The 288,358-nt window shown below is 39.3% G+C and overlaps 2 protein-coding genes across 2 annotated transcripts; one reads left to right on the top strand and one right to left on the bottom strand.

Moving 5' to 3' along the window:
- Nucleotides 1-49,954: 49,954 nt before the first annotated feature.
- si:dkey-288a3.2 (protein phosphatase 1 regulatory subunit 37) lies at nt 49,955-207,851 on the bottom strand. The gene is made up of 11 exons (XM_051920019.1): nt 207,704-207,851; nt 191,865-191,962; nt 152,264-152,309; nt 142,495-142,595; nt 136,841-136,960; nt 128,013-128,160; nt 121,045-121,200; nt 115,894-116,006; nt 93,300-93,441; nt 90,746-90,912; nt 49,955-49,975 (listed from the first exon to the last, which is right to left on the bottom strand). Exons 1-11 carry the CDS (start codon nt 207,849-207,851, stop codon nt 49,955-49,957), a joined length of 1,260 nt encoding a protein of 419 aa, XP_051775979.1.
- A 10,312-nt stretch (nt 207,852-218,163) lies between these two features.
- On the top strand, nt 218,164-261,053 carry vrk1 (VRK serine/threonine kinase 1). Its single transcript, XM_028821263.2, has 13 exons — nt 218,164-218,262; nt 219,709-219,868; nt 219,975-220,030; nt 222,651-222,720; nt 224,498-224,585; nt 228,209-228,317; nt 230,548-230,640; nt 231,129-231,261; nt 231,494-231,614; nt 237,444-237,502; nt 245,802-245,974; nt 260,096-260,195; nt 260,706-261,053. The coding sequence occupies exons 2-13, from the start codon at nt 219,709-219,711 to the stop codon at nt 260,840-260,842; spliced, it is 1,299 nt and encodes a 432-aa protein (XP_028677096.2). The 5' UTR covers nt 218,164-218,262; the 3' UTR covers nt 260,843-261,053.
- The last annotated feature ends 27,305 nt before the right edge of the window (nt 261,054-288,358 follow it).

The following is a 288,358-nucleotide window of genomic DNA, read 5'->3' as shown; positions in this document are numbered from 1 at the left end:
GGAAAACTTGCTCGCTTCAGTCGCCTCAGGAAGTGTAGTCTCTGCTGGGCTTTCTTCATTAGTGATGAGGTGTTATGTGTCCATTTAAGTTCCTCAGTTATGTGCACACCGAGGAACTTGGTACTCCTAACAATCTCCACATCTAAATTTTGGGACCTTTGGATGTTATTAAATGGCAGAGGGAGGGGTATTGCTAGATTGTACCATTTATCTGAGTGCTCATTGGTGGGACTGAAATGTTGACCCGCTAGTTCATGTAAATGATTTCAAGTGACAACAGGAGCTGTTCTCTTAAGACTAATCCGACTGGCTATGGAGAGCCTTGCTGCTCACACGGTGAGCCTCCAACAGTTGCTGTAAATAAAGAACATCCTTGGATTTCATTTATAGCAATGACTCGACCGTTTTTTATTTGCTAAGTATTTTTGGCAACACTATATCCACACTACTATGTTTTCATTTAAACATGCAGGCATTAGTTTCTGTTTTCACCCTTCATCCAAGCTACCCCAGGATTTTTAACCTCTGGAAACGGAGACTTTTGAAAATGCTCTCCTGGGCCGCATATTTATTAATATGAAAGCTCAGCATTGCAGTGTGATAGGGCAAGAAGGACGAGATTTGAAAACCCAGACTCTAACCGTGTTTGGAATTGTTTGTGCTTGTTACGTGGCTTATTACATCGTCTCATTCCATGACTGGTCACTTTTACAGAAGAAAGCCATATTCCAACAAACAGGACACAGAGGAGTTGCTTTCCATGGCACTTGTTATGTTGCTTACCTGTATGCGTCTAAATTGTGTTTTGTACAATTTAAATGCTGCATACATGCACAAAAGGCAACAATTTACCAGTTGCTACAATTTTCTGATACACCTCAAAACCACCGGCATAACCTGTGGAAACTGATAATAATAATAATAATAATAATAATGCATTTTATTTATAGGGGCACTTTACATTAGAAGTAAATCTCAAAGTGCAACATAAAAAGTTTTTAAAAACAACCCACAATCTGCTGTGTTCTCAGGCTCCCTGGTAGGACATTCCAGAGCTGTGGAGCAGCAGCCACAAAGGCTCGGTCGCCCATTGTATGAAGTTTGGTCACAGGGGTGTGAAGGGAGTAGGTTTCTTGCAGTGGATTGTAGTATAAGGAGTTCCTTGAGATATTGTGGAGCATTTCCATGAATACACTGGTGAGTAAACAAACAGAGTTTGTATTCGATACGGAGGTGAATAGGGAGCCAATGCAGTGACCGAAGGATTGGTGAGATGTGTTCATATTTCCACACCCTCATCAGGATCCTTGCAGCACTATTTTGAATTTTTTGGAGCTTTTGAAGGCTCTTGTTGGGTATCCCGATGAGGAGTGCATTACAATAATCCAGCCTGGATGAGACAAAGGCATGAACCAGCTTTTCAGCATCACAGAGGGAGAGGTAGGGACGGAGTTTGGCTATGTTTCGAAGATGAAGGAATACAATTTTACAAAGGTGATGGACATGTGTATCAAATGACAGATGGGACTCTAACTTGACACCCGGATTTGTAACAGAAGGGGAGAGGGTAATGGTGCGGTCAGAAAAGGAAATACAATTTAGAAAGGAACGAAGTTGATGGGGGGTGCCAATTAAAAGAGCTTCAGTTTTGGCGCTGTTCAGCTTGAGGAAGTTCTTAGACATCCAGATCTCAGTCTCATCCAATCAAGAGGAAAGAATTGATGGAGGTGTAAGAGAAGTTGAATCCAGTCTCACATAGAGCTGCGTATCATCGGCATAGCAATGGAATGGAACTCCATGCTTGTGGATGATGTGACCCAGGGGTAGCATATAGATATTAAAGAGGGTTGGCCCAAGGACTGATCCTTGTGGGACCCCACAGGTGACAGTGTGGTTATGCGATTTAGCATCCCCCAAGGCCACATACTCAGCCCTATCTGTAAGATAGGACTTGAACCACTCCAAAGCAATGCCAATTGTATAGTGAAGATGATGAAGGAGAATATTATGATCTACCGTATCAAATGCATCTGTGAGGTTCGGTAGAATAAGGAGTGATGGCGAGCCCTGGTCAGCAGCCATCAGGAGGTCATTGGTGACTCTGACCAGAGCTGTCTCTGTACTGTGAGAAGTTCGGAAACCAGATTGAAATTTTTCTAACAGATTGAATTTTTTGAGGTGATCCTGAAGCTGAGCCAAAACAACCTCTTCCAAAACCTTAGACAAAAATGGAAGGTTGAAGATCGGACGATAGTTTGCTATCACTTCAGGATCCAAAGAGGATTTTTTTAAATGAGGTCTAATTTTTGTGGTTTTCAAGGCCAGTGGGACTGAGCCGCTCTGCAGTGAGTGATTAATGATGTCAACAATAAGAGGGCTTATATCTGATACATTAGCTTTTATCAGAGGAGTAGGAAAAGGGTCCAGTGAACACGTTGAAGGCCTCATCCTCTGTATGATGCCCTCAACTTCTTTAACTGCGGTACAGTTGGCTAGCGTGAACAAAGATGGTTTTCTTTAAAAACACCGCTATTAAATGAAAACATTGTAGTGCCGACACTGACTAAGATGTATTACACATGGGTGCATGAATAGGCCCAGGTGTCCCAACTACGGTTGTTTTTGCCCTCTGCCCCTGTGAAGAGACTCTAGCTCCTGAACTCAAATAAGCAGGTTTGCAAATGTTAGATTATGGAAGGTGTGAAAATGAAAAGACAGATGAACGATGGTCTGATTTGTGGATGTGATGTTGCTCTAGATTAGAGATTTTCAAAGTGGATTGGACAAAGCACCGCTTTTCCAAAGATAAAAAATGTGGAGGCTCACCTATGCCCAACAGCTGCTCGCTAGTGAAAATTCCATGTCACAATTATCACATACATTTCTTTTTTTTTTTTTTACATAAGTAATGATCCACGGTGCAAAGAAGAAGAGTTGACACAAAAACTCATATAGTGAATTATTATGCCAGAACACTGTTTGTCAGAAAGCACCTCCTTAATTTAAGTGACGATGTTACTCCCACATTTATGTCCTTGGAAGGTGGCCTAAGAAACACAACAATAAAACAAGCACAAACAGAACTTGCATTGCTCCTCTTTCTGTGTTGGTTTTAACTACAGGTGTCCGCCTGGTATCTTCTCACTGCTCAGGGTGGCACACACTGTGCCTGTTTGAATCTCATGTCTGCCGAGTGATCAGCCCTGTCCACCTGGAAGGAAAGTCTACATTGCAAAACTCACATTGCTGAATTTGCATTTCAAAGTCCCCGATTTTAGCCAATAATCCATAATAAAGCCTTGAAGATAGTGTTATGGCACACACACTCAGAAAATTAATACATCAGAATCAGTGTGTGTCAGTGTCCACATGGAGTTATGGGATTGCTGCTGCCTGGTGCCTGGCTTTTCAGGTGGACACAGAGGTAGATTAAAAAGTCTGGATTAGCGTAAGCCGTCCTAATTTGAGGTGTTTATAAGAAATTAAATAATGAAATGTAAGGAGATATTTCATGAGGTTAGGGTTAGGGTTAGTACATAATAAACAAGAATAGTTACATCAGATATCTGAAATATTAAAATGTGTGCTTCAATTTAAATGTTGAAAATCTAAATACTCTAGACTGTAACAGATATTTGTCATTTTTCACTCTCTGATAGAGGGCCATAGAGGACTAGATAGATAGATAGATAGATAGATAGATAGATAGATAGATAGATAGATAGATAGATAGATAGATAGATAGATATTTTATTAATCCCAAGGGGAAATTCACTAGTAAAGGATCAAAAATTTAAAATAATATATTCATAATCACTGACCTTGAAGTAGTTTATAATGATACCCCACATGCTTAAATTTAAATGTGTCATTTTTAATTTTCTGGGAGTGTCTCTGAAAGGGCTAGGACCACCAGTAAAGAATTAAAATATCAAAAATATTATTATATTTGTGATCAACAACTCTGAAGTAGGATAAAACGACATTCTGCATTCCTATATTACTGATCCATTTTTCCTTTGTGAAAAGGAGTACCTCATACCGTAACCCCTCATACCGGGCTGGGGTCGGTTGATGAGCCATGCACAATTTCAAATCCTTCTGATCATTTCTGCTGAAGACACCAATTGGTTTTCTCTTTATCATAAGGATGTTATTTCCTGCACAAAATATGTTCCAAAAACGGCTTAAAAATTAGTTATTTTTCAAGTCTAGAAGGTCAAAAATAGGGGCGAACTCCCAAAAACCCAACATCTTGAATAACTAGACATTAACAGATGATGAACTATATTTTATGTGTGGGAAGTTCCTCATACCAGTGAGTCTGGAGGCACTGGACAAAGTAATTTTAAAGCATTCATAAGTAATTCTAATGAATGCAATAAAAAGAGTCATTTGTAGTGGAGGAGTTAGGTTGGACTGGAGAGAGACTGCAAGTCTGAAGAAACATCGAAAGAGAGATGGGAATAATCACTACAGCCATACAGGATCAGAGCAGGATGGAGTAGTGTAGAATTAAAAGATGTCATTGTCTGCAAGAAAGTCAAACAGTGTGCTTTGTGGCTGGTGTCGTAGAGCCATTTCATGTTGCCTCATCAGCAAGAGCATTTTTTTTGAGAAAGATGACTAGGTCAGCCCACGGAGCACCACTGGTCCATGGACTACACTTTAAGAACCATTACCCCACGTGCCAGTTTCTACACAGATTAGAATCGAGTCTCCCTTTGCCAAACATGCCGCTCTCCATTTCCTTATCAATGCAATTGCAATCAAGGCAGTCATTTCAATTGCTTGATTCACATCTGTTTTGTAACCCAACGATTGTCTGTTAATATTTTTATATCCAGTATATATATTTACAAATAAAGATTTATAATGTGGTATAACGCTCTCTATAGCGCCCCGTTGAACCCACCAGATAGACGTCCCAGACACACGTGTAAAAGCACAAGAATATTCTTTTAATATTTCTTTTCAATACAGTGCCTAAAGCACCACACACTCCACAATTCTTCCAATAATAATACACTAATAATCAATAATACAATCCTCCAACTCCCAGCAGCTCCGTCACACTATCACCCAACACTGGCTCGACCTGCTGGGGTTTCCCATAGTCCCTTTTAAAGTCTCTGATCCAGTCAAACGCCTTCTTCAGGTGTCCCGGAAGTACTGCGGGTTTTCGTCCTCGTGACTCCTAAGTACTTAATGGTTGACGTCACCATAATAGTCCCCGGGTTCTTGGTGAGCTCACCCTGGTGGCACCCAACAGGGCTGAAGAACCGGACTCCATGTCCCATGCTGCCCTGCGGGAATCCGGGGAACCATTTCCATCCAGGGGAGCTGCCATCTAGCGTCCCGGAGAATGTAGTGTCCTAAAAAGGCTCTTTCTCTTAGTTGAGGGATGTCCCGGCCGGACTGAAACGCTGGCCGTCCATCACAATACATAGAGTGGGAGGTGTGTGCTGAGCAAATAAAAGCAGGACAGGCACAGCTGAGTGGTCAGTGTTTTGTTGTCGAATCACACCACAATCTATCAGACCATTGTGGTAACTACTTGTAATCTAACAATAAATGCCTGAGTAAGGCAGCTAGCACAGAGCAAATGTACAAACCGATGGATTGTGGTGTGGTTCCACAACAAGGCATTTGGCATAGTCGGCAGGATTTGCACTATGAATAGGTGGACTGGAGAGGCAGTGCTGTTTCAAATGGTGGGGTCTTAGTGAAAGAGAGAGCTCAGCTGACACAACCAGGAAACACTCTGGCTTTGCAGTGCTTATGGGTCGTCCCTGCATGGCAGTTACCACAGTGCAAAGGTGCACCAAGGGTGGATTATGGTATGATTACACACAAGTTAGATAGATAGATAGATAGATAGATAGATACTTCATTAATTAATTAATTATTAATTAATATATTATTAAGTTGGATTAGAGTACTTAATTAAGTGCTAATACTTTTTTTATTGAAATACAGTAAAAAAGGCTAATAAATAATATAAGGATATGGATCCCCAAAACTATGACAATTTAATTTTTTTTATCAGAAAAATGAAAATCTAAGTAAAGACCCTACTGAGCTAAAGGTAATGGTGGAGGTCAAGTCTAGGAGCTGGCTTGGGCCAAGAGCTGGCTGGGTCCATCCCTGAATTTCTTATCATAGAAGGATAACTGAAGGATCAAGAGCAGAATAACCTACGTCTGTGGATTGTCTCTTAACACTCCCGTATTCCAGAAAAGGAGAAGCCTTCACCCACATCAGAGTCCTTCATATTCAGTCCTCACGCTCTGCTCTTTTGTGTACACAACTTGCTTCCATTGGACAATAAGGTTTATAGGTTTTTAAAGACAAATCCTGAACCCACTGCTGTTTATGTAAATGCAATACGAACAACTGGCGTTAGTTCACTGTGCAAGTTACGTGGATTTCAGTGATTGGTGTCCTCTTTTCATGCGCTCACTCTCTTTTACCTTTTCTTCTTCAAAGTTAACTAATATAACAGTGGGTGTCATGGTTCAAATTCCTAATCTGATCACTGTTCATATGGAGTTAGCATATACTCCAGATGCTCCCATTTTCTTCCCACTTACCAATGACGTATGATGAGTATAAATTGTAAAGAGCTGATCCTTGTAATGGACTGGCACTCCACCCAGGGCTGGTCACTGCTTTGTGCCCTGTGCTGCCATGGTAGTCTCCATCCTTGAACTGAGTTAAGCAGTTCTTAGCATGTTACGGTGTATTATATTTTGTTGAATTACTACTTTAGCAGCAAGAATACCTTGTGAGTTCATCCCATCTGATGTAGTTGTGCAGCCCCAACTTCTCAAATCTTTACACATGCCAATACTTTCAGAAGAGTTTGAGGACAGGGCAGCCGATTTCACAAAACTGAAGAAGCCTTGCTGTCATTCAGATGCAAATAAATTTGTCCTGTGTATTTTAGAATGTGAAAATACAGCCCCAGTTTTTCCACTAAAAAGATTTCAGATTCAAGGTGGGCTTGTGAACACCCTCAGTAGCCCGGATGCCTACCGATTGATTCAAGCTCCACCTGCCATCCCCTAGGAATCCTCGCTACGGTTGGTATTACACATGCATGTGTCGTCTCTGCTTGACAGCTGCTTTGCTCATCAGGCTGGCATCAGATGCAGGGAAATGAATCTATAGGTGCGATCCCTTTGGAGAAGGGCTCTGTCGTTTTATGTCATTTTCTATGAGACTGGCTCCATCACCCTCTAATCGTGCCGTCTTCCTAACATTTATTAACAGCTAAAAGACCTTGCTAAATCTAGCACTTTACCTGCTTAGCTAAATTAGTTGCTTGGCTGATTAGAGGAGGCTGGGGACCCACTACATCCTCATTCAGCCTCGATCAGAATCTGCAAAGTGGCGCCTCTGGTCAATTACTCGTTTGGCAGAGCCTGTGGGAGCCCCAGGAATGAGGGCCTTCCCGCATGGTCCCGTATTTGGATGACAGGGGGTGGCTTCAAGTGAAATACGTTTTGAGAACATGGCAGGAATAACAGATCATGCAGTGCAGAAATGAGCTGAAGAAGGGAAAGGGGAGCCTCATGAGGGCTACTCATCAAATATGAGAGCCCAGGAAGAACAAATTGGTTTCAATTGTCCTGACATGAATGTGGTAGCATGAATGGCAGCTAGTGAGGCGGCTTCTTCTAATTTGGGCAGGGCCCTTAAAAATCCACCAAGTGCTAAATTGATGTACTTCTCACTTGTCTGTTTTATGCTTGCACTCTGTTCATACGAGTGGGTGATGGGATATCCTTCTGTGACAAAACTCTAAAACTCCTTCTATCTTCTATGACTGTGGCAATCAACCCACTGGGGCTCAAGGGCATGCATGGAGTTCATGCTGGCTTTCAGACAGGCAGAAACGCTCAATATGAAACACGTCATGTATAAAAAAGAGGGCACAGCTGACTTGACATGCCGCATAAAATGGTCACATCCCACCTGCTAGGTTCTTGTAGGTTCAAGTGTGAGTGACCATCACCCTGAATGTCTCTACAGTCATCAGATACACCTACAACTAATGGCCTTTCCCCTGATGCCAATATAGTAACACTTGGGTGTTCTGGGGGATAGTTGACTTAACTGGACTCCCAGCAGCACAAATGAAGAATGTATACATATTGAAGCCAAGGATGAATTTGACCAGTCAGGTGTCGGCTCCAGCAGCACCATGATCTTCTAGACAGTGATTCTGCAACCTTATTTTCTGTCAGGATGAAAATGCACATTTTTTCAGTTCTACCACTTTTTACTAAAGGAGTGCAATATTAGATGCACTTCTGCATGTCACTACTTAGCTCATACAGTACAAAGGAGTTAGGCCAGGGCAGATACACTCGATGAGGACTCAACCTTCTTTTTAATTTTGAACGTTGAATTACTTGCCCCCTGTTTTCTTAAATGGGGTGATATGGTCATAAAGTGGCCAACACATGGATCCTATGTTCTGGGTCATTATCTATGCAGAGTCTAAATATTTTCCTGAGTCCACAAGGGCTTTCCTTTCACACCCTTAAGGAAGTGCAACTTACTAAATGGTGATTCAAAATTAGCCCAGTGTGAGTGGGCTCTGTGATGACTGGCACCCTGTCCATGGTTGTACCAAGTGCTACTGGGATAACCTTTGGACCCCCCGTGCTCTTGAATTGCATTAGGTGAATTTCATAATATTACATTTCCTACATATTTTGTGAAAAATCATCTCCTTATCCAGAAAGCCTGCCTTGCAGCCACAAACAAGAATTGGAATAACTAAATGCAAAACATGGATGGATATACTGTACATACTTGTAGTATACATTAGTGACAGTTCTCCAAAGCTGTACCAAAGAGCTGGGTCCTTTTCCAGAGAGGGGAACACCTCTGTGTGCCCGTCTAAGTCAAAAGGAGCCTCCAAAGCCTAAGTGGTAAAATCTTAAATTGGTAGCAGAGTCATGGCAACACCAAGGAAGGAAGCCCACACAATCTCTCCTGAACACTAGATGGCAGTAAGCAAATCTCCCAATGAACTGATGCCATGTATACAACAGAACAGGTCACACAGAAGCCACACATATGTGGGCTCCTGTGCCTTTCAATGACTGATGAGTGGCCTTCTCTGACCCAGGAGGTGTCCCCAGAGTTACGTTAAGCTGGGAGCAGACAGGTAAGTTTGGAGAAAAGGCCAGAGTTCTTTATGTATAGAGTGAGAGCAGAAGGTGGATGACAGTTGGTATTTAGAAGGCAGTGAGGAGAATCAGGTGCGCTTAACTTGAATTAGCAGTGTTTAATATACTGCATTGACAAGGACAGTATTAGTCCATAAAAGTGAAATCGACAGCAAATATGAGTAAGTCAAAGTAGGGGAAAGAAATGTGTCCGGTCAATTGACACATTAGCTAAACACTCGAATTAGACAGCACCTCTCCTCATATGCTTGAAGGGACTTCCTGGTCTCAACTTGAACGGAGGACCCATACACACAGCTCCTGAACGTTAGGCTGTCTGCATCTGCGTCTTCCTTAAGGGATGGGCATGGATTTGATGGCTTTTGTAGAAACCGCCTGTTGCCTTGAGGAGATCAGATTGCACCACGAGATTACATGACTCCCTCACAAAGTCTCAGCACGGTTTCAGATTTTAGTGCTGTCAGAGTATTGTGACGGTGATGCATTTTCTGCAGCCATCAAGCAAGGAGCATCTGTTGGCTTGAAAGTTTCATGAGCCTCTCCTCTGTTTGAACAATCCAGAACACCTATTTTCCTTCATTTCCTTGAGGCCATTATTGCTATGCTCTCTTCTTCTTTTTCTTGTACATTTCATTAGGCTCTATTCTCTTTCTGTTGGTATGCATTGTACTTCTCTGTCTGAAAGCTCATTAATTGTCAAATGTTGCACATACAGTAGCCCACCCATACGACTTGTAACATAATCAAACCTGTCTGAATGCTAGTCACACAATGCTACGACTACATCGCTGGGGATGTCACATGACATGGCTGGTGGTCAAAGGTGAACGCCACGACAGTCCACAGTGTGCTACAATTATGTGCTACAAGATAGAAAATCATTGGAAAGGTCGTGTAATCTGAAAGGGTTTAAACTTACAAGCGTATGGTTGTCTGGTTTGCTCAACGATACCAACATGACTCGCCATTCATGTGAGTTCCAACAAGGAGACTGTCAGAGTGCTGCTGGAGACTGAAGTGCGCCTCAGTCCATCCACCCATTTTTTGAACCTATTTATTGTAATTCACGATCACAAAGCATAGCATTGGCACAGTCAAATAAAATATGGATGTCAGAGTGAACCCAGCAGCAGCACATAATGCAAAGTTCTGCTTCCTCAGCCTTAGCTCCACAACATTAATGTATTACTAGCCAACCTGCGGCGTAGCATACGCTGCATAATTATGTATTGATGGGTGAACACTTCCTGAAAGACACAGTTGTCCAAATGGGGTTGGTTTTGAGGATACGACTGTAGGTGAATGAAAAGATGTAACTCTGAAGAGGGCAACATACAATACAGCATTTTACACGCTGCATACAGTGATTCACATTGAAGTATAGACACTGCTAAGACCATGGAATACCCCTCGCAAACTGTTTTACACGCCGCATACTGTGATTCACATCCGTGACAAACATGCCTCTTCTTAGATAGTCCTGCCGCGTCCACCCTCGTTCTCGAAGCATACACACTGCCTGGTCATGTGCCCGCTCGCAAGAGAAACTCACGGAGACCCGCCCACCAACTCTAAGACCATGGCGTGTAAAACAGTTTGCGATGGTGGCTGTCTTGCGTGCTTTCCATGGGTGGCTACTTGTCGGCGGCTTAGTGAATTATATATGTAGATTTTGTTCACTGTCTGTAGCACATCCTGCTCACTTCTGGACATTGACAGAAACCAAAACGCCACTTCTGGAACGGGGATGATATAAAAATGCAGTGTGGAGTGATGTATGGTGCACAGCAACACTGCAGATATGAAATTACAACTCAGTTAAACTCCATTCACTGCCTACGTTAATTCATTTGTTTCAGATTTGACTATTTAAGAATTATAAGATAGTTTGAATGACTTTTTTTTTTAGGTTAGCACTGTGGCCTAGTAGTTAGTAATGCTGTCTCATCGTTTCAGAGTTCTAGTTTCAAATCCCAGCCCAGGTCCTGCATGTGTGGAGTTTTCAAGTTCTCCCAGGGTCAATAAAGATTATCCTCATACATCCTAACTAGCAACTCTAGATTTACCAAGTATGAGTGCGCCCTGTGATGGCATGGTATCATCTAGAATCAGGTTTTGTCTTGTACCCAGTACTTCTGGGATTTGCTCTGGTCCTCTGTGACCCTTTAATGCACACTTTTTCACATAATGGGTGGACATATACTGAAAAATGCCATGGTCTTGCAATCATTAGCTCCTGCCGCACAATTCCAGGGCCCCCAGTTTAACTCTTGGCCTGGTCACTGTTTGTGACCATGGAGGTTTCCTCTGGGTACTGTGGTTTGTTCCCACGTTAAAAAGACATATGTGTTAATTGAAAGGTGTCTCCCAGTAGGCTCACTCCCTGGCTTGTGTTGCAGGGACTGATGGACTGGCATCCCATTCTGCGTTGATCCTTTCCTTGCATTGGGTACCCAATGTAGGCTTAGTCTAATGTGGACCTTGCCATTAAAAAAACAGGTCAAGAAGATGAATTCATCATCCTCACCAATCATTTTCAAAAGACTCCACTCTCTGGTGCGCTCTCATCTCTCACTTTGGAGAATCCCTTATATTGAACATCTTCGAGAAAGAGGCCTCCATATCATTTACAAACTGATGGATGAGCTTAAGAGCCAATCATTTCATGGCTCACGTGTTGTCAGCCTTGTTAACTCTCTGCTTGTTTTTGTCACACCGCTCTATATTAATTGGTTTTTAAGGAGCTGCCATTTTCACATTGATAGTATTTTGTTTACATGGCTTTAGAAAATGTAACATAGTGCATATAATGTGAAGTGTGCAATTTCTCTATGTATGCAAGATAAAATTGAGCCAAAAAAGCAAGGAAGATGGCCAAATGACTCTGGTATATCAGCAAAATGGTGTACAAGTCAAGTCAAGTCAAGTTGGGGAGCACTGCACAACGAAACAACTCGGGATCCCGGTTTGCAGCCCCCCAGGCAGACACGCGGTCCAGTCCCTATGGTGCACACAAGAGACAAATTCCTCAGACGGTGTCATGCCAACATATCTTTTAGTCCTCTTCTTTTCAGGGACTAGTCAAAGAGGAGTCCTGTTTGAACCCTGAAAGTAGAGTTTCCATTGATTAATAGTCAGTGTTTTGACTTGGTCAAAGGGTGCGTATTGGGTGACATGTCTTCCATATTTCTGTTATATTCCATGAACACCACTCACAGAAATCCTTCATAGTTCAAATGATCCCATGGATTCTTTTACTTCTGTACAAAGACATGTTTGCAGACAGATTGACGTGTGCCATTTTCACATGTTAACTCGAGAACTTCTTCTTGCTGTAGTTCTATTCCTGTTCCCCAAAGATGCTCAGTTTTGGCATTAAAATCTAGAAAACCTCATAATCCTCTTGCTGTAGGCTTCACGTGTGGCACTGTGGTTAGCGCTTCTTCTTCACAGCCCCAGGGATCTGAGGTCAATTTCCAGCCTGGCCACTGTCTCTGTGAGCTCTCTCCTCATATTCTGGTTTCCTCATCCTTCCTAGAAGTTTGGTTAATTGGAGAATGAATGCGTGTATCAATAAGCACAGCATATACAGTACAGTAGGTGTCCTATCCAGGATGCATTGATGTCTAATAGATAAATTGGGAAAATTCCTGGATATAGCCTTGAAAGCATATTAAGTTAGTAGATGAAGGAAACCCCCCACCTAGTCAGCATAGTCTATCATAATGGAGTGGGAATTTGTCGGGGTGGCTTATCCACCAGAGACGTTCTTCTCTCACCAAGTAAGGCCTTGCACTCCCACTGAAAGAAGCAGTGGTGAAATAGTGAAGGAGAAATATTCCCAACTGAGTGCAGCACATTTTTTCTGCATGTGAGAGTGCCACTGATTAAAAATGACACCACTTGACTGAGAAAAAAATGGAATCAACTGCTACTAAATTTTATTTCTGAAAAAAAAAAAACACAATCTGCTTGTTTTTGGCAATTTTTCTTCCCCCATATTTATGTATTTTTTTTTCATTTTTCAAAGATATTTTTAGCCTTTATTCTGCTTAGCATTGCTCTCTTCTGATGTTGTTTTGAAGCAAGCAGAGTGTGGCTGTCACTCACGTGTGATGGGTCACCCCGTAAGGTGGAATGTGAGCCTGCATGCTCTCCGCAGGTTTCTGTCCAGGCACTGGCACGTTCAGCGGGAGTCTGCATCAGGGCTGATTTCAGATAAGGCAAACGTAGCGACTGTTCTCACTGCTGTAAAAGCCATGATCTCATGTTTGAAGACAAAAGAGGGATCTGAGAGGAGAAGGAAATGAGAGTACCCAAAATATGAATAACTTTTAGAGCCTGCACACTGAGGTCCTGTTCAGCCAGTTTAAAGAGCTGGTGGTGGACTTTAGGAGGACCAGGCCCCTCACGGACCCTGTGATTATCAGAGGTGACTGTGTGCAGACCTGTAAATACCTGGGAGTGCAGCTGGATGATAAACTGGACTGGACTGCCAATGCTGATGTGCTGTGCAAGAAAGGACAGAGCCGACTATACTTCCTTAGAAGGCTGGAGTCCTTCAACATCTGTAATAAGATGCTGCAGATGTTCTACCAGACGGTTTGTGGCGAGCACCCTCTTCTACGCGGTGGTGTGCTGGGGGAGGCAGCATAAAGAAGAGGGACGCCTCACGCCTGGACAAACTGGTGAGGAAGGCAGGCTCTGTTGTAGGCACGGAGCTGGACAGTCTGACATCTGCGGCAGAGCGACGGGCGCTGAGCAGACTGCTGTCAATCATGGAGAATCCACTGCATCCACTAAATAGTGTCATCTCCAGACAGAGGAGCAGCTTCAGCGACAGACTGCGGTCACCGTCCTGCTCCACTGACAGATTGAGGAGATCGTTCCTCCATCACACTATGCAACTCTTCAGTTCCACCCGGGGGGGGGGGGGGGTAAACGTTAACATTATACAAATTTATTGTCTGTTATACCTGCCTCGCACTCTCCACCTTGCACTTTTTTAACTTGTACTGCATTTTTTATCACTCTTTAATTAATATTGTTCTTTATCAGTATGCTGCTGCTGGAGTATGTGAATTTCCCCTTGGGGATTAATAAAGTATCTATCTATCTATCTATCTATCTATCTATCTATCTATCTATCTATCTATCTATCTATCTATCTATCTATCTATCTATCTATCTATCTATCTATCTATCTATCTATCTATCTATCTATCTATCTATCTATCTATCTAAAGGTGCAAGTCTACCTACTTACTGCATGCCTTTGAGATATGAGAGGAAAACCCATGCAGATACAGGCAGAACTTGGAAACTCCACACCTACAGTGTAACAGGCCTCATTTGGAAGGGTGAGCGCTATTCACTGTGCTATCAGGCGGCACATCACAGATAATGAACCTATTTAATCAAACCATAGTGGCAGTGGCATGGTGGCCGGCTAAGTGGTAAGCTCCACTACTACTCCGTAAATCTCATGTTCTCAGTTTAACTCTTACGCCTTTTCATAATTGATTGGGATGGGGGCTTTACACATTCTTGCCAAAACTGAGTGGAATTTTCCTTGTTTTTCCTCCCACATCCCCAAAGACATGTATTTTAGGCTAATTGATCACTCGAAGTTGGCCCAGTGTGAGTTTGGATGTGTGTGTGCGTGTGTGTGTGTGTGTGTGAGTGTGTGTGTATTGTTGCCATTAATAAACAATGGATTTGATTAAGTGGGTGTTAGAATGTATTAAATTAAACTACAAAGTGGATGGATGATAATGGAGAGAGGACCATTGGACTTGACTAAACCATAAGTCTGTCCCCAAATAATAAGTCAGGCAGGTTGCTTACTTGACCGTCTCTTAACCTAAGGTACACCTCAGCTGCTTTCCCCGCCTCCTGCTCTCTTTAACTTACTGACCTTTGTATCTTACAGCCCACAAGCATTTACCCAAATTCACCTCCACTAGGAACTGGTCTAGCAAACTTCATTCCCAAAATCCTTTCCAGGATAAGGAAACCCCAGTGCCCTCAAGTGGCATCTCGAGTGAATTCATTCCTCTGCCTTCTTTTAATTAAAGCAGTAGGCATGAATAATAATTCAGGTTGCTCAACTTCCTTGGTCATTAGTAGGGATCAACAGTGGTTTGCTATAGTAGAGAAGTTAGTGAAACAATCCATAAAAGAGAACTACAACAGTCAGCCTTCATGAGAAGTCACCGATTTGTCTTCTTTCTCTGTACACGCATTGTGAGTATGGTACTTATTTGAGGACATCATCATCCCTGTGACAAAATGCCATCCTTCTTCTGGCAAAACTCCCTCCTCCCTCCTGCCTTTTTCAAAAGTATACAAAGAACAACAAAATAACATCTGCCTTCCATCAAAAGGACATCCTTCTGCTTGTCTTCAACCTGCCAAATATCTATCTATCTATCTATCTATCTATCTATCTATCTATCTATCTATCTATCTATCTATCTATCTATCTATCTATCTTCATGAGTATATACATATTTATCTATCATTATTATCTTTATTATTATCTAGAATCTGCAGTGGGCTGGCGCCCTGCCCGGGGTTTGTTTCCTGCCTTGTGCCCTGTGTTGGCTGGGATTGGCTCCAGCTGACCCCTGTGGCCCTGTAGTTAGGATATAGCGGGTTGGATAATGGATGGATGGATTATCTAGAACACAGGTGTCGAACTCCAGGCCTGGAGGGCCACAGTGGCTGCAGGTTTTCATTCTCACCCTTTTCCTAATCAGTGACCAGTTTTCACTGCTAATTCACTTTTTTCCCTTCATTTTAATAGCCTTGTTTTTAAGGATTCAGTGCTCTGAATTGATTCGTTTTCCTCATTAAATGACAGCCAAACAGAAATGAGATGTGAAATGAGCCAACAGATGACCAGCTAAACTGGGGCTTCAAACTCCAACCAGTTTCTTAATGAGAAGCCAATGCTTACTGTTAATTAAACCCGTTATTTAATTATTCTTTCTGCCACAGTAGACATTTCTAAAACTGATGATTTTATGTTTTTTTTCTAAGAACACCATCAAGATGTTTTGATGACCTGAGAGATCAGACTTACTGAGACCTCCACCTTTTTCTGTCTTCAGATATTGTGTAATGGGCACAGGTGAGCTGGTCATCATGTCTTATTATTGTTTGGCCGCTAATTAAGGAAAAAGAAACCACTAAGGGGCCTGAGTCAAGCTAAGTAAAAGTAATTAGCAGCAAAAACTGGTCACTAATTAAGAAGATGGTTAGAATGAAAACCTGCAGCCACTGCGGCCCTCCAGGACTGGAGTTCGACACCCCTAATCTAGAACATTTTATGCTTTGATGATGAAAAAAAGTGGAAAATCTTTGACTTCTTGAAGCTATTAATGTACATTTATTATCATGTTGCAGTATAAGTTCCATTTTCTCTCCATTGAAACTGATAGTCCTATATAACTTACCATTTTTTTGAAAATGTATATATATATATAGTACTGTATATCTAAAATTCATAGCTGCTTGCATCTTTTATTAACATAGTTTAAAGTCCCTGGGCCAAAAAATAAAAAATAAAGTACATTTTCCATTAGCCGCGTTAGTATTGTAACAGCGCAAAGAAGGTCTAGTTTATTGATACTAATGGTTTTGTCAGCAGGGTTGCACAAACTCAAGGGTCCCCTGATGTTTTTAAGAAGTAAAAGGGGCATATCGACTTTAACGTTTAGCATAGGCATATCTTGCTGTGAGGTAAAGGACGGCAGTTGTACAAGCTGCAATTAGGCTGCATTATATTCATTCAAGCGATATGCCTGTAAAGGAAAAGGTGATGTATCATAATAATATAGTACAATGTTTTCTTCCATGCCAAGCTTCTTCTTCCTTTTCCTTTGGAATGATCATTAGGTGGAGGAAATGTATAGAGGCATATTAATGTGATGGGGGTTTGACTTTTGTTTTTTGTCAATCTAGATGTGATGTCCGTTTTTAAACGTTTTATTACTAATCTAAGGAGGTCTGGTTGTGTATGTTAATGTAGGCTTTTTCTAGGACACTAATGGTAAAAAACTCACCTTGCACTGCAGTATCTTTGTTCATTGTATGTGCATATTTATTCTGTATTAGAGAACTGCTGGAGCCATTCGCACTACACCAAGCTCCCCTATGGTCCTATTGAAGGTCACAGGCTTCACTGGCCTCTCAAGATTTTTACTGCAAGATAAAGGAATACACTATTTTTAAATATATTGCGCATTCTACTTGAAATATATGAATTTGTCAACTTAGAGTGATACATTAAATTCTACATAAAAAGGTAAACGACACAATATTTCAGCTGTATAGCCTTCATCAGGTGTGTAACTAAAAAGGAAAGAGCAGGTAACATACTGTATATAGGAGAGGAAGGAGGGAACAAAGCCAGGGCACATGGAAAGAAAAAAGATGAGAGCAGGTGAGGAAAAGCTGAACTTAGAGACAATGATTTAAGAGTTAGTCGGTCATTTAGACCAAGAGAAATACGTGGTCCCAGCCTGAGAATTAGCTTAGTGTTTTCAGTTTTCCTTTGAAAAGTGTCTTTGAGGCCCTGTGAAAGAACGCAGAGTGATCAGTGTGGCTATGATGAAGGGATGTGAAGTGCTCTACAATAGGCGTTGTAAGGTATTTAATATTAACAACTCAAACAATGCTCTCTGTAGAGGTCTGCTGACTGTCTCTCTGTTTCACCTGTGTAGATAGCTGGACATTTCCTAAAAGTATTGATTTTTTAGCTGGAAGAGGCCTCTTGTCCAATATTGAATTTACCAGAGGGATCTCCGCTGTAAAGTAAACTTGGGACGAGAAGTTTATGTAACTTAGGTGGTCAATGGAAGGAGGTCAAGAGAAAATTAAGAAAAAAGGCTCTTGTGGGGGGATCAGTATGGAAAATTTGGGAAATTTGCTTGGTGAGTTGGGAGATGGATACAGTGTTAAGGTGGAATGGGAGGACCAGCGACATGCAGGTTTCATTAGTTGAATTCCTCTTGGAATGGATATCATGAGGTCTGCTCCTGGTTTGATTGAGGGCCCTTTCCATAACATGAGAATGGTTTCCTCTCTCAAAGAATAAACTCCTTATTCTGAGAATTACATTCCAGAATTCAGCATCATAACCGCAGAGGCAGCAGGTACTATAAGGAACTTTGAAAGAGGTACAGAGCTTTTAATATGCCAAGGACAGAAGAAGCTATAGACAAGGTAACTGTGTGAATCAGCTGGATTGTAAAAGAGATTTTAACTCCTGAAAAGCTAATAGAAAGACTGATATCTAAAAATGGTAGAGTTGTGGTAGAGGTGTCTACTATAAACCGAGAGATGGATGGAAAGTAGCAAAAGCATTAATTAATTCCTGTAGCTAGCTTCTGGAGGAAGAGGTGACACCAACACAATTGTTGACACACAACTTGTACAGGTCTAATACAAACCCATGCTTCAGAGGCACTGAAACGGTGTTAGGCCTTTAAAGAAAGCAAACGGAGTCCCAAAATACCTCAAAAATGAGGGAAAAACCTTCAAACCCAGGGTAGACATGAAAGGGCAAACACAAAATCTTCTAAATAAATAAAAAAAATTCCCCTTGGGATTAATAAAGTATCTATCTATCTATCTATCTATCTATCTATCTATCTATCTATCTATCTATCTATCTATCTATCTATCTATCTATCTATCTATCTATCTATCTATCTATCTATCTATCTATCTATCTATCTATCTATCTATCTATCTATCTATCTAGATCAAGAGTTCCCAAACTTTTTTCAGCCGCAGACCCCTTTACCAAAAACTTTTAAAACCGTCGACCCCCTAGTCATTTACTTTACTTACTCAAATTAATAAATTTGTACAGTACTCAATATAAAATATTTCACTAGATATCAAACTTTTCATTTTAATCACTTATAATTAATGATTTAAAAAGATAAAAGGACTAATGAATATGGCATTATCGTGTGCAACATTTAATATCGAAACCTGCACTAACGAAAATTAAAGCAAAAAAATACGAGCAGAGTTTTTTTACATTTTTGACATTTATGAAATAAATATGTAAATTCAAAATAAGTACAAATACTGTATTGAAATCACCATATTAAATATAAAAATGAAGAGACTTGCAACGTTTTTTCATGTCCGCACTTGCTTTGATACATTCGATAAGACAATGCTCAGACATGTTTGTGCTAAATGTATTTTCATGCATTCTTACGTGCGACTCTTTTAATGAAACATTTTACCTTTTCGCTCGCAAGTTTGGTATGTAATGTGTTTTTATCAAAAAAGTGTTTTTTATAAATTATTTTACTTCTTAATTAGGTACCTATTGGAATCATAGATATTTTGAAGTAACAAACACAAACAAATAAGCAGTAGTAAGGGGGTCTATTTTTTCTGTCATCGACCCCCAAATTTTTTTATTGAAACTATATCGACCCCTAGAAAGTTCAAATTGACCCCAGGGGGTCGATATCGACCACTTTGGGAACTCTTGATCTAGATAGATAGATAGATAGATAGATAGATAGATAGATAGATAGATAGATAGATAGATAGATAGATAGATAGATAGATAGATAGATAGATAGATAGATTTATTATCACAAAATGTTCTGTAGCACAAAAAGCTCAGATGAGCACAAAAGGCAAAAAATGAATCAACTTCAAATTTAGGCAATTCAGTGGCAAACAAGTTCCAATACATAAATCTTAAGAATGATCAAATAAAAGAGCTCAGAGGTCTAAACCCAGCAAATAAATAATAAAAAGAGGCAATAAATCACAAGTTAATTCACAGTGCAATGAACCGCAAAGGACTGTGGGTTTCCCTCGCCTTTTTAGGGCTGAGGGCAGTTCGTTGATGATGAGGTGAACTCACCTCTTGGGGAGCCACAAGGAACATAATATAAAATACATAGACACATAGAGACTAAATGATCACCAAAACTGAAAAAGAATGCATAAATGTATGCTGTACAAATAATAAACACAAATAACAATGTTAACATAAACAAAAGAATGAAAAATTAACAAAAAAAAAAACATCTGAACCTCGTCCAGGGGAGGAACCTAAAGTGGCTTGAGGTTTGGTTCCTAGCTACTGTAGCTCCCCAGTATACCCTGAATTGAAATAACGTGGCTTCAGCTAAAAGAAACATGTAAGTTTAATAATGACCTATCCCATCAGCCTTTAAGAAATATAAATAAGCATGATCTGTTACAAAAACTGTACTTCTGGACATCCACAAATGAGAAAGATTCATTGGAACGAAATCAGCTGGTCACAGCTGGGACACAAAGGAACAGAGCTGTCACTGGTGGCCATCAGTAATACAGGATGAGATACTATAGGGCCAGTTTTTAACTTTGCATCAGTCGAACTCTACCATGGCATACTGATGGTTTCCAAACCCTTACTGGATGATCTTTCCTCTATGCCTTCTTCCAAATGAATGGATATTGTGAAAAAGTAGGCCATCCAATTAACATTTAACGATTAGATCATCTGAGATTTATTGCCTTCTACAGAAGTACAGTTCCTCACAGCAAGCAAGCATCAGAGATGTACCAGGGTTTCACTTTATGAGCTTATGTGTTTATTTGTGCTTCTTGAATCCAATCAATGAAATAATTTATTGAAAATAAAAACACTTTAATACAGTGTTTTTCTGGAAAGTTTGGGAACGCAGTTTTTTTTTATGTATAACATTTCAAATGTCAACTTTATTTAATCAAATTTGAGAGTCTGGGGGCAGAGGACTGTCCCGGCCATGTTGTGATGCAGTCCATCACACTCACTCACACACCCAAGGGACTAATTAAATTAAGACACATATCTTTATAACATAATAATTTCATTCTAACTATGACATGTGCATAGTGTCTGTCTCAGCTGAGAAATTCGCTCAGTGTGACGCCAGTTTCTCAGCTGTTTGTCCTCCCTGAGAGAGCAGTGGTGAGAGTTAAACTCAGGGCTATTATGAGTGTATTCATTATTACATTTTTAGAGGTCTTTTGGTTATGTTGTGGAAATTATTTTGCACTGTTTCTAACACCACTTTTTTAAGCAGAATGTAGCCATTTTGTAAGGTCCATTGTTAGAACTCTGCACCTTATTGCCGTAGAGTGTTCTGTGAGGTTGCAACTTCTGATGTCATTGAGGTGATGGGATCAAATGTTGGTGGCGACGGCCTTTCCTTGTCCATGATTACGGATAAATCAACTCTTTGCTACAAAATTCTTTCTAAAAGGTTTTTGAATTTTTGGTCTTTCTGCTCTAAAATTTTTTCCCAATTTTTGTTTTACCGTTCTGTCCTTGACGACATTTAGTTTTGACATTAGCCTCGTTCTTGTATGTCTTTCTGTGATTTTTCTTCTATAATTTACCTAGTGATTTCCCTCTGTTAGCCTTGTGCAGAAAAGGCTACTAACTTTAAAGGGATGACCAGGAGAGGAAATCTAAATGAGGGGAAAGTTGAAACTAAAAATCAGTCTTATTGAACGTCAGTACCCAAATTTAAACCATGACAATTTTAGTAATCAAACTCAATGCAAAAGTCTTAACTTGGAAATCTAACACATGCATGAACATTAATCTGATATCTACAAACTCAGATAGTGACACATCCAACATGCTGGTTCATTTAGTGGTGCATTGAAGATGTCAACCACATAACCTCCGGGATCTCATTACGATGACAGCAACAGAACAAGGCAGTGTCCAGAAAAAACAAAAGTGGTGACAAAAACATCACAAAATAATTTCCAGTAGCTGATAGCAATCTCTATGATAGAAATAAATGCACAAATCTGATTCATCATCTCAAAAACTAATAACTTCTACATAACGATTAAGAGAAAAAGGCTTAATGAAATGTACAAAATCATAACATTCTCTAGCATAACAAGGGCCTCTGGATTACAAAGCAATGGAGCTAAAGAGAAATCCTATTAGTACTGTGGCCATTTGGGCTTCTAAATATGGGGTGCTTCTCACGTAGCAGTGGGATTTCATTTGTGCTCCATCCACCTTCCCATTTGACTGTCAATTATATGAAACTGCACTTCTCTGATGCACTGTAATCCATTAGATAAGTCATAAGGCATCGCCAATGGGGTCATATCTTTCATGGAGTGCTGGCGGAGCTGCATACATTAAGTTGTTAGAGATTCTGTAAAACACTTTAAACTTTCACCCTTCAGGTTCAGCATGCTGTCACTTGATTTCTGCAGACAGAACCTTAGAAGGGAGCTAAAAATCTAATAAAAGTAGAATACAGAAAAGATTGTATCCAAAGATATTTGTTTTCTATTGAGCAGTTATTTTGGGTACCCCCAGTGGTCCGAAATTAGAATACGTCTTGTAGGTCATAAAAGGTGACTAATTAATGTTAGCCTCAGGAGTATCAGGATATATTAACTCCAATATCTCCGAGATTTGGAGTGCAAATGGTTAACCTAGATGGGCCCAGGAAACCCTAAAATCAAGAGGGAACTATAATTCCAAAAATGTAAAATTAAATGCATATACCAGTAACAAAATATTTGTGTTTAATGTCTTAGAAACTCAATAAACCGAAAGCTCTTTATTATATTCTGTACAGATCAAAACAATGCCCTGAAGTGAACTGGTGCCTACTCTCCATGTCTGATTTCTGTCAGACTGGGATTGGCTCTAGCTTCCACAATTTTTAACTGGATTAAATAGGATCGACAATGTGAAGCTTTATAAAATATGCAAAAATACAAATCAAAGCAGGAATATATGGTAAGTGAAAGGAAAATGCACAGCCATGAAAGGTGAGAATGAAGGAGTAGATTTGATAAAGAAGAGTCGATAAAAAGCACCCTGTCTTCAGTATCAGTGGGGTAGTTTGGAGGTTTTTATTGACACATGACATTCATATCCAAACATGGAAACATTTATGTTATCTGAAAGCAAAGTTCTTCTAACAACTGACTAAGCATCACTTGAGCATTCCACCAAATGTATTATAATACTCTTGATATTCTTGAGACGTGCTACCTGTAATGTTTTTAACTAATTTTTCATATCTTTGGGGTGAAATTAATTCCTCGTTTAGTTTATGTGGATCTTTACAGCTACTGTCACAGCACAAGAATTTTCCAGAGTTTTTCACCTGGAGTCCTCACTGACATATTCTCAGCGACTTTTGGACAATCCCAGCTCACCCCTGTGACCACCAGCCATGTCATATGATATCCCCAGTGACTTATACAAAGCGCTCTGTGACTAGCCGCAACACAAATAGACAGTTGATTTTGTCACAAATCGCCGAGTTGGGCTCTTTTGTGTGTGAAAGTTGACAACCGAAGAGCAGTCATCAGGAAGTTTAATACATAAAAGACGCACAAACAGAGAGAAGACCAATCAAATCTACAAGAAAAAGAAGAACAGAGAAAGGTAATGGTGGTCTCAGGAAACCAAGGAATATGGGTTTTATGTACCACACAGAAGAGAGGCTCATGGAACTTTGCATCCAACACAAATGTCTATTCTATATGTTATCTTTGTCATACCTTTGAAGAGTGGAAAAAGAAAAAAGTTGTTGCATGTTAATTGACTGCCAAAATGTGTCAACCTCATAACGGTTTTGAGGTGTCAGGAAATGTGGAATATTTCTGAGAAGCTGCAGTGGAGTTGTGTAAACTGTCATATCCTGTGATTCGTAGTCTTTTAATCTGACGACCTCCATGCAACAAGATCTAGTAACTGCAAATATTAAGTATGGTTTAGATAAGAAGAAATTTGAGAAATGAGAGGAGATCATTCAGTCCCTTGGGCCTGTTTGTTTAGCTAATAGCTAAGCTGTCTCAATATCTCATCCAGAGGCTTCTTAAAGGTTGGTAAGGGTTCTAATTCAGTGACATGTTTTTGTAGTTTGTTCCAAAGTCTCACAACTCTTTGTATAAAGAACTGCTTCCTGGCTTCAGTCTTAAATGCACTTCCCCTTAATGACCTATTGCGTCCTTGAGTACTTGAATCACCGTTAAGATAAAAGAATTCTGCTGAACCCATGCTATCAGTGCTTTTGAGGATTTTGAAGACCTGGGATTGGTCCCCACCATAGTCTCCTCTGCTCGAGTCTAAGCAGGTCTAATTCTCTGTGTCTATCAGAGTAGGACACGTCCCTAAGTCTTAAGAGGCACCAGATTGATCTCCTCTGCACAACTATTTTCTTATACCATGGTGACCAAAACTTCACACAGTACCCCAGATATGGTCTCATTAGTGCATTACCCTCCAACTCAAAGGGTGCAGGGTGACACAAACCTAAGGCAACAATTCTCCTGGAGTTACTGAAGGTCAGGGCTGCACATATTGGAGGAGCTGGTTAAATAATGAATAAAATGAATTAAATAACAATATGTGTGATCAAAAATACAATGAAAATGGCTTTAGGATGCAGAGAAAGCTGGAGTGTGTTGCTCTGTAAATCAGTGGGAGAGTTCCGAAGTGGGTTTGATATAAGAGATAAAGTCAGTATAGTCAACCAGCTGTAGTGTAAGCATCCATTGTATTTGGTGCAAATCTGAGAATATCGTCATCATTATTGCTTATTTAGCCGACGCCATTACCAAAGGTGAAACACAAGAATCTATATAGATGAAACACAAGTCAGGTCAGTCAAGTCGGGGAGCATGCACTGGTACAGCGCGTTGCTGCACCCACTACATGACGAAACAACTCGGGATCCTGGTTGGCAACCCCCCCCCCAGGCAGACACGAGGTCCAGTCCCACCCTCCGTAAATGACCCTCTATCTGTCGCAGCCAGGTGGGTGACTCCTTGGCCTGGTCCAGCCACTCGGGTCCCCAGCAATAAGGATCTAGCGAGCCGGATCACCCTCGGGGGAAACGTGCCACATGGGTGTAGTGCTGTAACTGACGCTCCCTCACAATGCAAGTCATGTGCCTCATTCGGGACTCCATGAGCAACACGAAGTCAAATGAGCGGGACCCAAGGATTTTCCGGAGAGACACAACACCAAAGGAGTCCAGTCTTCGTCTCAGGTCACTGGACAGCGTCCATGTCTTGCAACCATAAACACAAGTGTGCGATCAATAGAGAATGAAATTTAGGGTGCAGCAGAAGACGCTTAGTAGTTCAAGGACAAGATGATGAGCTATCAATGTAACAAAAACACAGCTGATGGTTAATAAAGACAGAATAAGCTACGATGATCAAAAGGAAGGTGGAGGAGTTTAAAGCTTCAGTGGCCATGAGATACTTTGTGAAGAGAAGATCCTTCAGCAGGCGCCTGTTGGCAAAACCTGAAAGCCCACATAAACATCTGTTATCCCAACGTTACTTAAACAGAAATCCAAATTCTCGACATCTTTAGAGCTACTATGAAGTGACATTAGCACCTCAGCCCAGGACTTTGTTTTTGAGGATTACTGCTATGTCAGTAGCGGCTTGAAGGCAAGCTATTCACCCCAGCTATAATGCAAGCCATTTATAGCTAAAATAACAATTTCTACAATCACTTTAGAGTAACTGAGTCAATTTTTTCCCCAAAGGTAGCTTCATTATAAGAGTACAGGCCACAGTTCACAAATTTATAGTGGTTTACTTATTTCCTTAAGTGAGTGAGATAAAAATGGGAGAAAAGGACAAAACATTAAAAAAAGTATTTTTGCTGTCAGCTTAAATGCATACAAATTGCCGTTGATGAGCTCTTTATTGGGCTAACATTTATCTAGTAATATCCCAAGCTTTTAAAACCACCGAGACCTCACTCTTCAGGTGTTCATTTGAATAGAAAGAGCTGAATGAGTGTTTCTGTAATTGATCCCCTGAGTACAGAATGTCTAGTCCTGCAGAACCAACGTTTTCCCAATTACTGATATTTTTTTCTTTCTCTTCAAATCGCTGCACTGCAGAATTAGACTAATTTTTTGAATAATTTCACTCTCGCTTTCTTTTTTCTTTTAACACCCAACATGCTGGCAATATTATTATTAATAATAATAATAACCCTCCCGGTCCTCATCACCATTCTAATAGCAGGGTCATTTGCTCGATTAGCTTGTCTCAAGGAGAGGAAAATGTTATGAACGTTATTCAAAGCCTAAGGTGGTCCGTAGTGCCAAACCCAATACCAAGCCATCTCTGGTTGGCTTGACAGCACTTTGAAAGCCATCAATAATTTTCCCATCTCATTACTTCATACCGTACACACATACCAATACTGCGAACATACAGCTGACTGATGTCTGTCAGTGGAATGGTTTCTCTCTAAGATGAATGTCGCTAAAGGAATATAATGAATTCAAATTAAATTACAATTCATGACACATGCATGAAAGAAAGAAAATGAAAAGAGCAAGGGGGGTACAAGGCAATCTGTGGATACTCTATAGCTTTTGCAAATTGCAATAATGCTTAGAAAATGTGTAGTGGTGCACATGCTAGGCTGGGAGGCTGGTAAGGATTTCACAATTCCAGACAGCACTCATTTGCGCTAAAGCTGTTTAACACGTTTCAAAATAAATATTATTAGAAAAGAAGAGGCAAATCCACTTTTAATCTTATCGTCTGCTTCAAACTTACGTTTGATACCTTTATCGCACTGCACCGCTGAGAATGTGGTCTTTTTTATTAGTATTCACTGAGTGCCACTTGGAACCTTGGGCAGTGGTCTGGGCACATTACTCTTTTCAAAAGCACGTCCGCATTTTAACCTTTCTGACTTTTGTGAAGCACAGGAGGGACGGAATTACATCAGGATCAGTTAACCAAAGTGACTCAAAACAAAAACCCATGCTAAACGTCAGCACTGCTGTCAAGAAGACTGTTTAATTTTCTCTTAGTTTCCTCTGTTGTCTGGACTTATGCTGTAGACCCCATGAAGTGTGGATTTATTTATTTTAAAAACATTTAAAATAAGATAGCATTGAAGTCAGGGAAGGAAAGCCTTAAGCTGCTAGTTGCTCCTATTTTCATTTCTTGACCTTTTTCCTTCTGTTCTGTGGTCCATGTTATGACCAGAGGAAATAAAATTTTGGCAACACTTATGATCCATTCTTTAATGACCAATTCTTTCGTGTTGCTACTTATGAGTTACTGAATTTTCATTTACTTCAATAATATTTGTCCTTGACTAGCTTCTGCTTCTTTATGGCAGCTCTTGACAATGGTCAACAATCTTTATTTTTCTGTTTTACTTTGAAGGAGTCTGACGCTTGCCTACATTACTATCTCTCATTATAAAAATCAATTTCTGTACAGGATCATCCAATCATCCAGTTTTTAAAGCTTCTTTCTCCATTTGCGGGGTGTCAGAGTTTATTCCAGTGCCAGTATTTATTAACTCTTTCAGGGCTGATGTCAACTTTTGTCAAAATTCAGGAGTAGAGGACAGTAATAGATGGTCAGCTATAAACCGTAACAAAACTCGCCGATTACATTTTAGTTCGACTCTCTTTGCTAGAAGGAAAGTTACATAGCTTTGTTGATTAACCTTGATTCCCTACGCGTGAATGAGTAGCGAAGAGCAAGCAACCTCTAAAATGTCACCAACATCTGGCGAGAGACCAAAACACGTTTTATGTAATCTCGTTGAATAAGACTCTGACTTGTTGGACTCCCGAGTTTGATGCAAGTGATCTGGTGATGGAGATCAAAAACGAATGTGAGGTACCAGCATCATCTGATCGGCCCATTGGTGCTGAACACTTTAATGTAGCTGATCTGCCTACAGCAGCGTTTGCCTGGGCGGACCACCACTTATGATGACAAGAGGTACAAACCAGATTGCGTCGCATTGCGACCGCCACCGCCATCCACCTGCTGTGCAAAGACAGACAGGCAGCTGCCCACCATGCATTCCTGCTAACCATCAAGGTGCCCCCAACGCTGCCACTGCCACCAGAGATGCCCAACATGTGCCAACAGAAGCCACAGCACATATCAAGTGACATTTTATGTTGACTTATGTGTGAAACCTTTGCTGTGTGTGCTTTTTAGAAAACTTTTTCGGAAAAAATATTCAGCCCTCAAAGAGTTAAGTGTCTCAGACATACTCCTAGGAATTTCGCTAAAAGTCTGACTAGGGTAAGAACTTGTGTTGCCCCAGAGTAGGACATGGGAAGTATTTATGAAGTGCCCTACACCTACTCTCAACGATTAGTACGAGTTCACATTTGATAATGACTGATGTCACCATTTTACATCACCTCAAGCGAAAGGTGTTTTGTAGTATCCTTGGAAATCATGGCGATATCATGGTGATTTCCAAGTTTTCTGATACTAATGTTAAGGCTTCTCCACAAAGATAATAATAATAATATTCAAATAGATGTGAGGACTTGTGTTACCCCTCACGAGAAGTATTTATGAAGTGTCCTACACCTACTCTGAGCGATTAGTAAGAATTTGTGTTTGAAAATGAATGACGTCACAAATTTATGCCACCTTGAGCCACAAAATGGCACTCATGTAGGTGTTTTGTAGCTTCCTTGGTAATCATGATTATACTTATTAGTTTTCTGATACTAATGCTAAGGCTTCACCACAAAGATACTAATAAATATTAATAATACTTACTGTATATACTCACATATAAGTCAGGAAAAATCGATCATAAAATCAGATGCCGACTTATACGCCCGTTCAGAAATACAACACTTCATTTTTTTTTTTACATCTTCTTGCCTCCTCCAATCAGTTTCTCAGACACATCGAATTTTGTTGCAGCAGCGCAGTTACCAATTTCTTTCGCCACTTCAGTGACTTTTAATTTAAAACCAGCTTCACGTTTTCTTCTGATTGAACGCTCCATTGTAGATTAGGGATGCTCTTATGATAAAGGTGTATGAAGGTGTGAGATACAAAAAAACACAAAACAGTGCAAACGTCGCTCTGGAATAGTTCGGGTATCACCGTGTGGTCACGTAGGCACAATTCATAGAAAAAAGAGAAAGACCGTGTGCACAGTGGTTACTCTCTCAGGTGGGTGTTAGCATATTGTAATCTCTTGGACCAATAGCGTCAGTTTTCCACATTCGATTTTTACGACTGACATTATAAAATACCAGAAATTTTACTTTAAAATCAAGCCCTGACTTATCTGCGAGTATATACGTTATATTCAAAGGGACATGATTACATTTAATTAAAATGTTTATGCCACTCATGTGAAGTACTCTACCATCATGCATTGAACTGGGCCACTTTGCAACATCAAAATTAATACTGTAACAAGCACTGAGATGAAAAGACCGAGCCATACCGAGTGACAGTAAAGCCCTATAATGGGCACATTTATTTAACAACAAATGATTCTCAGTTGTACTTCCTGAAGAATCGCCTTCCTGCTATGACAGCCACAGAAAACACTTTGTAAAATAACAGTTACTGACACAAGCCAGTAAAATGTAGCTGCGTTTTCCCAGAGTTTCCAAAGTTCAGCAGATCTGACTCAAAAAATGGGATTCAACAAAGGCCTGACGCTTTGAAATGGTTCAGAAATGATAAGTGAATAGTAACGATTTAAGATGTAACAAGATTAAGCTTACAACTGAACTTTTCTTATTATAAATTTTTCCATTTTTTGCTATTTTAATTTTCTTTTTTGTGTGAACTGTTTTACTTTGAAACTTAACTAAACATTTAAAAACGAAGATATTTTGTCTGTGGATTCATTTCTGCGCGTCAGGCCTTTGTTGAATCCCATTTTTTGAGTCAGAGCTGCTGAACTTTGGAAACTCTGGGAAAACGCAGCTACATTTTCCTCAGTGCTATTCCAGCACTGTTTCTGAAGTCGCTTTTCCTCTTCTAGTGTTTCCAGTCGTCTTCCAGATTTGCATGACGTTTCTACCTCTGTCCGTGATCTCCCTTATCTTCTGTAAGGCCCTGTTTATCTAATGCCCCTGGAGTCTCTGCCTGCCTTCTTGAACCTTCCCAGACTTGTAAAGTGTTATTTGTATGTAAATATTCCAGGGGTTCATGGAAAGTAGTGCTCAGCATACCTGTGTGACATTTCGTTTTCAATCCCCTATCCAGCCCTGGCTTTCTTCAGGGTAATATGCTTGCAGTTTTCATTCATGACCATCTGTGGCTGTGTGTTGATACTGTGCTATTGCTTGCAATTCACACATACTGTATTGTATGTGTGCTCAGCCACACTTGGGGCAATGGTGTTTATGTGTGTGCCATTATTCACACCAGCAACTCCAGGAAAATCAGTGATTTGCAGGAATGCATATTGCTTTAGCATTACCTTATGTGAAGTGGTGGGAAAGTGCATAAATCTGCATATTACCTCACGTGTTGTAAAGGTGTTCAAAGTATTGGCGCAAAATTCAAGAAATGGTTCTTTCTGACAAACCCGAGTCATTGCTATTGCAAAGCTGTGCTTTCAATGTGGCCAAAAAATTGAATGTTACCAACACTGTCATTTTAGCTGACAGCACGTGGCTTCTGTGCATAGACGTACAAGGTGTACTACTAATATTATTCCATCTCAGTCAAATAGATATCTTTTTATGAGTTCATTGTTGTCCAGCATTTCAAAAGATTTGGCCTTCCCTAGATTTTGCGTGCTGATCTCTGTCCAAACTCCATCTTCTGGCAGCTCCTAGTGAGTTATGACAGCTCCCAAGCGCTCCTAAATCCTGGTAATATTAGAAGTAGTTTCCATCCATCCATTATCCAACCCGCTATATCCTAACTACAGGGTCGCGGGGGTCTGCTGGAGCCAATCCCAGCCAACACAGGGCGCAAGGCAGGAAACAAACCCCGGGCAGGGCGCCAGCCCACCGCATGAAGTAGTTTCCTAAATTTGAAAAATTGATAAAATGATATTTCTCCTACTCCTAAGAGTAGGACCAAATTTGCATCATTCTAGGAATTTTGAGCCAGCTACGATCGTTTTCCTACTCTGAGATGTTTGATAAATATGGACACAGAAATCAAACTGGATGAGATGCCAGTCCATCACAGGAATCATACATTTAAACAACCTGATCCAATCATACCAGATTGATTTATAGTCGCCAACCAATTTAAAACTCATATTTGGATGGGAACGGAAGTTGGCTCAAACAGATAAAACCAATACAGACACAGGAAGAATTGGCAAAATCCACACAGATAGTGTTCCACGTCCTTGTGGAAACTCTTCCAGATACACACACACACACACACACACACACACACACGCACACTGGCTCAACTCGAACCTGGACAACATATTAGTGCTATTGATTATGAATAACTCTTGAGAAAAAAGAATCATCTACTGATCCTTAAAATACAATGTCAGTCTGCTTCATTTTGCAATATTTCGTTATTAATATTTCTTTTCTTCAGTAGGAGATGTTTTCAGCCTCTTTTCTGCTCTGGTGTTGTCTTGCAGCCTGCAGATTAAGGCTGTCACTCACCAGTGACGGGTCATTCTTCAGTAATAGGAGCCTGTGTGCTTTAGGCAGGTTTCATGTCAACCATGAACATGTTCAGCACTGGGGCAAATCAGTTCTGATTTCAGAAAAAAAATCAAGCTTAGAAAGAGTTCTTACCATAATTTGCTGGTGGTGGACTGACCCTCAAGAAGTGACCAGAGTGAAGGATGTTATAATCAGGCAAGGTTTCCTCACCTGGCTCATCTGTAAAGTGCTTGTGTTTATCTTCTGTGTTCCTTTTTAATTATTGTTACTTTTTCATTGCTTTGTATTGTGTCTGATAATACTTTTCTGTTCATTTATTGTATATTTATTTATTTTCTGATACTTTTATTCTGTTTAATTGTTACCTTCTTTCTTTGTTATCTAATTCTCTCATTTTTCTTGTTTTCTTTATTTTATACTAGGGGGTTCACCCCCTGCTCCCTTGGCTTGCCAACCCCCTCGCTCACGTTGTGAAGACAGGGGCTGAACGCACCCCAAGTAGATGTAGTCGCTCCTCCGAAACCCCCTCTTAAACGGTGACATAATGGGAAACAAACACAGCTTTTGTTTTATTTTTACCTCCTCTTTGCTCAATCAGCTGCTGGCTTAGTGCTGCTGCTGTGTCGTGTGATCTGCATCTCGCGCGGTGCTTCAAACATTTAAAGGCCTGTGTCTTTGAACATTAGAACACTCTAGACGAGAACAGGCCATTCAGCCCAACAAAGCTCGCCAGTCCTATCTACTTATTTCTTCCAAAAAAGAAGAAGAAGCAGCTGTCCTACTCTTTGTCTTTTATTTCGTGGTTAAATCTCTTGGCACAAAGTCTCGTCTCGCGGGACGTGAGTTCTTGATATTTTTTAGTTTAGAATTTAAAAACGGAATAAGAAACTGAAAATCTAACAACATCGCATTAAAGTTCGACAAATTCTGAAAAGAATGATACCAAACATATATATATGTAGGTACTAGACAAAGAGCCCGTTTCGACAACGTAAGATGAAATGGGCACGAGTGGAATAGTAATAAGTATAAGCACCACAAGCCTGATGTAGGTGTATTGAATGAATGTGTATTTAGGCCTTGAGCTGTAGTCGAAATCACCTTTCAGGCCTCTAGAGCTTTAATCGAAGTCGCCTTCCTCCTGTTTCTACCTACCCAGTGCATCAATAGAAGGAGCCGGACTGTTGTTAGGTGTTACAGAATAAGATCAAACAAAACATAAAAGTATCTTATGTTATTATTCATGTTTGTTTGTCATTATGTGCTGAATATTAGGTTGTTTACTTGTTGTGTTAATTATATGTTTAGTTATGTGTCCTGTCCACTTAACATAGAGTTTCAGGGGGTGGGGCCACCATGATGGACTGCTGAGGTCTGCTCTCTGCCTATTTAGGTCCAAGCAGAGGTTCAGGCCGCCAGATTGGCACTGACTTTTGGAGAGTTTTAAGTACTTTGTGGATTTTCTGGTTTCTTTTTCTCTGTTTCTGTAGATTTAGCCTTTGGCGTATGTATTGGGGTTTGTTTCACTTGGATTGCCTTTAAAGCTCACCCTTTTTTGCTTCATTTTTGCTTATTTTTTCTGTCTTTTCCCCGTTCTTGTTCTCATGTAGTTTATGGAAATAAATTCTTCATTTATATAAAAAAAAATTGTTGCTTAATTTTTTATTTTCAAACAAGATGTTTTATAGTTCCCCCTACCTTGAAAGGCATTTTTGTGCATTTTAGAACATTTAAAAGTATTTTTTAACTTTAAAAGCCTGTGCTCTATTTTGGGCCTGTGCAGGCCCTGAAGCCTGCCTATTGGGTCTGGTATCTGAGGTTAAGCCTGCTTTCGGGTTCCAGACTTGGTGAATTCTTCTCTGGTTTTGGATATTTTGGAGCCTTTATGCCATTCTGTATGTATAGAAATCACAGCAGTATGTTGCAAAGAGGCTGCATACTTATAACAGAACATACACAATGTCTATGGAATGTGGAAGTAGGCAGCAACAATTCAAAGAGACGTGCGACAGATCCAAGAGAAGAGATGTGTTTAAAAGTGAAAACGTATGCAATTTAAAAAAGACAGAACCGATTTTACTAAACATACAGTAGTTGAGCAGCATTTAGAAGATATCATGACATTTTTCAGAACACATCGGCCGGTACTGCTTGTATGTCTCTCTCACTTTTGCATTAATGTTCGTAAAGAAATGGTGTAAATTTCTATTCAATAAGCAATGTATGTGTGATGCCTGTAGATATGGGAAATTTAAAATCTTTGTGAATTAAGTAAATCTTGCAAAATTACCATGCGTTTAAATGTACTGTATGAAATCTCAAGATGAGCACGTTTTCCTGCTGTATTTATTTACTTTTTATCTGAAAGTAGTTTCTTAGTGGTATAAGCTGCAATATGTCAAATTCTACAGTTGGATGAGTTTATTTTATTCCATGCCAGTCTATTGTTTCAGGGGGCTAAGACTGCTGCTACTTTGTGACATAATAGGAACATAGGTTTATGATATGATGGATGTAGGCATATGAACCAGCTCTTCTAATCTTCTTAAGATTTGATACCACGCATTGTTGGCATCACCAGATACCATTTAGCGGCAGACCTGAGGGGTCAAGAAGAAGTGATGAATGGATGGAGGATAGATGGGTAACCACCCACAAAATGCAAAGACCATGACAGAATTGGATACCATTCATTGAATCTAATTAATATAAGTAAATAGAACACAATTATCAGAATTCATAATTAACAAATAATAAATGAATTAAACAATTTAAATAATGACAACAAACAAACAAAGAAGACAAAAAAAGCACTTTAAACATGAGCCGGGACGGAAGCCTGGCTTGACCATAACAAAGGATGGGAAATCTTGACCATTCCTTCTTTTTAGTTCTTCCTGCATATTTATTATTATTATTTATAACCAGTAACGGCGTACTGCACGATAACGTGCAGTGAATACACTTGACTTGAGCATTCCTCCTCTTTCCTTGTCTCTGTTTAGCATTCGTTTGCTCAGAGGTTGATGTGCTTGCTGCTTCCTGAGCAGCTCTTCTTCTTTTCTCCACCCTAGCGGCCCGCTGCTTCTCTTCTTTCCTCGGCATCTTTTCGCGTTAAAACTGGTTAAGTTAGTTTTTGTGTTGCAATTACTTAATATGTTTTCTTTAATTCTTCACTTAAGCTGGCACTTAAGTCTTCAATCTGACTCAAGAATGATTAGCGAAGGTGGTAAAGAATGAGAACAGCACCCATACGCATGCGCCGCACGGCCGCCTTGCTGCGCGCTGCCGAGAGTTGATTCTACAATAAAATATAATAAGAATAAAAAGAGTAATTAAAATCTTCACCCGGAAAGTGGATAGTAGACGTCACGTTGTATAGGTGTACCAAATTTCAAGTCAAGAGGTGAAACGGTTTGCAAGCTACAGGTGATTTAAAATCCTGGACAGACAAACGAACAGCCACGGTAGCGTATTATATAAGAAGATAATAATGACACATTTTTTATGTTGTGCCTTTCCTATTTTCAAAGTGCTTAAGAGTGCGATCGACGATTGCCTATAGCCTCATGCCAGAGGGCTAGCATGTCTGTCTGCTCTCTCCATGGTGAATGCATCCAGGAAACAGAAAAATATTGACCTTCCTCCTGTTTCTACCTACCCAGTGCATCAATAGAAGGAGCCGGACTGTTGTTAGGTGTTACAGAATAAGATCAAACAAAACATAAAAGTATCTTATGTTATTATTCATGTTTGTTTGTCATTATGTGCTGAATATTAGGTTGTTTACTTGTTGTGTTAATTATATGTTTAGTTATGTGTCCTGTCCACTTATCATAGAGTTTCAGGGGGTGGGGCCACCATGATGGACTGCTGAGGTCTGCTCTCTGCCTATTAGGTCCATGCAGAGGTTCAGGCCGCCAGATTGGCACTGACTTTTGGAGAGTTTTAAGTACTTTGTGGATTTTTTGGTTTCTTTTGCTCTGTTTCTGTAGATTTAGCCTTTGGCGTATATATTGGGGTTTGTTTCACTTGGATTGCCTTTAAAGCTCACCCTTTTTTGCTTCATTTTTGCTTATTTTTTCTGTCTTTTCCCCGTTCTTGTTCTCATGTTGTTTATGGAAATTAATTCTTCATTTATAAAAAAAAAATGTTGCTTAATTTTTTATTTTCAAACAAAATGTTTTATAGTTCCCCCTACCTTGAAAGGCATTTTTGTGCATTTTAGAACATTTAAAAGTATTTTTTAACTTTAAAAGCCTGTGCTCTATTTTGGGCCTGTGCAGGCCCTGAAGCCTGCCTATTGGGTCTGGGATCTGGGGCTATAAGCCTGCTTTCGGGTTCCAGACTTGGTGAATTCTTCTCTGGTTTTGGATATTTTGGAGCCTTTATGCCATTCTGTATGTATAGAAATCACAGCAGTATGTTGCAAAGAGGCTGCATGCTTATAACAGAACATACACGATGTCTATGGAATGTGGAAGTAGGCAGCAACAATTCAAAGAGACGTGTGACAGATCCAAGAGAAGAGATGTGTTTAAAAGTGAAAACGCATGCAATTTAAAAAAGACAGAACCGATTTTACTAAACATACAGTAGTTGAGCAGCATTTAGAAGATATCATGACATTTTTCAGAACACATCGGCCGGTACTGCTTGTATGTCTCTCTCACTTTTGCATTAATGTTCGTAAAGAAATGGTGTAAATTTCTACTCAATAAGCAATGTATGTGTGATGCCTGTAGATATGGGAAATTTAAAATCTTTGTGAATTAAGTAAATCTTGCAAAATTACCATGCGTTTAAATGTACTGTATGAAATCTCAAGATGAGCACGTTTTCCTGCTGTATTTATTTACTTTTTATCTGAAAGTAGTTTCTTAGTGGTATAAGCTGCAATATGTCAAATTCTACAGTTGGATGAGTTTATTTTATTCCATGCCAGTCTATTGTTTCAGGGGGCTAAGACTGCTGCTACTTTGTGACATAATAGGAACATAGGTTTATGATATGATGGATGTAGGCATATGAACCAGCTCTTCTAATCTTCTTAAGATTTGTCTTTGTCTTGATTCTTGTCTTGTTTTTGTCTTAAGATTCTTAAGATTTGATTTTGTCTTTAGATTCAAAATTTAGACTTTGTCGTAAGATTCTTGTTTTAAGATTCTTGTCTTGTTTTTGTCTTAAGATTTGCTCTGTATTTTTTTGTAATAGTGCCCATGGTACATATGTTTAGAACTTTCATGTGCACCGGTTTGCCTTTTCTCTCTTTTTTGGCATTATGGTACATATATTTAGCAGCGGGCGGCACGGTGGCGCAGTGGGTAGCGCTGCTGCCTCGCAGTAAGGAGACCTGAGGACCTGGGTTCGCTTCCCGGATCCTCCCTGCGTGGAGTTTGCATGTTCTCCCCGTGTCTGCGTGGGTTTCCTCCCACAGTCCAAAGACATGCAGGTTAGGTGGATTGGCAATTCTACATTGGCGCTAGTGTGTGCTTGGTGTGTGGGTGTGTTTGTGTGTGTCCTGCGGTGGGTTGGCACCCTGCCCGGGATTGGTTCCTGCCTTGTGCCCTGTTTTGGCTGGGATTGGCTCCAGCAGACCTCCGTCACCCTGTGTTCGGATTCAGCGGGTTGGATAATGGATGGATGGATATTTAGCAGCTCTCTAGCAGCTAATTTATGCTTAGGTAGGCACACACATCGGTTCATTGTAGGAGGAGGACAGGCATCCCAGATGAGACAGGGAAGAAGCGGGTTAGGCTGGCGGAACAGATAAATAACTTTGTACTCAGTCGGTAGAAGTTAATGGACCAGCAGAAGACAAGAGTCCTCCATATGCCAGGTGGCAATCGTCCTTGTACGGGAACACTGTCAGGACATCAGCAGGGGTGCTTGGGAGATGGAGTTCCGGAAGTGCAGCCCTGTTGGGGTTCCTGGGGATCGAGAGATGGCGCTATTAGGGGAAGAGCTCCCTACTTTCCTTATGGTCCTGAAGTGCTCCCTGGAAGACATGGCATGCCACCAGCAGCATTCCTGGGTCCGGCATAAAAAGGAGCCCAGTGCCTTATGTAGTTGAGTTAGAGTCGAGAAGCAGTTGGCAACACTCAACTGGAGGAGAGGAGGAGGAATATTTGTTGTTTATTTATTGTATCATTGTGGCACATTGCTGGAAGGAGGTCTGTGACAGTGCAATGTGGAATAAACATCAAGTGTGGTGTATTGCTGGGTCTGTGGTTTGGGGATCTCTGGTGCCCCCTGGGGGTTACAACATATAATTAGCTCCAATTTTCAGGTGAGTGACAGGATCTGTTCAAGCTTTTATATGGCATGCTGAGCTGTTGTTTAGTTCCTCTGTTCCAGTGGCTCAGTGGCACATTCTGTGTTGTCTATCACAATTTTCCTATGAATTTATTTAAACTGTACCAGTTGAGTTATGGCATGGAAAAGGATGGTGACTCTCATAGTTTGGCATTTTAAGTCACAGAGTACGTCCCTTTTTGTTTGTTCATTGAGGCCATTACAATAGAGAACTCTTCAGATTATATTATTTTTTCTATTTCAGCAGATATTTTCTTATGCTGACTGAAGTGCTTGTTTTGAAAATTTCAAGTAATAATTTGTACGCAGCCATATTAAAGGGCAGTCTATAAAGCCTGCATTTGGGCTAAAGCCTGGAATAAAAAGAGATGGCTACCACTGAGTCACAATACTGATGTCTGTTTCTTCTGGAATGGGGATGTGGGGATTTCCTTCAGAAAAGCAGGGTAAGTGTGGAGAGGTACTCTGAGGATCAGCTCCATTCTGTCTTTTTTATTTAGGAAAGTTGTAATCATAGTAATTAATATAGGACACTTGTTTAAGTTATAATGGATGACTCAACAAATCCAGTAACAATTACCTTGACGAGGGTAATCGATTGACTTGCTTTAGTGTTGTATGGTTGTATCCAAGAAGATCAAGCAGTTGCGTTACTTCCAATGGATTGTGTTATTCTGACGTAGAGATTATGACTTTTTGGCTTGTTAATAGCTCCATGATGCAGGGAGTCCGTCTTTGGAACAGGTTAGTCCAATTTGCATTGTAACACAGAATGTAATGCACCATTTGAGGTAGAGAGTTCTGGCAAGAACTATCATACAATTGTGGTTCACTAGGTTTTGTTATAATTAGAGGTTTTAATTTTTTACAGGTTCCCTTAGACATATTTATATGATGAATATTACTAATTGGGGTTATGGTTAGGGTTAGGGTTTTTTGGTCATAGAATCCAAATTTATCAGCTGTTGTTTTTATTTAGAACCAATAAAAAAAAATTTAGAGTTATTATTTCACCACCAAGTCATTTTTAATTTGCTAAGTTGATTTGGAAGCTATGCATTGGGTGTTTCCTTGGTGATGCTTCCCTGAATTCTCTTTGAAGTGTAACATCTTCAACACAACCGAATTTAGATTGGCACAGGAATTGCTTCTACATGCATGCAATCAAACTCTTGGTACTATGAATTTAGCTTATGTCTCTTGGTTTATGATTCCAGTTAGTGGTTTCGCTTTTGATGATCTGATCGGTGGATTTTGACCTTGTTTTTATTTGACTATGTCTTTCTTGTGGCTCTTACATCAAAGCCTCACTGCCTCTTTCCGAATCAGTATAGATAGCACTAATGTCCCAAGCTGGTTCTCCCTTTGGTGTTTTCTGTGTGAAGTGTGCATTCTCTTCTTGAGTTTTATATGTGCTTCATATAAAATATGGTTTTTGGAAAATGTAAATTATGGGCATGTGTACCATTAGGACCTTTAATTTTCTATTATCCTAAGCAGGATTAAAAGATGGATGGATGATTTTATGACTACTTTGTGCTAATTGTACAATGAAGCACACATAAAAATGTATTAAAATGAGCATTTGAAAAAAGGTCAATCTGTTATTTTCAGACAGCAAGATCTGTTAGGACAGACGATTGATAATTCAGCCATTGAGTTGAAATTCTGGTTAAACTCACACATTCAGATTTCACCCTGAATTTGAGATATCATCCTTTTTAATGACAAGGTGCGTATCTATCTCACCCTCCTAGCTAATTAATCAAATTCTTTGTTCTCCGCACAAAGAAGACTAGATTGCTTTAAAATCATTCTGTGTTTTGTCCGTACAGTCACATGTGTTTTATTAAGATGTTTCATCAATATTATAAACAATACACTTTTAAGTCTGGCTGTTTTTTTTTTTAGATTTCTAGGGACTGTTTCTATCTTTAGTGAAGCTTTCCTTTCAATAATTACTCTCTGATTACTTTGCAATTACACATGCATCGTTACAGTGTAGTCACTCTTTAAACATATGTGGAATTATATGTAATTAATGCCAACTAAAAAATGCATCACATTGTTTCAGATTCTTTCTTAAAACAACATGTTTTCTAAAGTTTTTTTAATGACCTGCATAACCTCATACAACCATTATATGAGATAATGAATTATAGTGGTCTTGTGCTCAGCTCAAAAGGAGTATTTTAAATATAGTATAACAGATATTTTACATATAATAAGAAAAAGAAAACCCAGAAGGAACCAAGTCTGGAATACTGTAATATAATATGGTAAAGATAGAGGTAGAGAGTTGACGATGTTGTGATCAAAGTCCCATGGTCAGCAGAGTACCCTGTGGTGATACAAAGTGCAGTGAAGACCACGCCACTGTCATCAATAAGTCGTACTTACAGTGTTGTTTGGGTTACCATGTGCTGTAGAGTACTAGTCTGTGTGTGTATATATATATATATATATATATACTGTATATATATATATATTGTAATAAGGCGCTCTATAGCGCCCGACCCGGCACAGACTGATGCAGAGGCACATGTAAAATCAACAGACTTTTTATTATTCTCTCAGCCGTGGGGCACGCCTTCCCTGTGTCCCACAGGCCCAACACAGTCCCAAAAGCACTTAGCCAACACACAAGCACTTTTTCCCTCCACCTTGGCACCACCACTCCTCCCAGGCAACCTTGTCCTCTTCCACCCGATTCTGGCATCAGAGAGGTAGATGCTGGCCCTTTTTATAGCCCACCTGGAAGTGCTCCAGGTGCTTGATCACCTGTTGCTAATTGCACCTCCGGCCGGGACTGTAGAGGTGTCCAGGTGGGCTCCGGGATCCATGCAGCACACCCTGGTGGCCATCCCAGATCCCCACAGGGTTGTGGAGAACTCCATCTCCCATGAAACCCTGCGGGAAACTGAGGCATCATTGTCAGCCAGGGAGGCTGCCACCAAGCGTCCCGGGAGAGGTAGTGAAAAGCCCATGGTTGCTCCCCTGGAACATATGTGGAAGGGGCGTCCTGGCCAGGCATGGGACCCGGCCACCCGCCACAATATATATATATATACTAGACAAAGAGCCTGTTTCGACAACGTAAGATGAAACGGGCATGAGTGGAATAGTAATAAGTATAAGCACCACAAACCCGATATAGATGTATTGAATGAATGCGTAATTGAATCAGAATGCGTAATTAGGCCTTGAGCTGTAGTCGAAATCGCCTTTCAGGCCTCTAGAGCTTTAATCAAAGTCACCTTTCTCTTTGAATTTTCATGGCCATAAGTCCGCCGCCTGCCACGATGTCGATCTCGTAAGGTTTTTCAAGCAGCTGCGCAGAAGGCGACTGCGCATTCAGCTTCGGACGTGCGCAGAAGGCGACTGCACATTCGGCTTCAGACGGACGTGAGTGAGTGAGTGAGTGAGGAGGCTGGCGAATTATGTATTAAGATATACTTATACGTGAGTGTTGGAGGACCTCCTCACACAGGCTCTGTTGAAGCATGTAGTAACCCACTGGCTAACAGTGTCATCTCCTTCTCTCCCCACAGTTTCAAGTAAGCACCCAGTGAGGACAACTGACTCCGCCCCTTCTGGTTCTAGTTCAGCCTCCATAAAATCCTGAGTGTCCCAGAAGGAGGCATCATTTCTGGGAACAGTGACCTGTTGGCCTAAGCTTTGCTACCTAAGTGACCTGAATACCGGCTAACTAGCCTGAATACCTTGTTTTGCTTTTAATTCCCTCCATTGCGGGGAGTACATGTTAAGTGGAATTTTTTTATTTATTTGTGCAGTTTGAACAGTAACTGGGACATCCTGGTTGACGTCCCAAATTTTTCCAGTAGAGTTGTCATTCCTGCACCCACCTCTCTTTGATGAGCCCCGATTAGGGTGAAATACTTTTCATGTACTCTTTGTGTATATATATATATATATATATATATATATATATATATATATATATATATATATATATATATATATATGTATATATACTAGCCATCCCCCACGGCTTCACCCACGTATTAGTGAAACAGAACAGTGAGAAGGTCCCTGCCCTGCTCTCTACTCCTGACGTCACGCTTCTCCCTCCCCACGGCCCGCATCCTGTCTCAGATTAGCGTGAATGTATCGCTCCTGCAAACGAACTAGGATTCTTAGAGCAATGAGAGAAGTCGCAAAATCAACCGGAATGTTAAAGCAAATTATAGAAAAAAAAAGATCTAAATCTGTGAAGTAGTTCTCTCGTTCACTAACTAAGTGGAGTTAAGGTTACGCCCCGAGGCAGACGCATGAGTGAGGATGGCCCCACTCTCCCGATGAATCTCTCTCAGATTTGCGCTAATAAATCGGTACCGCAAGCGAACTGTGATACTTCGCACAATGAGAAAGTCGCAAAATCAATGGAATGTTCAAGCAAATTATAGAAAAAAACTCGATCTAAATCCGTTAAGTAGTTCTCTCGTGAAAAATGGACAGACATACAAACGGGTCTAAAAAACTATAAGAAATTTTGCACTTGGACCACAAAATTTTTAAACCGTTTCTTAGCGAGCACCTATGGGGCAAGGATATCTTACATTCCAAATTTCAAGTCCCAAGTCCTCATGCTTCAGGAGATTTCGTGATGAGTGAGTCAATGGTATTTGGCTATATAATATATACATATTGTAATGGCCAACCCCGACACAGACAGGCGTAGGACACAAGTTCAAGCACGCGTGAGTTTTTATTTTCTTTTTACCTTGTGGGCAACGCCTTCCCAATTCTGACAAGCTCAACACAGTCCCAAGCAGAACACAAAACTCTTTCCTTCTTTTTCTTTTCCTTTTCTCCTCTACTCTTGCCGGCAAGTTTCATCTCCTTCCTCCCAACTCTGGCTCCCGGAGTAGTGGCTGCTGGCTCCTTTATTAACGCAACCTGGAAGTGCTCCAGGTGCTTGATGACCTATTTCCGGCAGCACGTCTGGGTGTGGCGGAAGAGCTGCTCTGTAGGGCTCAGCAGCAGCTATAGCATCCCCTGGCGGCACCCACGGATCTCAACAGGGTTTCACCAAACTCCAACTCCCATGGAGCCCTGTGGGAGTCCTAGGCACCGCTGCAACCCAGGGGGGCTGCAATCTAGCACTCTGGGGGAGGTAACGCTCTGGATAGGCTGGCTCCTCTGGTCCTCCTAGCATGGAGGTGTCGGGCAAGGGCCCCAACCATCCACCACAAAATATATATATATATACACACACACACTACAATACCATCTTATGTCTCCTACTGCTTAAAGTCAGTGCAAGTAAGTAAAATCACCTTTGTAACTGTAAAAGTAAAAACTATGAGCAATGAAAGCAAGAAGTCATTTAACTTACCATATCTAGACATACATAAATGGCAGAGGAAAGCAGCTCTCACAGTGTGGCTCTATATATAGTGAATAAACATCCCTTTAGTATTTCTACTACACTGAAAACAACCTCGCTCTTATTTTTGAAGGTTGCTCATTGTTGCAAGAATATTTAATAAAATCAGAATTTGAATCACATAAACATGTATATATACACCAATATATACTGTATATATTTTAATGGATGGCTTGCATGGGCTGGCATCTCTATCAGGATGGGTCCCAGTCCCTTACCTGGCTGGGAGGCTAGAGAATGTGTGAAACATATTAAAGGACATTCCCTGCCTCAACCAGGAGCTTGGAAGAAGATGCCAATATGGAAGGAAATATGCTGGTATCCAGCAGAACCTTGCCTGGTCAGGAGGCCAATAAGTTATGAGATAAAGGGGGGACAGCTGATTGAGACTGATTACTCTACCCACATGCTAGATGGCAATATCCCCGGGATATGGTATCCATACAGACACCCACAGGGTATGTTGGGAATTGTAGTCCTGTGGGGTAGCCCTGTTGGGTTCCATTGGTGTCACCAGGGTGTGCTACAGGGATCTGTGATCCCTACTTTGTGGGGCTTCTGCCTGATCCAGAAGTGCTTCCTACATGCAATGCCCTGGCACCCAAAGGACTCTTGTGTCTTCCATAAAAGAGCCGCCCTGTGTCACCTAGGCGAGTTAGAGTCCGGTGTGGAGGACGGACAAAGCTTATATGGGCGGAACAGAGGAAGAGGAGAAGAATGAGGGAGAAATAAGGAAAGAGAATGAAGAATTGTGTTGTGCTTGTGCCATTATTACAAGGACGCCTGTGTAAGGTGTTAGAATTGTAATAAACCTTTTGTATCTGTGAGGTTGTGTGTGGAGTTTGGGTTGCTGCAACACCCACTACAGGTTACTCTATATGTATATGTGTGTGTGTGTGTGTATATATATATATATATACAGTATATACAGTATATTAAAATTAAAAGCATAGCCATGTTTCCTTATGATACCAGGTGTCCAAGTTAGCTTTGACAAAGGACCCTGGACGTTGACCTTAGCCTGCCTTTTTGACCTTCTTTCTGCTATGGTTTCTCCTTCTGGCCAACTCTTTACTTGCACCTCTGTACTTTTAGCCCAATGATGTCAATGTTTTTTCTTTTTGCTGCCAAACATTTGCTGTTTTTCTTGGTCATTTTTAACACTGAATGCTTAATTTCTCTTTGCTCTTCTTCCACAAAATGTTTAAGTGTTGTTTTATTCTTTTTGTACTGAACTTTTGTTTCTTTTCTGTTAATCTCTCAGTATCGTTTATCAGTTTTCACATATATAAAATACCAAACGTTTTTTTCGTTCCCAAGTAAGTGCTAGATGTTATATTAAGAAGCCTTGTTGAATTTAAAGTTTCATTGTCTAAACTAAGAACCTTCATCCACGTCAAGCCCCTTTTTTATATTTCGCTACATTTCGTGAGCAGCTTCAGAGTATGAACTCTGGTATCTGTGTATTTTATATAGTCATCATGCACCTATATGCACATAACTACATGTGATTATAAAACCTATGGCACAATTACATGCAATAAAACAAACAGAAGGGAACAATAAGCCAAAATAAATGTTAAAAAGGTGTTAAACAGTGAGAAAATATATTTAAACGTTTTAAGACCCTGTCCATCATCTTTTCATACTATAACCAATTTCACACATACAGTGAAAAACAATGGATCAAGAATCCAAGGACAGTTGACCGGCAACGTGGCATATGAGTTAACAAAGTCAGAAATTGCTGGATCAGAAAATGTAAAACATCACAGCATCCACATTTATGACTTTGTGATGTTCTTGTAAGAAACCGAGGGACCGACGAATGAATGTCTTGTATTCTTAGCTTTTTGTAAAGTGTCTGTATATTGGATTTAGAAATGGGGAAGGTCTTCTCTGTCCAAGACAAGGAGAAACTGCTAAGTCCGCATACCATCAGACCCAGCCACGTGCAACTGTCATGGCTACTTTTTGTTGCTAGCAAAGAAAGCAGAACGCTCTAACAATTGGAAAACGGTGCTGAAATTGGGGTTCTTGGTACATATGATGTGCAAACTCACCTTCCTTGGTAGTAATGTATCAGTTATTTCAGACTCTCATATGGTGTTCCCTTCCCAGCGTCCTCAGTTTTCAGATGTATCACGTTGCCCTTGCCTTGCCCATGTGAATGAAGCCACCTCCACTGAGCTGGTGTTTAATGTCACGTTCATTCAGACAAGAGAAGGAAAGCTAATCAACAGCACTACAATGGCCACTGCTCCGTCTTTTGCATCTATAGCACTACAGGAAGTGCTACGCCAGGTTATAACTCGGTTTCGTTAGCAACAGATAACAGCCCCAAATATTTATTTAATCTTCCAATTAGTAAAAATGCAATAGTAGACATGAAGGAAATTCCCATCTAAAGCCACAAAACACCTCAGAGGGTAAAATAAGAATGGAATGCTGCAGCTACTTCACAGGAAAACAATTAATTACATGCAATGCACCAGAAGAGACACATTGCTTTTTCTTAAAGTTTATTCCAACTCCGAATCACGTGCTGCAGCAGCTGTTCCTAAAATTAACTTGGACGTTTTAAACAGATGTAAATGGTTTTAAGATAATGGCAGTCTAACCATCTATTCATAAAATAAAGTTAAGCATTTTAATCACTGTGCTTTTGAGCTCTTTGTACTGTGTTTTTATTTTAAAAACCTCTACCCCATGCAGAGATTACAGAAAAAAATAAAACAAAAACACAGTAATTGTAACTTTTATGGACTGTTGCATAATCACGAAGGATAAATCAGCACTTTGTGCGCTCAACCTACGTTGCAGTATTTTAAAACTGAGGGAAGGAGCAAACTTGAAAACTACAGCTGTGGCTCTGCAGCGCACACATTCACACTGAAACACACGCAGAGGAGTAAAGTAGCAATATGCATAGTGGAGCGTTCGGGAGATTTTATAAGCACATTTTTAATAGCCTCAGTGAACATTGTGCTATTTTAGCAGATGAATTTGCAACAAATAATTTACCCTATATTTACGACCCTGCCCTGGATAGGCTCGTCAAGAAAATGGATGGGTGTTATTCAGGTTAATTTAACTTGATTCTTTAAATAACATTAAAAACAGACAGATATGTCTGGTCTCATAAACCATTTTTATTGTTTCGACATTCATTGTACAAAATAAGCATGCAGAAGAATCTATTAACGACACTCTTATTTACTTATGCTGCAGCATCTTAACGAAACACGAAGGATGATCTTATAATAAATTGAACTTGTCAGCAATTCTCTGTGTACTTTGGGAAAGCAAAATTCTACAAATTCAATAAGCAAAACCACATGGGTCAGCTCCACAGTTACTGTAGCTGGTGATCTCACAACAACAACAACAACCATTTATTTCTTGCCTAGCCCAAAATCGTGTAGCAAAGTGTAAAATGTTATTTATAATTTTATTTTATTTTTTTTGTTATGAACTTCCCCAAAAGAGTTGATCCCTGTAAATAGTTAATAGTATACCAACAATATAATCTGTTGTAGTACGGGCGTTAATTAGCGTCACACCTCACAACCTGCATGCACCACGTTTTTGCCTCTAACGCCAGAAGCGCGGTGGACGCTGTAGGGGTAGGTTGTGGTTTCAGTTTCTTTCCTGATTTTTTTATTTCACTTACTTTGTGTTAATAATTTATAATCGATTTCATTTATTATTTAATAGGCAGAGGGGAGAAGACGTTAATGTGACGCTCTGTCTATTTCTTTACTTTTGTTTTGAAAAGGTATGCTATCTCTATATATAATCTTCATTTGGATCTTGATCTTTGTTTGTCCGTGAATGAATTAGAAGAAGAAGCACTAGATGGCAGTAGAGAGACAGCTAAAACATAGGCATTGCATTAAGAATCTCCTCCAGGCTTATACTACTGAAGACTGTAGTACTCCAGTCACACCTCAAAACACAGACATTCAAACTAAACAAATTGTTGTGCTTTAAATTAACTAATCTTTATATATAATCTTCAATTGGATCTTGATCTTTGTTTGTCCACAAATTCCATGCATACGTAGACCACCTTCCAGTTTAGTACGTTGTTGTTACTCACGGATGTCAACAATGTGCCGGAATAACGAAAGGGGATGGTGGACAGTGTTACGCTGGTTAGCTCCTGAGGCCTGGTTAGAGAATGAGATTGCCGAAGATAAAAGGTACGTGCCTACGTAACATATGAATGAAAGAAAGACAGTGGGTAAAATGAATGACAACGTAACAGCACGCTCCGGAAATTATTATTGTTACGTTGTAGCCGGCGAGTGCTGCGCGTCTCACAGTTGTACCGTGGCTTGCTCACATGTAAGTGAAGTGATCCCTATTTATGCTTTAAAGAGCCTGGATACCTATGTGTCCCCCTTTTACAACCATTGCTCCGTGTATATTGCCTTACTCTTTGGATTGCCACAAAGCAACCTGCGAGATTGGAGAAAGGTTGAGAAGAGATCGTGAGAGGAAACGACAGCGTCGTGAAAATGAGACGGACTGTGAACGGAGAGAAGCAGAAATGCTCCTACACCACCACATAATTACTGTTTGGACAGTGATTCCGAGTAGGCTGTTCCTATCGAATCAATGTCCAAGGGTTTTGTTTTGCAATTTTGTTTCCCTTATAAAAAATCATAATGCTGTGCGATGAAGGGCCCAGTTCACGACTGGCAGCCGCGTTTAAACAGGGAGCCCTTCACAGACAACTTTAACACGCGCAACGTAGTTGGGCGCACATGGCTAGTATATATATATATTTTCTTTTATTTTCATTTGTTAAGAATATCTAATTATAAAATTAGGATTTTTTTTTTTGTATAAAGTCTATGTGTATTGTAAATAGTTCTCTTTGGAAAATTGGATTAATTTTTTTTGTAAATAGTTTTATATGTAATGTGTTTGTATAAATAAAAAAAAACACGAGAAGTGCAGTGGACGCTGTAGGGGCAGAGGGGAGAAGACGTTAATGTGACGCTCTGTCTATTTCTTTACTTTTGTTTTGAAAAGATTTTCTGGAAGAGGAAAATGAAAGCTCGTGTTTTAAACCAACGTGCCTACGTGACAATCATTTATGCAATGCAGGGAAAGGCGGATTGCAGTCGGTTACAATCGCACATGGGAATGTCTCAATGGGCTTTAACAGACCCAGTGTTTTGACAGCCCCCTAGCATTAACTCCCTCTTGGAGAGAAGAAAAAACTTCTCCAAAATTCTCACATGGAAAAATAAATGGAAGAATACTTGGGAAAGGCGATTTGGAGAGACATCCCCTTCCAGGCGTCCAAAAACACAAGTAAGCCTCTTCACAGGGATTGATGGCCCATCTAACATTGCCACCTCAGAAATACAATAAAACAGCACAACGACAAGGCAAAATGCAAGAATCGAATACACTGCTTGCTAAATACAGAACTATCACATATGAGGATAGAGATTTGTTCAAATACGTCAAAAACAAAGAAGAAACTAATTAACATAACTGAAAATCAATAATATCTGTCCACCTGATTAATAACAAGGGTTTCCTCTTATGATTTTCATCTTAATCTTACAAGTGTAACAAATAATGGAGAAAACCGAACTTGTGTGGAAAAATGACGTAACAAAACATGACATTCTCCAATGCACGGTCACAGCGGGCTGGATGAAGCATCGCCATATCCAGCCATTCTTCTTCTGATTGTGTATTTAGCTGATACCTTTATCCAAGGGTTTATTTCTTATTATTTCTTATTTGACTGACACCTTTACCCATGGCAATATACAGCCTTTGGGATACAATTGGTTGCATTTTTTTGTTGTTTTTCCAGTTGGAGCAAACACAGGTGAAGTAACTTGCTTATGGCAGCAAGATTTAATAATAATAATTCTTTGCACTTACAATATATAGCACTTTTCTCACTACTCAAAGAGCTCAGCAATTGCAGGTTAAGGGAATTGCTCAAAGGTCCAACAGAGCAGAGTCTCTTTTGGCATTTACGGGATTCGAACCAGCAACCTTCCGATTGTCAGTGCAGATCCCTAGCCTAAGAGCCACCACTCCGCCACTAAGCCCACAGCCTCAGTGTCTGACGTCCAAAACCTTAATCACTATGCCACACTGCATGCTCTCTATTCTGGCAGGTAACTTACAAGATCAAAATGCATTACAGTTGTTTATGGATTTTCCTACAATTGAAGTACAGGTAGCGTGAGTGACTTGCTTAGCATGACAGAGAAAAGCAGAGATAGGAAGAGAACCAGCAACCTTGTGGTTGAAGTCCAGAGCCTAGCCGCTACATAGGTATATGAGAATGTGCACATTGTGGTCATCTGAGATAATACTGGATTGATGACAATGATAAAGTTTGGGGTGCCAGCCTGGCTGTCCCCGTTTACTTCAAGAACGAAAAGAAAACTGCGCACAATGGCATGATTACAAAAAAAAATGTCACCCTCTGGCGGTCTTAACAGAAAAGTGCTGCCTATGAAGGCTTTTCATTATGACTTGAAGGAACTCCGTCTCTTCAGCTCTCGTGCCAACAAGTGACGTCTCCTTTGGTGCTCTCACTGGGTGGTCTCTCCATACTGTGGAGACAAAGGAAGACGAACAGTTAGAGGCAGCACCCAGTCTCCGCTCACAGTTGTGTTACATACCGGCGAGGAACCTGGAAGATGATCTTCTGATGCCTATGCGTGACAACATACATACTGAGACTCCTGGATTTTTTAGTGTCAAATCTTTATTCTCCTGCTGACAGAAAACATATAAGAAATAGACTTCAAACTTGAAACAGACTCTTCAGAGTACAATGAGAAGAAGAAGCAGAGTTTGAGGAGACCTCACTTGTCTTTTATAATCACTGTGACATCTCGAAATCCTGCACCTTTCAAGTCAGGTCCTGTAACAGACCCATAATACATACATGTGCATATTGCATTTGTTAGATTCTGTTAAATTATTTTTAAATATATCATTTTAACTGTATTGTGTTTGGAAGTAAGTTCAATGTCTTTGTATGCCAATAAGAAGTCCTCGATATAACAATATTGAATACCAAATTCAATTACAGTCATCCATCATTATCTGATTCTAATCTGTTTCTTAAAATGGGTTGGAACAAATTGGATATTGAAAAAGTATTTACGATTATTGTAAATAGGAAAACAATTATAATGTGTTTCCATTCCATCAGAAAACTCCCAACCAAATTTCCCTAAATATCGTTAAAACACTCTTAAACGTCTGTAGTACAGTTCATTCATCAGTTAACTAAATAAACTGTTATTGAGGTCATTAATTGTGATATTAGCTTACATTTTGCATATGAGACTGAAACCAGTTCTTAAATGCTTGAGTGGATGGAAAGTTCACCTGCCAGGCCGACCACCACTGTGGACTTATCTCACAACAAAATGTAATTATGCAATGTATATACTGTACAAACAACACAATTGTGCTATCTTTTCAATTGCTACAACACCGTTTTTAGAACTATTTCTCAAGAGCAGCTACTGCACAAGTAAGTCACAGCGAAGTGAACAAAGGCACAGGACTAGCAGCAGGGTCAGCTCAGACCATGCAGGTGCCAACAACAGCACTCGGAGTTACACAAGCACACTTTCACCATGTGACGTTCAAATCTGTCAGAGGAAATGTGCCTTAGAGAGACATTACGGTCCGGGTGGCAGATTTGTTGTTAGAAAAACAAAGGGCCATTTTAGTCAAAAATCAAATAAGAAAACATGGGATTAATAATAAATTAATTAATTATTGGTTAATTAATAAGCAAATAATTTTATTCATATTTAATTCTTAATATCTTAAAGGATACGTTCTATATTTTTCAAAAGTTATTTCCTCATAATCATGGTATATATTAATGTACCACATGAAATTGTATTCTAATGTGAAGCATATTGTATGAATTTAAAAAAATAATTGGGCTGCTCTGTTTTATAATATTGGTTCCTGCCTTGTGCCCTGTGTTGGTTGGGATTGGCTCCAGCAGACCCCCCGTGACCCTGTGTTCAGATTCAGCGGGTTGGAAAATGGATGGATGGATGTTTTATAATACAGGCTGATGGGAGCTAATATGAAAAAAGCCTTTAAACTTACAAAATACAAACATTTTTCAAGCAAAAATGTTATTAAGTATTGAGATTGTACACTTATTGCAAAACAGTGTATCTATGTTGCTTTAAAAAGAAAATAAGACAAAAGCAAAATAATTTTTGAGGGTTCAGCTGTGCTCTTTACTTTATGGTTCATCTTCGTCTGTGGCAACCTTTCAGCAACAAAGGCGTAGATTCAACCTTGGAAAGTTACTGTTACTGACATTGAATGTTGACACCAGATATCTCTGTTCTGTAAATAAATAAGTGATAATAACAGAAAATGTCACACGATCACTCACATTCTTTCACTATACAGAAGCATATTTCATCATTTAGCAAGGATATTGCCTGCTGCCGCCATTATCATTGTGTACCGCAAGAGAAATATTGACCATGTGCGCAGCATGCAACTAAGTGACAAGAACCGAACAGACGTTATAGGCATACATTTAGTTTTAATCAGAGTGCAGTAGTTTAATACGGATGTTTTAGCACATGCAGAGTGATAGTGCAGTGCTGTCATTCCTGCCTCACAGTACTACTTAATGGTTGAATTGTATCAGTGTGGGTCAAACACATTATTATTCACAGTCCTTTTATTATCATATAATCAGGAAAAGCGATTCATTGCGTATAAAAAAATTTTGATAACTAGTTTGTGGCACTTCATTCTGTTTGTTGTGGTTGGACTTTGTCACACACTCTGCCTTTTTCATTTTCTGAGTATTTTGTTTTTTTATCATTCATGCACAAAGCATGCCATGGGAAGTACGACAAGCAGATGGCTTGGCTCTATCAAAGACTTAAGACTTTGTAACACTAGCTTGTACTATACCATTGCTTAACCCGACACACAGACACAGACACTGACAACACATTTTAAAAGCAGCAAGAAGTTGTTAATTTCTTTTCTTTAAATAAATAGTCCCAAAGCACCTCCACCACAATAAACAAATAAACACAATAATATTTAATTCTTGAAATCTCTCCTCCACACCTCCCAGCAAGCTCTGTCCTCTACCTCCCAACTCTGGGCTCACCTGCTGAGTCTCCAACAGTCCTTTAAATAGTCCTTGACCCGGAAGTGCTTCTACTCTTCCATCCATGTAACTTGACAGCACTTCCGGGTCTTTAAATTCTTTAATCAGCACGGAAGTACTTCTGGGCTCCCGTCCTCATGATTTGGTAGTACTTCCTCCTGGCAGCACCCACGGTACCCAACAGGGCTGAGAAACCGGAACTCCAAGTCCCAAGATGCCTTGCAGGAATCTGGGGCACCGTTACCCTCCAGGGGAGCTGCCATCTAGCATTTTGGAGAAAGCAGTGTCCTGGAAAAACTGCCTTCCCCTATCCTTCCATTTTAAGGTTGTTCCAGCTAGGTTGAGCTGCTGGCCGTCTCTTACAACTTTTATTAAGAGTATGTGAATTTCCCCTTGGGATTAATAAAGTATCTATCTATCTATCTATCTATCTATCTATCTATCTATCTATCTATCTATCTATCTATCTATCTATCTATCTATCTATCTATCTATCTATCTATCTATCTATCTATCTATCTAATATAATATTTAATGCTTTTTTATTTATAAAAATCAATGCAGTGTAACCAGTTCAGTTCAGATTTATGCTTATGAGTATAAAGTACAATGAAACTTTTACATACAGTGGTGTGAAAAACTATTTGCCCCCTTCCTGATTTCTTATTCTTTTGCATGTTTGTCACACAAAATGTTTCTGATCATCAAACACATTTAACCATTAGTCAAATATAACACAAGTAAACACAAAATGCAGTTTTTAAATGATGGTTTTTATTATTTAGGGAGAAAAAAAATCCAAACCTACATGGCCCTGTGTGAAAAAGTAATTGCCCCCTTGTTAAAAAAATAACCTAACTGTGGTGTATCACACCTGAGTTCAATTTCCGTAGCCACCCCCAGGCCTGATTACTGCCACACTTGTTTCAATCAAGAAATCACTTAAATAGGAGCTGCCTGACACAGAGAAGTAGACCAAAAGCACCTCAAAAGCTAGACATCATGCCAAGATCCAAAGAAATTCAGGAACAAATGAGAACAGAAGTAATTGAGATCTATCAGTCTGGTAAAGGTTATAAAGCCATTTCTAAAGCTTTGGGACTCCAGCGAACCACAGTGAGAGCCATTATCCACAAATGGCAAAAACATGGAACAGTGGTGAACCTTCCCAGGAGTGGCCGGCCGACCAAAATTACCCCAAGAGCGCAGAGACGACTCATCCGAGAGGTCACAAAAGACCCCAGGACAACGTCTAAAGAACTGCAGGCCTCACTTGCCTCAATTAAGGTCAGTGTTCACGACTCCACCATAAGAAAGAGACTGGGCAAAAACGGCCTGCATGGCAGATTTCCAAGACGCAAACCACTGTTAAGCAAAAAGAACATTAGGGCTCGTCTCAATTTTGCTAAGAAACATCTCAATGATTGCCAAGACTTTTGGGAAAATACCTTGTGGACTGATGAGACAAAAGTTGAATTTTTTGGAAGGCAAATGTCCCGTTACATCTGGCGTAAAAGGAACACAGCATTTCAGAAAAAGAACATCATACCAACAGTAAAATATGGTGGTGGTAGTGTGATGGTCTGGGGTTGTTTTGCTGCTTCAGGACCTGGAAGGCTTGCTGTGATAGATGGAACCATGAATTCTACTGTCTACCAAAAAATCCTGAAGGAAAATGTCTGGCCATCTGTTCGTCAACTCAAGCTGAAGCGATCTTGGGTGCTGCAACAGGACAATGACCCAAAACACACCAGCAAATCCACCTCTGAATGGCTGAAGAAAAACAAAATGAAGACTTTGGAGTGGCCTAGTCAAAGTCCTGACCTGAATCCAATTGAGATGCTATGGCATGACCTTAAAAAGGCGGTTCATGCTAGAAAACCCTCAAATTAAAGCTGAATTACAACAATTTTTCAAAGATGAGTGGGCCAAAATTCCTCCAGAGCGCTGTAAAAGACTCATTGCAAGTTATCGCAAACGCTTGATTGCAGTTATTGCTGCTAAGGGTGGCCCAACCAGTTATTAGGTTCAGGGGGCAATTACTTTTTCACACAGGACCATGTAGGTTTGGATTTTTTTTTCTCCCTAAATAATAAAAACCACCATTTACAAACTGCATTTTGTGTTTACTTGTGTTATATTTGACTAATGGTTAAATGTGTTTGATGATCAGAAACATTTTGTGTGACAAACATGCAAAAGAATAAGAAATCAGGAAGGGGGCAAATAGTTTTTCACACCACTGTATGCCCTTCACCACAGAGTGAATCTCTCTCTGTAGGCTATATAAAATAACAGCACAGTATGTAATATGAAAAAAGTAGGCGCCATTTAGGGAAAATATGATTTGAGTGCACAGCTGTCTGTTGTTACAAGCCATGGCAGAACATAACTGCTGAAGAAGCAGAATTGCACAAGTAAAAGTATAATAATGAGCAGAATATAGTTTGGCGAAAGGGGGTAGGGGTGGTGGTTTATGCAACATAACCCAAAGTGCCTGCTGCAAGCAGATAAGACAGTGAGAAATCGTTCAGATCAAATTATATTTGTCAAATGCAGTTATGCACAGAGTGCAAATTGTAGTGGAATGCTTAGTTACAAAAGTTACAGAAAATCAAAAACAAAATAAATATTATAAATAAAATGCATACGAATAAATAGTTAAAGGGGGCAGTAAAATGGTAAGACTTGCTCAGCTATGTCACAGGTTAACATTAAATGCATTAACATTTGAATAAAGCAGGCCCAGCTTGTTGTGCCCAGAAACAGAACCTGCTAATAGAAGTTTGTTCATTCTGATGTTCCTCTGGTTGAATTCACCAGCATTGGGTTTCAATGATTCATCATTACAGTGTTGGTAACAGAGTGAATCATATCTGTTGCTAACTTAATAAACATCCTAAATATCCTTTTTGAATTCTTTTTGCTGCCTTCTCAGTTTCTGCCATCACTTCAACTTTAGTTTCATCTGCAAATTTCACAACTTTACTAACTGTATATATTCATGTAAAGAAACATTATTTTTGTATTATTATACTGGATTCAAAGTCATTAATTAAATGATAAAACATAACAGACCAAGGACAGACCACTGAGAGACTTTCTACTGATGACTTCACCCCACGTCGAGCATTCGCCTCTTGTCCGTACTCTTTGTGTCCTGCTGGTTATCCAACGTGAGATCCAGTATTTTAGGTTAACTGAATATGGCTGACTTGGAGGAGCACAATCTACATATGGGAACCTGCCTAGTCTGATTTGCCTGAGCTTGAAACAAATACCAAAAAATAAATGAGGTATCTGATCTTTGTATTTGTTACCAGATTATTCATTTAACGTGACCCTGGAATGGCTCTTTTCATTGCTGTAGCCCCAGTACAAACTGCTTTGAGCACAGAATACTCAAGTGTTTACTTAATTAAGGATATTAAAATGTGTTGTTCATCTTATACATTTTTTGAAAAGAAACGGCAAAAATTGTAGTTACTTTCAAAAACAATGACAGGGCATGTCATTTATAAACTGACATGGGCCAGAACCTACACAAAAAACAAATTGAACCAGGGAGAAAAAGCAAACATTTATACAGTATATGCCAGGTGAACAAATATCATAGTATGCAGTTTGATTTCTGGATATTAGTTATCCAGAAATATAAAAATGAATAAATAAAGGAATTAGGGATTGTAAAGGATGCTAATATCAGTCGAAGAAATATGTGGCCAGGCAGCTGGTGAGAGTGCAGACCTGAACAAGGTAATTATTGACTGTTATACCTCCTCAGGAGACCGCCACCATATTAAAACACAAACAAGAGCCTGAAGTGGAGCATGCCAGCTGGCAGTGCATTCAGATAAAGACCAATCACACTGAGGTTTCTCCTTTTTAATTTAAGCATTTTTTTAATTTAGGAGGATGATTATTCTCACAATGCCCTATTGTGCTCTTCTATGACTGCATATGGTCATTGTAATGCCACGGGCGCTGCATGAGCTCAGATGGCACCCATCAAGTCTTGAAAAATGTAAATCTGGGTGTTTCAGGTTTGTTTCACAGTTTTTGCTTTTATTTGAACTCTAGAAATTTTTATTTTCAGCAACGCCACAGGGTCCATCCTGATCTATGCCTGACGCTGAGGCTGCATGGCACCCCCCCTTCTATTATGCAATATCCCAACACAAAAGAAAAAAAAGCTGGCCTGAGCGGGTCCATTCGGACATTAAAACAAACATGACTTTATTAGCTCTGTTGTGGATACCAGCTGATCCTTTCCCGGGGTCCTGTCATAGTGATGTCTTCATCTCTAACCGGAGCAGACGCCAGCTCCTGGCAGCCACTAGAGGTGACAACAAATCCAATTAGCTCCTCTCCATGGCGCCCGCACAGGCAGGGACAGCATGACAGAGAAAGAGGCTGCAGTCTTCCCCGCAGCAGGGTACATCTTCTGCCTCCCATTCTCTCCAGCTGGAAGGACTAGGAAGCCGATTGTACTTCAGAGTGGCTAAACACTGGTTACAAACTAGTCAAAGGTGTATATCCCCAAAAGGGAAAGAAAAACAAGTATCACTATAATGGCCTTCTGTTGAAAGGTGACAGTGCTAATTCACAACACTGCATTATCACATGGGATGTGCTCCTCTGAGCTGTTAGGTTCTGTTAGCACAGCTTGCCCTTGTTATTGCAAAAATTGCATGCGCATAAATTTATAACGGCAAAATTGAGAGAAATAAAAAAAAAAACAAACTAGAAAATAATGCAAAACAATCCAGGAAGTCAATATATAAATTGTAAAGCTTCAGCATGGATACAAGTAATTATCTGAGTCTACTAATATCGGGCAATCCCAGCAAACATCTATTATGAATAATGTCTCCTCTTTACAATGTCATTCAGGAAACTAAGTTCAAAACTCACGCACTCGAGAACAGAAGCATGGGTTTTATTTTACTGTTACTAAATGTGAAGAATTGCCATATATATTTAATAGAAAACTCTTTTGGAGTTTATTACTATTGCAAATGCCCAACTGTTTGCAATTACTGATTTTTCGATGATAAAAGTAAACGAAGATTCGCCTTTAGATTTTTCATAATATTGAAAGCAATCCATTTCCTGACTTTCTAATATGCTAATCCATTTTAGGGTTGGAAACAATCCCAGGATAACTTAGCACGACCATGTCCTGGATGAAATAGTTGACCGTTACAGGGCTTACTCACTTACACTATTTTTCAGTCACGCTTCATATAACGCATATCTTTGGGATGTGGGTGGAAAACTGGAGTACCCAGAGAGAAGCCAACATAGATCGTGGGAGAATGTAAAAAACCTCACATCGATAGCGAGCGGGCTGGAATAAGAACCGAGTTTCATGGAGGTGTGAGGCAGCAGTGCTAACCACCATGCTGTCCGTTACAAACAACAATACGTTGTATTATTTTAGTTCCTATCACAACTCAAGGCTGTGGTGGGCTGGCGCCCTACCCGGGATTTGTCCCTTCTTTGCGTCCTGTGTTGGCTGGGATTGGCTCCAGCAGACCCCTGTGACCCTGTGTTAGGATATAGTGGGTTGGAAATGACTGACTGACTGACAGAACTCAAGGTCACCAAATAAGAAAGTAAAGGGGGAAACACCAGAAAGTAGTAGACGCAAGTAGAAGTGTGCCATTCCGACCTGAGTGCAGAGGCCATGAAAGATGTTATAATTGGAGTAGATCAGCCATTTATGGTGTACTGTATATACAGTCATATGAAAAAGTTTGGGAACCCCTCTCAGCCTGCATAATAATTTTCTCTACTTTCAACAAAAAAGATAACAGTGGTATGTCTTTCATTTCCTAGGAACATCTGAGTACTGCGGTGTTTCACGAACAAAGATTTTTATTGAAGCAGTATTTAGTTGTATGAAATTAAATCAAATGTGAAAAACTGGCTGTGCACAAATGTGGGTCCCCTTGTCATTGTGCTGATTTGAATGCCTGTGACTGCTCAATGCTGATTACTTGGTGTGATGAGCTCGTTAAGCCTTGAACTTCATAGACAGGTGTGTCCAATCATGAGATATAAAGGGATTTAAAGTGGTCAATTGCAAGTTGTGCTTCCTTCCCTTTGACTCTCCTCTGAAGAGTGACAGCATGGGATCCTCAAAGCAACTCTCCAAAGATCTAAAAAAAAAGATTGTTCAGTCTCCTGGTTTAGGGGAAGGCTACAAAAAGCCATCTCAGAGGTTTAAACTGCCAGTTTCAACTGTAAGGAATGGAATCAAGAAATGGAAGGCCACAGGCACAGTTGCTGTTAAACCCAGCAGGTCTGGCAGGCCAAGAAAAATACAGGAGCGGCATATGAGCAGGATTGTCATTCTATAATTCAGCGCAGTTTACACAAAGAACATCTATATGGCGGTGTGATGAGAAAGAAGCCCTTTCTGCACTCACACCACAAACAGAGTCGCTTGTTGTATGCAAATGCTCATTTAGACAAGCCAGATTCATTTTGGAACAAAGTGGTTTGAACTGATGAGACAAAAATTGAGTTATTTGGTCAGAACAAAAAGCGCTTTGCATGGCGGAAGAAGAACACCGCATTCCATAAAAAACACCTGCTACCTACTGTCAAATTTGGTGGAGGTTCCATCATGATGTGGGGCTGTGTGGCTAGTTCAGGGACTGGGGCCCTTGTTAAAGTTGAGGGTCAGATGAATTCAACTGTGGTGTTGTGGGTCCACAGCTCTTCCAGCAAAGGCCAGTTGTTTTAAATAAATACTCACCATGCTCGCGGCATTGCGAGGGGATGTGGTAGTGTGGTTGAAGCGGTTTCCGGGTGGATTTGTGCTGAAGAGTAAAGAGTTTAAGAGATTTAAGTAGCCCATTTTATTTCTGTTTTGATAGTGTAACAGATGAGGCTTGTGTCCACCTCTCGAACCCTCAGGTACCACTCTTCAGACCAGGAGAAAATATAACAACTATTTATTTTGTTATTATAATGTGCACAAAGCACCCTCCACTCCACACTCATATAAACAATAAACAATTCTCTCTCTAACTCTCCTCCTCACCCAGACACGTCGCCACCCTACCTCCCAGCTCAGCTCAGTGTTCTGGGCTTCCCAGAGTCCTTTTATAGCCCCTGACCCGGAAGTGGCTCCAAGCCAAACCCACAAGTCCATTTTCCTTCCGGGTCAGGGCAAACAGTCCTTTTTTTTCATCCCGGGGGCACATCGCTTCTTCCAGTAACGTGACTGAGATGCACTCCCGGGTTATAGGGCATGCCAGAGCCCACTAGCCCCCCTACAGCGACTCCTGGCGGCCCCCAAGGTATCCAGCAGGGCTGTGTCACAACACTACAAAGTCCATGAGGCCCTGCTGGAACTCGGGGCACAAATATGCTGTCCGGAGGGCTCCTCCTAGCGGCCTGGGGGTGACGACCGGAGTCCATAGCCGGTCGTCTGTCACAATACTGACAGCAAAGTTGATTGCAAGACTGACTGAATGGACAGCAGCTATTTACACCATACTGGACCATGGCAGTGATGATGCTCAACTTCAGTTAAAAAAGATAAATGAATAAATACTAAGTTACAGTTGTTCATTTTTATTACTGACTAGCTGTCCCACGCGGCTCCAACTGTGTAGTAGTGAAACAGGACAAACTTTAAAAATCAATAAACAAAAAGGTATCGCTAGCTAAGCGGAGGCTTGGTACACTTCAAAACGCAGCGGTAGACCGACTCCCCACTTCTGACGTCACGCTTAGTCCTCCCCTCGGCCCGCAGCCTCTGTCTCAGAGTAGGGCGAATATATAGCTCCTGCCTCACTCTGCAATGAAAGAAGTTGCAAAATCAACCAGAATGTTAAAGCATATTCTAGAAAAAAACCCAATCTAAATCTGTTAAGTAGTTCACTTGTTCGCCTACTAAGCAAATGTAAGGTACTCCCAAAGGCTGATTCCGCCGCCCTCCCCCTCGCCTAGCTGTGTGTCTTTCGGATTTGCGCAAATAAAAAAAATAAAATAAAAAACGCAAGTGAACTCTGATACTTACCGCGATGAGAGAAGTCACAAAATCAACCGGAATGTTCAAGCAAATTATAGAAAAAACACAATCTAAATCCATTAAGTCGTTCTCTCATGAAAAACAGACAGATAGACGTTGGATTTTATATATACAGTATAGAGATGAAAGCAATAGTCATAATTTAGAAATGAAATGCTAGTCAATTGAAATATACTTTACACTGCAAAGATTAAAAAAGTATTTTTTTTTTCCAATGAAAAATACTTACACAAAAATAAATGGCTCCTTGGACTTCCCAATGTGATATTTGTCTGTCAAATTTTAAATGTTAAAAATCAGTATTAAAGACCTAAGTTACCAGGCAATATCTGAAAAAGTATCTGATTAAATAGTGAATCATTTGTCCTGAATGTGACTATCAGCTCTCCTAAACTGTTTGCAGACAAGAAGACGGTAGCACAGGTGGAAACTGGCACAGCAAGAAGGAAGGAAACATTTTTAAAATCCCTTGAAGTCTGAAACGAGCATCAGCTCATCCCCTCCAATCATCCATAAAATCCATCCCTCTGCTACCACCAACAGTCTAAACAGTCTGATGACATGTGAAGTACACGGAGAAGCTCTACAATCAAATGGTGTGATTGCTCACAAGGTACATTATTCTCATTTTGAAATGTTACCTCATTTACTTAAAATATCAAATCAAAATCTAAGTTTGAACCTCCATTCATTATTAAATTTATCCCTTATTCTAAACAACTGCAAATTAAGAACAAAAGAAGTTTGGCAAACGACAGGAGGCCATTCAATCCATCAAGCTCGTCTAGTCAGCTAATAGTCATGTTGTCCTAATATCTCATTCAGATAATTATTAAAAGTTGCCTTTAATAATTGTTGGCTTTAATTACATTTCTTGATAGTTTATTCCAGATACCCATATTTTTTGTGTAAAAAAGTGATTGCTGGCTTCAGCTTTAAATGCCCTTCCCCTGCATTTCCACTGGTCTTGCCAAGTATGTGATGCTCTGCTCGATCAACTTTATCAAGATCTTTCAGTATTTTGAAGACTTGAAATATGTGGCCTTGTGTTCTTATCTGCTCAAGACCATAAAGGTTTAACTCTCTGAGTCTGCCTTTGTGGGACATGCCCTTTAGTCTTGGGGTGAATTTGGTTGTTCATCTCTGGCCACTTCTAGTGCTGCAATGTCTTTTTATTTGTAAGTGGGGTGACGTGAACTGAAGACGGAATTCTAGATGTGGTCTCATTAGTGCAATTTACAGTCTGAGTATTCTGTCCCTTTATTTACATTCAATGGTTTTATTATACAGCCTATTATTTTATATGTCTGTTTAACTGCTTATACACATTGCCTAGATGATGAAAATATTCTTTCAACCTAGATCTATATATTATTTTCAGAGGTTGCTTCCTGTAAGACAGAGTCTCCCATCTTGTATTTATAATTAACACTCAATTCTCTTATATGCATTATTCACTTTTCTGCTTTAAAATTAATTTTCCAAGTGGTTTCTCAATTCCGCCGCACAATCAGTTATGTCTTCAGTTTTAGTGTCATATTTGAAGTTCGCCACTTACGTTTATGATTATTGTATTTAGCAGACGCCTTTATCCAAGACAACTTACAAAGCAACTTGTAATAAGTTGTGAGATATGGCCGGCCATTCGTCCCGGCCAATACCCCCAGGCCGCTAGATGGAGCCCTCCCTGTAGCATGGAAGTGCCCCGAAGACCAGCAGGGAATTATGGACAATGGTGTTTTTATTCCCAACCCTGCTGGACACCGTGGGGCCCACCAGAGGACGCTGCAGGGAGGCTCAAGGACTCTTACGTGCCATATAACCCGGAAGTGCGTCATGATCACATTACAGGAAGAAACAACGTGCTTCCAGGTTGAGGAAAAGGACTTTTACCCTGACCTGGAAGTCATAAGGACTTGTGGGATTGTTGGACAGGAACACCTCCAGGTCAGGGAATATAAAAGGACGATGGGAAATCCCAGACGTTGAGCTGAGCTGGGTGGAAGGGTGGCAACGCGTCTGGGAGTGTGGAGGATTGTTTATTGATTGGATTATTGATTTATTTATGAGTATTGTGGAGTGTAGGGTGCTTGATGCACATTATTATTGTAAAATAAATAATAATTGGATTTTTATCTGGTGTCTGACGTCTGATCTGAGGGTTCAAGGGGTCGACAGTGCCTCAATCATTCACAACGTACAAAAATAATCAAAAGGTGCAAACATCAAAAGTAACAGAGAATAAAATAAAAGGGAAAAAAGCAATAGGGAGTACAGTAATCCCTCGCTACTTCACGGTTCACTTTTCACGGATTTACGACTTCACGGATTTTATATGTAAGCATATCTAAATATATAACGCAGATTTTTCGCTGCTTCGCGGGTTTCTGCGGACAATGGGTCTTTTTACTTCTGGTATTTGCTTCCTCAGTTGGTTTGCCCAGTTGATTTCATACAAGAGATGCTATTGGCGGATGGCTGAGAAGCTACCCAATCAGAGCACGCAGTTAAGTTCCTGTGTGCTGCTGATTGGCTCAGCGACGGAGTGCTGCATTAACCAGGAAGTCTCATCTCACTCATTCAGCATTAACGTGCTCTTGCTACTGCATTCAGGGGATTATCACCTTCATCGTCATCATTTTTACTGCGCAGCATATTCATCACCATCATCACGTCATATATAGCTACGTGTACTTCGCTATACAGTAAGTGTAAACTTATCTACCGATTTCATATTGCTTAGCAGTTGTCCCTGTTATTAATAGAGTAAAGGGTGGGTTGTAAACAATACAGGGAGGGTTTAAAAACATCCAAATACACGCTAAATAATTAAATAAATATGGTGTCCCTACTTCGCGGAAATTCAGTTATCGCGGTCGGCCTTGGAACCTATCTCCCGCGATAAGTGAGGGATTACTGTACTACTAAAACAACATAATTAAATTAATTCATGAATTAGACTACTACACTATAAAACTTTGTACAACAGCAACTATGCGTTAGAAAATGAACAAATCACCCAAGCATTTCCAAAGTATTTAATGAAAAGGTGCGTTTTCATGAGTAAATTAATTCTAGCTTAAATAAACTAAGTTAGTTAAGCACATTTAGAATACAATACACCGTAAAGGATTTTCTACCTGGCAAGGGGTGTCGAGGAAAGGAGCAGAGGCCATGCAGTGGAACACAGGACTGGGTGATACTTTCTTCCAGGAGTCAATATTCTGGACACACAATGCGCACAATGCCTTGCTTATGTTTAAATATTCATGAAGAATGGATTCAGCTGACCCATAACTAATTCCTACGGTGTTGGTTGTATAATGCGCCATCAGCTTTCGCTTCTCCATGACAATATTTTTCTGTTGTTGTTATTGAAGTCCGGCCAGACCCTGGGTTATCTATGAGATGTCATGTCACAAACAAATTCTTCAGTACACCTCGTTTCTGGTGCTTATGGAGAGGACTGGTCCTGGTATATGTTGACTTGCATTACAAATTCAATGACAGCATGATACTGATTTTGTTGTTCCCAGCCCCATGTTGTCTTGGTTCTGAGAGAAGAAACATACACTAGGAAGCATGCTAGAAACGTATAGATAAAAACTGATGGTCATTTACAAAGTCCTCACCAAAGAACGCCCTTTATAGGTCTTGGCCCAAAAACGTTTCATAACACCTTGTATGCTTGACTACTTACTATTTCTGATAATATTTTCTTGAGTCACGGCCTGCTTGTGTAACTGAATCTTTCTAAAGAGTGGTAAACAGAGATTAACCTGGTAATGAAACTTTTTTTTTTTTGTCTAAACACGATGCAAAATTCAGTGGAGGACTGGAAGGAAATGGATTGGTTAAAAAGCTTAGCAATAATAATGTCTTACTTAATCACCTCAGCATGAACTCCATGCTGCTAAGCATTGCACCCTCAAGTGAAAACAGTTTAACCTCTGATACACATCATTTGTAGGCAATTTTGGAAAAGGCTATTAAAAATAACCTACAAAAATGTATTTCTCTCTGGATAGTCGCATGTAATACCCAAGCAACACATCTGTTCATTTATAAAAGCACTGATGCAGTCTTACGCATTATTTAAAATTTAATTCTGATCAAATCAGTCACTTCTTCAGGCAGCAGTTTGTTGAAATAAATGAAAAAAATTACACCTTATATAGAAGAAAATGCCACACTCTTGTTAAAGACAAATACAATAGCATCAAATTGCAGCGTGACAATTAAAATTATTGAAAACAGTCATTATAAGAATAACAATAGATGAAATAATAAATGGCTGGTGTATGGTTCAGTCATTATTACTAGAGAGTTACAGCTTCAGAGATCTGAAGTTTGTGCATATTAGATTATGCCCGTTTCCACTTTCTCGTTCTGGTAAGTTTTGTTGGTAGTGTTGTTACAATGGAAATACAGCTCACCGTCCTGATGTCTAATTAATCTAAGTAAGGTTTCAAGCAGATTCTTTTCTCTACGTTTCAGCTATTTGATTAATCTAAATCCCATTTCTCTGTATTTCACTAGTTTGTTCTTTATATTAATGGTGGAGTGATATGTAGCATAAACGCTGGGAAATAGTTTGTATGTCTTTATTTGTAATGTTGAAGAGTAAAGGAACTACATATACCAGTTTTCTACTCCCAGAGTTATTTTTTTGATGGATGCAAGCACATTGGCTAAACGAAACCTCCGAAGAAAGAGACCCTCACTTAGCTGTTAATACATAAGCGAGGCGAGCACATCGGCAAAACGGTATCCCTTTTACTTTTCCTCCCGCCGCTAATTCACAAGTGGTACGAGAATGTCGGCAAAATGAAAGGAGAGAGATGCCTAGAGTGGTTCCTTTCAATTACCTGACATCTCTACATTTCAATTATTTTTCTGATGATTTCAACAATTTCTATGACCCCAGACTTTTTACAGCTTACACAGCTAGTCTATCTATCTATCTATCTATCTATCTATCTATCTATCTATCTATCTATCTATCTATCTATCTATCTATCTATCTATCTATCTATCTATCTATCTATCTATCTATCTATCTATCTATCTATCTATCGATGCCCTAACTCCAACACAGACCCAGCACACGGTTTATTTACAGTATCACAGACAGTGCACAAATCACCACACAGTACCATACAGTTCCTTCTTGCCACCAGTCCATCCACCTCCACTCCTCCTCAGGCTTTGTCCTCTTCCTCCCGACTCTGGCCACTGAGTGGTGGTGACTGGCTCCCTTTATAGGGCACCTGGTGCCCAACGAGCTTATTCTGGCCCCACTTCAGGGTGTGGTGGAAGTGAGGTCAAATGAGGCCCTGGAAATGTCCATGCACCCCCTGGCAATGGCCATTGGAATGAACAGGGTTGAGCTCCAATACTTATGGCCCGTGGCCCCACTGGAAGCCAAGGGGGCTGCCCTCTGTCAGCCCAGGGGAAAATCTGTCCTGGGAATACTCTCTCCCCCAGTCCTTCCATGGTCAGGGGCATCTGTCCTCCACTATATACTGTATATATATATATATATATATATATATATATATATATATATAATATATACATATAATATAGTGATGACTGAGATGTTAGATGGTGACTTCCCTGCAGCATAGCGGTGCCCCGGATTCCCACAGGGCATCCTGGGATCTGAAGTTCGGCTTCACAGCCCTGCTGGGTACCATAGGTGCCACCAGGAGGCGCTGCTGAGAGACCGGGGAGTTTTTACTGTCCGCATAGCCCGGAAGCACTCCAAAGTCAGGGGGATGGAAGCCCCGAAGTACTTCTGGGCTGAAGAAAAAAACAAGTTCTCCATCTGACCGAGCCGGAGTCGGGAGGAGTAGGACAGAGCTTGCTGGGATGTGTGGAGGAGAGATTTGAGTGTTTATTATTGTTGTATTGCCTGTTTATTGTGGCGGAGGTGCTTGACAGCACTATAACAGGAAGAAAAGACTTAAAAGATCTTCTTGTTGCTTTTAACCTGTGTCCAGTGTGTCTGTCTGTTGGGTTTAAAGGGGCAACAGTGACCCCTAGTGTCTTACAATATATATAGTGAAAGATGAGCCCCAACACAGAGAGACAGACAACAGAAGTCCAAAACACACACATTTATTTTCTTCCCAATCTTTAGCACAACACAATGCACAAACCCACAATGTTCAGTCCTTTCTCTTCTTCTCTCTTTATTGCCGCCTCTACTCTTCTCCTCGCAAGCTCAGTCCTCTGCTTCCCGACTCCAGCTCTCCGAATGGAGTGAGGCAGCCTCTTTTATACTGCACACAGAAATGCTCCAGGTGCTCCCTGATCATCTTCCGGCAGCACTTCCGGAAATGTTGCATGGGGACCCAGCTCCTCTTCTGGACCAGGCTCCAGAGCTGTCCAGGCACCCCTTGTCAGTGGCCATGGGCCCCAGCAGGGTTGAGCTTCTAAAGTCCAAGCCCTTAACCCCGATGTAACCCAGAGGGGCTGCCCTCTCGTGTCCCGAAGGAGGTACTGCTGTTGACATGTCCTCTACCCTGGTCCTCTTCACAGAAGGGCGTCCCGACTGTGCAAGGACTCCAGTCATCTGTCACAATATATATATATATATATATATATATATATGTGTGTGTGTAAATAACTTTTTTTGCTATCAAGGCACAGCTGAGGGTATGAGGATGTTCAGATGGGGAGGCTGGGGTAGTATCGTTCCTCTCTTTGCCTCATCTGAAGTAAACTTCAGTGCGCACTTAAATGATTCACTGCTGAGTGTGAAGTGGCTGAGATGCAGATCAGCACCTCCAATTTCAAGGTCATGGTTCTCTCACGGAAAAGAATGGATTTCTCTCTCCATGTGAAGGGACAACTGTCCTTAGTGGAGGAGTTTGTGTATCTGAAGATCTTGTCCGTGAGTGATGGAAGAAGGGAATATGAGCTTGACAAGCAGACTGGAGTAGTGGCACCTGTTTTGCGCATGTTCAAATGGTCTTTGGTGGTTAACTCTAAGCTCTTGTTTAATTGGTCGATATACATCCCTGTCCTCACCTGTGGTCATGAGCTGTGGATAATGACCAAAAGAATGAGATCACAAGTGCAAGCAGCAGAGATGAGGTTTCTTCTCAGTGCTGTTGGGCTGACACTGTGTGATAATTTCAGAAGCTCAACAATTCAGGAGATCCTCTGGATCGAGAGCAGCCAGTTGAGATGGAAGGGACATGTTGTAATGATGCCCACCTAGAACTATACAGGACATGTCCCACTGGGCAGAGGCCATGTAGCAGACCCGGGACATGCTAGAGAGATTTTATTTCTCTCAGCTGACTTGGAAACTGGGAATTGCCCAAAAAGAGCCAGATTCTGTTCCTGGGGACAGGGATGTCTGGGCCGACTTGCTTGGCATGCTGCCACTACAACTCTCAACAGTAAAAGCAGTTTGAGAACATGTGATGAGATGAGAGGAGATGAGACTTTTTTGCTGGTTATTTTTCACCATTCTTTCTGCCCGGCTCTTTTGTTCTCGTTCTGTGACAAATCTGTGCACTTATGTATCTGAACTGCCCTAAGATGTCTCTTTTCTCTGTCATCTGTCATCTTTCTATTTCAATTGGATGAATTTACAAAACAGCACTGCTAGAACAATACTTTAGTAATCTCCTTAAAGTAACCTCTTCATGAAGTGCCAGACTCTGAATGGACATTCACGCTCATGGGATGATCAGGGCTGCCCTTGGCCTACTCTGTGATAGTACAAATGAGCCAAATAATAGGCTTTTTATGAGAGAGGACAATCTCTAATTATCATTGAAGAGTTGAGAGCATTCTTTGAGCTGTAAAACTTTTTGATGAATTGACCATGTTCCAATATCAAGTTAGCTTTATATGCGATATGCCCAGTTATGCTCTGCCATTTCTGTTATGAACAAGGGGGCTCCGACCCTGCTTGCTTCGCTCGCCTACCCCTGGCGTTGGGTATCCTGAAATACATTAGTCGAGCTCGTTTGTTTTGGAGCCGTGCCTGCTTTGCCCGCGGCATTTCAGACGCACGTTGTAGGCGCCTGCGTTCATTGATTTTATCCAGGCGGGCTCGTGTTTGTATATCCGTCAGTCAAGCTCGTTTGTTTTGAACCCGTGCCTGCTTTGCTTCCGCAGTTTCAGACGTGCGTTGTAGGCGCCTGCGTTCATTGCTCTTATCCAGGTGGGCTCGTGTTTGTATCATTGAGCTGTATTGTGTTTGAATTTGGTGGAAAGCGTTCAGCAGTTTGTACAATCCCAAGCAGCACATTATTCCTAACTTCACTCCGCAGTAGTGACACTCACAATATGGTGGTGACGCCTGCACCTTCACTCCGCAGTAGTGCCACTCACAATATGGCGGTGACGCCTGCGCCTTCCGTACTATGTCGGGTTTCACTATGCTGTGTAGGCGCCTTTGCCTTTCGTACTTTCCCGCTCCTTCCGTACTATCTTTGTGGACCTGTGGGGCCTCCGTAGCCTCTTCCGTTTGAATCTGGGCTGCAGCGCAGAATCCTCTTTTTTGTGTGGCTGTGTTGTTAGTCGTTAGCTATGGGCGCGTTGTTGCTTCATTTCTCATTCACGTCAGTTGAGCTCTTTCGTTTTTGAGCCGTGACTCCTTCGTTCGCGGTGGATACGACTTCGCTTGCGGTTTATGAGACCCGCGCTGTACACACCTGCGCAGTATGTCTCATGGTCCCATCGCCGTGTACCTGCGTCCATGCCATCCGGTTTACCATTCTTGGTTAGTAATATGGATAAGAAACTCCTGCTTCTTTTCTGAATCAAAATTTTTGTTTTCGTCTATCTGTGATTCTGCAAGATGTAATTATTATGTATTGTTAGTTCCTCATATTAATTAATTGTGTATATCTCCAATATACCCTGATGTTTTAATATATCTTTTCTTAAGAATTACACAAATTAATCTGCTTCAGTTTAAGCATAATGGGCGAGTAATCCATGACATCTATTGTGTTACAACGTGTCCTGTCTCCTTGTGCAGAGATTGCAGGCAGAACAAGGAAGACCACCCATAAAGAAGGTGAAGAACTCTGAACACTTCAGAGCTTCTTCTCTTCTCTTTACAGGAAGGAACTGGAAGTGTGGAAGACAGGACAAACTGTAGCCATGCAGTTTAACCAAAACGGGGGTCCCAACTTAATCTGTGAAATGAAGATGAGGATCACCCTTTTCTCTCACACACAGTCCATTGCAGTATAAAGAAGGAAAACATTTTGAAAGAACACAAGTTGCTTTTCTTATTTAAAGAAACAAGAACTCTGCCCAAGAGTCTACTTTAGGCATCCCAGAAGGGAAAGAGGCAATCAGAGGGGATAGCCATGGGCTGAAGACTGAGGCTGAAGGGGGAAAAAGTCAAGTCACCAGCATACCTGTTATTAAAGATTTGTTTTGGAGTTTGGAATTTTGTTTTATTGATCTAGCAGTTACAATTGAATGCCTTTAAATTATAAGGTTGCATCATGTAGAAAAACATGAAACATTTCTCAAGATTTGATATTTTGCTTTAAAGTTGTTATTTTTTTTTTATAATAGCAGCTAATTCAACTATTCAAGGGCATCAACCACCTTGTTTATAAAACACTTGAGGGTAGCCCTCCTTTTAAAAGTGAAGAGCCCCTTTTTTATTAAGACACTCAAATGATCACCTAAAAAGTATAATCAGGAATTGTTTAACTCCTGTGCTTCTCTGCTTTAAGCAACAACTCACAAAGATACATTAGGCATCCGCATTTGTGTAATTAGCCTGAGGTTTGATTTTTGCTGACGTGTGACACAAACTGAATATGTCTGTTATGTCTGCCAAGGGAAAGAGCAGATTTTTAGAAAGATTGAGGTGACCAGGAGAGGAGATATCAACAATACAAGCCGAAAAGGTTGTAACCGAGAAACGGAGCTGATCCTAAACGCTAAACCCAATGTTGAAACTATAAAAAGGGCCTAAAGCAGTAACAATAAATAATAACAATTATACAGTGTGGCAGGTGGCCGGGGCCCATGCCCATCCAGGACACCCCTGCACACTATACTCAGGGGGAGCAGGCCAAGACTGTGCAATACCTCCCCCTGGATGCTAGATGGCCGCCCTCCCTGGGTTGGAGAGGTGCCGCAGATTCCCGCAGGGCTCCATGGGACTTGGAGTTGGGTGCAGCCCTGTTGGGTCCCGCAGGCACCGCCAGGGGGTGCTGTACTTGGGACTCCTTAGCCCGTGTGGGCAGCATATTCGTCACACCCGGACTATAAAAGGAGTCATCGACCACCACTCAGCGGGCAGAGTTGGGTGGAGGTGGGCAAGGTTGCCTGGGAGGAGTGGTGCGAGGAGAAAAGAGCGTTGGATTGCTTAGTGTACTGTGTTTGGGACTGTGTTGTGGCTGGAGGGATCGCCCTCCAGCTGAAGAAAATAAATAGTTTATTTGTTTTACACGTGCCTCCGTGTCAATCTGTGTCGGGTTGGGCGCAATATAGCGCCTTTTCTTACAACAGAAAATTGTTTAGGTTTATCCGCGGACTCAGATAACTGACTCGGTGCCGGCCTTTTATCTCATCACATGTCAGCACCACGCCCCTCCAGAGGTTTTTGCACAGCACATAGTCACCGATGTTCAAAATACAAAGATGACGTTGGAAAATGATGTACTGTAACTAATATATAACTATTAGAAAACGATTTTCACTGAGAAAACCGATACCAAAGTTGGATTCTACAACCCCAAAACTGATATTCTGATACAAAATGTAACTAGCATAGCTCAAGGAAATGAAAAAATAATTTAAAGCCAACCCAGATCATAGCAGTATCTAGGCTGTTTTTGAGAACCTGTTTTGGACGGGATCTGGTGAGTTAGGGGATCCATACTTGAATTACCTTTTCATAGCAGTGGGTGGTGTGTTAATACAGTAAAGTATGCAAAGCAACAGTACGCGCCTTCTGTGTGCAAGTAAAGGGGTGTTTGTGCCTTTCACCTAACCAATCAGACGTTGCCTGTGAAATAACAGTTTTTAGGCTAATCCATAAAATGTTACATTCTACATCCTAAACCAGCCTTTTCTTTCATACAATCGTTATCATAAATTAATGTTTTTGATAAATATCATTCAAAAAGGAAACTGGAACTCGAAACTTGATATGCTCCAGCTATTAGCCTACATCTAATGTTTCTTTCCCCTTGTCTCAATGTAAAAATGCAGGTCATACATCTGATGGAAACACTAGGAAAAGTGAAGCGATTACACTGACAAGGAGACAGATCAAATGTGACACATCAAAGAGAATGAAAAAGCTAAAAGAAAAACTGAGCAACGCATTGCTACATCCCCTCTGAGCTGCAAAACAAAGCCGACAAGCACACTCCACATGGTCAGTAATGCCACCCAGAGACCAGTGCCGTGCTATTGTGCTTCCCCTAGGACGGCATCAGGGATCTGTCCCGAGTGACTACATGTCCGATGATTACACTATCCATGCACAGGCACTCAGAGGGGCTAATTAATGCTTTAATATGTAAATGAGGACTGCCGTAAATTACACAGCTGGCAAAAATGCTTTTTTTTTTTTTTTTTTTTTTTAATTTTTCAAAAATGCAGCCAGGCTAGGCTCCTCCAAAGGCTAATAGCTTAATAATTTCTACAGCTTGTTACTTATACCGCATGTTATTTGGGAAACGACTGTCCAAAATTATTAGCTGTTTTCAGGTTTGTTTTTTTTTTTTCCCCCCACAGTTTTGTTTCTCAGACTGCATGTCTCAAATATTTCTGTCAAAGACTGGAAAAGAAAATGTATGAATTCTGGGTCGTCTTTAAGGCCATGTGAAAAATGTCAATCAATCCTTGAGAAGAAGAGCAATGTCTGCTTTATGAAAACATGTAGTGTGGCCACGGTGAAGCGGACGTTACTTTGTTTTCTTTTATCCTCATTTTCCTAAAATTTATAAAAGGATGTGGAAAGTAAGTAGCTTATAAATAATACATATAACATTTCTTTTGAAAAATATTTCATAACATGTCTTATAGAATATTCAAGAGCATTATTATAAACAACTGCCGAAAAAGCTATCTTCACACAGAGTGGTGCAGCGGTTAACCACCGCTACTTCATGCATTAGGTTGTGATGAAACTTCATTTTGACACTTCAGGAACTGATTTGCTTCATTTCTAGAAGTTTTTTGCATCTTTTTATTATATGTTTTAGGTGATCGTTTTAACGGTGACATCATCCCAGCACCATAGCATCAAATTTGCGGTGTTTTCAGATGGCTCCAGCCGTGTTGTTTGTGATTGCTATGCCTATTGCCAGTCACATAAAGGCCATCTCACATTAGATGACTGTTGTAGTGACTTCTTCATTTACAGTACGTAATCTTAGCCAGTCGGAGACAGTAAGTGGCATGCTCCTGTGAAAGTCTGTTGTCTAGTCTTACATACCCAGTGACTCCCAACTAGGCCACGACTCACTCCGACCTGCTTGACTTTGGTTTTAGTTGTAGGAGTGGGCTCTGTGTGCAACAGAGCTGACAACCAATGTCTGCTCATCTGGAAGTACAATGCATTTAACATAGCAATGAGAAAAAAGGAACAAAGGTGTTTCAGTCTGCACAAACAGGAGAGAAGCACATCTGTCCAATGTCTTGTGCTTTATGTACCATTGCAGAATGGAAAAAAGGGCAGATTGCAGCTGAATGTACCTCACCTATTAGCCCTTTGTGCAGTTCCGTTTCTGTCAGGCAGCACCTTATTGGCTGTTAGAAGACGGGACAAGCACAAATGTGCTGGAATGTCATAACGCAGTTGCTAAATTAGACATGCCCTGTGATTTTTAGCCATTTAAATTGACATGGTCTGGTGTCAAAATCAGCAACAGCAATCAGCAAGTCTGACACACTAGAAGTCGCATAAGGTGGCATCAGCTTAAAGTGGAGAACATGTGAAACACCTACTGTGTGTCATCGCTCTCTACCTATAAAAGTTGGCTGCCACCAGCAGCATGTATCTAAGCATTGGATTATCTTCAGAAACAGACTTTCATCATTTGTGATAGCTATTCAAAGAGAAACAAGCAAGTGTGAGGACCTTTTAAAATTTGGCTTTGACATTCTGGTTTCTTTTTGCTCCATTGTTTCCCCGGGTACTGCCTTTTAGCCATAAATTCAATTCTTCATCGCTAGCCTTGTCCTATTGGTCTTACCACCATGTCCTGGATTTGAGTCCTACATCTGGTTGTTATACTGAACTGCATGGGATGGCAGCTGAATTAAGGAAGTGTAATCAGAAGACAGAGAGAAATCAGAATAAACAGACTAAGATTGTACCTGGGAGTTAAAGAATCTAATATACAAGATTTGGGACATTAAATAATAATTAGAACAGCGCTTCCCGAATTCATTTTACCCCCACACCCCCTGAGACGGACGAGGCTGATTTCACACCCCCTTGGTTTGAGAAGAAGTATGAAAAAATACGAGGTTAATGCAGAAAAACAGATCACCAATTGAAGCTTTATGAATAATGGATACTTCATTTTTCTTCCTCAATGTATTCTGGCACCCCCAGCAACAGGGGTGCAAGCACCCCCAATCAGGAAGCACTGAATTAGAATCATGAAACAGAGCCAAACAATCAGTATTCAAAAGTTCACGTAACCAGAGCCAAGACACAAGACACAAAGAATTGGTATCCAAAGAAACTTTTAATACACAATAATATCACTAGTGTTTTAGGGTTAATCAAAGCCAAGGGGCTGACCTTTATAGCTCTTGACCTGTGACGTCATGCCGAATGTCACCGCTAACAACCAACTAGCAACTGTCAGTAACTGTCAAAAGTCCCAAAATGGTGCCCATAGGAAAAACGAGATGCCATACCAGGATAACGCAAGAAATAACTAACACAGGTAACAATGCGTTGAAACAAAAATGAAATATGACCATCGGATTCCTGGGTCTAAAAAAAAAAAACTCCAGAATGATTGTCTAATTTGTTTAGAGCATAGAGGAACCATTTAGAAAAAGTAAAAAATGAGAGTCAGATCATGATGTTTGCCTTTGTGGACTTTACTCACCTTTCCCATGTCTGAGTAAGTTTTTCTCTGGAAGCTTCATCAGCAACATTTACCAAAGCATTTTTCACAGCAAATATGTGATCACCAGTGACTAGATATTTTCCTGGAAATCTTTCAGGTAGCTGGCTTAGACAAATACTTTCTTTCTCAGCACCCCATGATGCTTTGTGCAGCCAGCATGACATCACAGAGCTGTGCCAGCCATTTTCAGAACTTTTATGTATGTGTACTGTAAGAGTAGCCTGCCTCACATTTTGCTTAACACGTGCGTAATGTCACTGCCTGATATGTACTCCAGCTAGATTATTATTTTATGGGTAACTGACCATAATGAGGATGTCATGTGTACTGCTGGTAAATACATAACACTGATTCCTGTGTGTTCACTAACTAGTTGCTGAGCCACATGACTAATTTTGTGTATTGGCTGAGTACATGCACAATTAGCCATGTGGCACAGCTATGAGTCAAAGCAAACCTTAAAGGAGACTTCCCTGAGTGAGACAATACATGAGACCCTGTGAAATAATAATAATACCAAAAAATGTATTACTATTTTCAACATTTAATAAAAAATAGTGTGATGTCTCTGCACTATTAGATCAGAAACAAAATAGATGTTCCAACTGCATGGACCTACAACTTCAAACAATGGAATGACTGAAGACTGGAACTCTGTGAGCGCAATGTAGATTTTTTTTTTTTACTTATTGCTAGTCTGTGGCTATTTCACAGATCGGGTCACATTTTTCCCACAATAATCGGGTCAGTATAGATGCTTTGCTACCCCTCAGGGACACTTAAAAGACCATTGCACCCCTGTAATCCACTTAAACCTAATTCAGTTCCTCCTTCCCCTTTGACTTCAATGCATTTTGACAAATCTATCAAAATTCCCGAACTCCACAGGGTTTGCTCATCACTAATTAGGTTAAGTGGTGATTCCAAATTGGTCCTCTGTGGGTGTGTGCATGAGTGGACCCCATATAGGGCTATTTTCTGCCTTGCGCAGAATGTTGCCAGGATAGGCTCAATGATTTGGATTAAGTGGGCTTGAGAAAGTTATGTATTATTTCCTAATTATAAAGTCCCAATTAAAAAGGCTTTATATTTCCTAAAGTCTAAAAATGTAATCTCAGATTGGCTGGTACTGTCCACAATTAGGATAATTTTGTTTACTGCAAATGATATTCCATCTAAGGTTCAATTCTGTCTTGAGTATGTTGCTTCAGGTTAGAAATCAAGTCTACCGCCATCAAAGCAATAATAAGTTTAGGATTTCTAAAGGTAGATGCATGGAAGAGCATGTACAGTATATCATAGTCACAGTTGTTGAGATTTGAAGTCTGAAGTATGGCAAAAGAGGTCGAGGCCTCCAAAATAGTAAAGCAGGCCAGGATCTTAAATTGCCAACCCAAAAGAGACTCACCACAAACCAGCTTGCCGCAAGAAAACAACTTGCAGGCTTCAGCCTGTCTGGGCCCAACATGGGTGAAAACTAGTTGAACAGTTCAAAATATAGAGAAATGCTTCAAAGTATGTCAATAATTCCTAAAAAAAAGTTTGGATAACTGTAAACCCCTGGGTTGTAAAGATCCTTGCAAAAAAGGATCTTCATTAAAAGGAGAATTTATTAACAAAAAATAGGAAAATAACAAAATACTCAAAAAATCACAAGGGAGGAAAAGGATTTACCTAAAGAGCAATCCACAGCAATCAAGTCTCAATACCAATCCAGAAATCAAAAAACAAAGACAAAAGCAACATTTAGAAACCTAGCAAAGCAATATAAAGGAAATACTTACTAAACGTAACTCTCAAAACTCCACCAAAGGGGATGCAATGTATGCCAAGGTGTGATGCCCCGGGTGTCCTGCAGTCTTAGCATCACCTGTTTCACAGGGTAGAGATAGATAGATAGATAGATAGATAGATAGATAGATAGATAGATAGATAGATAGATAGATAGATAGATAGATAGATAGATAGATAGATAGATACTTTATTAATCCCCCAGGGTATCGATAGTCGTGAAACTGAGGATAGATTAGTGGAACAAGGACACTCCAACAAGCAAAAATGGTGCAAAAGTGCAGTTTATTACATATAGACAGTGTCCAAATAAAGAGTGCACTGCAGTTGCATAATTAAATAATCTATTAAAAACAAGAGCTCTGCTGTGGGAGTTAAAATTAGGCAATAAATAAATCTGGCCCAGCCACTTCATTCTACTCTCGCAAACCTTCAGCTGTTCCTGCTCCCTGGATGTTCAGCAGTTTCTAAATTGTGTGCATTTGTAGTGTAAGTTCAACATGCAACTAAGTGTACACTTATGGTTTTACATTTTATTCAGTTCTTCACCACATTTGTTTTCTTTACTATACGAAAGATATTTAATTTTATTTTAATCAATGGGGTTATCACTTTAAAAATGTTCTGTAAGAATAAAAATTCCAGCCATCTTGAGTGAAAGAAGTTTTGGCACCTGCCACGTACAATTTTTCTAAGAAATGACCATAAAAATTAATTATAGTTCATGTAACTACTTTGCAGTACATGCTTCCCTCTCTTTCCCCTAAAGCAATAAAATTAAAAAAGTACGAGCCACAATAATCAATTAAAATAGCAAAAAAAACTAACTAGCTGTAAGATGTCAGATTTGCCTTTAAACAGCTTACAACTTGAAATGGAGGTGGACCGTTTTTTCCAGAGTCGTGCCTTAATGCAAATCTACTGTTTGTCCTTTCCTAATGAGACATGAGTAAATAAAACTGAATTTAAACAGCACTGTTTTCTCTCATTAGAGATCCTTTCCCAAACCTAATGAAGAGAGATAATAATAGTCTTGGGTATCTGTTCATTTACTGTGAGCCCCATTCGAAAGGCACACTGAAAGATTAGGGAAAGTGATGCTGAAGGAAAAGTGCAGACTGAATGCAGACTGTTAGTCATTCAGAGGTTTCATTGGTTATCTTTCACAACTTTTCTAATATGGCAAAAATAACGGCAAAGAATAATTACAATTAAAAACAGTACTATGTATTCAAATATTGTAGACTATAAAATGGGACTTAATTGTATTAAAGTAAACTTTATTTATTTTTTTTTTTGTAAGCTTTGACAAGGAGAAATGGCTTTGCGATAGAGAATCATGCAGCATATGCTTACTTCTCCTACTAATGTTTAGTAGGTGCCTGGTATTTATTCTGTTATACTTTCTGTGGCTTGCAGGAGTTTTAAAGTGAAATGAAAGATAATTACATAAGACCAAATCACAGTATGTTCAACATCTTCACATTTACAATACAGAGTAATAATTAAGATTGTATGTTCTCGTTAAAAATTCCCTGTGACGATGTACTGTTTCTGTCTTACCTGTAGTTTGGAGATTATGACTGATGATTCGGAAACAAAGGTGAGGGCATTCAAAACACAATTTCTATGACTCCAGCACCTTTTCTATTAGTTTAAACACATTTACAGTTTACTTTAGAACATTAGAACACTCTAGACGAGAACAGGCCATTCAGCCCAACAAAGCTCGCCAGTATTATCCACTTATTTCTTCCAAGAAAACATCAAGTCAAGTTTTGAAAGACCCTAACGTCTTACTGTCTACCACACTACTTGGTAGCTTATTCCAAGTTTCTATTGTTCTTTGTGTAAAGAAAAACTTCCTAATGTTTGTGCGAAATTTACCCTTAACAAGTTTCCAACTGTGTCCCCGTGTTCTTGATGAACTCATTTTAAAATAACAGTCTCAATCCACTGCACTAATTCCCTTCATAATTTTAAACACTTCAATCATGTCACCTCTTAATCTTCTTTTGCTTAAACTGTAAAGGCTCAGCTCTTTTAATCTTTCCTCATAATTCAACCCCTGTAGCCCTGGAATCAGCCTAGTCGCTCTTCTCTGGACCTTTTCTAGTGCTGTTATGTCCTTTTTGTAGCCTGGAGACCAAAACTGCACACAGTACTCAAGATGAGGCCTCACCAGTGCATTATAAAGGTTGAGCATAACCTCCTGTGACTTGTACTCCACACATCGTGCTATATATCCTAACATTCTGTTAGCCTTCTTAATGGCTTCTGAACACTGTCGGGAAGTCGATAGCTTAGAGTCCACTATGACTCCTAAATCCTTCTCATAAGGTGTACTCTCAATTTTCCGACCGCCCATTGTGTATTCAAACCTAACATTTTTACTTCCAATGTGCAATACTTTACATTTACTGACATTAAATTTCATCTGCCACAAATCTGCCCAAGCCTGTATGCTATCCAAGTCCTTCTGTAATGATATAACAGATTCCAAATTATCTGCTAATCCACCTATCTTGGTATCATCTGCAAACTTAACCAGCTTGTTACTTATATTACTATTTAAATCATTTATATATATTAATTCAGAGATTCAGAGATCACCTCTCAGCCGCCCAACATCAAATACTGAATAGAGTGCAGTATGGGGTCATTTTTTTTTTGATCTTTAGAAGAGGTTCAGGAAAAGTTGTTTTAATGAGGAATAAAATAGTCCAAAACCAATAAAGGCAGTTGATCTAATTAGCTTTTTTCTTGGCTAAGTCTGTCAAAAATGATAGAGATAATGACCTCAAGCTTAAAGATAAACTGAAGTTGCAAAAGTAGTTGATTTCAAATGAATCACTGAATTGCATTGCTAGTTCCAGGATCCACAGCCACAGTGAGGTTTGCCTCATTTTTTCATTATTTTTAATTTGGTATCTTTTTTGTTACAATCTTTCGTTGTACAGTTGATATTGTCAATTGGTTGGTGATGTCACCTGACTTTCACCCACCATAAAAGCAGCTTGAACAAGTCAAGTCAAGCTGGGGAGCATGCACTGGTACAGTGTGTTGCCGCACCCACTACACGTCGAAACAGCTCGGGATCCCGGTTGGCAAACCCCCCAGGCAGACATGCGGTCCAGTCTCACCCTCCAGAAATGACCCTCTATATGTCATAGCCAGGTGTTACGTGGGTGACCTCTTGTCCTGTTCCAGCAATTTGGGTCCCCAACAATGAGGATCTTATGAGCTGGATCAGGGAAACGCGCCACATGGCCGTAGTGCCGTAACTGACGCTTCCTCGCAATGCAGGTAATGTGCCTTATTTGGGACTCCCTGAGCAACCGCTCATTCGACACAAAATCAAACCAATGGTACCCAAGGATTTTCCAGAGAGACACAGTACCAAAGGAGTCCAGTCTTCGTCTCAGGTGAGTGGATAGCGTCCATGTCTCTCAACCATATAGCAAGACAGGAAGTACCAGGACTCTAAAGACTTGGACCTTTTTTGGACCTTTTGCATAGATATCAGGAGCTCCACACACCCCTTTCCAGCGACCTCATGACCCCCCATGCTCTCCTAATCCATCTACTGACTTCATAGGAAGAGTCACCAGAGACATGAATGTCACTGCCAACATAAGTAAACCTCTTGACAAGGTCGACTCTCTCCGCAGACGGACACACTGATGATGGCCATGCCCAAGAGGTCATTAAAGGCCTGGCTATTGAGTTTTATCCAGGACACTCGCAAGCCCAGACACTCAGACACCATTGACTCCGTGAAGATCACAGCATCGTCAGCAAAGTCAAGATCCGTGAATCTTTCTGCACCAACAGATGCCCCACAGCCACTGCACCCCACAACTTTGCCCAACACCCAGTCCATACAAGCATTGAACAGAATAGGAGCAAAAACACACCTGACGAACCCCAGAATCAGCCAAAGTGAGGATTCAAAGCAAATAGGATGTGTGTGGTGAGACCTGAAAATGGCAGTTTACAGACACTTCCAATCCAATCTTTTGAAGATTGTGAGGATCTGCTAGGAAGAATGGGATAAACTGCCCAAATCCAGGTGTGCAAAGCTTTCAGAGTCTTACGTAAGACTCAAAGCTGTAACTGCTGCCAAAGGAGATTCTACAAAGTATTGAATTAAGGGTCTGAATACTTACACGAATGAGCAATTTAGTTTTGATTATTAATATATTTGCAAACCTTTCTGAAAACATTGTAGGTTGACATTATGGGTTATTGAGTGTAGATTGCTGGGCAGAAATGTCAAATTTATCCTTTTTAAACAAAATGTACAACATAATAATGTGTGCAAAAAGTAAAGGTGTCTGAATACTTTATGAATCCATTGTATATACATTAAACTGAATACTTGAAAGTGATAGCAATGGCAGCATCTTTGATCATGAATGGAGAACAGGACTCACATCACTCTGTGGTGATAGTATTTATATAGTTGATAGACATACCTTAACACTTACTGATTATTAAAATATATTATATGAACATGTCTGTAAGTCAGAAGTCAAGAAATAAATATAAATATCAATTAAATGATTTGTAAATGCTGCTCCTATTACACTGGTCAACAAGCATTTTGCTACTGGGATTCTTTCACCTGTACTTTAACAAATTTCACTTGCTGACTCCAAATCTGAAAACCGTTTTTCGTCCAGCACGTCCCATTTTTTAGTTATGATGTCCAAGGTCTTGGACAACTAGGGTGACTGGACAGTAAAGGCGATGCATTTCATCCATCCATTATACAACCCGCTGAATCCAAACACAGGGTCACGGGGGTCTGCCGGAGCCAATCCCAGCCAACACAGGGCACAAGGTAGGAACCAATCCCGGGTAGAGTGCCAACCCACCGCAGGCGATGCATTTCAGCATTTAACAAATAAGTTTGGTCTCGAGAAAAGTGAAGCCAAAATTAAGGAAGGTGTTTTTGTTGGCCCTGAAATCCGTGAACTGATGCTTGAAGAGGAGTTCAATAAGGAAACTGAAGCCCACTGAATCAACTGAGCAGGTTGCCCAGAATTTTCTTGACAGTCACAGAGCAGAGAATTATACTTCGCTTGTGGAGAACCTGCTCAAAGTATATCAACTTGCGGGAGCCAGAATGTCACTGAAGACGCATTTTTTTACATGCTCATGTCGACTTTTTTCCACCAAATCTAAGCAATGTCAGAGATGAACATGGGGAAAAATTTCATCAAGATATAACGGTGATGGAAAACTGATATCGGGGAAAAATTCACTCCGAGCATGATGAGTGACTACTGTTGGTTCTTGCAAAGAGAGACGGATGTGCAGTACAAGCGCAAAAGTGAGGGCCTCCAATATTTTTGGACACGCTGACCTCACTTTTATATTGAGGTAAATTGACATAAATATGCTTTAATGTGTCTCTGGTATCGTCTTCTGGTTTGTTTCCAGAATTAACACATCAAAACAATTTTGGTGGGACGGAGTCCAAACTCCAGATATCGTGTTGATATATTGATATTCAAAAGTGTCAAAACATCAATGATGTGTATTTCAAAAACCTGACGTGCAGCTTAATTCCGATTTCATATATGAAATGAGTGTAAAAAACTTAATAAAGAGCTGCTCTGAAGTTCCCAGAAGCAAACAAAAAGTATTTTTTTGTAGACCAGTGTTATATTCCTTTTAGTGTAAGTACATTTCATATTTGAACAAAAAAATTAATTTTTACTTTACCAGACAGAACAAATGAATATCTTTGCTACTTTCTAGAGTTTTAGATAAATGCTTTGCACTTTTGACTTAGTAATTTCATTTAACGACATTCAAAGCTGCATGCAGACCCAAACAAGTGATGATTTAAGCTAAAGCCTTCTAAACCCGCTTCAAACTCTCCGAATGCGAATGACAATGCCTTTGCCCACCTCGCTCTGAATAACAAGCCTTGGTAACTTGCTGCCCCTCAGTGATTTTCCCAGTAACACAATATCTACCACAACGTTCTCCACGAGAAGCTTATTGTATTGTGACGTTTCTTTCAAATGCTAGTTCTTAGGAATGAAGCCTTAGTGCCTTCTACTGATGAAATTCATAAGGATGTACAATTGTTCAGGGCGGTGTAACAAAAGAAACAGTTGTGAGTATTTGCACAAGTGGTCTTTGGAGTTAATTTTAAAATAAGCTTCCTTTCCTTGGAGAAGTTAATTAATGCTTTAATATGCAAATAAGTAGTGAAGATAAAATCATGACAAACAGATGGCAAGTGAGCTTAATTATTTTTTTAATCCAGCAGGGGCATGTATTAAAGTTGTGGCTTCATTTTCCTCGGGCCTCAAAAGAAACATGAAAAACACTCTGCTCTAAAATAGCAGCGTATTGTTGCTGCAACAGCTGAATACATTTGAAGCTTTGGTTTTTGTTTTAAAACCTTAGCACTAATAGAGCGCTTGCTACTGAAATACCATTTCAATTGTTGTTACAGTGACCTAAATACTTCTAACCTCTGGAAGTAGTGGGAGTTGCAAATTATGTGCAAGCTGTGCCCAGAGAGCTTCTTTAAGACTTTAATTACAAGCGGCAGTTTGATGAGGTTGAAAGACATCTGATTTAAAGAAAAAAAAACAGCTTTGTACAGGTGAAGAGTTCTTTTCTTTAGAGGCAGTGACCGCAAACCCTAAACCTATGGCAGATAACCTCAGTCGTAGGAAGCTTAAGTGATCACTGATTTTCAGTGATCTCTTCAGTATTCTCTTCAGTATGTGCCTGTTTGTCATTCTTTTGCTTAATCACCATTAACTCTGCTTCTCTAACTGATTTATGTGTTATAATTTATAATTGTTCTTATTACCTTGTGAAGTATGTTGTGATAATACTTAGAAAAAGAATAAAAGGAATAGGTAAAAAGCAGACAATTGCCTTCCATTCCTTTGCATGGTGCGTACGTATCCTTATGATTTTCAGGAAACATATTAGAATCAACTGATCTCCTACAAAACAAGAGGCTGGCTACAGCCATGTGATCTAAAATATTTCTTAAATATTTACAGTTTCATTTTATAAGCCCACACAAAACCTGGATAAGGCGAGTAACCTGGTTAAGGCAGTACCCTCATTTTCCTTTTTTTTAATTTTATTTTAAGAAAATAACATTACATATAGAATAAAGTCGATCTTATAAAACGAAAAAATAACCTTCCTACAATCAAGACGACTTACAGAACAAATGACTTCATAGTCAAACTAGAGAGAAAAAAAAAATTAGAAGTTAAAGAAACTGAGCAGGGTCAAAACGGTTGAAAGGTGGGAGAGAGAAGGGCAGGAGCACAAGGGAGTCAGCGCTATGGAAAGGAAGCATGGAGCCCCTGGGAAATGAGGGTTGTTCTTGCTAAGCAGTCAGGGAGCAGGAGCAACCATAGTATACTGGAGGACTTCCCGTGAAAGTCCAGGAAGGCAGCAGGAATCGAAGAGATGGAGACTCGGTGGCACCCCGTGGATCGCCATAGGATGGGCGACGAGAATACGATACGGGGATAAGTCTGAAGGGTGTCTGTTCCTGTGGCTCAATGCCTCTCTCAAAGCCAAAGAGACATCAGTTTTAAACGGAAACACTGGAGTCTGTAATTGTAAACAGGTGACTCCTGCATGATTTTAACTCCATTTTAATGGACTTATGTATGGCTTGTTTTTAACCTCCACTATCACACTTTTTATGGGTTGTTTATTTATTGTCAGCTCATCTCGGTCATAACTATCGACGATGTGGGTTCAGCAGACTCCCATGTGAGACGAGGGAGTCTGTAGGGGACCGGCAGCGTCACACACTTGCCCTCCAAATAGCACAGCTGACAGAAAATAACATTAGAACAAGGCAGCTTGTGCACGTACAAGAAGTCTCACTTTACCATGACTGTCTGTGTCTGCGCATGTTTGGTTAAAACGTGCTTGTTCTTCACTCAATGAAGTGATGGTTAAGCTTCAGCAGGAGATGGCCCTCAAGGTTCTTGCAGTGAAGCTGTGACCGTTTAGCAGTGAACAGGAGCCCCGCATGATTACAAGTCTCTCACAGGCTGCAGATGCAGGGTTTGTGTGTGGTCATGTGACTGCACGGCTACATCTGATTGGTGAAACGGAGTCATGTGATTATTGTTGCTACGTCTGATTGGTGAAACGTAGTCATGTGATTATTGTTGCTATGTCTGATTGGTGAAACAGAGTCATGTGATTATAGTTGCTATGTCTGATTGGTAAAACAGTCATGCAGTAGATCGACTGGCTGCTTCTCTCTGGCAAAAATATAGCGTATCTAATGAGTAAATGGAAAAAAGTAACGAGTCGAGTATTGCCCAATGTAGCGGAGTAAGAGTAGCGTTTCTTCTTCACAAATGTACTCAAGTAAAAGTAAAAGGTATGGTGCAGTAAAACTACTCTTAGAAGTACAATTTTTTAAAAAAGTTACTCAAGTAAATGTAAATGTAGCACGCTATTATCCACCTCTGACACCTACCCCTTGCTAAGTGTGTGTCCTCATTTGCTACGCTTATGCCTCGAGTACGTTATTGGAGGTGGCAGGTTTGAGAGACTCCCAAAAGTGGCTGCAGTGCTGCTGAGCTTAGCCACGTATGTTCAGCTTATCAACAAAAATGTGTTACTTTCTGAAATATTGGGACAGATAATTTCAACCAGGAGAAGGAAGTACTCGATTGTCCGAGTATTTGTATCAGGAAATGTATCTTGTGGACGCTTCTACCCATGGATGTTAATAATGTATGTGACGCTTGCACGTGCACAGGAGAAAAGAGTACAATGGACATGCATGGCCTACAAAATCCTTATTTGTAACCTGGTTAGAGGTCTACGTGGCCCAAAAACTGGGCTACTCCTGGATAAATCTCCATGTGTTAATCTGGTGCCTCAGAGACCAATACCTCAGATTCTCTAAACACAATAAGGGTTAACTGGCATTTTAGAAACCACCTTTCTATAAATAACTAATGTTTTAGGAAATCATTCATAAATGTAAATAGAATCTACATAGAAACAGGAAGAGGAGTTCACTCACTCATCATAGTGACAAATTACCAACATGCAACTAAATACGTCACAATAAATAATTAAATGAAACAAAAACAATAAAAACAAAACAAGAAAATATTAAGATTTACAGTGTGTTTCTGAGCACAAAGAGGTCTTTCAGAGGTCTTGTTATTCTGAAAATGTGGAGTTGTTGTTAATGCTGCCCTTAACTGGATGAAAAACTGGGATAACTTGTTTATCCACAAATCAAAAGTGAAGTAATTAACAGCAAAGATAAGACAAACATGAAAAATCGATTCTTTTTTGTGTGATTATAGGTTAAATTAGGCCAGGCTTGCCTTGGGTGAGATCTGTTCTACGGGCTTTTTAGAGGTCTCACCCTTTCTCTAATTTGTGGAACCAGAAAAACAACATTAACACATTGAATAAATAAAGAATATACCTTTTAGTGACGTGAATAAATAAATATACATCTAACATCATACTTTTTGTATATGGTAGTACCCTGCCCTATCCAGCAGCTAGGAGTACTTGATTCAGCGGGTACAACTGCAAAGGTCTGTAGTGCAGTAATTAAATTTTCTGTCAAAATGGGTCTGGATGGGAAAATCTGAATTTTCCATTTCTGCCTCAGTGGCCACCATAATCATAAAGAAAAAGAAGAAGACTGTAGGGCTTTAACTGCTAGCTGTCGGTGCCTGTCAAACTAAAAATATATACAGTATACAGTGGTGTGAAAAACTATTTGCCCCCTTCCTGATTTCTTATTCTTTTGCATGTTTGTCACACAAAATGTTTCTGATCATCAAACACATTTAACCATTAGTCAAATATAACACAAGTAAACACAAAATGCAGTTTTTAAATGATGGTTTTTATTATTTAGGGAGAAAAAAAATCCAAACTTACATGGCCCTGTGTGAAAAAGTAATTGCCCCCTTGTTAAAAAATAACCTAACTGTGGTGTATCACACCTGAGTTCAATTTCCGTAGCCACCCCCAGGCCTGATTACTGCCACACCTGTTTCAATCAAGAAATCACTTAAATAGGAGCTGCCTGACACAGAGAAGTAGACCAAAAGCACCTCAAAAGCTAGACATCATGCAAAGATCCAAAGAAATTCAGGAACAAATGAGAACAGAAGTAATTGAGATCTATCAGTCTTGTAAAGGTTATAAAGCCATTTCTAAACCACAGTGAGAGCCATTATCCACAAATGGCAAAAACATGGAACAGTGGTGAACCTTCCCAGGAGTGGCCGGCCGACCAAAATTACCCCAAGAGCGCAGAGACGACTCATCCGAGAGGTCACAAAAGACCCCAGGACAACGTCTAAAGAACTGCAGGCCTCACTTGCCTCAATTAAGGTCAGTGTTCACGACTCCACCATAAGAAAGAGACTGGGCAAAAACGGCCTGCATGGCAGATTTCCAAGACGCAAACCACTGTTAAGCAAAAAGAACATTAGGGCTCGTCTCAATTTTGCTAAGAAACATCTCAATGATTGCCAAGACTTTTGGGAAAATACCTTGTGGACTGATGAGTCAAAAGTTGAACTTTTTGGAAGGCAAATGTCCCGTTACATCTGGCGTAAAAGGAACACAGCATTTCAGAAAAAGAACATCATACCAACAGTAAAATATGATGGTGGTAGTGTGATGGTCTGGGGTTGTTTTGCTGCTTCAGGACCTGGAAGGCTTGCTGTGATAGATGGAACCATGAATTCTACTGTCTACCAAAAAATCCTGAAGGAGAATGTCCGGCCATCTGTTCGTCAACTCAAGCTGAAGCGATCTTGGGTGCTGCAACAGGACAATGACCCAAAACACACCAGCAAATCCACCTCTGAATGGCTGAAGAAAAACAAAATGAAGACTTTGGAGTGGCCTAGTCAAAGTCCTGACCTGAATCCAATTGAGATGCTATGGCATGACCTTAAAAAGGCGGTTCATGCTAGAAAACCCTCAAATAAAGCTGAATTACAACAATTTTGCAAAGATGAGTGGGCCAAAATTCCTCCAGAGCGCTGTAAAAGACTCATTGCAAGTTATCGCAAACGCCTGATTGCAGTTATTGCTGCTAAGGGTGGCCCAACCAGTTATTAGGTTCAGGGGGCAATTACTTTTTCACACAGGGCCATGTAGGTTTGGATTTTCTTTTCTCCCTAAATAATAAAAACCACCATTTAAAAACTGCATTTTGTGTTTACTTGTGTTATATTTGACTAATGGTTAAATGTGTTTGATGATCAGAAACATTTTGTGTGACAAACATGCAAAAGAATAAGAAATCAGGAAGGGGGCAAATAGTTTTTCACACCACTGTATATAAATAAATATACAATCTAAAGTAACCACTCTCTAGGTAAAATTGACACAATATCACATTTGTAGTTGAAGTCACACAGAATGATCCTGCTCTTAGATTGATGAGTTCTCAGTTTCACTAATGCTTTTCAACAGGAGATTTTGAAGTTGCAAAATTGTGCAAATTTTAACAAAATCAGTCCACTAGGAGAAGAGTTGTTTCATGTGGACAGACAGACAGACATACATGGCTATCAAAGAAGAGACTTTTCACGTTATAAATGCAACCACAACTGAAAACAGTCAAATCAAGCAAAGGCTTTAGTTCAACAAAGGAATTATCCAGTAATTAAGACTGGATGCAATGGAATCTGCAGCTTCTATGGCCCCTCTGGACTTTGGTATTTGTGACAAAAATGTTAAGGAAATGAGTGAACATTGCAAGTGATTGCTGGATTTGAGCTCTTAGCTTGCGTTCCTGCGTAGAATTCCCCCCTTATCCCTCTGCCCTTCTTTCCATCCTTTTCTGTTCTTATCCATCCTTCTGAACGTCTCAACTACTTTAGAAGACAAGTCGTTACTATTTTCATGTACACACAAAATGCCTTTCTGCTGTGTCTAAGGGGAAGGTGCCAGAGGCCTCAAGATTACGTTCTAGATTATTGTTATTCTTTAATGGAATGGTTAGGGTAATCTACATAATGATTTTGGTTGTGAATGAATGGATGTTGATTGTATTATCTTGGCAGAATACCCTCTCTGAGGATGAGATAACCTAGAACAGCCTAATCTCACCCTTTAATAAGATTATCTGACAAAAACCATGTTGCTCCAGATGCTGCCTTGGGCAACAAGAATGGATGTGAAAAATACAAACAGATGAGCACAAGGGTCTGAGGTAATTGAAACGTTTATCCTCCCCCTAAAACCTTACTTGAAACTGACAATAAATCTATTTTGTCTCTTTCCACAACCGGAATAGATTTTTCATCTTTAGGATCTCTTGAGGAGCTTGACTGTCACTGACAAGACAGCATTTTATATAACAATCTACTTTATTTTCTTTCTGAATCAAAATGGAACTCTAGTTGTGAGAAGAATGAAGAAGAACCTCACTGGGCGAAAGAGTGGCCTGTGTATTTAGGTAGTGAGAGTGCCTCACATCATATTAAGTGTTTCATAATACTGAAGTAGAAAGGTCAACTTCAATATAAATTGATCTACATAAGCAAATTTTAGGATATTGTTTGAGAGACAATTTGGAATATTTTTATTTTTTTTCCCCTTCCATCAGCTTGTCGCCAACGATGAGGTCACCAAATGTTGCCATCTGGCCCTGTCAGTTGTTAAATCAACTGCTTGCCGCAGACTAATGTGCCATGATTCAAGGTCTTCAATGAAGTTATCAATCCAGCTTTTCCGTTGTCGTCCTCTAGATCTTCTTCCTGTTATGTGGCACTGCATGACTCTCTGTGGTAGTCGTCTTCTGTCCATTCTGTTGACATGTCCAAACCGCAGGAATCACTTAGCATTTGTTCCTGCTGTAGTCTGTTTCTTATGTCTTTGTTTCTTCTTCGGTGTATTCTAGTTACTTTAAGAAGCCTCCGTAGCCAGCTCATTTCTGCGACTTTTATTCTTCTTTCATCTTCCTTTCTTAGGCACCAGCATTCTGATCCGTACAACAAAATTGGAATAACCAATGTTTCATACATTGTTACTTTTGTACTGATTACTATGTTCTTGGATTTCCACAATTTATTTAGTTTTCCAAATACTGCAGAAGCTAGTCTGATTCTTCTCTTGATATCCAATGTACAACTTTCTTCTTGGGATATCAGGCTTCCCAGGTAGATAAATTCTTTCACCTGTTCTAGATCTTGTCCTCCAAGCTGTATTTTCAGTTGTTGCGTATTTGACTTACTTATTGTCATTGTTTTTGTTTTTGACTTGTTGATGAGTAGCCCATATCTCCTGCTAGTGGTGTCAATTTTGTCAGTGAGCAATTGCAAATGTTCATCTGTCTCAGTGATGAGATCGATGTCGTCAGCGAATCTAAACTTATTTACCATTTCACCATTCATCTTTACACCTGCCTCAATTTCTTCCATAGCTTTCTGGATGACCGCTTTCAGTAGTAGGTTGAATAGGTATGAGGGCAAATAGCAGCCTTGTCTCACTCCTAATATCACTCGGAACCATTCCGTTAGTTCAGCATCCACACGAACTGCACTAAATGATTTACTGTATAGGTCTTCTAGTAGTTGGATCAGATGTTCCGGTATACCATATGTTCTGAGTATATGCCATAGCCCCTCCTGTCACACGCTGTCAAACACCTGCTTGAAATCGATGAAATTATTATATAGTGTGCGGTTTTGTTCACACAATTTGGAATATATAATACCATACATTTAGCAATTTGCTATATTTTAATAATAACTTGTCCGATTTTTTTAACCTGCAGATTGCAATTCATGGTCATGGGGAGATGAAACCTGGTAGCTAATTTATTGTAGGCCATACTCACAAATGCATCGGAGTAACGTAGCATTGACAATAAACCAAATGTACAAATATTTGGCATGTGGGTAGGAAATTCTGAGAAGAACAATGTGGAACATCCCTATTTCACATTCCAGTCAGGATATTTATATATATATATATATATATATATATATATATATATGTATATATATAGACGCTCAGATCATGTGTCACTTGACAAGAATATTTCCAATCAGAAAAGCTGGGGATTCTTGGATTTTTAATGCATCACAGCAGACAGAATGACATATCTAAGACTGCACAGAAGCAAACAAATGCTCTTCACTAACTAACTCACTCCCTCACTCACCAGAACAACTGGTCGATATCCACTCCAGATGTGTGTAATGGAAAATCATGCGTTATTACAGCTTACCTTCTCTTCTTTTGGAGTTCTGTCAAGATCAACCCTGATCAGTGATTTGTTTATTCGAAGTGCAAGAGAGAGTGCCATGAGACCCCCGGCTCTGAGCAAGTTTCTTCGTACATCCAGTCGCAGGATACATCGGCTTTCAGCAATGAACTCGGCCAAAGCTACAGCACCTGCACCTCAAAGAGGAGAAACTGTGTTAGCAAACCAAATCCAAAGTACCAATGCTTACTTCTGTACTGGTGTACTGTACATCTTTGTAGTTTCTTTAGTTACTCGAGTCCATCTTACATCACTGATTAAATAGCATTGCCTTATAGATTTACTAATGTGTCACCGCGTTTAGCAATCCGGCGATTCATGCAGTGACATCCAAAGAACCGCTGACTTATTTTCTTCCATTTTACGTTTGTTCCATATTGTTCTGTATCATCCATAATTTTACCAAATTGTGTGCGTTTTGTTTTAAACTGACATCTCATACACTAACATTTCAAAGCTTTTCTGCTACATGCCACCCTCTACTATTATAGATTGCCACCATGAAACATGATAAACTTTTAAAAAACAAGTACACACCAGTCTTACTAAAAAAAAATCATTCTTGATTCTAAAGTAAATTGGAGTACTGTAGTTAAATTTCATTGCTTAATACATCAGGTTCCTGCAGATACTACAATTTTGCAAACTACATGGGGTGAAAGATTATTTATATACAAATCAACAACATGCTTGAAGCAGCTGTGTGATCAATATCAGAATTTTCTGGTACATATCTGCCTGAAAATCATTTAGAAATAAAAGAAAAACAATCTTTAAAAACAATAATTTTGCAAAAGCAAATGAAAATTGAACTTTACTGTTTTGAAGCAGATTTAAAATGCACTTTGAAACTTTTTGTTTGTTCAGACATGGCCGAGTCAGCTGTTTTTCTTTAGCACTAATTTAATTCTAGCTTTTTGCAAAATATGTTGTGTAGTATACATTGCCTACTGAAATCTCCTACTGTAGCTTTCTTCAATGTCACCCAAAATGAGTAATTAGCCTAAATGTAAATAATGGATGGCATGGTGGTGCAGTGGGTATCCCTGCTGCCTCATATGCATGTGCAAGTTTTTCTTGGGGGTTACTCCATTTTTCCTCCCACACTCTCAAAGACTTGCAGGTTAGGCTGATTGGACGTTCAGATTGGCCGCTGTGTGAGTTTGCCCTGTGATGGACTGGTGCCCTGTCTTTAGCTGCTTCCTTTCTTGCATCCAGTGCTGCTGGGATAGAATTTGGCCATCTGTGGCCTTGAATTGGATTAGATAGATAGATAGATAGATAGATAGATAGATAGATAGATAGATAGATAGATAGATAGATAGATAGATAGATAGATAGATAGATAGATAGATAGATAGATAGATAGATAGATAGATAGATAGATAGATAGATACTTTATTAATCCCAAGGGGAAATTCACAATAGGTGAGGTTGAGAATCAAATGAGGTGAGATCAATATACAGATATTGAAGGGTGTATTGTAGGGTTACTGCTTACTTACTTACTTATACCTAAAAACATTGCCAAGAAGACCTCTTTTTGTTACAGTCTTTAAATAAGTGAAACATTAGGGACAAGGGATAAGTTAACCAGTGGGTCAGTATGAATGCATTCATCAATCAATCCCTTTCTTTTTCTTCTCCCTCTTCATTCTTTTCCCACTTCTATGTGGGGTTGATGTGCTTCACCAACCTTCTCCTAACAGCTTGGTCCTGCACCATCTCACCAGTCAAGCCCTTTTCCTTCATACAATTTATTTTTAACCAGTAGACAGAGTTTGAATCTATCTCTGTGTCCTGAGGTACAAATAGGGTCACCATCTCTCTTGTGTGTCATGAAAGATAGATAGATAGATAGATAGATAGATAGATAGATAGATAGATAGATAGATAGATAGATAGATAGATAGATAGATAGATAGATAGATAGATAGATAGATAGATAGATAGATAGATAGATAGATAGATAGATAGATAGATAGATAGAGGTGACCAAAGAAGACTGGCATCAACAAAGGCAACTGGCTGTCACAATATATCCTCTAATATCCCCTTTGACAGGGACAATTGGCAAACCTGGGTGACCCCAGAAAATGGCTATTAAACCGGCAGAGAGAGGGAGACAGGGTTTAAATCCCAGCCTGGTCACCATCTGTAGGATGTTTCCATGTTTTCTCCATGTCAAGTTTGTGTTGTTTTTCCCAAGAATGTGCTTATCAAGTTCACGAGTGACTCAAGCTTGGCTTGATGTGAGTGTGTAAATGAAGGGGCCCTGCAATGGACTGGCAGTGGCACCCCATTCAGGTTTGGTTCCATCTTGGTGCCCTGTAATGCTGGAATAACCTCTGGTCCCTACAGCATTAAAAATGGTTTTGGTAGGTTTAGAAAGTGAATATATACAGCAGATCAATCCAAGTTAAAAATGAAGCAGAGAACAACGTTTGTAATATTGACTTGATGCTGCTAATCCTTTATCATTTTTACTAAATCACAATGACATTGCTGTATATTTTACCTTCACAAGTTAGTCTGGTAGATGCCAATCCAAGTTTCCGTACTGACTGGTTGATTATCAGAGAATCTTTAAGCCTCTGAATTCCTTCATTTGTGAGGGCATTTTTGCCCAGATTCAGTGTCTCAAGATTCTTGACATAACACTAGAAAAAAAAAAAGGAATGATGGATGATATCTGTGAAATTTCCTATAACAGAGAGAGTTTATGTATGCTGGATGTAAATTCACTTATGAACACAAGCAAAATTCCATTGAATTATTATGACATAAATTTGTAATCCACTAATGTCTCTATTCAGGCTGGTCTTAAAAGACTGACCCTGAAAAGGCATGCACTGTTATTTCTCTTTCAGAAAACATTAGAATGGTGCAATTTGGTGAATATTTCTATTATGTTCACTCATTCATGTCCATGCATTCCAATGCCTGAAATACAAAGGGAAGCAGCAGTCAAGTTATTACTTATTGAGTACTTTATTGAGGCATGTCCATAAGACAGACATGAAATCAATTACATCTGCGTTTAACCATTCATGTTTTGGTCAAAGTAAAAATAAAAAATATTACCAGTAAAAGAGAACGTGTTAGAGGAGCTTTTCTTAAAACACTGCCCCGTGTGAAAAAGCAAATTTGAGATATTTGAGTTCAGACCAAACCTGTGTAAAGAATATAAAGTTTACTATATGGCACAATGCACATTTACTGCCAGGATCTATCTATCTATCTATCTATCTATCTATCTATCTATCTATCTATCTATCTATCTATCTATCTATCTATCTATCTATCTATCTATCTATCTATCTATCTATCTATCTATCTATCTATCTATCTATCTATCATTTTGAATTATGTTTATATTCTTCAATGATACGATATAAAATGTACATGTAGTTACTTGCCATCTAAAGCTGCCTTTGAATATCATTCATCCTGAATATAGTCATTTATGCTATAGGAGACATTACACATACAGTATTTCTATTATCAATTAGTTGATCATTGAAAATCACAAAGAAATAAATGGAGATGGGTTTTCCAATATCAGATATATAGATAGATAGATAAGAAAAGTATTGTACAAATAAAGAAATAGATACAGCAGTACGTATAAAAAGAGAAACAGAAAGGCACAATAACTAGATAGATATGAATAGCAGTATAAGATAGAGAGATTGATAGTAAAAGCAATATTTGCCAAATTTATAGCAGTCTTGAGGATAATAATTTTGGTTGAATAATTCTTTATCATAAGATATCGATACTGAACAGGTGGAACAAATAAGTTCAGTCTGTAATTTCATTGATTTGACATACAGATGTACATTATTTTATTCTAGTTTTTTGATGTCCTAATGTCATCTGCGTAGCAGATTATTCCTTGGAATTTTGCTTGTATTTCCATATTGTACTGTTGAATTAGAGTGGTAACACTAACTATCCAAAGCTGTATGTCTCTGAAAGAAAACCAAATGAGCACAAGCAAATTGGAGATATGTAATAATAAATGAACATATTTATAGTACAGAGTTAGTTTAGGGCTGATTCAGTGTGCATCTGCAGAGGAAAAAGGGTTACAAGTTATTTCCCTGGTGAAAATGAAAGAAGGTTCATTAGAAGATACAATATTTTGGCCATTTACCGTTCATTAGGAGTGCAATAGGGAAAAAAAAGAGCAAGTAACATAAAGAAGAAGGCAAGGATGGAGAGATTAAAGAGTTAGCTGGGCATTAGGACCAATGAGCTTGGCTTGTTTGGTTTGTCTTTGAAAAGTGTCTTTGAAGCCTTGTGAAAGAACTCAACCAGGAAGATCAGAGTGGTTGTGGTCAGGGATGTGAAGTATTCCACAACAAGCTTTGTAAGGTTTTTAATTTTAACTACTCGAATGTGCTCCCTGTAGAGCTCTGCTAACCGTCTCTCTGTTTCACCTATGTTGACGGCTACACAGTTCCTACAAGAAATTCAGTAAAGAAGACTTTTAGACTGACGAGAGGCCATTTGTTAATATTGCTTTTACCAGAAGGACCAGGCACAAGGATATTGTTGGTGACATACTGTATTTACAAGTGACACATCGACCCCAGCTACAGCTGAAAGTGCCTGGTGGGGAATGTGGTTCTCCACTGTGTCGGGAGTTAGATGGGAGAAGTTTGAGTAGGTTAGGTGGTCAACAGAAGGAGATTAAGTGAGGGTTAGGAAAAAAAGGCTTCTGTGGAAGGATCAGTCTACAAAATGGGTAAGTTTTGCTTGATGACCAATAGGAGAGACAGAGTGGAATGGGATGAACAACGGGATGCAGGTTTCGTTATCAGTCTTCCTCTAAGAGTGGATGTTATGAGGTACACTCCTGGCTTACTTGAGGGCCCTGTCCACAAGATCTATAATATGTGCTGAAAGTAATGTTAACATAACTTAACACTCTCAGACCCACTCAATTCAAGCTAATTTCCATTAGCATCCCGTCCATGGTGGGATCCAGCCTTGACCACCAATGCACAGGCCAACACCAGAGTCAGTTTAAAAATGCCACTAAATAAAATGTTTGAGAATCCAAGGTCAAAGCTGCAGTATCTGGGAGAAAACAACCACACAGACATATGAAAACTCAGTAAATAGACAATAACTAGGCTTGGGGTTTGAGCACAGGATGCTACATCAGACAGATCACTGTGAAACCTAAAAATAATATTATGTTCTCTTATCTTTTAAAAGTACTTTGAAATACTGCATATTAAATAACAATTCAGTATCTCAGGAGCTGGAGTCTCAGCAGCATCAGGCTCAAGATGGAGACCAACTCTGGATGTGCACCACACAGCCAATAGTAAAAAATGAAAAATACAAATAATAGCATGACATAAGACGCCAACATAAGTAAATTATGGCATACAATTCTGAAAATATTAATATTTATTACATGCAGAAGTAGTAATTTGTTCAAAAATTTCCACACTAATGTTAGGCACTGCTGATGGTGGTGAGCCATTGACTAGAAACATTCAGCAAAATACGAGCAGGGATACCTCATCCGACTCTTCAGTTTCATCCCGGCATTCTTGGTCCATTGGTAGCCTCCTCTGCAGTGAATTTTTCATTCATTCACTTGCACTTCACATACATTCTCAAATTTCCAGTGCCACTTCAAAATTAATTTGTGCTGCTCAAGAGTTGAGCAGACCTCCATTATTTTGTATTTCACTCAGATTAATGAGTAAGTTGTCTCAGCTTTTAATTATGAGTAATGTCATACGTTAAGTACACGCCACTCTAGTCAGATGTACAGTATATTTATTTTGGGTTCTACCTAGAGAATAAGAACAGATATTTTTTTATGAAGACACACATATGATAATGCAGACAGAAGTATCTAGTCTCATTTTCAGGTTGGGCCTTTATAGGAATGTGCTAGAATGTCGCTAATCAAAGCCCAGACTTAATATTTTTACCTTATGGAAGGAGAGACTTGCTGCCAAAATTTTGTTGCCATAAGTAACTTCTATAGAATTCTGTTTTTTATTCATGTAATTATGTCATTCATTTTTTAATTTCATTTTTATGTATGTACTAGCTAACCCGCCGTTGTAAAAAGGGTTAACGAAAGAAAGTAAATGCTTGTGTGCTTTTTAAATTGGTGACCTTGTTGTTCTTGCTAGCGGTCTCATTCGTCATCCGTACAATTTCTCTGTCAATGTCTCTGCTCTTGTGAGTCGAGAATTTGTTCTTTTGTGGGTCCGACTGGATTCAGGAGTTGTGCTTACTCCTTGCAGGGTGGTAACCCTGAACACTGTCATGGCCGACTCGTCCTCTTAGTTCAAGGTGGACAGTTCGTAGTGCTTGAATTATAACTGCTGCTTTGCAGTAAGGAGACTGTGGAAGATTGTGGGTTCGCTTCCTGGTTCCTCCCTGTGTGGATAGCGCTTTGAGTACTGAGAAAAGCGCTATATAAATGTAATGAATTATTATTATTATTATTATTAAAGAAAGACTGACAAAGCAGGCCTTAAACAACAGCCCTCTGATCCTCCTTTGTGTGGCACTGCACTTCCGCTCTCTATCAAGCCTCATCCAACACTCCCACAGCCCACAATACTTCTTTTTACATTAGAGTAGAAAGAAGCAGCATGCGGTGTTGCACAGTTAGGTAATGTTACGCTCTGGTCATTTTGTCTGTTAGTCTGGCTTCAGTCTGTTAGGATGTTTCACTTGCTCTGAGCCAGCAGGTGGTGCTGATGTGAAAACTGTAGCATAGGGGTGCCCACACTTTTTCGGCTTGCAAGCTACTTTTAAAATGACCAGGTCGAAATGATCTACCTACATTAAAAATGATATATATATATGAGTATACTTTATGCATAAAATATATGTTGTCGTACCTTGCATAACTGAATAACCTTTATGGCACAATAATTCAATACATTTATGATCACTACAGTATTTGGATTTAATAATCTTCATGTGGGAAAAGGCCGACTCACATAAATTAGTAGAGCCGAATAATGCAGTCAAGGAGGTAGCACATTTCCTCATGTTTGGGTACTTTTCCTCTGTGTGTAAGTTCCAAAATTCTCCAAGAGCCCCAGACTTAAGCTGAATGTCATCCTGTGGTGTCAAAATCTCATCCTCCACTGTAAAGGAGTTTTAGGTGAAACAGTGTTGCAGTTTTTGATGCGGGTGAATCCCCCTCAACATCTTCCCTAAATGTATAGCACTTAAATGTAGCGTAAAGCTGAGTCTTGAAACCGTCTGTCAAAGTCTGACAGGCAATTTTCAATCTGCTCTGTGTACCCTATGCTGTCAAGTTGCGCACACGCCTTCTATTGCGTCTCCAGCTCTGAAGCGAGGTTTTGGATGTTCCCCAAATCAAGGAGCTGCAACTTTGACTACAGATGTTGCATTTTTCGTTTCAAAGCATTAACTGAGCTAATCATATTGACCATGGAGTTCCCTTTTCCTTGCAGCTGTAAATTAAGCTCATTCAACATGTTGGTCAGATCGGAAAATAATACCAAGTCTAGCGGCCATTGATCGTTATTAAGTTGCTTGTATTCTGCATGTTTAATGACAAGGAGAAACTCATTTTTCTCCGGCCAGGGGTCTCGAAATCTCAGCAGGAATTTCTCCCTAGCCATCTGTCTCAACGAAGACATCTTTTATCATCTCGCCATCTTGGATGGACTTCTTATGCTTAATGATCGAGTGACTCACCCGGAACGAATTCAGCTGAGTGAAAAATGACGGCTGTCCGATTAACTGCAATTTTAGTTCCCTCTCCTTTCTCTTTCTCAGATCGCTTTTTGGAAGGAAGTCAGTTTCGTAGTTTTTATGAACAGTTCGAAAGTGCCTTTCCACATTTTCCTTCTTTGGAATAGCAATGATAGATTGACAGATCAGACAAACGCACTTCGATTGTGACATTGTGAGAAAAACAATCCTCTTCCCATTCCACATCCAGCCCATACCCTTCCCAAACAAATTTTTTTTTAAATCCCTTCTTTAGTCGATATAAATTGCAAGGCTAACTAGATCACAGCCAGAGTCGCAATAGCTCACGTGTTTGATCGTGCGTGCGGGATGACCAGTGTGTTAGAAGAAAACAGATCTCAGACTGGCCGCCCTGTCAATCAATATGCAAATGCAATAGGGAGGATATATAGACTAACATTTAAAAAATGTTTTATTGAATGCAACACGATCTACCTGCACTACCTTTCCAATCTACCGGTAGATCGCGATTGACGTACTGGGCACCCCTGCTGTAGCACACATAAAAAAAAAAAACACAGGAACCCCCAGGGCCAGAATGATGGATTTGAAAGTGGTCTATCTTGTCTGTATGGTCCTAGACAGCAAAATTTAGTCCAGATTGGTCAAATGGTGTAATAATTATAGAGAACAGACAGACAGAAAGATGGAAATTCTCTTTTATATATACAGTGCATCCGGAAAGTATTCACAGCGCATCACTTTTTCCACATTTTGTTATGTTACAGCCTTATTCCAAAATGGATTAAATTCATTTTTTTCCTCAGAATTCTACACACAACACCCCATAATGACAACGTGAAAAAAGTTTACTTGAGGTTTTTGCAAATTTATTAAAAATAAAAAAATTGAGAAATCCCATGTCCATAAGTATTCACAGCCTTTTCTCAATACTTTGTCGATGCCCCTTTGGCAGCAATTACAGCCTCAAGTCTTGTTGAATATGATGCCACAAGCTTGGCACACCTATCCTTGGCCAGTTTCGCCCATTCCTCTTTGCAGCACCTCTCAAGCTCCATCAGGTTGGATGGGAAGCGTTGGTGCACAGCCATTTTAAGATCTCTCCAGAGATGTTCAATCAGATTCAAGTCTGGGCTGTGGCTGGGCCACTCAAGGACATTCACAGAGTTGTCCTGAAGCCACTGCTTTGATATCTTGGCTGTGTGCTTAAGGTCGTTGTCCTGCTGAAAGATGAACCGTCGCCCCAGTCTGAGGTTAAGAGCGCTCTGGAGCAGGTTTTCACCCAGGATGTCTCTGTACATTGCTGCAGTCATCTTTCCCTTTATTCTGACTAGTCTCCCAGTCCCTGCCGCTGAAAAACATCTCCACAGCATGATGCTGCCATGCTTCACTGTAAGGATGGTATTGGCCTGGTGGTGCCTGCTTTCCTCCAAACGTGACGCCTGACATTCACACCAAAGAGTTCAATCTTTGTCTCATCAGACCAGAGAATTTTCTTTCTCATGGTTTGAGAGTCCTTCAGGTGCCTTTTGGCAAACTCCAGGCGGGCTGCCATGTGCCTTTTACTAAGGAGTGACTTCCGTCTGGCCACTTTACCATACAGGCCTGATTGGTGGATTGCTGCAGAGATGGTTGTCCTTCTGGAAGGTTCTCCTCTCTCCACAGAGGACCTCTGGAGCTCTGACAGAGTGACCATCGGGTTCTTGGTCACCTCCCTGACTAAGGCCCTTCTCCCCCGATCACTCAGTTTAGATGGCCAGCCAGCTCTAGGAAGAGTCCTGGTGGTTTCGAATTTCTTCCACTTACAGATGATGGAGGCCACTGTGCTCATTGGGACCTTCAAAGCAGCAGAACTTTTTCTGTAACCTTCCCCAGATTTGTGCCTCGAGACAATCCTGTCTCGGAGGTCTACATACAATTCCTTTGACTTCATGCTTGGTTTGTGCTCTGACATGAACTGTCAGCTGTGGGACCTTATATAGACAGGTGTGTGCCTTTCCAAATCATGTCCAATCAACTGAATTTACCACAGGTGGACTCCAATGAAGCTGCAGAAACATCTCAAGGATGATCAGGGGAAACAGGATGCACCTGAGCTCAATTTTGAGCTTCATGGCAAAGGCTGTGAATACTTATGTACATGTGCTTTCTCAATTTTTTTATTTTTAATAAAATTGCAAAAATCTCAAGTAAACTTTTTTCACGTTTTCATTATGGGGTGTTGTGTGTAGAATTCTGAGGAAAAAATGAATTTAATCCATTTTGGAATAAGGCTGTAACATAACAAAATGTGGAAAAAGTGATGCGCTGTGAATACTTTCCAGATGCACTGTATAGACGTATGTCGAAATGTGCTTTTGTATGTTGCTCACTGGATCAAAGCAAATGTCTAATTGTGGATAATAAATGTAACCTAAACTCTTCATGAGCTTCAGTCTTTGGAGCCTTGAATGCATTTTCATGGATTTCCTCACCTCTGAACAGTAGACACAGTCCTTGATAGTGAGGATTTCTGGTTTAGGAGAGGAGTAAACCCCACAAAACTGACAAATGCAAGGCCATAAATTGGAACTCTCTACCACCTTACCTGCATGGTGAAGTACAATCAAGAGGCATACTCTAGAATGGAGGCAATCCGGCCATCAAGATGAATGTCCAAGCCTGATTAGGGATAGGCACTAACAGCATGAATAAATGTTGACTCTTACAGACTGGGAGCAAACCTAAAAGCCACACCCTATGTGACAGTAGGAAGGGACAGAGATCTGCTGTTTACAGTATAAGCAAAAGCAGTTCATTTTGAAGATGTCATGGCCCTTTAAACACTGCTCAAAGTGGGAGTACGGACTTCCAGGGACACTGTGATACAATCCACATCCCAAAATCGACGCCTGGGAGAGTCTTGTAACGACCCCTGGAACAGTTTATAACAGGCTGTATGGCCCAGTATTTGGTTGCCACATAACACCATACTGATTCTAAGTTCTCAGCTGGTCAATATGTGTGCCGTTTTTGAATGTTCTGTGTCTATGTAGGTTTGTGCCTGGCCAGGAGAGTTTTCTCCTCACCTCCCAAAGACATGCACATTAGGTTGATTGGCAACTCTAACCTGGCACTTTGTGAGAGTTGTGGAGGGGGTGCCCTTCAATACCCTGAAACCCTGTCCAAAACTGGTTCCTGCCTTAGGCCTGATGCAATCGGGATAGTCTCCAACCCCCCGACCCTAAAATAAGTGTATTTGAATAAATGAAATGTTATTACATTTGAAAATGAAGGTGCATAAACAGAAGAAATTAAAGTGCAAGAATAAAGCTGCGCTTGTAAAGAAAGAGTAACTTCAATCTTTAACAAAATTCATCTTTTCTAAGCAGTGTAATAATGAGTTTCCCCCCAAAAAACCAGCAGGCAAAGCCTTCAACAAAACAAGCTTTAGGAATAAATGATTTTGGCAATCAGGAAGAAAAAGTGGATTCTGTGCGACTAAGGTTACGCTGTGTGTGTTTACTAGGCGTGCAAGCAAAAGGGGCTCTTGATTGCTAGGAAACAAATCAGCCCAAATTGGGACGCCACTAGCAGACACCCTAGAAGCCTGAAAATTGTCTTATCAGAATCATTCAGTTTTCTGAAACTGCAAAGCCTGATTAGCAGCTATATAAGCCACGAATGGCAGGAAAAAAACCTCAAATCCCAAAGTCATAGTGCAGCATTGCAGAACGAGATGTTTTAAGCTTCATCATTCAATCAAACTATAAAGAGAAATAAATGGGTGGGAGGATCCATTCTTTGTTTCGAGATCCTTTTGGTGTACAGTACATGGTGATTAATACCATAACACTGTAAACACGGTGCAGACTCTGCAAGGAGAGTGTATTTTTATCTTAGATTCTTCATCAACTCTGAATATTTAGGCTCCAAATGTTTTATTTTTATTTTTTTGTTGATGTTGATGTGTTACATACACTGCTCCGTAGCTCAAGGTGAATCTCAAAAATTAATATCTTGCCAGGATTATTTATCCATTACTAGTAATAGCAACACATTTAGAATGTTACTTAGCTTATAAATGTTGGTTTTAAAAAGTTTAGGGTATACAGTACGTGACACAAATTTTGCTAAGTGTTCACCATGTTTTAGTGATTAACGTGCTTAACTTGCTTAAACCAATTTCTAAATAGATATATTATTATGAAAATGCTTTCATATAAACTGTTTAGTTGAAATATTCATATTCAGTTACTGCGGTGGGCTGGCGCCCTGCCCGGGGTTTGTTTCCTGCCTTGTGCCCTGTGTTGGCTGGGATTGGCTGCAGCAGACCCCCGTGACCCTGTAGTTAGGATATAGTGGGTTGGATAACGGATGGCTGGATATTCAGTTACATTTTTGCTCATCAAAAATGGAATTATTAAATTCCAGCCTGGTGGCTGCCTTTGTGGACTTTGCATGTTCTACCTACAGTACGTCAGCATCTGTTTCTCTTAATTATGTATCTGTCTCATTTATGTAAGTGTGCACTGTTTACTTTTTAGTGTACTATGTAGGCATTGTTTTTCTTACCTAATTTTATTTTGTTTTTCTTTGCGTGTGATTACTTGTAAAGCATAAGAACATAAGAGACCATTTCGTCCATCAAGCCCGTTGGTGTAGCTAATAGCTAAGCTGTCCCAATATCTCATCCAGATTCTCCTTAAAGGTCATCAAGGTTTCTTCTTCAACTCCATGTCTCAGGAGTTTGTTCCAAAGTCCCACAACTCTTTGTGTAAAGAAGTGCTTCCTAGCTTCCCCTTAATTTCCACTGATGTCCTCACATATGTGACTTACACTTAAGCTGAAAGAATGTTGCCAGATATACATTATCAATGCCTTTAAGGATTTTGAAGAACTGGATTAGGTCACCACGCTGTCTCCTCTGCTCGAAACTAAACAGGTTTAATTCTCCGAGCCTGTCAGAGTAGGACATGTTCTTAAGTCCCATGATGCACTTGGTTGCTCTCCTCTGCACAGCTTCAAGTGCTGCTATGTCTTTCTTCTAGTGTGGTGACCAAAACTGCATACAATACTCTGGATGGCGTCTTACCAGGGAGCATAACATCCCTTGAATTAAATTCAACAGCTGTTAGCACTTTGAGCTACATTGTTTGTATGAAAATGTGCTATAGAAACAAATGTTGTTTATATAAAAGAAAGCATGTAAACTAGGTAAAATACTTACATTTTTTTGCTCATCAAAACTGGATTTATCTGCGGTGGGCTGGCACCCTGCCTGGGGTTTGTTTCCTTCCTTGTGCCCTGTGTTGGCTGGGATTGGCTCCAGCAGACCCCCGTGACCCTGTAGTTAGGATACAGCGGGTTGGATAATGGATGGACGGATGAAAATGTGTATCGGTTGCCACATGTGCTTTATTCCGTGGGCAGTTTGCTGCCTCTTTGGGTGCATTGCAGGGAAGAAGAATACTGTAAATACACCTTTAAGGGGGAGGTCATAACTCGGTCAGGGCGGTTGGTGGTGAGAACTTAAAAACCGGAAAAGAAGGGGAGAAAGGGAGACATCTTGTGGTGGAGCAAAGAGAAGAGACGAGGTAGCGCCAAGTAAAATATCTGCTGGAACAAGTTCTTTTTTTTGAAGATACAGCGACACAAGGGAGACGCGTCTCTGAAGACGGACCTTTTTTCTTTGATTTCACTGGAATACTTGGACTGGTAGGATTGAACTTTTTAGTTATCGGCTCGACGGCCGGCGTATTCCAGTAGGGTTTCTCTTTGCCCTGCACAATAAGGACAGTAATCCCATTTGGTCGAACTGGTCTGTCTGATTTATGAACATTGCGCGTTTAAACCAGGAAGGGGGGTTTCAATTGTTATGTATTTGTTTGTTTGTTTGTTTTTTTATGTAAGATAATATATGTGTTATTCTTTTGCTTCTTCTTTATTTTGTAATATGGCTTGTTGTTAATGCTAAGCTGGGACTGGTGGTGGGGAAATCAATAAAAGGATGAGCGTTGGTCACATTGCCCAATAGATTTTATATATTGAACTGCTTTACACTAGCAGTTTTCTAATCGTGCTTAACCCGGGGTTTAGTTGTTCTCCCAGGGCAGCGGTACAAATGGATTTATCGAATTCCAGCCTGGTCATTGCCTGGGTGTATTTTGCATGTCCTACCCACATCTGCATGTTTTCCTCTGACATCCCCATCGTAGTCTTAGTCCAATTGGCAATTTGAAATGTTCCTGTGTGTATGTGCATGTAAGTGTGGTGTGTATGCGTGAAGGTTTCTTTCATGCACCTAAAGCTGACGGGATCGGCAAGTTTGAGAAGTTTATTTTTGTTCAGTTTGAAAAGGTAATTAGAATGATTAAAAATACAGTTTCTGTGACTGGCTATGCTTCACTTGGAAATGGAGGCTCAGATATGATAGAGAGGACACTACAATATGATTCAAGACACTTACAGGAGCCTCTTCATTTTTTTATCAGTATTTTTACACGGGTCAAAAAGAAAGAAAAATTACAGCACATTTTATTGTCCAAGTTGCAGTATCTGTAGCTGTGTCTTAAAAGTCTCATATTGTCCCTTATTTCCCATGTTATTCTGAGCAAGTCACTTCATCTGCCAAATCTCCAGTTTTAAAAATATGTATCTCTGAAAGTCATCTTATGCTCCTCAAGTAAAAGAACGGTACTGTAAAGATAAGCTATACAAGCGTAAAGATAAGTGAGACATACATTGAAGCATTTACTAGCTGAACATCAGCAGTGCAGCTAGCAAACTACTCCTGATCACCATGTCTACTGGTTTTCATTGCAAACTGCTGTATGTTTATAAAAAATATTCAATCTACTAAATAAGTAGAAGGTTAAAATATCTATATATTTTATGTATATATATATATATGGTTACAGGAATGTAAGATTTGTATACATATTTTGGATGTTTTATATTATTCTGTGTACAAATCTGGGTTTACCCAAGTACATAATAAAACTGGCAGAATTAAACTGGTACAGGGGGGTCCTCAGGTTACAACACAGTTCCATTCCTACAACAGTGCTGTAACCCGAATTTTGGTGTAAGTCAAAACACACCCTATCCTAAATCACTTACCTTTCCTAACACATTTGCAAAATCATAATCTAGAACATAAAAACACAACTAAGCCATAGAAAAAGGAAAAGGACATAAATACGCTGTACTGTAGTAACAGAAAAAATGAGTGTAAAAAAAAAATCCTTACCTTTATTCCTTCTCACGTCTCAATTTTTTTTAAGTGTTTATGGGAGTGAGTGTTGTAAACTTGAAACGTTGTATGAATGAAAAAATGAACGTTCGAAATGAATATATCTAGTAGATTCAGAAAGTATTTGGACCCCTTCACTTTCTGCACGTAGATGTAATTTTAAATAGATAAATCTGCCATTTTTGCCCATCATTCTACACTCAATAACCCATAATGACAAAAGAGAAACATGTTTTTAGAAAGGTTTGCAGATGTATTAAAAATCTGAAACCTCTCATTTATATACAGTAAGTATTAAAACCATTTGTCGTGGCACTCCAAATTGTGCTCAGGTGCAGTGTGTTTGCTTTAATTTTCCTTGAGATGCGTCTAGAACTAGATTGGAGTCCAATTATGTGCAAAATGAATTGACTGGACGTCATTTAGAAAGGCACACACTTGTGTATGTAAGGTGCTACAAATGACACTGCATGTCGGGACTAAAAACAAAGCCATGAAGTCCAATGACAAAGCAAATTGTGGTGAGCCACAGATCAGGGCAAGGGGACAGAAGAAAAAACATTTTTAAAGGACTGAATGTCCTAAGGAGCACAGTGGCCTCAATAATTGTAAAATGGAAAAACTTTGGAAACACTAGGACTCTTCCTACAGTTGGACATCTGGACAAACTGAGTAACTGGGCAAGGAGAACCTTGGTCAGGGAGGTGACCAAGAACCCAATGGTCTCTCTGCTGAGATGGATGAACCTGTTGGAAGGACGGCCGTCGCAGCAGCACTTTGTCAATGAGGCGTTCATGGTAGAGTAGACTGAGGCTAACCTTGAGTAAAAGGAATTTGACAGTTGTTAGGGCTCTGACAACATGAGGAAAAAGATTCTTTGTTCTGATGACACAAAATTGAACTCTTTGGACGGAACTCCAAGCACTAAGTCATCATCTGCCTAATACCATCCGTGCAGAGAAGCATGGTGGTTGCTTCTCAGTGACAGGGACTGAGGGACCAGTCAGAACTGAGGGAACGATGAATGCAGCCAAATACAGAATAGTCCTTGAGGAAAACCTGCTCCAGATTGTGACTGGGGTAATGGCTCACCTTTCAGCACGACCTGAAGTATACAGCCAGGACAATGCTAGAGTGGTCTCGGGACAGGTCTCTGACTGTCCTTGAGTGGCCCAGCCAAAGCACACACTTATACCTCATAGAAAGAGGTGGAAAGACTTGAAGATGGTAGCTTACAGATGCATCTGCTAATGGAGCTTGAGAGGATCTGCAAGGAAGAATCGGATGAATGACCTAAATCCAGGTGTGCACAGCGTATAGAGACTTACCCAAGAAGACACAAAGCTGTAAGGGGCTTCTACAAAGTAATGGATTAAGGACATGAATGAGAGATTTCAGTTTTTGATTTTTAATAATTTTGCAAAAATTAAAAATCGAAAAAAAAAACACATTTTCACTTTGTCATTACGGGGTATTGAGTGCTGGACAAAAATAATGAAATCTACAACACAATAAAGTGTGCATAAAGTGATGAATACTCTCTGAATCCACTGTACTGTATACAATGTTTTTTACATTTTTTATCCTGTCTTTCATTGAATGTCTTTACAAAACTGTACTTAAAACCAACCCAGCTATACTCAGTTCAAAGCTTCACTTTGGATGCGCTACATCAACGACACAAAGTGACCAACTAAATGAATTTCACTGCCACATCAGTTCGGCATTCCTTGTAATTCAGTTCGCTAAGGAAAGTGAGCTGAATGGAGGCCTCAAATTCCTAGATATCTCCATTGAAAGAGGTAACAATAGCACTTTTATTATGAGTGTTTTATCAAAGGAATGTTATGCGGACAAAATATTACACTTTTCTAGCAATCACCCTTTATCACATGAATGGAGTTGTGTTAAGACATTGTTCAGAAGGATTTACACCCAATGTAATATTAACAAAGGAAACAAAAAAGAATGAAAGACATTATTTGTTCTATCTGTTCACATCAAATGGCTACCACAAGACATTTATCAAACAATGCCTACATACTGTAGGAGATGCTCCAGACCTCAGCAAACAAATTAAAGGAACACTGAAAACACATCAGATCTCAAAGGGAAAAAATCCTGCTTGCTATCTCTACTGATATGGACTGATATGGTATTGTGTTAGGAACGAAAGGATGCCCCATCGTTTGATGGAAATGAAAATGATCAACCTACAGAGGGCTGAATTCAAAGACACCCTGAAAATCAAAGTGAAAAAATGATGCGGCAGGCTAGTCCAATAGGCCGAAATTTCATTGCATAACTCCAAATCGTACTCAGCAGTTTGTATGGCCTCCACGTGCTCGTATGCCCGCCTGACAACGTCGGGATGGGGGGGGGGCATACTCCTAATGAGACGACAGATGGTGTTCTGGGGGATCTCCACCCAGATCTGGACCAGGCCATCACTGAGCTCCTGGACAGTCTGAGGTGCAACCTGGTGACGTTGGATAGACTGAAACATAATGTCCCACCTTGAGGTGTTCTATTAGATTGAGGTCAGGCTTGTGAGTGTGGGGGCCAGTCAATGGTATCAATTCCTTCATCCTCCAGGAACTCTGCATACTCTTGCCACATGAGGCTGGACATTGTGCCCCAGGAGGAATCCAAGACCCACTACACCAGCATAGGGTCTGACAATGGGTCCAAGGATTTCATCCCGATACCTAATGGCAGTGAAGGTGCTGTTGTCTAGCCTGTAGAGGTCTGTGCGTCACTCCATGGATATGTCTCCCCAGACCATCACTGACCCACCACCAAACCGGTCATGCTGAATGATGTTACAGGCAGCATAACGTTCTGCACGGATTCTCCAGGCCCTTTCACGTCTATCACATGTGCTCAGGGTGAACCTGCTTTCATCTGTGAAAAGCATAGGGCGCCAGTGGTGGACCTGCCAATTCTGGTATTCTATGACAAATGCCAATCGAGCTCCATGGTGCTGGGCAGTAAGTACAGGGCCCACTAGAGGATGTTGGGCCCTCAGGCCACCCTCATGAAGTGTGTTTTTGATTGTTTGGTCAGAGACATTCACACCAGTGTCCTGCCTGCTAGAGGTCATTTTGTAGGCTCTGCCAGTGTTCATCCTGTTCCTCTTTACCCAAAGGAGCAGATACCGATGGGTCCTGCTGATGGGTTAAGGACCTGTCCAGCTCTCCTAGAGTAACTGCCTGTCTGTTTCCTGGAATCTCCTTCATGCCTTTGAGACTGTGCTGGGAGACACCGCAAACCTTCTGGCAATGCCACGTATTGATGTGCCTGCCATCCTGGAGAAGTTGGACTACCTGTGCCACCTCTGTAGGGTCCATGTATGGCCTCGTGTTACCAGTAGTGATACTGACTGTAGACCAAATGCAAAATGAGTGACAAAACAGATGAGGAAGGAAAAATGTCAGTGGCCTCCCTCCAGCTGTTAAACCATTCATTCCTGTTTTGGGGGTCATCTCATTGTTGCCCCTCTAGTGCACCAAAGCAGCTGAAACTGATAAACAAGCCCCTCTGCTACTCAACTGAGCAGATCAATAGCCCAGAAGGTTCATTGACTTGATTCTATACTTGGATTCAAAAGGGTTCCTTTCATTTTTTTTCAGCTGCATATATTCATATACAGTGGAACCTCGGGTCACGACTGTAATTTGTACCAAAACTCTGGTCACAACCCGATTTGGTCGTGACCCGAACTGATTTCCTCCATAGGATTGTATGTAAATATAATTAATCCGTTCCAGACTGTACGAACTATATGCAAATATCCATCCATCCATCTATTTTCCAACCCGCTGAATCCAAACACAGGGTCACGGGGTCTGCTGGAGCCAATCCCACCCAATACAGGGCACAAGGCAGGAACCAATCCCGGGCAGGGTGCCAACCCACCACAGGACACATACAAACACACCCAGTACACACTAGGGCCAATTTAGAATCGCCAGTCCGCCTAACCTGCATGTCTTTGGACTGTGGGAGGAAACCCACGCAGACACGGAGAGAACATGCAAACTCCACGCAGGGAGGACCTGGGAAGTGAACCCGGGTCTCCTATCTGCGAGGCAGCAGTGCTACCACTGCGCCACCGTGCTGCCCGTATGCAAATATATTTTTTTTAAAGATTTTTAAGCACAAAAATAGTTAATTATACTATAGTATGCACAGCGTAATAGTAAACTAAATGTAAAAACATTGAATAACACTAAGAAAACCTTGAACCACAGAGAAAACTAACATTGCAAGAGTTCACGCTACAGCCTTATGAACCGCTCGCTGTAAACACTTTTATTTTAATGAGTTTTAAGCACAGGGGAAAAAAATGAAAATTTTAAAAATCCTTAATTTATACAAAAACTAACCATAAACAACCAAGAAAACTAACTTTGCATGAGTCGAGTTCTGGCGTGAAGGAACTGAGGAGGAAGAACTAGCCACTCATAGGATAGTTTTACAGCAAATCGCCATGAATCTTCCTGGCTTTCTCACATAACATCGCCTCACTTACGCTATCCCCAGCAAGTTGCTTCTCGTTTAGCCACACTAGCAACAGTTTTTCCACCTCTTCCAGCACTTGAGGCCTCTGCTTTGTTAACACTGTAACTCCTTTTGCAACATCAGCTGCTTTAATGGCCTCTTTCTGCTTTAGAATAGTCGAAATCGTAGATTTTGACTTCTTGTACTCGGTCGCAAGATCACTAACACAAATGCCACGCTCATACTTTTCAATAATTTCTTTCTTTAATTCTATTTCAATTTTCTTCTAACCTTTCTTCTAACCAAAACTACCAGTTTTCACTTGCTGAGAGGCCATGGTTAACTGCAAAAATGAATGGAAAAGCACATGAAATAGAGCTCAAAGAGTTCACAGCGAATGCACGCACGTCTGAACGAGAACAATGTACAGGGAGAGACTGAACACGTGCGGAAATCATCGGCGTGTACGAACCGGAAGGGAAACTGGCTTGTTCGTCACTCGAGTGTGTGGTCGTGAACAGATGCAAAAGTTTGGCGAACCTTTTGGTCGTAACCCAATTTGTATGTGTTCCTGATGTGTTTGTGACCCAAGGTTCCACTGTAGTTGCAACCCAGAAAATGAAGCCTGCTGACATCACCTCTGGCTCATCTCCAGTGGTCTGGCTCTTTAGTAACTACCATGGTGTAGGTCTAAATTGGTGGTGCCCAAGTAACATCAAAATGGTATCACAAAATAACACAAAAAATTTCAAACTTTACAAGAGAGCCTTTTAGCCATAAACCCCACATTAGAAATGGCTGCCCTGTGTGACAGGTCGAATTGCAGGATTTAGTCAAGAAATAACGATAACTTTATACAATGCATGTGGAAAGTATTCCCAGCGCATCACTTTTTCCACATATTGTTATGTTACAGCCTTATTCCAAAATGGATCAAATTCATTTTTTTCCTCAGAATTCTACACACAACACCCCATAATGACAATGTGAAAAAAGTTTACTTGAGATTTTTGCAAATTTATTAAAAATAAAAAAATTGAGAAAGCCCATGTACATAAGTATTCACAGCTTTTGCCATGAAGCTCAAAATTGAGCTCAGGTGCATCCTGTTTCCCCTGATCATCCTTGAGATGTTTCTGCAGCTTCATTGAAGTCCACCTATGGTACACTCAGTTGGTTGGACATGATTTGGAAAGGCACACACCTGTCTATATAAGGTCCCACAGCTGACAGTTCATGTCAGAGCACAAACCAAGCATGAAGTCAAAGGAATTGTCTGTAGACCTCAGAGACAGGATTGTCTCGAGGCACAAATCTGGGGAAGGTTACAGAAAAATTTCTGCTGCTTTGAAGGTCCCAATGAGCACAGTGGCCTCCATCATCCATAAGTGGAAGAAGTTTGAAACCACCAGGACTCTTCCTAGAGCTGGCCGGCCATCTAAACTGAGCGATCGGGGGAGAAGGGCCTTAGTCAGGGAGGTGACCAAGAACCCGATGGTTACTCTGTCAGAGCTCCAGAGGTCCTCTGTGGAGAGAGGAGAACCTTCCAGAAAGACAACAATCTCTGCAGCAATCCACCAATCAGGCCTGTATGGTAGAGTGGCCAGACAGAAGCCACTCCTTAGTAAAAGGCACAGGGCAGCCCACCTGGAGTTTGCCAAAAGGCACCTGAAGGACTCTCAGACCATGAGAAAGAAAATTCTCTGGTCTGATGAGAAAAAGATTGAACTCTTTGGTGTGAGTGCCAGGCATCACGTTTGGAGGAAACCAGGCACCGCTCATCACCAGGCCAATACCATCCCTACAGTGAAGCATGGTGGTGGCAGCATCATGCTGTGGGGATGTTTTCCAGCGGCAGGGACTGGGAGACTAGTCAGGATAAAGGGAAAGATGACTGCAGCAACGTACAGAGACATCCTGGATGAAAACCTTCTCCAGAGCGATCTTGACCTCAGACTGGGGCGACGGTTCATCTTTCAGCAGGACAACGACCCTAAGCACACAGCCAAGATATCAAAGGCGTGGCTTCAGGACAACTCCGTGAATGTCCTTGAGTGGCCCAGCCAGAGCCCAGACTTGAATCCGATTGAACATCTCCAGAGAGATCTTAAAATGGCTGTGCACTGACGCTTCCCATCCAACATGATGGAGCTTGAGAGGTGCTGCAAAGAGGAATGGGCCAAACTGGCCAAGGAGTGCCAAGCTTGTGGCATCATATTCAACAAGACTTGAGGCTGTAATTGCTGCCAAAGGTGCATCAACAAAGTATTGAGCAAAGGCTGTGAATACTTATGTACATGGGATTTCTCAGTTTTTTTATTTTTAATAAATTTGCAAAAACCTCAAGTAAACTTTTTTCACGTTGTCATTATGGGTGTTGTGTGTAGAATTCTAAAGAAACAAATGAATTTAATCCATTTTGGAATAAGGCTGTAACATAACAAAATGTGGAAAAAGTGATGCGCTGGGAATACTTTCAGGATGCACTGTATATCCTTTTTTCCATTGTCAATATTTATAAAAATGTCCTTTCTTTTCAGCAGAGGAGTAAGCCAAGGGTGCACATCGGCTCAGGTGAGGACACCAGCCTGTGCTCTTTTGATGCTGTGAGTGAATGAGAGTTTGTTACAACAAAAATCATTAAGAGTGTTAGAGGTCCTGGGGAAATATGACAATAGGCAAGGTTACCAGAAGATGAGAGAGACCAGAGACAGAGAGAAGCTTGTCCATCTGGGACAGACGTGAGTGAACTCTTCTGAGTTCCTGGAGCCGGACACACGGCAAATGGCCAGCGACATGTCATGCCATGAACCCATAGTGGAGAGAACGGGAGCAACGGCATCTGGGATTGGTCGGCTGTATAAAGCCAAGTGTTAGACACAGAACGTTGTTGTTCTGCTTTTGTCGATCTGAGAGTGAATTACATCTCAGGTGAGCAACACATAAGGAAAACTAGCCCTAGAGCATAGTAGAAAGGCTGTCTTGGTGAGATGTTTCCTTGTTTTGTTTGTAAATAGTTTTATGAAAAAAAAAACAAAACATTATTTTCCTTGATTTAAGTGTTGAAGGAATGAAGAAGAATAGGTTTGTTTTTGTGAATGTTTTTCTGTTTTTCTTTTTGCTCTTTGTTTGTTTTAGCATGTCACCAGGACTGTGTGTAATATTTTCATGGATGACGTGACTCTGATTTTTTTGGATCACAGTTAATAATACTCACTGTATGTTTACATGTTACTTTTTGCCCGTGTCTCGTTTTTCTTCACCACTGATCTGTTCAGTTTGAGTTGTGCCCAGGGTCAAGAGTTACAGGTCATGTCACCCTCAGGTAGAAAAGACATAATTCATCAAAAATATGCTGAAAACCCATAAAATAGATCATTTATGACAGAAAGGAAGTGATGTCTATCCTGGCAGTAGAGGGGCTGCAAGGCAGTAACGAGTCCTGGGCAGGATGCCAGTCCATCACCGAGACTGAGTTGATCATGTGGCTTTTGATGAGGATACTCTGGTTTTCCCTGTGGATTCCCAGATTTCATAAGATCTTGTGTATCTAGGTGTATTTTGTGTGCAGCAAGGTGTCAAGCTGGACAGCACCACCACCTCACGTTTCTACGGGGTTCATGCCCATACAGATTCTATAACTTTTCCTCTTGTCTGCATAGCCTTTTAGTGGATACTCTGATTTTCTGTAATATTCCAAGCAAATACGTATCAGCATAACTTCAGGTCTATAAATTGTCCCAGGATGGCTTATTATGCTCTGAACTGTAATGGCACCCTATTCAGGGCTGGTGTCCAATGTTGATTTCCCAAAGACCCTAGCGTAGTAAAATAAAATAAAATAAAATAATATATTGTATAGTTCTACAACAAATCACAGTGCCACTCCTGCCCCCAACCTTCCCACGCTGACTCCAGAACAAAGTGAGATTCACACACTGTTAGCATACCATGAAATCAATCAATCAACGTATATTGTACATACTGCCACACTTCAAAGTATACCCAAGGGACTGGCTCGTTATTATTCAAAGAAATAATGGCAATCTTTGAAAGAGAAAGAGTCTGCATTACTATTAGAAAAAGCTATGCAATGGGGTATTTTAAAAAAAAAATTGATATTCACCTTTATTCAAAAATGGGTCACCCATAATAATACCGATCCATGCTCCTGTTTGTTTTCAGCCGTAGCGCTGCTACTTTCATTATTTTACCTTTATGACAGTTTCTCTACACAGTTCATTTTAGCGTTTTTTTTTTTTTTCTGCCTGCCCAACATAAACTCCATCTTTTAAAGCGCAGAGGCAGGAAGGAAGAATTGCAGAGCCGTGGCCAGCAAGTCATGTGGTATTACTTGAAAACGCCACTGCTAATTCATACCAGAGCAAAGAAAAACAAAGGCTTGCCATCCGGAGCTTCCAAGGACATAAAATGGCAGGTAAATTAGCAATTTAATAAAGTTCCTTGACACTGGAGCGGTTTATTTCTGGGCATTGTTTCTCTTTTTTTTTTTAAAAGGCACCAAAAAAAAAAAACTAGCGAAAGGTTAATAACAGCCTTTCCCGTGTCATATTCGACACTACCAGCCACTGCTCTAATTATGATCATTATGGTCGCAAGGATGTCTAGTTATCCTTCTTAATCACAGACTACATGAGAAAACCTCCCAAACACATATCTATTATTTAATCAAACTGTTCACATTCAATGGCACTGAAATGGAACAAGTCCGCTTTATTTTCGGCCTGGATGGATCAGCCTTGAATGTGTATATCCAAGATGAAAGAAAACAGGCTCTTAATTTGTATCCTTTTGATTTTCAGTCGCCATTCCAATGACAGAAGGTGTAGTTTATTCTGACAATCAGTGTGTGTGAAGAAGAATGGATATTATTAGGGATTTTATATAAGATATCCCGCAAGGAAAAGTCACGCTATTTTTGGTGTGCCCATTCCCCCCGCCCGCCTGCAAATCTGCACTGTACAGTACAACTCTTAAGGTCGCTATGCGAGATTTAGAACTAGCTCCATTGAAGAAAAAAAAAAAAACCAGATGAAGCACAATCAACGTTAATAGACTGCTACAGCAAAGATATTCGTTTTCAGACCGATAGTTTTCATTTCATCTTGACTTTGCCAGCTAAATAATTCAGCAAAGCGCTGGAATATGATTTTCTTTCAGGAAAATGATGATTAGGATATTAAAGAAGATGCTAACATTTACATTTAAAATGATCATTAAAAAATAACTGTAATATTGAAATAGGTGATAGCAAGTAGAATTGCAGAGTGCATTTCAATCAGACAACCTTTCAAAGCATTCGGAAACACACAGAATTTACAAAGTGGCATGGTGCCACTCTTCTGCATGGTGCAGGTGGGCAGGCTGTTCATCTCTACTTGTACATCACTTTACGCAAGGGTCTGTAATAAGCTTCATGTTCAAGCCTTTTGAAATTCCCCCTAAACGTGGCGAATAGGAATCAGGAGTTTTGCTCCTTTGAAAATCATTCTTTTTTTTTTTTTAAATAAATCCTATGCAGATGCAAATTAAGCCATACTATGGTCTTCTGTTTTATACCAAATAATTCCAACAAAATGCTTTAAAATAAATGAACTTGCAAGCAGTTACTCACTAGGACTTTTGCAAGATGCCTCATGCTTTGATGGGTGAGCTGGTTGTTCCAGAGTACCAAGCACCTCAGGCCAGAGTTTGGGACCCTTAAACCTTCACAGATATCTTCCAGACCTGCACCATAAATTCATTGTAAGGAAATGAGATAGCAATGAAATAATAAAGACCAAGTTTAACAATATGTGTATATTGTTATTGCTCCATAATTACCTAAATATGCTTTAACTAGGCATGTTTACCTTGTACTTACAATGTAACTCATCTAACGGCATAAGTAAGTATATTAAAATCAGAGGGGGAATAAGAAAGGGAAATGTGTTCTTACAGACATCATTACTTAAGTTACAATGATAATCATTCTTTACATTTATAGAGTGCTTTTCTCGCTACTCAGAGTGCTTTACATAGTGAGTGGGGAGCCACTTCATCTACCATCAACATCAAGCATCCACCAGGATGATGCGATGGCAGCCATTGTGCACCATTACACTCACCACATATTAGCTGTTCGATGGTGAAGGGGCAAAAGACAGTTAGCCAGTTAGAGACGGGTTGATTAGGGGGCCAGAATGACTAGGTCATGGTGGGCAGTTTAGCCAGGACACCAGGATACACCCTACTCTTTACAAAGGAGGCCCAGGGATCTTTAATGACCACAGAGAGTCAAGACTTTGGTTTTATGTCTCATCAAAAGGATGGCTCCATTATTACAGCACAGTGTCCCCGTCACTGCACAGGGGCATTGAGATCCACATTCAGGCCATAGGGTATGTACCCTCTACTGGCCTTGACAACACCTTTTCCAGGAGCAACCCTAGCTTTTCCTTGTTGGTCTCCCATCCAAGTACTAGACGGGCCCAAGTATGCTTAGCTGTAGGTGGATGACCTGTTCTGAAGCACCTGTGGTATGGCGTGAGTTATCATGTAAGTATACAGTAATGGTGCCTAATAGAATGAGAAATGTGTTTTTGCCTTTACTGTTAACTTGTTACAATATAAATATATGGTATTAATGCCTAGTTACTGCAGTGGGTTGGCACCCTGCCCGGGATTGGTTCCTGCCTTGTGCCCTGTGTTGGCTGGGATTGGCTCCAGCAGACCCCCGTGACCCTGTGTTTGGATTCAGCGGGTTGGAAAATGGATGGATGGATGCCTAGTTAAACTGTAGTTAATCAGGTAACTACCAAGTAATTACAGTTTAAGTAGGCCTTATTACTGTGTACTTACAATTTAAATTCTAAATATGGCATATCCATCTATTCATACATTTCTGTCTGGGTCACAGTCGCAGCAGTCTAAGAAAAAATGCCCAGACGTCCCTTTTAGTTGTAATTTTTAATTTTAATTTAATTTAATTTATGTCCCATTTTTAATGGGAGTAGATTCATACCTGGTGGCATGGATCGTGGACTGTCTTGCAGACAGACCTCAGTATGTGCGTCTCGGGAACTGCAGGTCTGACATTGTGGTCAGCAACACAGGAGCGCCGCAGGGGACTGTACTTTCTCCGGTCCTGTTCAGCCAACATACATCGGACTTCCAATACAACTCGGAGTCCTGCCACGTGCAAAAGTTCGCTGACGACACTGCTATCGTGGGCTGCATCAGGAGTGGGCAGGAGGAGGAGTATAGGAACCTAATCAAGAACTTTGTTAAATGGTGCGACTCAAACCACCTACAACTGAACACCAGCAAAACCAAAGAGCGGGTGGTGGATTTTAGGAGGACCAGGCCCCTCATGGACCCCGTGATCATCAGAGGTGACTGTGTGCAGAGGGTGCAGACCTATAAATACCTGGGAGTGCAGCTGGATGATAAATTGAACTGGACTGCCAATATTGATGCTCTGTGCAACAAAGGACAGAGCCAACTATACTTCCTTAGAAAGCTGGTGTCCTTCAACATCTGCAATAAGATGCTGCAGATATTCTATCAGACGGTTGTGGCGAGCACCCTCTTCTACGCAGTGGTGTGTGGGGGAGGCAGCATAAAGAAGAGGGACGCCTCATGCCTGGACAAACTGGTGAGGAAGGCAGGCTCTATTGTAGGCACAGAGCTGGACAGTTTGACATCCGTGGCAGAGCGATGGGTGCTGAGCAGACTCCTGTCAATCATGGAGAATCCACTGAACAGTGTCATCTCCAGAAAGAGGAGCAACTTCAGCGACAGACTGCTGTCACCGTCCTGCTCCACTGACAGACTGAGGAGATCGTTCCTCCACCACACCATTATCACTCTTTAATTTAATATTGTTCTTTATCAGTATGCTGCTGCTGGAGTATGTGAATTTCCCCTTGTGGTTAATAAAGAATCTATCTATCTATCTATCTATCTATCTATCTATCTATCTATCTATCTATCTATCTATCTATCTATCTATCTATCTATCTATCTATCTATCTATCTATCTATCTATCTATCTATCTATCTATCTATCTATCTATCTTTTCCACTCCATCTCCTCCAACTCTTCTAGCATTCCATAATAGTATAGGAAAGTATGCCAACACATCTGGCATTAAAATGAGAAATGTGTACTCATTTGTAACGTTACATAACTATTGTGTAACTCAAAACTGCTACTATGCATTGTCAGTCTAATTCAAGTAGTAGTATAGCTACATACACACTTCTCATTTCTTGTTTGATACATTACCTTACCATACCTTGTGGGATACCCCACTATGAAAATAATTAATTCAGCTTTTGTTTTTCTTTCTGCTTCTACAAGTATAGGAGGAGTAGGAGTGATTTACTCTCTCATTCGCTTGGGAGCCATGCAAAAACAGTTCTGGAAGAACACAAGTCCATTGCAGTGAGCAACCATTTGCACAGTCACACTCGTAGAAGTCCACTTAGATGACACAAGTCAGCCTGAAATGAATGCCTCTGGGATGTGCTCCTTCTACTGTGATTTGTCTTATACTTTTGCTATTCAACTGTAATATCTGTAATCGAAAGCATATTTGTCGTAACCATCCGCCTACACTAGACATGCATGCATCAGCGGAGACAGGAAGAGGAACTGTTCTCCTTGAAGGGTTGGTTATGACTGTAAACTGTAGCAACCATTAAATTATTTGCCTTTTGCACATGTATGCAACATACAAACTATATAAAACACAATTTCGATGATACAGACAAGCAACACAACAAGCTAATTGGAAAGCAAGTCCTTTGTGTCCGCTCTTTTAGAATGTGGTTTTCTTCTGTGAAGGGTGACCATTCAGGGAATGAGAAGTTGTAATGAGCAGGATTGAGTCGGGGAAGGGCCAGACAATAAGCATAAACTACCGTATATACTCGAGTATAAGCCGACCCGAATATAAGCCGAGGTACCTAATTTTACCTACAAAAACTGGAAAAACTTATTGACTCGAGTATAAGCCTAGGGTGGGAAATGCAGCAGCTACTGGTAAGTTTCAATAATCAAAATAAATACCAATAAAATTACCGTACATTAATTGAGGCATCAGTAGGTTAAATGTCTTTGAGTATTTATTTCAAAGAAAAACAGTAAACTAGCTCTGTAAGTGTAGAAGAGGGTCAACAAAAACAATATGGTATCTCGCTCGCTCGCTTGCTCTCTCTCTCTGTGTGTGTGTGTGTCTCTCTTGCATGTGCGTGTCTGTCTGTCTCGCACGTGTGTGTGTCTCTCTCTCTCGCGCTCTCTCTCTCGCTCGCTGCACAGGGAATGCACAGGGAGAGACTGAACACGTGCGGAAATCATCGGCATGCACAAACCGAAAGGGAAACTGGCTTGTTCGTATACCGGGGGGCAGTGGGACCTGACTCGTATATAAGCAGAGGGTGACATTTTTCAGCACATTTTGGGTGCTAAAAAACTCTGCTCATATTCGAGTATATACGGTAATCAGAGGTTGTTTAGAATCTGCATTTTCACCCATCCACACTGAAATGCTGAGTCGGTGTTTTCAGAAGTATATAGCTCTGGAGAGCATTTTCAAAAGTCTCTGTTTTCAGGGGTTAAAAACATTGTGGATGAAATGCAAAAACAGAGACTAATACCTATGTTTTTAAACAAAACCATAGTAGTATAATTTGCTTGTCGTCATTATAGTACACAGATGGAAAGAGCCTGACCGTACTGGCAAAATTTCTACTGCGAGGAGACAGGAAAGGAGCAGATGGGAGCATGCCATGATATAGCACATTGCCACACGCACCACACAACGAACCACCTCAGGATCTCAGATTAGGACCCGAGTGCAGCCGTGCAATGGGTGACACCTCAGCACCACACTAGTCTGAATGGAATCGAAGGTTTTTTACAGTGGCTGCAGTGCCAATCCTGCCACCAACTCCTGAATTTTCCCTGCAAGTTGGAGGACCTGCTTCTAGGACTGTGAGGTCAAAGGTTAATAAGATGAGGAGATATAGATGCATTATGAGTAAATTTAGTTCTGGCTGGTCAAGCTGAGACGAAACAGACCCTTTCACTGTACACCAAATTAATAATAAAAATATCTCTTTAAAGTGCTACAAGCTGAACAAAGATGGCCTGCTGGTTTAATACTATTTTGTCTGTTAGCATATAACTTTCAAGGAAAATCCAAACATTTATTCCACCAAACAGAATGCTTGAAAGTATGTGGCATGTCCCAAAAGGGCTACAAATAGGGTAAACTTAATCTGGAAAGCATGTTTCACGGCCCTTAATCTTTGCATTCATTATTATACCTCTCTGCTCTTGCAAGGTTCATCTGCATGATGTTTATTCAATTATTACAGTGTTTCCAAATTTCCAGTCAACTCCTAAACAAATTAGTCACAGACGGAGTAAAGGTGGAGGCCTTGAATAACAATACGCCACTTTGAAAAGCATGTGTGGTTAAAATTAAAGAGCTTATCAGTTTTTACTATTGGAAACATTTCTTAAGTCAAAAAACAACACAGGTCATTTTAATTTAAGATTTCATTATTCTTCATCAATTGCTAAAGTTGATCTTTTCAGTAAATCATATTTTACCCAAATAAATGAAACAAATAAATACATAAAACTGGTCTTTTAAACAAATCTGAATATCCAATTTTTAATTCATAAGATTAAAGGTCAAACAACATGAAACAGTAGCCGTCAGTTTGCAAATGTTTCCATCATTCTTAATTGAATCATATTTATATACTGTACCTGTGTCTGAAATGTGGTTGTCTCTCAGGTCCAGTAATTTAAGAGAGCAATTGTACTTGACCAGGTCACCCAGTTGCATAGAGTCCTGAGAGCCATTGAGGCCATTGCCGGCTAGGTAGAGCTCCTGCAGCGCTGGGCTAAACGTGAGTCCTGAAACTGGAAATGTCAAAATCATTTATTGGTTACCCACTCAGCTGCAACACACAGTACATGCACTTGTTTATTACCAACATGGTGCTGAATTATTGCATAGTTACTGTCTTAACTTACTCTTGGGAGGATTGTTTTGTTTTAAAAGTTTTGTGACATCCCTCTTGTGTGAATGGCCGCATGTTATATATTAGTCACTTAAAAGACGTCAAGTTAAATTCCAAAAATAACTTTAAAAAAGAAAACCTTTTCTGTGTTAATTAGGACTGGTTTCCTGGAAGTTAAACATGAAGTGGTTAAACCTATATTCCAAAATGTATGTTTTAGTGCTTTACAATTACCTTGTAATGAACTGGAACCGATATGCTGAAAACTGGCAGATTGTTACTGCTTCAATGTAAGACGGCTAATATAAGGACATTATATTATCAACCCCCTCCTCCCCAAAGCCCCCCTCCTATGTCCCACTTTTGATATAATTAAGTGTAAACAGTGAAATGTGTATATACATACCGCTCAAATAAATTAAGGAAAGCACTTAATCATCATAGTCTAACACCAAGTCAGTTAAGCTTCAGGGATATCAGTCTGTCCAGTTAGGAAGCACAAGCGATTGTGAATCAACTTCACCTGCTTTGGTGCAAATGAAAGTGACAACAGGTGCACTGGAGAGGCAAAAGCAAGACAACCCCCAAAAAATGAAATGGTTTTGCTTTAGTTGGCCACAGATAATTGTACTCTCCTTATCCTTCCTGACTGATTCTTCTCTACTTTTGCATTTTGTTAGTGTCCTTGTCACTACTGGTAGCATGAGATGGTACCTGCAGCCAATTCAGGGTGCATGGGTAGGCCAGCTCCTCCAGGATGGCACATCGATATCTACCATCACAAGAAGGTTTTCTGTGTCTCCCAACATAGTCTCAAGAGCATGGAGGAGATACCATGAGACAGGCCATTACACGAGGAAAGCTTGACAGGGCCATAGAAGGACATCAACCCAGCAGCAGGACCAGCATCTGCTCCTTTTTGTGGGTAGGAACAGAAAGAGCACTGCCAGAGCCCTACAAAATGACCTTCAGCTGGCCACTGGTGCATGTTTCTGACCAAGCTGTCAGAGGCAGACTCTATGAGGGAGGCATGAAGGCCCGATGTCCTCTAGTGGGACCTGTTCTCACTCCCCATCACAATGCAGCTCGATTGGCATTGGCCAGGGAATACCACAATTGGCAACTCTGGCACCTTGTTTTCCTCAAAGATGTGAGCAGGTTCACACTGAGCAAATGTGACAGACTTCTAAGAGTCTTGAGACGCCATGGTGAACATTATGCAGCCTGTAACATCACCCGGTTTGGTGGTGGGTCAGTGATGGTCTGGGGAGGTTTATCCTTGAAGGGCCACACAGATCTCCATGTGCTTGGGAATGGTACCCTGACTTCTGTTAGTTAATGGGATGAAATCCTCAGGGCCATTGTCAAACGTAACACTGGATGTTCCTGGATGATGAAGGCATTGATGACACTGACTGGCCTGCACATTCCCCAGACCTGAATCCAATTGAGACCCTCTAGTTATGCATCAGTGCATCTAACACTGCCATGTAGTGCCACAGACCCTCCAGGAGCTCACTGATGGCCTGATACAGGAGCACACCCAGATGTTGTCAAGAGTGCATGCAGGCACATAGGTTCATACACACGGCTGAGTCATATTATGAGTTGCCATGATGAAACTCATGCAAATGGGATCAGCCTATGATTTCAATTTTTTGACTGTGATTTTCAGTGTGATGTTGAATTCAGCCCTCAATGGGTTGGTGATTTTGGATTCTATTGACCATAGTTACATCATTTCGTTCTCAATGTGTTACACAGTATCACTCAGTAAAGATTTTCCACTTGAATATTTTGTTCATCAAGATCTGATGTGTGATTTAAGTGATGCCCTAATTTTTTGAGCACTATATATATTTATATATATATATATATATATATATATATATATATATATATATATATATATATATATATATATATATATATTGTTGCAGGTGGCTGGGGGGGTGACCCAGTCGGGACACCCCGGAGGACCAGAAGAGGGCTTACGCCTTCCCCAGACCACGTGGGGGCGACCGCCCTGGTACCTATGGGGACCACGGGTACAGAGCTTTGAAGCTCAACCCTGTAGGGGCCTGTGGTCACCGCCAGGGGGTGCCCCAATGGCTTTGGAGCCCTGGACCGCAGCACTTCCGCCACACCCGGAAGTGCTGGGGGGTAAGAGAAGCGGGGACACCCGGAGTGCTTCCGGGTGCGCAGCCAGCACTTCCTCCACACTGGGGAGTGCCGATGGAAGATTGCTGGGAAGAACCTGGAGCACATCTGGGTGATTATAAAAGGGGCCACCTCCCTCCATTCGATGGCTGGAGTCGGGTGGAAGAGGACAGAGCTAAGAGGAGAGGAGTGGAGGCGGACCAGAAGAGAGACGAGGCATTGTTTTGAGGGCCTGGTCTGAGTGTGATTGGTGTTGCGGCACTAGGTTGTGTGTGTTCACCGTTATATATATTTGTAAATAAATGTGTGTGGTGACTTCAAATCATGTCTACCTGTCTGTGTCCGGGCTGTTCCCCACAATATATATATATGTGTGTGTGTGTGTGTATGTATTGTGGAAAACCAGCTCGAACACCAACACACACACGTTTATTTACACTATTTACAATTATCCAAGTCCCGCACATAACCCAGTGTCCTTACACCAAACACCCCTACGTCCGGGCCTTCCAAAAGTCCTTTCTTCACCGCCTCCACTCCTCTCCTCCGAGCTTCGTCCTCTTCCTCCCGACTCCGGCTAATGACTGGAGGAAGGCGGCCTCTTTTATCCTCACCTGGATGTGCTCTAGGTGCCCTTTTTATGATCTTCCTGTGGCACTTCCTGGTGTGGCGAAAGTGCCGCATGAGCACCTGGAAGCACTCTTGGTGTCCCTGGTATTCCTTCTGCCAGCACCTCTGGGTTTGGCAGAAGAGCTGATGTCCAGGGCCCCTCAATCATCTAAGCGCCCCCAGGCGGTGGCCACGGGCCCCTATAGGGTTGAGCTTACATGCTCACTTCCCGTGAGCTGCCCTCTCGTGGTCTGGGGGAGGCATAGTCCCTCTCCTGGTCCTTCCAGGTGTCCCGGCTGGGCACAGCCCCCAGCCAACCGATACAGTATATATATATATATATATATATATATATATAGGGGGTCCTCGGGTTACAACGTCTCGACATACAACGTTTCGAGTTTACAACGCTCACTCCCATAAAAACTTAAAAACTGAGACGTGACAAGGAATAAAGGTAAGGATTTTTTTTACGCTCATTTTTTCTGTTACTACAGTACAGTACAGTATATTTATGTCCTTTTCCTTTTTCTGTGGCTTAATTGTGTTTTTATGTTCTAGATTATGATTTTGCAAATGTGTTAGGATAGGTAAGTGACTTAGGCTAGGGTGTGTTTTGACTTACACCAAAATTTGGGTTACATCACTGTTGTAGGAATGGAATTGTGTCGTAACCTGAGGACCCCCTGTATATATATATATACACATATATATATATATATATATAAATGTAAAAAAGACAGTTACAAGACATTTTTAGCAAAGCCAGTAAAAATATATATTATCTCTCTATTATAATAAAAATATCCTGGGACAAGATGAGACATGACTTTTTCAGAGAGACACTTTCATGTCTCGCGAGATGAGACTTTGTGCCAAGAGATTTTAACCACGACCGGAGCCAGAAATAACAGACAAAGAGTAGATGACAAAGTAGAACGTCGTAAAGAATTCAAAATCATTGGTGCGATACACATGCAGAGCAGGTTAGAGATAATGGAAGTACGAAAATTCTAAAGTCTCAAAAAAATGATAGTAAAGATCGCATTAGCGCAAACAAACGGAAATTATTACTCGGTGAAATAACGAAGCTGCGAAAAGAGATTGAATATATTGTTCGGATTTAAACTTTAAGTCGGAGACTTGTAGATCGTCTAATTCGTGTTGTCTTCAGGAAAAAGTGTGTTTCTTCACAATGCAGAGGCGTATTTGTGAGAATTAAAAGATTTGTTGTTTGGTGAAAGTGAAATCCACATACGTGAGCGGCAGAGACACGAAGTGGCTGGCAGGCCGGGGGGGTTGGCAAGCTAAGTGAGCAGGGGGTGATGCCCTCTAGTACATTTTAAAAGAAAGAATGAAGACAGCAATGACTTTTGTCCTCCCCAACATATAGTAACACCTATAAACATATATACAGTTAAATACACACCCCACCCCCTCATGAAGGTCACACAATAGTCCTGTGACCAAGGTGGTCCTTCTTATAGACAGAGAGATGTACAGTGCTTTAATCAGCCATAGAGTTGCAGTCACTAAATATGAGCAAGCCTCTTATTTGATATAGATATATATATATATATATGTACAGTATATTATATATGTGTATATATGTATATATTTTTATATATATGTGTGTGTATATGTATATATATATATATATATATATATATATATATATATATATATATATATATATATATTGTGAAGGATGGCCGGCTTTATATTCTGGCCCTCACCCCCAGGCCGCCAGGAGGAGCTCTCCCGACAGCATGAACGGGCCCCCGAATTCCAGCAGGGCCTCATGGACTATGTAGTTTTTATACACAGCCCTGCTGGGAACCACTGGGAGTCGCTGTCGGGAGGCCTGTGGACTCGTATATGCCCTATAACCCGGAAGTGCATCATAATCCCGGGACAGGAAGAAACGACGTGCTTCCGGGGTGAAGATAAGGACTGTTTACCCTGACTCGGAAGGAATAAGGACTTGTGGACTGTTGGGCAGGAACACCTCCGGGTCAGGGAGTATAAAGGACTCTGGGAAAGTCCAGACATTGAGCTGAGCTGGGAGGTAGGGTGGCGAAGTGTCTGGGAGAGGAGGATTGGTTTGTATTTGGAGAATTGAGTATATGAGTAGTGTGGAGTGGAGGGTGCTTGGTGCACTGTACTATTATAAAATAAAGAAGTCTTGTACTTTTACCTGGTGTTTGGAGTAGTACCTGAGGGTTCAAGAGGTGGATCGATACCTCTACTGCTACTATATATATATATATATATATATATATATATATATATATATATATATATATATTATAATGCCCAACATTTAATGCAATGCATACTATGTCAGACCATTTTACAATAGCTGCAGGTAGTTAGTGTGCACTGGCACCTTGCTTAGCCACATATTCAGGCCTCGTTCCCTGAAGGCTGCACACAGTTTCCTTTTCCTTTTCTTTTCTCATAAATCGATTTAGCAGATTTGATCAAGTCACTTGGTTGCATGCAGAATGCCAACATTGTCATCATTCACAGTTGGAACCAAGTGGAGGGGATCATTGCGATTGATTCAGTGTAGTCTTGCTGCAAAGCCTTCTACAGTTAGTTTTGTAATCAAGCCTGGGCAATCGATCACAACGATCAGTGCCACTAGCTCCCACTGTGCGAGAAAACCTACTGCATTACCAAAATGCAAGATAAACGGTAATATTTAAAGGTCCAGCCTCTTTTTTTTCTGTACGTACCTTTTCTCACTCTTCAAAAATCAAATGCATAGCTTTGTTTCCCTACTGTCAATAAACTAAAGCTCATCAAAGCAAGCAGTGGGTCGTGCTGAATGCTAAAGCAATCACTTTAGACCGAACAGTATTGAGACGCAAGTATAATCTGTTTTCAGATTAAATCCAAAGGCAGACAAGTCTTTTTTTTTAATAATATTATTAAGAATTGTGTTGATGGCAGAGTGGCTGGCAGTGGTGCCTTTCAGCTCCAGATACCTGGGCTCACCTACCAGCGTGTAAACTTTTCATGCTCTCCCAGTGTCTGTATTGGGGTCTTTCTCCACCCTACAGATGTGAATATTGGTAGGTCACTGTAAACTGGCCTGGGGTGATTTAATGTTCCTTTTGACGGACAGGCCTCCTATTCATGGCCTTTCCTAGAATGTATGTGCACAAGGTGGGCACTGCTTGATTTCCCCTCACGCTCTGTTGTAATTATTCAAAGAAAAAAAAGTTTCTGTACTTCTGTAGCACATCCATTCATGTGAATAGTTTCACAGTATTTTGTACAACAGATCACTCAAAGTATATTAAAGGTATATGATATAAGACTTTTACATTCAAATATGGTTCTAGTGAAAGGGCTTTGTGTGAGCCAGTTATTAATACTGCATAAGCCATAAACTGCCAAAGAAAATAATAATTTCCAGGTCTCTTGCTGCATCCATATGTGAAGTATGTTATCACGTGTGCCATTAAAATGAGCTTTTCCCAGCATGTTATTTTTGTGAGCTTTGGGCCAATGCTAGACCTGCATCAATGTATTAACATGAAAGTGACATTAGAAGATTAGGGGATTAAATCCTAGATTGGCTTGTCAGGCTGAGATTCTCATTTGAAGGAAGGAGCTGCTGTAAATATGTATGCTACATTCATCTGCTCTTGTTGATCAGGTCACGGCAGTCATGGCAGAAGGCAGGCTGATAAAATATGTTCTTTAAACCACTGCCAAGAAAGAAAAATGATCTTTTCACAGCACTAATGCAAGGGGGTTTGTGCGACGTTGTAATTAATGGAGCACTGCAGCCATTTGCAAAGATGCATTCCATTTCAATAAAAGTTGTAGCTGCTATGCAAAAAAAAACAAAATTTGAATGTAGTTTATGAAATATCTTAAGAACACATTTGTCATATTTTCCCATTAGTTTATTTAAAATAGTCTTACCTAGCGTAAACAGAGGGCGGCCAGTTAGGTAGCAGTTCTCAAGGTGTAGTACTGTCAGCCTACTAAACTGCAAGGCTCGGGACAGAGTCCGCGCAGGGCATTCAAGGAGTGGCATGTTACTGGCATCCAGGCCCACCAGGCAACTGCTCTGAAAAACACATTTATGGAAATGTTTTTGTGATACGGTCACAGATCAACTGTTCCAATCATTCTATGTTGGCTTGTTAGCTATCACTAAGGCATTGGAATGTTTACTTGTGTTTGCCCTCCATAAAACAAGCAAAACAGAATGCAATAAATACAATAAGCTGTATAGTATACCACACATTTCAAAACAACAGTACAATATAAACACCTGCATAGAGTAATGAGTAAAATGCAAATCGTTCAGTTGTCTTCTTCATGGGAAATATGAATAATGTCCATCAGGATTATCTGTGTACCCTCTGATAGCTTAGGAGTCCAATTCCTGCTTCACAAATCTTTAAGTAATGGCACTCATTCAGTATCTACCCATTACATGACTTTTAGTTGGAGGGAATATCAAATTTAACAACTGCAGTTGCCATTCTCTACGCCTGAGAATGTCAGATTACACAACTGGCAACATCGCAAAACTCCATGACATGATAAAACACTAGCACAGTTTCACATTTCCAAAGTGTCGAGATCACACCCCTTTTTCCGACAGCCAATAACGTGCTGCCTGACAGAGCTGTCACTGTGTGGATGCTTTCTATGTTCAGTAAGGTCAGCCCCAAATCTCAGCCCTTTTTACTCTCTCGTATACGAAGTATAGGGAGAGTACAGTAATCCCTCCTCGATCGCGGGGGTTGCGTTCCAGAACTCCCCGCGAAAGGTGAAAATCTGCGAAGTAAAAATCATATGTTCATATGGTTATTTTTATATATTTTAAGCCCTTATAAACTCACCCACACTCTTATTAACATTTCCCGCACAATTATACAGCATAAACCCTTTGTATTCTCTTAGATATTAGGTAAGATTCATTGAAATTATGTATGTAAACACACTGTTTATATACAGTAAAACCTAAATATTATTTTAAAGATATCGAGCATCTCTGATATCAGATATGTTACAGCCATTACAACAGGCAGGCCACCAGCAATAAATACGTACAATGCAAGAAAAATTGTATACTGTACAGTAAAATGTGTGTGCAGTGATACTAAACTATGTACATGTAATAAGTACTGTACGTAGAAAATTAATTATGTTACTCACCAACAATGACACGGCGATTTGTCCGATAACGATGAGTTTAATTTTACTGAACAAAGGAGAGCGTTACAGCTCTTCTAAAGGAGCCTCTTCAGGCGACTGTGTAGCACCGCTGTTGTTCTTCTTCTGGCAGTCTTCAATCCAGATCCCTAAAGCAGATTCCATCCGGACTATCGCCTTATTACATCCACTTACAACTCGTTTTGCGCCCTGGTTAAAGGACACTGCAGCCATAGATCTTATATTCTTTTCCTCCTTTTTAAATAAAAAAGAATCGTGGACTCATTGATTCCGTAATGGCGTCCTGCAGCGGTGCAGCTGTTCCCTTCCTTCAACATATCCAAAACTTTTACCTTCTCAGAAATCGTTGACGCTTGGGCACGGCCCCTGAAGCAGTAGCAGGAGCACGTTGATGCTGAATGAGCGAGACGAGACTTCCAGGTTAACGCAGCGGAATTGAATTCTGTGCTCCGTCGCTGCACACAGGAACTTAACTGCGTGCTCTGATTGGGTAGCTTCTCAGCCATCCGCCAATAGTGTCCCTTGTATGAAATCAACTGGGCAAACCAACTGAGGAAGCATGTATCAGAAGTAAAAAGACCCATTGTCCGCAGAAATCTGCGAAGCAGCGAAAAATCCGCGATTTATATTTAAATATGCTTACATATAAAATCCGCGATAGAGTGAAGCCGCGAAAGTCGAAGCGCGATATAGCGAGGGATCACTGTATTGTAATCCTCCAAAAATTCCATTTTGAGATTTTGATGAATCTTGATGTTTTAGACCACCCTGACCTTCATATGTGAGAAGTATTGGAATCCTCCAAATATTCAGTTTTGAGATTTTGATGAATCTCGATGTTTTAGACCTCCCTGAGTCCGAAAATACCATTTTTGGAATTATGTCTGTGTAGGTATATGTGTGTGTATGTAAATACTTGAGTACACTTTCACTTAGGTTAACCAAATTTTGCATACAAGTATGAGGTACAAAACGTAGATTTCTATCAACTTTTCGGCTATTTCCATTAACCGGAACTGGTACTTTACCTTTTATTCATGCAGCTACAGAGTCCAATTTATTCAACTTTACTTTAATAATAATTGTTCAATATATTATTAATTTGATTTGATTGATTGTTGATGGTTCTTTAATATACATAATATACAAATATAATCATTGTCTTGTGGTTTACTCCTCAAATATCCATCCCCATATCTGAGCATACGAGAAAGTCGAGGGGAGACCATTCCCAATATTTTCTATTCTATTGTTTTACGCCACAGGTGTCGAACTCTGGTCCTGGAGGGCCACAGTGGCTGCACGTTTTCATTCTAACCATCTTCATTAGTGACCAGTTTTTTGCTGCTAATTAACTGCCTTAATTTTAATTAACTTGACTCAGACCCCTTTGTTGTTTCTTTTTCCTTAATTAGCAGCAAAACAATAATGAGACACAAAATGAGCCGCCCACACGACCAGCTATCTATAATATCTGAAAATAAAGAAAGGTGAAGGTCTCAGTAAGGTTGATCTCTCAGATCACCAAAACATTTTGACGGTGTTCTTAGAAAAAACAGAAAATCAACAATTTTGGAAATGTCTGATGTGGCAGAATGAGAGCAGCAACAAGCCATGGAATTAAAGAGCGAGTTTAAGCAAGAATCAGCTTCTCATTAAGAAACTGAAGTGAAATTGGTTGGAGTTTGAAGACCCAATTTAGCTGGTCATCTGTTGGCTTGTTTCACATCTCATTTCTGCTTGGCTGTCATTTGATGAAGAAATTAATCAAGTCAGAGCACTGAATCCTTAAAAACAGGGCTATTAAAACAAAGGGCAAAGGAGTGAATTAGCAGTGAAAACTGGTCACTGATTAGGAAAAGGGTTAGAATGAAAACCCGCAGCCACTGCGGCCCTCCAGGCCTGGAGTTCGACTCCCCTGTTTTCCACAAAAACACAAGACTTCAGAAAGATGAGCCACTGTGTTAGAGGAATTCAAAACTGTGTTTGAAATATGGAAATAATGATATTTGTAGCTTTTTTATTTTTAAAATCTATTTCTTGTGGAGTACTGTATCTGCTGAGCTTCTAGTTACTTGTGAAGGGTAACCTATTGGACAGGGAGACTCCAGACAGCAAAAGGTGACATAGAGCAGAGACAGAAAGGTACATCCAAGGACCATCATGTCTGGTAAGAGTACTGGAAGTGTTGGAAATAGGGCCTAGGGGAAGAACAAGATTGAGTGAACGTGTGTATCCAAGGCAGAAAGCGCAGAGCTCGACCCTTCTTAGAATGAGGGAGTTGTTTGTAATTTTTGGAACCATGCTGTTATTCTGAGAGAGGAAGAAGGCCGCCCTGGTAAAAGTAATTTAGCCTTATGGAACAGGGACACCAAGGGTGACTAAAAGAAGCTCTAGTCTGGAGTCCTTGTTTCAAAAATGGGTCATTTTTCTATGATTTTGTGTTAAAAAAAATTGCTGACATTAGGTCCCACATAATACCCTCTGTTGATGACCCCTCTGTCCCTCCTACATGTTCAGCTGCTTCTCTTCGGTTTGAGCCTGTATCTCTCCCTTTTTAAATAAATTTATTTAACTTGACTCCTCTGTCTATTTGTTTGCCTGGGTCAAATCTCACAGCTGATTTTAAACACACTTTTGGTGAAACAAATTTCTTCAAATTTTGCATACGTATTTAGTATTGATGACAATACAATAATCCGTCAAAACCGATGCAATTACATAACACATTTCAATGGTTATGCGATTCTAATTAACGCACACACAACAATGACGGAGAGAAAATATAGTGAGATATCGGAGCATACAAGTGAGAGACGCATCGGATTGCCCCTACTTGTCTCTTCCAGTGACCGACCTTACTAGTTTACTCTTGTGAAGGAGTAGCCTTGATGATCACCGGGAGGGCGTATTGGCGTAAGCTTGCCGTTCTGTCGTCAATATTTTTTTTTTCGCAGTGACTGAGCATTAATCTCATAAGAACCTGAACAGAAAAATAGAGACCAAAATGTAATTCTTTTTAGTCTTCAAATAATTCTGCAAAGAAGATATATTATGTGAAACTTTTAAAGAAGTGAAAAATGATTAAAGAAAAATCATTTGCAAAGTACTCAAAAACTAAAAAGTAAAAAATAAAATATATTAAAAAAATTTTAAGTAAAACAATTTTATTTACTGGTACTCCGGTTTCCTCCCAAAGTCCAAAGACATGCAGGTTAGGTACATTGGCAATCCTAAATTGTCCCTAGTGGGTGCTTGGTGTGTGTGTGTGCCCTGGGGTGGGCTGGCGCCACACCCGGGGTTTGTTTCCTGCCTTTCTATTAGCTGGGATTGGCTCCAGCAGACCCCCGTGACCCTGTAGTTAGATATAGCAGGCTGGATAATGGATGGAATTTTATTTACTTTACTTCTACATGCACTAAAAAGCAAAATATAAATTTTCTTTTCACCACAATTTTTGTGGTTATATGTAGATAAATAAAATCATGGGGTGAACATAAATTAATTCATTCAATCAATTAATAGAATAGCTACTTTCATTATAAAATATAAAAAAACAACAACACTGACCATGCTAAACAAGTTTCAAAAATTGTTTGAATCAATTAATTGACGTGCAACCCACAATTTTATTTATTCACATATAACCATGAAAATTGTGGTTCAAGAAAGTTTTATTTTTTACTTTTTAGTACATTTATAAATAAAGTAAATAAAATTGTTTTACCTAAAAAAAAAATTTTATATATTTTTTGTCACTTTATGTCCACAACTTGTCTGCTAGATATTGTTCCTTCTCGTCTTCTTAAAGATGTTTTTGAAATGGTTGAGCCGAGCGTTTTGGACATCATACCGTAAATATCTGTAAGACTGGTTCAGTCCCAGTCTATTTTAAATATGCCGTGGTTCATCCTTTAATACAAATAAATCCTTTAGCTTTTAAATTTGCATGACAGTAACATACTTTTGTGTATTTACTTATCTACAGTATATATTTATTTTTATATTTATGGAAACTGTGGAGTACTTTGGTCAACTGCTGTTGTTTTAAATGAATTTTTAAACTTTTTAAAAAATTTTAAATGTAAATTTTAAATTTAAATTTTTAATTAAAAAAAATACATTTTTTTATTTAATTTTTTTTTTAACCTATAAATCAAATTGACTTGACTAGACTAATTCCAGGGCTTGTACAGAGGAAAGCCTCAGTCAGATCTTAAAGCTGCTTCTTGCACTTAGGCTCACTAAATGTAATTTCAGATATAAGCAGGGCAATGGCTCAACTGAGAGAAGGAATAGAGAGATCCGGATAAAGGGAGAGGGGAGAGAGGTGAAGCGAGCTTGGGAGTGAGTCTCTTTGACTACTTCTGGGTGGACAAGTGGGTGAAAAGTCCCAACAGGAAGACAATGCCTGTATAAGAAAGTCCTGAGGGACTGCATTGTTGTGACACTTTCTGTTCCTCCCTCCCTTAAATTGAAATATTTAGCAAATCCAGTGCTTTTGTGTGTGTTGGCTACTTTAGAATTACTGTGGGTGAGCGAGTTGCACAATACACCGTGTGAAAAACAGCACTAAGCTTTGATTGTTTGTTCAGGCTGGAGCTGCCTGTATGTCACATTCGTGTTTTAAATTTTGGAATGTAACACATACATCAGTGGTCCTCAGCAGTTTTGGCCTTGAGACCTAGGTTTTATTGATTTTATTTAATGATGACCCTTTATCAGTGGCATAGCAAGGTCTGGTGGCACCCGGCGCAGAGTTTAAACTTTTCACCCCCATGTCCACCAAAATATAAAATGAAATTTATTGAGAAAGCTTTTTTTTTATTCAATTGGTTAAGTAAAGAGGGCATAATGTTAATTATTTTGTAAACAATTTTTTATGAATAAAAAAAAAAAATAAAATGCCTTTTTATTAATAATCCAGTTGTGTGTACAATGTATGAAATCATTTTTCATAGTGATAGTACCTAGTGCATAACTTTATTATTATTATAATACAATTTAATGAAAACTCAATTGTTTACAAGTTTCGTTCTCTAGACTCTAATCCAACAAACTGTAATGATTATTGATGAAATGATAATTTCCCAATACTGCCCCTTTTTGGCCTCTGATTTGTCGCCAAAAATTACGCCAAATCGCCAATTAACCAGAATTATGACACATGATTTCGTCATGTGTCCCGGCTCGTATATATAGGGGCCTTAAGATAGTGGGATGGGGAGGGAGATATTGTCCGTTCGCTTGTAGAACGATCCGAAAGTAAACTTATTTACTTTATGGTCGGTTCTAGAACGGACAATACCTACCCACCCCATTGTCTAAAACATTTTGCGCCGACTATATTATTATGATGTTCGGGTTAAAAATATCATCTTGTTGCACAGAACGACTTGAGGCGATGATATATTTGTGGCAGGGATGAGACAAGGAGTCACAGGACCAGTTGTTTGTTTACTTGAGTACCAGCACAGTTTAGGTTTAGGTTTAGGTTTAGGTTTCTTTATTTAGTCATGTTTACACAAGAAAACATGAAATTTGCCTTCTCAGTTGCATCTAATAACAGGTAACAGACAGAATGAAATAAAACAGACAAATAGAAATAAGAAAGGTTAAGGTAAGGCAGTTAGATAAAACATATTTACACAAAAAAAAAAAAGGTAACAGGATATATATCAAAACCTTAAACATAATCTCCGATATTTCTTATTGAAAAGTTGTATGGCACTAGGAAGAAAGGAGTTTCTGGAGCGATTTGTGTGGGTTTTCAAAGCAACTATCCTTCCTGATTTAATGAAGTTTAGTTCTACATGTAATGGATGACTGTCATCAGTTGAGATGATTTCCAGTTTCTTTAGCATTGCCCTCTGATACACACTAGTCACATCATCTACATCAGCCCCAATAACTTTAGCTGCATACCTCGTAATCTGCGGGAACTTTTTTGAGTTTTGGTTTGTCAGACTATTAAACCAGGCAATGAAACTGAAAGTGACCACAGACTGGATCATACTACGATAGAAGGACAACATGAGGTCCTTGTCTACTTTAAATAGTTTGAGTTTATGGAGGAGAAATAAGCGCTGGTTGCATTTAGAATATAATTTTTTTGTATTTGTATTCCAGTTAAGATTATTATCTAGGTAAGTTCCTAAGTATTTATATTCATTCACTATTTCTACCTCCAATAGGTGAACATACAGATTTCTGTCTCTTAAAATCAAATATCATTTCTTTGGTCTTTTTTACATTCAGAGTGAGAGAAACGAGACAGAACACCCCCTCCCCCCACGCACCACACAATAATACGAAATCATTACAGCATCACATCGTTCACCCGCAATTTGCTGCAATTAGGGATTGTTAAAGCCCATGTAAATTATTTGACATGTTATTTTATGTAACAAAAAGGCGCATTAATACAAAACCGTCAATTTTTTGTCACCTCCTCAGAGCTGGTACCCGGTGCAGGCCGCACCCACCACACCCGCCTTCCTACGCCACTGCCCTTTATTAGGTGGAACTGTAATATAAACTACTCAACATTTCCCCCTTGAATAACACACATGAACAAATAATAGTAAATACATATTCAGCATTTAAAGACAGTGCACATAACAGATGAAATATGAACAGCACTCATCCATAAATAACTGAAGATTTGGGTGTTTAATGTTGAATCAAATGTAGTGTCCATTGTAATGGGTAAACTGGGTTTCTCTCATTTTCACAAGTTTGTTAAAATCAGCGAAAAATGAAGGAAGTGCAGAGAGGAATATGTTTTAGTCTGCAGGTGGTGGACTCGTCTACAATGTCGGTGCACATGCTTATTGCTATTCTGCAGTTGTGTGTGATTTCTTAACTTTGGCAGATCAATGTGCGAGACGACGTCCTGAGTGCCTGCTGGTTTGCTGAACAAATGTCTTTTATGAAGCCTCAAGATTTTTTTTTTTCATTTAAAAAATTCCAATCATTTATTCCTATGAGGAGCATGCTTTGTTCTAAGTGTCTTTATAGCTAAAGGCTTCATGATTTTATTTGGTAGTACCATACCACAGATTATGCACAATGGTCATTTCTCACCACACATATACCTAACATTCCTGTTTGGTTCAAATTTTTGAGGATGAATCTAGTGAGGTTGATATGGAATTGGAAGAGTTTGGAGTAGGTGATGCTACAGGGCACTTGAAGAACTTGTCCATGTTTGTTGGCTTTCTTAATGAAGCGTATGATGTTGTCACCTGCTTGTAACTCGACTTCTGTCAGTTTGGTCAGTTTGACTGAGTAAAGTGAAACATCAAAACGGTGCCTGATTTATTATTATTATTATTTTTAACTTAAGTTGATGACCCATCTAAGGCATCCAATGACCCACATTTGGGTTGTGACCCACAGGTTGAGAAACACCATCATAGGGAACATCACTTCATGCATCAGTATTAGCAGAGCTGCTTTATTTGTCAGAGGCACATATTCTAAGTCTGAATCTCTGGTAACTTACCTGGCCGTGAAGTACAAATCTGAATTATTTAGTACAAATCTTTAGTAAAGATTACCTTCTGTATTAACTGGGACAAAGCCAGCCAGCCCAGACCTCCAATATTTTGATTGGAAGAAATGTTGAGATATGTTGCCGATTCATAATATAAAATCATATCCAGCAAAGCAGAGGCTCCCTGTGGCAGTAAGAAATTAAAGATAAAATGCAGAATCCATCTCTCCAATTCCATTTAAAACATTCTGTTCTATAAACTAAGAAATGTGCATAAATGACTTATCTTGGTCTCCATAATGGAGACATGTTCCAGGTTGACTGGCACATGCAAGGAAGACTTTCACTCTACTCTGTACACGTGACAATAATGATCCCATAAACCTATTCTGCTTTTAAAACTGATTATAAAATTCAAATACAAGGCCCATATAATTCTAAAAGATAAACTGGTGCCACTTTAGAATAAGTGTCTGTATTTCATAATTAACTGATTATGAACTGATCAGCTAATTTATAAGATTTAGCTAAGAAATGAAGAACAAAGCAGTTTTATTATATATGGTTTCATTTATAACAAATGAATGCTAATTTATAATGACATTTTACTATCACTTCAGTGTTATTTCCTTTATAATTATCATTAAGTTAGCTGATGTAATTGTATTCAGTAATTATGAGCGTGTTTCAGAAACAGTACATGAGAACATTGCACAACCCCACGTTAATTATTAAGAAAATAATATTGATGTAATGGTAAAGTGTCCTCACAAATTAACATTTGTCTGAGACTATTAAACTAAAATGTACTCAGTATGAATTATTAGATAAATATTAGTAATTATCTTGTTGATTTATAATTAGATAATCATGAAATACACTTCTTTTAAAGTGCTACCACAAACATTCCCATAATAGACACATGCCCTAGGCAGCAGGATGCTTACTTTGGCTGTAAAAACACGGATTGCCAAAACATTTTTCAACGTGAATTTTCCGCACTGTTCAAAAGGCTTGTTTTAGAAGTGGACCACTGGATAATATTGTAAGGCATGCTGTGATTTACACTTAATGTCTGTCCCAGAGGACAACTGATTTGGACTCCAAAAGCTTTTTTGCTTTTCTTGCTGTTTATGATTTTCCTCTCCATTCTTGTAGGGGCTTCTCCACCACCACTCTCAGACAGGATTGTTACCACAGCAATACAACAGTCCACTCTTCTTGAATTCCGTCCATTTTCTAACTTTCCTATCAAGTTCATGGTCACTGAGAGCCGGTGTTTACAGATCCAGCCACTATCTCCTAGAGGACTCTTCGCCTGATAAACCTTTCTCATAAATTGCATTAATGAGAAGGCAAATGTGTGACTTTTGATTATACATTTAGTGCTTTTGAGGTAGTACATTAGTGCTACTGGACCTGAACAGAAGTAAGCACAATTAAATTATTAATTTATATTTCACCCAAGCCATTCTCCCTCATGGCAGAATTTAATAATCTATTATCTGATCAACTCGAAGCTTATCGTGCACTAGTTTTGACAGCAGATTAAATAATCACATAAACAAGAAAGCAGACATGGCTAACAAATGTTTTATAACTGCATGATTTTGTAGTATTTCTGGAAATCTGACTTTCATAATTAGTGAAATTCAAAATTAAACCATTTCTTCTCTTAATGAAACCATTTCAGATCATTTCTAATTCCTTACCTATGACCCTCAATTGGATTAAGTGGGTTTGACGATATTATGTTATTTAATTACATTTGGCTGTTCCTGCCCTTGTGAATTAATGTGCATGTTAAACCAGAACACTGTGACATCTAGATGATAACTGTATATTAAGATTCATTAAAACTGTGAGAAATTCAGTCCTTATCTTTGAATCCAATGTAGCTGAGCTTATAACTAAATACAGACATCTATAAAACAGGCTTTAGATGAAATACTGAAGCACCGCTCAAAACAATGTAGCAACTGCCTAAAGAATTTCACCATTGTTTAATAATTCAGTTCACACTCTCTCTATTTTAAAAGAGAATGAACATTTAGAAGAGCTAATTTATGAGTTATAAATCTGCATGGATAGAGAGCATTAAAGGGTATAGTAAAGCCCTTGTCCTGACTGTTCCTAAATAGTCCTCCATATTATTACGTGAACATAGAAGCACACTTTCAAGTCTAACAAGATAAGTAACCAAACAGACAAATAAGAAATTGGAATGTTATGTGAAATTCACAATCTCGGGATTTTAAATCATTTCATGGATTTGTTTAGTAATAAGTTACAAGGCCTAAGACTGTAAATGAAACAACCGCTACGTTCTCACTGGAGCTCTGTTCCTGCTTTTAGTTTTCTTAACTGTCTTCTCTCAGTTTTCATTTTCTTAGAAAATTAACCACTTTCTTTTGGAATGTATTTAGTCTTCAAGAATCATCTACTTTTTTGTTAATTCTTTTTTAAAACTTGTCTTGTTTTTAATTGTTCTGTATTACATGATTGTTTCTTCTCTTCTCAGTCTTTGAATGCTGAGGCCGAGATGACGGGGCATCTTACTTATGAAGTCACTTGAGGCGGCCCAAATAAAGGACCTTCTTGGTCTGTTGAGCCTTCCTTGGATGCGCTGGGATGCATCTTCAGTGGTGTATTCTGGGGTGTTCGGGTGTTTTGGGTCTTTCCCAACATCAGACACCCTTGCCCAGGTGACCCAGCTGGGGGTGGTCAGTCCCCAGCTTGCATGCCAGCAGCTGTTGGCCTCTCTTTTCAGCCAGAGCCACCGATTGGCCCTCTCAGCGGCATCTATAATGGCCTTAAGGGCTCTCCTTTTTGCCAAAAAATACAAAGTTTGGCCTTGACTCGGCAGAGAGAGTGGCCTTTGAAGCCTTAACCTCCGATCTCTATTGGCTCACAGCTAGTCTTCCAGCCTTGCCTTCAGCATTGTTCTAGTAGCTCCTGGTACATTGCATGTTTCTTCTCCTGTGCTTCATCCATGCGCTCCTCCCAGAGTACAGTGAGTTCTATCATGGTCACTTGTTTAGAGAAAATGACCATGTCTGAGCGGAGCGATGTTGCAGCATTGTGCTCCAGAAACCTTAGCTGCTTGCCCAGGTCTATTCTCATATGCCATCAGTAGCTGAGGTGAAGAGGCCCCTCTGCAGATCTGGGTTGTGTGGTGTACTTCTCACCTGCCTTAATGAAGGGGATGGACTGCTTAGGTCGGTAATGGTTGCTGATGGTTATGGCAGCAGTAACTGTCTCTGCATCTGCTCTCAGCAAGGATAACGTCCTTCTGCAAGTGCTTTTGGGCAGTCTAATTGCGTTCCTTTCTCTTTGTCTTGGCTCCATCAACAGAGTTGGGGTGTCTTCTTTAGCAGTAAGTTCTTGTTGTAGTTTTGTTGCCTTTTATTAAGATTTATAGATTATTATCTAAGGGTTAAGATTTTCTGTCATTCCTTATTTGTGTTTTCACCCTTTTGTTTAGTTTTCTTAATAACACCTCTGTACTTAATTAAGTAATTATCTAATTAATAATCTGATTAAGTAATTATAGGAGCATTAAAGCAGAATGACTATGGAATTTTAAATGTAATACTTTTGAAGGTTAACATATTGGTGCAATGATTAGCACTTCTGCTCAGCACCCCTGGCAAAATTCCAGGTACAACCACTGCAGTTCCTCCACATGTCTTCTTCTTCTTCTTCTTTCGGCTGCTCCCGTTAGGGGTTGCCACAGCGGATCATCTTCTTCTATATCTTTCTGTCCTCTACATCTTGTTCTGTCACACCCATCAGCTGCATGTCCTCTCTCACCACATCCATAAACCTTCTCTTATGCCTTCCTCTTCTCCTCTTGCCTGGCAGCTCTATCCTTAGCATCCTTCTCCCATGTCCAAACCAACGCAATTTTGCCTCTCAGACTTTGTCTCCCAACCGTCCAACTTGAGCTGACCCTCTAATGTCCTCATTTCTAATCCTATCCATCCTCATCACACTCAGTGCAACTCTTAGCATCTTTAACTCTGCCACCTCCAGCTCTGTCTCCTGCTTTCTGGTCAGTGCCACCGTCTCCAACCCATATAACATAGCTGGTCTCTATACCAGCCTGCAGACCTTCCCTTTCACTCTTGCTGTCACAAATCACTCCTGACACTCTTCTCCACCCATTCCACCCAGCCTGCACTCTCTTCTTCACTTCTCTTCCACAATCCCCATTACTCTGTACTGTTGATCCCAAGTATTTAAACTCATCCACCTTCGCCAACTCTACTCCCTGCATCCTCACCATTCCACTGACCTCCCTCTCATTCACACACATGTATTCTGTCTTGTTCCTACTGACCTTCATTCCCCTCCTCTCTAGAGCATATCTCTCCAGGGTCTCCTCAACCTGCTCCCTACTATCGCTACAGATCACAATGTCTTCAGCAAACATCATAGTCTACGGGGACTCCTGTCTAATCTCGTCTGTCAACCTGTCCATCACCATTGCAAATAAGAAAGGGCTCAGAGCCGATCCCTGATGTAATCCCACCTCCGTCTCTCCTACCGTAGACCTCACCACTGTCACACTTCCCTCGTACATATCCTGTACCACTCTCACATACTTCTCTGCCACTCCCGACTTCCTCATACAATACCACAGCTCCTCTCGAGGCACCCTGTCATATGCTTTCTCCAGGTCCACAAAGACACAATGCAACTCCTTCTGGCCTTTTCTAAACTTCTCCATCAACATCCTCGGAGCAAACTTCCTCCACATATCAGCTTTGACCAAAAAATGAAGTTTTTCATACTCCAGTAAATACATAGTTCTGTTTAGAAACACTCATGCATAGACTTGTCTGCGAATATGGAACAGTATTTACCAATTCCATGTATTGGCCCATGCCATAGTACACCTTGTAAGGTATTGGACATATTGGACATCAAATATTTTTAATAGAACTGGAAAATGTGCTTGCCCTATTTGGCTTTATGGAATCTAATGAATCACATAATTCAGTCTGATGGTTTGTCCAGCTATCCATCCACTCTTTCATTTCAGTGGATTGATGGCTATCTGCAAACATGTTTTCATCTTCATTGCATTGCAACAGGATGAGTGAAATGTTAACACTGCTGCCTTTAAGTTTCTTATATAGAATTTAAATACCTGTACTTGCCATATTCTGGTATTTACTTGGTGATGCAAATTCACTTACATTATATTAACTATTTTAATTGCGGGGTAGCAATGCTCCCTGCCCAGCCCAGCCTGTTTGTTGAGGTTGCATGTTTTGTCAGTGTCTGATTTATTTATTTTTTTCTCTATACTTTTTCTCAAACATATCAAAGACATTCAGGTTAGGTTTGCCCAGACGGAAGGAATGCAAATCCAAGCCCTGTAATTGTTCACCTATGAACAACCCAAAATCAGAATAAGCAGAATAAGTTTGATGGATAATTAATTACAGCCTTTTTGTGTTATAGGCATTGTATGAAACTGTATTCACTGCACCCAAAGCTTTATTAAAAAATATTCAATGTTATTTAGCACTTGACTATGAATGGCTGCTGGAAATATTTCTGTGAGGGTTTCCCACCTAAAATGTGCTTTTAGTATTAAGAAAACACTCAAGTGTGCTTCATACACACAGAATGGTATCAACAACACATGCTTTTAGGATTTTAAAAATACTGACCACAATAACTTTGTAAACAGTGGACTCTACGTACATTTTCATCCAGTTTGGTCTCCTGCAGATCAATGATCTCAAACTGTAGCCCTTTCAATATTTCTTCTAGACACTCACATGACTGGTGCGTTAACAATTCACCTGTCCGGAAAAAAACAAGAAATACTCATCATTAATTGGAGTGTGCACACTTTTATTTAGAATTTATGTTTGGCTTTATCAGCTTCAGTTCTCATTTACTCCTTCCTTTTCATTTTCGCTTTCTCTACCAGTTAAGCACTTAAGTTAGGCAAATTTTTCTTTATTGAATTTTTTATCTTGTCATTGTGTGCATTACAAAAGTATATGCCTACTTTACATAAAAAGTTCATATCAAGAATATTGTATAAGGGGAAAAAAGAAATAAAGAAACAACTGGATTATGTAGAACAGACCATAAAACCATGCCATAATTAACATTTATCTTCTTAGACTACAGTTAAATCGCCTGTTTAATTTGAACCACTTCGATTTTGTGACATATCTGATGCAGATCAATTGTTTCCCTTCTCAGCATTAAGCAAAAAGACATTTAGAATTCAAACCCTGGGTTAGAATTCAGATCCACATTAGTATGCGACTCTCCGCTCCAATACAATTCTTATTCTTATAATGCGGCCCATGCATGAATGTTCAGATTGGAACTTTGAAGGCCTAATTATTTTTTTCTTCATCACTCTCCATGCAATCCAACTAATTAGCATCATTAACTTGTACCTAAAGTGAACAATGATGGACGCAAAATGATTGAAAGTGTGGGTTGCTGGAGCTACAGGGAGGTGGCATGATTAATTCTAAAGAGATACCGTTGCACAGATGGTACAGAAATACACCCGTATTTGCAGAAATATCGGCAGATATGGCCAAGAAGCACTACAATAAGTCATGTCCGCAGTTTTTATGAAAAGCCAAAATGATTTGTCTAGCTTCCAGGTTATCACAAATAGTGTTGATGCAAAGTGGGGAAGGGGTGAAAGGAAAGAAGAGCTTGCACTATCAACATGTCCACAAAACTACTACAGGCATCAAAGCAATTTAGACATGTGCCTAAAATTACAGCCACATGATGTGAGTGACAGTACTAACAATACCACTCTGTAAAATTAAAAAAGGAAAATCCATTTAATTCAGATGCAACAGATTTTGAATTTTACAACTGAATAGAACCATATGCCTCCAGTAACACATATTCATGTATGTGGAGCATAAGCACGTTTATAGGTATGTAGGGTCATTATGGTCAAATGTACAGAGTACAGTGAGATTCTTACTTGCATGCAGTGTTGGGGGGTAACATCTTAAAAGTAACATCCAACTTAAATTAAGTCAAGTGGATGTATTGTCCTACCATCCATACACCATATTGCAGCATACAGTGACACGAAATAGCATTCTCAGGACAGCAGTGCAATATTCACATAACCACAGGACAAGTGCAAGACAGGTAAAGATCTGTCCTGTAAATGAATAAATAAATAATAGGTAATTCAATAAATAGTGATAAATTGAAACAGAATTCAGAGTCCAGATACTCAAGAAGTAGAAGCTGTTGTAGTACCTGGCAGCATGGGTTGGGATCCTACAGTACCATCTGCCAGGTGGAAGTGGGACAAAGAGATCATGGGAGGGGTGGGAGCAGTCCTCCACGATGATATAGGCTTTGCGGATGCATCACTTTATAAAGCTGTCTTTAATGGAGGGCCGAGAGGTCCCCATGATCTTTTCAGCTATATGCACTATCCATTGTAGAACCTAACAAGTCAGAGATACTGAAGTTCCTGAAGTCAACAATCCTCTCTTTTGTATGTCCACATTAAGAAACAGGTTTTTATGCTTACACTAGTCCTCCAATTGTCATATCTCCATCCCCATTGCTGATGAGACCTACAACCATTGTGTCATCTGCGAACTTAAAAATGGTTACAGTTGTACCCAGCCATACAATCATGACATCAGTAGTTTTCATCTAGTTATTTGCTATTAATATGTTGAATGGTGTGATCTGGTGGCAGAGCCACCAATTTTCCAAACGCAGATCCTTGGAAATGGAAAATGGGGATGGATGTTATTTAGTTTAAAGTACATAAAGGACTAAACATACAAAGATAAATCAAAAAGAAAAGGCAATTTGAAAAATACACAATAACCACAACGGATAGGAGCTGTCCCGATACAACACATTCACCGTGGCTCATGGGTAGTTTGAACACACACAGAGCAGAGCTCTGCCGTGTGTCTAGTTGAAGCCAATATCAAATGAACATGGACGCTCTGCTGTGGGATTGCACAAGTGTTGAACAGTGTGGCGTAGTGAGATTTCTTTGGGCAGAGGGAGTGACACCTGCTGAAATTCAGAAAGGATGTTGCCTTGTCAGTATCAGATCAGTAAGCTTTTTGGGTACACATCTTGCGTAAACTTTGCGGTACCCCAAGTCATCATGTACCATGGCATATGCAGATCCGTACCTGATATCCAAATGTGCAGCAACAGCAGACAACGCAATCTATTGGTCTTCTCTGATGAAGGCATTTGCCATGTTGATGTGGCTTGTGTGTATGATGGTGATAATTGGCCAGATCAAACTTCGTCAGTTAAACTTGTTCATTAAACTTTTCTACTCATTCAGAAACTTTTCATTGAGCAATATTGTGTTCACTTCTGTACTAAGCCAAAATCCTTTGGTGGATTTTGTATTTATGAAACATTTATGAAATTTGGCTGTGGTTCTGGTCAGTTTCATACAAGTTCATAAATGGATTTAGGATTTAATAATAAATGTTTGCCACTTAATAAATTTTTCATACCAAAGAAGAAAAAGTAATGCAAAAGAAACACACTGATACTTATTCTACAACTGTGCACACAACATTATTTTTCTTTACTATAAGCTGAAAAAAAGCACATCAGATCATATTGAACTTCATGACAATAATGATCATGTTTTTTGATATTAGAAGATTTGTTAGTAAAGAGTTTCCCATGATTACACTGAAATGCTGAGGAGTCTGCAGGAAAGCCTCACAATAAAAAATCGGGAGTGCTCTCCCCTCGACTTTCTCGTATACTCAGATATGGGGATGGATATTTGAAGAGTAAACCACAAGACAGTGATTATATTTTTATATTATGTACATTAAAGAACTATCAACAACAAATCAAATCAAATTAATAATATATTGTGCAATTATTATAAAAGTAAACTTAAATAAACCAGACTGTGCAGCTGCATGAATAAAAGGTAAAGTACCAGTTCCGGTTAGTGGAAAAGCCCAAAAGTTGATAGAAATCTACGTTTTATACCGAATACTTGTATGCAAAATTTGGTTGACCAAAGTGAAAGCGCACTCAAGTTATCATGTTTACATACAGTACACACACAGACATAATTCCAAAAATTGTATTTTCTGACTCAACTAGGTTTAAAACATCGACATTCAACAAAATCTCGAAATGGAATTTTTGGAGGATTCCAATACTTTCCATTTATTTCATATACGAAGAAGTCATGGAGGTCTAAAACAGAGATTAATCAAAATCTCAACATCGGATATTTGGACGATTACAGTACTTTCCCTATACTTCGTATACAAGAAAGTAAAAAAGTCCAGAGAAGTTGTGTTCACAAAACAGCATTTTGCACCATGGCAGCGCACCTGCACACACTTTTGCAATATGACAATGCACTTACTCACACCGCATTGTCAGTCAGAGAGTTGATGACCAAAAACAATGTGCTTGTTGTTTCACACCTCCTGTATTCTTGATCTCTCGTTCCCCATGACTTCTTTTTGTACCCAAAATTAAAACTGAGATTGAAGGGAAAATGATTTGGTACCATGTTAGAAAAATGGGAAAGCAATCGCTGGAATCTCTGAATGTGGTAACAAAAGATGAGTATAGGAAATGATAACGGGAATGGTAGAAATGCAGGTACAAGTGTATTGCATCACAAGGAGAGTATTTTGACAATGGCTTAAAGAAAATTGCTGTTGTATAATAATTTTTTGCCCCCCCCCCCCCATATCTATAATACGCTACCATGGCTGTTCATTTGTCTGTCCAGGATTTTAAATCATCTGTAGCTCGCAAACCGTTTGACCGATTGACCTGAAATTTGGTACACATATACTACGTGACATCTACTATCCGCTTTCGGGGTCATGATTGACCTCCAAAGTTATTCCTCTTTTTATTTTTATTTTATTTTAGAATCAATTCTTGGCAGCAGCCAGCAGGGAGGCCGTGAGGCACATGTGTACGGGTGCCTTTCTCATCCCTTCCATCTTCGCTGTCACTTCCAATACCTCTTCAAATCTTAACTCATTCTTGAGGCACATTGAAGACTTGTGCCAGCAAATTAAAGAAAATGTACTAAGTAATTGCAACACAAACACTGGCTTTATCAGTTTTAATGCGAAAAGATGCTGACGAAAGAAGAGAAGAAGCAGGCCGCTAGGGTGGAGAAAAGAAGAGTTGCTCAGGAAGGAACAAGTGCATCAACCTCTGAGCAAAAAAAAGTAGAAGTGTATTGAATTATTAGTTTTTAATTGCATGACAGTAGCTCATATCTTCTGATATATCTTTGAAATGTTAAAAAGTCTGAATTAGGGTAAGCCTCCCTAATTCGGGGTGTTCATAAGAAATGTACATAATAAACAGGAACTATTGCGTCAGATATTTGAAATGTTGAAATGAGAGCATGAGAAAGAGATCAGTGTTCTTAAGTGGCCTTCATGGTCACTGGATCTGAGTCCAGCAGAAGGCCTCTGGGATGTGGTAGAACGGGAGATGCGCAGCACGAATGCACAGATAACAAATCAAATCGCGTCGACATGGACCAGAATCTCAAAAGAATATTTCCAACATCTTGTGGAATCCAAGCCATCAAGAACGGAGACAGTTTTGAGAGTAAAAGGAGGCCCTATCCAGTATTTGTAAAGTGTTCCTAATAATTTCTCTGTGAATAAATGGATTTTACCATTGTGACAGAAAGGGTGTGCTGTCGACCCCTTGAACCCTCAGACAACACGTTCTGACACCATGTAAAAGTCCAAAGATTAAATTTATTATAATAATACTGTGCACTAAGCACCTCCACTCCACAATACTCAATAAATCAATAATCAATACACAATTCCTAATCCTCCACTCCCAGCAGCTCCGTTCCACACCCTCCCAACTCGGCTCAGTCTGCTGGGGTTTCCCATAGTCCTTTTAAAGTCCTTGACCCGGAAATGCCTCTGTCCCTCAGTCCACGTGACTTCCTAGCACTTCCGGGTCAGATCAAAACTCTTCTTTTTCTTCAGCCCAGAAGTACTTCATTCCTTCCATCCTCGTGACGAGGTAATACTTCCGGGCTATAATGAAAATATAAATCCTTGTGCCTCCCCCACGGTATCCAGCAGGGCTGTGAAGGAAAACTCCAATGTCCATGATGCCCTGTGGGAATTCAATGCACCTCCATGTTGCAGGGAGGACTCCACCTAGCGGCGTGGGGGTATTAGCCGGGATACACTGCCGGCCATATATCACACCATATATTCAAAACTATTAACATGAATATAAATCATACAATTTACACATTTTACCTTATGCTAAGCATTATTATCATTAATATGATTAATATATTTTTAATGTACATTCCTGTTGACAATATGTCTTTCTTTTATTTTAAATAGTTTGTGTAACCCATTTTCAGTGATAATGAGACTACTCGTAGGTGAGAATCTTCAGATGGGTTAATTGATGTGACGCATTGCTTGATAAAAAAAAAAAAGAAATTATTTTGAAGTGTTTTTACTAATTGTAGTAACAATTTATTGAATGTAAAAAAACAAACACGTTGTTCAGATGTTATTGTTAAAAATGGTTCACTTAAATAGCTATCTATAGCTGCTTTTGGCAAATTAATTAAATTAAAGTTGTGGATTAGGGGCATCCATGAGTGGGACCTATGAGAAGGCGTTTAAGTACCACTCCTGCTGTAGCTGGCTAGCTAATTAGTGCGGTTGGATGTTAATCTGGCAGGGTATTATATCGATAGCTAGGAGCTATAGTGAATGTAGCGCTTTGTAAGCCGAGTGAGCTGCTTTAACTGTCTACAGTGTGGCAGAATGCAGAGTTAGGTACAGAGGGTGAAAAGGCATTACGCTGTTGATTTCATTAAGATAAGTGATTTTTTTTATTTGCTTGTGAGAGGACTGTTTGAGAATTAGAGAAACTGTACAAGCATTTTTGCCAGGGAGCCTCAATCTCACTTCCTGGAGGGCCGCAGAGGTTGCTGTTTTTTGTTATTCTGAGGTTGTAATCAGTGGCTAATTTTGCAATTGAATTGCAATTCCTTCTTAATTAGGCTTCTTCTTTTGCTATTTCTTAACTCAGTAGGTTGGTTTAAAATCATGGTGTGAATACAAACCCTTTAGGGTAACAGCCTGGTTACTCTTCAGGTGCACTTTGCATAGTTTCGTCTGTGTCCACCTGGGATTCTCCTGGGTATGCTAAGTTCTCCTACATTTCACAGATTGGAGTGTAAGGCTGACTAGAAGCACTAAATTAACCCCATATGAGTTAGTGTGGGTATGAGCGTGCCCTTCAATGGATAAGAGTCCCATCCAGAAGTTATTGCTGCCCTGCCCCATATGAAGCCAGAGCTACTATATAAGACACATCGATGGAATAAGGAAGTTCAGGAAATGGTTGCTTCATGTTCTTCATTAAAGAATCAGTTTACATAATAAGCAGGTAATGGTTTCATTTTACACTGCAATATGACAAATATTTCTTTAACATCATTATAGGATGGCACACACCATTCAGGGTTGGTTCTTGTCTTGTATCCTATGCTGAAGGGATATGTTCTGACCCCTTGCAACACAGAAGTGGATTAAGTGAGTTGGAGGATGTTATCTTAAATTCTTATCATTCAAGAAGATATAAAAAAAAGAAACAACAGATCTTAATTGCTATTAATAAATGGCATTCCATGAAATAAAATCAACTGATCTTTTGGCCAAATTAATTCATCTGAAGAATGATACTCATTTGTCTGAACATACCAGGTTTGGATTTTGATCTCACGAATGACAAAAAGCTACTTGTTAACTTGCACTGCGTTTTTATCACTCATTAATTAATACTAGCCAACCTGCGGTGTAGCATATGCCGCATAATTATTTATCGATGGGTAAACACTTCCTGAAAGACACAGTTGTCCAAATGGGGTGGGTTTGAGGATACGACTGTGAGTGAAGGAAAAGATGGAACTCTGGAGAGAGCAACATACAATTGTCCATGACTGAAAACTGGGATACGCACGACAAAGCCCCGCCCGCCAACTCTAACCCTCCTCCCGCGTCATGCTCATGTGCCCGCACGCAACACCTCACCAAACACCGTCTCAGTCGCTTTCGTCTCTGCTACAGTCCACATGCACCTCTGAGCCATGTTGACTTTTCATTGTTCTTTTCGGTTCCGGCTGCTTCCCATGGACTCTGTCTTGCGTGCCATGATCGGCTGCTTAGTGAATTATACAGGGATATCCGGGGAATAAGGACAGTTTGTGAGGTAGCAGCTGCGATAGTTTTACACTCCAGTACATTGCAGTGAATGCTGGTAACAGTCAGGCGGGCGGGCGGGCAGGTGGGCAAGCCAACATAAACACTATGCTCTTAGTATGGTATGAATCAGGTTTTTGTAGACAAAGGTTTTCCCCGTTCCTGCAGAACCATCTAAGAAGAAACATGTTTGTTGCGGATGGGTATCACTGTATGCAGCATGTAAAACAGTTTGCGAGGGTGGACGTGGTCGTGCGTATCCCATGACGCGGGAGGAAGGTTAGAGTTGGCGGGCAGGGCTCTGTCGTGCATGCGTCTTGCTTGCCATGGTCTTAGTGAATTATATATAGAGATTGTTTTTATCAGTATGCTGCTGCTGGAGTATGTGAATTTCCCCTTGGGGATTAATAAAGTATCTATCTATCTATCTATCTATCTATCTATCTATCTATCTATCTATCTATCTATCTATCTATCTATCTATCTATCTATCTATCTATCTATCTATCTATCTATCTATCTATCTATCTATCTATCAACAATGTGATGTTAATTCTGGCCTCTTACACATCTTTTCATGATAGACACCAGGTGGTCCTTCTTCAGCAGTCCTTCTTAAATCATTGACTTAACTAAACTATTCGTTGTCAGCCATGATTTACTTACATGAACAAGATTTTTGTGAAAGTTACTCCTCGCCCAAAAATTCAAAAGAAGCTGCTGATATTTCAGGAAAAATGATGACTTTTAAACAAAGCTTAAAGCAACACTTTGATGGATGCAGTAGTCCATCTTTAATACGACAAATTCAAAGGACCCTTTCTCCTTATAAACTCTTATCTCCTTTGCTGGCACATGCACCAGATTGCTCCAAGCTGCACGTTGGAAGATAATAATTTATTCATCATTAGCATATCATTTATAAAATGATTTTACAATAATCACTTAACTGTGCCATGTAAGGGGATCTCAAATCCCATTTTCTAATCCCTTCTGCCTTTCATAGATAATGCAAACAGACTGAAAGTCAGGTATTGCATAAATAAAAAGTCATAGGCACTGACCTTAATAGAAATAAACAAAATCTACATCTTCAGTGATGCTAGAGATAAATGTAGCTAAAAATCAGTTATCTGTTCATTTTGTGTCCTTAAGCAACATGAAAGCATGTGTGCATTGGCTTAGGTGGCTGCCCACATCATACTGTATGTGTTATGAATGGAAAAAGGGTTTCTTGCCACATTCTCAACACATGCATGTTAAGTTAGTTGAAAATGGCCATGCAGGGCAGTTTGTAATGTTTGTGAGAGAGTTTACAAAGGCCTTTCAACTGTAGGACCAACTCACTTACTGCATATGTTGTGAGAGATGGCTGGCGGCTTATCCTGGCCAATACATCCACACTGCCAGGTGGAGTCCTCTCTGCAACATGGAGGTGCCCCAAATTCCCGCAGGGCATCATGGACAATGGAGTTTGGCTTCACAGCCCTGCTGGATACCGTGGGGGCCACCAGAGGATGCTGCAGGGAGGCACAGGAATTGTTATTTTCCATATAGCCCGGAAGTACTCCCTAGTCACGGGGACAGAAGAATTGAAGTACTTTCTGGGCTCAAGAAAAATAAAAGTTTCCATCTGTGAAGTGCTATGGATTCACATGGACTGAAGGACAGAAGCACTTCCGGGTCACAGACTATATAAAGGACTGTGGGAAACCCAGCAGGGAGAGCTGGAGTTGGGAGGGAGTGTGACAGAGTTGTTGGGTGGAGAGGAGGATTTATTGTATTGATTATTGTTGATTATTAATTTATTATTGTGTATCGTGGAGGTGGAGGTGCTTTGTGCACAGTATTGAAGAAATTTAAATTATTTTGATACTTTGACCTGGTGTCTGGACGGGTTGTCTGCGGGTTTGGAGGAGCGACAGCGCCCTCTATTGTCACAATGTACAGGTGCCTAATAAAGTGACCAGTCAGTGAATGAGCACTGAGGTATTTACTACAGAACAGCAAACCGTTAATTCTGTTTAGCACATTATTATTCCAAAACATTAAAAGTATTCCAACTTCCTTGTTAAATTCTAATATTATCACTACCTGTACAAATGAATAGCAACCTTTCCTTGTTTGCTTCTGTGTCATTACTAGAATAATAGAAGATCTACTAATGCATATTTTAAAGATAAAAAAAGATAACGAAGTTTATTTTTTAAAAGTACCTTTTAGATCTAGACTGCTGATTCTATGGTGTATGTCGGTGATATCCTGAAAAATATAAAAAGAAATTAAAATATTGGCAGATTTTAGAGAAATGTGTTGTTATTAATACACCTACGTAACATAGCTGCACTGACAATATAACCATTATGTTACAGAGGTAGAATGTAAAACATGTTATACTCATAATAATATCATTTTTTGTTTTGATGTTAGCTTAAAATACTTGATAACTTGATGATTTAGCACTCAGTTATTCTCTGCTTCCCAACTCCAAGCATGTTTGCTCCTGACACAGGCCAGAATTATATCACAAAGGTCAGCTCCATCATCTAATAATCCACAGCTTACACTCAAGACCCCAGTCTTCTTCTCCCTCTTAATTTTTTCCCTCTTCCACCGTATGGTGGGTCGATGTGCTTTATTAACCTTCTCCAATCTGCTACATCCTGCTCCTCCTCCTCCTCCTCCTCAGTCAAGCCCTTTTCCTTCAGATCTTCTATTACTTTATCCATCCATACAGGAGAAAATAGGGTGAAATGACACCTTTTATTGGCTAACTAAATAGATTACAAATGCAAGCTTTCGAGGCAGCTAAGGCCCCTTCACCTTTCAAGGTTACACCTTTCCTGATGAAGGGGCCTTAGCTGCCTCGAAAGCTTGCATTTGTAATCTATTTAGTTAGCCAATAAAAGGTGTCATTTCACCCTATTGTCTCTTGTATCAATCTATGGCTAACACGGTACAACACTCTTCTGCTATCTTTATCCATCCATGTCCTCTTTCTCTTCCACTCTATTTCCATTACCATCACTCTTTTGCCCACATTTTGTTTGTCCTCATCAAACGTCCACACCACTTCAATCTACGTTCCTGTATTAGATATCTCTCCCACTTTTGTTGTACCTCTGATTCTCTCATTTCTTATTCCACCTCAACATTCTGATTTCTGACACATCTAACTTCTTCTCCTGCGCTCCGTCTGCTGTCCATGTCTCAGCTCCATACATCATTGCTCGTCTTACCACTGTCTTAAAAACCTTACCTTTAACCTTTGCCTTAATCTTTGACCTCACAATACTTCTGATAGCAATTGTTCCATCCACACTGCACTCTATGGGTTATCTCCGCAGCTAATTTTCCATCTTGAGCTATAACTGATCCTAAATATTTAAATTTATCCACTCTTTTCAATAGTTCTCCCTGCAGGCTGACTTCTGAATCCTGATCATCATTAAACCTCATATATTCTGTCTTCTTCCTATTTATCTTCAACCCTTTGTCTTCCAAAGCCCTTAGCCGTTCTTCCAACTTCTTCTTCACTTCCTGTTTTCTGGTGATACCCAACTCAACATCATCGGGAAAAAGCATTCGCCAGGGGGATTGGTCTTTGACCCCATGTCTCAACACAGCCATAACCTGATCAAAGAAGTGTGTACTTAAAGAAGATCCCTGGTGCAGACCTCCTCTAACTGGGATCGCGTCTGTTACTCTAACACTGTTTTTAATCAGAGCCTTTACTCCCTCAAACATATCCTGGACAATCCTCACATATTTCTCTGGAACTCCTTTCTCTCTCATTTGTTTATTATTATTATTATTATTATTGAATTATTATTATTATTATTATTATGTACCTCCAAACCTCTTGTATTATCGTAGTATTTCCCTCTACTTACCCTTTACCTGTTCTCTCAAGGGTAAATGTTCTCGTCAGGTTCGTTATCGGGTTGGTCTACTGTTGCACTTTAAAATGAACACACACACACATAGATAAACACACACACACAGACCCTAACCACAACAGTGCCCTATGAATGACACACACACAGTTGGCTAACTTTTAGCACTTAAAAACCACACAAATGCTTTAAGTATAACACAACTTGTCACTCTCTCAGCACATCAAGAGACTTATTTATTTATCGGCACGGACAACGTATGATGTTTTAAATAGACCTCAGACCTAAATGTTACTTTTGGTCTCCAAGAAAATATTAAAACATACAAAGACTCAGTATCCTTGACTATAGGCCATTTATCAGCCAAGAATACCTTCTTATCATACTGCCCCCTAACTATTGAGTGGCGCCTCACTCTCAGCCTTAAAACCCCGCAGCACAGAGCTAATGGCAAAATCTCCAGCTACGCCAGGTGCTCTTAGAAATCTACCTTATTACTTCAATCACTCTAGACATTAAAACAAAGCATAGAAAGTTAAAAGCAGCATGGTATTTATTACAAGAATAATAAGAGAATAATAATAATACCACTGGAACAAAGAATAGAAAATAACTACTGATAGGAAAGTCTGAATATATATAGTCTTTAGGAAAAGCTTACGAAAAAGTTGAAATGACAAGGATGAATGTCCCAGGGAGGCGTTTGATTTAGCAATGGATGTTCATGATGCCTTTCTGATGACCAATGTCGTCTTCGTCTGTTCCTCTTCTTCTTCTCCTCCTCCCTCCTGCTCCTTCTTCTTCTTCCTCCTCCTGTTTTCTCTTCTTCCTTCTTCTCCAAACCAAGGCATATTTATTATGAAATATCATGCCTTGGTTACACAACACATGAACCTGATTGGCTGGCTGTCAATGTGATTGATGAATTTTGCTCAAACTCTTTCCCAGATAATAAAGTTCTTTGATATTGCCTGTTTCCCTTTCCCAGGCCATAAATCCCAGATGTCCATCCATAAAGTAATCAATAGCCTGGGGTGTCAGCAGAGCATCCTTTCCCGGGTTGTAAAATAATTGAGCCCCAGAATGTCTTCCTTTCAATGTAGGAAACAGCTGTTTGAAAGTGAGGTGTGACAAAACCTGCTTTGATCTGTCTTATTTCATCTGTTATCTTGTCTCGAACAAAATATAATGGAAACCAAAATGTACAGATTTTATACACCATAACACCTCTTTAACTTTAAACTTTCCCCAAATCAGTAACCACCATATGCAAACATTTCTGTTTTTCTTGATACTTCTCTATCAGCAGTCTCAATGCAAAGACACTTACTACTACTGCAACATCAGTCAATATGGAAATTTATATGGTAAAGAGTATTTTTTTCATCAGCTATTTAAAATGTCAGATCATGTGCCTTTAAGCACAGGGTCCCTACTTAGTTTGAGCTTAAAGCTGTTTGGTTGAAGGTGAATGACTGTTCTGGAACAATGACTCTGATGTTGTTTCAAGAACAACAAAAAGTTGATGATCTATCCATCTGTGACAATGCGGGTTCTGCTCCTTGCTCACTTCTTGCTTTTGGGAGCCCTTGAACCCTACACTGTCGGTAATGTTACCGATGAGCTTGGTAGTGAGGCATAACAATGAAGCAAGGGGATAGTGCAAAAAATGCCAAGTCCTTTTATTTTAAAACCAGCAAAACAGTGTTCAAATAAATAGTGCAGTGCATCACAATTACTTCAATAAATAAATAATCCAGTAAAAGCAGGTGAAAGATGAAGGTTAAAATCCAACAGAAACAAAAATAATCCTTTAAAACAAGGTTAAAACAACGGCTGGAAGCAGTCCCTTTAAAAACAAAGCCTGGTGCCTTCTTTTTACCTGGGGCGGCTCCCCTGCTTCTCCCATCGGGCTTCGCAACAGGGGAATCACCCTACCTGTAGCTGACCTTCTCTATCCGATCTGATCTGGAGGCTTCCCGATCCCTGGCTTCGGTTCCACACTCTCCAGACCGAGACTTCGGTTCCCCCAATAGCCAGGACACTCACGCTGGAGAATCCATCTCCCAAGCCTCCCGACTCCTGCTGTCTTCCGTGACGAGCCATCCTTCTTCTGGTCACTCCCGCTCCTCACAGTATGCTCAGCGGGAGCGACCACAATCAACTGCCCTAGGTGTCGGCCAAACACCCCGCTAGGGCTCAACTGTCCAGTTGCCTCTCTCTCTCACACACACACACACACACCGGCTTTCTCCTCACTGCTTCCTGCCTTCTTCCCTGCAACCTCCATCTTTCTTTTCTCTTTTCTTCATCTCCCCTGCTAGCCGCCTTGCACTTCTATTTATTACGGGGACGTGGGTCAGCTGTGGCAATCAGCAGAATCAGGGAACAATTACGGGTGTGGACGACTCCTCACCTGTGCACTTAAGTGAGAACCGCCCGTATCACAAACTCCCTGGGAACCGCTCGGCCACACACCACCACACCCCCTCGCTAAGCCGCGAGTGCGCCGATTATTTATTTTAAAAACTGGCCCTTTTCATGAGCTATGGACCCGCTATACCACACCATCCCTTTATATAAAGTCACTGGCTACTACAGGCATTGTCCTCAGTGTAGATATTGGCACCACACTTCTCTGTCTAGAAATATGGAAACAAGGAATGATCTGTTGGCTAATAATCCTTACTCCTTTGATGTGTATTCCTTCATCTGTTTTGAAAACTGTTTCTTCAGCTTCAGTCACCGGGAGAAGACTCCATAACAATAAATAAAAAATGACTGATATTTTTAACGTAGCATGGTGGTTTAATGGTGGCACTGCTATCTTACTAGCTGTCATGCCCTGTGTTGAAATCTTTATGGGGTTTGGTTATTCTTCTCATGTTTCCATGCGGTCTCCTATGTGTACGATTTGCACAGTGGGTTATCTTTTGAATTTGAACTGGTCAAATAGCTCATTAGAAGAAACAATTATAGCAGAAGAACAGCACAGTACTAGATGTTCAATGAACATTAAGTCCACAAGAAGGAGAAGGACATAACAAGATGTACTCAGATGATGTAGGTGAGGCAGACATTTAAATGTTTTACCTGCTGCAGATGGAGATGTGTCAAAAGTGTATGAATATATCATCACTTTAGGTACAAGTAAACAGCAATAAGGCAACAACATTTATTCATTTTTGTTAAGTCCAATGAAAATAAACCACTTCTTCTAGAAGTAATTTTTAATAATGAGGTCTATATGATGGTATACTTAGTTGATTTTTAATTTTATGAAAGGATTCTTCTAAGCTAACTATGTCTGACTCGTAACTGCTCCTGTAATTTGGGTTTAACATTGCTGAGCTTGAGGAGGTGATTGCTGGCTTACTTTAGAGAGCTGGAAGAAATCTAGTGCATGGCCTTCAGGGAGATAATATGAACTCCATGTGTGGCACAAAGAGAGAATACAGCCCAGAAAGAGGGACAGTTGGGTCATTGTTAGCCATATCCTTGAGGCAGTGACATGAAAAGTCTCACAGGAAAATGTTGAACTCGTTTCAGACCCATGCACTAGTGAATAATGGATCTTCGGAGAGACATTTGTAAATCCACCCCAAGAATTAAGAACATTGTTTTAGCAGGAAATGGGCTGACAAGTTTCTACCAGACTTCCCAAGGTGCATGGGTAAGTTTCCTGCAGCTGGACTAAATGGAGTTCAACATTGTCTACATTAGCTGAAACTGCATGTGTTATAGTAGATTTTTAAGTCTAAAAGACAAGTTTGAAGAGCCTGGTGAAAAGCTCAGTGGATCAGATCTTGGCATAGATGTTTGTATTTTTAGGAATATTGGAATGAAAGTGACCGGTTCTGTAGAAAAATGCTGGACCAGAATGTCACTAATGCACTGAGAATAAGTATGTAGCTGGGCACTCTTTCCAGGACTTTTTAATTAGATATTCGTATTTTATTAATGGGAACACCAAAATATGGTATTTGAGGAGGTTTAAACTGATTATCAAAGCTTGTATATGTGTACGTTTGTGTATCTTTTAATTTTTTTATGTATAGCATGGTTTGATGTGGAATAAAAAGTAGACCACCTAAAATGTCCATATTTTTAATTTACAAAAAATAAATGTATTGAATGTCACATGTAGCACAGAGGGGGGATTTTACCTCCAAGTGTAGCAACAAATTTGCGGTTATTGGCTTTGGATAATTTCAGCATAGGGTTAATAAACTATGATTTGATCATAGCGGGCTTCCCAATGTATTTTACCCTGTGTTGGTACGGAATGTATTCACTTACAGTTTCTGTCCAATAACTGAAAAATAAGCAGATTAAAACCAATACTTAAAAAATCAAACATTATTATGTCATTGCCTTGTGAATTAGAGGATACCAAAATAACCAGGATATTTTGATTTACACTAACGCTTCAAAACAGCACACTTTTCAAATCAGGTTTGTCAGAAAATCATTTTGACATGTTAGTGACATTTGCTGTTGTGAGACTGCATCAGTGAATGGAGGAGACATTAACTGGTTAAAAATACTTATGGAAGAGTAGCTCACTTTGTCACTATTATAGAATAGTATATGCGAGGATGGCACCCTGTTCAATGATTCGTCCCTCACACTGGAAAACATGGTTATAAAATGGAAGGGTGGTGAGATCCGCAAATGTAGGCATCTTCACTATACAAAGGATGAGTAAGAAGCCTCACTTATTGGGGCTATGTATGGTGCTGTATTAAAAAGCGACTCATGTGGCCATCATTCCACCTTTCTTAATCAAATGCATGACACTACAAGTGAAAACAGATGCTACTGACAGGTGATTGGTCCCATTATCATGCTGTCAAGGAAAGCAGCATTTTGGATATTTTTTTAACCAATTCCATAAGCTGGTGACAATGTTTCTTTACTTTGAAAAACATTACAGGATTCTCTCCCAGTCACTGCCCTTTTTTGTGTTCTGTCCTGTAACTTAGTGTGTGTACCACAGGTTGAAAACCACTGATCTATGGCATGGCTCAGCTCTGCCTTTATGCTCTGCCACAGAGACTCACTTCAGATGCCTACCCGTTTATGAAATGCAGTCATAAGAAAAAGTTTGTGAACCCCTCTCAGCCTGCATAATAATTGACTCTCCTTTCAACATAAAAAAGATCACAGTGGTCTGTATTTCATTTTCTAGGAACATCTGAGTACTGCTGTGTTTTCTGAAGAAAGATTTTTAGTGACGCAGTATTTAGTTGTATGAAATTAAATCAAATGTGAAAAACTGGCTGGGCAAAAATGTGGGTCCCCTTGTCATTTTGCTGATTTGAATGCCTGTCACTGCTTAATGCTGATTACTTGGTTGATGAGCTCGTTAAGCCTTGAACTTCATAGACAGGTGTGTCCAATCATGAGATATAAAGGGATTTAAGGTGGTCAATGGCAATTTGCGCTTCCCTTTGACTCTCCTCTGAAGAGGGACAGCATGGGATCATCAAAGCAACTCTCAAAGATCTGAAAACAGAGATTGTTCAGTCTGATGTTTCATATTATTTGAAATTGGAAAAAATCAAATTCTCAGTTACAGGATCTGTACAGATTTTTTTCAAAACCTGGCAGGATCTAATCAATAATATTTTAGAATAAGAAGAAATAATTATTTCCGCATTTCTTTTCCTTCTCCATTTATTTATTTATTTATTTATTTATTTATATATATATATATATATATATATATATATATATATATATATATATATATATTTTTTTTTTTTCCTTGTTTATTTTTGCCCTATTAAAAATCCCTTAGTAATTCTGCTTTGGCCATGCTCTCCTTCTCAAGGGTGGGGTTTGATTTGTCTTCAATCCTTTTTTGTATAAATGGATCTATTTGTATGGAATGATTACAATAAAATTAATGAGTAAAATTTAAAAAAAAAACAAAGATTGTTGAGTCTCCTGGTTTAGGGGAAGGCTACAAAAAGCCATCTCAGAGGTTTAAACTGTCAGTTTCAACTGAAAGGAATGGAATCAGGAAATGGAAGGCCACAGGCACAGTTGCTGTTAAACCCAGCAGGTCTGGCAGGCCAAGAAAAATACAGCAGTGGCATATGAACAGGATTGTGAGAATGGTTACAGACAAGCCACAGATCATCTCCAAAGACCTACAAGAACATCTTGCCTCAGATGGTGTATCTGTACATCGTTCTACAATTCAGCGCAATTTGCACAAAGAACATCTGTATGGCAGGGTGATGAGAAAGAAGCCCTTTCTGCACTCACGCCACAAACAGAGTCGCTTGTTGTATGCAAATGCTCATTTAGACAAGCCAGATTCATTTTGGAACAAAGTGCTTTGGACTGATAGGACAAAAATTGAATTATCTAGTCAGAACAAAAAGCACTTTGTGTGGCAGAAGAAGAACACCGCATTCCAAGAAAAACACCTGCTACCTACTGTCAAATTTGGTGGAGGTTCCATCATGCTGTGGGGTGGGCTGTGTGGCTAGTTCAGGGACTGAAGCCCTTTTTAAAGTCGATGGTCAGATGAATTCAACCCAATATCAACACATTCTTCAGGATAATGTTCAAGCATCAGTCACAAAGTTGGAGTTACGCAGGGGTTGGATATTCCAACAAGACAATGACCCAAAACACAGTTCTAAATCTACAAAGGCATTCATGCAGAGGGAGAAGTACAATGTTCTGGAATGGCTGTCACAGTCCCCTGACTTGAATATCATCGAAAATCTATGGGATGATCTGAAGCAGGCTGTCCATGCTCAGCAGCCATCAAATTGAACTGAACTGGAGAGATTTTGTATGGAAGACTGGTCAGAAATACCTCCATCCAGAATCAGACACTCATCAAAGGCTATAAGAGGCTGTTAGATTTACAAAAGGAGGTTCAACTAAGTACTGATGTCATATCTCTGTTGGGGTGCCCACATTTATGCACCTGTCTAATTTTGTTATGATGCATATTGCATATTTTCTGTTAATCCAATAAACTTAATGTCACTGCTGAAATACTACTGTGTCCATAAGGCATGTCACATATTAAAAGGAAGTTGCTACTTTGAAAGCTCAGCCAATGAGAAACAAAAATCCAAAGAATTAAGAGGGGTTCATAAACTTTTTTCATATGAGTGTACATACTGTAGGCTGAATGTAGATTTCAAATTAAACTTATAAGCATCACAGATACATTACTTGCAACTTTTAGTTTAAAAGTTAAAAAAAAATATAAAAGTAAAGTTTAAAGGCACATTTAATATATTTCAACAGAAAATCTATCCTCATGAGTAAACAGATTTCTCATGTAATGGAGCTCTTTGCTCTTCTACACAATTCTGGAACCTGTTCAAATTTCAGGTGCACATTTTTCCTGAAGTGTTAAAGCTTTGATTGTCCAGTTTATGTAGAAATCAAACCCATTATGTTCCATTAATTCAAAGCTGCCATATGTGGTGTAAAGTGTAACAAAAGTGAGGGGGACAAAATATGGACCCTCTATGCTTCTGAATATTACTGAAGACTGTGAAAAGAGTAAGTGGGTGGTCTCCAGGGGTTCATAATCTGTGCACTGCAAAGAAAAACATTACATAAAGGATTTGGCAAACACGGCAGAATGAAGAAAAACTGAGAAACTCATCTCCATACAAAAGTAGTTTGCCAAGACTTGTTACTTTTTTGAATTTTGAAATTTCTTTGCTTTTAATGCAGAAAAAAATGAAATGACATACACTATCAGTCAAAAGTTTTCGAACACCTCAGTTTTTTCAGTTTGTATGGAAATGCATGCTGTTTAAGATGTTAATGTTTCATTAAATCAAGGCATAGAACAAGTAAACAATGCAAATAAAAAATAAGTCAAGGAATCATTTAGTGTACAAAGTTTTATTCAGATTTTTGATCCATCAAAGTAGCCACCTATTGCTGATATATCAGCCAAACTGTGGTAGCTCTTTTGCGTCAGAATGCAAGTCACCAACTCTGCCTCCAGCAAATGAACCTCACACCATCATTCTTCCTCCTGCATATTTGACAGTTGGTGTCACATGTTGAGGAACCATCCTTTCACAAGCTCGTCGGTGTACAAATGTGTTGAACCAAAGATCTCAAATTTTGATTCATTGGTCCATAAGACATTCTTCCAGTCTGCAGTATTCCACAGCTGGTATTTCAAGGCCCTATTTTGTCCTTTTGAGGAATGGCTCTCTTACTGCCACTTGCTCTCTCAAACCCTATTGGCTTACCTAGTCCCTAGATCTCTAGCTCTTAATCCATTAGATCACTTTTGAGATGAGGTGGAAGAGGAGATTTGCAACAACTCTGTATAAACTGTGTGTGAGGATGGACTGAAACCCTTAAGGAATGTTTCCTAGTGCCTTCTTGAATTCACACTTTCAAGGCAGCATTAAGTGCAAGTCGGAAACCAGTCCTGGGGCCTCATGTATAAACGGTGCGTATGCACAGAAATGTTGCGTAAGAACGTTTCTATGTTCAAATCACGATGTATAAAACCTAAACTTGGCGTAAAGCCACGCACATTTCCATGGTACCTCATACCCTGTCGTACGCAAGTTCTGCGCTCGATTTTGCAGACTGGCAGCACCCAGCGTCAAAGCAGTGCTACTGTTCCTGTGTGGTTTATCATTCTTTTTCAGATCCATGTCCCTGACGCTGCTTTATAAATACACTGAAATTAACCGCATATTGTTTATTTGTTTAATGCATCTGATTGTAATTAACCAGTAACAATATAATGGTTCACAGAATGGTCAACCTATTCTAAATACTATAACTGCTTTAACATTGTTATTCCCACTGCACCTTTTTCTTCTTCTATCAGCTGCTCCCATTAGGGGTTGCCACAGCAGATCATCTTTTTCCATATTACTCTCACTGCACCACTCGGAGCAGCTGATCGGAAAGAGAATTATCGGTATACAGCATCAAGCACACGCTGTCTCAGCCATGCTTCCTATTTCAACTGCTTCTCACGCGGCAAACGCTTCAAACCTTTCCTGTATGGACCTCGTGGTTCAGAAAGAGTTTCATCCCAAACGCACTCAATCAGTCCATCAACTGCTCCTTGTAGAACTGTTTGAACTTATAAGTACAATCACCTCACTGTAAACTTACAGTTATAATATTGCACAACCTGAGCCACTTTATAAAGTGTGTATTTAAATATGATGACGATATCATTTTTAAGATGAAATGCAGCAAAATATGTTTATTATATTATACAGATAAAAGCACTGTATGCTTCACTGGGACAGGCGTGACCGATAGAATAATTAAACATGTACTACGAAGATATTTCAATGTTCCTTAAAAGAAGAATTGAAGATTCAGTGTTATAAGCTTACAGATGGCTTAACTCTATTACAGAGCTGATTGTGTGGGGATCGGTTACTTGGAGAAAGAAAAGGAAGGACAGGAACTGGAGGTTAGTACGTTTGAAAGAGACAGTACTGCAGGGGCGGCCTTAGGCATGTGCAAACTGTGCACCTGCACAGGGCTGCCAAATCCCTGGGGCCGCCACGCCAATATATATTGAATATAAAACAGAAAGAGAAAATAACAACACAGCTAAAAACGCAGCGGCAAATTTCGGCAAAAGTTAAATGCTTGTGTCATGAGCACGAGGCAGCTATGCAGTGTCCGCAACGGACGTGGCCATCCGGCGTGCATAAGATACCATATTGACATTGGCGGGTGAAGGGGCCACCGATTCTTTCTCTGCCCAGGGCTGCCACAAGCCTAGAGCCACCCCTGAGTCCTGCTGCAATAAATTATTTCATCGAAGGTCATGCACAATCATTGCGCCACCGGGTTCCCATGTTTAATAACGTGCTTTAACTCCTATCATCATGAAAATGATATCACGTATACATCTCAGTATTTTAGTTATCCAGAGAGCTGTAATATCACGAATGTAATAGATTCTGTGTCCTGTCGGAGGAAGAGAAAGCCCGTTTAAGAAGCACATAGTGATTCACACACACAGAGCACATAGAAGAACACATACAAAACAAAGCATTTAACGTGATACTTTAATTACGATGGGATTTGAGAAACTGGATAATTAAACGATATTAAGGTGAAGTTTATGATGTTCTACTTTAATGACAAAATAAACTATGTGATTAAAAAGGAAATTTCAAGATTGAAGTTGACATTTTATGTTTTTTTCCCACTGTGTGACTATTTTTTTTTCTCTGTACCCTAATAAGCTTTCATATGACACTCAGATGGTGGGCTACGTCTTGCCTTTTCACGGCGACTTTGATATCTGACAACTTCTATTTTATTTCAGGCACTGTGCGACTTTGTGAAGTTGAGTTTTCGAGTTTCTCCGACACGCTATGTCAGTCGATTAGCTTCCTTTTGTTGTTTATATCACTGTTTAAACCAACAAATAGTACGTTTTTCCTTTGCCTCCACTTGGTATTCGCTGAAATTCTTCCATTTCCCCTCTTGCTTTTCCCAATTGTCTTTTCACAGAACGCTGAGCTTAAGGGCTATTTATATTGCTTTTCATATTCAAAGAGGCGTAATTCTGGGAGGAGTTGGGGCAGGACAGCAGGCGCGTGCACGAGCGTTACTTTTCACGCTGATTGGGATTTATGTAGCGGAAGAACGTGGAAGTTTGCGTACACACAGATTCCTGCATCTGGATTTTTCTGTGCGTAAGCACATTTCGGCTTTTGTGCTTACGTCATGTTATAGTGTTATGCATAAGGCACCTGGACAGGGTGCCTTCCTATTACAGGGCATATTCATGCCCATACCAGCAGTTACTTATAATGGGAAGATTTTCCAAGCACTAGTGATGAGCAAAATGACTCAAACTGAATTGAAAACTACTTTTCCTCAGTGTTTCAATTGCAAAAAAAATTGCTAAATCAATTGCGTTTCACTGTCAGCAACATTAATGCCACTCACAAGAAGAAAGGTGTTTAGCTCCTCTCTGGGAACATTTTCATGCATTGATTCCACATGCAGCTGCCTGTCATTTAGCATTTAAACGGATCTCTAGGGAAACAAATCAATTGAAATTTGTGTGCATATCCTCAACTAGGGTAAGGAAGCTGCTAGATTTTGAAGGGGGAAGCGAGCATGTGAACAATGGTATCATTTGGTGGGGCTTTGTATGGGAAATATGCAGAATGTCACATTTTTTAAGCGTATTACTCTGTGGTAATGAAAACGACAGGCATGAAAAATGTGATTTTATCTATTTGGTATGTAATATATGTATTACACAGATACAGAAAAGAACACAACTAAACACAGAAGTGTGAACAAGGTTTTAGTACATTACAAGTATTGTGATGAGAACAGGCCATTCAGCCCAACAAATTTGTCCATTCTATTCACCTTGATTCTCCAAAATAACATCAACTTGTGATCTGAAGGGCCCTAAAATCCTGCTGTCTACCACACTACCTGGTAATTTATTCCATGTGTCTGTGGTTCTTCATACAAAGAAAAACCGTGTAACATTTGTGCAAAATCTACCTTTAACAAGTATATTCCCATGGTCTTGTTGAAAAATGGGATCCACTGTATTAATTCCTTTCGTAATTTTAAAACAATTCAGCCATGTCACCACTTAATCTCTGTTTGCTTCAAGTGAAAAGGTTCATCTCCTCCAATCCTTCCTCATAGCTCACACTTCTAAGTCCCAGAATCAGCCTAGTCACTCTGCTCTGGACTTTCTCTAGTGCTGCTATGTCTTTTTATTTTGTAAAACTGAACACAGATTATAGCCTCACCAATTTGTTTTACAACCTAAGCATAACCTCTCTTGATGTTTACTCCACACCTCGTGATATATAACCTAGCATTCTGTTAACCTTCTTAGTCGCTCTTCTCAACTGTCTGGATGTAGATAGGGTTAGGGTTAGGGTTAGATTAGGGTTAATGGACCATAAGAGTCCATTATGATTCCTAGGTTCTTCTCATAAGGTGTACTTTCAAGTTTCAGACCTCCCACTGTATTATCAAATCTTTTCAAATCTTATAATCAAATCAAAAACTTTTACACTTCACAAAAAATGTTCATTGTTTTCCCAACACCCAAAAAAAAGCCATTTTAGTGAGTTTGACATTTCACAATTACACAAATCACCTGCAAAATTAATTTTAATGTGATTTTCGCAAAACTGTATGCAAATTGAAACTCAGATGTTTCGCTCATTGCGATGTAGTGAATATGTCTGTGCACTCTAGGCGCAAAACTGGATTACCTGGAGAATACTAGTGTTGCCATGCATGGAGAATCATATAAAATGAACCCAGACAGTGACTGATATGATCCCTTCAGTGGGTACCACTAACACACGCACCCACATTCACACTCATAAAGGTCCAATTTAGAACCACCAATTAGCATAAAGAATAGAACCACGCATACATTCATTATATAAATCTGCTTTTTTGTGCCTTTTAATTTTTTATCGGAATAGATTAAGTAAAATCATATATCCATTAGCAAATATCTAAAATTAGATTTTTATCAAATCCAAAACTAAAAAGCAAAACCATTTAAAAGTATTGGCTTTGAGTTACTATTACCAATCAATCAACCCTGGGCCATTTTAGAGTCACCAGTCAGCCTAACGCTTGTCTTTGGGATGCGGGAGGAAAACTCATACAGAAATGGAGGGGCGCTTGCAAACTCTATACAGATACAGAACCCAGGACTATGGAGTAGCTGTGCCAACCACCACGCCATTATTTTATTTCTAATGTTACACGGTGTTAAACCTTTGAGCAGCATGCAGGATATGTAATGCAGACAACACTCCATCGGTATACTGAATCTTCGACAGCTCGCAGCCTGAAATAGAAGCACCCAACTTCAGATGTTGTATTTAGGCACAGATGAGCTAACGAACATCTGAAACATGTTCTCACAGTCTGCACGGAAAATCCTGTGAACAGTATTACACGAACAATAGTAACATAAAGGTGCCCCCTTCTTGTTTCTAATCAGCTGGCGTTAATGAAAAAGCTGACACAAATGAGCTTTAAAATATCACCCTTTTTTTTTTTTTTTTTTTGCAGAGAATCCGTGTTGCCCAAACAGTGTGAGAAATGAAACAACATACTTGTTTTTATTATTATTATTTTTTTTTCCATGAAATTTACTTCCCTGCTATTTAACATGAATTAATAGTTGTCACTGTGATTTAAATATGACACACAGAGGAGGTCTGCTCTCCACGGCTCATTAATAGCTCTGCTAATATGCAGCATATTGAAACATTAAGTACAAATGTTACTCATCTTTATCACATTTTAGAAGCATGTCAGAAAATGTGCTTTTCTAAATTGCTGTTTAAATTCTTTGGCAGCAGTACACAGCTGAACAAAAAAAAAAAAACAAACCAACATCAGTCAGCGCCTGTGCAGCTCCTAACTTGTGCATTCTGGAGACCTGGATGGATTTGTTTTTAAATTTTGTGTTTTTTTGCCGAATCATTTATGAGAGATGGAATATCAGAGAGAAGCCATAAAGGATCGCAACTTGCCTTTATATCCTTTGTAATGCTGGTTGCACTCATGACTCCAGCTAAAGGCATTACATTGTGTTTTCATTCTTTATGCTTTGAATCTAAAAAAAAAAACTTAGTATTTAATTCTTGGTGCCATTCTGTTAAGAAATTTCCCACTTTCTTTCTTTTTTAATTTTGTTTAATTAGGTTTAAAAAAAAATAGAGTGCTTTATACAGTAAAAGCTCTCAGGGGTTAAAATCAGCTGCACATTTCCTTTCAGCTTCTTTTCAGCAATAAAGCATAAATTATTTAAAATAACACGACCTTTTATCTCACACCCTTTGAAGGCAGCAAATTAAAAATGTAAATTGGGAGCTAATTAATATGCAAATGTATGATTCCCAGTTAACAATTAGCAATTAAACCTGCAGTGTCTAGAAAGAGCATAGACAAAATTAGTAACTTAATTTATCATTAAAAAAATGAAAACGTACACAAAATTTTAATTGACTTTCAAAATATTTCCACTGTTTTTCTTTGTTCGGTCATTCTAATTTCAAATACTCAACACTGCATTCAAAGCATAGAGGTATAATTGGACTTTGTGTTAAATATGCTGTCTGTCTTGTAGGTTGTTAAAACATATATTTTTAATCTTAGGTTGATAACAAGTGAGTCAGTTCGAGTGCTGGTACTCGCATTTGCAGTCTAACTTCTGCTTTTACAACGGTAATCTTCCCATTAGTGTTCCATGTTATTGCTCTTTCCCTTCAGGGGCTTTTTAGAATATGAATTAAAGTTACAGCTATTCAAAATAAAGATTATTTTAATTTTTATGGGACAACTGATGTAGAGACTTTACAGCTTATAACTCCTAGGAGATTAAAGTTTGCACAATTAAATATCCCTGGTACATAAAACAAATTCCACTTTTCAAATTCCTTATGCTGATGATTATGGATAAAATTCAAACTTAAGTATTTATTGACCCAATTTTCGGGTCAAGCAAGATATCTGCGCGGCCACAGTAAAATCCCTGCCTTGACAAAATCCTAAGTGTTGTAACTTTGCTGTTTTATTTTTGATTGAAAGAGCTCCTTTTCTATTGTAAAATCTGTACTTTTTGCAACAAAGTAATTAAGCGCAAGGATGGTATGTCACTAGAAATATTATTGTTTTAAATAATACCGTAAGCACTCTCGTTGAAAGCTTTTCAAATAATCAACGATCATTATGCAGAGATGCTAAACCCACAGCTTGCATAACCAGGTCAAACTTGTTTAACACTGACATTTAATTATGCTAGGGCAAAAAATGAAATATCTGCTCATTTTCGATGTAATCGCTCATTTTATTCGCAGGAGTATGCCAGGATCCTTCCTAGTGTCCTGCACTGCTAGGTTCAGACTGCCTGCAACCCATGTTGAGACAATGGAAATAAAAATGAGAAGATGGAGAAATGCTTGCAGTTTATGGAGTGAAAACAGATTTATCTTCTCAGTAGGCAGACCACCTAAAGCAGCACTTGCAATATGGATGTCATGCATATATTCTGGAAAGTATAACACCCAGGACGGGGGACGCAGTAATGCTACAGCCTTACAGTTTCAGAAACCAATGCTCAAATCCCAGACCACTCACTGTCCATGTGGAGTAGGCATGTTTTACCCACGTCCTCATGGATTATTTCTGTGTGTTCAGATTTCCTCCCATGTGTTTAAACCATTGGTGACTTTAAATTGGCCTGGTATGAGCAAGCATGGAGGTGTATCTGAACTGGTACTTCAACCAGGGTTGGTTTCTGCCATGCACCGGGTACTGCTTGTGCCTTTATTTGACTAAATATGTGAGTGTTAGACACAAAAATAACCGGATTGGTATAAAAAAATATTTATTGCTGAATTACAGCATTCTAAACATTGTCACCTTCCATCTACTCCCCCCTCCCAAGCTCTGTACCAGTCCATACGCATCTTCCATTGATTGAAACAGTACTGGAAGTCTTCTTGCTTGAGGTTCTTCAACAGGCTTGCCGTTTCTATCTTCACTTCATCCATTGAAGAAAAATGTGTTCCCTTCAGGTCACTTTTGATTTTTGAGAACAAGTAAAAATCACAGGGAGCTAAATCGGGCGATTAGGGAGGATGATCGAGGACAGGAATGTTTTTATCAGTCAAAAACTTGTAGCAAGGCTACATAACGGACAGTCGGGTTAGCCTTCTGAATTGTCCGTCACTTTATAATATTGACTGGGAGGGTGTTTTAAATAGCCCTTCAGGCACCTTTGGTGACGTCCCGTTCTGGGAGGATCCCGCCCAAGTACACTTTCCAGCTGCCTGTTGCCGGCGTAAGGTTGCCATAACAACCGAGAGGGGCAAGGATTTTCGGCGGGAAACTTTCTCTTTTTAAGGGGAATGGCGGAACAAGTTGGGGAGGAAAAAAGAAAGGATAAGGCTGAAGGCATCGCAGCGACTATCCATGCTCTAAGAACTATTCAGGATTTTACTTCACCCAGGGACGTCTGCTATTCATGGGTGGCCACCCCGAAGAAATATTCAAGGACGAATCCCCGAGAAGAGGCCAGGGTCTGGTGTTCTCCGGGTGCTCCCATCTGGTGAGTCAGATTCCTGAGTTTCATTCTTCGTGATAGTCCACGGAGAAGCCGTTCCGCCAAAGGACGGTTGTGTTTCCTGCCTTCACGGAGGAACTAAACTGCAGTGTTTCTTGTTTTCCTATATTTTGGACTAAGTGAAATCTTCCTTTTGCATTCTCAAAGAACAGTTTTTCTTATTATTTACTTTTTTTCTTTTTTTTGTCTGTGTCAAACCGGGGGTTAGTATTTGGGCGCTAGGGAGGGCGTCTGGGGAAGGGGTTCACTAAGGAGCACTCAGGCACAGGTCAAGTTAATGTAAACAGCATCTGTTAATATATTTTTTCTGTTCCACTTCCTGTTGCATTTTATTTGCTGCAAATTATTAAGAAGGGAATCGTGGCAAGAGGGGACGAGGACCGAATATGGTTGTGCTATTATGCTTTCAAACATTGTCCACCCCCCTGTATGGGTTGTGAAGTGTAGGAATCGCGTTCCCGTATTTTGCGGTTGCTACAAACTGCTTTACGGAAAACACATTGTGTGTGGGAGAGTTGTCTTTGTGAAGCACCCACACCCCTCTGGACCTGGGTGTTGGAACGTCTTCCACATTTTCTTGCCCTTCCTTGAAACATTTGTGCCACTCAAAAACTTGTGTGTGAGACAAACGGTTATCACCGTACACTGTTTTAATCATTTCATAAGCTTCTGTGGCCGTTTTGTTCAATTTCATGAGAAATTTGATGTTTATTCACTGATCGATTTTTTCACCCGACATTATAGAGGCAACTTGTGTAGCCATTGTTGTGCAAATACTGAGTGGGCTATTCACAGGATATACCTTGCTGGTCGGCGGTTTGAGAGGGCGTGTAGGTGGGGATAGAGTTCTATGATTCACGTCCGGCCGACCTCCAGATGGTTTTCCAGGAAAGCCCCAAGCCCAGTCCGATTATTTTTGTGTCTCACCTCGTTTTCTCAAAATAAAGGAATGAGTGCATACTTGGCAATCCATGGAACACCATATTGAATATCCTTTTCTTTGTTGTAAATATAATACATAAATGGACAGAATTACCTAATAAGAAGGCCAGGAGTTTAAAGAGCAAGTTAGTGGAAAGCTAAGTGCATAGTCAGAGAACAAAATGGGGGTCAAAAGCCCAACAATCTAATATAACCCAAAATAACAAAAACAAAACATGGTCTGAAAATTGTTAGTCATAAAAGGACCACAAGAAGTCATGTATAAGTACTTTCTAAAATTTACCCTAAGTAGAAGTTCATTTTTGTTTTAGTTTGTTTAGACTCTAAAAGCTTGGATATTAGGTGATGAAGGCCATGTTATGTTGATTATTTCTAGCAGTTTTTCTTGGCTTTTGTAATATCCCTAGCCATAATTTATATGTGGCTTTTGAGAATTTCATTAGTTTTGTAACTTAACATTTCATTTTAAAGCTGATTGTTTATTTTTGTTTTCTAACAACACCATCTTGGATTCTGAAGGGCGCCTCAGTTTTATGTTGTTTGCATCTCCCGTATTCATGGGATCAATCCCATCATTCCACAGGAGACACACTGTGGATGATGTCTTAATTACCAATGGGTTTAAAGGTCATCCAGAAATAAAGCAGTGGTCATCCAAAACTCTTTCTGTGCCCTGTCCTTGTGATTTATTTCATCTCTGATCTCACGGTATTTCTCTTTGTGCTCTCGTTATTTGGTTTCTAATTCTTATCTTATGCTCTGCATTTTGATTATTTGGTTGGCTTGATCTCCTGGTTTTGAACTCTGATTGTTCTGACTCTTGGTTTCTCCAAGTCACTTTTCTTCTTTGTTCCCTTGCCGATGGAACACATCATCATCTTAAATAGCCTTTGCATGATCTTTTCATGTGCGTCTCTGATGATATACTGAGTGACTGTGGCTGTAAGGAAACAGCAGCAAAGTATTGGTAGCTACATTAAAACAAAAAACAAAATGGTGGCCTAATCTTACACTTATAATTAACATAGTAAAGGTCGTGAAAACAAATTCACAACTTTAAGATCAAATTGGACTGATGGTGTGTCCAATCAAATAGGATTTATTATTAGTGTGGTCTTAATAGGGAAATACAATAGTAGTCAAAAATCAAAGCTATGGTCTGAGATATAAGTTTCTTTTAAGATCACTACCAAAAGCAAAAAGCCAACCAAAAATTGTAAGAAGCAAGAAATGTAAACCAAAAAAAAAAAGTCCTAAATTTGTTTCTCTTTCATTATTTGATATGTCGTGAGACTTCCTTAAGAAAGCTGAGAGTCTGGACAGATCTTAGTGTAAGCAGCCATCAATTATAGCACGGCCATCTTGATGGTATGGCTTACATGGCATGTCGTTACGTAAGTAGCAGCTATGCTGCAGAATAAGGACAAGAAACCCACAAATGGGGGCACCCATGAAAAAGACACACAAATTGGTGACTAAATGACATTACTAAAAAGCCTTAACTAAAAAACTAAAAAAGATTAACTAAAACAGCAAACAATTCAAAAGAAACAAAAACTGTCCTAACAATATCCTTATATTTTGAGCAATGTTGTATAAGCCAGGTAGTTCCCAGTTTGGAACTTTGTGTCTAAATACGGAGGGATCCAAGATTTGACTCCCCCACAGAGGTGGGTAGTAACGAGTTACATTTACTCCGTTACATTTACTTGAGTAACTCTTTAAAAATATTGTACTTCTAAGAGTAGTTTTACTGCACCATACTTTTTACTTTTACTTGAGTACATTTGTGAAGAAGAAACGCTACTCTTACTCTGCTACATTGGGCAACACTCGACTCGTTACTTTTTTCCATTTATACAGTAAACTATATTTTTGCAAGAGAGAAGTTGCCAGTGGGTCAACTGCATGACTGTTTCACCAATCAGACGTAGCCATGCAGCCCCATGACCACACACAAACTTCCTGCATCTTGCAGCCTGTGAGAGACTTTTTAGTCATGTGGGGCTCCTGTTCACTGCTAAACGGTCACAGCTTCACTGCAAGAACCAGATCGTCGTTCCCAAGCCTGCCTTTCATGTCTTTTAACCTCATGTCTTTTCTCCTTTTTTTTTTGTGTCGACCTGTATATATACACTCCCATCTCCGTGGGCCTTAATCACATGCGACAGGAAGCCAATAAATCAATTGAGAATGATCGGACCCGCATGTGCAGGTGCGACTCACTCCAACTACCTCATTAACTCCCCGGGGTCGTGCAATTGCGTCCACGGAGAGTGACACGGCTTTATGGATTTGAAACTGTCGCGGACCCGCTACACCACAAAGTGCATATACAGTTTAATACTATCAGTGTACAGGATATCTCGTTACTGTAAGTAGTTTGCACTGTTCAAACATACATGTTGTCTACTGTAGGTGTCGGCCTTGAAAGCTTTATTGTGAAAAACTGAGATTTGGAACTTTGTGTTATTTGTGCATCTTTATTTTGTAAAGATGTGATTTATTTTTACTCATTTTTTTATTTTATTATTTGGAAATAGCAGAATTTTATATTTTTGTCTGTCTTATTACAACTTTTCTAAAAAATAAATAATATATTATGTTCAAACAGTTACTCAGCACTTGAGTAGTCTTTTCACCAAGTACTTTTTTACTCTTACTTAAGTACCGTATATACTCGAATATAAACAGAGTTTTGTGCTGAAAAACGTCACCCTCGGCTTACATTCGAGTCAGGTCCCGCTGCCCCCCCCGGGGTATATGAACAAGCCAGTTTCCCTTTCGGTTTGTGCACGCCAATGATTTCCGCACGTGTTCAGTCTCTCCCTGTGCATTCCCTGTGCAGCGGGCAAGAGAGAGAGTGCGAGAGAGAGACACACATGCGCACGAGAGCGAGAGAGAGAGACACACACGCGCAAGAGAGAGACACACACACACACACACACACACGCACACACACACACGCGCGTGTGAGAGAGAGAGAGAGACACACAAACACACACACACACGCTAGAGAGAGAGAGCGAGCGAGATACATTAATGTTTTTGTTGAACCTCTTCTCCACTTATAGAGCTAGTTTACTGTTTTTCTTTGAAATAAATACTCAAAAACATTTAACCTACTAATGCCTCAATTAATGTACGGTAATTTTATTGGTATTTATTTTGATTATTTAAACTTACCAGTAGCTGCTGCATTTCCTACCCTAGGCTTATACTTGAGTCAATAAGTTTTTCCAGTTTTTGTAGGTAAAATTAGGTACCTCGGCTTATATTCAGGTTGGCTTATACTCGAGTATATACGGTAAGTTTTTGGTGGACTATTTTTTACTTCTACTTGAGTAATATTATTTTGAAGTAACGCTACTCTTACTTGTGTACAATTTTTGGCTACTCTACTCACCTCTGCTCCCCCATAACTATTCACATAAAAGGAAGATCACCTAAAACAAGAATAATAACGGTGATGAATGGTTTTATGGATTAGTACCTAGTAGATGCACCTCCAAAATAATGCTTAATCCAATTTGGCTACTTGAATCTGATATGTGAGCTCAACACATGTAAGTTAACAAATTAAAATCCAGGCTGAGTGGTAGACATACGTGGGCTTAATGGACCTTACCATTTCATACTGAAATCCACTGTTTATGTTGTGTTAGAAAGTACTCCCCACGTCCATACGGGCACTCACTGGGTGTTTGGAAATTATTCCACGTCCCAAAGCATGAATGTTAATTACAGACAATAAACTGGCATAGATGAGTCAGCGTGTGGGTATGTGTATGTGAGTAAGAATTACTGAGCCAAGCTGGTATACAGTCTAGGTTTGGTAACTGTGCTGCATCCAACAGATTCTGGACACTCCGTATTGAAATAAGCAGGTTCAGAAACTGGAATGGTTTATAGATAGTATGTCATGGTATAGTATACTGCATGTTCATTAGTTCACCGATAATCATCAGAAAATTCCATATTTAAGGTACTGGAGTCATATTTATTAAGGATGGAGCCATCACACAAACTACTCTGTCAATGAAACAACATTCCATTTTCCCAGAGCCAATTTCCATCCCCAAGGTCTAGTGCATTTATAGCTGTCTCACTTACCTGTCATAATACCTGATTTTCTTCTTGTGCAAGGTGAGCCCATATGTTGTCTTCCCACAACTGAGATAAGAGTTGAGTTATGTGGTGATCACTATCAACAGATCTGTTTACAAGTGTTAGTCTCAGAATACTGTCTTTAGTTTTGGAATACTCACTCCTAGGTTCTTGTACAGTAGTGTGGTGTAGTGGCTAAAAAATTTAAATCTAAACCAAAAGGCTGCATCGTAAATCCTCATTTTGTACTCTCATAACCTGCTGGTACTCCAGCCAATACAAGCATGCAGTTGTACTATATTTCTTTATTCGTAAAGTGCCTCATGATGATTAGTTGCTCTAGACACACTATATAAAATAAATGTTGGTAGGCCCACATGTTATCCCAGTTTTAGATGACTCTTTATCTAGTCGTATGAGACTATTTTGGCAAGGGACACCCAAACATAAGTCTTTCAGTAATTTGTACCTAGGAATCTGTGAGGAATACACACAAATACATCACACTGGTAGAAGAAAAACTCAATTACTTCTGCAAAACCATTTTGATTATGAATGCGATCTGATCCGATCAATTCATATACTGCATGTTTTGCAGAGCCACAGCCATGCACAACTTTGTTTTTCGTCTGTGAAGGCCATTGAGCAGTAGCTAGATCTTCTACAACACAGCACTAGGCACCTAGTTTTGAACCTCAGCCTAATCTTTTCGTCTAGTGTTTGCATATTCTTTCTGTGTCCACATGAGTTTCGTCCCAAAGACATACAGCTTGGTTTCTCTGGCAGCTTTAAATTGACTCAGGAATAATAAGTGTAGGAATGTGTAAAACAAATTCCCATTCCACCTAGATGCAGTCTCACAGGTTCTTGGTTCCAAGTCTTTGCCTTTGGCTACAAATTATTATATTTCTTATTCAGCTTGGAAAGAGAAACAAAACCTCTTGATACATGTGTAAGAAATATAGCTGGGTTGCCCAAAAAGAACTACAGCACTTTCCATACTTGAGTGAAAATGAACAGGAAATGTCTGCAGCTTAGTCTGTGGTTAATTTCAAATGTCCTGCTGGCCTTACTATATTTATAAGAGTGTGCATATTGGATTCTTCAAAGCCCTAACCGTCCATCACAAAACAGTGTGGAAGGAAGCATTTTTAGATTTGCTCTGCTGTTATGAGGTTAAAGCAAAAAGCTTTTTATATTGAATCATCATCGACAGTTTTTCTTGAGGATGGTAGGAGTGCCACTTGATAAAATTCAGATAGGTACATTGAATCTCTTCAAAAATTGCTGAAGTATTTAAGGAGAGTTCAACTCCGCAAGAATGTCGATGAATTCCTACTTCAACACAACAACTTAGACAGCCCAGTACAGACTCTCTTGTAGAATGCCCAGGAGTGAGTGGGCGCCATTTGACTGAGGTCTCCATGACTGTAACTGAGTCCGACTCTCTCTTTGACTCTCTTTGTCTGATTTGAATGACCGTTATCCCTACTGCCCCGCACCCAGCAAAGTTTATTTTCTTCTCGGATGCTGCTGACTGGAGTTTTTTAATTTTCCTTTCCGCTGTTGTTAAGTGTTCAAAGTTTAACAATTAATTAACAGATAAATATTGCTGGGCTCCATTTATGTTAATCAGTTTCAGACTACTTTGTGGTATTGCCTGTGTGGAATATGGCCGGCCGTTCATCCCGGCCAATACCCCCAAGCCGCCAGGTGGAGCTCTCCTTGCAGTATGGAGGTACCCCGAATGCCAGCAGGGAATTATGGACATTGGAGTTTTCCTTTACAACCCTGCTGGATACCACGGGGGTCGCTAGAAGGTGCTGCAGGGAGGAGCAGTAATTATTTTCCCTACGCCCCGGAAGTATGTCAAAGTCACATGAACAAGAGGAATGACGTGCTTCCGGGGTGAAGAAAAGGATTTTTTTCTGACCTGGAAGTGTTCCTAGTCACGTGGACAGAGAGGGCAAAACACTTCCGGGTCAAGGACTATAAAAGGACTATGGGAAATCCCAGACATCGAGCTGAGCTGGGTGGAATGGTGGCAATGCTTCTGGGAGAGGAGGATTGGTTTATTGTATTGGTTATTTATTATTTATGAGTATTGTGGAGAGAAGGGTGCTTGGTGCACAGTATTATTATAAAATAAATAATAATTGGATTTTTATCTGGTGTCTGACGTCTGATCTGAGGGTTCAAGGGGACGACAGTGCCTCAATCTGTCTGTTTAAATAAATCTGTTTATTTATGTAATTAGTAATTTGTTAAAGATGTATCTGTATTTACCTGTGAACAGCAGTCTGCGCCTACACTCAGTGAGGAGCACTAAACAAAAATAAACTGAACTGAAATGAGTCGAATGACCACACACAAGGTTAAAAATACCAGAAGCAACCACAAAACTCAATTGGGCTGTTCTCACCAACCCACCTAAAGCTCAGATTTTCCTTCAGATTTCCATGTGTTTCCAAGCTTTAAAAATGTCACTTTTGGCAAAGCATCTGGGAGTGATTGTGAGGTTATTGAAGATGTGAAGAAGTGGTGAGCACAAGATTCAGACTGGTACAAGAAGGGGATACACACTATACTGGCTGTTGAAGATAATGGAGATTTAGGGAGAAAAATGAGGAGTGTAGCAAATACATCTAGTTATCCTATGAGAATGTTACAATTATTCTAAAACAAAATTTCTAGCAACAAAAAATGTGTTGTTGAGCAACCTTCACAAACTGCTATTGTGCCCTTTATCTGCATTATTTCTTTAGAGGAGTTATTTTTAGACTTCCCTGTTAGACAAGTCTAATAGAATTACTCTTTAGCTTTTTTCTTTGTGATCTTCAGTTAATTCTGTTATGGTTTAGCCAGGTTTTGTACCTGTATCATGTAAATAGTTGTTTTATGTATTACCAGCTGTGCTACCCATTCATAGACATAGACATCCATGTTAATATTTGCAGTGTAAATGTATTTAGTAATGCATTTAGTATTATAATCCATTGCTTTTACGATTCCAACAGATGGGGCATCACAAATGTTGGCAATAATAAAATGCATTACTACAAATGTTTGAGATGCCCCATCTGTTGGAATGACAGAGACATAGCAACTGGATGGGTACACAGATACATCGACACACAGACACTTTTATTAAGATGGATTTTTATGTTTGGTTATATCCATCCATCCATCCATCCATCCATCCATCCATCCATCCATCCATCCATCCATCCATCCACCCATTCATTATCCAACCCGCTATATCCTAACTACAGGGTCACGGGGGTCTGCTGGAGCAAATCCCAGCTAACATAGGGCACAAGGCAGGAAACAAACCCCGGGCAGGGTGCCAGCCCACCACAGGACACACACACACACACATACCAAGCACACACACACACACACACACACATACCAAGCACACACTAGGGATAATTTAGAATCACCAGTCCACCTAACCTGGATGTCTTTGGACTGTGGGAGGAAACCCACGCAGACATGCAAACTCCACGCAGGGAGGACCTGGAAAGCGAACCTAAGTCTCCTAACTGTGAGGCCACCGTGCCGCCCGTTTTGTTATATATTTTGTATATTATATTTTGAATATTGTCTTCTTTAATTATTATGTTTATGTGTTTAGTTATGTGCCCTGTCCCCATAAACTTGAGTTTCAGGGAGTAGGGCCAGCATAACGCACAGCTGAATGACTGCCCTCTGCCTATAAAAGCCAAGGGATAAGGTCAGGTCTGGTCCTCTAGATTGGCATTATGTTTTTCAAGAATTTAATTGTTAGTACTTGTTTTGTGGATTTTTCTGAAATTGTTCTTGCTCTGTTTTTTGATTTCTGATTTCCGGTTGGTGCATTGACTTTGATTGCTTTGGGTTGTCTTTTTAGGCATACCTTTTTGGGTTTCCTTTTGTTATTTTTATATATTAAGGTTCCATTATTTTCCAAGAGCCAGAATTTTTTTTTTTGCACATGGATTACATTCTCTTAAATATATTTTTTAAAGTGAAAGGAGTACTTTGTTGCTGGGCCTTTCCCTTCTGTGCCTTTGTAGGCCAAAGCCTAAATTAAATCAGAGAGAAAGTCCTTTTAGAACAGTAGACCTCAAGTTTGGGCCTAGATTTGAGAGGCTTGGCATTTTTGGGAGTATTTTTGAGTGTATGACATTACACTAGACATTACGGAGTATACAGTAAAATATTCATTACAGTATATTGCATATATCAATAACATAACATTTTCAAGTCTGCTTTAATGAGAAGGTTAGAGGCAGTCTTGGCAGCACCAGGCAATAAAGGACAGCAAGATAAGATAAGATAAGATAAGATAAGATAAGATAAGATAAAATTTTCAAACCTGTTTGAAGTCAAAGTCTTTCCTGGCAACATCAGGTACACAGCAGTAAATAACCCTGGATAGGACAGGGTCCATACACTCACACATACACCACTGCAGTGGCCAATATGGGAGCAACAGCTAACTGAATGCCATGCCTTTGAGAATTTGAGAAGAAAATCGATACATATATAACAAAAACACGCATTCTCCACAGGCATGGAGTTCAACCCCAATATGGTACATTTGTGAGGCAGAAATACTAACCAGAAGTTCCAGCCATATACATAAATATATACTTAAAATACACTTTAACAAACACTGTAACATGCATTACTGTATGTGTTAGTTTATTGAGTGACCAAGATCAAGACTGCTTTTAAGAATTTTAAAAACTACAAATGTCACGCTTTCTTGTTTTTCATTTTTTTTCAATAATGAAGAAAACTGCTTAATTGATTTTTTAACTCAAATAGATAATAAGAAAAGGTAATAAGGGACATCTGTTCATTAAAGGATTCAGTAGCGGGCTACTAATTCCAAGTGTTTCTTGATAAAAGCACTCCTCTGAAATACCATAAAAATCAGAACAAGTCGCCATCAACACTGTGCCAGTCAAACAGAGCAAAAATGTACTTAACTTGATGAGGGAGAAGGGCCATTGCAGGCCATCATCAAAATTTAGACATTAAATAGCAATGAGTTAAAAATAATATTGTGATGCATTAGAAGACATAAGAAGACATAAGATCAGGTAAACAAAAATGTTCCAGTTAAAAACATAAGCCTCAAAAACAGCACCAGAGTCAAATCTCAGGTCGGTCAGAATCTATAAGGAGTTTGCAAGTTGTCCCTGTGTCTGTGTGAGTTTTCCACCAATACTCCAGATCTTATAACATCCCAAATGTGCAGGTTAGGCTGACTGTTGCCTTTAACTTGACTCACCATGAATGGGCGTGTGTACTGATACCAGTTCGAGGAACACTTCCTTCTTTTCAGCAGATATGGATTGCTCCTGTATTGAAGGACGGTCATTGACTGAATTATTGCTTTTGTTCCACACATGAAGACTCTTAGACCATTAGGAGTAATCTGAATAATTCAAGTAGAGTCCCCTTTTCTAAAACTGATCCGAGCCCAACCAAGAGTGATCTAAAACTTCTCAGTTAATAGCAAGAAGATCACCTGAAAAATGGTTGGACTTGTTGATGAGTATGTATTAACTGGGCCACCAATGCAAGCCAGTCACACTTAGCCTAAAATGACAACATCGATCTGACATGTGTGCTCAACACGAATGAGCTGAAATGTTCAGATTCAGTCTGGGTGGTAACCATGATTGGTCTGGATTCAGATAGACTAGACACTTGAAACAGGCGTCTGTACACAAATCATTATATGTGGAAGGAGGCTTAATCTACTGACAGAGAAGAAAAACGATCAGTTAGATGAACTAAGTTTTTATCTCCAAGCACACTACTAGCTTTGGAAGCAGGGTTTACTCCTTACAGGTGTCTCCAGGCAAAATATGGAGAAAGTTATGCAGAAATGTGTTTCTTCATATAAACAAATGGTTAGTTAAGTGTGACTATATAAATAAAGGAAAATTTTGACTGCTATTTTTGATTATGCAACATAGAAATGTCCACAGTGTTGTCTTACAAGGGAAAACGGGCGTTTTGTCACTGACCGATCCTATAGTTTGGCTCGTAATGGAAAAACGTGGCAACCCATCGATCTACTTGATCTAAATCTGATGTACTGATGGAGTTCCTGAACGGATTAAGAGAATTCAAAAATGTTTGAATGCATTGATTTCTGATGGTTATTGTTTTTTGCAGTTTTATTTTCTATATGGGATTCTTTCCATTCATTTTACCTGCGATAGGTTAGTTACTTCGAAAGTCAATAGACAGACATTTAATCTATCTCCTTACAACTTTCTGGATTTTAAATCTCTAAAATTATCCATCCATCCATCCATCCATCCGTCCATTATCCAACCCGCTATATCCTAACTACATGGTCACTGATCTCTAAAATTAATTTTATGTCATTTTAGGTTTGTGTATTTGCTTTTTTCATTTGCTGAAATATTTTATCATTGTGACAATGACATATTTTGATGCCCTCTTGTGCACAGTTCACATGACTGTAGTCATATTGCAATGAAGCCTATTGCTGGCTCCAAACGCTGTTAAGACTTAGCCAGGGTTTTATCCGCTGTGACAGGATAATGAAAGCGGACAGTGGGAGAACAAGTAAAATCTATCCCAACAGTGCCAAGGCCCAGATTGGAACCTTTGACTGGAGCCTTGAATCAGCAGCAAACTATAGAACAACCTCGCTTCCCTGAGTAATTGCTCATTTCCTATATAGTCATTTCAGTGAAATATAATTATTTTACACTACTGATGATATATGGGAGAAGTGGTGGCTCTGAGGCTAGGGATTTGCACTGATAATCGGAAGGTTGCCCGTTCAAATCCAATAAATGCTAAAAGTGACTCTACTTTGTTGGGCCCTTGAGCAAGACCCTTAACCTGCAATTGCTCCGTCCTGGGTATGACGTTAATCTGCATCCAGCCCTGCAGGGAAAAACTGGGGGTTGGTGGCAGAATTGGCACTCCGGCCACCATAAAAACCTCACACTGGTTCCATTCCATCTGAACGAGTGTGGTGCTGAGGTGTCACCCATCGCATGGCTGCACTCGGGTCCTAATCTGGGATCCTGAGTTGGTTTGTCTTGTGGTAGGTGCGACAATCAGCTGTATCAGCGCCTGCTCCTAACTGATGATAGTGGGAGAGCCATGGAATGGATAATACCCAGTTCAAGACACAAGGGGCCGTGTTGCACTAATCATAAGAAGAAAGGCCGAGGATCTGCCTAAAATTTGAAAAGATCATTAATCCCTGGGAAGTTTATGGTACCGGTGAAGAGATTTTGTTCAGTAGTGAATTCATGATTAGCCTTGCGGGTTCCATTCAGGGTTCATGTATGCGGTCTACTTGCTTGTCCTTACAAAGACAGTGGAGGCCTCATCACTTGTTTTGTTTTCCTTAGTGAATCTCGAGGTTTATGGCTGTACAGCATCACCCAAAAATAACTGTATAGACTGACAAGAATATAATTTGACATTCTACCATCTTCTACCAGTTCCACCTTTTGTTAAATTAGTGACTTCCATGCTGAAAGACTTGCAAAAGAATGCGTCCATTAAATCACTGTGTATCTGCAACTGCAGCAGAGTCCAGTGCGTGGCGTAGCAAGTCGTCATCTGACTGCGGGGCACACGGAGCATCTCTACTTCAAACTCTAATTGTTTACTGCTCTTATGAAGATGTAACCAACTGCAGCAATTTGATCTTCTTTAAATATTTCAAAGAAAATGAAAAGCCCAAGGGTACAATAAATGCTTTAAATAGTCTTTCAAGATAACTCTCCGGAGACCATCCTGACTCCAAATACCTAATTTAATAAATATGCTATTTATTAAATATGCTCATTGAATTCACGTTTTGCATACCCTTATTGCAGATTGACTAGCTGTACTTGCCTTAACGTTGCTCTTTTTTAGTTCCTGCTTAACTGCACAGGTTTTTCTGTTCTTTTCAGACCACCTACACTACTTTTCTATCCACTGAAGTTCATTAGCACCTCCAAGACAATGCCAATGTGGCTAATGTAAGCAGTGTTAACTCTCTAATTTTGCAAAGAATAATTCTCCTTGATCTAATGATTCATTTATGCACATGAACAAATTAGCTGTTTTAGAAATAATGGGCTGGCTAAAGTACAAAAACTTTTTTTAATCAATGTCATCACTTAAATGTCTAGAGGGCTATATTTCTGTTTAGGGGGAAAAAAGAAAGGAGTTTTTAATAGTAGGTACTTCATTATTCAGTGGCTAAATGGATGTGTTTGCACCAGTGCTAGGGAGTCTCATAGGGTGGAGATATTCCTGGATGAGCATGGCCAGAGCTGGGCTGTATCTAGCTCAGCCTGTCAGGGCTCAAACAAAGGTGAAGGTTATTTGTTAGTGAACATGCAACATGAAGCCGAACTAAATAAACTCAATAAACTGATAAAGAAGGCTTTCTCTGTCCTGGGAGTCTGTTTGAACTCTCTTGATGCAGTACTTATTAAACTACTGTTCATCATGGACAATGGCACTCCTCCTCTGCATATCATTCTGCATAAGCAGAGGACTTTTATAGCAATATGCTGATCCAACTCTGCTGCTTCAGAGAACCCTATATGAGGTCATCTCTGCCCGCAGCCAGTATAATATATAATGAATCCCCCTACTGCCAGGGGGATGTTGATTTCTTTCCTTTTAGAAGGACATTGATTTGTTGCTTATACTTTATATTGACCTGCAATAATGATCTGTCTTGTGTGACTGCTGCAGTATGTTTTTCAATTTAGTTTTAAATCAATAAAATTTCTATCAATCAATCATAACATTCTCAGGACAGCTTAGTCTAAATTTTTATCACACAAGGAACTAACTACGGAGATGAGCTATTCCTTTGCAGGGCCCATTTATGCATTTCTTCATGAAGCCGAAAGTAAAATTGTTTGGAACTGACACCATTTCTCATAGAGACCTAAAAAAAATTTGTAATGATATAAAGTAGTCAGGCATTAAGGTGAACTTGGATGCGTTTATAACTCAGGGAAGTTCATAAAGACTAGAGGCTTGGCAACATTGTAGGATATCTACAAAAGGTTTTTGATGATCCTGGAAACAGCAAGTTGGTTATCTGGTCTAATCTTGTATTGTCTCTTTGAAACTATACTTGCAGTCATTATTTGAGAATAATAACAGTGTTCATTTAGAAGAAGGAATTGTATAGTATTGAGATGCAGAGAAATGAAATATAATGTTTTAAAAAGTAAGGATATACACAGCTCTCTATTATAATAAAAAAATCTTGGAACGAGATGAGATTTTTTCAGAGAGATACATTCATGTCCCGTGAGACGAGACTTTGTGCCAAGACATTTAACCACACCTGGGGCCAGAAATAAAAGACAAAGACTAGATGATGTAGAGTAGAACGTTGTAAAGAATTCAAAAACGTTGGCGTGATACACATGCAGAGCAGGTTAGAGATAATGGAAGTACTCAAATTCGAAAGTCTCAAAAAAATGATAGTAAAGATCACATTAGCGCAAACAAACGAAAATTATTACTCGGTAAAATAAAGGAACAGCGAAAAGAGATTGAATAACAACCTTACCCTCAACACAGACAAGAAGAAGGAGATGATAGTGGACATGAGGAAGGAGAGGAGACCTCACCGGCCACTGTTCATCCGAGGGCTTGAAGTGGAGAGGGTGAGCAGCATTAAATACCTGGGCGTCTACATCAATGAGGACCTCACTTGGACACTTAACACCACACAGCTGGTCAAGAGGGCTCAACAGTGGCTGTACTTTCTGAGGAGTCTGAGGAAGTTTAGTATATTGACTAAGATCCTCAGCAACTTTTACAGCTGCATTGTTGAGAGCATCTTGACCAGCTGCATCACCATGTGGTATGGCAACACTACTGCTATGGACTGCAAACGCCTGCCGAGAGTGGTAAAGACTACTGAGAAGATCACCAGGACCCCACTGCCCTCTCTGCAGAGCATCTACAACTGCAGAGTCCGCAAGAGAACTGCCTCAATCCTCTGGGACCCCCAACACAAACTGTTCACACTTCTACCCTCAGGCAGGAGGTACAGACGTATTAAATGCAGGACTTCCAGGCTAAAGAACTCTTTCTTTCCCAAGGCCATTAGACTCCTAAATAACTGACTGGAGTTTTTAACCGTGGTGCACTTCATTCTATCGACCTGACACAACTGTATTGGACTTGTCCATCACACACCTACCTGCACATTACACTTTATATTCTATTCTGTTTTTATACTTGATGCTGCCTCCGTTACTTATTATCTATCTACTACTTATTATTTATGTTTATCTTTATACATTGGTTTTGTCGTTTGGTGTGGACAGCAAAGAATGAATTTCATTGTACAGGGAAACATGTTTCCTTACTATGCACAAGACAATGAACTTTGAACTTGAACTTTAAGTCTGAGACTTGTAGATTGTCTAATTCGTGTTGCCATCAGGGAAAAGTAGTGTTTCTTTCCAATGAAGAGGCGTATCCGCGAGAGTTAAAAGATTTGTTGTTTGGTGAAAGTGAAATCCACATATCCACAAAGCCATAGAAGTTGCTGGTGTGTAGCGCAGGCCTGGGGGGTTGGCGAGCGGACCGAGCAGGGGGCAAAGCCCATCCATCCATTATCCAACCCGCTATATCCTAACTACAGGGTCACGGGGGTCTGCTGGAGCAAATACCAGCCAACATAGGGAGCAAGGCAGGAAACAAACCCCGGGCAGGACGCCAGCCCACCGCAGACCTAAGGAATCAGTTACCTTTTCACACAGGTTGTTAGATAACATTATTATTTATATATATATTAAACAGCAATTAGAAATGGTATTCATCTAATATCACATTTTGTCTAAAGATCTGAAGCCATTAATTTTGACAAATATACAAAAATCGAGAATATTAGGAAGGGACAAAGGCTTTTTCAAAACACCAAAAACTATCTGTACTACAATCAGCATGAAATAGGTATAGGGTACAAAGCTGAGGTTCACGGCACCTAAACAGGGGTGTCAGATTTGTGTCTAAAATGGCCTGTAAGGTATTGTTTGATCTTGCATTTGAAGATATTGTACAAGTTAAAGGAAAGTAAGAAATCAGAAAAGAAAATTAGTCTTTAGTTATTTTAAAAATGAGTTCTTCACAGAGAATTCTGGGATTTCCGGAGTCTACCCTTCACAGGAATTATTGATTAAGAGATAGAAATCCACCATTATTGCAGTAAGATTTGAAAAATGCACCAAAACGAAGAGTTGCAATCCCAATTAGTGTACGTTTATTTTTGATACACCACACTGTATAGACAAGTTCTTGAATGAATAAAAAATACACATTAATATTGTTGGTGGTGGAGTGGTTAGTACTGCTACGTCATGAGCTCATATCTAGCCATGGTCATTGCCTGGATGGGGATTGTCGTACCTATTTATGTAAGGGGTATTCCTCTGGGTGCTCTGTATTTCCTACAATATTCGATTAACCACTGACACTAAGTTGAGCCTTTATGAGATGAGCGAGAGAGGACTGACTCCTGTCCTGCATGCAATGTTACTAGTACTGGCTGCACTTCCTATTGACCATGAAATGGAATAACTGCATTTGGTAAAGGTTAGCTAGGTGGAAAATCACATTAATCCTAATTCAGTCTATTCAGTGCTTTGAATCAAAGGAAGGTTAAAATATTCAAAAGTCTGTATTATTTTGCTCTTCCTTACATTTTTAATGTTTTCCTTGGCTTTTCCCAGGTACCAAAACCTGTACTGAATAGCCTTTTATAGGGTGAGAACATCCTGTTTAATATCTTTACAGTCTTCAGTAATAAAGTAGTAAATGATTTCCGGGTTAATTCAGACAGAGGCCATTTATCTGTTCTCATCCTCTTAGATCTGAGTGTAGCATTCATTACCATTGATCACAATATTCTTAGAAATCGCCTTAGTCAATGGGTGGGCCTCACTGGCAATGTCTTAAATTGGTTTGAGATTTTTTTATCAGGTAGAAAATGCTTTGTTAGTTGTGATAATTATACTTTGAAGACATATGATATTCTAAATGGTGTTCCACAAGGACTCCATTCCTGGGTCCACTGCTGTTTTCGATTTACATGCTTCCATTAGGTCAGATTATCCCAAGGCATAACGTGAGCTACCACAGCTATGCTAATGACACACAGCTGTATTTATCAATAGCGCCTGATGACCCCGACTCTCTTGATTCACTGACACAATGTCTTACTTGTGCTTCTAAATGGATGAGTAGTAATTTTCTCAAACTAAATATGGAGAAAACAGAAATCTTAGTGATTGGCAAAAATGGATATAATGAAGGAATTAGAAATAAACTTGATCCATTAGGCTTGAAAGTCAAGATGGAGGTAAAGAATTTAGGGGTAATTACCTGAATTTTAAATCACATATTAATCAGATTACTAGGACAGCATTTTTTCACTAAAGAAATATAGCAAAAGTTACACTTCTTATAACTTTGCAAGATGCTGAAAAATGAGTTCACACTTTTGTTTTCAGTCGGCTTGATTACTGTAACGCACTCCTCTCAGGACTACCCAAGAAAAGACATCAATCGATTGCAACAAGTGCAAAATGCAGCTGCTAGAATCTGAACTAGGAAAAGAGAATCCAAGCACATCTCTCCAGTTTTGATGTCACTACATTGGTTACCTGTGCCATTGATAAATTGACTTGAATACTGCTTATGGTTTACAAAGCCTTAAATAATCTCACGCCATCCTATATTTCAGAATGTCTTCCTCCTTACACTCCAAATTATAATCTTAGATCTTCAAATGAGGGTCTGCTTATGATTCCAAGAGATAAACTTAAATGAAGTGGTGAGGCTGCCTTTTGCTGTTATGCACCCAAAACATGGAATAGCTTACCGATAGAAATTCGCCAGGCTAATACAGTGGAGCACTTTAAAAAACTGCTAAAAACACATTATTTTAACATGGCCTTCTTATAGCTTAATTTTAGTGTAAACCTGATATTCTATATATGCATTTAATTATTATTTTCCACAATCCGTACTAACCAGTACTTTCTCTGCTGTTCTTTTCTCCGTTTGTTCTGTGGTGTCGATATGCGCCACCACCACCTGATCAAAGCACCGTGATGTCTCTCCATTGATGGATTGAAGGCCAGAGGCCCACATGACCAGCATCATCTAATTCTTCCACATGAAACCTGAAAACCATGAGGACTTTTTGAGATCATTGATGTTAGGTAGGATGCCTAGTGTGGACTGGGTGGACTTGTGGCCTCAGAACCCCTGCAGATTTTGTTTTTTTTTTTCCAGCCATTTGGAGGTTTTTTTTTTCTATCCTCCATGGCCATTGGACCATACTTTATTCTTGGGTACTTATTATTGCCTAATCTTATTTTTATATTTTTATTTTTTTGTAAACTTTTCTCTCTTTATCTTGTAAAGCACTTTGAGCTACATCATTTGTATGAAAATGTGCTATAGAAATAAATGTTGTTGTTGTTATTCTTCTTACAACATCATTAAACCATACGATCCAGAACGTCATCTTGATCATTCCATTTTTGTTTTATATTTAGAAAAATGCAGTTTTACAATTACAAATACAATTTTATTCATTGACTAATTCACTTACTCAGTTTAGAATGACAGAGAAATAATGTTAATCCTAGCAGCAGCATGAAATATCGAACGATTTCCAATAAACACATGCATGTTTAGAAATGAGAAGGAGCAACTTGGATGTTTGTGGACAGCTTGCATAGTCAAACTTTGCTTATTAAATTTCATGTTAAATGTGTAATTAAAGTTTCCATTTCACAGAGCACATTTCAATGCATGCATATTTTATTGGTCAAATGTCTGTTATATACTGTACATAATAAGGAGATGCGAGAGGAAATGACAACAGGGAGACGTCAAAGGGTTGGAAACCAGCTGGGATCCCATTTAATTTGTACAAAACAGAATGAAGAAATTGAAGAAAGAAAAGTTATCTTGGATGTCCTTCAGTGCCTCCTTCTCAGGAAAAGGGTTTAAATTGCTCTGTGCTGCGGAACTTAGTTGAGTTCTGTTGCTAGTCCAGAAATGAATACTGATATTGCTTTTTAAGTTTCCCAGGGGGCAGAAAAGGCAAAACCCTCGGCCACAGTAGTGGCCATTGTGTGACTCGTCCTCTTGCCTACTAGTTAAGAATTATTTCATCCTCTGTTAGTGCGTTGACTGTCAAAACTCTCTGTGTTTCCTTTGGTCAGTCACTTCAAGGTTCCATAGTCCTCTAAATGACCCCATCCTAGAGTATATTGTATATTGTCTCAGCCCTCTTTTTTGATTTTCTCTTCCTCTCTTTCCTTTGATATCTTCTTCTAATGTGATCTGCATCATGTTCAGTGCCAACCTTCTCATAATATGTCTTGCAAAATTCTGGATAAGAGTTTGTGTAGCCAGAACCTTTGTGTTGTTTAATTTGTGCTTCTATACAATTTTTCTGTAAGACTTAAATACATGTATCCCTTTGTTGGAGTCTGGAGTCAATGTCTCGTACTCATTTGTGATCATCAAGAATAAATAGCACTGAAGCATCCCCTTTATTGGGAGTAAGTGTAGATCTCCATTCATAGGCTGTTTTCTCTCTTTTCAAATATGTTATTATTTCATTAAACTCCTTCCATCTTTTGTGATACAGTAATCCCTCGCTATATCATGCTTCGCCTTTCGCGGCTTCACTCTATCACAGATTTTATATGTAAGCATATTTAAATATATATCGCGGATTTTTTGCTGGTTCGCGGATTTCTGCGGACAATGGGTCTTTTAATTTCTTGTACATGCTTCCTCAGTTGGTTTGCCCAGTTGATTTCATACAAGGGACGCTATTGGCAGATGGCTGAGAAGCTACCCAACTTACTTTTCTCTCTCTCTCTCTTGCGCTGACTTTCTCTGATCCTGACGGAGGGGGTGTAAGCAGGGGGGCTGTTCGCACACCTAGACGATACGGACGCTCGTCTAAAAATGCTGAAAGATTATCTTCACGTTGCTACCTTCTGTGCAGCTGCTTCGTGAAGCGACATGCTGCACGGTGCTTCGCATACTTAAAAGCTTGAAGGGCACGTATTGATTTTTGACTGTTTGTTTTTCTCTGTCTCTCTCTATCTGTCTGTCTCTCTCTCTTTCTCTGCTCCTGACGGAGGGGGTGTGAGCTGCCGCCTTCAACAGCTTTGTGCCGCGTTGCTTCGCATACTTAAAAGCCAAACAGCCCTATTGATTTGTTTGCTTTCCTCTCACTTTCTAACAGTCTGTGCTCCTGACGCGCACTCCTTTGAAGAGGAAGATATGTTTGCATTCTTTTAATTGTGAAACGGAACTGTCATCTCTGTGTTGTCATGGAGCACAGTTTAAACATTTGAAAAAGAGACAAATGTTTGTTTGCAGTGTTTGAATAACGTTCCTGTCTCTCTACAACCTCCTGTGTTTCTGCGCAAATCTGTGACCCAAGCATGACAATATAAAAATAACCATATAAACATATGGTTTCTACTTCGCGGATTTTCTTACTTCGCGGGTGGCTCTGGAACGCAACCCCCGCGATGGAGGAGGGATTACTGTATTTATAATGTTTAACAAGTCCCAAGTTTTTATCCACTTTCATTACAAATTGTTTTATATAATCCCACAGAACCATCCTTACAGTGCTCTTCTTAAGTTCAGTTACATTCTGCATGTTTTTTACCATCTTCCGCCATTTTGCACCACATCACTAAAAGGCATCTCTACTTAAGGGGGCACAGTGAAAGCACATGTTATTCTAGTATTGGGGTTCAAATTAAGAAAACGATGCTTTGCTCATGATTCTTTTTGTTAGGGACTTGTAGTTATATTAGAAAAGAATTGTGAACTTTGTCAATGTCTTTTTTGACCTCAAATTTTGAATAAAGATTATTAAGTGACTAGTTTGTGAACCTTCCTAGTAATAGACTCCAGCCCATTTCTTGAGCACTCCTCTACCTGCAGTCTAGTGACCCCTTTGTTTCTTGATCACACCAACCATAAACAATATATTTATTATGACATGAAACCTCCATGTGAAATCAAGAGCTGGTGAATATTAGTTTCTACAGCCTAACAAAGATACTGTAGTTTATCTTTTTCCATTTCAATCTTCTTCTCCAGGCTATAAGGATCAGCTCCTAGGCTTTCTTTTTGTTTTGACGTATTTTTAATAGAAATAACTTATTATCAGCAAACACCCTGAACTCTTCAACTTACAGTACTTATAAGGTTGTCATTTTCTCATTGACCTTTTCCCTCGTTCCTTCCTTGTCATTCCCTTATCAGTCACAGGCAATCACAGGCAATGACTTGCATACAGTATGCTTCATAAGATACATACTCTTGTATCATGCCACTTTATTATTAAAACACAAAGTCTACTACAACACAAAGTGAAATTAATACATTCAGGTAAGAATTTTCACTAATGTATTCTGTACATATGATAATATTTATATGACTAGAAACACACTCTAAATGTTTTAAACTGAAGGCTCTGCAGTACTGTACTTTACAACCAAAAATGGACACCCTTGAACTATAAAATGGAATATATTGTTTCTGGATTTGATTTTTATGATAATTTTTTGTGTATCATAAGAAAAACAGAAATCATCAGTATTTCCAATAACAGTAATATTACAAATGAATAACTTAGCCCATAAAATTTACCTGAAGCTGTTCCAATAACTTTGCTTTGGGCTCCACTTGATGCTTCTCACAACTCTGCTTATAGGAAGTTATAATCCCTTGCAATGTTAGGTTGCTGACTGAAAAAAAAAAAAACAGTACGAGAATTAAATTTGTTTTACAAGACATTGCACGTCTCAGTTTGTTTGTTATTAATATAAAATGATGTACTCGTGGATGCTACACATTTTGTTTAACTGATAATAGCTGACAGGAAATCTGAATCTAAAGAAAGAAAGAAAGAAAGAAGGAATTGAATGGAGTGTGTGCCACTATTACAAGGAAGCCTTTGTAAGGTATGTTAATTATAATAAACCTTGCATCTGCACCTAGGACTTGTGTCTGTGTGGTTGTACCTGGGGTTAGGGGGGCTGCAATGCCTCCTATTAGTCACAATATATAGTTTATAATTTCAAAATGGAATAAGAATCTGAAAATCTAACAACATCACATTAAAGTTCGATGAATTCTGGAAACAATGATACCAAACATATATATGTAGATTTTAAAATAAGCCCGATTTAAAGCATGACAAAAACATGACATAAAATCGGTGCACAAAATCATTGCACTTTTATATACTGTATATTGTTCCTCCATACTTGGGCAGTACTGTTTTGGACTCTAACCTGTACACATTGTACAGGAATTTAAGCCTTTTGCAACCTGGGAAACTATACGGGTGGCTGCCCCAAACCAGCTATTTCTTTCACTATATATATATATATATATATATATATATATATATATATATATATCATGATATATATATATATATATATATATATATATATATATATATATATTGTGGCATACGGCTGACATTGTACCCAGCCGGGTGCTTATAAAAGGGGCCGCCTCCCTTCATTGAGGGCTGGAGTCAGGTGAGGAGAAGGACGAGGTCTGGGAGGAGGCAAGGAAGCGGCCTGAAGAGAGAGAGAAGGAATAGTGAAAGGCCTGGACTTTGGGGGAGTCTTGGGGTTGTGTGGCACTTTAAGACTGTAAATATTAGTTGTAAAATAAACGTGTGGTGGTGTTTCAACATGTCTGCTTGTCTGTGTCCGGAGCTCGTTCCACAATAAATATATTCAAAATATTTGGTTAGTAAGTTACTTTAGATAAGTTAATAGAATGGTAAACGGAAAGAAGGAAATAATTCTATATTGAGTCTGCTGAAAAGCAAGCAACAAGTTTCTTGATTTGAGTTTAACCTTTTGGGATATACAGTACTGTGCAAAAGTTTTAGTCAGGTGTGAAAAAATGCTGTAAACAAAGAATGCTTTCAGAAATATAAATAATGATTGTTTATTGTTATCAATTTACAGAATGCAAAGTGAGCGAACAAAAGAAAAATCTAAATCAAATCAATATTTGGTGTTACTACCTTTTGCCTTCAAACCAGCATCAATTCTTATAGGTCCACTTGCACAAAGTCAGGGATTTTGTAAGATTCTTGTCAGGTGTCTGATCAACCAATTCTACCAAACAGGTGCTAATGATCATCAATGTCACACGTAGGTTGAAACACAGTCATTAACTGAAACAGAAACAGCTTCAAACTGGGTGAGGAACAGCCAAACTCTGCTACCAAGGTGAGGTTGTGGAAGACAGTTTCATGTCATGGCAAGATTGAGCACAGCAACAAGACACAAGGTAGTTCTACTGCATCAGCAAGGTCTCTCCCAGACAAAGATTTCAAAGCAGACTGGGGTTTCAAGATGTGCTGTTCAAGCTCTTTTGAAGAAGCACAAAGAAACAGGCAACGTTGAGGATCGTAGACGCAGTGGTCGGCCAAGGAAACTTAGTGCAGCAGATGAAAGACACATCAAGCTTATTACCCTTCGAAATCGAAAGATGTCCAGCAGTGCCATCAGCTCAGAACTGGCAGAAACCAGTGGGACCCAGGTACACCCATCTACTGTCTGGAGAAGTCTGGCCAGAAGTGGTCTTCATGGAAGAGTTGCAGCCAAAAAGCCATACCTCCGACGTGGAAACAAGGCCAAGCGACTTAAGTATGCACGAAAACATAGGAACTGGGGTGCGGAAAAATGGCAGCAGGTGCTCTGGACTAATGAGTCAAAATTTGAAATATTTGGCTGTAGCAGAAGGCAGTTTGTTCATCGAAGGGCTGGAGAGCGGTACAATAATGAGTGTCTGCAGGCAACAGTGAAGCATGGCGGAGGTTCCTTGAATGTTTGGGGCTGCATTTCTGCAAATGGAGTTGGAGATTTGGTCAGGATTAATGGTGTTCTCCATGCTGAGAAATACAGGTAGATACTTATCCATCATGCAATACCATCAGGGAGGCGTATGATTGGCCCCAAATGTATTCTTCAGCAGGACAACGACCCCAAACATACAGCCAAAGTCATTAAGAACTATCTTCAGCGTAAAGAAGAACAAGAAGTCCTGGAAGTGATGGTATGGCCCCCACAGAGCCCTGATCTCAACATCATCGAGTGTGTCTGGGATTACATGAAGAGACAGAAGGATGTGAGGAAGCCTACATCTGCAGAAGATCTGTGGTTAGTTCTCCAAGATGTTTGGAACAACCTACCAGCCGAGTTCCTTCAAAAACTGTGTGCAAGTGTACTTAGAAGAATTGATGCTGTTGTGAAGGCAAAGGGTGGTCACACCAAATATTGATTTGATTTAGATTTCTCTTTTGTTCATTCACTGCATTTTGTTGATTGATGAAAATAAATGATTAACACTTCCATTTTTGAAAGCATTCTTTGCTTACAGCATTTTTTCACACCTGCCTAAAACTTTTGCACAGTACTACTTTGTGAGAACTTTGTTACACAGATTCAATACTTTCATTTAATGGAGATCTCATTGGCCATAACTAGAGCTTATAGCCAGCCCCATAAAAACTTTCCTAAAGATCTAAGAATCTTCACTTCAAGTTAAAATTAACAATAAAATGTCATGCCTTCACTGTGTTTATGTATTTTCCTGATAGAAAGAAAAGGGAAAGGGGAGAGATGTTCCTCTCTTTAGTCTGACCCCTTTTCCAGATTGGTGTTTGCAGGCTACAAAAGGCTTAGCAGTAGTGCATATGTGTGAGAACCGTCAACACTGCTTTAAAGGATATGGCAGAGGAAAGTTCTTGTTAATCACAAAAACAAAAAAGACAACAGTGATAATCATATGCAATACTAATGTGTTTGTTAAAAAAGGCGATTCCAACAGTTATAAACCAACAAAACAGCAATGTTTAAACACCAGAGTCTTGGAGATAGCTATGTAAATATCAAATGTTTGGCTAGTAAACAGAAAGAAATGCTGCAACTGAAAAAACACACATATTTAAAGCCATTCACAAACATCTGAAGAACATGAGCTCAATGGAAATTCTTACTAGGACTCACATACTTTCTTGTGGTTTGCTGTTTTTTGGTCTTCTTTTACAATTGATGAGAGAATTTTTAAACCTCAATTAATCTACTAAGCTCAGTAAAAAAAAAAACCAGGAATTCTAATAGATAACAAATGGATTCAGAAATCAGTCAGGCTCCTTCACTGTCTGCACACTTCATTGCATTATAGATTTAATTTTAAATTAATATAAATTTATATATTTCGCCGATCAGTCTATCATTCTATAACCCATAACGACAAAGTAAGGTTTCCAAATTTATTAAAAGCCAAAAACTGAAATTTCTCATTCACTTAAGTAATCAGATCCATACTTCAGTACTTTGTAGAGGCTTATTGAGCACCAATTACAGCTTTACATCTTGGGTAAGTCTCTACAGGCTTTGCACACCTGGATTTGAACAGTTTATTTCTTCCTTCCTGGCAGATCCTCTCCAGTTCCGTTGGACTGAATTTGAAGCGTCTGTAAACGGCCATCTTCAGGTCTCTTCACAGATGTTCTATGGGTTTTCTCGTCCCAAATGCACTCCAGCGTTGTCTTGACCACATGCTTCAGGTCATTGTTGTGCAGAAAGTTGAACCGTCATCCCAGTCCGAGGTCATATGCACTTTGTAGAAGTTTTTCATTCCAAGACCTCTCTGTATTTGGATACATTCAGCTTTTTCTCAATTCTGACAAATCTTACTGTCCCTGTTACTGAGTGGCACCCCATAGCATGATGCTGCCACCACCAGGCTTCAACATCAGGATGGATTTAGGTAGATGATGAGCAGTACCTGGTCTTCTCTAGACACAGTGCTAGGAGTTCTGCAATAATACATTTTATTTATACAGGGCGCCTTTCTGAGAACTCAAGGACACCGAACAAACAATAAATAAAAGACACAATTATAAACAACTCAAAACATCAGAAAATCTAAAAAAAATTAAAACCAAACAAAACCACTGTAATCATAAAGAAAAAGCCATTTCAAACAGATGCGTTTTAAGTTTACATTTGAAGGATGAATATGATTTGATATTTCTAAGCTTGGTAGGTAATGAATTCCAGAGCTTGGGAGCAGAACGGCTGAATGCTCCGCTCCCCATGGTGGTTAGACGGGCAAGAGGGACGGTCAGATGGATGGAGGAACAGGATCTAAGGTTACGGCAACATGATGAAGGTCAGACAGATATGGAAGGGCGAGGGTATGAATGGCCTTAAATGTTAATAGCAAAATCTTAAAATCAGTTCGAAACTTAATCGGAAGTCAATGAAGCTGCTGCAAGACCGGAGTAATATGGTGAATAGATGAGGTTCGAGTAATGATGCGTGCTGCAGAATTCTGGACTAACTGAAGCTTATGAAGAGATTTATTAGGGAGACCAAAGAGGAGTGAATTGCAGTAGTCCAGCCGAGAAGTAACAAGACTATGAACAAGAATGGCAGTGGTATGAGGAGTGAGGGAGGGGCGAATGCGATTAATATTACATAGGTGGAAGTAAGCACACCGGGTGATGTTATTAATGTGAGACTGGAAGGATAGAGTACTGTCGAGGATGACACCCAGACTCTTGACCTGAGGTGATGGGGAAACAACAGAGTTATCAATAATAAGAGAAAGATTATTGGTTTTGGATAATGATGATTTTGAACCAATGAGGAGAACCTCCGTTTTGTCACAGTTTAATTTGAGAAAATTCGAAGAGAACCAGGATTTAATATCAGCAATTCAGCAATAAGAGTTCAAATTTTATTTCATTAGACCATACAATCTTTTTCCTCATGCTCTCAAAGTCATTTAAATGCAATTTGGCAAACTCCAAGCAGGCTGTCATATGCCTTTTACTCAAGGGTGGCTTCGACCTAGCGTGATTGATGGAGTGCTGCTTAGATGGCCACCTTCTGGCAGGGTATCCCATTTCAGCAAAGCATTTCTGAAGCTCTGTTAGAGTGACCATTGGGGTCTTAGTCACCTTCCTGTCCAAGGCCCTTCTTGCCCAGTTACTCAGTTTGGCCGAGTGGCCATCTCTTAGAAGAGTCTTGGTGGTTCAAAACTTCTTCCATTTCAAAATAATTGAGGTCAATGTGCTACTGAGACCACTCAAAGCTTTAGAAATGGTTTTATAACCTTGCTCTGATCTACGCCTCACCACAATTAGATCACGGAGGTCTACGGAGAGTTCCTTGGACTTCATGGCTTGGTTTTTGAGCTGACATGCAGTATGAATTGTGGAATCTTTCTAAAAGATGTCCAGTCAATTCAGTTTGCCACAGATGGACTCCAATGAAGTCCTAGACATCTGACGAATAATTAAAGCAAACAGGAAGTACCTGTTCCCAATTTGGAGTGACACAGCAAGGGGTCTGAATGCTTAGAGATAAGAGATATTTCAGCTTTTGATTTTTATTAAATTTATAATCCTTTCTGAATACATGTTTCATATTGTCATTATTGGCTATTGACTCAAGATCAACGGTGATATAGCAATGTACCAATTAACATTAAACCCATAACACAAAAACGTGTGCTTGGATAAAGAGGTCTGAATAGTTTTTTAATCTGCTCTATAAACACATCCCAACAGGAGGTAATTAGTCTCTCTTTAGGAACTGTCAAAGGTTGACTGTGAGTAATGGATATTTGCTCCCCAATTGCTAGCATGAGAAAAAGTAGGCAGGAAAGTCCATCTATCAAGGAACTCATGTTGTGGAAAGCCTATCCCAGATGCACTGGGTGCAATACATGAACTGGCCTTGTACTGGGAGTCAGTCCAGTGCAGGGCACATTCACTCACAGATCCAGCCACATCAATGTAGATTTGCCAGTTGACCCAATCAGAGATAGAAGAAAAACCACAGTATGTGGAGTACAGCACACAGAAAATGTTAGAACATGACGACCCCCCAGAGACTAGATCAGGATTTGAAACCATTATCTGCGAGCTGTAAGGCAACTGCACTAGCAACTGGGAAACAGGACTGATCTATAATAATAAAAGGCAAAGCCCTCACTGACTGACTGACTGACTGACTGACTCACTCATCACTAATTCTCCAACTTCCCGTGTAGGTGGAAGGCTGAAATTTGGCAGGCTCATTCCTTACAGCTTACTTACAAAAGTTAGGCAGGTTTCATTTCGAAATTCAAAGCGTAATGGTCATAACTGGAACATATTTTTTGTCCATACACTGTAATGGAGGAGGCGGAGTCACGTATCGCGTCATCACGCCTCCTACGTAATCAAGTGAACTAAAAACAAGGAAGACATTTACAGCACGAGTCACACGCGGGAACGAAGGTAAATGACGTTAATTTTTGACTGTCTTTTAATACTGTGTAAGCATACATATTAACACATGTGCAATTAAACGTGTGCATTTACGGGGTGATTTCTCAGGCTTAAAACCTCACCTTTTATCATACGCGGGAAGAAAGGTAACTGACGTTGTTCACTGTCTTTTAATACTGTGTAACCATACATATTAACACATGTCCAATTAAACGTGTGCATTTACGGGGTGATTTCTCAGGCTTAAAATCTCGCCTTTTACTAAAAAGGTAAATGCAAAACTATTTTCAATCAGTTTATTGAAACGCTCCCGTTAAGGATTGCAATAACATATTCGCGAGATAAAAGAACGAAGTAGGGGGAAATGGAGGAACAGCCGCAAACAGCGAAGAGCAAAAAATTAATTAAACAATTGAGAACGGAGCGAGTTAAGCATACAAGCATGTTCATAAGGGAAACAAAGCATGGTGTAAAACGTAAGTTTAAATTAAGTTTATAGAAACGCTCCCGCTGCGGATTGCAATAACATATTCGCGAGATAAAAGTTTAATGAGAAGACACGAGGTATAAACGACAGTTTGCATCACTTTGTAACAGAGTTAAAATTGCTGTAGCGAGAAACTTTTAACTGCCGGGTCTTAGCTAACATTAAATAAACCCGTGGACATCGCAACATCACACAAGAGAGTGGCTCACGTGAAGTGACTGAACGCAGCAGGAGTGATCACTTGCATTAATCAAACCTGTTCAAAAAACACATTACACAATTGATAAGGTAGGAAAAGAATATGAAACAAGGCACGGTATAAACCGTAACTTTAAGTTTATAGAAACGCTGCCATTTGCAATACCATATTCGCCCCTGCGAAGCACGGTGATTTTGCTATATATATTAAACTATTTCAACCATTGTATGATCTGCTTCTCGCAACTGAAAGAGGGCACCGTGGCAGAAGTTAGCCGACTTGCTCACCAACCACAAGCGTTACCTGGTAGGTAACCACCCATACAATCAGATTGTGAATCAGACTACGAATGCCTGCAATGTAATTACCCCGATCTACATGCTGTCAAATGAACAAACCTCACGCCGTGGCACAACGTTAGGGGCTTCGCCTCTACGTCCGAGGATCGATTCCTGTAAGGGAGTGCAGTAACTCTGTACTCCTGATGAGCACAAAATTACGGCGAAACACGTGTCGCATACTATGCATCTTCAAAGCACGGTGTAAACAGTAAGTTTAAATTGAGTTTATAGAAACGCTCCCGCTGCCCTTTGCAATACCATATTAGATGACTTTGTAACAGAGTTAAAATTGCTGGAGCGATAAATTTTTAACTGCCGGGTCATGTCGCGTGTTCTTGGGTAGGTACACCAAAAAATGTATACATTTATGCATGTAATGGGCAAACAAAAAATGTACTATACCCGAAAGCACTACAGTAGTACTCAATGTATCTTTACTTCTTAAATGTTAATGTTTTACTGTTTAATAATTTATACGATTCTTATGTTATTCAGATTCTTTTATCAAAATACCAGTAACAGCGCACTCCACGATAACGTGGAGTGAATACACTTGACATGACCATTCATAGTATTTATCCTCTTTCTCTGTACGTTTACCATTCGTTTGCTCAGAGGTTGATGCGCTTGCTGCTTAATGAGCAGCTCTTGACCCTAGCGTCCCGCTGCTTCTCTTCTTTCGTCGGCATCTTTTCCCGTTAAAAATGATTTCTTTTAAAACTTAGTACGTTTTCTTTAATTTTTCAGTTAAGCTGGCACTTAAGTCTTCAATCTGCCTCAACAATGATTAGCGAAGGTGGTAGACAATGAAAACGTCAGCCGTACGCATCCGCCACGCACGCACTGGTGCGCGCAGCTGTAAGTTGATTCTACAATAAAATAAAATAAAGATAAAAAGAGTAATAACTTGCACCACCGCTATTCAATTACACTTGCCTAACGCCTCTCCTAAGGGGAAATACTGTGGGATCTGGACATCCGTCAAAGCAGCAATCACAAGCCCGATTACAAAGCGGGAAGCTGTGATTTGTCGTCTCCCTCCCATGTAACAATCACAGCCCGTGTTGCAACGCACTATGTATGTATATGTATATATGTGTATGTGTCTGTATATGTATGTGTGTATATATATATATATATATATATGTTCATATGTGTGGGAAAGCGAATAGTAGACGTGACGTAGTATCTGTGTACCAAATTTCAAGTCAATAGGTGAAACGGTTTGCGAGCTACAGCTCATTTAAAATCCTGGACAGACAAACTAATAGCCACGGTACTGTTTTATAGAAGAACATTTTAATGTTTAATAATTTATATTTATATGCAATGTGCTTCTTATATATTACTTTATATTCTCAAATGATAATGATGTTAATGTTGTTTATATTGATTTCTATGTTATTGTAAGTGCTCTTTATTTGTGGAAAAATAAATTTGGCAATTTAACTTATTTTATACATACATTTTATTTTTTTCTCTTGCACTCACTGAGCGAATCCACTGGCTAATCAGCTATATATATATATATATATATATATATATGTATGTGTATATATATATATGTGTGTATATATATATATATATATATATATATATACAGTATATATAGATAGATATATGTGTATGTATGTAGATATACAAATATGTATATATATGTATATATGTTTATATATATGTAGATATACAAATATGTATATGTATATATATGTATATGATAGATAGATAGATAGATAGATAGATAGATAGATAGATAGATAGATAGATAGATAGATAGATAGATAGATAGATACTTTATTAATCCCAGGGGGAAATTCACATATTCCAGCAGCAAAAATATTAAATTAAAGAGTAATAAAAAATGCAGATAAAAAAACAGACAATAACTTGAATAATGTTCAACGTTTACCCCCTCTGGTGGAATTGAAGAGTCGCATAGTTTGGGGGAGGAATGATCTTCTCAGTCTGTCAGTGGAGCAGGACAGTGACAGCAGTCTGTCACTGAAACTGCTCCTCTGTCTGGAGATGACACTGTTTAATGGATGTAGTGGATTCTCCATAATTGATAGGAGCCTGCTGAGTGCCCGTTGCTCTGCTACGGATGTCAGACCGTCCAGCTCTATGCCAACAATAGAGCCTGCCTTCCTCACCAGTTTGTCCAGGCGTGAGGCATCCTTCTTCTTAATGCTGCCTCCCCAGCACACCACTGCGTAGAAGAGGGCACTCGCCACAACCATCTGATAGAACATCTGCAGCATCTTACTGCAGATGTTGAAGGATGCCAGTCTTCTAAGGAAGTACAGGCGGCTCTGTCCTTTCTTGCACAGAGAATCAGTATTGGCAGTCCAGTCTAATTTATCGTCCAGCTGTGTATATATATGTAGATATACAAATATGTATATGTATATATATGTATATGTGTCTGCATGTATTTATATATATGTTTATATATGTATATATATGTGGATGTGTATATGTATATATTTATGTATATACAGTATGTTTATGTATATATATGTTTACATAACCTCTTTAACACACTACTTCTCCGCTGCGAAGCGCGGGTATTTTGCTAGTTCTAAATAAAAATCAGAAGACCATTTTAAAATAACATGTATTGTTCAAAAAAATAACAGAATGAATTAAAAATGGCAGCAGAGTCTGGAAACAACAGAAATTGAAAGACGGTGAACATTTTGATTACATTTTTTGCACATGAAAGACGTTGATTTTTAATATTTTTTTTCTGATAAAAATATAAAGAGCCATGTGTCATACAGTTGCAAATGTTGATGCTAACTTGACACTATGAATAAGCATGAGCATGAGTATACCATCTCACTCACCCACCACCATGATGCTGTATTACAGGATAAACAGGATTCTGAGAAATTAATTCATGCATTTATTTCTAGTAGGATTGACTATTGCAAATGCTGTGTTCACTGGATGTTCAAACTGTTCTTTATACAGCCTCCAGTTAATCCAAAATGCTGCTGCAAGAATTATTACAAGAACAAGAAAATACGAACACATAACTCCAGTTCTTAAATCCTTACACTGGCTCCCGGTTAAGTTTAGGGCAGATTTCAAAATCCTCCTTTTAACATATAAAGCATTAAATGGCCAAGGTCCGGCTTACTTGTCTGAACTTATCATGACTTACAAACAAGAGCGTAAATTAAGATCTCAAGATGCCAGTCTGCTTATGATTCCAAGGATTAAAAAAATAATAACAGTGGGAGGTTGAGCTTTTAGTTAGAGGGCCCCTAAACTGTGGAGTGGTCTCAGTAGCGTAGCATGGGTGTCAGCCACCCGGGGCGGAGGAAAATTCTGCCGCCCCCTTATTTAGGTATGGTTCAAATTTTTACAAGATATTATTATTATTTATTGTGAAATTTTGCCGCCCCCTAAAAGTGCCGCCCGGGGCGGGTCGCCCCTGCCGCCCCCACTACGCTACGCCACTGAGTGGTCTGCCTGCTACTATAAGAGGTGCCCCTTCAGTCTCAGCTTTTAAATCCTGGCTGAAGACTCACTACTTCAGTTTAGCACACCCTGACTAGAGCTGCTGATTAACTGTACAGACTGCATCTCTGTTGTTAGTCATTAGCACTAAAACATAAGTAACATGATTGTTTTAATTTGTTACTAACCCTCACCTATTCTGTTTCTCTTCTCAGTACTCAAATGTGGCACTTGGTGCCACGGCCCACCTGCCAAGTTGTTTTGCCTGCCTAAGGTAAAGTCATCCCTGATGGTGGATCGCAGGAATCGTGGGTTAGAGGGGTCCTTTCATCGGATTGGCTGGCCCAGCGCTGTTTCAGCTGTGGAATGGCCAATAGTGGGAGGCAGTTTGATGGCTGAGGTCTCCAGGACTCTAAACAAATCCAAATCATATTATGGGGTATCATCTACTGTTAAATTCTGCTCAGTACTTGTAAAATTTTTATTTTTATACTATATTGAGGATTTGTTCTGTTCTGTGTATTGTTGTTGTATTGGGGGGCAAGGGGGGACATCTGTCCCCGGGCGCAGCATCCAGGGGGCGCCAAATTTCCCTTCCCCATTGCATTTTGGCAAACAGGAGGGGGCGCTGAAAACACTAGCTATGCCTCTGACCCACTGCACACCCAATCTACCTGGACAGGGGTCTCTCTTTTAACTGCCTTTCCCAAGTTTTCTTCCATTTTTTCCCTACAAGGGTTTTTTGGGAGTTTTTCCTTGTCTTCTTAGAGAGTCAAGGCTGGGGGGCTGTCAAAAGGCAGGGCCTGTTAAAGACTATTGTGGCACTTCTTGTGTGATTTTGGGCTATACAAAAATAAATTGTATTGTATTGTTTTGTATTGTATTGTATTACTGGGACAGGCTCTGACTTCTTGTAACTCTTAAATGGAGAAAGCAGGTTCACAAAATGAACATAGCCTGATGTAAAAAAGGATTGTTAATAACTGGGTATGCAATGGATTAATTATGTATGGCTATTATGTGTAAAATTAGAAATAGAATAGCTTACATTACTTTTGAGTTAATCTGTATTCTTATTATAACACAGACACTGTGCAACAAATTTCATTTGTAAGTAATGAACTGTTTTTGAGAGCTCATTTTTTATAAACTGTGTTCTACTTTGTTGACCTTAATGGTTTGTAGTCCTCATCCATTAACGGCACTTTCTTGTTTATCTTTTCAGGTTGCATGATGATTCTTTAAACTTTTCCTTCCTATTGTTCCTAGTTTGGTCTCTTGTGCCCTTTCACTTGCAAACTCACCCACACACAAAGCACACACTAGGGCCAATTTAGAATCGCCAATCCACCTAACCTGCATGTCTTTGGACTGTGGGAGGAAACCGGAGCGCCCGCAGGAAACCCACGCAGACACGGGGAGAACATGCAAACTCCACGCAGGGAGGACCCGGGAAGCGAACCCGGGTCTCGTAACTGCGAGGCAGCAGCGCTACCACTGCGCCACCGTGCCGCCGGCTTAAAAACATAATAATAATAATAATAATGCATTTTATTAGCAGTAAATCTCAAAGTGCTACATAAAAAGTTTAAACAAAGGCAAAGCAAGATAAAAACAGAGATAAAACAACAGTAATTATAGCATTTTTGTTAATAAGCTTTCATAAATAGAAAAGTCTTTAGCTGTTTTTTAAAAGAGCCCACCATCTGCTGTGTTCTCAGGCTCTCTGGTAGGACATTCCAGAGCTGTGGAGCAGCCATTGCAAAGGCTCGGTCACCCATTGTATGAAGTTTGGTTCACGAGGGGCAAAGGCAGTAGGTATTTGCAAAACGGAGGTTTCTTGCAGTGGATTGTAGTATAAGGAGTTCCTTGAGATATTGTGGAGCATTTCCATGGATACATTGGTGAGTAAACAACCATGTGAATGTCCTAAAGTGGCTGAGTCAGAGTTCAAATCTCAATCCAAATGTGAATTTGTGTCTGGACTTGTAAAATGCTGTTCACTCACAATCCTCTTGCACGCTGACAGAGCTTGAGCAGTTTTTCAAAGCAGAATGAAGAAAAAGTGTCCAGATGTGCAAAGCTGATAGAGAGAAATAGAGAAAGATCTGTCCACTGTCACACACGTGCACATAGGGGGACAGTTCACCAGCTCAAACAGTGTTATTTGTCAGCCACACTGGAGGTTGGCGCTCTCACCTGATCCTCTCTCCTCTTATTCCTCGGCACCCCAGCTGAGGACCTTGACTCTTAATGACATTACCATTGATCCTCCCACTGTTGACATCACTTCCAGCCAACTTTGATGACACCATTTCCGCTACCCAGAATTCCCCTTCCTAACTCCACCTCTTCCTCCCACCCACCATATTTATAGAGCAGTCTGAACTGTTAGTCAGTTCAGTTGTGAACTCTGCTCCTGTAAAGACGTGTTTCTTTTCATTTTACTTTTTTTTCAGTATATGGAGTGGCCATCCCCAAACCTTTTTTCTGTCTGCTGCCTGATTTTTTTATCACACTAAACAGACTCAAGGCTGTCATGGTTGCTGTCAAAGGTAAATCTAATAAATACTGGCTTAAACACTTATACAAGCAATGATTTTGTATTTTATGTTTGTAATTAGTTTCATCCGGGCGCTCCAGTTTCCTCTCATAGTGCAAGGACATGCAATTTAGGTGGGCTGACAACACTAGATCATCCCTAGTGTGTGTTTGTGTGTTCACCCTTTGATGGACTGGGCCCTGTCCAGGGATCGTTCCTGCTTTCTGCCCTATGCTTTACTGGTTTGGCTCCAGCCCCCCACAGCCCAGCTCAGATTTAAGCAGGTTTGAAAAATGGCATGGTAAGTTATATTTGTAATTAATTTAGAACACTTTGAAGAGATCTGTTTTCACTTTGACATTAAAGAGTCTGTTTCTGCTTATCAGTGTGAAAAAAAAGACATTAAATGTACTGTACCACTGCACTGCCCCACATCCCTAATTGCCATACAGAAAAGCATTTCGCCTAAGTGAGTATTTGGAAATATATTACAGAGGGTGAAATTATAACACCACATGTATCCTTGAGGCGGCAGGGTGGCACAGTGGGTAGCGCTGCTGCCTCGCAGTTAGGAGACCTGGGTTCGCTTCCCGGGTTCTCCCTGCGTGGAGTTTGCATGTTCTCCCCGTGTCTGTGTGGGTTTCCTTCCACAGTCCAAAGACATGCAGGTTAGGTGGATTGGTGATTATAAATTGGCCCTAGTGTGTGCTTGGTGTGTGGCTGTGTTTGTGTGTGTCCTGCGGTGGGTTGGCACCCTGCCCGGGATTGGTTCCTGCCTTGTGCCCTGTGTTGGCTGGGATTGGCTCCAGCAGACCCCCGTGACCCTGTGTTTGGATTCAGCAGGTTGGAAAATGGATGGATGGATGGATGGATGGGTGTATCCTTGATCTGAATCCATTATAACCGCGTTAAGCCTAAACAAAATTTGGAGTGTTGTGACCCTAACCTGATCAGGGCTTTAAAGCAGCAAAAGATATCTTGCAACTTGAGGAAACATTATAATGAATGATGAATGGTTAAATCAAAACATAGTAAATTATACAGGTATCAAATAGATATTGACTGAAATGCTTTTATAGTATCAGCCATTTAAGGTTTTAAATAAATGTACTATCAGAAGTGGCAGCATGTGGTTCTTGAAGGGTTGCTGCTGCCTCACAGATGCAGGACAATGGCCACTGCTGGTATAGAATTTGCATGCTTTCCCCTGTGTCTGTATGTGAGGTTATATCAAGGCACCTTGATTTTCTTCCCTCTTCCCTCATCCCTAAAATATTAAAAAAAATCTAGTTACTCTAAACTGGGCAAGCGTCTCTGTGTCCTGAGACAGATTGATGCCAAGAACAGAGCTGGTTCCTACCTTTTGCCCAATGCTGGGATAGCCTTAGCCTCCTAAGACTCTAATTTTCATTCAGTGGATTTTGAGGATTTAATGTAATGTTTCGTTACATTTAGATTGATTTTAAGTTTACCAACATTCTGATTTTTTATGAAACAGATATCTTAACTCTATGAAAGTAAGCTATAGAAAGATATCGTGTTAGCCGCCAGTTTACCATTTCATTGTTGACCTCAACAATCTTTTCCCAGCAAACCAGGCACCTGCTGTTGGAATATGATGGGTTAACACTTTTGCAAACTGAATCCAATTTGTCCTTTCAGAGTAAAATTGCTTGCAAGCTTTTAAAACAACAACAATAATGAATAAATAGGTTTCTGAATAAGAAATGTACTGGCATAGTCAAATTAGTCCTAGCTGTGCTGATCCTGAATGTGGGATGATGACTGACAGCTTATATAAGGCTAGAAACACTATCATTTTAGTTAAAAGAATGTAGGGTGAGGTCAACAGCAGAAACATCTGCTGCGGCCTCAGATTGTAATAAAAGCACACTGTGTTTCGGAGATCAAATCATTTCAGTTGGCATTGCCATCAGTATCCAACTCGTTTATGGAGTTTATAATGCCTTTTGTTGACCCCCAGTCTTGGGCAATATTAGCCATTCTTAGCTTTTATTGTAAAGGGCTATTAAACATCAAAGTGGCCATTTTGTAAAGCATCTTACTGATTATCATAGTAAATATCAGGAGGTGCAGTGGGAAAATAAGCAGGAGAAGAGAAAGCAACTCACCATCTTTCAGCACTTCCTTCTTCTCGGCAAATCCACTTACTAATTCTTCATCTGGCGGGAAGGAGACACGTTTATTGTTCTTACATTTCGGCTTTGATTGAGGAGGGTCAGCCAACTGATCAGTGCACTCTCCGTCAAGGGTTCCCATTTTAAATTTAAGAGATGAATCAATAGCTTCAGCTTAAGTCATCACACCTAAGCAAAACCCACTTCTGAGACAGTATCTAATTAAGAACTTCTTTCAAGCACTTCTGTGCCTGTTTACAATCTTCATACACCTCCCCAGTCCAACAAGATGAAAAAATGTTTATCCCGTGGTAATCACTTCAGTTCAACTTTACTGATGTTTACTGGATTTTAAGCTTCAAGAGTCTGGATCTTGAAAAGGAAGACTTTAAATTATGCCAGCCACCTAACTTTACATTTGGATGCTATACATAATTTACACAGTTGGATGCTACTGAAATTTAATAAAACAGTAATAAAACATAAAAAAGACTCTCAAGAGTGTCGAGTCGTGGGTGTTATTGAGATATGAGGTACCTTAAATTCACATCCCTATTCAATCGTGCAAAATGCTTCGACAGATAGTAATTCTCCCAGGATGTCAGCCCAAGTAAGGAAATGCACTCCTTCCCTCTGTTCAACACTTTCGTAAAGCTGATATAGGATATCGTGCCATTAATTATTTATAAATCAGGCTTCTAACATGCATGTGAAATTCAATATTTCCATATCAAATAGCCAGATAAAAGAAACTAAAGCTAAGAAGGCATAAACTACATTTGCACAACACATCTTATTTTAAAGGCTCTCTTTACTAAATGCTCTAAGTGTGCCCTGGGTATGCACTGTGGAGATTTCTGGGAATGAGTTCATAGGCACCAAATACTAATTATTAATATGAAGACACAGACGAACTCTTCAAAGTATTGTTAATTGCCCCTACGGGTGTAATGTCAGTAGTGAATACATTATGTGCAATATGCTGATTGCATATCACCAGGGTGAGGAAAATACAAAAAAAAATTAAAAGAAAACACATAAAGTTTTACTTGTAATTTTTTAGCTTTCACTTGGGATAAAATATTTAATAATACAGTGGTATATGTAAGTACTACTTTAGTAGGATAGAGAGAACAGACTTTATGAAGCAGCTGCAACAAATGTCATAACTCATTGACAGGCAACACTTAATGTGCAAAACTATTACAAATAACTTAACAAATACAATACAGATAAATAAACTGAGCTGTGCTATTCCTCAGGTCAGGGATAGGAATTTCTATACATGTGAAATAGAAGGCAAGATGTCTGATCAGGCTCCTTGTGGTCAGAAAACACAATGTGCTGCTCAGCATTTTTGTTTCCTTAGAGTCCCATGACACATGGCCTAATTATGCTTCTGTCTCACACCCCTCATCTTTTTTCCTTTGGATAATGACCCTCTCTTACCATTACCATAAATTTAAGATTCATAAACAATGCAGAGAAGACATGGGAAAAATAATGGAGAATTTTCATCAGAGGAGTTTTTTGGCCTAAACAGAATAGCCCCAAATAACCAATGGAGCAAACAAAAAAAAAAGAAACATGCGCTGTGTTAAATATTAAAAATTCAGGCCACTATTAAAAGTCTATGATCAAAAGCTTTTTTTTTATTTGGATTCATCTTTTGATTTTCTAAATTAATATACTGCAGTGACACACAATAAATGGTTCAGGAATCTTCTTGCACTCATGTAGCTCTGTCCACAATTTATATTTTGGGAGAGAACCATTAAGTCAATTTAAGGGATAATTTTAAGATTACAGGACAGATTGTGAAATACAATGAGATCATAAAGGATTTGAGGGGGTTATTAGAAACTCAATGAAAATTTGCATATTTAGATACTGACCCACATCTCTTCACAGGATGAACTTAGTATGGCAGAGAGTGTCATATTTCTCATGGAGGCATGGTGGCATTTAGGCCAAGTCACTTAAAGAACATAAAGTTTTAAGAGGAAAAACAGATATTCCACCTGTAAGATTTTAGAAAGTCGATAACAATTAACATATTTAGATGTTAACTCACTTCTCTTAAAAGGATGACCCTGGTAGGGCGTATCATTCCCCTCATGAAAGCCTTGTATAGTTTAGGCTAAGTGACTTGCTAAGGGGCAGACAAATATACAGATGTGGTCTTGTGATTAAAGGTCCAGGTCCATGGACCCTGTGGTCATCAAAGGTGACTGTGTGCAGATGGTGCAGACCTATAAATATCTGGGAGTGCAGCTGGATGATAAATTAGACTGGACTGCCAATACTGATGCTCTGTGCAAGAAAGGACAAAGCCGACTATACTTCCTTAGAAGGCTGGCGTCCTTCAACATCTGCAATAAGATGCTGCAGATGTTCTATCAGACAGTTATGGCGAGCGCCCTCTTCTACGCGGTGGTGTGCTGGGGAGGCAGCATTAAGAAGAAAGACGCCTCACGCCTGGACAAACTGGTGAGGAAGGCAGGCTTTATTGTTGGCATGGAGCTGGACAGTTTAACACCTGTGGCAGAGCGACGGGCGCTCAGCAGGCTCCTATCAATTATGGAGAATCCACTGCATCCACTGAACAGGATCATCTCCAGACAGAAGAGCAGCTTCAGCGACAGACTGCTGTCACTGTCCTGCTCCACTGACAGATTGAGGAGATCGTTCCTCCCCCAAACTATACGACTCTTCAATTCCACCCGGGGGGGGGGGTAAACGTTAACATTTAACATTATACAAAGTTATTGTCTGTTTTTTTTACCTGCATTATTATCAATCTTTAATTTAATATTGTTTATCGTATCAGTATGCTGCTGCTGGAGAATGTGAATTTCCCCTTGGGATTAATAAAGTATCTATCTATCTATCTATCTATCTATCTATCTATCTATCTATCTATCTATCTATCTATCTATCTATCTATCTATCTATCTATCTATCTATCTATCTATCTATCTATCTATCTATCTATCTATCTATCTATCTACAGTTAATGTTTTCCAGGAACTTCAGTAAACTAAAACTTGTAGAAATGTACAAAATCACATATCCTTATTTTTTCTTGCCCGGGTATAACACATCTAAGTGAGTTTCTAGACTCCCCATCTGAGCACCTGCAGTTGCTGGGTTTGGAAATATTCTCCATATTGGCTAGTGGTCCAAAAATTTTGGCAGGGCCCTGGCAGGCGCAGGTGTCCCACAGCTCCTGGTCAGACTGCTGCACTCAAACAATGAGTGGATTGTTTTGGCATCTGTTAGGATGATGAGGAACATCTGTCTAGGCATACGTGAGTATTTATTAAGGTGGTGTTTCTCTGTTTTTTTTAATTTGGTAAGACTATAAAAATGTACCTAAATGTTCAGATGGTGGTGAAATTGTGTTGGTTAGAGTGGAGGTCCAACGAAAAAGGACAATCTAAGATTCCCTCCAATTATGATTCACATAGACAGTCAAGTGAAAAAGTTAGTACACATGGAAATGGTTGACTTTTTAAATGTATTTGAACAGGCAAACATTAGATCTTCATGTAAATAGTCAGGTCAGGTCAGATTTGGGATCAAGCATTGGTGTAGCGTGTTGCTGCACCCACCACACAACGAAACAGCTCAGGATCCCGGATGGCAACTGCCCAGGCAGACACGCAGTCCAGTCCCACCCGCTGGAAATGACCATCTATCTGTCACAGCCAGGTGTTATGTGGGCATCTCCTTGGCCTGGTCCAGCCACTCGGGTCTTGTGAGCCGGATCATCCTCGGAGAATCGCGCCACATGGCTGTAGTGCCTAACTGACGGTCCCTCACAATGCAGGTGATGTGCCTTATTTGGGACTCCGTGAGCAACCACTCGTTCGACACAAAGTCAAACCAGCGGTACTCAAGGATTCTCCGAAGAGACACAGTGCTGAAGGAGTCCAGTCTTTGTCTCAGGTCAATGGAGAGCATCCATGTCTCACAACCATATAGCAAGACAGGAAGCACCAGGACTCTAAAGACTTGGACTTTCGGCCTTTTGCAAAGATATCGGGAGCGCCACACACCCCTTTCCAGCAACTTCATGACCCCCAACCATGCTCTTCTTAGGAAGAGTCACCAGGGACATGAATGTCGCTGCCGAGGTAAGTAAACCTCTCGACAAGATCAACACTCTCTCCACAGACAGACACACTGCTGATGATAGCTGTGTCCAAGAGGTCATTAAAGTCATGTATCTTGGTTTACATCCAGGACACTCGCAAGCCCAGATACTCAGACTCCTCTCTTAGTCTCTCGAGAGCCCTGATCAGAGCCTCCATTGACTCTGTGAAGATCACAGCATCGTCCACAAGGTCAAGATCCATGAATCTTTCACCCTCACCAACAGATACCCCACAGCCGCTGGACCCCACGACCTACCCAACTCCCAGTCCAGGCAAGCATTGAACAGAGTAGGAGCAGAACCCACCCCTGACAAACCCCAGAATCAATTGGGAAAAACGGAGAGGTTCTGCCTCTCTGGCCATGATATCTAGCAACTTTGGGAGGTTTCCAAGAAGTCTCAGAATGTCCCACAGGGCAGCTTGATCAACTGAGTCGAATGCTTTACAAAAATCAACAAAGGCTGCAAAGAAACTCTGCCAATATTCACATTTGTGCTCTATGAGAACACTCAGTGCCAGGATGTGGTCGATAGTAGACTTCATAGGCGTAAAAGCAGACTGTTCCAGTCACTGGTAGGTTAGCAAATGATCATAGATTCTATTTAGGACCATAGTATCTATCTATCTATCTACCTATCAACGAGAGCAGTGTTCTCCCCCTGTAGTTGCTGCAATCCAGGTGATCACCCTTCCCTTTCCAGATAGGGATGACAAGTCCCGTTTTCCATTCAGCTGGGATGACGCCCATCTTCCAAATGGAAGCAAAGATTGCTTGCAATGCAAGGACAATCTTACCACCAGCCTGGAGAATTCACCCCGGACACCACAGATTCCTGCAGCCTTTCTCTACCCTCAGCTGGTTTGCTGCCTGTGCAATCTCAGTGAGACTGGGTGGTTCACAGCTAATTGGAGGATCAGCCTCAAGTACCGTGGACCCAGATATGTCCAATGTCCTAGCCAGAGGATGAGCTTTAAACATCTTCTCAAAGTAGCCAGCCCAGTGGGTCACAATTGCAGCATCATCTGTAAGGACCGTTCCATCACCTGCCTTGACTGTGACTCTCTGTGGAACAGATTCTGATGTCCATAATGCTTATATTCTTCTGTAAGCAAGACACGGGTCGCTAGACCGTAGATGGTGTGTCACTTGCTCACAGTGCCTGCAGATAAAGGTGATATACAAAGAAATAGCACATAAAACTGACATGGTGTATTCATTCTCATAATCCAAATTAACATCGATGCAGATTTGTCATGTGGAAAAAGTAAGTCCAACTCTCCATTTATCACCACTTCATATTAATAAAATTAGAATCAGGTGTTCCAGGTTAGGTGCCAATGATTTAGAGAGTATGAATGTGGACCCTGTGTTATTTAAACTACAGCTATTGAGGGTCTGGTGCTCGGTTTGCTTTTGACTTGTGTGGTGTCATCAAACCAAGAACAAAAGAACTCTTAAAGGCCCACAGAAAGAAGGTTGTGGATATGCCTGTGAGTCTGGCAAGAGATTTAAAAAGATCCACTGTAAAGAGAATCATCGACAAGTGGTGTAGATTTCAAACGACTACTAATTTATCTAGGACTGACCAGCCTAGCAAATTCAGCCCAAGAGCTGACAATTTCATAGTAAAAGAAGTCTCCAAGAACCCCAAAATTTCATACAGGATTTGCAGGTATCTCTTGCAAAAGCTGGTGTTAAAGTGCAATCATCAAAATCCATTTTTGATGATTGTCTGGAATGGTCTAGAAGTTTGAAATATTAGATTGGGAGTTTCAAAAAATGAATTGAACCATTAATGTTTTCTAGAGTTTCATAAGTCTCTTGGAACTTTCTAATTTACAGATGCAGGATGTTTGACTACCGTAGATACTCGCGTATTAGTCGATCTCGCAGATAAGTCGAGTGTATTGTTTAAGACAAAAATTACGAAATTTGTTATGACTCGTGTATAAGTCTAGGGTAAAACTTGACAGTTATCAGAGATAGAGGGCGCCAATCAGCTGTTAATGGCGACAAAACTCACTGTCACGTCACAGGCATTCCCTCTGTGCTTGGAAAAATGCTAGACTCGTTGACTCGGCAACTAATCCTTGCGTGTGCGTGAGTTGCGAAATGTAAACAAAGGCAAGATGGCGTCGATATGTCACAAAAGAAAAGAAAACACTTGGCAGACGATGTTTTGCACATTATCGCTGAGTCAGACTCTGATTTTTCAGAATCGAATTTTATTGATAGTGATCAGGAATCGAGCAAGAGAGTGAGAAGCCGGCATCAGCTGATCGGACACCAGCCGATGCCGCGCCAGCTGAACGCATTAGCGCAGCCGATGCAGCTACGGCAAGGTTCACATGGGAGGAATACCCAGACATTGATCCGTGGGAGCCGAACTGGCTACCGGACTTCACAAGACAGCATGGCTTGCTGTTGGGCACGACAGATCACCCGCTGCTGGACTACTTCAGGCTGCTCTCTCCTGATGCTGCTTTTCAGCTACTGTCAGACGAGACAAACAGGTAGGCAGAGAAATTTTTTGAATCGCGGGCTACGCTTGCATCGCATTGATAGCGTGCGTTGCCTTGGTTCTTTTGATTCCAAATCTGGTTGCACGTGGCAGCTAATGGTATGTTTGTTATCCAAAACCTGCAAAAGCTAATGCTCAAATTCAAGTATTTTACAGTTTAAAGAATTATTTAATGAAATTAGAAAAAAACTGGCTAATTAGCAATAGTATTGCTGGCTTATAATTATTTCAAAGACCGTGGGAAACGGCAGATGACCGGTGACTTAACACCATGAAGCATTGAGTGTACAATGTCATTACCCAAATTCTATGGACAATTGTGCTGCCCCGTGGATAAGTCGATTCTGCTTTTTTGAATGAATTTTAAGGCATACATTTTTTGACTTATACGCGAGTATCTACGGTAATTACATCTTTCCTGTAAGTGTTTTACTGACATGTCACAGAAAGAAAACTACATGGCACTGTGATTTTGTTTTAATATTAAAGCAATGAGGTGACCATTTTATGATAATTGTAAGTATTTAGATCACCTAAATCAGCGGGTCTCAAACTGTGGGGCACGTAACAAAAAAGGGGGCGCGAATGTTGCCATATGTGGCATAATTTCGCTATTCGTAGGGAAATTTTAAACTTGTAGCGGTGTATCAGCAGCAAAAAATATAGGAATAAATTTTATTAGGGTTTCAAAAAAACGTTAGGGGGGCGCGATTAAAACTATGAAAACTCAGGTCGCAAACACTTAAAGGTTGAGAAACGCTGATCTAAATGAACAAATTATGACATAATGAAATCAAGGTGTGAGTGGGCACCCTGTGTTATTTAAAGAACAGGGATCTATCAAAGTCTGCTCTTCACAACACATGTTTCTGGAAGTGTATCATGGCACAAACAAAAGAGATTTCTGAGGACCTCACAAAAAGAGCTGTTGATGCTCATCAGGCTGGAAAAGGTTACACAACCATCTCTAAAGAGTTTCGACTCCACCAATCCACAGTCAGACCGATTGTGTACAAATGGAGGAAATTCAAGACCATTGTTACCCTCCCCAGGAGTGGTCGACCAACAAAGGTCACTCTAAGAGCAAGGTGTGCAATAGTCGGCAAGGTCACAAAGGACCCCAGGATAACTTCTAAGCAACTGAAGGCCTCTCTCACATTGGCTAATGTTCATGTTCATGAGTCCACCATCAGGAGAACACTCAACAACAATGGTCTGCATGGCAGGGTTGCAAGGAGAAGCCACTACTCTCCAAAAAAACATTGCTGCTAAAGATCACGTGGACAAACCAGAAGGCTATTGGAAGAATGTTTTGTGGATGGATGAGACCAAAATAGAACTTTTTGGTTTAAATGAAAAGCGTTATGTTTGGAGAAAGGAAAACACTGCATTCCAGCATAAGAACCTTATCCCATCTGTGAAACATGGTGGTGGTAGTATCATGGTTTGGGCCTGTTTTGCTGCATCTGGGCCAGGATGGCTTGCCTTCATTGATGGAACAATGAATTCTGAATTATATCAGAGAATTCTAAAGGAAAATGTCAGGACATCTGTCCATGAACTGAATCTCAAGAGAAGGTGGGTCATGCAGCAAGACAACGGCCCTAAGCACACAAGTTGTTCTACCAAAGAATGGTTAAAGAAGAATAAAGTTAATGTTTTGGAATGGCCAAGTCAAAGTCCTGACCTTAGTCCAATCGAAATGTTGTGGAAGGACCTGAAGTGAGCAGTTAATGTGAGGAAACCCACCAACATCCCAGAGTTGAAGCTGTTCTGTACGGAGGAATGGGCTCAAATTCCTCTAAGCCGGTGTACAGGACTGATCAACAGTTACCGGCAATGTTTAGTTGCAGTTATTGCTGCAAAGGGGGGTCACACCAGATACTGAAAGCAAAGGTTTACATACTTTTGCCACTCACAGATACTGCATGTAATATTTGATCATTTTCCTTAATAAATAAATGACCAAGTATAACATTTTTGTCTCATTTGTTTAACTGGTTTCTCTTTATCTACTTTTAGGACTTGAGTGAAAATCTGATGATGTTTTAGGTCATATTTATGCAGAAATATAGAAAATTCTGAAGGGTTCACAAACTTTCAAGCACAACTGTAAGTTAGCTGATAAGATAGTTAGATGATGACTTGCTCAGTTAGCTGTTACAGTAGTGAGTTTGGTAGATGCAAATAAGCACAAAATGGAATATTAAGATAAACATTCTAGAATCATTAAATATGATAGCGGATGGTGTCCCATTAACAATTCTGACTTGTGCTTGGAAATATTCACATGATGAGTAATAAGGCAGCAGAGCCCATTATCATAAAAGTGTCTTTTCTCAGACATTCCTAATTGGTGAATGCTGACAAAACCGGCTGGCTACTGGTATCATAAACTAAAGGCTTGTTCTTACAATATACACACAAGCCTATAGCCATTTAGGAACTGAAGTTTTCATGTTTTGTTGAACATCATTATTATTAATATTTATTTGTTTCCAATTTTGTAACAAATAGCAATGCTACCCTAAAAAAACCCAAACCTAAACAATCGAAGTGAACATTTTAAAGTTGTGCAGACAAATACATTTATTATAATGTTATTGTCTACTCTACATGACAATGCAGGCTAAAACCAGTCAGTGGCCATGGTGTTGTCATTGTCTCATTCATGACATTCCCATTGACACAGGTGCAACTTTAGATCAGGATGCAAACCAGATTTTAATAAATCAAGTTAGAAGAAATCAAGTTAGAGTCTTGGTCCTTCCTTATTCTTGGTGGTAATGAGTAATACTGTGATTCCTTACATAAAGTATACATTGTATGGTGTTGAAAAAATATACTGTACTTGTGCTGTTGTATATGACTAAAAACATCGAGAATAAAGTGTATCAGATGCAAATTTCGGAGGGTGTTTAAGTTAAACACTTGAGTCTGGTATTGTATGAGAAAGTCACACCTAGCGAATATCAGTTGACAGCACTGAGTTTGCCATGAGTCAGTGAGTGGCTCCAGCGATAGACTGAAACTGCAGGGCTCATTCCTGCCTCACGCATGCTGCTGGCTCTTTTACGCTGAATCAAGCGGAGAGGAGGCAGGATGTTTTTGACCCCTTCATTTACAGTTAGGATTTTATTTAATCTACTAAATTAAATTGTCCGTTAATTTTGGCAACACGCTGTATGTGGATGAGCGTACTGCCCTTTGATACAGTATCTTGCACGGGACGTCAATCAGTCTTGGAGCATATTATTCTCGCCAGAATTTAGACATCAATAAATGAATCAGTCATGTATACTGGATGTAGGAGGAAACCGGGCAGACTAAGAAAATCTACACAGACACGATAGCGAAGTGCAGATTACAGCACAAAAAAAAAACCGTATTGATATGGACTGTACACGTTGAATAGCAATAGCCAGACTTCACAACAAACAACTTTTTGAGTTTAATTCGTTTGCAAATCTGCTATTGAATAAAATGCTCTATTTCAATACAAGCGATTGACAAGAACAGTTAGTCATCGGCTAACCCGCGTATTGCTGAGCAGGGTGACGGTGGGTGTTGGTGCCTGTACAGTCTAGCATAGGGCGTAAGGCAGAAACAAACCCTTCGTTTCAAAATATTTTCGCGCAATACTACATTTCCCATCAGCACGTTGAAACGTTTGCGAATCATTGCGTCTTCATCCACCAATGATATTCACAGAATCACTGCGTACTGGCCAATAGGATCAAATTATACTGTTAGGTTTCATTCTGTTTTCCGGTTTATAGAAGAGTGCGGGAAGTTTGTAGCCAGGGGGTTACCGTAGTCATTTGGTGACAGCATTTATTATTTTTTTAATCAGAATTTTCCAGTTTCTAAGGTAAATAATTTCAACACAATTTTCCGATGTGCTTGGATGCTGAGAAAATTTCCGAAAACTTTATTCGGTTTATTATTAAGTTTTAAATCGGTGAATGGCGCCTGCTTATAGTCTTTTCCTTTGTAACTTGTTATACTTTAGACACACTTCCTCATGTATCTGTACTGCATGCATATAATGATAATTCGTCGAATTTTCATCATATTACAAAAGCTGAAAGTTTACAGCAAAACTTGATTATAATGGTAAATGTATTTAAACGTAATTTTGGACCATTTATAAGGGCCTGTTAATACGTGATCGAAGGACTTACCAAATGATATTTACAAACTTGTAGTTAATTGCTTGTTGGGTTGAATTATTTCATCTTGGTGATTTTAGGTGAATGTTTTGTAGTGACGTTTGACACAGTGAATGGAAAATGTAAAAATCGCCCGGCATTCTCAGTTTATTTACAAAATATAATAGTGCGATATTTGGGAGGATTGTTTAAATTGTACAAATGTACATGTTATACTTGTGTTGATTCGTAGACTAAACTGTGTGTTTATATAAGTAGGAAAGGGCGTCTGGCAATTTGTGGGTACCCTGGGGAGAGAAGTGGATCCGATGATGGATGTGTGTTTCGGTGCCATATATGCTGATGGCATCGAGGAAGAACGGTTCCTATTTTTACAGGCCAGCCATGTTTTGTGCAATTAAAGCACTACGTTTATTTTTCACATGTAGTTTTTGCGAAGGAACATTTAGACATTTAATACATTTATAATTTGTTAGTTTGTGTATGGTCTTTGAGAAGCAATGGTATGGGCTTTGTCATTTATAGAGCTTGAAGATTCAGAGAACCAATTTTTGAATATTGTTTTTGAAGCATTATGTCTTCGTTTTCTTAAAACAGTAATCCCATCCGTCCATCCATTATTTTGTTTAGTGTAATTCCTAGTCATGTGGGCTCAGCTGTCTTGGTGAAAGTGAGGAACAACCCAGGACAAGGTGCTAGTCCATGCCAAGACACACTTCTCTGCACTATCAAAGGATACAGAAACTGTGCATGTGCAGACAATGACAAGGCTGGGATCTGAACTAGTGCTTAATTTAATTAGAGACTAATCACTGTGCCACTGTAAATGATTATGTTTAATTATTAATAATCACGGGGTGCGCATTTTCATGTACCCTTAAATTGCTTTAAATGAATTTGACATTTTATGAATAAGGGAAAATCCAGTGTTTCTTGCATGTTCTACATAATAATGCCAGGCTGTCTTTGTTTATCAGTTTTGTGTAGTCTGGATCATCTGTCGGAAGAATAGTGTTCCACTTTTAATATGTCAAGTAGCAATACATTTTGGTCCTGTACATGCTGTAATGTTGTGTGTTTAGCATTATAACTGCTAAGCGTACCATATCTTAGCTGTAATGTGTCTTAATCTGTTTCATTACTAGATGCCCCCCAAAAGTAAGGCACCTCAAAAGGGTAAAGCTCCTGCCAAGAGAAAGCTGGCAGAAGAATTTAGTCCTGGAGAGGTGCTGACAGATACATTAAAAAAGCAATGGAAGCTTGGGCATCCTGTTGGAAAAGGTGGATTTGGAATGCTTTACTTAGGTATGTATAGTATTGTAATTCCATTTAATTACTGGTGATAGAGGCTTTCTGAGGTTTAATATTTTGTTGCCTTACAAAGAAAAATAAACTGTCATTTTTATTTTAGCACATGAAAATTCTCCAAAGCCAGTTGGTTCAGATGCCCCCTTTGTGATTAAAGTGGTAAGTTATTAGATAGCTAGATAGATACTTTATTTATAAAATGTTTAAATTTTATATATAAAATATTTATAAAAAATAAATTTACTTTATTAATTAATAAACCTCATTCATATTAAAATGTTTAATATCACCTAGAAAAGATATTGGCACCAGCAAAATTAAATCAAATAATCTAAAATCTGTAATAGTAACTAGAACCAAAATGCTTTGTAATCATTAATAATACAATGTGATATATTGTTGGGGAATGTTAGTTGTAAAAGTAGCTTAGTTACATTACGTATTACTTTCAAATAAAGGGAACTAAATAGGTTTTACAGTTACCAATTATAAAATGTAATACGTTATCTTTACTTTTGCGTTACTTTTTCTTCTTCTTGGATGAAAAATTCATGTTTCACCGGGCAGCATTTGTTTTTAAATTTAAGCTCATGTGTCAACCTTCATAAATCTGACAAGAAACCCTGCCAAATGTGATCATATTCTTGTGTTTTATTAATATGTTTAGTCCTTCATGTGCTGTAAAGTGCAAAACATCCATCACCTTTTTCTATCTTCAATGCAACCCCGGAAGATTCATGGTTTGAACATATGTCACTGCGCCAGTAGATCACACTGTTTCAGTGTATCCGTAGCAAATAACTGGATTAAAACTCAACTGACAATCCTTTTTTGATTTCTCTTACTGGATTGTATGCAGCACACTCTTCTCTGCGTGGCTATGTAATTGAACCCTCCAAAGGACTGGCGTACTTGTTTGCTTCTTGCCTTGCACCCAGTGGTGCTAGGATAGTCACTGGCTTCCCATTGACCCTAAACTGGGAAGATTCGTAGGGAAATTTTAAACTTGTAGCGGTGTATCAGCAGTACACATGTACATGTACACATAAAACTTATGCAAAACAGTGCAGTAATGTTTTTGTTGTTGAGTGTCGTAAATAAGCTTCTCTGGTAATTCAGGATCGCAAGTAACATACAGATGTTTTTCTTCAATAAAATAAATATTGTGTTAGATTACTCATTATTTTCTGTGTAACACACATTAACTTTACATGTTACCCCCAATACTGGTGTTAAACATCATAGCATTGCCTTGTCTACATATTTGATAGAGGTATAAATGAAAGTCTATAACAGCGGTTCTCAATCTGTGGGGCGCGAAGTAACAAAAAAAGGGGGAGCGAATGTTGCCATATGTGGCGTAATTTCGCTATTCGTAGGGAAATTTTAAACTTGTAGCGGTGTATCAGCAGCAAAAAATATAGGGATAAATTTTATCAGGGTTTCAAAAAAACGTTAGGGGGCGCAATTAAAACTGTTATGAAAACTCGTGTCGCAAATACTTAAAGGTTGAGAAACGCTGGTCTATAAACATGGACTGTAGCCTAATAGCTAAGGAGTAGGAGATTAATTCATGTTGATACCAGTGTAGGCTTTCTGACTGATTTTTAATGTGCCATCTACAGCAATTTGATTAAACCTGTGGGTGCTCAATTCATAGAAAGTAATGTGAGTAGTTCTGTTTTTGTAAGCAAAACGGATAAAACCCATAGATATTTAAATATCACTCATGTTAGTATCAATGCTGATATTTCTGTGTGAATTGCCAGGGATTTATGAAAAAATTGTGTAGAACTGCATTGTAATTAGTATGGAGGAAACTTTTGATCGTTTTCTTTATGCATGAAGCCTGTTGACTTTGAGATTGCTAAGTGAAAACGCAAAGCCTAAAGGTGACAATAGTTTAATTTGATAAAACACTTTTCACATTATGAGTGTAAATCCTGCAACGGTTTGTTGTCTGTGGGGTGGGATGGTGGAGCAGTATTTAGTAGATCCAGCTTCCCAGGTACAAGTTCCAAACCCTTTCTTCTTCTACATTCCCATAGAATTCTATGTTAGGTTATTTTGGTAATTCTAAACTGGCATCATGTTGGTTGGTGTGTGTGTGAGTGTGACTGTCCGGGACAGCTCCAACTGCCCCATTCCTAGAACATAACTATATGAAACTCGGATTCAAGGATTGATTCCATCCAGTATTCCTCTCTAGTACCCTCAGTTCATCTTAACTTGCTAACATTATCACGGGGTTATGGCAGCATGGAAGCTTGGTTAAAGACTACCAGTACATCAGGTAAGATCATGTTCTGTATTTTAATGCAGTCTTGTTTATAGTGGCACTAGAGTGTGGTGATGTGGTTTGACATACATGTATAGAATATTGTTATACTCTTACCTGCAACAGTTCTGTTACTGGTTGTCCTACAGTTTTTATCATTACTATTATCATAAGTATGTCAATATAAAGCACAAGAGAAAATAATGCTTGAAATGTGGTTACCCCCTTGACATTAGCAACTGTAAGTTAAATATGGTTAAAATATTGGCTCTGCATTGGCAAAATGTATTGCTGAAGCCAATTGAAACAATCAACCAACAAATGTAAGGGATGTTCCAAGTTTAGGTCTTTTATGGGGAAAAAAAAGTAAAAAAGGGTAAGTTTTCTTTTGATGTGCTGTAAACATTCTTTATATTTTTTGTGATTACTTGTAATGGTTGTACTTTTTATTGCTTCAGTATTTGAAAAGCATGTCTGATCATGTTATGTTATATTTTCCAGGAACCAAGTGAAAATGGACCTTTATTTTCTGAACTGAAGTTCTACATGAGAGCTGCTAAACCTGATCTAAGTAAGTTTCAGTTACTTTTTGCAGTTTCTCTTGTAATATTCATGATATTGGCTTTGTGATTTTATTTTTTGTTAATCCAGATTTTAAACCTACATGATAAAACAGCCAGTTTAATACAACATTAAATGTGATTACATTTATACAAAATGCCTTCTAAGATTAACATGTTGCAGGGACCACAGGCAATGCATTAATTAAATGTGTACAAATCTTTCCTCGGGTCTCCCCAGACAATTCTCCTTTATTTTATTAAGAAAAGTAATATTTTATTCATTAAAATTTAATGTTGTTGGTAAATATATAGCCCATTAGCAATTTACTTCTAGTCTTTCACAACTTTTTTGCACTGTTGTTTTTTTAATAAACTGTACTGAAGGTTTTAATATTTTGCTTTTTATTTAAATTTATTTTCTTACCTTTTTATGATATTTGTTATTTGATTTAAGTTAATTTGCAAATTCCATATTCCTTATTACAAACTTCTATGATGCTTATTAATAACGCTTTATATGTATATGTGTGTGTGTGTCTCTGTAAATACAGCAGTGCGGAAACTCAATTTTTATTTATTTTTTTAATATTAGTAGCTGCATAAACGTTTGCAGTTAGATACTCGTGGTTATTGCATTTATATGATATTTACTGCAAGATGCAAAATTAATTTGTATACATCCATATATGTACAAATTGTTAACCAATATTCTGGTTTTCATCTTACATCACAAATGTGGAGGTTATGTTTGTTGGTCACTTGGGTGCAACACTGGCTGCAAAGCAGGATTCAGCCTCGCTTTGCACTTTCAGTATAGGTAGAAAATTGCATAATAAAAAAGAATTCTAAATAAAATACAGGTAATTTCACACAATGTTGGGAAATGTTATGTAACTTCCTGCTTAGTTTGTGTACTGCCAAGCCTAAAACTTTGTGTTCACTTTTGGTGTTACTCTGTGTATTTTTTTTTTTTTTCCCAAGCTCATTTTTTTTTGGCCTCTTCCTATACTAAAATTTGATTAATTGGCCATATTCTCTTGATTTTCACTCTTGGAAAATAATGTTCACATAAGACAGTGACGCACACATGATTTGGGGGACATGCCAGACTTAAAAGACTGCTCTTGCTGGATCACATCACCTTAAGGCTGTCATATTACACAACTAGTATTGTAGGGTATGACAAATTAAACAAATCCATACAGGCTTTTCATCACGGTTTCACATTTCCAAAGTATTCCGAGTATTCTGTATTCTAACAGCCAATCATATGCTTTTTTTTTTTCTCTTCAGTTCTTTTGTGGTAGGAAAAAACAGAAAGAATAGGCTGTCTTCTGCTTACATGGTCCAAAACATCTGTACTAAATCTTTTGTCATGGTTTCATTGTATAGAATATTCAGTTTATCCTGGTGAGCACTTACTAGTTGTCGATTCTTACACACACAGAGCGCACACTTACAATTTAAGACAAAATCAGACCTGTTTGATTCTTTGTGGTCGAGTCGCTGACCTGTCTGACTGAGTCCTTGGGGATGCCACACTACACAATTGGTTGTCATGGGAGCGCACTTAACTGCCCCAAACTCTATAATAGTATGCAATGAAGTCTATGACTGAAAAATTATTAACAAAATGTGGGATGAAATTGAACAAGTACAGGCATATTTGTATTTGGAAACTGCATGTTCATTTTGCAAGAAGGAAACAAAGACACTTTATTTATTGTAAATCTGCTTTTTTTTTATAATGAACTGAACAATAATTATTGTTTCCTGTAATTTCAGTTACTAATTGGGTCAAATCTAAGAAACTAAAGTATTTGGGAGTGCCCAAGTACTGGGGATCTGGTCTGTATGAGAAAGGAGGAAAAAGGTAAAAAATAATTACTAATTAATATATTAGCTAATGTGTATAGTAAGCATCAAACGTCTGTTGGCATAAAATATATATATACAGTATTTATATACAGTCTGTGTGTGTGTGTGTGTGTATATATATATATAATATATAAAATATACAGTATATATATACACACACACAGGGTGAATCAAAATTATGTTAACACTAATTGTACTGCTATGGATATACTTGTATACAATTTTTGTAGATAATATATTTGCCACATATGGTCCATGTGTTGAACATGATGGTAAACAGGTTGAGACATTCCTGTTAATCATCTTGCACATATGAAGTATGTTTTGTGAATAAATTGTTTCTTCCATTCAAATGTTAACATAATTTTGACTCGCCCAATTAGAGAGATAGATATAAACATGTAGAGTATTTGCTTCACTTTGCTGAGAAATATAAATATTGATTAGTGTATGTACACAAAAACCTTATCAATTCTCCTTTTTTTAAAAAAATTTTATTCAAAGCTAAGGTTAAATGTTTATACTTTATTCTTCTCTTGGTTTGTTGTGGATACATGATCATCATTAACCAACATAATTAACTATTTCAGTAACAATTAACTAATATTCAGATATTTAGATGATAATTACAACATTATACATTAGTTTGTATGTTTCAGTGTGACACCTCAGAAGATTACAAGGTTATGTTCAAATTCCTTACAAAGTACATATATTGGCAATAAAATGTGTAGATGATTTTTAAAGCAGATGGTACAAAATGACCAGTTTACTTTATGTGACAGATATATTTATTATGGCCTCTTTGTGATTTATCTGCCATTTTGTAAAGTACTGTAAACCACCACTGTACTTCGGACATTATTAATTGTACACTTATGTTTTCATATAGGCAAATGTTGCTTTCATTTTTAAGGAATGTTAAGAATTTCTGAAACAGCCTTCAGGCAAACCAGACCCATCAATTTGACAAACCTTAGAATGTGTTTTACTTCTTTAATGTTTAAATAACCAAATGCTGTCAACAGTTGTACAATTTAGATAATATTTAGCACTACTGCACCTTCATAACCCTATTAAAAAATGGGATAGGAGGTAAGATGTAAATAAAAACTGAAAGCAGTAATTTTGTAAATGCTCTTTTGACCCATGTTTAATTGAAAACTGTGTAAAGTTTAAACTAATCAACCTCATTTGTTTTGTTAAATAAATACTCATTCTAAATGTGATGCCTGCAGCACATTTCACAAACGCTGGGACTGGAGTGTGTTTACCTCTGTGTTACATTGCCTTTCCTTTTAATAACATTCGATAATCATTTGGGAACTGAAGACACCAATTGTAATGTTGAAAATAGGATTTGTTTCCCCATTCTTGCTTGATATTGGACTTCAGCTGCTCAACAGTCTTGGGTCAGTATTGGCTTATTTTGTGTTTTGTAATATACTGCATATTTTCAAGAGTGGAGAGATCTGAATGCAGGCAAGCCAGTCTATCACTTACTTACACACTGATTGTGAAACCACAGTATTGTAATACATGCTGAATGTGACTTGATGTTGTCTTTCTGAAATAAGCAAGGATGTCTTTGAAAAAGACATCATATAGCTGGTAGCATATGTTGCTTCAAAATGCCAATGTACTCTTAAGTGTTAACGGTGCCTTCACAGATGTACAAGTTTTTGATGGCATGGGCATTAACACCCCCCCGTCATCCCCAGCCCATACTTGACAGAAGCTGGATTTACAATTACATTTACATGCAGAAGCTGGATTTGGAACTTGGAATTGTTAACAAAGGTTGAGCCTTATCTTTTTTTAGTCTGGAAATCACAATTCATTTTCTTCAAAAACAAGTTGAAAGGTGGACTCGTCGGACCACGACACATTTTTACTTTGCATTAGTCCATCTAAAATTAACTTTAGCCCAAAGAAGTCAGTATAAATTTTGAATGTTGCTGATGTATGTATACCTTCCGCTTTGGGTAGTATAGTTTTGGCTTACATTTGTAGATGCTGTTACACATTTTGTTTACTGACAGTAGTGTTTTGAATTACTCCCAAGCCATTGTGCTCCCATTCATTATAGAAGAATGTTGTTGGGTTTTTTTTGTTTTTTTTTTTTTTTTATCCAATGCTATGTGAAGGCTCGAATGTTCTGGGCATGAGGTAGTGGGTTTCTGATTCTCTAAATCTTTTAATGATGTTATGGACTATAGATGGTGAAATCCCTAAATTGCAGTTATATGTTGAAAAGTGTTGTTTCTATATGTTGCAGGCATCAAAATTTGAATTTGCTTATACAGTACTTACACATTTATTTACAGTTTATTTGGTAAAACATTATATATCTTTGTACTGTTTTCAATTAAATATGGACAAAAAGTATATACACATCACTGATTTCTGTATTTTACATACTGTCCCATCTTTTTTGGAAACTGGGTTGTAAAATAATTACAACTGTACCTGGTAAGAGAAAAGAAATTTTAACTTGTTTAACTTTTCTCAACCAGTGTCCTTTGATTTGGACTTGCTGCTTGAATTTTTCAAGAACTTTTTCTTTTGTATTTTTTTTCTTTTTATATAATAAAGTTTGACTGTATAGTATGAGGTACATTGAAGGTATATAATGGATACTGAAAGTTATTCTTAAGAAAATATTTAATTCCAAATAACATATGGTAGTATTTAAATATGTCCATATGTCTTTGTTTAAATACAATGTATGTACAATTTTATTTAAAATCATATTTACCTGTTGCACATATTTAATTTCTAGTTTGGTAGTGTATTGTTGTTTTTTATTGTGTCTGTGTGCACCTCAAATCAAGATTTTATTGTTAGAATTGTATTATTCATGTAGTAACATAAGCCTCTTACTGAAGTTTTTCTTGTAACAAAGCTTGTAAAATAATGGCAGTGATTGAATATACTAGTTTGAGTAATTGTCTGAACATTTCCTATGTGGTACATCTTAATTTTGCATTATTGTGTTATTAACATACATTGAATAGAACTGGAAAGGGGAGAATGATAGTTAAGTAAAATGAAGTATTCAATCATGTTTAAGTTAACCAATGCAATGTTTGACGCGCCTGTGGTCCTCCAGCAATGACTGTGAGCACCTTTGTATTTTGAAACAATTTCTAAATGTGGAGATTCTGCTTTAAGCATTTTTTTAATGTGTAATGATAATGGGGTTCTAAAATCGATAAAATAGGTTGGTTTGTGTTTTTCACAGATTGCTTTGTACTTCATGGCATAAAAAAATCATTCTGCATATTTTTTTTTTGTATTCAGCCCTACCAATGTGAGACCTAGTCATTTTGTAGTTGTCTTGTAAATATGAGACTACATACACTTGCTTTGGGACACAATACAGTCTCCAATTTGAAGCTGAATTTTTTTTTCTGCTACAGTAAAAAAAATGTAGAGTTCCTGGAAAACGTCTTTGTGATAACATGCAACGCCTTTGCTGAACACACCCCTTCCTTGATCTAGACCTGGGACCCAAGTGGTGACATGTTGAAATGATATAATTGTACCACTAGCATTTGGTTAATTATTTGTATATTCTGTATATTTTTAATAAACAGTGTACTTTTTGTTTTGTAGGTATAGGTTTATGGTTATGGACCGTTTTGGTAAAGATCTTCAAAAAATCTTTGAAGAAAATGACAGACAATTTGCTCGGAAAACTGTTCTCCAGTTAGGGCTTAGAATAGTAAGTATTTTTTAAGTTTTTTACTTAATGTCATGTTTTTAAACAGCATGACTCTGTATAATTAACCTAGCCAACCTTTGAAAAAAATATTGGTACACAATATAGTTTATTACTTTATTGTGTGATTTTTTTTTTTGATGAACATTTAAAACAAGTGAGACAAAACTGCAAAATGCTTCATGCAGTATAATTTACCAGTTGTTAATAAACTAACCCAAGTACATTTCAATTTTGTATTAGATCAAGTACATATTTATAGTTGAAATTTGTGGATTTTCTTAAAGGACCTGAGATCCCTATATTGTGGTTTTAATTTTTTTTTAAAAGGTATTGAGATAGAATCTCAATAGTATTATTTCTTGTTCATGACTATATTTCAATGGATCCAATAAGTAATGATTGCTGTTTAAAAGTTAATTGTAAAACTACAAATAAACCCCAGTGTTGAATGGGATAACAATTTTTTTTATTAACTCTGCATTGCTTATTACAACATTATATTTTAGTAACACTTTTGTTTAGGTACTGCAAACATTTATTTCGTATTCAGTAAAAGTCCAAAAATCCAGATGCCAGAAATTCCCATACAGTGATCCCTCGCTATATCGCGCTTCACCTTTCGCGGCTTCACTCCATCGCGGATTTTATATGTAAGCATATTTAAATATATATCGCGGATTTTTTGCTGGTTCGCGGATTTCTGCGGACAATGGGTCTTTTAATTTCTGGTACATGCTTCCTCAGTTGGTTTGCCCAGTTGGTTTCATACAAGGGATGCTATTGGCAGATGGCTGAGAAGCTAGATTGCTTACTCTTCTCTCTCTCTTGCCCTGACTTTCTCTGATCCTGACGTAGGGGGATTGAGCAGGGGGGCTGTTCGCACACCTAGACGATACGGACGCTCGTTTAAAAATGCTGAAAGATTATCTTCACGTTGCTATCTTTTGTGCAGCTGATTCCTGAAACGACATGCTGCACGGTGCTTCGCATACTTAAAAGCTCGAAGGGCACGTATTGATTTTTGACTGAAAAACAAACTCTGTCTCTCTCTCTCTCTCTCTCTCCCTGCTCCTGATGGAGGGGGTGTGAGCTGCCGCCTTCAACAGCTTTGTGCCGCGGTGCTTCGCATACTTAAAAGCCAAACAGCCCTATTGATTTGTTTGCTAGAGATTGTTTTCTCTATCTATGTGACATTCTGTGCTCCTGACACGCACTCCTTTGAAGAGGAAGATATGTTTGCATTCTTTTAATTGTGAGACAGAACTGTCATCTCTGTCTTGTCATGGAGCACAGTTTAAACTTTTGAAAAAGAGACAAATGTTTGTTTGCAGTGTTTGAATAACGTTCCTGTCACTCTACAACCTCCTGTGTTTCTGCGCAAATCTGTGACCCAAGCATGACAATATAAAAATAACCATATAAACATATGGTTTCTACTTCACGGATTTTCTTATTTCGCGGGTGGCTCTGGAACGCAACCCCCGCGATGGAGGAGGGATTACTGTAACTCAATTTTTTTTTTTTTTAAGCGAGCATAATCACTCCAGATGCTCAGCAGCAACAATAAAACAAAACAGATACCTTGAACACAAATTAATTTCAGACTTGTAACTAAGGTGATATAAGAATTATTTAAAGAAAATAATAAAACTCTGTTCATCAAGCCAATGTCCCATCCACAAACAGTCCTGAAGACACAGTCATGGAAATTAACAAATATTAATTAACGAGTATGCAACATAATTTGATTGTTCACCCCCTTTATTTTTTCTTAAATTTGAATTTTAAAAGCACTGCCTGAGAATGTGAAAAATCTGACCAATCCAGATATTTTGACTTTTATTGTACTGTTATTAACAAAAAGCTTCTTTTAGTCCTAAATAACCACTTTACTGATGCTTTATCGGTGTTATTACCTTTGTTGTGCGGTCTGCTAAAATAACTTCATTTTGGAATGGTCAGAGGTACTTTGTGTGACAAGTCTTTTCATATTCCTGTCGTTTGTACAGGACCTTTGAATCCATCATATTCACAAGTAATTTTACCAGCATATCATAGGCTGTTAATATGCTGCTTTGTGTTAAGACCAAAAGAAGCCTTTGTTAATTTCTTTTTCACATAACAGTATATGAGTAATAGATGCATTTTTGCAGTACTTGATAAAAATGTCTTGATGAAAATAAGTATAGTTTTGTTATTTTAAATCATTTTGTTCAAACCTTTTTACAAGCTTGATACCCTGGAATACATTCATGAGCATGAGTATGTTCATGCTGACATAAAAGCATCAAACCTGCTGCTTGATTACAAGAATCCAAATCAGGTAAATATGCTTTATATGAACATTTATGCCATTGCCTTTTTCCTTTAGTGACACATTTTCTTGATGGTTTGAGTTTATTTTTCCCAATAATGCAAAAAATATTTGTTGAATATAAATGAAGATAGGAAACATCCTAATTGCACATTTTTGCACTCAATGTGTGTTAATTCTTAGTAAATTGATTCTGTTTGGGGGGGGAAAAAAAAAACTATTAAAAAAAATCTTTGAATAAATCAGTTATTGAGCTAAGTGAAAAAATTGCAAAGTATTTCCAGAGCAAATAAATGCAACCCATTTTTAATTTGCTTTTTAATAATGTATTAGTGGTATATTAAAGAGCTATTTTTAATTACAATTTAGCAGAGACTCTCTGAGGATTTGTAGGTTTAAATGATGTTCTTTATCACACAGTCATTTCAGTTTAACTTTTATATAGATTAAAGAATAAATAATATTTCTATATATTTTCCCTTCATTGCCATACAAAGGTCTATTTAGTAGATTATGGCCTGGCCTACAGGTATTCCCCTAATGGAGTTCACAAAGAATATAAAGAAGATCCCAAAAGATGTCATGACGGGACCATTGAGTTTACTAGCATAGATGCACATTGTGGAGTATGTAAGTTAACATAAACTATGTTATAGTTTGCAGTAGTTTTATTTACGCATTAAGTGTATTTTGATGTTTGATATAGAGGAAAATGTATTTACATTATTGGTACTTTAAATTTACACTCTCTATTTTGTTTTAAATTTAATTGTATTCAAATCTTTTTTTGTTTTAATGGCAGTGAGCAAATGATGCACTAGTTTTCCATGATAAAAATGTATCTCCCATGTTCTTTTTTCAGATTCATCAAGACGAAGCGACCTAGAGATTTTGGGTTACTGCATGATTCAGTGGCTGTGTGGAAAGCTACCATGGGAAAAGAACCTGAAAGATCCATGCTATGTTAGAGATTATAAAGTCAAGTGAGAAATCTAGATATTTGTTATTCATCCTATTACACATTTATTATATCATTTATATATATCAGTTCCATTTCCTGTTTCCCCTTATTCCATTACAGGGTCATAGGAAGCCTAACTATTGTACTAGCTTTGGGTGCAAGGAAGAAACCAATCACTCAAAGGACACAAGTGCAAATCACACAGCACACTCATTCAGATAGACACACTGGCTCGTACAGGGGCTATTTAGATTGAATATTTACTCCAAACTCTGTATTGGGATGAGAGGGGAAATGGAAATACCCAAAAATCCAATGCAAACTAAAATATAGTAATTTCTGTACTGGCTTTCTTTTATTTTTGGTGTACTGTATATTTCTGCATAGTTTTTTGCAATAGTGTGATCTGTTATACTATTTAGAATATACACCCTTTCTTTGTTTAAAATACTAGTGGATTATTTCTGCAAAATGTTTTGTCATTACAACAATGCAACAGCTTAAGAGTTGTGGTAATATGGATTCCTAAATACATTGCAACCTTCCTGAGTAGCTACTGCATCTGTCTGAAAAAGTGACTTACAAAGAACACATACTATATACCCATCTTATTAAAACTATAACTGAAATTACTGAGTATGTCATGACACTTACATAAAACAATATTGGTTTACCACTTTTTCTGCTGTAAACAAACAGTTGTGCTGTGTAAGATCGTGTAATCTTATCATAGACACTAATTAACACTAGAATTACCAGAGCCTACGAAAAAACTCGTAGATCCGGCCCACCTTAAATCGATTCTTAAATCCGCCAGCGTCTTTTGTCCTCTAAATGTGCTGATAAAGACAAGCTGCCAGCAGCCGGCTATTCCATCCCTCCTCCGACTTAGAACGTGCACAAACTTCTCCCAGCTCATGCCTTGATTGATTATCTGGGAGTGAAGTGGAGTTTTAGAGTGGAAATAATAGATCGTTATTTGGAACACACGCATTTCATGTGTGTTCCGTTTCTACAGTAATCTGTGTAAACACATTGTTAAAACAGAAACTTTTTTTATATTTTAGTAATAAATGTTACAAAATGTAGGCATAAACTATAGAATGTGTAAAGCCCGAATTCCAAAGATCAAATAAACACTTTCACAAAAGCTTCGAGGATGATGCAACAGTTCCTGTGGCGTAGCGCGCTAAGATTTGCCTCTGAAAGCGCAGCAGCTTTGTCGTGCCTCACAGACTTGAGTTTGATTCCCCGTGGGGGATTAATTGTTACTTTTTTTTTCTTTTTATCCTCAAACGGACATAAAATTTATAAATTGGTATGCACTGTCAGTTAATGAGATCATTATATTTTCATGTGGGATGCTCCTTTTAAAATATTTTTTAAACAATTGAGACTGCAATTAACATGAACAACTGTCCTTATAACTGTTATTTTTAAGATCGATAACACAGACACAGAGCACTGCGTAGTAGAGAGACAGACAGGCAGAGATATATAAATAAACAGGGAAGGCACATGTACTGAAAGAAAAAAAAGATCAACATGTGCGTTGTTCCTGCTGCACTGAATAAGCTCGCGCGCTCTAACATCACCCCTCCCCCTGATCTGACTCTCTAAGTAACAGCACAAGTACAGACGCAAACCAAGTGTAATCAAGAGTCCCCAGTTCGATCCCCACTCACTCCTATAATTGCCGTTTTTAGTAGTAAGCTGCTCTTTTTGTTAATATATTACAGTACACACATGCACTTGGTTTGCGTCTGTACTTGCGCTGTTACTTAGAGAGTCAGATCGGGGGGAGGGGTGATGTTAGAGCGCGTGAGGTTATTCAGTGCAGCAGGAACAATGCACTGCACGGATTAATTGTATTTACATAAATCCTATGGGGGAAATTACTTTGGGTCACGACCAAATCGGGTTGCGACCAGAGTTTTGAAACTAATTACGGGCGAGACCCGAGGTTCCACTGTAATGTGAATTTTTAACAAGTTTGTTTGAAGAGCTTCATGGTTAAGATACATTTTTATGTAGCACAGTGTGTGCAGAAATGACTTATTCCCATTTTTTCTATTGATAATGTTGAAGTAGTTGTAGTAGGTAAATAACATCATAATAGGAAAAATTATTTGTGAGATGCTTACTGCAGCTGTTTTTCTCATTGTAATATTAAAAGGCATATATGTCTTAACTAGTTTTAAATCATGTTTTGTTATATAAAATATTCACACACACATACACACTTATCAGCCACAGCATTAAAGCCATTTGCCTAATATTGTGTAGGTCCCATTCTTTCTACCAAAACAGCTGTGACCTGTCAAGGCATAGTCTCCACAAGATGTCTGAAAGTGTCCTGTGGTATCTGCCACCAAGCCATTAGCATCAGATCCTTTAAGTCCTGCAAGTTGTGAGGTAGGGCCTCCATGGATTGGAGTTGTTTTTCCAGCACATTCCACAGATGCACAGTCAAACATCTGGGAAATTTGGGGACCAAGTTAACACCTTGAACTCTTTATTTCCTCAAGCTATTCCTAAGCAATTTTTGCGGTGTGGCAGGGTGCCTTCTCCTGTTGAAAGAGGCCATTGCCAGCAGAGAATACTGTTGCTAAGAAGGGATGTATGTGGCCAATAGTCCCGAGGTAGAGGGTACATGTCAATGTAATACCTACTTTAATACCAGGATACAAGGTTTCCCAACAGAACCGTGCACAGAGCATCACATTGCCTATGCCAGCTTTCTTTCTTCCCATAGTACATCCTGCTGCCATCTCTTCACTAGGAAAAAGATTCACATGGAACCGGCTGTCCATGTGATCTAAAAGGAAATGTGATTCTAAGACGAGGCCAATTTATTCCATTGCTCCATGGTTCAGTTCTGACGCTTACATGCTCATTGTAGGAACTTTTGGACAAGGATCAGCATGATCAGCACAGACACTCTGACTGGTCTGCTGCTATGCAGCAAGCTGCAATGCACTGTGTATTCCAACGCCTTTCTCTCATGGGCAGCATTATGTTTTCAGCAATTTGTACTATAGTAACATACTTCTGTAGGAGCTGACCAGATGGGCTAGCCCTTGCTCCCCATATGTGCATCAGTGAGCCTTGTGCACCCCTGATCTTGTTGCCAATTTACCAGTTGGCTTTCCTTTGACCACTTTTGGTAGGCTGGTCACCTAGCCATCACAATTTAGCTCTTATCAAATTTGCTCAGATCCTTACACCTGCCCATTTTCCTATTAAAGTAATGCAAATCAGTGGTGTTATTAAACTAAATGGGCAGCCTTCTGGGGGTAAAAAACAGCTCAGTATGTCTTGCATTCATAAAACATGCCTATCAGTGTTGTTGGATAGCAAGTGAATTTTATGGAGGTTTGTTTTTATGGGACTGCATTAATTTTTGAGTGACTTATTAACATTTTGCTCTTATTTATTGTTGAGGTGATTTTTAAATAGCATGCATTTTACAAAGAAGACGCTTATAGCAATAAATGTGCTTTTGCTCTGCAGAATTTATTTGTACCATTGCAAAATTTTTAATATTAGTCACTTTTATAGTTAGTTCATTGTATTAAAAATACTTTTGGCATATTGCTTAGTTTGCTGTACTTAGAATGCCAAATTATTTGCTACAATCAAAATACCATGAGAACTGGTTATAGAAAGTACAGTTTCACTGTCTGTAATTAAGAATGGCTTACTGTGTATTTATTTTACATACCTTAACTTCCAAAAACAGGTATCAAGTCATAGAAGCATCAAAACTGAAACAATACCACTTTCAATTAGTTATACTTTTTGGTTACTGTTTTGGCCTACTGTGAATGAATAGTGTGTGATTGAGCATGTTATAACATCAGTTGCATTTTGTTTGCCTAAGAAAGTTGCAATTTGATCATTACAAAGACTGCTTTGCTAGAAAACAGCAATTAAATGTGAGTAATTCTTCTGAATTCTTCTGAACTTCTTCTGAATTCTTCTGAACTTTTAATACAAATTAACAAACAAGCATGGATTGATTGGTCATCAGTTTATTAAAGGGTGACTGCAAGATGATGCTCATATACAATCATAAATAACCAAACATCCTAACACACACATGGAGTGGAATTTTGGAAGAAACCGGAGCACCCAAAGATAGTTCTTGTGAAAACAGAAAATTTGCTAGCTCTGTACAGCTAGTCATGGTATTAGGATATGAACACGTTACTAGAACTGTGAAATAAGTTCTAATCCCTGCACCTTCTTACCACAGAAATCTTGACCACTTAAGTTCAATATGTTAAGAAGCCTGTAGAGGACTCTACATATACTCAGACTGTATGAATAAATGAGTTTAAAAATGTGTATAATTTGTTATTAGTAAATAGGTAAAAAAAATACCTTAATATTTGTTCTGCAAAATATTCTTAAGAAAGTAAGAAATCAGAACATGACCAATATTTGCAAAAACGGTTGCATAGGATTACATAAATGGCACATCCTAAAATGGCTACTAGCGGAATGTAAGGTGCTAAAGAAGTATATTTATGTTAAAAATAACTCAAGTTTAAATTTAAGACAAGTGGTTTTAAATCAAATTTTGCATTGTAAGGAATTAAATGTGCTGTACCTTAAGTATTTAGCATCTGTTATACTCACTTACAGTAGTACTAGGGTGTTGTACCGTGTTAGCCATTATGAATGTAGAGAAAAGCCAAGCAAAATGACACCTTTTATTGGCTAACTAAAAAGATTACAATATGCAAGCTTTCGAGGCAACTCAGGCCCCTTCTTCAGGCAACATGTAATCACATCTTGCCTGAAGAAGGGGCCTGAGTTGCCTCGAAAGCTTGCATATTGTAATCTTTTTAGTTAGCCAATAAAAGGTGTCATTTTGCTTGGCTTTTCTCTACACTCACTTACAGTATAATGTTAATTGAGAAATGAAGCATTGTGCATTAACTGTAAGAGTTAATGATGTGGAAACTGTACCATTATAATTTAGTTTCAGATTTAGAAAAGTAATCTCTTAAAGTTTAAGGTTTGTTTTATTTCAATACGAATGCACTAAATATTTTAGTCGGAGGTAAGAACTACACATCAAAATAGTAGACTTTGTAGTGTCCATTTATAATCTAATAATAATTACTGCACACTTGGAGGCATGCTAAAAAATTCTCAGCAGCACTAAAGTGCAATAGCAGACATGAGCATATTCATGATTGATTTCACACATTTTTAAGCTACATTGCCCATATAAAGGAATACGTCTATGGAAGTTCATGCAAATATTTATTACCAGCTTTACATTATATTTAGATAATAAGACTCTGTGGGAAAGTATTCAGTAATAGACTACCATGTCATCCAGGGATGCTTCCATCTGATGCAGTTTCCCAGCAGCCTTAACATTGGATAATCAAGTTTTGAAGGTAGAAGGTTGATGAATGCATAAATTACTGTTGTTTTTTTTTTTTTTTTAAATCACGACATCTATGTTAACCTTCCCTATTGCTCTGTTGTTGAGTTACTTTTCATTGTTTCTTCTGCACCCTGGCCCCATCCCATTTATACTTCTAACTTATGTTCATGTTTTCAGTGTAAACTGAAAGAAATATTTGATATTAGGTACTTCAAAATATGACAAGCATAGGAATAATCAATTAGTATGCTAGAAAAAAGCAAAATGTAAATCATTGTTTAATACTGTAAACATTTAACCTTAACAATGCTTTAAAATAATTATAAACTTACTAACAATACTTTGCTTTTATTTCTGACATGGTTATTTTTAAATGTTTTTTAAATTACAATATTTCTGAAAAAGATGTTCTTTTTTTTTTTTAAATATTAATTTTTTAAACAGGAGCAGAGAAAATCTATCAGTTTTCATGGAAGAGTGTTTCTCAGAAGGAGATAAACCAAGTAAGTGCTGATACTTTTTGTGTGTAACTTTTGGAAATAGATGGAGATATAAAATTAAAATTAAATGTTTGCACACACTTATTGAAATGCTGTAGTTTTTTTTTTTTAATGCTAAAGTTACAATCAGGGCAAATTATGACGTATTTTTCACCTTTATTAAGTTTAGGAAAAACAATAAAGTGAATATAGTACAATTGTATTTCATTTGGTATTAATCCTAAAAGGAACATTGGAGGACGAGAATCTTGGTACCCCTGATGGATCTTGATAAATGAATGGAAGTAATAGTCTGTTAAGATTTAAGAGAAAAATACAGTATATCTCATGCTTATGTTGTAATACTTGGTTAGTTTAATTCCAAAGAGATATGTGATGTAAATGTTTTAAATGAATTAACTAATGTTTTGCACAGTATAAGTAAGAGGTTTGTTTTATCCAAGGCTCACTCATTCATTGCCTGAGAATTTGTTTTCTCTTTCCTTATAAAGTATATATTATGAGTGACCCAGTTCAAAAGCCTGTTATTTGTGAAGATATTTTATTACTGAGTATACTCCAAATGTATGTTCTAGGTAATATGTTTGATTATAATAAGGTATGTTTTCAGTCTTTATATGCATTGTACTAAACTGCTTGTCAGATGAAGTCATTCTTGCATTCAGTGAATGGAAAATAAGGTGGTAGTTTTATCTTAAAGTAAGCTGAATAGAGTATTGATCATATATTCTCAAACACACAAGTCATGGAACACCTGGGGGCTCACGTGTAAAAGGTGCGTACGCACAGAAATGTTGCGTACGAACGTTGCCACACTGAAATTGCGATGTATAAAACCTAAACTTGGCGTAAAGCCACGCACATTTTCACAGTACCTCATACCCTGGCGTACACAAGTTCTCCGCTCAGTTTTGCAGACTGGCGGCACCCAGCGTCAAAGCAGTGCTACTGTTCCTGTGTGGTTACCCTTTCTTTCTTAGATCCACATTCCTGACGCAGCTTTATAAATACACTGAAACTAACTGCATATTGTTTATTAGTGTAATGCATCTGATTGTAATTAACCTGTAACAATATAATGGTCCAGGGAATAGCCATAGTATTCCAAATACCATAACTGCTTTAGTGTTGTTACTCTCACTGCACCTTCTCTTTCTTCTTTCAGCTGCTCCCGTTAAGGGTTGCCACAGCGGATCATCTTTTTCCATATTACTCTCACTGCACCACTCGGAATATATATATCACTGTATCCGAGTTTGGAATCACAGCAGCCGCTGATCGGAAAGAGAATTATCGGTATATAGCATCAAGCACACGCTGCCTCAGCCACGGCAAAACGCTTCAGAGCCTTTCCTGTATGGACCTCGCGGTTCAGAAATAGTTTCATCCCAAGAACTTTAAACATACTCAATCAGTCCATCAAGTGCTCCTTGTAGAACTGTTTGTACTTATAAGTACAATTACCTCACTGTAAACTTGCACTACAGTTATAATATTGCACAACCTGCGCCACTTTATAAAGCGCGTATTTACATATGATGACGATATCATTTTTAAGATAAAATGCAGCAAAATATGTTGATTATGTTATACAGATAAAACTTTAACTTCATTTAAATAATCTATATTGTTAATAATTAAACATGTGAGGACACTGTGTTGCAGCGCTAGCTAGTTTACGGATTGTTCCTACCTCATGCTGTATTCTTGCTGGGCTGGCGCGACACTGGAAGGATAGATAATGGATAGAATAATTAAACACGTACTACGAAGATATTTCAAAGTTCCTTAAACGTTTTGAAGAATTGTCGTTCTAAGCTTACAGATGACTTAACGTCTATTACAGAGCTGATTGTGTGGCGATTGGGTATTTGGAGAAAGAAAAGTAAGGACAGGAATTGGAGGTTCATACGTTTGAAAGACAGTAATACTGCAATAAATTATTTCATCGAAGGTTGCACATGGAGGAGCAAGCATCTTGCGAAAGACATGAACAATCACTGCGCCACCGTGTTCCCATGTGTAATAACATGCTTTCATTCCTATCATCATGAAAAAGATACAACATAAAGATCTCAGTATTTTAATTATTCAGAGAGCTGTAATATTACGAATGTAATGGATTCTGTGTCCTGTCGGAAGAAGAGAAAGCCCGGAAGCACGTAGTGATTCACACACACAGAGCACATAGAAGATCAAATACAAAACAAAGCATTTAACGTGCTACTTTAGTTACGATGGGATTTGAGAAACTACTAAATTAAACGATTTTAAGATGAAGTTTATGATGTTCTACTTTAATGACAAAGTAAACTATGTGATTAAAGTGGAAATTCTGAGATTAAAGTTGACATTTCAAGCTTTTTTCCCCACTGTGTGCCTATTTTTTTCTCTGTACCCTAATAAGCTTTTGTATGTCACTCAAACGGATGGCTATGACTTGCCTTTTCACGGTGACTTTGATGTATGACAACTTTTTTATTTCGGGCACTTTGCGACTTTGTGAACTTGAGCTTTCGAGTTTCTCCGACACTCTATGTCACTCGATCAACTTCCTTTTGTTGATTATATCACTGTTTAAACCAACGAATAGTAAGTTTTTCCTTGCCTCCACTTGGTATTCGCTGAAATTCTTCTGTTTTCCACCGTGCTTTTCCGATTGTCTTTTCACAGAACACTGAGCTTAAGGGCTATTTATATTGATTTGCATATTCAAAGAGGTGTAATTCTGGAAGGAGTTGGGGTGGGTCAGCAGGCGCATGCACGTGCGTTACTTTTCACACTGATCGGGATTTATGCAGCAGAATGTGGAAGTTGCCGAGCGCACAGATTTATGCATCTGGATTTTTCTGTGCGTACACACATTCCCGCTTTTGTGCTTATGCCATGTTATAGTGTGAGTTCTACACACTGCGTTATACATGAGGCCCCTGGTCATGATGGTGCCTATCATGGAACATTATAATAAAAATAAAAATTATAATAAGTTATTCACAGCGCATCACTTTTTCCACATTTTGTTATGTTACAGCCTTATTCCAAAATGGATTAAATTCATTTTATTTCCTCAGAATTCTACACATAACACCCCATAATGACAATGTGAAAAAAAGTTTACATGAGGTTTTTGCAAATTTATTAAAAATAAAAAACTGAGAAATCACATGTACATAAGTATTCACAAACAACAGTTAGGACCCGTCCCCCTACCCGAAGGCGGAGGGAGGCTACCCTCTCGTCTACTGGGTCCTAACTGTTGTTTGTGCGTGTGCACCGAACAGCAGTTCGGAGTACCCACCCTTTTTGGAGTCCCTGGAGGGGATGCTAGAGGGCATACCTTCTGGGGACTCCCTCGTTCTGCTGGGAGACTTCAATGCTCACGTGGGCAATAACAGTGAGACCTGGAAGAGCATGATTGGGAGGAATGGCCCCCCCCCCGATCTGAACCCGAACGGTGTTTTGTTATTGGACTTCTGTGCTCGTCACGGATTGCCCATAACGAACACCATGTTCAAGCATAGGGGTGTTCATATGTGCACTTGGCACCAGGACACCCTAGGCCGCAGTCCGATGATCGACTTTGTGGTCGTGTCATCGGACTTGCGGCTACATGTCTTGGACACTCGGGTGAAGAGAGGGGCGGAGCTGTCAACTGATCACCACCTGGTGGTGAGTTGGCTTCAATGGTGGGGGAAGATGCCGGTCAGGCCTGGTAGGCCCAAACGTGTTGTGAGGGTCTGCTGGGAACATCCGGCAGAGCCCCCTGTCAGAAGTAGCTTCAACTCCCACCTCTGGCAGAACTTCGACCACATCCCGAGGGAGGTGGGGGACATTGAGTAGGAATGGGCCATGTTCCGTGCCTCTATTGTTGAGGCAGCTGACCGGAGCTGTGGCCGTAAGGTGGTCGGTGCCTGTCGTGGCGGCAATCCCCGAACCCGTTGGTGGACACCGGGCGGTGAGGGATGCCGTCAAACTGAAGAAGGAGTCCTACAGGACCCTTTTGTCCTGTGGGACTCTGGAGGCAGCTGATAGGTACTGGCAGGCCAAGCGGAATGTTGCTTTGGTGGTTGCTGAGGCAAAAACTCGGGCGTGGGAGGAGTTTGGGGAGGCCATGGAGAACGACTTTCTGTTGGCTTCAAGGAGATTCTGGTCCACCGTCCGGCGTCTCAGGAGGGGGAAGCAGTGCAGTGTCAACACTGTATATGGTGGTGATGGTGCGCTGCTGACCTCGACTCGGGACGTTGTGGGTCGGTGGGGGGAGTACTTCGAAGACCTCCTCAATCCCACTAACATGCCTTCCAATGTGGAAGCAGAGCCTGGGGACTCAGAGGTGGGCTCCCCCATCTCTGGGACTGAGGTCACCGAGGTGGTCAAAAAACTCCTTGGTGGCAGGGCCCCAGGGGTGGATGAGATACGCCCGGAGTTCCTCAAGGCTCTGGATGTTGTAGGACTGTCTTGGTTGACACGCCTCTGCAACATCGCATGGACATCAGGGACAGTGCCTCTGGATTGGCAGACCGGGGTGGTGGTCCCCCTCTTTAAGAAAGGGGACCAGAGGGTGTGTTCCAACTACAGAGGGATCACACTCCTCAGCCTCCCTGGAAAAGTCTATTCGGGGGTCCTGGAGAGGAGGGTCCATCGGATAGTCGAGCCTCGGATTCAGGAGGAACAGTGTGGTTTTCGTCCTGGTCGCGGAACAGTGGACCAGCTCTACACCCTTAGCAGGGTCCTAGAGGGTGCATGGGAGTTCGCCCAACCAGTCTACATGTGTTTTGTGGACTTGGAAAAGGCATTTGACCGTGTCCCTCGGGGAATCCTGTGGGGGGTACTGCGAGAGTATGGGGTATCGGACCCCCTGATAAGGGCTGTTCGGTCCCTGTACGATCGATGCCAGAGCTTGATCCGCATTGCCGGCATTAAGTCAAACCCGTTTCCAGTGAGAGTTGGACTCCGCCAGGGCTGCCCTTTGTCACCGATTCTGTTCATAACTTTTATGGACAGAATTTCTAGGCGCAGCCAGGGCGTTGAGGGGGTCCGGTTTGGTGGACTCAGGATTGGGTCACTGCTGTTTGCAGATGACGTTGTCCTGTTTGCTTCATCAGGCCGTGATCTTCAGCTCTCTCTAGATCGGTTTGCAGCCGAGTGTGAAGCGGCTGGGGTGGGAATCAGCACCTCCAAATCTGAGACCATGGTCCTCAGCCGGAAAAGGGTGGAGTGCCCTCTCAGGGTTGGTAGCGAGATCCTGCCCCAAGTGGAGGAGTTCAAGTATCTCGGGGTCTTGTTCACGAGTGAGGGAAGAATGGAGCGTGAGATCGACAGGCGGATCGGTGCAGCATCCGCAGTAATGCAGGCTCTGCATCGGTCTGTCGTGGTGAAAAAGGAGCTGAACTGCAAGGCAAAGCTCTCAATTTACCAGTCGATCTATGTTCCTGCCCTCACCTATGGTCATGAGCTATGGGTAGTGACCGAAAGAACGAGATCGCGAATACAAGCGGCTGAAATGAGTTTCCTCCGCAGGGTGTCTGGGCTTTCCCTTAATGATAGGGTGAGAAGCTCAGTCATCCGGGAGGGGCTCAGAGTAGAGCCGCTGCTCCTCCACATCGAGAGGAGTCAGATGAGGTGGCTTGGGCATCTGATCTGGATGCCTCCTGGACGCCTCCCTGGTGAGGTGTTCCGGGCACGTCTAACTGGGATGAGGCCCCGGGGAAGACCCAGGACACGCTGGAGGGACTATGTCTCTCGGCTGGCCTGGGAACGCCTTGGGATTCTCCTGGAAGAGCTAGAAGAAGTGACCGGGGAGAGGGAAGTCTGGGCATCTCTGCTCAAGCTGCTGCCCCGCGACCCGACCTCGGATAAGCGGAAGAGGATGGATGGATGGATAAGTATTCACAGCCTTTGCTCAATACTTTGTCGATGCACCTTTGGCAGCAATTACAGCCTCAAGTCTTTTTGAATATGATGCCACAACCTTGGCACACCTATCCTTGGCCAGTTTCGCCCATTCCTCTTTGCAGCACCTCTCAAGCTCCATTAGGTTGGATGGAAAGCGTCGGTGCACAGCCATTTTAAGATCTCTCCAGAGATGTTCAATCGGATTCAAGTCTGGGCTCTGGCTGGGCCACTCAAGGACATTCACAGAGTTGTCCTGAAGCCACTCCTTTGATATCTTGGCTGTGTGCTTAGGGTCGTTGTCCTGCTGAAAGATGAACCGTCGCCCCAGTCTGAGGTCAAGAGCGCTCTGTAGCAGGTTTTCATCTAGGATGTCTCTGTACATTGCTGCAGTCATCTTTCCCTTTATCCTGACTAGTCTCCCAGTTCCTGTCGCTGAAAAACATCCCCACAGCATGATGCTGCCACCACCATGCTTCACTGTAGGGATGGTATTGGCCTGGTGATGAGCGGTGCCTGGTTTCCTCCAAATGTGATGCCTGGCACTCACACCAAAGAGTTCAATCTTTGTCTCATCAGACCAGAGAATTTTCTTTCTCATGGTCCTTAAGGTGCCTTTTGGCAAACTCCAGGCGGGCTGCCATGTGCCTTTTACTAAGGAGTGGCTTCCGTCTGGCCACTCTACAATACAGGCCTGATTGGTGGATTGCTGCAGAGATGGCTGTCCTTCTGGAAGGTTCTCCTCTCTCCACAGAGGACATCTGGAGCTCTGACAGAGTGACCATCGGGTTCTTGGTCACCTCCCTGACTAAGGCCCTTCTTCTCTCAGATCACTCAGTTTAGATGGCCGGCCAGCTCTAGGAAGAGTCCTGGTGGTTTCGAACTTCTTCCACTTACGGATGATGGAGGCCACTGTGCTCATTGGGACCTTCAAAGCAGCAGAAATTTCCTTCCCCAGATTTGTGCCTCGAGACAGTCTTGTCTCGGAGTTCTACAGACAATTCCTTTGACTTCATGCTTGATTTGTACTCTGACATGAACTGTCAACTGTGGGACCTTATATAGACAGGTGTGTGCCTTTCCAAATCATGTCCAATCAACTGAATTTACCACAGGTGGACTCCAATGAAGCTGCAGAAACATCTCAAGGATGATCAGGGGAAACGGGATGCACCTGAGCTCAATTTTGAGCTTCATGGCAAAGGCTATGAATACTTACATACTGTACATGTGCTTTCTTAATTTTTTTAGTTTTAATAAATTTGCAAAAATCTCAAGTAAACTTTTTTCACGTTGTCATTATGGGGTGTTGTCTGTAGAATTCTGAGGAAAAAAAATGAATTTAATCCATTTTGGAATAAGGCTGTAACATAACAAAATGTGGAAAAAGTGATGCGCTGTGAATACTTTCCGGATGCACTGTATTCCGTCTGAATCAGATTTATTTGCCAAGTATGCACTGCATACACCTGAAGGAAAAGGAAAATAAAACACACAAGACAGAGAATGTGTAAATATATATATGAAAGTGATTACATCTTACCTGAAGTAGGGGCCTGAGTTGCCTTGAAAGCTTGCATATTGTAATCTTTTTAGTTAGCCCATAAAATGTGTCATTTTTGCTTGACTTCTCACGAAATGCTGAAGTAAACACTAGAGATTAAAAATGTATTAACTACATGTAAAGAGAATTGCAAGACACTGGGAGGCCTGGTGGATGAAACTATGTAAAAATATTAGTTTTAGTGTTATGATATCATAATAGGGTTTTGTGTACATGGGGCGGGCGGGACATTGGAGCTGACAACCAATAAGTGATCATCCGCAAATACAGTGCATATAATGCAGTGACAAGGAATAAGGAACACAGGTGTTTTGGACCTCAAAAAAAGTAGATAAGGTCATCTGTCTGCTGTCTCATGTTTTATGAACCATGAAAGAATGGGAAACAAAGAAATAAATTAAGCAGAAATTGCATAGTAGTTTGCCTTTACACTTAACAGGCAGCATGCTATTGGTTTTCAGGGAAAGGGGAGGGAATGACTGTGCTGGAAAGTTGGCATGCAGTTGTGTAATTAGCCCAGAGATTTTCAGTCTTATAAATTGATTTGGTCAGGCAACAGGGCCATCAACCAAAGTTAGTAAATCTGACATACCATGCAACTAGAAGTTGTATAATGTGACATTGGATTAAGTTTGTTATTGAATACCTGCTTGGCAATTTTGTGTTCCGAGTGAATAAATGAGAGTTTTGGATGTACCATATTATGTCCAGACTTGAAAAGTAACGAAGAGGTTCTCCTTAATGCCATTAAATGTTGAGTCTTTTCTTTCAGCTTGATGACATGCAACTAGTAGTGATTCATCTTGCATTGTCGTGTATTATATGTATGCTTTTTAATTTTTTTTTTAGATGAGTTGATCAAGTACATGCAAGAAGTGAGATCTTTGGAATACAATGATAAACCGTCATATCAGAAGCTGCGAAACATTCTCCTTGAAGGACTGAAATCTTTTAAGGCCAAAGATGATGATAAACTTGATTTCTCTGTGCTCAGTGTTAATAAGATATCAAGATCTCCCAAGGTAAAAGTCAAATTTCATACACATGTACACTCTGGTGGGGGGTGTGTGTATACATATATATATATATATATATATATACACATACAGACATACATACATATATACGTACATACATTCACATATATATCCCCGCTGTTTTATAAACGAACGCCATATAAGGCCGTCCTTTCTCCTTGCTTAGCAGTTCTGTATTGTTTTATTGTTCGTTTATTACGATTGTTTTTAAATTGTGTAGCTATTCGAGACTCACTTTTCTGTTCAGGTACCCATTTCCTTTATGTAATCCATGGATTCTCCGCTATTTTTTGTTAGTTAATTACGATTATAGTTATTTATTGATTCCCTTCTTTAGCTAACTGCCTGCTCATATAAGGCGCTCTGCTGTTTTTTTGTGAAGCAGCCTTTACACAGTTTCTCCGCTGTTTTATAAACGAATGCCATATAAGCCCATCCTTTTTCCTTGCTTCGTCAAGGAAGCAGCCTTTTTATTTAATCCACGGGTTCTCTGCTGTTTTATTGTTCGTTTATTACGATTGTTATAGTTCTCTTTGTATACCACGTTGTCAGTTCAGCACTCCGGTTGTAAAATGACCAAGCCGTGCAAGCTTACTTTTGAGAATCCAATGTATAGTTGTACAGGAGAAAGGCAATCTTGCCTCAAATCAATGGCAACCTTTTGTAGGTCTATGAACTTAATTTAAACTTTAGGTTTACACGGTGCTTTGTTTCCGAAGTACCTGCACTCACGAATATGTCTGTATGCGTCAGTCGCTTCATATTCTTTTCCTACATTATCAATTGTGTAATGTGTTTTTTGAACAGGTTTGATTCATCGAAGTGATCACTCGTGCTGCGTTTAGTCAGTTCACGTGAGCTGCTCTCTTGTGTGATGTTGCAATGTCCACGGCTTTATTTAATGTTAGCTAAGACCCGGCTCTTAAAAGTTTCTCGCTACAGCAATTTTAACTCTGTTACAAAGTGATCCAAAGTCTCGTTTATACCTCGTGTCTTCTCATTAAACTTGTATATCGCGAATATGGTATTGCAAACGGCAGCGGGAGCGTGTTCATTTTACAACCGGAGTGCTGAACTGACAACGTGGTATACAAAGAGAACTATAACAATCGTAATAAACGAACAATAAAACCGCAAAGAACCCGTGGATTAAATAAAAAGGCTGCTTCCTTGGCGAAGCAAGGAAAAAGGATGGGCTTATATGGCGTTCGTTTATAAAACAGCAGAGAAACTGTGTAAAGGCTGCTTCACAAAAAAACAGCAGAGCGCCTTATATGAGCAGGCAGTCAGCTAAAGAAGGGAATCAATAAATAACTATAATCGTAATTAACGAACAAAAAATAGCGGAGAATCCGCGGATTACATAAAGGAAATGGGTACCTGAACAGAAAAGTGAGTCTCGAATAGCTATACAATAACTATAACAGTCGTAATAAACGAACAATAAAACAATACAGAACCGCTAAGCAAGGAGAAAGGACGGCCTTATATGGTGTTCGTTTATAAAACAGCGGGGATATATATGTGAATGTATGTATGTATGTGTATATATATATATATGTGTATATATATATATATATATATATATATATATATATATATATATATATATATAATATATATATGTATGTATGTGTGTAGATATGTGTATATATATGTATGTGTATATGTATGTATATATATATATATATATATATATATATATATATATATATATATATATATATATATATATATATATGTATATATGTGTGTGTGTAGATATGTGTGTGTGTGTGTGTAGATATGTATATATGTGTCTGTGTGTGTATGTATGTTTGTATATGTATGTGTATATATATGTTGATAAGTGTGTAGATATATTTATATATATGTATATGTATGTATATATATATATATATATATATATATATATATATGTATATGTGTGTATATATATGTATATGTGTGTATATATATGTATATGTGTGTATATATATGTGTATGTGTATATATATGTGTATATGTGTGTATATATATATATATATATATATATATATGTGTGTATATATATATATATATATATATATATATGTGTGTATGTATATATATGTTTACATAACCTCTTTAACACACTACTTCTCCGCCGCGAAGCGCGGGTATTTTGCTAGTATATAATATATTATATTTAATATATTATATATACATAATATATTTTATATATATATATATATATATATATACAGTGGTGTGAAAAACTATTTGCCACCTTCCTGATTTCTTATTCTTTTGCATGTTTGTCACACAAAATGTTTCTGATCATCAAACACATTTAACCATTAGTCAGATATAACACAAGTAAACACAAAATGCAGTTTTTAAATGATGGATTTTATTATTTAGGGAGAAAAAAAATCCAAACCTACATGGCCCTGTGTGAAAAAGTAATTGCCCCCTTGTTAAAAAATAACCTAACTGTGGTGTATCACACCTGAGTTCAATTTCCGTAGCCACCCCCAGGCCTGATTACTGCCACACCTGTTTCAATCAAGAAATCACTTAAATAGGAGCTGCCTGACACAGAGAAGTAGACCAAAAGCACCTCAAAAGCTAGACATCATGCCAAGATCCAAAGAAATTCAGGAACAAATGAGAACAGAAGTAATTGAGATCTATCAGTCTGGTAACGGTTATAAAGCCATTTCTAAAGCTTTGGGACTCCAGCGAACCACAGTGAGAGCCATTATCCACAAATGGCAAAAACATGGAACAGTGGTGAACCTTCCCAGGAGTGGCCGGCCGACCAAAATTACCCCAAGAGCGCAGAGACGACTCATCCGAGAGTTCACAAAAGACCCCAGGACAACGTCTAAAGAACTGCAGGCCTCACTTGCCTCAGTTAAGGTCAGTGTTCACGACTCCACCATAAGAAAGAGACTGGGCAAAAACGGCCTGCATGGCAGATTTCCAAGACGCCAACCACTGTTAAGCAAAAAGAACATTAGGGCTCGTCTCAATTTTGCTAAGAAACATCTCAATGATTGCCAAGACTTTTGGGAAAATACCTTGTGGATTGATGAGACAAAAGTTGAACTTTTTGGAAGGCAAATGTCCCGTTACATCTGGCGTAAAAGGAACACAGCATTTCAGAAAAAGAACATCATACCAACAGTAAAATATGGTGGTGGTAGTGTGATGGTCTGGGGTTGTTTTGCTGCTTCAGGACCTGGAAGGCTTGCTGTGATAGATGGAACCATGAATTCTACTGTCTACCAAAAAATCCTGAAGGAGAATGTCCGGCCATCTGTTCGTCGACTCAAGCTGAAGCGATCTTGGGTGCTGCAACAGGACAATGACCCAAAACACACCAGCAAATCCACCTCTGAATGGCTGAAGAAAAACAAAATGAAGACTTTGGAGTGGCCTAGTCAAAGTCCTGACCTGAATCCAATTGAGATGCTATGGCATGACCTTAAAAAGGCGGTTCATGCTAGAAAACCCTCAAATAAAGCTGAATTATAACAATTTTGCAAAGATGAGTGGGCCAAAATTGCTCCAGAGCACTGTAAAAGACTCATTGCAAGTTATCGCAAACGCTTGATTGCAGTTATTGCTGCTAAGGGTGGCCCAACCAGTTATTAGGTTCAGGGGGCAATTACTTTTTCACACAGGGCCATGTAGGTTTGGATTTTTTTTTCTCCCTAAATAATAAAAACCACCATTTACAAACTGCATTTTGTCTTTACTTGTGTTATATTTGACTAATGGTTAAATGTGTGTGATGATCAGAAACATTTTGTGTGACAAACATGCAAAAGAATAAGAAATCAGGAAGGGGGCAAATAGTTTTTCACACCACTGTATATATATATATATATATACATATATATATACATATATAAATCCCATTTTCTAACATTAGCGCTGAACCCGACACAGAGTGACACAGGAGGCACACTTATAAAAATAAATAAACTTTTATTTTCTTTGCCTGGGGGCCACGTCTTCCCCATGTCCCGCAGGCACAACACAGTCCCACAAGCTCAAGTGGCACAACACAAAATAAATTCTTCTTCTTTTCTCTACTCCTCTTTAGCAGCTTTGTCTCCCGACTCTGGCTGCCGGAGTAAAGACTGCTGGCTCCTTTTATAATACCCCCGGAAGTGCTTTAGGTGCTTGTTAACCTACATCCAGCACTTCCGGTTGTGGCAGAAAACCCGCCCAAGAGGGCTCAGCAGCTGTTGCAGCACGCCCTGACGGCACCTGTGGATCCCAACAGTGCTGTAACCAACTCCAACTCCCGTGAAGCCCTGCAGGAGACCGAGGCACCGCTGCAACCCAGGGGGGCTGCCATCCCGCAACCTGGGGATGTGTGCAGCCCATGTCTGTTCCCCTGGACCATATACAAAAGGGGTGTCCCAGCCAGGTATGGGCCCCTGCCATCCACCACAATATATATATGTTTGTGTTTTAGCCTGATTATTATAGTCGGTGGGTGCCAAGTAATGCAAACCAAAGCTCAGGATGTGTGTAAAATGGATTGCCTGAGGTTACTAAAATAAGCATTGGCAACACTGAAAAGCTTTTTTTGTAGGATTTTTTCTTCTTTTTTTCAAGTTGAGGTTATTTCATCACAAACATGGTGTATACGTGTATTTTCGCAAGGGCAAATACATAAAGTTTACCATTTTCTATAGATTAAAAAAAGAGATAGAGAACAATGTCGCCAGCACTACAAAAAGTATCCAGATTCATCATTTTATTGCTTATTTCAGGTACTGTTTTTCTCGTGGTAAGGATATTTTTTCTATTCACTTATTCGAGTTCTTACATGAATACTGAAGCAAATCACAACTAAACCAAAACCTAGCATAACGCATTTTCTTTGATTTGATTTGTCAAGAGGAAACTAAACCCTGCAATATTAAGTCCAGATTTATAAGTGTCCTACACCATTTAAACACTGCGTAGACCTGATCAGTGACTCTGGTAGGTATCGCAAATGAGTGTGTGGTAAGCAGGATAGATGAGTCCCAGTGAATCTCCTCAAATACATCACCCAAAAAGAGAGTATTTCAAAATATATAGCCCTTCTGATGCACAGGGAGTAAAGTAAATCCCCCTTATTACACAGATAAGCTTTTGTGCAGAGCAGAGCCAGTTCCTGCTGTCAAAGTTCATACTATAGCCAATGGAATAAGCAAATGCAGGCCCCAGTTGTATAGGACCCATTCAAAAAGTGGGAAGAACACCTTAATTGGCAAGGTAGGTGTCTTAAAATGTCTACCTGTTCATAAAGGAAAACTGGTTTACTGCATTGCTGAAATGTTGGTGCACGTTACAGAATTTTTGTGGTATGTTTGATGCCTTTTGGAACAGATGGAAACCCCCCATTATTTGGGTAATGTGCATTTCACCTAAAGGAGCACTGATGCTCTGAATTTTTTGGGGCAAAACTCATTCTTTTCATATTATTATAACCTTATTGTTTCATCATATTATAGTTCTGTATTATAAAATAGCACAATTTAAAGGGAAGACTACTATTTTGGTAATATTTGTAATAACTTCTTAGAATAAAATGCAAAACTTTATAACTGAGTCTATGCAAAAGGTAATCACCCTCTCTGAAATGTACAATGTTAACTCATTTTTTTTATTTGGCAGACTCGTACTGTTTTTTGTTTTTTTTTGCCAAGTACTTTATTATTTCTGCTTCCAACTTTGACTAGTCATTTACACAAATTTTAGACTCGCATCTTCTGTGGGTTTACTAATACAGATGAGAAATACTTGCGTATGAAGAGATCTTTGCAGCACCATCTCTCATAATGAAAAGAAAAATTTAATGTTTGAGAGAGGTATATTCTCATTGTCACAGAGTAAAAAGGAAACTATGAAGCACAAGAAAGTTGAAATTGACAATAGTCATTTTTTGGATTTCATACAGTCTACAACTGACATTAAATAAGTATCGAGCATGACAGGAGTTGAGGAGCTGCCATGAACACAGATGTGGACTAGCATTTCATGTTTTAAACCATACTGAAGGGAGAACCTTGTTCCTTGCCATCTTTTTGAAAAAATATTCTGGTAATATATTGTGCCCAGAGTTGTTCAATTATGCCTAAAAGTATCCCTTGTTAGACTGAGAAGGAGAGAAATTGGAAAAGCACTATATAAGACAGATACAGTGATATGAAAAAGAAAGCATGTCTTATCATTTCTGTGGTTTTATATGCATATCGGGACAAAATTCAGTCTTCTAAAATGAAAAGTATTGAAATATATTTGAGCAAAGGTTAAAATTCTGTGTTATATGTATATTTGTACCTTTTATTAATATTACTACTGTTATTAATTAAAAGTAGTATTATTTCTCACAGTGTTTGAAAAGCATGAACTGCATAGGACTTAAAAGATAGACTAGAAAACTTAAACAAATATGACACACAAAAATGCAGGCATTCACAAAAATGTGACTCTCTGTGAACAAGGTGGCATCACAAAGCAAAAGTCTGGTACAGGGAACATTTTGCACTGTCTGTTATGCACATTAGAATCCCAGACAAAAATTATTACTCGAGCATATTACACATAGTTGTTAATTATTTTCCCCAGCTATACTTATTTTTGTTCCTAGGGGTCAGAAGACATAATGCGAATTCCCATCTCCTTTTAGCATAAATGGATGCATTGTGAGTAAATATATACTGACCTTAAAGCAGAGCTGGGGGTTACATTGAATATACCCAATGCATCGTGCCTTATGGGATACAGTAAATGACGATATTGTGTACACTGAGGACAATTTTTTTTAACCCTTTGAACCCAGCAGCTTGGTGTTTGGGCATGCCTATAAACGTGCTTGCCTGAATAATGGCCTGCACATACTGTATCTGTTACGCTACAATAGTCTTTTCTCTAAATCTTGCAGTTTGCTGCCATAGAGACATATTCTTGAAAGGCCACTACACCCGTCTGCCGTCATAACCCAACAGATGCTTAGTGTGTGCAGAGAAGTAGAATCGGGTTAAAAGAGCTTTTGCCCTTCTTCTCCATGGGAGGCTTCTTTCCTCCCTAAGCTTACTTTTGGGCATCTGCTTTTCAGTGTGACAGGTAGACCACTCCTGTCAACCTCCCCACCTGTCACTGACCCCGGCACGGGTTGCACTGTGTATAAGGGACTTTGGGCAATTGATGGTAGAATCAAGAGCCCCATGGGAAAAGGGAAATGCTGGCTACAGATACAAGTGTTCTTGTGCATTGCTTCTGACAATATAAACTGTTCTGAAGCATATCACTCAAAGGAGCAGTTTTGGAGTTAGGTCCTTATAATAGTTGGTAGAAAATGAGGAAGACTGTGAGAATGAAAGTGATACAGCTTGTTCCGTAGTTTGTCTTTTGTTACAACATTGTGGCTTATATCATTGTATTTAGTATTAATGTAATATGATGTGATGATTGTTCTGCAGAGTGGTTTGTTACAGTGAAATGACCTGTTGTCACAAACATTATGCACAAAAAGTGCACTTTATGTTGTTTTGAAATGTTTCTTGTGTGCAATTATCAGGTTTTTAAAATTGTTCCAACAGAAACCACTAATGAATATAAACAAGAATGATTAATGCAGACATATGTTATAGCTTGCAGGGACTACTCGTATCATCATATTGGTGTGATTTCATGAATCAAATTAAATCAAGCATTTATGAAGTGCTGTAGAGGAGATTTCAAAATACTGAGATATATATCATAAATCGCGCTAGAGCCTAAAAATATCGTGAAATTTGTAGGCCGTGTTGCCCAGCCATAACTTAGTGTTTTCTCCATATGATAAATATTTATATAGCAATTTTTTTACTCATAACAACTAAGAAAAACGCAGTTAAAAACTACCATGACTTTTTTATCAAGAAATTTCTATGCTAACAAATAGTACATTGAAAAATTTTAAACAAAGGTACAAGCAGTGCTGGCACTAGATTGGGTGGGCAGAACTCATCATGATACTTTGCAGTGTACAAAACTAGTTGAGTGCTGAGGGTAGAAGACGGCAGCTGAGGTGATGTCCATACTACAATGAAACGAAAACAATCTCCGTCCATACTGGAGGTTTTGCTTTGTTTACAAAAGGACCGCTGTCCATACTGAAATGCCTGAAAACACATACTTGTTGTAGACCTTCATCTACACTGGGGATTCGTGCATAGACAGCAAACTCCTTGAAGGAACTGTTAAGTAAATTATTCAGAGCCCTGTGAAAATCAGATTCCCTTCTGCTTTATGACCTCTCAAAACTTACAGCACGTGTAAGACTTTGATAACGCATTCACAAAACAGAAAAAGAAAAAAAAAATGACTTAAGGAGCTGAAGTGAATCGCCCTTGTGTTAATGTGCAAATTACAGTTGAAATTAACCGTCTTTACAACTGGCAATGGTCATCTTGTCATTAAACAAATACAAAGCAAATGTTAAAGTGACACTTTAAAAAAAAGTATTTAGCACTATTTTCATTTGCGAGATGATTATAAGTAGTCCACAGTGATTATAGCACATCCTGTACTAAAAAAACACCTGTAAAACCAACTTAATGCTGAAATGGGTAAATAAATAAATAAATGTGCGTGCGTGGGTCTATATCTTCACCTTATTCCATTGTGATTTTGTGTGTCTCTCTCTGTACTGTAATATTGTAAGTGCTGCTGAATCCTACACCTATCCTCTTTAAGGGCCTTGTTATTAATTTTGATGTGGAATGGAATGCTCCTTCCTGAACAGATTAAGTTTAAGTAATAAAAGTTGATTAGAGGCTGTCAATTGAGTTATTTGCAGTGTTTTTCACTATCACATAATTTGTCTCAAAATCCGTAGCAACCAGTAAATAATTTGCTTTCTAAACATATATGCAGCATGCAAGACTTTACAAAATACAAGATGCGTACAGATAGCAGCACAATAAGCATCATGGAAAGCAACTCTTTTTTTGCTTGCTATGTTGATTTTTTTTTTTTTTTTTGCTGTGAATGGAGTCCATTCAGGGAATAAGCCATTGTAATGAGCAGGATAAAAATCGGGGAAGGGCCACAAAAATGTGTTTATGCCCATCTACACCAAACGCTCGCGCTACGTTTTCAGAAGTATGACTCTTGAAAACGTTTTTCAGGAATCAAAAATAATGGATTTGTGTGGACAAAAGGCAAACACAGACAAATATATGCAGGGCCTAAGAAATAAAATACAGTACAAACATATGGGATCAGCATTAGAACAATACTTTTAGGGTGAAAGAAGTGTTTAACAAAACTGTTCTAAATCTGACTGCATTTCAGTACAGAAAAAAAAAATCTGTCCTCAAATGGTTTGTGTTTGTTTAATAAACAGATGCATGTCAATGTTACTAAAGACGACACAAGCTAACTGTTTTTAAAAATACCAAAAGCCTATTTCTGCAGTTTTTGCTTTTGAATAATTTTTTTTAATACACTAAAAATAGTGGCATTCAACAGCCTAAATTTAATCTTGCATTTCAAACAACGTTCATCTTATTTTACTTTGTCATTACTTATTCCATAAACATTTTGCATGTTTGAAGTCAGGTCTGAAAATCTAAACCCTTACTGCTCATAATAGGTGCTACTTAAGAAGTATTCTTTGATGATCAGAACATTTCATCACCTTTGCAGACCAGCAGAAGCTCGGCAATTTGGCCTGGAGAGTTCAGTTTTGTAGTAACACAATTAAAAGTACAATAGGATAGGGCAGGAACCTCAGAGAAGCAAATGTTGCTTCCCATCAGTCGGGAAAGAGTTATAAGACCATTTACAAACTAGAGCCTAGAAATATCATATACACAACTCAAATGTATTGAGAAAAAAGCTAACACACAAACATTAGCACCAATTTTAGAATCAGACTCCAGACACATGATATTGTGGTATATTACAGATCTATTTTTGTGGATCACTTCCATGAGATGAGCCAGTCTGCATTCATGAATGGTTAGCTTGTATCATAATTTGTAAAACTGACTACCTTCTGTTTCTTAAACACACACTTTCGTGGCACATTTTGGAACAGATTTTCCTGTTTTGCTCTTAGCTCTACAGTGTGGGAATAACAGATTTTTAAACAGTTCTCCATCATCCAGAAAGTCTGTAGTACACTCTAATGCCATTTAATGGTGGAAATGCTAAGTATACAATGATACATGCAAAAGCTGGCTTCCTTTTCTTAAAACAATGGAAAATAAGTTCAATAATTCTTTTCTTATTTTGTTACTTTAATAAATAACTTTTTTAAAGAGCCATAAGGATAAGTTTGATATTGTTCACGACAAAGTTGTTTCTTCAAAATATATAAAATATGCATTTGCCATGCACAGTTGTGTTCTAAAGTTAAGTGTCTTCTATAAATTTAAAAAAATATATCTTGCCCAAACTGCAATTTACTATGGAGTACATACACATTGTAAAACTGGTTATACATACCATTTTTGAACAAAAAAACACCAATATTATGAGATTCAGCCATTTCAAAAAAGCCAGCTCAGCTCAACAACCGCCCTAAACCCCATGAGGAGGGCTGCTCAATTATGGCAAAAATCATAATCACGATTATTTTGGTCATTATTTAGATCAGTTATTTAACATGACTATTCATTAAGTTATGCATTTATTGAAATTAAAAAAAAAAAAACCACTTGTCTCTTTAACAGTAGATTTCTTTGAACTCTAAATATAATTCAACTGAGAAACGTGAAAAAAAATTGACAGAGATGAAAAAAAAATATAAATCTATATACATTTAAATAAATAAAATAATACACTGATCTTATTTATTTTGCTCTAATGACAACCTACTGAAAAAACTACTAAACATGTATTAAATATATAAAAATAAATTTGAATAAAACAAAGTAGATAAAATATATTTTAGTGCACTGCCACAAACTACTGAAAACTCCTAAACCCTTATTCAGCATTTTAGTAAACTATATTCAATATGTTCCAGTCCAGTAACTCAGTCATTACAGAGTAACTCGCATGTTAATTACATATTATTACTGTATTATTATGTGTGAGTGTGAGATCTAAACAGAGTAACTGACATAGGTTAATTACTTATTATTTTTACCATTGTTAAAATCATGTAATACCACAGTCAGGAGGAAGGAATTCTACTCACCCCCAGCCAACTGTAGTCTATCAGCCACTAAGGCCCACTAAGGTCCTCTGATTCTGGCAATCTTGTTGTGCCCCACACTAATCTACACTCCATGGGTGACAGGGCCTTCAGCTGTATAGCGCCCAAACTCTGGAATGACCTACCGAAATTAATTAGAGCTGCTGACTCCATGAATTCTCTGTCAAGATGCTTATGTAACCTGTGTGTATGTGCTAGACCATCAATTATGTTGTCTGTTTTTTTTCAGAATTCACTGTCTTAATCTTCTTTATTTATTTATCTGGTTTGTACAATGCTATATACTGTATACACTGCCATTCTTTATTATATTCTGTAAGTGCCTTGAGCATGGGAAAGGCGCTATATAAATAAAATGTATTATTATTATCACCAAAGGCTTGGAACATCTTCTGCCCATTGATGTCAGCCTCCAGCTTTATGTTTGATGCATTGTCTATAGTGGTACAGACAAACTTGTCCTCCTTTAAGCTCCATGTAGCCATTGCTTTCCTCATTCCTTGGGAGAAGGTTTTCACTGTGTAGTCTGTTTGGAGGCACTTTGTGTTCAAATTGAAGTCCTCATCGATGTAATGAATTGTAAGACGGATGTAAGACTCCATGGTGCAGCTTGACAATATGTCCATTGTGGTGGCAAAGTATGTATCATTTTTACCTTCCTCACAGCATTTATTATATAGGGTAGGCAGTGCAACTGTGGTGAAATGGTGTTGAGATAGCATCACGTAATGCTTGTTCAAAGTGTTTACTAGTTTCTTGAATCCCTGGATGCTAACAGTGCTAATTTAGGTCATGTCTTTAGCTAGGAAGAATGTGATTGTGTCTGTTATTTCTTTGTTTTTGAGAGCTGAAATGGTATGCACTGGCATCTACTTTACAAAAAGTGTTGCGTTGGAAGAAATCAAGAGGGCTTTACTTTTCTCCTGTTTTCTTATTAATTTATTGTTTGATCATAGACCACTTAAAAATTTAATTTCAGATGAGTAAACAAATTTGTCGTATTGTTGCGTATTGCAGACACCTCTGTGTAACAAATCTGGCACAGTATAGGTTAATGTTCCATGTTGGACTCCTTCAAACCAAAGTGTTTCCAAGCAGCTGAATTTGTTTTCCTTTTCCTGGTGACTAAAGAGTCTCTTTCTGTCATCTTGGCTGTAGCTAAATTAAACAGGCCACAAGAGGAGCGAAAGTGTGCTGCTGGATTTTTAACACAAGACAAAATGGAACCGTCATTGTGAAACAAAATGTGGCATGATAATCATTTCATCTTTATTTTGTTTTCGTAATCGTTGCAAGCCAAAATTGTAAGTGAAAGTAAAGTTTGATTAATTGCCCAGCCCTACTGGACAGCATGCATCTTAAACCCACTGCTTATATCTGACCATCCCCAACCTACCTCTCCCCACTCTCAACCAGAGTCTCTGACTTATACCACTTTCAAACTGGGTAGTTAGTGCCTGTTTTAAAGGCATGGGCAAGTGCCTCTATTTCTCTGTAGTAGCACAAATCACCTACTCCATTTTCTGATTCAGTTACCCCAACCTTAATGTACTGGATTAATTGACATCTTTTGCACAAGTAGTCTCACACTGTATTTAGGGCCTATAAACACCCACACCCACATTCATACCTCAGCCTGAGCTGTAAAATTAAATGTATCTGTATATAATAAGTTTAAACATAATTAAAGGGTACAAAATATCCATAAGATAGGTCCTTGTCTGATGGAAACTGGTTAAAAATAAGATCTCCAATAGTTCTCCTTTAAGAACTATAGTAGTATCTCCCTTGTGCTGAATACGCTTCACAGGTTGATCAGGTTGTAGTGTAGAGGGTATGGGGTGCTGTGTATTATGGCCCGCAACTTAGCCAACACCCTTCTGTCTTCTGCTACCTCCAGAGAGTCCTGGATAATACCTAGAACTGAGACAGCCTTCAAATGCAATGCATTTGTGTAAAAGAGCACACTTGCAGCTACTAACTGAGAGAATGTTTGCAGAAATGTTTCACTGCCATAGGAAGACCCTAGTCCCATAAGGCATTAAAGGTGACTTTTACTTTTTTTTTTGTATGTACCTTCTGTATTTACAGCCTAGTAAAGATTTTTGTCTTGGAGCACCCAGACACTTGTATATCGAAACTCCTCAATTACTACTCTCTGGATGAAAACCAGAGCAACCTTGATATCCCTGAAGTCCACCGCCATCTGGTTGGTTTTTATTAAACTGAGCTATCGACGATATGTCCTGCACCACTCAACAAAGTCATCCAGCAGTCCTCTGTATTCCTCCTTCCGTCTGTCACTTACACACCCCATGATTGCAGAGTCGTCCAAGAACTTCTGCAGGTGACACGCTTCAGAAATGACAACAATTTACAACACTGTCAGTTACAGCACCCCAGGCTACCTTTCATCATTGCTTGCCCTGTCTAAACCTGTCAGACATGTGAGATCCTCTGATGCTTGCTTTCTTGCAATTTTAAAGTCCCGTTATGCAAATTCTGGTGAACATTGCTTTAGTTTTGTAGCTCTGTGGAACCTTCTGCCAAGCTCTGTCAATTAGGCTTCATCAGCTGCAAAGTTCAAATCACACCTGAATACCCACCTTCTCTATCCAACATTTTATATTGTCTATACCTCTACTTACCTTATTTCCTAAATGACTCGTCTATACCAAATATACGCTTTTGTGCTGCCTGTCATCTGTATCAATCAACTCAGTTTCTTCTTTTTGTTGCATTTTGCGATGTACTGCATTTTGTCATCTAGTGGCTTTTTATTATATTTTAGTAGGCTTTGTAAATCTCCTTGTGATAGTGTTCTCTGAGAGAGACCTGTGTTAAATAAAGGTCAAGCGATTAATTATTAAGCATTATGACTGTCAGATTTTTTATTTTATGTAATGGTTTCTTAATTGTAGAAAAAAACACAAAAGAAAATTTCTCTAAAGACAGAGACACCAGATGACGAACTTGACGCTCCACCATCGAAGAAAGTAAGAACATCCTCTCTGAAAAAAGGTAAATTCTCAATTACACTGACCTAAAAAATGCTCTTTAATCAAATCATTTGAGTATGTGGTTTTCATGATATGTTTGCTTTGGATACTTAAGCAGTATAACTGATATTTAATTTATATATGTCCTTTAATCATTTATTGCATTTTATAATTAATAAATCAGAAAAAGAGCCAGCTCAAAATTTATGTCAAATGGTGTCATAGTGTTTATTTTATTAGATTTCACCTTTAGAATATAGAATATTTTATTCTCTGGTAGCTTATGGTGGTAGAACATTTGCAGATTCCAGTTTTGCTTAAGTACCTTTTGTCCATGCGTTTTCATTGGTATGCAAGAATTTTAAAATCATTCAGTCATTTACAACTTAAAGCTTAATACATTTTAACGTTATGTTATTCTTTAGGTTAGTTGTGCTACAGCATATTTACCACATTCATATGTCAAAACCTTATAATAACCTGGAAATAAGATTTTAAGATTTTTTTTTTGTGTGTGTATGTATATATTTAGAGGAAAATGGGATAAAGGAGAAAACATCAGCAACTTCAAAAAAGAAACTAATGGAAACCAGTACTCAGACTTCACCGGGAATCAGTAAATCGGGAAGAGGAAGAGGACGAGGAAGAGGAAAGCCTAGGAAGACATAATTAATTTTACTGCCTTTTTTCTGCCCTAAGCATATTTTATCTCTTTTTTGACAGTTGTTGTTTTTTAATCTTTGATTATCTGTTTTCTTTGTATGTATACCATTGGAAATAGTTTGATGTGGATATCTGTATAGTTTGTTTACAGCTGCTTTATACTTTGAGCTGCACAGATCATTTTTCCAAATAAAAAGATAACAAAAGAGAAACAATATCACAGTCTACTGTAAAGCTTGCAATGTTAAACTAAAATAATTGTTTCTTTTATGTTTTTTTCTGTTCTTTTAGTGACATTTTTTTATCAGTTATTTTAATTATTCATTAATGATTAAAGGTATACTTTAACAAAGTTCAGAAGCCACATATATCTCCTGTTTGTGAATTATTTTTCACTACTTAAATTAGTATTGCAGATTATACATAATTTTATCTTTTAAAAAAAAAAAAAAAAAACAATTTCTGTTTTTACCTTATACTGTTTTATTATTTGTAGACCAATATTCAGATTACTTCATCCTCTCCGAAAGGCAGTGGTTGATAGATAGATAGATAGATAGATAGATAGATAGATAGATAGATAGATAGATAGATAGATACTTTATTAATCCCAAGGGGAAATTGCTACAGGTTTGTCCATTTAATGCATTGGTGAAAAAGCCTGTCTCAGAGTTGATTGATTTGTTAGTTTAAGACACAAAGTTTAATAATAATGATTTTAATAATAATGATTAAAATATCACCTAATTAAAAACTACACATAGTGATCCTTTTTGTTAATTGTAATCTAATATTGACACTGAACTGTTGTCTCCAACCAAACAAGTGACATCCTAATCAAACTATAAAATTTGCAAACCTTTACAATATATACAAAAATTTACTTAAAACTTGGTTTGCAGGCAGTGCTCTGCTCATTCTTAATGGTAGCACATCTATACTCCATGGTCCAAAATTACAGATAGCCCCACCAACATTAGTGATCACTGGATAGAATTCAACACTGTATATGTTCATGTCATGCGGTCTTACCAAGTAATTGTGATTTTTTGCATTGCTGAAAAGCAGTGGAGAATTTACATAAAGATTTTCAAACTAATATTTAACTTTTTTTCCCACTGATCAATTTAGTGTAAAGTATTTAAAGTATATGTTTGGAAACAAAGATGTAGTGTCTTATGATAGCATAATCCACAATAAATGTGAATATACAGTTGAGCAGAAACATTTTGAAACAAAATAAATATTCTGATGACAATTTGTAGACTTTTTTTATGTTTTTAAAATTTGAATTTGTAACTATTTTAAAAAAGGGAACTTTTTACTAATATTAATGGCAATCATATTAAGAAAATTAAGAATTCCTGTGTTAAAAAGATGGGTTGTAGTATTACAAATTTAATCTTAGTTTCTTGATCTGTTTGTTAGTTTTATATCTCACATACACCAGAGATGGTTGTTTCAGGAACACCTTAAAACATTTCTCAAATTCTTAAACACAGTAGGTAGCACATTGTATTTGTGTTTTATGTACGATTTGATTAGAATTAAAATAGGCAACATTAGCAGTATAATACTGGTGCTTCCTTTTTAATAACTGTTTTAATAAATTCCTAAATAAAATGTGCTTGTAAACTAATGAATTGCTGAAACTTGAAATCCATGATTGTGTTTAGCTAGATGAAACAAAAATGGCAGTACAGAATATGGATATCAAGAGACTAAATTAGTAAGTTTGAACTGGCTAACCTGTCCATAACCTGTTCATTCTTTCTGAATATAAAGGCACAGATAGTCTTTGTTCTTTCTGCTGTTAAAAAAAAAATGCTTATTCAGTATAACATATATTTTAATTTTCCTATACTTTACAAAGCATCAGTTGAATACAATTTTTGACTATATAATGTAACTTTTTACTTGAGCTATTCAGTTATTTCCCTCTTCATTGTCCCTTGCCATTTGTAAAGATTTGTGAGATTCTGTTTTTGCTTTTCAGGTTTGTATATGTAATGACATCTTGTGCTCTTCTCCTGTTGTGTTGTCATTTGAAAAGTAAAGAGAAGTGAAGCAAAGTATAGAATCAAATTAACAGTAAATATTCCCTAAATGACTGCAATTTCTAGATTTGTGTAATTGGATAAAACAGTTAAATTACAAACTGTGGAATTAAGGGTCAGCACTAGAACAGTACTTTTATTTTTTTCCCTCTTTTTTCTATGACACCTTACTGTATGAAACTAGCATCTGTCAATGTTTATTATCAACGGATACAGGAATTTCAAGTAAAACTATTAGGTACTGTCCTCTTAATTACTGCAGTACTGTACAAGACGTAATCACCAGCTTTGCTCTTCTTTATTTAAGACATTAAAAAAAAATCTGTTTGCTTCTGCACTTGTAGTGCGTTATCCTGTTATTGGTGAAGAGCAGCCTTTGAGCATTGATAAGACTGTTGGTTCCAGTGGATTTATAGGATAAATAAGTGTACCTTAGTTACTGTGTTCATAAGTCTGCCAATAGCCCTCAAGATCTTTGTGCATGCTTGCTTTATTGTGGGTAAATGTTAAATGGGTTTGGACTGGATTTGCTTTACATGTCCTAGTTTAGGCAGGCTTATGTCATCTTAAAATGGCAATGATATGTTTTGAAGAATTAAGAAAAGAAGATGTAAGGAACCTGAATCCCACATGTGAGACTTCTTGGTGTGCCCTTTTCAGCTGTTCTTTTTTTGTTTGTTTTTGTTCTTTTCCAATTAAAGATATTGTCTATGCTAAAATCCATATACCTGTTTATCTTGCAGCTGCATGAAAACAGCTGCAGTAGTTTTTTCTCTTTATAATGCTTGCTGTATGTTTAATATTTTAAGCATCCTAGTGGCTCACTATGGCATACCGAAATAATATGCATTATATGCTGGCTTTTCGTGAGCTTGTCATATTAGAAGCTCATATTATGGTGCTGCAACCTTGTTTACAAAGTATAGTCCAGAGTCACTTGTAATCCTCAAAGAAGTTGTTAAATGTATGCAAAGAAGATCCAGACATAGCTGAATCCAAGGCATTCAGTTCTTGCACTGGCAATGTGTGTTGGTCATTGTACATGATTGTGTATCATTTGCTATTTTCTTTGTCAGATCCCTTTAGCCACTCTGTAACAACCAATAAAAAAACTTTCTAGTTAAGAAAAATGTCAAAACAGTTTATTGCCTTTTGATAGACTAGATTCTGGCAGTTTTGTTTAAGCATGTATACTCAAATACATGTAAAATGTAAGGGGAAAAAAAGAGTGTAGTTGAGTTTTTGCTTGTACTTATTTAGGTTGTATTCTATGAGTATGCATTATTTTAATTGCATTTTCGGATGCAAACACACACACTTGCCTGCAGCTATATAACACATTTTGCATTTTAAAGACATAATTTGTGATGTTATTTTTACAGCTTATAAGAAGTTAACCCAGTTTCCCAATGGTGAGGAATATCAACATTTAAGCACCATATTTGCATGCTTAAAATTAATTGCAAATGAAAGTGCAGAATCTTTTTTTATGATTTGGTTAAATACATTGTTTATTATACCACAGAAAAATCAATTTGATGCATATCTTTCCATCTCAAATTTGCAGACTGACTTTTATTATAATGACATACAGATAAAGGTTTGCTCTTGTGGGTTTTACCAGCAGGTGGCAGTAGTGCATAAGTTTTTTTTGTTTGTTTGTTTTTTTTTTTCTTTTGGGGGTGGTGTGGGGGGTAGGAGAGCATATATGGGGGTAAATCTGATTTTAAAGGGGACAGATGTACAAAGTAAACCAAAGAGTGTCGCCTGAGTTATATTTCCTTTCTTTTTGTTTGTTTTTTGTATATTTATTTGTAATATTTAACTGATTCAAGATTAGTTTACATTTGCACAGTATATTCAAATGTTGGTTATTAAACAGAATACTTTAACATGTGCTACTTGTCTGACAGTGGCAGTCACCCCTCCATCTTCAAGCTTAGACTATGGCCCACGTCAGCCTTTTCACTTGATCAAGTGAGGTTTTAATGAGGGGGGTTTGTTGCATTCTGTAAAATGTACTTCCTCCAAATCATTACTAGAATAATATTAGCAATTCTGCATTACTTTGCGGCATCCTTTACATTATGATCTCCAACCCTATATATTTGAGCAGATTTTTTATTGAAGAAGTGCAATTTTTTTAAATGTGTATGTGCATATGTACAGGTATGTATGCATGTGTGTGTGTATATAATATATATATATATATATATATATATATATATATATGTATGTATATAATATATATGTGTGTGTCTGTTTATTAAATTTTTTGCCAGTAAATTTACATTTTTTAAAATGATATAAAATGTGTTCTTTCACAGTAGGAAGTGTTTAATTTGTACCTTGTTCTTTTAACTGATTGGCTTCTCTCCAAGTAATCAAATTTCTTTCCACATCCCAAAGTCTTGTAGGTTAGGGTGAGTGGTAACTTTAACTTGGGCCCGTTTGAGTGAATGTAAGCATGAGAGTGTCCCGTGATATACTGATTTTCTTGTCTGTGCTGAGTGGTTTTGGGATAAACATTGGCTCCTCATTACTATGTAACAGAGTAAATGGTTTCAGAAATAGTAAGTGGTGAATGGCTAAATGAGTGTGACCATGAAGGAATGAATGAATGGTCTAAGCTTTAAAACACGTCAATATATATATAATGCATTGGTAGGTAGTGATAAATGTTAATATGAGTTATTGTTTAATAACATGTTTAATCCATGATGTGTGGTTTGTCAGGAAGCAACATTAACCTCTCCACCACTGTGCTTTATACTGACTATTGCACAAATTTGTCTGAGTAATTATTACTTGTATACTTTTTGGTGCACATTACATGTTTATGATGTCTGTTACCTTTGTGTTGTGTAGTGATCTGTCTGTGACACTGTACTATCAAACAATTTTCTGCAAGCCAATGCTGGGAACTGCACAAAGTATTTTTTTTATTTTACTACATGACACAATGATGATGAACTACAGTATATTGAATTTAATATAGAGGGATATAATTTTTAGTACATAGGTATACATGTTTTGGTGGCTTATGTCAATTGCTCCTTGTGAACCTTGCCCTGATCCCAATTGAACTTTATATATATAATAAAAAATATATATATAATATATATTAAAAAAATATATATATATATAAAAAATATAGAGTGAGAGATAAAGTTAGATATATATGTATATGTATCTATAAAAATATATATATATACACACATACACACATGTATGTTGTGAAAAATACATAATTTTGGTAAAAAGTTAGATTATGTACATGGCATTTTAGAAACTAATTCTTACAAATGGTTTACAAAAGTATTGAGGATACATGGTGCAATTTTATTACATTTAAAATAAAAATGCATTAGACATCAAAGACATTATTTTAAAAGAGTAGCAAGTGGATATATACATAGATCTTTATTGAAAGGTAATGTTGCCTATTAACGATGTCTGATGTATTTTTTCTTTCCACAAAATTTAAGATTTCATTATAGCATTCATGAAACAAACTTCTTAAAATGTCCATAGTAAAAATATTGAGAAAACCCTAAGTAATGTCAATGTGACCTTAAAGTGCTGCTGTGGACACTCTTAAAGTATAATGGCATCTCTGGCATAGTCTTTGTCCAGAAGAATGCTAAATGACGACAGGAGAACTTCATTTATCACAGAGCTCCGGTTTCAAATGTTTAAATAATACCTTGCCTATTTAAATAAGGGATGAAGTGATAGTGCAAATAATCTCATCCTGTAATTGTAATGGAACAGCAAACAGCTTTAGGAGTGTTAGCAGTACATTTAGCATATTTTGATCCAGAGAACTTTGCAATGAAAACAAGAAAAGGGTTCAAACCTTATTTTGCTTGCAAGGCTAAAGTCTATTTGTTAATGTCTGAAAAGCACCTAAGACGGGAAAAAACTACTTGATGTACACCTTTGCATAATGGGTGCAATTTAATACGGCACACCCTTTACAAATGTTATTGCTGAAAATTATTTGCTGGCACAGTTTTAATCATAGGCCATACCCTTCTTTTCAAGACCAAGTTCAAGGCTCATTACCTATGGTATTGCAGAAAAATAACAAACCACAAAAATTAGCATTTTAAAGAAATTAAAATCAAACCTGTCCTGCCCCAACCCCAATGTCATGAATAATTTTCTTCCCAAGTTTAATGAGGTCATGCAGCAATAGAGATCAATACAAATAAATATGTAAAGGTTGCTTGATGACAAATCCTTCAGTCCCATGTTGTGGAAATATGAATCTTTTGATGACTGTAGTGATCATTTTTATTCATTTGTTGTTTTATTCACAGCTCCTTTGTCTCCTCCCTTTCCACAGATGCATTTTTTTCCTCTCTCCTAGAAAGTGCAAAGTGTCTGGCCTTGCGACAGGTAACATTGCTGTTGTGTGTTATGTTTTGTGCATTTGTCTCTTCCTGTTCTGTCATCATGCATTTGTGATTCTGGTTGTGTGTAAATATTAGAAAACAGCAGGTTCTCACATTCCAAGAATTGCTTGAGCAGTGGGGCTAAGACAAGCGTTCTTATCGGTATTGTATTCACACTACAGAGTTCTCCTGCTGTTTCTAATCTGTGTATGCTGCTGTGAACAAAACTGGACAGGCATTTATTGTCACAGCAGGGAGATGCTTGACAAGGGAATGTTAAACACTCCACTACCTGTAATTTCAAAGGAGATACCAGACATGATTAAATATAGATACACATTTAATTTCTCTTTTAGGTTCGGGAATGACATTTAAAGGATCAAACAGTTTGGGTTTTTATGTTTTGGTCTAAGTTCTAGCTGTGTGCCTTAGCAAAGCCCCAGCTAAGACTAGACACTGGTCGACTCAGTGTAGTTTATTTCTTTATTTATTTTCTTACCGCCTCAAGGCACGGTGGCCCTCTGTCTGAGATTAAACTGCCAAACCAAGTTTGGAGGCCCAGTTGAGAACATTTAATTTAATTTACTCTTTGCGGCATCGAAAGGATTTAGTGGTCATTAAAAAGACATGTTTATCAGTCTTAAGCAGGGGATGGGCTCATTTGATTTCACTTAAAGCTGCCCGTGTTAATATTTTCATTCATTCGTGCCTTTCAGTTCATATGAGAAGTTTTCTTTCTTCGGACAGGCAAAGATTAGGAAGGCAAAAAATAAAGCACACACACAATGTGGTAAAACAACCATCAGTGACATTTCAGACATTGCCAAATGACTTTAAACCCGATTAAGTTGGCATCTGTATAGACACAACTGCATCCAACTTGAGTTGCTTAATAAAGTGTGGATTGTTGTGCCAAGGCAGTCAGAGTAAATCAAAGTTTCCGGCAGATCTCTTTCCTGCTCTTGGTCTTTGCTCCTTAGCCTTAAGTGAAATTTCTTTCATGTGTCTTGCAGCTGTGAACCGTGTGCCATGTATAGTTTTTTGCAGTTCTGTTTGTAAAATGAATATGCAAATGTGTGAGATTTGTTATACATTCCTAAATATAAACTTTATTATGAAAATCTGCCTTATAAGCATCCCTTTTCCTGTATTGCTGAAAAGACAGGTTTCTGCTCCCCTCAAACCGGAGGAGTTAATGAACAATGGATATATAAAATACAAACCCGTTTAGAATTATGTTTTTCTATGTGCGTAGCACAAATGCACAATCAGGGTTGTTCACGCAGAACCATGACAGTTCTCTGGACGTTGAATTTCCTTCACAGAGCTGTTCACAATGCCAACACAAAAGGAACCGACCCCAAATTGGATGCCAGGCTATCACAGGGGTCAGTAACGGACACCTTCAGTCTGGTGGTGTCAGTTTACATATATGCATACGTACATACATTTTCAAACCTGCCTAATCCATTTAAGTGTCATTGACATACACACTCCCACACTGAGCCAATTCAAAGTTGCCAGACTCATGTTTTTAAGATCTGGAAGAAAAAACCAAGCAGACTTGGGGAGAACATGCAGTTTGCACATATAGAATGACCTAAATTAATCCAGGACGCTGGCCTTTGAGGCAACAACACTATAACCACTGCACCAACATGGCGTAAACCACTGATCCTAAACACCCAACCAACCTTTAAGTCATGTAAGGACACTGTGGAGTAGTCATAAAAGGGCACATGTAAACATGAGAAGGCTATGTGAACTCCCTCCATACTGGGATCGCTCAATCACTGGGCTTCCTTTCCAACATATATTGGTGTAGTTTTTTTTTTTTTGTGAATTTAAAATAACGAGGCTCCTCGTATATTTTACAAACTATTTTATGTTGAGAATGTACAAGTTGGTCATGAAGTTTTTACACACTTAATGAAAAATAATTTTTCCTTTCTAAATATCACAGTATCGGAACAAACCAGTGCAACACAGTGTCATATTTTCTCAGTGTCTTTGGTTTTCAACTGGTAACATTTGAATTTTTGTGGACATGAGATGTGTGACAGCTGACACCTTCATTCTGTACACCATCCGCTGATCCAAAGTGGTGGTACTGCTAAGTGGGACTATCAATCAGTATTAGAAATTAAAAGGTTCAAAGAAGAAATGTTTGGCCCTGTGTCAAATTAAAATGGTCACTTTGATCTAAGATTGACAGTTAACAAAAGAACCATAGACTCAAAGTGAAAATTTAAAAATCCAAAAATTTTTACTTGCAAGGCATATGCAGCTTTGTGCCATTTAAACACTGGGCATTACTAGAGCAAATGTATAAAACAATGAAAGCAGTGATATTATTACTATCAAGTCAAGTCGGGGAGCATGCACTGGTACAGAATGTTGCCGCACCCACTACACAATGAAACAACTCAGGGTCCCAGTTGGCAACCCTCCAGGCAGACACGCGGTCCTGTCCCACCCTTCGGAAATGACCCTCTATCTGCCACAGCCAGGTGATACGTGGACGACCCCTTGGCCTGGTCCAGCCACTCGGGTCCCCATCAATGAGGATCTTACGAGCCAGATCACCCTCGGGGGGGGGAAACGTGCCACATGGCTGTAGTGCTGTAACTGACGCTCCCTCACAATGCAGGTCATGTGCCTCATTTGGGACTCCATGAGCATCACAAAGTCAAATCAACGGTACCCAAGGATTTTCCGGAGAGACACAGTACCAAGGGAGTCCAGTCTTTGTCTCAGGTCACTGGATAGCATCCATGTCTCGCAAGCAGGAAGCACCAGGACTCGAAAGACTTGGACCTTCGTCGTTTTGCAGAGATATCGGGAGCGTCACACAACCCTTTCCAGTGACATCATGACCCCCCCATGCTCTCCCAATCCGTCTACTGACTTCACAGGAAGAGTCACCATAGACATGAATGTCACTGCCGAGGTCAGTAAACCTCTCGACGAGGTCGGCTCTCTCCGCAGACGGACACACCGCTGATGGCCGTGCCCAAGAGGTCATTAAAGGCCTGGATTATTACTATGAAAGTCTAAATAATGGAAAGTTATTAAGAACTAATTTTAACAACTGGCTTTCCATATTACACAAAACAACATTCCTCAGTACCTTCAGCAATGTTAAAATCACACTTTAACACTCTTTAAAAACTCCATGTGCTATAATTAATCTGTTTATGTACTGACTCAGACTGTTTTCAACCAATCATTTTAAAAATACATGTTAAATAATTATTTGAATATTTCACTGGGGACCGAAAAAGTGTAAGGCAATTTCACTCAATACATTAATATTTGATTAATGAAAATCTTTTATTAAACAGAAAAGCTGATGTATACAGTGAGCTGATCCACTTTCATACGCTTTCTCAAACCGTTCGGAATGTAAGACGGCTTACAAACAAAAGGAGGCCACTCAGACTCTCTCGCTTATGTCTCTTTTCTGATAACTTTTAGAAAGCTGTCAAAGTTACAGCTTCAGCTAAATGACACGGTGATTTTCTGTGATCTTTTGTATGGCGGAGTGCTTACTGGCCTCTGTCTCTACTGCTTCCATTGGGAATATCATTTATTTTTTAATATTAGAATTTTAAAAAAGTCAAACCCCGTTGATATGCTGAGGGAGATGTGATTTAAACGCGTTGTTCTGTAGCTGTGCGGCAGCCGTGCTAGAAACCTCTTCACAAGTGCATACCTCAGTCAGAGTGTGTGTTGAACTCGCTGAAAAGTTTGAAATGTTTTGATGAATTGGACTGCTGTCATTCATTATCCGCCTTGCTTAATAAATGGAAGTTCCCCCTTGTGAACTGTGCGAAGATGAAACCAAAAATGATCACGAGCCCAAGTGGAATATTGCTGTGAGTAACTCTTTGAACAGACATAATGCCATGTCAGCTGCTGTTTAAATTACAATTTGACTCCAGATTTAGTCAAATGAAAACCCTTTGTATTTCAGCACCAGTTAGAATGTTGTCTGCTTATGCCACACCGCTCTACATTTGCATTATTTTGTTTTCAGATGAAAAGCTCTGCATGAGAATTGTACATTGGTATTTTTATTCACACGCTGACAGATATTCAGTTTTTTGACAAAAAAAAAAAGAAACATTTGATCATATTTCTATGCAATGCTACCAACCACCCCCCTCTACTCCAGAGCTGTAAGTGGATGCTTGGCCATCGTGCTCAGGTTTCACTCTGGTAACCCTTAAAAGAAACCTGGCATGGCCTCATCCAGAATTTTGGAAAAACTAGCCTTTAGGGCCAGATCTGGCAGTTGAGGAATGGGATTCAAAATCCTAGCCCCCTCCATCTGTCAATTAACTGTCATATAATAGGATTTTCAGCTTTGGAATTGAGGATAATTATGGTGCCTATTCCTCGGCTAACCAAATGACATCAACCCTGACCTGCAAACCTCAAGCAAAGGAGGGCACAGACAGATGGTGTTCTGTTTTGAAACCCGATAGTCAGCTGGGTCAAGTTGAAGTACAAGTCTAGGACTGTGTCGAATTTAGAAACACTATATTCATCATTTATTAATCGGCCAATGAAATAATGTAAATGTAGGAAGTTTATTACAAACTTAAATCGAGCGAGATGCTGCATTGGGACAGAAGCAATAATAATAAAAAAAAACAAACTCACATAAGCTTTTTCTGGGGGAGTGAAAGAGAGACTGTTGCCAAATTTTTTGTGCGTTGAGTATTACATTTTTCTCACTCTGGGTTCTATTGTATGTCACCTTAAAAGAATGAACAGATGATAATATAATCGATGCCAATATCAGCATTCTTTTGCAAAGATGTTCCCTGTATCAAAAATAATAAGGGAGCAGTTTTTGGCCTAAAGTTTTGAGAAATATTGAATGACATTTATTATTACTATTATTTTTTTTTTGATATCCAATGCATTGAAACAGTGTTGCTCCCCCAGTCCTGCGCTTGCCTTTCTGTTGTAAGTCTCCATGGTTTACCCTGGTTACTGTACCCTTGGAAACATGGAGAAAGAGAAAGATCATATGTCACAACCTCCTTTGCAAAATGTGCAATTAAAAAGGGGAATCAAAATAAGGAAGATTCCTAGTGGATTAACTAGGCTAAAATGAGAATACTGAGATACTGTGATGTTCGCTATGTATGCACCACTATATTTGATACTGAGAGGAAAATCTCCTAGTAATCTAAACACGACAGCCCTTGGGTCATGTCCAAGCATTCTAGCACATTTGTAAAGGCAAAAAGGGATTTCATTAGAACGAAGTGTGACCAAGTTATTTTGTCTTTTGCATATTATTTTATGGAAGGACTGAAATGATTTTGTGGTGATGCTAAACACATCACAATGATTATGAGTGATGAAAAAACTACTCGGATTTTTATATTTGGTGCTTTTTGTAATTATTAGAAAAAAATGTCAAATTGTTTATTTCAATCTATCCTAAAATAATGCAATCTATGGCCTCTTGCAATCCTGACTTTAACTAACATCATTTGAAAATGTTCTTGTTGTAACATCATGTGACTGGAGCTGGTGGAAGTTTACTCAGACGATTTGTGGTTTGTGGTTACAGAAACGTGGCTCATAAGAGTGAATTTCGGCTGCGGTGTGATTGAGCGTATGCGGTAGTGGAGACAAAGGTTAACTGTTTCAGGTGGAGTGGCAGAGCCAGGCTGCTCACTGTTCAGCCTCTCCATTACAGTCCTTCATGCTATTGAGAAACACATTTTCACTTTCCAAATTACCAATGTGTTTTTAGTGTTATTAATGAATTGAAAAGAAACTGACTGCTCTGTTCCATTCCTGGCATGCATGTAACACATGATCTTTAAAGTTGTGGCTTCCTGACTTATAACTGGCTGCATGTACAGTATGCCATCAGTAGGGTTCGACTTCCTTTCTCACTCTTTGACTTTATATTTTTTAGATTGCAAATTTTTCTTCAGACCCTGACCTATGTTAAGTAAAAGTATTAGATAGATAAGATAGATGTGAAAGGCACTACAGTAATCCCTCGCTATACTTATGCGGCTTCACTCTTATCGCTGATTTTATATGTAAGCATATAGTATATATATATATATATATATATATATATATATATATATATACATACAGTACTGTGCATAAGTTTTAGGCAGGTGTGAAAAAATGCTGTAAGCAAAGAATGCTTTCAAAAATGGAAGTGTTAATCATTTATTTTCATCAATCAACAAAATGCAGTGAATGAACAAAGGAGAAATCTAAATCAAATCAATATTTGGTGTGACCACCCTTTGCCTTCAAAACAGCATCAATTCTTCTAGGTGCACTTGCACACAGTTTTAGAAGGAACTCGACTGGTAGGTTGTTCCAAACATCTTAGAGAACTAACCACAGATCTTCTGTGGATGTAGGCTTCCTCACATCCTTCTGTCTCTTCATGTAATCCCAGACACACTCGATGATGTTGAGATCAGGGCTCTGTGGGGGCCATACCATCACTTCCAGGACTTCTTGTTCTTCTTTACGCTGAAGATACAGTAGTTCTTAATGACTTTGGCTGTATGTTTCGGGTCGTTGTCCTGCTGCAGAATAAATTTGGGGCCAATCCTACGCCTCCCTGATGGTATTGCATGATGGATAAGTATCTGCCTGTATTTCTCAGCATTGAGAACACCATTAATCCTGACCAAATCTCCAACTCCATTTGCAGAAATGCAGCCCCAAACATTCAAGGAACCTGCACCATGCTTCACTGTTGCCTGCAGACCCTCATTATTGTACCGCTGTCCAGCCCTTCGATGAACAAACTGCCTTCTGCTACAGCCAAATATTTCAAATTTTGACTCATCAGTCCAGAGCACCTGCTGCCATTTTTCTGCACCCCAGTTCCTATGTTTTCGTGGATACTTGAGTTGCTTGGCCTTGTTTCCACGTCGGAAGTATGGCTTTTTGGCTGCAACTCTTCCATGAAGACCACTTCTGGCAAAACTTCTCCGGACAGTAGATGGGTGTACCTGGGTCCCACTGGTTTCTGCCAGTTATGAGCTGATGGCACTGCTGGACATCTTCTGATTTCGAAGGGTAATGAGCTTGATGTGTCTTTCATCTGCTGCACTAAGTTTCCTTGGCCGACCACTGCGTCTACGATCCTCAACGTTGCCCGTTTCTTTGTGCTTCTTCAAAAGAGCTTGAACAGCACATCTTGAAACCCCAGTCTGCTTTGAAATCTTTGTCTGGGAGAGACCTTGCTGATGCAGTAGAACTACCTTGTGTCTTGTTGCTGTGCTCAATCTTGCCATGACATGAAACTGTCTTCCACAACCTCACCTTGGTAGCAGAGTTTGGCTGTTCCTCACCCAGTTTGAAGCTGTTTCTGTTTCAGTTAATGACTGTGTTTCAACTTACGTGTGACATTGATGATCATTAGCACCTGTTTGGTAGAACTGGTTGATCAGACACCTGACTAGAATCCTACAAAATCCCTGACTTTGTGTAAGTGGACCTATAAGAATTGATGCTGGTTTGAAGGCAAAAGGTAGTAACACCAAATATTGATTTGATTTAGATTTTTCTTTTGTTCGCTCACTTTGCATTCTGTAAATTGATAACAATAAACAATCATTATTTATATTTCCGAAAGCATTCTTTGTTTACAGCATTTTTTCACACCTGCCTAAAACTTTTGCACAGTACTGTATTATTGCGGATTTTTCGCTGGTTTGTGGATTTCAGTGGACAATGGGTCTTTTAATTTCTGGTACATGCTTCCTCAGTTGGTTTGCTCAGTTGATTACATACAAGGGACGCTATTGGCAGATGGCTAAGAAGCTACCCAATCAGAGCATGTATTACGTATTAAATAAAACTCCTCAAATATATTGTGAGCAGGGGGGCTGTTCGCACCCCTAGAGGATACGGCCACTCCTCAAAAACCAATGAAAGACTACCTTCACATTGCTCCCTTCCTTGCAGCTGCTTTGTCAAGCGATATGCTTCCCGCATGGTGCTTTGCATACTTAAAAGCTCGGACAGCCCTATTGATTTTTGATTGTTTGCTTTTTTCTCTTTCTCTCTCTCAGACCTTTCCTGCTCCTGATGCGCACTCCTTTGAAGAGGAAGATATGTTTGCATTCTTTTAATTGTGAGATGGAACTGTCATCTCTGTCTTGTCATGGAGCACATTTAAACTTTTGAAAAAGAGACAAATGTTTGCTTGCAGTGTTTGAATAAAGTTCCTGTCTCTACAACCTCCTGTGTTTCTGTGCAAATCTGTGACCCAAGCATGACAATATAAAAATAACCATATAAACATATGGTTTCTACTTCACGGATTTTCACCTTTCGCAGGGGGTTCTGGAACGCAACCCCTGTGATCGAGGAAGGATCACTGTATATAATAAATAGATACTTTATTAATCCCAATGGGAAATTCACATACTCCAGCAGCAGCATACTGATGATAAAATCAATATTAATTAAAGAATGATAAAAATGCAGGTATAAGAGACAGTAACTTTGTATAATGTTAACATTTACCCCCCCCGGGTGGAATTGAAGAGTCACATAGTGTGGTGGAGGAACGATCTCCTCAGTCTGTCAGTGGAGCAGGATGGTGACAGCAGTCTGTCGCTGAAGCTGCTCCTCTGTCTGGAGATGATCCTGTTCAGTGGATTCTCCATGATTGACAGGAGCCTGCTCAGCGTCCATCGCTCCACCACAGATGTCAAATGGGTTCAGATGGAGTATCGCCATGACTGCTGAAGGCCTGTGCGATGGAGCTGGGGAGTCCTCTGCAGCGCATCTTTAACCTGAGCCTGGAACAGGAGAGAGTCCCAAGGCTTTGGAAAACATCTTGCATCACCCCAGTCCCAAAGGTATCCTGTCCTAGTGAGCTGAATGACTTCCGGCCTGTCGCTCTGACGTCACATGTGATGAAGACCACGGAGCGGGTGCCGCTTCACCACCTGAGGCCACAGGTCCGCCATGCCCTCGACCCTCTGCAGTTCGCATACCAGGAGAAGGTGGGAGCGGAGGATGCCATCATCTACATGCCACACCAATCCCTCTTCCACTTGGACAGAGGCAGTGGTGCAGCAAGAATTATGTTTCTGGACTTCTCTAGCGCCTTCAACACCATCCAACCTCTGCTCCTTAGGGACAAGCTGACAGAGATGGGAGTAGATTCATACCTGGTGGCATGGATCGTGGACTATCTTACAGAGAGACCTCAGTATGTGCGTCTCGGGAACTGCAAGTCTGACATTGTGGTCAGTAGCACAAGAGTGCCGCAGGGGACTACTTTCTCTGGTCCTGTTCAGTTATATACATCGGACTTTCAATACAACTCGAAGTCCTGCCACGTGCAAAAGTTTGCTGACGACACTGCTATCGTGGGCTGCATTGTTATTGGGTAAGTAAAAAAAACTTTTGTTTTAGAGGTGGGAAATGATGATAACAAATGCTAAGAGTCTGCAGCAGTGTGGAGGCTTGTACAATATGGACTCATTGGAAGGGCCTTGCTTGGCTGTCCTCCTGCCTCTCCTTTACGGTAGTTTTTGCCACTAGTTAGCTCGTCCCCAGCTGCTGGCCTTGCATCAACCCAGCATTTGTGGTTTCTTAATAATTAATCAAAGATCCTTTCCTGAAAATGTGGTTCATCTTGTTCATTCTGTCCTTGAGTTATGTCTGTTACCAACAGCCAAATTGACCTAAGGGAATACATTGTTAGAAGCACTACAAAGTCTGAGTCAGGACTTTTGTGTATTTAACGAGAAGCGGAATTTGTGAACTGGCCAATGAATCGAGGTAACTGCAGATTTGAAAGAAGCAACTCCTGTGGATTTTTGTTATAATTTTAGGTAGATTTGTTTTTAATGAAAACTCGTTTTTATAAACATTTTAATATCAAGTAAGGCAGGGGTTCCCAAGTTAATCCCCGGGATACCACTTTGGCTGCAGGTTTTCATTCCAACCAGTTTCACAAATCAAAGGTTCAGTCTTATTTCTGTTTTGCTTTCAGAATTATTTACTAGTATATTTACCTTTAAATAAAATTCAGAAAGTTGCATTTTTTTTTGCCATATCTTTAAATGTTGTTTTTAGTTCATCTTTCCCACATGAAGTTTACTCCCTTCATTATATCAAATACTGTCAATTAGTGAAGTGTAGCGTGGACACAGGTGCAAATGACACTCTACAGTACACTAAAGGGAAGCAGCTACTGCTGTGTAAAATTCACTGGTCAGCTAATTAATAAGAAAAGGCTTAAATGACCAGAACATGAAAAAAAGCAATATCTTTAAAAAGCAAGAAAAATAACGTTTATTAACATCACACACACACAGATGCTTGCTACATTTCCCCTAAACATTTTAACAAGCCCATTTTGTAATTTCTGGATTGACCCATCAAGGCAGAAACTAGGAAATGACAGCTTGTTAAAGAAAGGGCAGGAGTCCAGTTAATAACAGATGATGATTGGGATGAGCACCTGGAGATAAGGTGGTCCACAGGACTGAACTTGAGGGCCACTTTGTTAAGCTTTTTAATACTAATTAGCAAATAAATTAACGTAACATTGAAGTAGCAGCTCAGCTTTAACATTCAGTATCATTTGTACCCGTGTCTGTACTGCTCCACACTAATTGCCAGTATTTGGATACAATTTAAGGAGAAAACTCCACATCAATAAAAGAAGTTGAAATAAAAATTGTAAAAAAAAAGTTACGAGTTTGAAACTATGACAAAGAAAATGCTTGTAAATATAAATATAACAAGAACACTTTTCTGAATTCACATTAAGAATGACGAAAGTCCAGCTAAGCAATTACATTCAGTGCATTTACCTGCACTTTAATAACTGTGTAATTCATAGAAACAGAAACCCAGTTTCTAAAATGGCAGATAAACCCTTATTCCTGTTACAGAAACTGGGCTGTCAGTCTCTGAATAATAATATCCAGGTTAACTCCCGTAGACTTCTCTGCAAATAACTCGGTTATTTGGCCATGTGAACCTTTAACCTTGTTACAGTTAGGGATATTTGTTTAGTCTGCACATGTGTTAGCTATTCTTCTCTAAGAAACACTTTAATCAAAACATGTGCATGAATTAACTAAATTGAGGGAACTTTTTAATTAAAACATGCGCATGAATAGTAAATCATTCCCACCATTTTTTTTGTTTGTTTTTTTTACCTTTCCCATGTCCTCTCCAGGATAAATTTCCAGAGGAAAATGCTCGGTCAATCACATTATTACTTCTCCTGGTTGAAATAATCTGTGTCAGTATTTCAGAAATGGCTACATTTATGTTGATGAACTGAATATACACAGTATTGCTAAGCTCAAGAGCACAATCTCTAGAGCAATGTTGGGGTCATGTGTTAAAAGTAATGTCCTTTATGTAGTCAGGTTACTATTGTTACTATTGTTCTGCTTCTGTAGTAAAGGAGTGGCAAAAGGTTGAATACTTGTGAGTACAACACTCCATATTCTTTAAAGAAGTTGTGAGTGTGTATGTATGTATGTATGTGTGTATGTGTGTGTATATACAGTATATATATATTGTGGAACCTGGCCCGGACACAGACAGACGGACATCGTTTTTAAAGTCACCACACACGTTTATTTACAATCTATTTACAGTTCAAGTGAAGCACAACCCAGTGTCGTAGCACCAATCACCCCCGTCCAGGCCCTCAATAAAATGCCTTCTCTCCCACTTCAGGCCGCCTCCTCCAGAGACCTCATCCTCTTCCACCCGACTCTAGCCTTGAATGAAGGGAGGCGGCCCCTTTTATATTCCCCTGGATGTGCTCCAGGTGTGTTCCAGCAATCTTCTACCAACACGCCCCAGTGTGGTGGAAGTGCCGGCTGCATCCCCGGAAGCACTCCAGGTGTCTCTGCTCCTCTTCCCCCCACCAGCACTTCCTGGTGTGGCGGAAGTGCTGAGGTCCAGGGCATCCGGGCGCCCCCTGGTGGTGACCACGGGCCCCTACAGGGTTGAGCTTCAGAGCTGTGTACCCGTGGCCCCCAAAGGAACCAGGGCGGTCGCCCCCACGTGGTCTGAGGAGGTCTTGAAATCTGGTCTGTGTCTGGCAAATAATATTGTCCAGAATCCTGCCATGGAGTTGGCGGTAGTGCACGTGAGGATCTTGCGCTTGACCTCTTCATGCGCTCGGAGCGCCTGCGGTGCGTTCAGTGGCCTCATAGAGTTCCTCATATCGGCTTCTATCTCGCTCAACAGTGTCACGGAAATCCTTTACCCTAGCCAGATAAAACTGCAGATCCAGTTTTTTGTCCTGTAGTATTGAAAAGAGCACGTCTGAATACTCAAAAATGCCATTGAATGTGTGAAGCAAAAAACAAAACTCAAAATCATCCAGATGTGCTTTAAATCCATCAGCACAGCGCACTGTGTCCTCATCATACTCGTCATGATTCTCCAGAATGTGATGAAACAGTTCCTTTAGAGCATCTCTCTTCTCTATTGGATAGAGATAATATCCTCTCTAGGGCCCTCTAGCAGGCGTACAGCAACGTCACTGTATCCAATCAACGGGTCTGAATTCGGTGACGTTGCCGTACGCCTGCTAGAGGGCCCTAGTGAAACCAACTCAAAATCTGATTGGTTGAAGCAACAGTTTAATCGACATTTATTTTGTGTTAGAGGGCCTGCAGAACGGATTGTGAAGGCCTCTGGGCAGACTTCTTTGACTTTGACCCTACCTGGCAACAAATGATGGCTGAAATGTGATTGGTTAAATGCTTTAATACGAAAATACATGTCTGGAAGCAGCATAGCCATCGGAAAAGGTATGAAAGGAAGCGGACAGACTATTTGGAATTATTAAATAAGTATTCATGGACAAAATATAATTAACATCAGTTTGTGATTCAGATATTTTTTTAGGCCAGCAGAGAAGGCCTTGAAGGCCCTGACGGCCCGCCACTGATACATATATAATATATATATATACAGTATATAGCATTCGTAGTCTGAATCCTGACCTGAATTGTGTGGGTGGTTACCTACCAGGTAACGTTTATGGTGGGTCTGCCATTCGGCAAACATCCGCCACGGTGCCCTCTTTCAGTTGCGAGAAGCAGATCATGGAAACACGTGTTGCGTACTCTTTGTTGCATAGTTTACTGTCAAATAATGTAAAGAGTATGCGACACGTGTTTCCATGATCTGCTTCTGCTTCTCGCTTATATAATATATAAGATGGGATCGTTGATTCCCAGATTCACCTTGGCATCTGTTTGTGCAAATCGCATGTTTTAGTAATGAAGGAGTGCAGACAACATGGAACCTTATGATGTATGTGAAAGGAGACCCATTTGAATATGTAAAAATGCCAGTAATGCTTTTGATTGCAATGAGTATTTATTACATCGTACACAAACAACTTTGAAACATGCCGGTGTCCTGCCAGCAGAACGCCGTGTGCATAGATGGTTACGGAAGCAAATAATTTAAGGCAATACTTATTTTAATGAAGTAAAATTACTGGGTGTAAGGCGAGAAGCACACATAGCGGTACGCCACTACTTTGCAGGGCTCACTCACACAGCCAAGCAGAAAACAATGCGCTGTGTGCAATCCGTGTAAATCCATCACAGACTTCCTGCTTGTTTGTGTAATCGCGGCGGCTGACGAGGAAGTGGAACTTGGTTTTTTTTTTTGTCGCAGTTTAATGACTTCGGAGCATTTTCCCAAAAGAGAACTCCAGAAGCTTACTTGTCAATGTCAGTTTTAAAGAATCCTGGTTTGCTCACTTTATTCTGATTTGTGTACGTCCACACGAGGGGCTAGCTGGTGCCTCACACCTGATGCTGGCTACGATGGTCCCAGCTTCTGTGTGGACCCTGTACTGGGTTAGCGGGTTTAGAATTGATGAATCCTGCACTGATTCATTGATGGTTGGCAGTTTGTATGTTCTGCCTAGGTCGGTTTCATTTTTTCTTATTGCATCCCCAAAGAATATCAGAATCGGAATATCAGAATTATCTTTATTGTCATTGTAACAAATACAACGAAATTAGGTGCAGTCCCTGCGGTGCCAAAATATCTTCTTCTATAATACGCTACCATGGCTGTTCGTTTGTCTGTCCAGGATTTTAAATCACCTGTAGCTCGCAAACCGTTTCACCTATTGACTTGAAATTTGGTGCACATATACTACGTGACGTCTACTATCCGCTTTTGGGGCGATGATTTGTATTACTCTTTTTATTTTTATTTTATTTTATTGTTGAATCAACTCTCGGCACCACACAGCAGGGTGGCCATGTGTATGGGCACCGTTCTCATTCCCCACCACCTTCGATTGAAGACTTAAGTGAAAAATTAAAGAAAACGCATTAATTAATTGCAACACAAAAACGAACTTACTCAGTTTTAACACGAAAAGATGCCAACGAAAGAAGAGAAGCAGCGGGCCGCTAGGGTGGAGAAAAGAAGATCTGCTCAGGAAGCAGCAAACGTATCAACTTCTGAGCAAACGAATGCTAAACAGAGACAAGGAAAGAGGAGGAAAACTAGGAATGAGCACGTCAAGTGTATTCACTGCACGTTATTGTACAGTACGCCGTTACTGGTAAATAAATATAATTAAAAAAAGGATAAGAAGAAATAAGGTAGAACACAAACATTCAACTTAATTGCACACGAACACTTTTACACAAGATGTCATCTATTGCACTGCTGTATGACATGTTTCAAAGAATGAAAGAGGTTGTGACAAGCTGGAAGGAGTTACTGGATACCACAGCCTGTCTGGTCAACGCTCTGTCGATGTGCCGATCCGATTGTTGAAGATTCCACATTGGCCCTGTGTGTGTGTGTGTGTGCGTGTGTGTGTGTGTGTGTGTTCATGGGCCCTGTAATAAACGTATGCTCTGCCCAGGGCTGTTGCAGCCTGGTGCTCAGTGCTGCCTGAATAGGCTCCAGCACCTGTGACCCAAATTGGTTTAAGTGGCTTTCAGAATTTTATGTTTTGTTGTTAAGTAATGAAAAAGAAACCATTTTAGTGGCATCACAATTGTTTTCCTGCCATCCGGTGTAAAGCCCACAACTTTGTACTTTTCAGCTTTGCAACAAAAAGAGGAAAAAGGATTTATTATTCCTATAACTATTATGACTTGTTTTGCAGTGAACATGGGGTGGGTCGCTGATGGCACCTCACCATCCACAGCAGGTTTGTTGTTTAGCTGCACTCTGCCCTCTTAGTTTGTTGCCCATACTACTGGGCATTTCATGGGTGACAGCACTTTGGCCCAACTAGAAAAAGTAAAACAAGCTGCCGAAACACAAAACGGTGTCCTCTTGTGCAGATCCCGTCTCTGTGCTTGACCACCTGAAAATCATCCGCTGATTTTGAAAGACATGCCAGAATTGAACGTGTTTTTATTTCAATCACAGTCAAGCTAGGCACGAAAATAAGACGGTAAGAAATGGCACACATAGCAGTCAGGGTTATGGCATAAGAAAATATTTTACTGAGATTACAAAACCATCTTTTTCTCCTTTTTCTTTTTTAAATCTATCACCTGCCCATATATCTAATTTTTTTTTTCTTCTCTTAATTGCCGTCCAAGTGTGTCGTGCCTCTCTGTTTTGTTTTGGACACATCACAGAACACTGTGACAAATGTTCCTAATTCTAGGCTAAATGTACTTTTGATGAGCTCAGATCAGCGTGCAAAGTATATTGTGTTTTTATCCATTTGGCTACGTTCAGTAAGGCAAATAAACTTATTAATGTCTTCTCTATAGGAAATGGGGATGGCCTATATTATCAAAGCAAACCAATTTCTCAAACAGGAGTTGGTCTCATTTCACAGAGAGAACTCGGCTTCAGTTGTAAATCAGCAGAATGTAAATAGACTGTTCTATTGGCCTAATAGGGCATACAATGCACCTCCTGTGGGAAAGCTATTGGTTTACACCAACAGGTTAACCACCAATTACTTATACTCATCTGCAACAGTCATCTTCATCAAATTAAGGTATAGTTCAAAGCTCGGAGGGATTTGTCTGCTTATTACAAAGCAAACCATATAAAAGTGGGAGGGAGTTGGGGTGGGGATGTGGGGGGCGCACATGATGGTGAGTATCAACTGTGAACTCTTTAATATTCAAAAACAAAAAATACAACCCAAAGTATAATACTGCATTTGGTCCGATCATCTGGTTAGGAAGATAGAAATGCTGTGACTGTTGATTCCTTGATGTTTTGACGGATTCATTTACCCATATATATATAGATAGATAGATATATATATATATATATATATATATATATATATATATATATATATATATATATATATATAAACTCCCAGTTTTTTTATTTCTTTTATTAAATAGTTCAAGGCATAATCTTCTTTCAGAGCCTATGGCAGTTTGTTTTCATTTATATGTATACTGTGTAAGAAAGAGAGACAAACCGAGAAAAGCTTTGGGGATCCACCCCGTATGTTGTAAACACAATTGCTTAAATTGAAAAGAAAAGAAAAAAACGGCAGAGTAGTGTCTGCTCCGGAGTCCAGAATGGAACTGACTAACAAAGTGAGCTGGCTGGGTTTACAGGAGGAGGTTTGGAGGAAGTGAGGTCAGCAGGAGGGGGCGTGGTCAGGAAGGGAGTGCGGCAGCTGGCAGCGGTTTAGCTGGGCTTCCCTGACATGAGTGCACTTCATCAACCCTCGGTTAAGCCATCAGACTGCCTCCCAAGTGCACGTGTGTGACAACTGTCATATGTAATGATCAAAATCAAATCGGTCTAACTTCTGATTTGTTTCTTAGCTTTACAATATCTTGCGTTAAAAGTGCAGTTTGTCCTTGTACTCCTTTGGTTAGTCCTAGATTCAAATACAGAAAACTCATCATCCTTTTAGGACATTTAAAAACACTAACCTAAGGTCTGTGACGATGCGGGTTCAGCTCCATGCTCCCGCTTCCTTTTGGGAGCCTCTTGAACCCGACACCGTTGGTAATGTAACCGATGAGGACACCAAATGAGGCAAGGGGAAAGGTGCAAAGTGCAGAAGTGCTTTTATTACAAACACAAAAAACAATCAAAACAGAATGCCAAATAAAGTGCAGTTACTTCAAGTGATCATAAATAAATAATCCATACTATGTGAATTTCCCCTTGGGATTAATAAAGTATCTATCTATCTATTAGATAGATATGAAAGGCACTATATATTGTGGAATATGACCTGGACACAGACAGGCAGACACGTTTAAATTACCCCACACACGTTTATTTTGGGTCTCCATTACTCTATCAGTTGTGGCGAGCGCCCTCTTCTACGCGGTGGTGTGTACAGTGACATTCTTGTCTGTATGTGCTGATCAGCACGTCACCACTGCCTGGCGCCATCATTAGTGAGTAGAGCAGCCTTATCTCGCAACTAATGTCTTCCTTACTGAAAAATATCAGAACATATTTATCATAACCATGTATCAGTGCTACTATTAGTTAGAACTGCATCTCCCAGCAGTCCCTGGGATCAAAGGTGGTCAGAGTGGCTTAAAAGGAGGGCAGGTGTCCAAAGAGGGAAAAGGGGTGTTTTTGTGTTGTATTCTGTGTACCTGTCTGGCTGCCTTCTGTTGTTTAACCATATTTAGTCGTCGTGTCCTGGATTGTTTTGTTGTTGTCGTCTGTCTACCTGTGTGCTGAGGACTGAAAAGGGGTCATGGCCTTCCAGCAAGAAAAGGAGCGCTCCTGAACCATCCACCTGTCTTCACCATTTTCAGGGACGACCGGTAGGACTGTTTCTTTCATTCCCTTCCTACGTACAGATCTCTGGACTTACTATCGTCATCATTCATTACATCTGGTGCTGTTTCCCATGGACTTTGCTGTGGGGGGGTTGTTTGTGTTTATGTGTTAATGTAATATTGCCATAGGGGTACAAGGGGGTGGTATTATTGTTTGTCATTTATTTCATTTAATTTCATTATATTCTTTCATTGTTGTTTGATTCCCGTGTGCATTATTTTGTCTCTGTTTGTGAGTGAGTGCGGGTCGGGCCAAGGCTCTGAGCGTCCCTGGGATCATAAAAATAAATAAATCACCGTCACATTAACGGTGTGAATCTTAGCGGCACCAGACCGCTACAACCAAGCAACAACCAATCACACGCAAAATGTGTCAATGTGTTCTATTTGACATAACAGAAAGAAAGCAAAGATGCACTTTGGCCCACAGAAAGCTGCCTCCATCTCCTCTGGTCAGCACTGTGGACTCCATCTACTACTAATGTCCCTGCCTTGTTTTTATTTTTACATGTCTGTCATACGTGCAGTGCTAAAAGCTGTAACATTGTTAACAAAAGGGCAAAGGCCAGGGGGAGTGTGCTGTGGCAGCTGATGTGAACAATTTGCTTTGTCATTGATTATCAGCTTCTCTTTCAAGTTCACACTCGCACTCAAAAGAGGGCCACAGAAATCGCTCATTCGCTCATGTCTTGATTGTCAGGCATACGGCGGATTGAACAGCACTGGGCACGAGGCAGGAAGTCCTTTCATCGAGTTCTTAGAACTATAAAGCTCACTAAGACCGAGCATCCCATGGAAACACTCAGTAGTGTGCTACGTGTTAGAGGCACAGTAGTGACGTTACGAATTGGTAGCTGATTATATATCCCCTAATTCCCTTATTCTGCTTACTCTTAATTTATTAGTATTCAACAAATTAAGTTTCCTTACTATAACGCATTTCCCAATTAACTTGATGTTTCATTGTAGTAAAATTTAAACATGATACTCTATGCCTCCAACGTGCCAAGTACTGTAGAAGTGTGGACCGCAGAAAACAACTTCTGAATGTTGTGGTTATTATTTGTATTAATGACAAACAACATATTTATATATACCTGTACAGTATCCATCCATCCATTTTCCAACCCACTGAATCCGAAGGGTTTTCTTCATCTTCAGAAACCTGCGGTGGGCTGGCACCCTGCCCAGGATTGGTTCCTGCCTTGTGCCCTGTGTTGGCTGAGATTGGCTCCAGCAGATCCCCGTGACCCTGTAGTTAGGATATAGCAGGTTGGATAATAGATGGATGGATCTTCAGAAACTTTTGTAAATGAGGGCCTGGTGGACCAGGGCATTTCAGGCAAGAACCAACGTACAGGTAGAGGAGCTAGTATGTGCTCATGCAAATGCAGAAGGAGGAGAGGCACCCAGGAAGAATAAAGAGAAAGTCGACCTGCACGCAAGCAAGTTGTGCTTCCCAAACATGCTTGACGACGGACACCCCAGCAGATGCCAGGCTCTTCCTATAGACTTTGCCAAGGCTAAAGCAGCTCCAGTCCAGATAGTAGACACCAGCTGTCCCTACTCCCTGAAATGAATTAAAAGTTAAGGAAATGGATGGAATAGACCTCTGTAACACAGAGATACTGTGGAAGGCCACCTCCAGACTAGACCAATATGTGCTAACAAGACGTTTTCGGATGCTCCACCCTGTCCACTTCTGATTGCAGCCTCACATCACTCTTCAACTACAACAATCAAACGGCCCATCCATTACAGTCTGAATTTTAAATCTATCTGTTGGTTTCACAAATGACTGAAATCCAACTTCTTTATGCTCTCTTAGGCCTGACACCCCTAATGCCTCAGGTGTCCAGACTACTTCATTTAACGTCTATAGTATTCAGCCTGTATCGTCTTGGTACTTTGTATATGATCAGCATTGTTGCAATTTTGAATGTAATGGTTTGTTGTACTTAATTCATGCCATTCCTTGTTAACTGGCATTTAACAGATGCTGCACTATTGTCACAGTGCCTTAGGTTTGTGCGATTGAATGGCACCCACATATTTGTCTTGAGCACTTATAAATTATAAGGCACTTTGAATAAAAGCATCTGCTTATTAAATAAATGTCTACCTGAAAAGATTGAAAAATCTCTGCACATCCATTTGAGATGGCTTGAAGTGTAAACCAAATTTTGATCTCTCGCTGCAGTTGTGTCATGCAGTTTGATTCCAAGCCTTTTGTGTTGACTTTGCATGGTCTCTCCATGTTCAGTTCATTGCACATCTGTAGTGCTCAATATATAAAGCCTTATCTATCTGTCTGTTATGTTCCGTCTGTCTGTTAAGCATTTATACACAAACTACTAGGGTTAGAACCTTGACCGTGGTCTTGATCAAATGCTTATGACCCAATGCATACTGGTATTGACAAACATGTCAGATAGTGGCAGCCTTGCCAAACTGACCTGTGAATTTGGGTTTCTAATGGCAAAGTGATAGGCGAATGAAGTGACATGGCAGAAAGCAAAAGATGACAAGCAATATCTGCTGTCTCTATTGAGGCCAATGGTGTGATGAGGAACGCAATAATAGGAAGAATAAAAGTTGTGCCATTTGTTGAGTATCAAGTGCAGAATACAGAATGCAACAATGAATGAATGAATGAATGGAGAAATGTATGCAAAAGGGGGTCCTTGTGTAATAAAAGTATGGTCCCTGCAAGCCCTTATATTGATACTCCATCCGTACACTACACATGTGTTCAGTGTAAGTGTTTATTGATCATTGAAAATGACGAAGAGCTCCATAGTATGAAAAAGTAAAAAGGACATCAGTGAAATCTGATGAGCATTGCCAAAATCAAGAAGTTGAAGTCACTCTATATGAACCACCTTTATTTTAGGTCCATAAGCACCGGTGGATCAACAAATTTAAGGCAGTGCCAACCTCGGCAAAGTGAGCTGGGTTTGTGTGTTCCTTAAGGCCGATTTATTAAGGTGGTGATGGGACAGAAAGAAAAAGGAGAATGGTGACATCTACTGGGTGTGAAGCAAATTGCAGAAACCTTTTACATGATAGGAAGAAGAAAACTGACAGCTGCAACATCTGCTGTCAAGCACATATGGAGTGGAAACAAGCCGGTACTCTAGAACTACTAGACCTTAATTGGTCTTAATCTAAAGTTTATGTTCTGGAAAGTCAAACATTTTTAGCTCTGAACAACTTTGGAAAAGTAAAGTGATTGACAATGTGACATGGCAAACAGAAAAGCAATGC

Source organism: Erpetoichthys calabaricus, chromosome 16 (assembly GCF_900747795.2).
Source record: "Erpetoichthys calabaricus chromosome 16, fErpCal1.3, whole genome shotgun sequence".
NCBI classification, from domain to species: domain Eukaryota; kingdom Metazoa; phylum Chordata; class Cladistia; order Polypteriformes; family Polypteridae; genus Erpetoichthys; species Erpetoichthys calabaricus.
This window is presented reverse-complemented; position numbering and strand designations above follow the sequence as displayed.

What these genes read in the sequence shown, in the direction of transcription:
- vrk1 (XM_028821263.2), top strand. Translation starts at nt 219,709, where the DNA reads ATGCCCCCCAAAAGTAAGGCACCTCAAAAGGGTAAAGCTCCTGCCAAG. An exon ending in CCCCCTTTGTGATTAAAGTG is followed by an intron (nt 220,031 to 222,650) that starts GTAAGTTATTAG and finishes TATATTTTCCAG; the next exon opens with GAACCAAGTGAAAATGGACC. An exon ending in CTCAGAAGGAGATAAACCAA is followed by an intron (nt 237,503 to 245,801) that starts GTAAGTGCTGAT and finishes TTTTTTTTTTAG; the next exon opens with ATGAGTTGATCAAGTACATG.
- si:dkey-288a3.2 (XM_051920019.1), bottom strand. Translation starts at nt 207,851, where the DNA reads ATGGGAACCCTTGACGGAGAGTGCACTGATCAGTTGGCTGACCCTCCT. An exon ending in AGTTATTGGAACAGCTTCAG is followed by an intron (nt 152,310 to 191,864) that starts GTAAATTTTATG and finishes TATATTTTTCAG; the next exon opens with GATATCACCGACATACACCA. An exon ending in CCGCCCTCTGTTTACGCTAG is followed by an intron (nt 121,201 to 128,012) that starts GTAAGACTATTT and finishes TGACATTTCCAG; the next exon opens with TTTCAGGACTCACGTTTAGC.